The 265492-nt window shown below is 36.5% G+C and overlaps 5 protein-coding genes across 15 annotated transcripts; 2 read left to right on the top strand and 3 right to left on the bottom strand.

The window, feature by feature from the left end:
- Window positions 1-13586: 13586 nt before the first annotated feature.
- Window positions 13587-22015, bottom strand: LOC149936023 (protein FAM135A). Of its 5 annotated transcripts, XM_090180539.1 has the most exons (18): window positions 21928-22015; window positions 21647-21837; window positions 21443-21568; window positions 21295-21374; window positions 21089-21228; window positions 20958-21028; window positions 20710-20883; window positions 20389-20648; window positions 19708-19757; window positions 19299-19642; window positions 19059-19234; window positions 17416-18991; window positions 17023-17358; window positions 16895-16954; window positions 16537-16836; window positions 16331-16482; window positions 16040-16271; window positions 13587-15973 (listed from the first exon to the last, which is right to left on the bottom strand). In XM_090180539.1, exons 3-18 carry the CDS (start codon window positions 21517-21519, stop codon window positions 15772-15774), a joined length of 4230 nt encoding a protein of 1409 aa, XP_090036665.1. In that variant the 5' UTR covers window positions 21520-21568; window positions 21647-21837; window positions 21928-22015; the 3' UTR covers window positions 13587-15771. The 5 variants fall into 5 exon arrangements, 4 of the variants coding, with proteins under 4 accessions (XP_090036665.1, XP_090036661.1, XP_090036662.1 ...); XR_016482243.1 differs by lacking the exons at window positions 21295-21374; window positions 21443-21568; window positions 21647-21837; window positions 21928-22015 and having other exon boundaries at window positions 13587-14022; window positions 15722-15973; window positions 21089-21238; XM_090180535.1 differs by lacking the exons at window positions 21295-21374; window positions 21443-21568; window positions 21647-21837; window positions 21928-22015 and having other exon boundaries at window positions 17023-17343; window positions 21089-21238.
- Window positions 22016-41924: 19909 nt separating this feature from the next.
- Window positions 41925-50354, top strand: LOC149936022 (zinc finger MYM-type protein 1-like). Its single transcript, XM_090153606.1, has 6 exons — window positions 41925-41994; window positions 43942-44075; window positions 44144-44565; window positions 44640-44686; window positions 44740-45073; window positions 50267-50354. The coding sequence occupies exons 1-6, from the start codon at window positions 41925-41927 to the stop codon at window positions 50352-50354; spliced, it is 1095 nt and encodes a 364-aa protein (XP_090009732.1).
- A 3047-nt stretch (window positions 50355-53401) lies between these two features.
- ATP8A (ATPase phospholipid transporting 8A1) lies at window positions 53402-64834 on the top strand. Of its 4 annotated transcripts, none has more exons than XM_090154553.1 (40): window positions 53402-53889; window positions 55266-55364; window positions 55661-55772; window positions 55921-56020; window positions 56289-56387; window positions 57000-57045; window positions 57182-57296; window positions 57385-57454; window positions 57533-57657; window positions 57760-57830; window positions 57890-57930; window positions 58000-58056; window positions 58134-58242; window positions 58346-58473; window positions 58551-58717; window positions 58787-58844; window positions 58911-59022; window positions 59101-59183; window positions 59242-59291; window positions 59354-59423; window positions 59503-59640; window positions 59821-59907; window positions 59987-60034; window positions 60095-60185; window positions 60263-60327; window positions 60412-60501; window positions 60571-60653; window positions 60730-60835; window positions 60903-60980; window positions 61049-61159; window positions 61227-61301; window positions 61374-61496; window positions 61582-61660; window positions 61728-61789; window positions 61853-61909; window positions 61981-62088; window positions 62164-62252; window positions 62312-62413; window positions 62763-62848; window positions 62919-64834. In XM_090154553.1, exons 2-40 carry the CDS (start codon window positions 55325-55327, stop codon window positions 63014-63016), a joined length of 3429 nt encoding a protein of 1142 aa, XP_090010679.1. In that variant the 5' UTR covers window positions 53402-53889; window positions 55266-55324; the 3' UTR covers window positions 63017-64834. The 4 variants fall into 4 exon arrangements, with proteins under 4 accessions (XP_090010679.1, XP_090010680.1, XP_090010678.1 ...); XM_090154554.1 differs by having other exon boundaries at window positions 55505-55772; XM_090154552.1 differs by having other exon boundaries at window positions 53402-53944.
- A 246-nt stretch (window positions 64835-65080) lies between these two features.
- Window positions 65081-71349, bottom strand: Mad1 (Mitotic arrest-deficient 1). 4 transcript variants are annotated; one of them, XM_090154073.1, is made up of 12 exons: window positions 71257-71349; window positions 68124-68577; window positions 67763-67998; window positions 67557-67695; window positions 67365-67495; window positions 67116-67289; window positions 66942-67028; window positions 66576-66876; window positions 66409-66491; window positions 66059-66336; window positions 65782-65972; window positions 65081-65288 (listed from the first exon to the last, which is right to left on the bottom strand). In XM_090154073.1, the coding sequence occupies exons 2-12, from the start codon at window positions 68553-68555 to the stop codon at window positions 65136-65138; spliced, it is 2205 nt and encodes a 734-aa protein (XP_090010199.1). In that variant the 5' UTR covers window positions 68556-68577; window positions 71257-71349; the 3' UTR covers window positions 65081-65135. The 4 variants fall into 4 exon arrangements, with proteins under 4 accessions (XP_090010199.1, XP_090010201.1, XP_090010202.1 ...); XM_090154075.1 differs by lacking the exon at window positions 71257-71349 and adding an exon at window positions 69215-69273; XM_090154076.1 differs by lacking the exon at window positions 71257-71349 and adding an exon at window positions 68934-68998.
- A 5055-nt stretch (window positions 71350-76404) lies between these two features.
- trh (PAS domain-containing protein trachealess) lies at window positions 76405-253304 on the bottom strand. The gene is made up of 12 exons (XM_090180677.1): window positions 252988-253304; window positions 196918-196965; window positions 104937-105172; window positions 84941-85011; window positions 84398-84487; window positions 82586-82945; window positions 79592-79785; window positions 79412-79518; window positions 79190-79337; window positions 79019-79131; window positions 78789-78919; window positions 76405-78728 (listed from the first exon to the last, which is right to left on the bottom strand). Exons 1-12 carry the CDS (start codon window positions 253062-253064, stop codon window positions 77358-77360), a joined length of 2946 nt encoding a protein of 981 aa, XP_090036803.1. The 5' UTR covers window positions 253065-253304; the 3' UTR covers window positions 76405-77357.
- Window positions 253305-265492: the final 12188 nt, after the last annotated feature.

The following is a 265492-nucleotide window of genomic DNA, read 5'->3' as shown; positions in this document are numbered from 1 at the left end:
ATCTGGTATTTTTTAAAGGTTAAATCTTGTTTTAGCGCAGTCAGCCGAGATTAGAGGGTTAAAGGGTAGACCCTGTGGGTGGTCCACTTTCTTAACGACCTATATATAGTTCTGTTAATTCAAAGGAGATAATTTAACGTTAATTGCTTTAAGAGCTGGCGGTTAGTCAAGTGGCTCTCTGTGCTTTGTTGATGGTAAGGTTTTTGCTTCTTGTAAATACATTTGGTGTGGATATTTGGATATTTACGATTTCTAACGCAGTCAATGATTTCTTGGGTGTGCGAGTCATTATATGATATTGGAAATTGGACGGCATTGGTCTTTTTCATGTGGTATGCGTCACAACGTCAACAGGAAGTGAACGAGTCGTCCACTACCAGATATCTACGGTATCTTCATCAAGGGCGAGTGTTGAAATAAAATGAGCGTTAAAGATGCGGCAAGTATTTCGTAAGCGAGTAATTCCAAAAAGCCTCTGTAGATATTTCTTTCATTAAAATTTGCTTCGTATTATATTTAACTGATAAACTTGTTCTGTAAAAGGGTTTAATTCAATTGTGCATTGTTATAGTACGTCTAACTTACTGTTGTAACTACTTAACTTATGATATTCTGAATAAATTAAAATTGGTCGTTTCGTCTCAATTATTTTAATTATAATTAAAATTTTATACCGGGCGGGATAGAAATGGGTTAATATTTTTAACAAATAACTCTAAATTGCGGAGATATATCTTTAAGGGTTATCTCGAGAAATTAATACCACTAGGGACAATTCTTCCGAGGAGAGGTATATTTTGGCTTGCCAACTTGTTTTTTAACAAATTGTCAAAATGTAATAAAGTTTTACATTTAACTAAAACTAAACCTTGACGTTGATAAATTTTACTGAACACTGAAAATTAGAATCTATAACAGCTCTTTTCGTGCTTGACCAAAATAATGCACTACATCAGCCCGTTTGTAGAAGTGCCGTTCAATATAAGAGCACTAAAAGATCACCTGCGCAACAAAATTGTATCACCTGTTCACTTAAAGAAATAAGGGAACACTGCTGTTTAAGTGTTCTACTGTGTTTCCTGTGTGTTCTTTAATTGAACAAGTGAGCCAATTTTGTTGCGCAGGTGATCTTTTAGTGCTCTATTTCGAACTATTTCTGAAACACTTTCAGAATGCCAAAAAAGCACTACAAGATCACTCAGGAACACTAAAAACACACTTAAGAACACTTAAACAGTAGTGTTCTCTTATGTGTTTCCTAAGTGTGCTTTAAGTGAGCAAGTGAGCCAATTTTGTTGCACAGGTGATCTTTTAGTGCTCTATTTCGAACTATTTCTGAAACACTTTCAGAATGCCAAAAAAGCACTACAAGATCACTCAGGAACACTAAAAACACACTTAAGAACACTTAAACAGTAGTGTTCTCTTATGTGTTTCCTAAGTGTGCTTTAAGTGAGCAAGTGAGCCAATTTTGTTGCACAGGTGATCTTTTAGTGCTCTATTTCGAACTATTTCTGAAACACTTTCAGAATGCCAAAAAAACACTACAAGATTACTCAGGAACACTAAAAACACACCTAAGATCACTTAAACAGTAGTGTTCTCTTATGTGTTTCCAAAGTGTGCTTTAAGTGAGCAAGTGAGCCAATTTTTTGCGCAGGTGATCTTTTAGTGATCCACCTGTACACACATTTTTGAATTGCTTAAAGAACGTATTATTCACGCTTGTAGATCACTATAGTACACTAGTTACACACACGAACTACTATGTTCCAAATGTGATCTCTTGGTGTATAGTGATCCGATTTTGTTGCGCACTTTTAGTGATTTACTAGTGAACCTTTTTTTTTGCAGTGCACTAGTCACCTCACAGGCTCACACCAAGAAGAACGCGCACCCCCCAGAACATTCCGCTGAGAGCGACCAGCCAAGAATTCAGAAATCCAATTGACAATCGTAGAGGGGACATCTACGAGCTCCAGTTTACGAATAAGTAGAGAATGTGGCACCGTGTCGAAAGCTTTCCGCAGGTCCAAATAAATTAAATCAAACGAGTCACCACCATCAAGACATCGAGTGACCTCCTCAAGAGTGGACAACATATTAGTGAAACAAGAGCGCCGTAACAGGAAACCCTGTTGATCTTTAGAGAAGAACGATCGACTCTCGAGGAAAGACACCAAAGTATCTCGAACATTTGTTTCCAAATGCTTACAAGGGATACAGGTGAGACTTATGCCTCTACTAGAAAAAACTCTTTTACTCTAGTTTTTTCCTTTACAAAATTTTGATAATGTATTGGGAATGGGACTATATTTCTTAAACGGAAACGGAAACGGTCGGTAGCGAAAAATTACGGAACGGTAACGGATAGAAGAGGGATATTTTGAACGGGAATGGATATCTCTCAACGAAAACTAAGGGAATGGATCGGGAACGGGAAAACTTTCAACGGGAATGGTAATTTTTTTATTATAATGCAGCTCTCTATTCTGGACAAATACGGCATTTCGGGACATTGTCGTCCATTATGCGTAAGGCACCGTTTTGGCATAAGCAGAAATGATAGTACGGATTCATATATATGAGCTTCAATACCTACACAGTCGTGATAGTTTCTCTATTTCCTGACAACTCTGAGTTTTAGTTATTATATAATTAGGGAAACATTGCGTGAGAGATTGAAAAGAGTACGTTTAGTGCTATTGTGTTCACCGTGACTCACCGGCGATTTAAGCCTTGGACCTGCTAAAGGCGAAAATCGTACCAGCATAGATACCACAGGAATAGAAGGCCCTGCCTTTGTACGTGCTTTACTAAGATGACACGGGCAAAAGGTTCTCCCATCATTTCCGGTTATCTCTGGTCCAATAAAAAAAAAGCTTTGGAAATGACGGCCAATTAAATTCAAGCGGAAATGAACGGAGAACCTTTTGCCCGTACCGAGCCCGTAACACTTTTCATCGACTCTTTCTATTCCTCTTGTAGTTTCTATGGTACCAGGCAAGCGACGTCTCAGCTGGTGCTACAACCTTGTATTAACTGTTGGAGGTTTAAGGTGCAGTTGTGAAAATACGAAAATGTCAATAAAGGGCCAGCTTGGTGACTATATCATCTGAAGCTTTAATTATATAACAAGATAACGTGGAAAGGAAAAGCCACTGAAAGTGATATTTTTTTATTCTATTGCTGAAAACTGTAAAACTACATACCAGTTTAGTACCCTATTAGTTCCTAATTTAGAGGTTAGTGAGTTTATTGGTGATATACCATTATACCTGATTCAGATACTCAAATTTGTGATAAGATTTACCAGTCTGCTCCTACGTTAGCCCTGGTCAGTGAGAATAATTGTGGGTTATCTGATATCAGCACTGTAATAGGATATACCAGTCAAATAGATTATTTCATCATGGTTATGTAGAGATATGGTGGTAGCACAAAATGTGACTTCAGACAATAGCATTGGAATAGGAATGCCGATGATAAGCTCTTTTAGTACCACATTAACAATAATTTCAGAGATAAAGGACCTCAGACCAAATCTAAAAAGGCACAAAGCGTGGAAAGATGTAAATCTGGAACTGGAGTTATTGACGGCTCATGGCCCATGCAATTAAACGTCTGAAGCGCAAGATAAATCTTGGTACAGTTTACCGTCATCGATGTAACTAGAGCCATGCAGTGCTTGAGGTCGGGAAAAGCCGGCGGATCCGACGGCGTATACGCTGAATGCCTTAAATACCTGGGCCCTCAGGCGAGATTTAACGAAATCCTAACTACGACAATCATTCCCGAATGGTTTTCTACGGTTACGCCACATTAAATAAAACACTCAAACGTCGAGCAAAATGGTTTAAAGGAAACTATATAAGCTTATGTTTTGAAAGAACATTAAATAGTTCTTTTTATAAAGTAAAGTGGCCTTCTTGTTTAAATGTGGCTCTTACGTCACAGTCTCTAACCTTTACAAGTCTAAGAGTTTGCGCTTCAGACCTGAGGAATATAGGTTTTTCTACCGCGCGTGTAAATCGCACGTGCGAAGAACATACTATTAAGGCTGTGTCTTGTGACGAAAGAGCAACATATTATGTTTTATTTTTATTCATTTTAATTTATAGAAATATCTATTGAAATAAAATAAAACCATAAAACATTAGAGCATAAAATATTTTTCTCTACGTCAAGGGTTGCAGCTTTTTAATATTTTATTGGCACGCCCGTTTCGCACGTGGACATCAAAATCTTTATCGAGTCAAGCGCGCGCTCTCTATCTTCAATAACTATAGCTAGTGACGTATAAAAACATTTACACGTGACCCCCGTATTTTATAGAAAACATTTGGCTTACTAGTGGCAAAAAAATCTCAAATTTTTTGATATAAACAACGAAGGAACCATATGAGGCAACTCCTTCAAATTGCATTCATATTCGCGGGTTTGTGTTCCGTCTCGTGGTGACGCCATCCAAAACGAAGAGCTAAGTGTTGACCTCATAATCAGCTTTCTCAAACGTATGATGATCATCGTAGAATGGGGATTCAAGAATTATCTTTTCGCCACGAATGCGCGACCGAGCTAGGGGTCCTCTTAACAACGCGTGTTTTAAAATGAATAACCAATAGCACGGTCACGCCTTTCGTGGAGAATAGTTCGTTCTTAGCTCTCCATTGAATAACTCAAGCTCAAAATTAGGCTTGCAAGAATCAATCCTGAAACGGAGCACCTATGTCCATAGACCAAGGGCAGTAGATACAGGGACGAGAAAGTGTATTGGCGGCCTCTGTTGGAATATATCACCTAAAACGACCTAAACGCAAGCAGAGTTAGTTGTAAACAAAAAAAATGGCGGTCACCTTATTTTAGCGGTTCTTGACGACGCTTATTTTTTTTTATTTACGCTCGTAGTTTTATTTTTAATTTAACATCAAAATGGTAAAAACTAACTACAATAATACTGTCCATGGTGAACCACGTCTTGACAATGGCGGCGGTTTGTTTGTATATATATATATATATATATATATATATATATATATATATATATATATATATATATATATATATATATATATATATATATATATATATGTTTGTCCGCTATAGGAGTCTACAGTTTTTAACTTAAGTCGAACACATTTGGTATACTATCTCACGGTACCCTGACTGTGGTTTTCGACCGTTACGGTCACCAAAATAACTTTAATTAAATGAATTTATTTTATAATTAGGTACATCCGCTATACATGGCGTTTTTTTTTGCTCGGAAAAGTGATTTTTTTCAAAAACTATGATTTCTAAAAAGTTGAAATTTGTACTGTATATTATACGTGCCGGGGGACACTTTCTACCAAAATTGCATCTAAATCGAAAAATAGTTTCACGTTTTTTGAAAATTTAAATTTTAACCGCTAGGTGCTATAAGAAAATTGTCAATGAGAAAATTGTAGAGCGTCACCGAAAACGTACAAATAGCGTTGGCGCGAAAAAAATAGACATCTTTTTCACTGACAAAATACGACTTGAAAAAATGACAAGTTGGGCAAGCTAAAATAACTTTTTTGAATTCCATTGGGAGAGTAGTGTAACTTTATGAAAGTCGGAAATTTGATAATCTGATGTTTAATGCAATAAGCACCGCTGAAAAATCGAGGAGACAATGGCGAAGAAATTAAATTAATTAATTAAATTATTAATGGCGATTTAAATTACGTAAGATCTGGCGACCTTGCTGGCAAATGTGCCGAACCGTTTCACCACGATTTACGAGATGGAGACGCTCAACAACGGCTGGATTTTTGCAACTGGCTGCTAAATTCCGTGCACGACGACCTACAATTCCTCCGCAACATGCTATTCTCGGATGAATCCTCGTTTGCAAGAGACGGCCCTTACAATCACCAAAATAATCATGTTTGGGAAGACACAAATCCACACTGGGGATATGAACACCGTCACCAATTTCAATTTGGGCGCTTGAATGTTTTGATTGGTCTTGTTGGAAACCGGTTAATTGGTCCAGTATTCTTACCGCAAAATCTAAATGGCCAGAGTTATTTACATTTCTTGAGAAATGAGCTAGAACAACAACTTGATGAAATGCCGTTGGCGCAACGAGCAAGACTGTGGTTTCAGCAAGACGGTGCCCCGCCTCATTACCACAGAGCCGTGAGAGATTACCTAAACAACGAATTTCTACAACGATGGATAGGGAGAAACGGTCCCGTACACTGGCCAGCAAGGTCGCCCGATCTGACTCCGTTGGATTTCTTTCTTTGGGGCGTCGTCAAGGACAAGGTGTACGCCACTCCGGTTGAGACCCTTGAAGAGCTGCGTCAACGAATTGTAAGCGCTTGCCGGGAAGTAACCCCGGAAATGATTCAAGCCGCCTTCGACAATATGATTGTTCGCGCCCAAGCCTGCATCGCAGCCGAAGGTGGTATTTCGAAACGTACTTATAAATTTTGTTTGTAAGTAGATAAATAAAATGTCTCTTTGTTTTTTCAAAAAATTCGCATTTTTCATCCTACGAAATTAAATCGTGTAATACCTTCTTCGCCATTGTCTCCTCGATTTTTCAGCGGTGTTTATTGCATTAAACACCATATTAACAAATTTCCGACTTTCATAAAGTTACACTACTCTCCAAATGGAAGTCAAGAAAAGTTATTTTAGCTTGCCCAACTTGTCATTTTTTCAAGTCGTATTTTGTCAGTGAAAAAGATGTCTATTTTTTTCGCGCTAACGCTATTTGTACGTTTTCGGTGACGCTCTACAATTTTCTCATTGACAATTTTCTTATAGCACCTAGCGGTTAAAATTTAAATTTTCAAAAAACGTGAAAATATTTTTCGATTTAGATGCAATTTTGGTAGACTGTGTCCCCCGGCACGTATAATGTACAGTACAACTTTTAACTTTCTAGAAAACATAAGTTTTTGAAAAAAATCACCTTTTCGAGCAAAAAAAACACCCTGTATACAAGAAAGGGAGTCGTGCCATTTGCGGACAAATTTACGGTGGACTGGAGATATGTGCCATTTCCGGACAAAAATAAATATTAAAACTATAGTTAAAAACCAAGATAATCTTTATTTATTGAATATGGGTAGATACAATCTATCTATTCAAGTTTCTGTACGAAAGCCAATGTTCTTAAACATTTTTTAATGTCACCGGATTTTATTAATTCTTCAAGGATATGTTTTCAGTTTCTTATTCGGTAGTAATCCGATGACCACAGGCACAACGTTGGTTTCTTCAATTGAACTTCCAATGTCGACGTGTGTGTGAATTGTTTGCTGCAGCTTTTGAAAGTTCCATCCATGAAGCAATGGATTATTTTCTCGAAAAAGCCATAATTCTCTCCTCAGTGCCGTCATCAAACAGTAAGAAACTGGATCCGTCTTCTAATAGGAGTAGATTGGGAGGAATTGATGTTTCTTCGGCTTGTTTCGGATCATTAGGGATAACATTGGTCTCTCTACGATTTCTATGTAGTCCACTTTTAACTGATGAAAGCATTGGAATTTCTGTTACTAGCTCCAAACCTCTATCGTATAAATTCTTCATTTCTTCACGATATAAATATGATATTGGCTGATCACTTTCTCGAGCTCTCTTCCTCGCATTACTTAAGTGTTTCTTCACTGCCGATTTGGCTACATCAGGCTTACATTTGTGCCGCGAAACGCTTAACAATTTCTGTTCTGAGGTTTTCATCCGACCGTTACAACCTTGGTTTTTTAATTCTATGTCTCCGATACTGATAACCATCCAGAATTGCCAAGGGCTTTTTTTAGTGGTCTCTACTATTTCCATGATTAAACTAAACATTGAAAGCGAAGAAAATTTATATATATACATAAACTCGCTTAAAAAAATTAAAAAAAACTTATATAAAAAAGTCGAAACTTGAATAAAAGAGATCACTCGATCGAATTATAAAAATTGCGTGTTTCAAATAAAATCATTAGATATATTAGGTCAAAATAACATGTCCGCAAATGACACCTCTGATATATGACAATTGGTTATTTTCGATTTTGTGTCCGCAAATGGCACGAAAATTGACTTGTCCGCAAATGGCACAAGAAAGACCGAGTTTCTTAATTCTTTTGGCATACACATGAAAAAAGCTTAAATTATTGCATTTTTTTAAAAGCCTTCTTCTATAGACACTAGGTCGCATAATAAAAGGGAAATTATTATGTAATCAACGTATAATTGGTTAATATTGTCATTAACCAGTTAATATTGGGTACGGTGCTATGCGTGGAGACAATTATTGCAACGTTCTATTATCGTGTTGAATGTGTCAGAGTGTGATACGACACCTTATAATATAAAGAGGATTATTTCCCCGGGAAATACCGGGTACCTCAGCTAATGCATTATAAATGTGAAATCTACGGTTTGAATGCAAAATGGCGTTTTCAGAAATTTAAAATTTACGATTTGACTACGTTTAATTTTAGCATTGAATGTAAAATTGGATAACCCACAAATGTAATATTAATAATCTCTTAACCATTATTTTTACCAAAAATTCCATGTTAAAGAAATTGTTATGTCACCGTTAAATAAACTTTTAAACTACTGTTAGTTTCGCACTCTTTACACAGTAAAATAAATCTCATAGCTGCCATTAATTTGACCGTTAAATTTACGGTAATTTCTTAGAGTGCACGATATAAAAGGAACGCTTAGGTGGGAGAATGGAGGATCATGAGCTTCTAAGTAAGGAGCCAAGGAGGATTCCGAAAGGATAGAAGGCTGTTTGTTATATACCACATGATTGAGATATCAACCTAATGATTACTGATTGCCGACTAGCATTATTTGATAGTAATCGTCGGGACGAGGGAGTTGCTTTGGGAGAGACTATCCGATATGGGCATACCGTCGTTATTAATACAGATAATTCAGAGGCTATATCACGACTGCCGGTATATATAGTCTAGATGAAGTCTCAACTCTCAACCCCAGCTGTGAAAAGCTCCGTTGGCCTTCGTCAGGGATGCCCACTGTTCCCTCTCTTATTCATCGCGAATAGTCCGAGTCGGAGTATAACCGTTTCTCCAAAGTGATTGCCTGTGGCCTTTTTAGCAGATAAATTCTGGTTAGCAGACGACCAAATCCGATTTACTTATTTACACCTCCTTTTCAGAAGGAGTAAAAACTAAAAAGAGTAGCCCTAATACTGCGGAACAAGCGAATAGTTTATAGGGCGAAGTAATTATCATCCCCGCCGTTCCCCGGAACAGGTGAATAAAACGTTTTGGGGTAAAAACAGTACACCTTTAGTCCGAGAAAAGGCGAAAAAAAAACCACCTAATGCTTACTGAAGATTACTCATTCGAACTGGCCTATCGTTTCTCCGCCGACTAGCATTATTTGATAGTAATCGTCGGGATATGCAAACTCCTCGACGTTGCTAGACCCTTTGCTAAGCAGATGTGCCTTACCTTTAGTGGCGAACGGAATGTCCTTTAACTGCACAAATAACGATCCCCTATGGCTACAGGGACAAGAAATGAAGGACGTCAATCAATATACTTATATAGGTGAAAAACTTGAGAGTACCGACCCCAAAGAGCATACACGACAAAGGTCCTTAACAAAGCTTTGAAGTTACGATGGGCCGTTTGTAGCTTTGCACGGGATTTGTATAACCCATATTCGGTAGGGCGTATGCTCTGGAGAGCGGTGGCCATCTTAGCCTTAGCCTACGCTAACGATGTCATATTAACAGCAGGTCGTGAAAGTCAACTCGCCGGAATGTCGATCTTGCGGGTGGCACTTCGAGGATGTTACACATATTCTAACAGAATGCCCGGCTCTGGGTGAAGATACAAAGTTTAACGACTGGAGAGCAAAGCGGTTCAGTTCCTCCGTTGGTTATATGCTTTGTCTGAGTCGCTATGACTGGGATCCTGGGTTGGTGCAGGCCATCTTATTGGGGTTGTGACGGGAAAATATCGAATGGCGAATTATAAAATATAGGTTGCTATGCAGCTCATGATATTATAGAACTTAAGTACCTGTCATTGATCCTAACACCAAAATTATTACCAATTTCGCAGCTATCGATAGAATAGGAAGAGAGCTGTGATGTTTATCATACGATTTGCTAAGGAGTTTAACCGAAAGACAAGTAATATGACGTTTTAAATATTCTGTTGAAGGAGGCCGTCTTAATTCTAACTTAAATTCCGGTGCATTATCGCCGAACAACGAAAGAAAAGGTTTTGCTAATCGACGTACAAATTACATTAATGAATCTCCCACACTGATAGAACCTCCCGATCACGACCTCACATCAACTGCTACAGCACATCTGGCATATGAATTGTTCCACATCAGGGGACATACCGACACACCAGCCCCTCTACGCATTAATTGCACTGTCAATAACACACCATTAACCTTTGAAATGGACACGGGCTCTGCGAATACTTAGATTTCTGACGCCCACCAGAATCAACAACCTTCACCTCTAATTTTACATTTTTTCTCTGGTCACTCAGTACCTATTAAAGGCGAAGCTATTGTTACTGTTTCTATAGCGCTTGTAGAAATAATTGAAACTTTTCACCTCTACGCAACAATTGTTTCCTTTTAAACAGGTAATATTTTTGAGGTATTAAGCAAAAAACACGGCGTTCTATTTACAGGTGAAAAGTTTCCATTATTTCAACAAGCACCAAATAAACAGTAACTTGCAGGACCCGTCTCTAGGAAATATTAATTCTTGGCAATTTGCTTGAAGGATGTTAATTTAATCGCCTCTTGGCACCCATAATTATATATGTTCCCACCAGGGGTAAAAGCGTTACCGTGAGGGACCGGGCGCGGGAAAAAATATTGGATTATTCCTTATACTCATCGATTTATAAAAATGACATGTAACAAATCCATAGATAAGAGAATTATTTGTTAGCCTAATATGATGAATACTAACACACTTTAGATGATACTGAACATTTCTCTGTCAAAATTATTTCAATGCGGAAATGAATTTTTTTTTAAATTAACGTTTTCTAACCCCATTTTCCGTTTCTGGTATAGTAGGATTCACGGAATATAGCGATTTTTTCTTGGTAATATGTCCTCTAGGTCACGATGCTAGACGGCCCATCGTGATTAGCAAGAATTGGGTGGCGCTGCTCGTTTATTCCCATTCGACCGAAAGAATTTTAAAATGTAGCCCAATTGGCGGGGTGATTTGGTATTTTATTTATAAGGTATGTACTATCGAAGATCCATGTTTAGGTTAGGTTAGGTTAGGTTAGGTTAGAGTTGGTTAAGTTTACTATTTCAGTTTTGGTTCAGTTACTTTTCTTGACTAGGTGAAGATAAAAATATAATTCATGCTCATTCCATTTTATTTTCAAATAAATGCATAGTACAAAGATATTAAAATGGCATAGCTAAATTCATAGCTACTGCATCTAGTAGGGAGAGTGCTACTTCATTTTGAGATTAAGACGGAATAAATAATTATTATTGATGTATAAATACCCTCCTTTATTAGCTATCCGCTCCATTGCAAACGACTTCAGTAACTAAATTGAAAACATAGCAAAAGCCAATTTATATAGCAGCGTTCGGTCGAATGGGACACATAAAAACCGCACGTTTCGGCGGAATTCGGTCGAATGGGACACCTCAAAAACCGCCTTCGGTCGAATGGGACTAAAGCGCGCTGCTCGCCCCCAGCACGAGAGCGTCGTGTGTTCGGAGATGGTTTTGAAGAGGGGCACGTGGGCAGAGTATCCTGAAACCGGGGTCCACACGAATCGTATAGAAGGACTTTGGGCTCGCGCTAAAAAGAGCCCTTGCGGCTTCTGGTCGAAGGAAACGTTTTATCCCTGGATATTTGGCCGCAGTCGCGCGAAATGTCAAGTGGAAAGTTAGTTTTTGGCGTTTTTGAAGGCAGCAGCTACCTTGCACTCCCCTGCTCCTTGACCATGTTAAAGGTTTTTGTAAAATTTTAACTTACCCAAGTTTAACAATTTCCGCCAAATAAAATTGGGAAATGCTTTACTTTTATTGCATATTTATTTCTTTGTGCCCATCGCGTATCCTACTTCTCCTACGACAATTAAGCGGGCCGAATTTTGGCGAAAAGAAACGCTAAAACATTATTCATTTCCTCAAAATATTTTTGGCACAGAAATCTTCAGTATCGTCTAAAGTATCCAATATAAATAAATATATAAAAATCGGACGTACGTTGGTGTGTTGGTATTTTGCCCTTGATATAATAAACGGCAAAATACCAATCATTAGTTTGAACCGTAAATATCAAAAAGGAAAATTCTAGTATTGTTGTGCTTTTTTAATCAGTTCTTTTTTAATTTAAATCTCCAGCTTTCTTGTTTGGGAACTGGTACTGGTAAAACTTTCATTGAGTAGTGTTAATCAAGGAACTGTCACATCAGATCAGAATGTCATTTTAAGAAGGCGGGAAGTGAAGCATATTTCCTGTGCCTACCGGTAATATAATAATCAGCTAGCCTTATCCATATAGCATTTCCAGATAATTTATTTTATCAGAAACTGCATCCACAATTAACATTTTAGTTACGTGTTTTCACAGTTTTCAGTACCTCTTATTGAATAGCAAAAAAAAGTTATTCAGGAACACAGATTTAGTACCTGATGGATTTTTGGGTGATATGGGTGTATTATCAACTTCTGGCTCTAGCTTGAAATCTAAATCGTTGTTTTTAAGCTTTTTCAATTTCGTTTTGGGATGTAATTATTAAATAAATTTACTGATACTGTTCCTAAAGAATGGGCGGAGCTACTGGATTTTCACCGAGAGTTTTCAAACGCCGGTGGGGCTCTTTAAACGGGCCTTCTAACGGATTGTAAAATCTCGAGCTCGCAACACCGTGGTCGATGACGTCAGTCCTTCTAGAAAAATCTAGACAGCAGACGAACGGATGCGTGAGAAAGATTGTTTGCGCATTGATCACCACCTTCAAAACTTGAGAAATGGAAATTTGAATGTATTTCGATTGTAGCGCCCATTTTTGGGAGTTTCGTTTGTCCGACTTCTCATTTGGCTGACCACAAAATACACGTTACGCCGACTGTCCATTTGGCCGAAATTCTCGTCGACAGCTCATTTGGCCGACTACTCTTTTAGCCGAAATTCTGGTCGACAGCTCATTTGGCCGACTACTCTTTTAGCCAAAATTCTGGTCGACCAAATGAGCAGCCCATTTGACCAATGGGTATTCGGACATATGAGCAGTCCGCCAAATGCACCTCACCCCCCATTTTGACCTTCAACGCCCTCTAGCGTATATATGTGCCACGTCTCAGATTTTACATAGAGTCCGCCTTTAGTATATCCGAATCTATAACCAAATGATAGAAATAAGCATATTAAACAACAGCAGCCAAAATGTTATACCTGTCAAATTATTCAACTAAGAAGGCCAAAACGACGTGTGACAGCTGAAAAACACCTTTGAAGATCTGGTTAAAATTGAAGAAAACAAGGTGAAACCATGTCTGACAATTTATTTTTATAACTCGTGGCAACGAGGCAACGATTATACACTTTCGCAAACACAGAAACGTTTTTAGCAATTAAATAGATTCTATACCAATAAATTTCATTATTAATGATAATAGATTTATAGCACAGGTCTTCAAATTAAAATTTGGAGTAAATTTTTCCTTTGTGCCTACAACACGCTTTTATAATAGTGTTCATTGAACAAATTTTTAAGTATTTTACTTTCATTCAACATTATTTCAAGCCAGATTTATGAGGTAGAAAAAATGGGAATAAAGCTATTCACCCACTTTCAACTCTATCACTTGGAATAGAGCTCACAGAGGATGACCAACTTAGGAATTAGAATTTGTTTTGGAACAAATCGATTATATATTCCGTTCATAAAAGTTTGAAAGCGACTTTCAAGTAATGGGTTTGATAAAATTGAATGGATTGTCAGTCCTAATGACTCGAAATGTTGCACCAAATTAGAGCCATGGTTCCTTAAAAACAAATTTAGTAGTCTAAAGATACACCAGTTTTTAATATAATAAAAATTTTAGGGCAATTCAATTACGCGTATTTTTTAAAATTGATTCAATCTATTCACAAATGGCCTATATTTGTTTTAAAATGAAAAATAAATTTATCTGGGAAATAGAGAAAAGTTGTAATAAATAAAATATATTATTACACTGTACATACGATACCTCTAGACTAAGTATTGTATTATATACAGGTTCTATATACATAAAAGGAAAAAGGAAATCTATACCCCTCCCCCCAGAAGCGGCAGTTTTTAAATAGATCTTTTGTACAAAACGATTGTTACTATAAATTTACCTATAACAGTCCCGTCCCCAATAATAAAATCCCAGTAGTAATTAATATTACATATTTGTTATTTTAACTATTATAGTTAATAAGCAATTTCTTTTTATTAAAAATGAGGATGTACTATTCTGTATCATGAGCTCTTGAATAAGAACTATGTAATTTGAATGGTAATGTATGTCCATACCAAATATAATTATATGATATTTTGAGGTGTAAAATTCTGGTATTTAGGTTCAAGTTAAATAATTTCATTAATTATATTCTACAATTTAACCTCTAAATTAAATATTTTGTATAAAAGTTTTTTCCTTTGTAGTTTTGTATGGTTATATTATTATAACTAGTGGTTTTTACAGAACCATTCTGAAAATGTTAATTAGTGATATAGTACCGTTAATTGAAATATTGTAGAAAAAATGTTTAACTTCTTTCTCTGAGTAAAGATAGTCTTCCAAAGCAATGGTCAACTATCTAAAATGGATACTTAATGGATGAGCTTCGGATATGAGTCGGTTTATAAAAATTGGAATATTGTCTGCTTTAAAATATTATTTAGATACTAATTAAAAGAATTGGCGGTTAAGTTAATAAATATGGCACCAAAATGAATCAGGTCTCTAGTAAAAGGGAGGCATCTTCTAAAAACGCGATTATTTAACACGCAACCTATCGTTACTAAGACACACACATGTATGAGCAATGACGTTATTCTTACAATTAAAAACGTATCAGAGAAAGAAGGTACATTTTTTCACTAAAACTTTATACATCCAACACATAAAAGGTAAAATAGTTAACAGTTATTATGGCCAATGTTCCAGCAGTTTTTTTGGAAATTGCAACAGGCAGGCAGAGGGAATTAAAATTTTGTACGCCTTACGAGATAAGCTAAGGGCGAGTGCACATTGAAAGAATACTGTTACACATTAGTTATTCGATATTTGTGGGAAATTTTGTTTTCTTAACAAAAATATTTGTGTATAAAATAAAACTATTTGACGTAAAAACATATTAGAATATAAACTTAAAACTGGTAAAATATAACAGAGGCAAACCACAAAGTTCACCGCAGAGGCAATGAGTATCATTTGTAAATATTTTCAATTATGTCAAGAGAAAGCTCATTCTAATGGAAGTGAAACAAAATCACTAACATCTACAGATTTAAATAAGTGCAAATGCAGTTTATATGCAAACCGCTTTAGCTTTGTCATGTTTAAAATGTAGGTATCATCACATTGTAATAGGAATAAAGAAAAACCACTTAGCAGGTATTGCACAAAATTTAGGCTCTAAAACCTTATTTTAGCTCCAACTATACCTATAAATAGTGAAAATAAAATAGTGTCAAACATTCATTCTCACTTCCTTGATGATGCGTACGAATTCTTTTGCGCAAAGTTAATTGAACAAGCCTAAGCAAAGTATTTTAAGCCGCACACTACCATGAACTTCTCGATAAATAGTTCAGAATCGAGGACAGCTATATGAGCGGCTCGACCAATGAGCGTGTTCGCGCTGCTGGGCAAAGCATGGTGAACATCGTAGCGTACAAAATGTACATCAGCTCGTTTTATAATTGGCTGAAGCAAGTTGTTCACCATTTCCCGATAACAACTACCTGTGATGGTTTTGTAAAAGCAAAATTAGTTATACCCTAATAAAATTACTGTCAGATTGAACTTGCCTTGAGAAGAGTTATCTTTGACTGCCGCTTTACATAGCTCGATTCGAGCGGAATGAATTGGTACATATCGATCCTGAGAAGATCCAAATAATAACACATTGCGAAAAAACTCCATTCCTGGTTTTTTACTAAGCTTGTATAAAAATGTATTTTTAGGATCGAGAGAATCTTTCATAGCCAATTGCAAGAGAGATCCACTTTTCTTCCATTTTTGCATAAACCACATGCCTATTTTACAACAATTTACTTTTAATTCATTCGGCAAATAATAAAAACAATTAGCTTACCCATATTCACGAGCCCACTGTTATTATACAATGTTCCTAAATGCGGCCCAGAAAGTGACATGAAAGTATGAAGCAGACCCAAAAATGGTTTCATTTCGGGACGTGCTAGAGCGGAGCGTATTATGATGTTGCCCAGTGAATGACCAATAAAACTGATAAAATAATTACGTTATTAAAATGCAATGTTTATATTCAAAAGGTTTTACCTAATTCTAGATGGATTCAGTCCGTAAACTTCAACGTGATAAGTTATTTCTGAGACTAAACGGTCTGTCATGGTTTCAAAGTCGTCAAAGGTTTCCCCTTGATTTCTTTCTGACATTAGAAACTCGAAATTTGCGGTGGGTAATCCAAGTTCAAGGTATGTCCTGACTAGTCTTAAATCAGCCGAATTACCATCTAACCCATGCACGCAAACAATGAGATGCAGCCCTTCCGGACTAAAGGCACGAAGGTCATTATCACATTGGAAATAGGGAACCACAGACGCTAGGGTAGGGAAATCACTGAAAGAAATAAGACTATTGAAGCTATGCTACAGAAATACTTTAAAATAAATCTTACCTATACCACAACCAAGGATATCCTAACTGCTGTCGAAATTCTTCTTTTGCTTTGACAAAACTGAAAAATTAAATTCTACTTAAAACTTTATGAATGGAATAAGATTAAAGAATGAGAGTTCTTAATACCTAATCATGTCGGCGCCTATGGCAGATATTCTACGAAGACTCGGTGAATTCTCATCGAGACTATTATCCCAGAGAGAGGTAGTAGCTAAGCTTTGACTCCTCTGATGATGATCACAGTTTGACACAGAAGACGAATTACTTTTGTAGTGTTCAGGAGGGCTTCCGTTGCAATAAGCCGGACGATAATAATCATCCGGATCAGAAGTTGACATATCAGTCAACATTTCTAATATTGTACACTTTCTTTCAAAATACGACATCCTACGGACGTGTTTTTGTTTCGTCGATCTTTCCACACTTTGAGACCGTGGTTTTTCAAAGCTGTAATTTAAAAGACTAGAGATTTATATTAGCACTGTAAGTAAAAATGATTAAGATATAAGCATAACTTACTCTGATCGAACTCTATCAAGTTCACCTTGGGATAACATAGATTTAGGCGGGGGAATAATCAGAGAATCTTTAGCAGGTTGTTTTCTTATCACATCAGTACTGTCTTCCACTTTTTTACTAGCATCTTCCACAGGTGCCATAACCGTAGCCACAGTTTCTTCCTTCTTTTCCTCTTTAGGTGGTGTTTGGTTGTTAGAAGTATCTTCAGTGAACCCTGGAGGTGGTTTTGGAAAGAACATAGTCCCCTGGCATTCTTCAAACTTTTCTACAGTTGGTTCTGAGACTGATGGGCTTCGAGACATTGTTTTTGGTTTGGGGCTGGGCAGAGGAGATTTTCTAGTGGCTGGCAAATCTTCAGAGTCTGATTTACACACTATGGTGCTGGCAGAGGGTGTCGAGGGTTTTTCTACATAATTATTCTTCTTGGGTTGGTCCCTAAATTGAACAGGTGGAGAAGGTGGACAAATTTCTTCATAAATGTGACCTTGTTCAACAGGGTTCACATTCGGAGGAGTGATTTTTGCTCTGTTCAAAAACTGAACTTTATGATTGGCTTCCGCTCTGCCCAAAGAGCTTGAACGAAGCTTCCTATCTCTTTTACCAGAATTCCTCAAACCATCATCACACTGATTTTTTGAGTTAAGCTTCTCTCTTAAAATTGCCAGGGAGGAGGTACTGCCACCATGTATCGTTTCCTCTGCGGGTTGAAGCATAAATTCTGAACATGCTCTGGCAATTCTTCTCTCAAATTCCTTGTTCACATTATGGTTGGCTTTCACTTGTCCATTACAAGGGTAACCCAATTCTGAACTTAAAAACCTTGGTCTCGGTGGAGGAGGGGGTGGGGGTATTGTCGAAGTTAGGTCTGGCATAGACTCACTGCTCTGCAAAGATGATTGCCTCTCCGCAACATAACTCAAAGTTCCAACAACGGAAAGTGTGCTCAGAGAATGCCTCATACCAACCTCGAATGATAAGGGTTGAGCTTTACAAAGTCTTTCGTGACAGGAAGCTGATATTTTTGTGTTTTCAATTTTTTTAAAACCTAAGAGAACAACACTATTTCCATTTTGGTGGTGGTGGTGATGGTGATGATGATGTCTTCCATGATGGCATCCACCACCTTTTCGAAATTGTTTCAAGAAATTTGCCGTTCTGGCTCTGATCTTTATCTTTGACCTCAGAGCCAATTTATTATGCCTCTTGGAAGACGGTGTAACACTGTACTCTTCCCTTTCATAATCAATGTCAAATTTCATTGAGTTTAAGAATTTTTCCCTGAGCGATGTTTTATTAGCGCCTGTTCCGCTACTACCAGTGCATTGTTGAAACGAATAAATATTACTAGAGGTTGAGGAACTAAAGGGAGTTTTAGAAATAGGAGAAAATACTGGGGAGTCATCGCTCAAAGATACGATAGATGGACTGCGAATTTGGCTTGGTTCATCTGACCTGGTTGTTTTCAATTCTGCGCTGCTTTGCGATTCGCTTCTAGCCTGAGAAGCTCTAGAAGATTCTTTAGATGACTTGGATTCTTCAAGCATAAATCCAACATCGCATAAACTGACCGTAGAATCTTAAAATGACAAAATAAATACAAAGCACACATAGTAACAAACGCAGATTTCACTATTCACACTTACGAGAGCTGCGACTTAAGGAAGAACTTCTGGCAGTTTCTTGGTAATGTTCTTCATATATTATAGGCAATGTATTAAAATCTCCATCAAGATCTAAAGATTCTACTTCCAAAGGAGGGAGAAGATTTAAATAATTGGAGCGTCTTAATTCTTCAGTTACATCTTGATATATCATCATTCTATTTAAAAAAAAAGAAGATTAATATAGTATAATGTTAAATTTAATAAAAATTTACTATTTACCCAGTTTCACAAGGATGCATAGCCGTTTCTCTAGGTCTCTCTATTAAAAAGAACGCTTCTGAAAACCTTTTAACCCGTTGATGATGATGTTGCTTAGCAAGATGCTCCAGAACTTTCTCTCTTCCCAACACTACTTCCAAAAATTGCTGCCATAAGACAACCAAAGCCCCGCAAAGCTGGGCTATATCACTATTGGCTGATACTAGCAATTCCTCTTCATCTTGACAGCTATTTAGGATGCTTTTCAGATTAGCGCTGTTATAGAAGGCTAAAGGATCTTTCAAATTTAGAGAGCAAGTTGAAGAAGACGGGGTACTTGTTTTTTCAATTAGCTTCTGACATTCCTATATCCCAAATTCAAGTTAATTCACCTCGCAACAGGAATAGAAGTAACACAAGAAAATAATACTTTTGCAAGATCGCTCAGCCCTTCAAGATTGTTCAAACACTCGGCAGAGTCTAAAAGAGAAGGAATAAGCTATTCTTGGCCGATATCGTAATTTAACAGATACTGATTTTAAGAATTTACCGATACCAATATCTACTTATACCGATTATTACTGATACTAAAATCTAACCGATTTCTACCATTACCGATATCTTCCAATAAATTATCAAAGTCAAAGGTCAAGGTTAGTGGCACCTAGGAGTAACAAACACAAGGAGAAGGCAGCTAGCCTTTAAACACGCTGACGCAGAGTTGTGTACAAATTTCATTGGACAAGCTTTTATGCTGAATGTTTTACAGGCGGGAGGTAAAACAATTCCCAAATTTTTCCCTTCCGATGGCAGTAGGCACTAAAGCGTTTAACCAATGAATCCTAAACACAAGAAAATACATGACTTTTGATGGGTTGCCTCCTAGGTGGCACCATCTGCCACATACACTAATAATAAACTTTTAATTATGTTTTTTTTTAATATCAGGAAAAAATGGTAATTTAGATTCGAACCGATTAATCAGCAGAATCGAGATATAGTAACTGATAACAATATCATATTGGTTTAGGCCCATCGCTAGAATAAGCCAATTGACAAAGTGTCATCCTTGATACGGTATAATAGATGCTGATACTTAAAATCGACTTACCAATTTTCAACTGCTGCCACGGTGGAAGAAGTTTCATATATTCACTAAGTTTTCTCCTGAGACTAGCGTGAGCGGCTAAGAGTAGACTACAAAGCTCCCAATGAACAAGATGACCACGATGGAGTCGATTAACAGGAGGAAGAGCCCGGCCAATATGTTGATTTCCAAAAAATAACATTTCCAAACTTGAAAAGTGGGCTTTCTTTGAAGAGAGACGAGGACTGCTGGAAGCAAATGGTGTTTTGGGGGCTTTTTGTAAGCTATTGATGGGAAAATATTTATATAAAAGTTCTACAAATCTAAAGAAACTGAAAAAACTACCTGAGATATGGTTGACAAAGGGCTAAAAGGGTTGAATGGATAGTCACAGTCACAACGGATAAATGAAAATAGTCAAACATAACTGGAAGATGATGATGTAGACCACGAGAAGGGTCAAAATGAAGTTGTAAAACGCGGGTACTGACACATTGAATGGAACTATGATGATCAGGGCTGAAACCAAAATGTTGTTATTAAAATTTTCTTTTGTTTATATTACACTTGCATTTAATATTAGAAAATTTTACCCAAAATGTTGGTCTGTAAACCATAATTCAACAACTAGTTGAATACCAGCTTTCACTAATGAATCTCTCACCTAAAGTTTTTACATCATTAATTCAACTTTATTTGTAATTAATGTGAAACCTATTCATACCTTATGTCCTTCTAAAAGAATGTGTGTTTTGAAAGATATAATGTCATCCAGAAAGACTTCTTCATTTTTGTACAATATTTGGAATGTTTTGCTAACTGCCGTTCCATTGACAACGCAGGCAGGAAAAACTAAAGCGCAAGCTATATAACATAATAAATAATATATTTATAAAACGTTCCACGTTAACTGATCAAATTTTTATTTACAGCTGTTTTTAGGCAGGCTAACTTCAACTTTTGCAGGAAGTTTAGGTGGCACTTTCAAAGAGGCTCTCACTTGATAAAATCTGTTTTCAAGAAACACACTTTAGATACTCAAAACACACTTGCGCAAAATTTTTTAAATTTCCATTACCCTCTTTGAAATAGGTCAACATTAAAAAACCTGTGAAGTTGCACCATAAACTCTAGAGTGGCTTGCAGGTCACCCATTTCGACCACTTTGAAACTCTGAACAGTGTGTAGTAGTTGAAAATTCAAGCTGTTAAAAGTTGAAATTCAAATTAGCAAATTAGTTGCAATAGCACTCGCAGCAATTAGTTGAAAAATTAAAATTTACCCTTGAGATACTCTGATTTCGCTTAAACTTCCCTAGAAAAGTAGAAATTGGCCGGAAAGCAAAGCAATAAAATTCGAACATTTCTCGCTTTGAAGAAAACTGGGCGGCCGGGCTAAGACATAGCCTTTAAGCCTAAGCCATTTGTAGCATTTTCAAGTGCACTTTGCTTTTTCCTAGAAACTTTCACCACCCTTTAGATAATTAATTTATTATAATAAGCATCGAGAATATTAATATGGAATCATATTAAACTGAAACATTAAAATAAATATTTTATATACCATTATCCCTAAAATTTGACGTTTAACGGATTCTTTAACATCCCAATCCTCTAGGCTCCCCCTTGCAGTCTTGCATGTTTCTTTCCCCTTTCCCAAATAATCCCATCACCCCCTCACGAACAATAATGTACTACGAAGCTGCAGCCCTGTTAAAATCTATTTCATATATTTTAACCAGTGTTTTAATAAATTATACGTCGCAAAACATAAAACTTGATAGGTAAATATGTTTGAACCGTTTTCCTTTTAGCTATAAGATCCTAAATTTGAAAACAAAGTGACAGATTCTGAAGTCGAAAAACTATAACGTTGTCGTCTGATACGATTTTGAAAACTTGTAACGTCACAGCTGTAGTGTTAATAGTGGCCGCCATGACAGTTACCGTTTTTTATCAATAGGCAAATTACAATGGTGACGTCGCAGGGTTTATTTGTACGTTTTTGGAGACCCGATCTTGATTTCTTCGAGTGAGGTCCAGCAGCTTTGTTTTCTAGCGGGTTTTCGGTTTTTGCCCGAATTATAGCATGGTTATAGCACGGACTGTAAATTTTAGAGGACCGGTATTCCCGAGGTATTTTACGCCCCGTTCACCGATCAGGCTGACGGGAGTCGCTCAAGGTCATAAAAAAAACTAAAGCGCGTGTCTTTCGGTCGGCCAGATTTCCAGATAACATGCGGGGGGGGGGGGGGGGGGGTCTATCTCTATGCGTGGTACAAATGACCTTGACGGACTCTCTCTCTCTAGTTCGAAGTGATTGATGCTCGGGGAAACCAAAATTCTACAGGGGAAGGCTACGCTTTACTCGTCCTCTAAAATTTACAGTCCGTGGTTATAGTTACTTTTGCTTTTGACTGACAAGGCTTTACAGGTGAATCCAATTTCGCCAATTCTTCGACAACTTCAGCAACAGACAATGCCCGATTTCCGCCAGTTATATACCACCCCCCTGTTAAACGAGCCGAAAAAATTCAAATTTCCGATACGGACTAGCGACTTCTTTTTTTTTATTCAAAGAAGAAAAGGCTGATTTGAGTCTGAGAAGACCGCGAGCCCGCCGAAGACACCATCTGATTAATCAGGGCGAGATATGTGTAACGGCCACGCCAACGGGGGGATACGTGGGGACAGGGGTGGGGACACCCGTGGCGGAAGTATGCCGACCACCCGTTGGGGGATTGGTGGTCGTCCTCACACGGCCATCCACAAACTCTGCCTCCCGGACGCCTGGGATTACAGGAGTGAGCCACTACTCCCGGCCTAGCGACTTCTTTCCACCAAAGAATATAAATCCCCAGGAATGGAAGGTGTAGCTCCGTCTAGTTAGACTTTTGCGCCTCTCGTTTTTAAAGAGAGACCGGGTTGCGGTAACCGTTTCCGGTTACTCTGATTTGCTTTGCCGGAAGTTTCTATCGCAGCCAAAACCATAGAAATAGAAATTAGACTAGAAACACGATTGGATTGGGCGGGGACGTACCAGCTAGAAGGCTGCCATCAGAGTGGAATCGCGATAGTCGCGCCATCTCATAGAAACAATTTAAACTAAATAAGTAAATATGGTCACGTGGAACAATATAAAACAGTTCGTAGGCAACATATTGAAAACTTTTTTTTTATTTATCTGACATTATATTAAGTTATTTAAACAGCTTTAGGAAAATCATAAAAATCTCAAGAAGCTACTATATCTACCGTGTCACCCTTAAAGTCACTAGTTAACTTTGCGCAATCATTGTAAGTCTAAAATACCACAAATCATCACAGTTTAACTAAATTTTAATTATTTCAGTGTGGTTTAAAATATGCCTACTTGAGATTCCAAAATCTTGGTTTCAGTGTCTTTTAAACTATCATCAGTATTAGTCAGGTCAAATTGAGTGGTTTCCGGTAGTTCACTTTTCTGAAATAACCTCTGATAAATAGGGAAACTAAATAACAATTACTAAAATCAATAAATTGGCATACTCTAGAAGATGTAAATATGCTTTGTTCTGGAATAGAGATTTTTGGGATCTCTTTCAAATTCTTGTGTTAATAAAGAAATAATTAATATCTCAGTTACTTTTTTATTTCAGAATGTATAGGGTAATTTTTACTTGTGTAGGTACAGCATTTGCTTTCAAATGGTGCCTTCCATTTTGAAAGTAAATTTCATCCGGCACAAAATGTTTACTACACACAAAGTCATATGAAGTAATTGAAGATGGAGTTCAATTTTCGCGATTTACCGCTAAAACCCATTTTCCTAGTAATTCAGCATTTCTCAGAGGAAATCTTAAGGCCTTTTCACACGAGTCAACTTTTTGATACAACTAGAAGAGTCAACTTTGAGTTTAGTCAACTAGTTGGTTCATGTGAATAAAAGTTCGATGAGTTGATCCACAAACAAAGTACGCGAGAAAAAAATGGATCATTGATCCATTTTTGCTGACTCAGCATTTTGATTTGAAATGTTGGCTCGTGTGAAAAGGTCTTTAGTGTAAATAAATATCTTATTCCGAGATTATTATAAAATATTTACATACTTATGAAATGAGAATTTTATTTCGTTCCCAGATCTCTCTTTACAATTTGAAAAAGCGCAGTTTTTAACCATTTTTGCGGATATGCTTTTAGACGCAAAAATTTAAACACTAAAAGACCGCCGCTGCGCACGACGTGATGCGCAGTGGATCGCCTTTTTTTTCCCTCTTCGAAATTCACGTCGTAGCCATGGCGACAATGTTTAATGCGTTTGTCAGATGGCGCGTACATCGCGATTCCACCCTAATGTCAGCCTTCTAGTTCGCCTATTTCCCTTGGGATTGGCGGAAAGGGCAGTGCTTCTAGTCTAATTACTATTTCTATGGCCAAAACACGCGGCCAATAATATCAATCCTTCCATTCCTGGGGTTTTATATTCTTTGTTTCCACGACGTCGGCTATGCCAAGATATTCCCTATTGTTCGAGAAAAGATAGGTATGGTGATCAATCTAAAAATTCTACGAAGGGGCCGGGGCTCTGTTAATTCAACCCCAGACACTGGACCAGCAATCCAAGCTACTCTCCTTCAAAACTCTTGCTGGGGTCAGATCAACACCACGACTAGTGGGTGAACCTCATATTCAGGGATCTAGAGGAATCATCAGTGGTATTCCACTAGGAATTCCCTACGATGCTCTTAAAGAAGGCATTCTTGAATTTGGAGGACAAATCACTGATTTCCTTAGACTTGTATCATATGTAACATAATTACTCTTAAGTATGCCACTAGCTCTATTTCTTCACTAACGGTTTGTTTCACAGATATTGCGTCATCCGTACCCTACGTAATATTTGACGTCATCGAATCTCAAATGCCGATAATGCCGTCGTATAATTAGCTCTACGTCTGATAAACCGACAAACTGGTTTGAACAACCAAGGCTTAGGAGCTAAAATGAACTACAATATAGTGTCAAGTTCTGTTAATGTAATTAATTTGCAAATTAATGAAGTTCTCGGAGACTCACGTTCTAAAATAAATTTGCATTGTCAAATAAAAGAAGCAGGTTTATTGGAAAAATAGTTGAAATCCAGCTGAGCTTTTCTGGCGCATCTACAATTAGGTTGGAGTCTGTGGCACAGACTCCAACCTAATTGTAGTTAGGCCTAAGCTCAAAAGAATCTGCACAGACTCTGTGCAGATTCTTTTGAGCTTAGGCCTAACTCTTCTAGGCTTGATATGGGTTTTAATTATTTAATAACGCTGGTGGAATATTCCACTTCGACGACTTTTTCCATTTTCGGAAAGCGATCACTTATTGATCATTTTCCCCAACCTTTTATTTTTCTAAATTACTCATTATTTAACTTCATCCGCACAAACCGTGCGAGTTTATAAATTTCAATAAAGCTACATTGGGCTGACTAAAATTCCGACGCAAAAAATTCCTTCTCAATTTAGAGGTTTTCCATTGGCTTAAATAAATATGTTAGTAGCCAATAGTGTGACTCCCAAAATTACTAGGATGAATAAAAAGGTTAAAATCTAACGTAGTCCACCTTTTTACTGGTTCGTGGTGAAACAAACCGTTAGTGAAGATTTTTGAATGGAATAAAGGTACAGTGGCATACTTATGAGTAATTATGTTACATATGCTCATAAGTCTGCCACTAGCTCTATTTCTTCACCACGGCCAACTTCGATCGCGCGTACCGAGCTTTACCGGCCCCGTCAATCGCCTGAATTTACCGTGTATATATTTTCCCACCAGGGTTTCGCTACGACCAAAATTTAACGTTAGTCAGATAGGAAAAATCCACAATAAACAATTTTTTAAAATAAATTTTAAAAAACATTGAATTAAACCGAATGTAGGTTAATAGTATAATATTTTTTTTATTCTAATTTTTTAACGGTGTTTATAAATTATAAAAGAGTTAAACAGAAACCAAGAACATCCTCTAGATGCTGCCAGCTAGGAGCAACAAACACAACACCCCACAAAAGGAGAACGCAACCCGTCAAAAGTCGTTGATTTTCTTGCGTACATTTTTTATTGGCTAGACGCTTTAGCGCCTGCTGCCGTCGGAAGGGGAAAATTCGGAAATTGTCTTCCCCCCCGCCCGTAAAACGTTCAGCGTAAAGGCTCGTGACGCTCGTCCAATGAAATTCGTACACAACCCTTCGTTAGCGTGTTTAAAGGCTAACTGCGTTCTCCTTGTGTTTGTTGCTCCTAGCTGCCAGCAACATAGTATTATTGTTTAATACTTGAAACACATGTAAATAAATAAATAAAACAAAAATTGAAAAGAAGATTCACTGTAACTTCAGGGTAAATATATTATTTTAATATTTTTTATTAAATAATATTAAGTTAAAATATATCATAAGCGCAATAAATTATAATTTTAGGTTTCAACAAGTTTTAAGCTTTCGTCTTTTTAAACCTAGAATAATATTGTATATTTAGTAAGGGCCGGTTTGTAATTTTATCTGACTGAAAATTTTTCCTATTAATAAAGGTACAAACCTGAACAGAAATCATCCTCCTTGAAATGCAGGCTGAAGACCATCTATCTTTTACCTATTTAGTTCCAAAGATGTACCTAAGCATCTTTTACCTTCAATTATATTAGTTTTAAGATTCTTACTCTTAAAACTAATTAGATTTACAGAAAATACTAACTAAGAACGGTTATAAACTCGTGAATTTGCTACAAATCTTTATTAATAGTATATATATATATATATATATATATATATATATATATATATATATATATATATATATATATATATATATATATATATATATATATATATACTATTAATAAAGATTTGTTATTATTAAAGATTTATAAATTTTAAGAGAGACATTATTTACGCGTCAAAACGCTCTAAACACCTCTACAGCCATCAAAACTATGTATTCTAATATGGCGCCTTCGCGTAAAAAACGCGTCTCTTTTTAGTTCCACATCGAGATATATATATTGAAGTGGGACTATTGCTATGGACGGAATGTCGTTAAGTGTTGTTTGTTGTTTGTTGTAGTTTGTTGTTTGTTGTTTGTTGTGTGTTGTTTGTTGTTTGTTTGGTGTGGAAACCAACAACACGGCAGATGGAGCTGCGAAAAAGAATTTATTAATATAATTTAAATTACCGCCGGCGCCGGGACTCGAACGCAGATAGCTGCTGCCCGCGTAATCTCCAAAAGCCGAAGATTTTACCCACTATGCTACGCCGTCCTATGCGTGAGAATAGCTTAAACTTTTACTATAGAACACTTTTTGTTTCGTTCCCGCCCAATAGGGGGGCGCATTACTTCCATGGGGGGGGGGGAGCGGAACGAAATTTTGCGTTTACTCAATAGCGGTACAAGTAGATTGTTAACTAGTAGTGCCCGTAAAGGCGGGAGAGATAGATCCGTTAGACATTGCAGCAGAGAGCATATAATATTATATGATCTCTGATTGCAGAGAGGTCTACCTCGTAGCTGTCGCAAAGGTCAGAAGTAAAAAATAAGTGTGCACTTTCTTATCGAAACCGTGTATGGCCAGAAGTAATAAATAAGTGTGGCACTTTCTTATCGAAACCGTGTATGGCCAGAAATAATAAATAAGTGGGGCACTTTCTTATCGAAACCGTATATGGTCAGAAGTAATTAATAAGTGTGGCACTTTCTTATTAAAGGGAGAATGACCGAAAAAAAACAGTGGGTCTCATTCGATAGAACTCTTTGACGCGCACGCAGTGCCGTTAATTTCCGCCCCCTCTGACCAACCCCCGTAAAGGGAGAGTTACCGAAAAAAAAAGTTGATTTCATGAGGGTGGGCGGTGGCCACTCTTTAACAATGGATGGTGAATTTTATATCAAACAATAGGAAATCAAATGGGCTCAACAGCTTTTTTATTAGTTTGCCCACCCGGGTCAGCTGATGGTGGGCGGCATCCACTCTTTAACTTAGGGTGGCAATTTATTTATCAAACGATAATAAGCGTTTGTATTAGTTTGCCTACCTATGTCTACTAAGGGTGTATAGGTTTGTCCACTCTAATACACTGATGTGGAACTAATATTACGGCCTGGGCCGACTTGTTCTTCATTTAATATTTATAAGGTAATATTTTTTAAAATTATGAATTATACATAAATATATTGCAAAAAGATAGTTTAACTAACTATACCTCGAACCTTTTGAAGATTAGAGAGTCTTTTCTTTTGTTTCCGGCACACGTGAGACCCAGAGTGATTCTCTCTGAAAAAGGGCGAACACCCTAGTTTTGTTTGTGGCCAAAGTCACGTGGATCGTGATGGCGCGAACTTTCACCCCAATCAACGGGCTCGGGACCAAATGTCTTGGGCGGACGCAACAAATCACCACATGCGCGTCATCACTTTCGTCTTTTTAATCTCGTTCCCACGAGCGGGACACCTCAAAGGATCAGTCGTTCAGGGCCGTCTTTACATATTGTGAGGCTCTGGCACTTATTATTTTGGGGGGCCCCTATGCTGTAGCCGAGTACTCTTCAAGGTAGGGCAGGGCGAGTAGAAATTCATCTTTTGTTTTTGGTATCATGTACGGCCACAGGGTGGGATAAATTGCCCCCCCCCTTCAGTGAGCTATTCCCCCTTGCCTTTCTTGGGTCTACACTCTTAAAAAGGTTGGGTTGTTTTCAACCCAAAATTGGTTAAAATTCAGCCCAAACTTGGGTCCGTATTTACCCAGCCCAAAATTTGGGTTGCTTAGACTCAACCCATTAAAGGTTAAAAATTCAACTTGGTTTTGGGATTTTAGACTCAACCCATTAAAGGTTAAAAATTCAACTTGATTTTGGGTTGAAAATTACCCCGCCTCGGGTTGAAAACTACCCTTTCTTGGGTAGAATTTCAATCGCGTGATTGGCCGTGCAGCTAGGTAGGTAAATTTTAGATCTGCTAATTTTTGTCTGCCTATATAAAACCAAATTAATGTCCCTCTTAGATATGAATCATTTAAACGATCCGTGGAGAAATTAAAGGAATAAAATTAAACGGAGGACACACGTGGATTAATATTTCTCAAGGTAATAACTGTTTTGAGCTTCCGACCCGCAGGTCTGTGTCAAACTCATCTGAACGAGACCAATGTTCTTATATATATCGTTTCGTAAAAAACCTACAAAGTTATCAATTGATAAAAATAAACATACATTTTTTTAACGATTGATAACTTTGTAGATTTTTTACGACACGATATATATAAGAAAATTGGTTTCGTTCAAGTTAGTTAGACAAAGACCCGCGGGTCGGAAACTCAAGAATGTTTACTTTGATAAATGTACGTGTGTCCTTCATTTAATTTTTACTCCTACAACCCAAAGACATTTCAAAAACCGTGAAAACTTTCACGATTTTTCTGAAATTTACAAAAAATAACGATTTCCCCCAAGAGAGTACATACTGAAAATCTCTATTTCCGTTTCGTTGTAATATTTTTATGCAATGTTTTTGTATTTTCAACATATTTTTTTAATTATTATAGTAACCAAATATGCACTTTTCAACAAATATGAGCATCGGTAGGAATAAGCTAACCATTGTTGAAAATTTTGTAACCAAATGAGAGTTGAAAAGTTTTTATATGGATTTCAACCCAAATTTTTAACCTAGTTTTGGTTTAATAAAACAACCCATGAAAAATTACCCAATTTTTAAAAATTAACTAATGTTGGGTTGTTATTAACCCAAATTTGGGTTGCAGTGAGACAACCCATTTTTTTAGCTCCTCATTTTTAAGAGTGTAAGTTTTTCCCGTAGTTATTTTCGATTAATTGTGGGAGACTATAGGCTAATACCCAAAATCGAACCGTGGCCCGTCCGCACCAACGTATTACTTGAACTGTCGTTCTTCGTTTTGGGGAATACACTGCAGTAGAGTAATTACTTCAAATGTGTCTTATATCACTTACGGAAAGCTCGTTCATTATCATTTATCAAACCGTTCTGTGTGACCGCCGAGCGAGTGAAGCGAGTGAGGTCGCTATATCATGTTGGCCATGTTGGCTATTGGTCAAAAACCAAATATTTCGGATTTTAGAAATAATTTTTCAAATTTATTTTCGAAAATGACCGGAAGTATTCAAACAAATACCGCCCGGTTTGAAAATTTTAACTAAAGGGAACTTTTTATCATATACCAAATATCAACGTTTTAGCTTGAGGAGTAAATTTCCATCGACTATGAAAGCGTGGTATTTAACAGATGGCAAATAACATGATATAAAATGGGAAAAGTTGTTAAATATTAGGAAATAACACTACAGCATAAAACGGGAAAAGATAACGTTATGGAATAGCTTTAACATCTCGGCCCCATCAATCGTGGGGTGATATAAAAACAATTCCTCAGTTACTTTCTCCTCTCCAACTTTCTAAACGTGCTACTAGCATTGCTGATATAATTTTCTTACGTCTTTTCCATTGGCTTATGCTCTGGGTTAATAAACACCTAAAGGCATAAGTAACAAAATATTATATTTCCTATCACCCAATGCAACCTTTTGCTGATATTCTGTTTCGCCAATGACAACCTAAATCATTATGTTGCTAAAAACTGACACCGGTCCTAGAATAACTTAGTCTTTGTAAGTTCCTGGTAACAACGCGCGGGAAATCGTTGCTGTTAGCCATTTTCAACTTTTGATGAACGAGCCCAGACCCTTTGAAAATTAAAACACTTTCACAAGTATCAGAAGAAAATTAACTTCTGCGAATATAAATAACGCTTACTTTGGAAATGAAATAATCATAATTATAAACACTCGCTTCATTCTTTAAAGGGAATATAACCTCTGGTATTTTGGTCGCCATCCAACGGTTTCGCTGTTGACCGCTTCCTCCTATGGCTTTAGAGGCATCGGCGCTGCTTAGTGGTTTACTTGAGAGGAAATCCTTAAATTTGCGGGGTCTCCCATACAGATCGCGTTGGAGGTTATATTCCCCTTAGAGTATTTTTTTTTATTTGAAACTTAAATGCGTTTACGATAGTTACTATCGCCATCAAACTAACCTGGCATTTACCGGCGAAGAGTTTAGGTAGGGTAGAGTCTCCCCTTCCAAAACTTTCGATTACACAATCACTGTCACATACTTTCCTTCGCAGAAATCGTTCAGTGTAATACTTCTTCGTACTATGCGATTTATGCTATAAGTAATATCGTGAGCTAAGGAAATTTCACACAAAACAAAGGCAAAGATACAGGAGCTAAATGTTTTCTGTTAGGATACAGTATATTTTCTTTTTGCCATAATTATTTCATACACATTCCTTAAAGAGATAAACAGTTCAAGATAATGCATCATGAAACAACTTAACGCCTTCTCTCAAACACTGCAAAAGTTTCAGGGCTCACGGGCGAAAATTTTATGGGAATGCCAAATAATTTTGTAAATTTGACAAAATCAAATAGTAAAAATGTTTAAATAAAATACTCGGTTTTCTGAAATTCATTGTTTGGTATTTCAGAAAATTAATAACAAAACTTCGATCCACCGGTGGGAATTGTAAAACCGAAATTTAACTTCATAATTTAGTCGTATCAAATAGTGGCAATATCTTATACGGACCTACTTCAAGGTCGTGTGACGTCAACTTCGCACTCTAAACATAGTCACCCTAAAAATTTGGCTGTGTCCGGAAAACTGTTGGTGAGAGACAAAGCCGGTCTTAGGGCGAGGTGACCGCCTAGGGTCCCGCGGTAAGCGCTGCCTTCAGGGGCCCTAAGACGATTCAATGATTCGAATTTGATTCCGGGTAAGCTTTTATGAGTCGGACTCGATTCCAGATTCGAAGATGATTCTTTGATTCCGAAAAAAATTAAGATTATCGGTCAGATTCCTGTGACTTGGAATATTGGAATCAGGTGTATAGCAATTTTATGAATTTGTTCACCGAGCGAGCGAACCCTATTTGTTTAGAACATTTCCTCGGCAAATTTGTTATTGGGGGGGAAAGGGGCCCCACACGCCCTAACGCCGGCCCTGGTAAGATAAAACAATTTATCGAAGGTAGAAATCAGCTCCGACTAAATATGCTCGCCGATTGCAATAAAATGTCTCAGTGAAATAAAAAAAGTAAAACCTTTCCTTCGCTTAGCCATTATTGCAAATATGAAATTTTAATGTTGAATGGTTTTGTTTTGAGCCCGAGGGGGCCCTTTTCGAACTCGGGGCCCTGGGCCCTGGCCCAACGGGCCCAATGGTAAAGACGGCACTGCAGTCGTTACCTGACCAATAAATCTCTGGTTCAAATTATGTCAAAACTGGCGCCAACAAGACGCCAGACATATATCACACTAAAAACATGTCACTTTAAGAAACACTTAACAATAGGTAAATTCTCGGAACTTGTTAATTGGCAACCCTCAATTCGGACGGACAATAAAAGTATCGGAGATGGGGCAAAGGGAGAAAGGGTAAATGGGCTCGAGGGGGAGTATAGGAAAGGAACGGGACCTCGCTCTATCCCAAAACAAGCGACGGTTGTTCATAAAAAGAGGGAAAACTCTCTAATCCAGAGGAAAGCAAGAGAGAGAAAACGTGGGGGCGCTCGGGCTACCTGTGGCCACAAGGTCACCTTTAACCCCGATTGATACAGGAAATGTTGAAATTACTGCGAATTAAAAGTTGGACCATTATCGGACACTAGGCGTTGTGGCGCTCCATGCCGTGCGAAATGGGGATTTAAAAACTTGATTACGGTGGCTGTGTCGGTTGTGGGTAATTCCACAGCCTCGACGTACTTAGAATAATAATCAACAAAGAGTATAAGATTCTTCTTCTATATATGAAATAGATCCGTTACAATTGTTTTCCAGGGTAAGGTGATGTCGGCGGTGATAGATGGCCAATATACATTCACCCTGTCTCTAGCCAGACACGCATTCACAATGAGCAATATGGATTTGAGTCATAATATCGGTACGTAACGTTTCTGGGACATATAGGCGGTCGCCTCGATATATGAGACCCTCTGCGTTTTGAAGTTCTACTTTCAACGCCCAAAATCGACGTAGATTGGCATGTAGTCTATCCATAGCCGATGGCCATCCATGGCGTACATGGTATAGTAGTTCTTGAGACGTGTTATCTTGTGCGATAACTTGTCAGAAAGTTAGTGGTTTGGTGCGCGAGAGTACCGTCTAGGGCCTTCTAGTTCATTCGTATCGATGTCCATCTGAGGTAGTGGGGCTCTTGATAACGCATCTGCGACGGGAAGTTGAGTTCCTGGGACATATTCGATAGTGAACCGTGTAGCGTAATACGCGTAAGACGAGTCGTTGCAAGCGCGGTGATCGATGTGAGTGGGCTTATGGCCCGTTTGGATGGTGAATCGTGTACCAGCCACGTAATAATCATAATGCTCACAGGCATGAACAACGCCGACAAGTTCTTTCTCTATCTGTGAGAATTGTTGTTTCGTACTGTTGAAAGAAGTTGACGTATATTCAACCGGTTTCTGATTCTGCATCAGTACTGCTCCTACACCATTAGGACTGGCGTCGACGGAGATGGTTGTCTGTGCTTTCGGGTCGAAGAGTGCCAATACTGGTGCTGTTGTGATCATATGTTTTACCCTCCGGAATACCTTTTCAGCATTGTCATCCCATTGAAAGACCGTGTCTTTTTTAAGCAGCGCGCGCAGAGGAGCCGTCTCCTGAGAATAGTTCGGTAGAAATTTTGCAAAGTAGTTCACCATTCCCAGGAGGCGTTGAAGTTCCGTTTTATCAGTTGGTGATGGGAATGCGTCAATGGCTTGGGTTTTAGAAGGGTCTGCATGAATATCTTGTGGAGTGATAATATGTCCCAAATAGCGAACTCTTGATACAGTCTTAGAGCTGAACTTTAGTCCGGATTGACGGCCCTGTCTAGGACACTGCGAAGAAGCGGGTTGTGAGCTGCTACTTGTCGGGCTATGAGCAGGAAATCATCAGTTGAGATTTTGATGTCTGGAAACTCTTGTGGTGGGTAGATGACGTACATTGATTGTTGGAAGATTTCGGTCACCGTGCAAATTCCGTATGGAAGACGTAATGAACGGAACCTGCCAAACGGTGTGGCAAATGTGCACAGGTACGAACTGGCATCGTCCAACGCAATCTGCCAAAAGGCACTCTGGGCATTAAAGACCGTGAACAGTTCCGGGCCATGGAAGTCAGAGAAGATTTCTTGGGCCGTCAAAGCATGATGGTTCTGACGCCGAATGGCTTTGTTTAGCTCTCGAGGATCAAGGCATAGTCGTAGGGATTCATCTGGCTTCACCACAACCAAAAGAGCGTTGACCCAATCTGTTGGCTCCTTGACTGGTGCAATAATGGGGTTGTCTTGCTGCATATGTTGGATGAGGTAGAGATGGCAACGTTTGTCCTGCGGATGGTGGGACCCGAATAATGAATACCAAAGCCACCGTGGTAGTAGCACCCAAAATTGGAGTTGTGGCCTCGGGTGTAATATAGAAGCTGCAGGTAACCAGAGTATGCTCCGAAACGCAAGAAAGATTCATGACCCCTTTACCGGCACCGGGTGGCCAGAGTACGATGATATCCGATAGAGTGGGCGTTGCAGTGGAGGTCGATAAACTAACTGATTGTAAATGCTTTCAGGTAAAATGTTTACCTGTGATCTGTTATCCAACTTGGATATAGGCATGTTACACAGAAAGACAGTATCGTACCATTCATCCTCTTGTTGTACACCAGCCTGAGTGGTATCGCAATGTAAGGTCGCTGTGAATGAATTAAAGGGGTTCCAAAGTTCGGTGGCAAAATCAGTAAAGTGCGAAATTTACGGTTGACTCTGCCCGCCTCTGCCAAGGCCGAGTGAGGGGTTGGGGGAATGAAAAGCATGCTCAATTTTCTTTTTTTTTGCCACCGAACTTTGTTGCCCCTTTAATGTTCAGGTGGTGAATGGTGTGATGTACTTAACGAATCCGTCTGATAGCTAGCCTATGTGGATGTCCATGTGATGTGCCACAGTTGCGACATGCGGAGGTGGACGCTGGTGGACGGTTGTGGGTTGTGAACCCAGGTGGGCGGTCGTATGATGATCCAGGTGGGCGGTATGCCATGGTAGGAAGCGTATGTCGAGATGGAATGAACCGTAGCTGAGAAGAATGAGATGAGTTACTTTGGTACAGTGGGCGTGACAAGTGGTCCTCCGCGACGGTGAGAGTGATCACGCTGAAAATTCCTTGAGCGTTATTGTTGCAGCGCATCTAAAGTGACAGCAGACAGAGCACCCACACCATTCATGTGTGATGGGGGTGCAAGTGTTTTGGCACGGTAAGTAGAGGCCTCCTCAGATTTACAGAGCGCCTCCACAAGATCCAATGTGAAATTACGCTTGGCAAGTATCCGTTTCCACAGTTCAGAGCTGCAAACACCCATGGCAACGAGCTCACACAGCCGCGATTTGGTTTAAGTAAAACAAACTGGGCAGCTATCAGGTTCTTGCACGGTGCATAATGTTCGTCAAATGCAGTGAAAACAAGATCAAGAGTTAGGCCTCCCTGAGGAACAGCAATGTCAAAAGTGGCAGTCTTACCCACGAAGTACAAAAAGTTGGCGATTTGGACGTTTTGAGGAGTTTGATAGCTGGGTTGCAGTTGCATATATTTGAAATTTCGCTTTATAATCAGCCCACGATTTAGCAGGATTGTTCACGTCCAGTATAAATGGCTCTGGACCCGTAAAATTAGTAGTGCTATTGGTGGCCGCCATGACGCGCGACAAGGCTTAGGTACGCCGTTAGGCTAAACGTAAAGACCGTATACACTTGTTATCGAATTTAAGTGACGAGTAAAATAAAAAGAGACGCGAGTACGGCGACTTCTGACAACATGTTGCAAAGTTATTGTTACTAATCTCGACTTTGATAAAAATGAATTAAAACATCTTTATTAACTGCATTGGGTTACATCGTATAATGAACTGTTATGGCACGGCAATCCGGACAAAATTCGTGTTCGCTCTCTCTCTCTCGCTTATAATGCGAAGAAATCGTAGAAACCCCTCTCTCTGTCGCTTAGGTTGCGAACACATCGTCTTTCGTTCTCTCTCTGACATCGTCTCTCTATCGTACATTGTCTCTCTCTATCGTACATCGTCTCTCTATCATACATCGTCTCTCTCTATCGTACATCGTCTCTCTCTATCGTACATCGTCTCTCTCTCTATCGTACATCGTCTCTCTCTCTATCGTACATCGTCTCTCTCTCTATCGTACATCGTCTCTCTCTATCATACATCGTCTCTCTCTATCGTACATCGTCTCTCTCTCTATCGTACATCGTCTCTCTCTCTATCGTACATCGTCTCTCTCTCTATCGTACATCGTTTTTCTCTCTATCGGACATCGTGTATTTCTCTATCGGACATCGTGTATTTCTCTATCGGACATCGTGTGTTTCTCTATCGGGCATAGTCTTTTGCAATCTCTTTCGTATAACGTTGTTTGGTCCCTCTTTGACATTATACATTATCATTCTCTCTCTCTTGGTTGCTATACGTAGGTGTTAAATATTGAAACTATATGTTGCTCCAAAAAACTGTTTATTTTGACAAAGTTACATTTTCATAACAATAAACAAAGAAATTTCCGTTGCATATATCAAATTGCACATGTTAACCCAAACCCTGGGCTGTTTTTAATTCCCTCTTCCATGCAAATAATGAAATAATCGTAATTTTCATGTATAACAGGTAAGCTTAACGAGCAACGCAAGTGGCAATGTAGGGATGCGCTTGGTTTGGAACTATCTTTTCTTCTACAAGTCGTTAAATTAAACCAATAGCTAACGACAACGGTTTCCACTCGAAATCGGTTGGACCCCTTTTCTGAATGTCTTATGTTAGAAAATATCTCCACGATATCTTTTCGAGTTAGTTGATGTCGTTCAGTGTACGTAAAATATATAGTAATTGCATTTAATAGGCCTAACGTCTCCAAACCCTTTTTAAATTGCAGAATTTTTGGGAGGCAGCGATCCACTACTAAATAATTTGATATCTTTAACGATTTTGTATTTGTTCGATATGTCAAGGATAGGGCTGTAAGTGCCCTAAACTACTCGTAAATCGTAAACCTTCTCCTCATTTTCTATAAGCCTCTATTTTTTCTTTGAAATCATTTTCACCTACGTAAAGGCAATGAAAAATTACGTCGCTTAGGCATTGCGGACCGGGTCCACCATGGACTAATGAGAGGGCTATGCTATGACTACTTAGAAAGTATAAATTTCCCCGCTCTGCACCGGCGTTCATGGCTATGATCTTCGCGGTTCTGGGACTACAAAGACTTCGAAGACATAACGTCATTGACTAGTAAGCGAAAAAATTCGCGTGTGGGTCCACCCAGGTCTACCGCGCCTTCTGCGTTGCAACAATCATCAGTGAAAATTATACTAATATTCAACGTTTTGTCACACCCTTTTCTATTAAATGTTATTTTGGCACCATCATAGACCATTGATCGGGGAATATTGAAAAATTATGTCGTACTGTCCGAGTTTACATTTCAAATCATTCAAAATATCCTTGAGAGGTTTAGTTGGGTCCAAATTTATAATTTTCTCCATTTCCATTGGGAAATCTGCCTCCTCAAATCTCAGAAGTTCCTCGGGGAAGAGGGCAACGTAGTCTCTATAGACATCAGGATTGTACTTAGAGCTAGGTATCACGATGTTCAAAATTGCCCGTTAAAGAATATGTCAACATAAATCATCAGAGTGAAGTTGAATGAGTTGATCGAATAACGGGACTCGGTCCGCCATCTAGAGCAGGCAACTGACTGAATACCAGGATCTGGTAGGTCATCATTGTCAACTTCGTTTTCTGAACATTCATCATCCGTTGAGTCCTTTAGTAAGTTGACTGTTTTTATTTTACCGGGAATTCCAATCGGCTTGTGTGGAGCAATGTAAATAGGTGTGCGACGACATTGTAAATGAATCATTTGGCCGGTAAACTCTTCTCCATCTAAAATTGTAACTGCACCCAGATACGAATCGATAGCTTTAAAGGGCAACGCAAGTGAGCTGGCATTTGTGTGAATATGTATGCAAAGTGCGAAATTTACGGTAAACTCTGCGTGGTCTCGCCAGTACTGAGGGGGGGTGTAGGGGGTTAAAAAGCACGTTACTTTTTCTTTATTTTGCCACAGAGCTTGCGTTGCCCTTTAAGGAAATCGAATCTGAAAATGGTAATATCAAATAGGTTAGGTCTCATAACAGATTAGTACAGTCAATTATTGATTTACTCCGAGTGGTCCTGACAGTTTATCGCCAAAAAGTGTAACCATTTCGATACGCACTTGACGCTCAGTCCAATCTTTACTCATAGATACCGAAAAAAAGACAAATCCGTTGTCGTTCAGATCCTTTTTATATTTCCCACGAGGAACTTTTTAATTTTTTTGGTTTGGTAACAAAATAATTGCCGACTGGAAGGTTGGGTGTTGAAATTGTAAACTAGTACTAGCGTAACGACAAATATTAGCCCTTTCATAATAAGTGTACTATATACTTTTGGTGGCATTGATTCTGGGAATTCCAAGTCCCTTCTTGGCGTGCGCGCTGGTCGCGTAGGCCTTTTGGGAGATACGGCATTCCCATTGTCATTGCCAGTGTTGACGTTTTACAAGGCTCAGGACCCGCTGGCCAGAGCCCGGCCCTCGTGTTTCGTTTCTTTTTCAGGATGCTCGCTTCTCTTTCCTTGGGATTAGTGGGTTTTTCCTAATCGTTTTAAAAACTTCCAATATAGTGGTTTCCTCTTCACCTTTTTCTAAGAATAAAAAAAGGAGGGTTGCCATGATTGTACTTACAAAATATTTATCACGTGCGCGTATGGTGCTCGGTAAATTTCCGATGTTTTTGGTGCGCGCATTCTGAAGGGTACTATGACGTAGGTCAGGACCGTTGGCAGAAATATTACGGTCGAGTTTTAAAAAAGAAGGCAGAAGTTGAAGAGATCGGGATACGCGACTCTCGCTCTATGAAACGACATCGCAATTAAAAAAAACGTTAAGTCCGAGTGTATGCGGCAACGAGACCGGCGGTGATCCGGTCGTCAACGACGGGGCAATCCATCAGCCGAGGGAACCGAGCCATCGAGCCGAGGGAGCCCAGCCATCAAGCCGAGGCAACCAGGAAGCATGGCCTTCGGGATGACCACCGATGCTACATTGGATATCCAGACAATTTAAGTATCGAACTTTCATTTAATCATCCGGTCGGTAGATTCTACCCTCACGCGTAACGGCCATAAGGTCAGGTAATTATTATTAACGAACATTGAATGGCGTAATGTATTTTGGAATGTTAAGAATCGAGATATGCCTGGTTATTTTGTTAATCATTTAGTGGTGGCCACCTATTTCTCTTTTATTTATGTCAAGTGTTATTATAATTCTCATGATTTCATTAAACGTACTCTACTTGGCAACCCTCTAAACTCTGGTTTTTCTTATCATTTTTAATTCGTTAATTCAAATTCCCCTAGACAACGATTTCCTTTAATTTTAATACCGCTAACCCCGAAAGTTAAGCGAGCAAAGCCCGGAACCATTATTTTCAATGTGGAGGTTAAGATATTCGAATAAGCTTATTGAGCCTAACGTGCTCTCTTTTACGTACCCGTCTTATTGGGCCTAATGCCCACCTTTTACGGACCGAATAGGCTTATTCATGGTTAAAGTATAATAATTAAAAATATCTCTACACTAGATGTAAAACAAAACGAAATAAAATTTCGTAGTTAACATTTTAAACGTAAGTACCATACTGCCTTTTTCAGACCTCTTAAAATAAGCTTAATTCGATTTCGGTTTAATTCAAAAATTAATATCGTTCCTGAGGTCTGAGGTAGTAAAACTACAATTATTTATTATAAAAATATAAATTACCCTTTATTTCTTTTTCTTTTAGTCGAGTTAGTAATTCCGGTGTATTCAAGATGATCTCAGGATCGTACCGATGACTTTGAGATAAGAATCTCTAACATTGGCCGCTAGGTGTCAATAGTCAAGCTAATTTATTTAATAGTTTCATATTTTCATTTCATTTCGTATTGAGCGTTAGAACGAGATATACATACAGATTTCTGTGTCAATTAATTTTAGGCATAAGCCTATCTTTTAGGCTATAGTCTATTTTGTTTTTATTTTTTTGCGAGAAGAGCGGACTCGAGGTTTAAACAGGCCTTAATGCACTTGCTTAAAATATAAACAAATAACAAATAGCTTAATAATTTTACTTAATAGTAAAGTAAAATGTTTCAGTTAGTATTTAGTGAAAATTACCAAAAAAAAAACAGCCTTTTTAAAGGCTAATAGTCTCAATTCACGAAAATCTTCATTGAGATCTAATCTTGGTTTATCTGGTCAGTGGTTTTTACGTTTTTAATTTTTTATCGACAAAACAAATCAAACCGATAAATTATAAGCAAATTTTACTAAATAAAGAGTAAAATAGTTGAGCAATGAGCGGCAAAAAACATATTTCGGGGGCTCAAAAACGGCAAAAACGTAAAAGAGAAGTCTTAGAAGATAGCATTCAGAAGGTTTGAGTCTATTTGATCGATTCACAAAAGATCGAACGGGTCCCATTTGATCGAATTTCCATTTGATCGAATTGCATTTGATCGAATGGCATTTGATCGAACGAAATTTGATCGAAAGCTACTGTAGGGTAAAACTACTAGTTTTTGGGAGTAAATCGAAAAGGCAACATCTAGTCAGAATGAGATACAGTAGACTCTAGGAATAATAATTATTTCTTTAAACTGTACTAAAGAAAAATAACCATAGTACACGATAGTTAGATGCCATAGTAACAACCTATACTAACAGATTCAAACTATTCTCCGCTATATTTATAATACAACTAAAAAACAACAAAAATTCAAAAAATAATATACAGAAAAAATATTCTCTCGGACATAATTAATAGAAAGACCTATTAAAAAAACGAACTCTGTACCTAATTTTTAGCAATAGAAGGACCGTGAACGTGGTCAGACCCCTCGTATACAACGGTGCATACGCGCCTACGGCGCGCGTACATCAACCTAACCTAACCTAACCTAACCTGACCCTATTTATATATATCAAAAACAACGGGCCGTTATCGTCGATGTCATAAAAAATTCCATCATATAGTGTATAAAGTAAAACTCTCTTCATCTTTGTGGCTTAATACAGTTAAAGCAATGAATTATTCCATCATTATTCCTTCTGCACTTAAGCAATGAATTATTCCATCATTATTCCTTCTGCACTTCATATTGACATTCGGTAAAATAAAAACATACCAACTGGTACTATAAATACTTTTGAATTCGATCAAATAGTATTCGATCATTTGAAGGTTCGATCTTATGAAACAAATGACAAATGGGATTCGATCAAATGGAATTTCGATCAATTGCAACGTATAATGATCGACTGTCGATCACATATTTTTCGATCAAATGGACCAACACCATTCAGAAATATGCAATGAAACGTTTCTTGCAATCATCAGACAAAGGGGATATCAGTGATCTAGGGGATGAACCTTATAATCAAGGTATTGCAGAAAACCATTATGAACTGACAAGGAGACGACCCGAGGTGTTGGTTACACTTACACACCGATTTTGTTGAAACTCGAGGGATTGGTAGACCTTCATGTAACTTGAAAAATCCTAAAGGGAATTTATTCAATGGGTAATGGTTTTGCCATGGCAACGAAAAATGTTTTTGACAACATAAAATTGAAATTTTTCGTACTTAAGCCATATCGGTTCATTTTCACCGATTGTAGACCATTGGACCGAAATCCCATTCGTCCGAATGTACCATTCAACCGAATTCCAATCGACCGAAAACCGCGTTTTGCGCGGTTTTCATTCAATATACCGTTAGTGATACATATTTATATATCGTAGGTTAAGTGACGATAGTATATCTAATTTGGACTAAACTATGTCTTAAATATTTATTATTTCGTACCGACGTGTATTTTTAGACCTTTTTCCCTTGAAATTTGATATTTTCCGGGTTTAATTTTGGAAAATAACCTTGATAAGACCCGACGTGAAATAGTTGCCTACCATATCTAACCTAACCCAACCTAACCTAACCTAACCTAATCTAACCCAACCCAACCCAACCTGAACTAACCTAACCCAACCTAACCTAACCTAACCTGAACTAACCTAACCGAACCTAACCCAACCTGAACTAACCTACCCGAAGTGAAAACGAACCAGATTTAAATTTCCCATTCCCGCCATGTTGGGCTATAAACGAAAATACCTTTCGGTTCAATGGGATTCGGTCAAACGGGATTCGATCCAATAGTATACAACCATTTTCACCCATTTGGTTCAAATTGATCAAACTGTGATCAATTTTGATTTTTTTCGTCAATTTTTAATTTTTTTTATAATTTTGGTACTTTAAAGCTTTTCAATTTTTTAAAATCTTTCACAGGGGGGGGGGGGGGGGGACCCTTGGAATCGGTCCAAATCCCATGTTATTTTCAATGGGGAAATTTCCATTTTATGTTGTCAAAACATTTTTCGTTGCCATAGTAAAACCGTTGCCCATTGAATAAATTCCCTTTAGGATTTTTCAAGTTACATGAAGGTCTACCAATCCCCCGAGTTTGAACAAAATCTGTGTGTAACACCTCGGATCGTCTCCTATATTGTGAGTGAAGTTGAAATAGTGGAAAACTTTAGTCATAAGGGAAACTTTAGTCCTACTAAGGCAAACTTTAGTCCTGCTAAGGAAATCGTTAAAGCTTGCGAGATCTCAGATATCTTAGTGATTGATATTAGTTTGAGTAAGGATTGTCTGCCCGTTCAGCCTAAAATCACTTCTTTTCCTAAAACTTTAATTGGTGGTAAAATCGAGGTTTCAATTCTTCTTGGTATGAGAAATATAAAATGCTCGAATACTCCGTAGTAAAGGATAGAGTTTATTGTTTTTGTTGCCGCCATTTTTTGAGTAGTAGAAACGCAGGTTTTGTTAATGGGTTTTCGGATTTGAAAAATATGGCGAAAAAATTTGAAGAGCATTTTAGTTCACGTAAATCTTTTCACCAACAATCCTATAAGAAAATACTTAAATTATTTAGAATCTATTAAATAACGTGGTTCAATAGCGTCTCAGTTCAATGACCATCATAGGCTTGACCAGGGGCGCCGAGAGCGGACCCGGGCCCCCGTAAAATATTAATTAAGATAGCCGCGACCACTGGAGAGAGTTTTACTTTTTCTGGGAAAAATCCGGGAAAAGTATACATAGTTTGATAAAACCAGGCCCCGGTAATTTGTGCCTGCTTCCCCCCTTTCTCGTTGAGCCTTGGCTTAACGTAATTGGAATTATCTGCACACGTGGAAATCATAATTCTCTGCGCTCAACAAGACCTAGCGCTTAGGGGTCATATATCTAATGAATAAAATGGAAATAGGGGGAACTTCGCTGAAATTTTAGATATACTAATAAAAATGTCCTGATTTAAAAGCCAAGTGCGATAGCATGCCCAACAATGCCAAATATACTCATGGCAAAATTCAAAATGAACTGATCAATGTAAGTGGAAATTTAGTGAGGAGGATTATTGTACAAGAAGTCAATGAATCCGGTGGGTTTTATTCAGTAATTGCAGATGAACATAGAGACAACTCAGGGGTGGAACAATTAAGTGTTTGTATAATTTATACTAGAAAAGAAAAGCCGTCATAGAAATATTTTTAGGATATACAGATTTGCACAAGTTTGATTCTGAAACCATTAGTTTGGCCATAATTAGTCTTCTAAGGGAGAGCGGTTTGAAAATTGAAAATTGTGTCGCGCAGACGTATGATGGGGCTAGCGTAATGAGTGGACATGTAAATGGGGTCAGGGTGAAAATAGAAGCGGCGGTGGGCGGCGATTATCCATATGTGCATTGCTACGCTCACCGTTTAAATTTAGTTTTGGTTGACTGTTGCTCCAACATATTGCCAGTTCGGGAATTGCTAGGTTTAGTTCAAGCCATCTACAACTTTCAAAGCAATTCAGTTATTAGATGTGGATATTTTGAGAACTCTCAGAAAAATCTGGATTATGACGTCGTTTTTAAAATGCCACAAAACTGCAACACAAGGTGGTGGAGCAAAAAAAGGGCCTCCATTTTTTTTAGAAATAGGTTGAATTCGGACGGTAGTTTTTGCATTAAAGAATTTGGTTGAAAACGGGAAATCTGAGGAGGCAACTGAAAGTCGTGGGTATATTTCTCAATTACAAAACTTTAGCAACTTGATTTTTATTGTGGCTCTAGATGAAGTATTAGGTGCTACCAATTCTCTTTCGGAATATTTGCAAAGTCCAAAAGTCATTTTCACGGAAGCGGTTGCTATTTGTGAAACTACAGTAGCTAGGTTAGAAAATGTAAGAAACTCTGAACGATTTGAAAACATTTGGGAAGAAGCTTCAAAGATGGCAGAATCCGCCCTTCTCGCCGTGCCTGATTGCAACAGCGAGCCTTTAAGTTTACGAAAGCGGAAGATAATTCCTAACAAGAGGCTAAATCATAGTGTCATTACGTGCCCGACAGGCAGTCGAGAAATGGAATCCAAAACCTTAATAGATCAGATGAGATCTACCTACTACGAGTTAATTGATAAATTTATATCAGAAATGAAATCTAGATTTTTTTGAAAACACTGGCCTTTTCAAAGGAATAATCGCGTCTGATCTTCAGTCGCAAACCTTCCTTGACGAAAATGACGTTATATCTAATGAGATATAACGTCATTTTCGTCAAGGAAGGTTTGCGACAATTGAACATACAAACGGTTCAATTTTGATATACATGCTTTAAAACGGCAGATCGGAATAGCCAGAAATTTGATTAAATCCAAAAACCTGAGCACCGTTACCGATTGCTTTCTGTATTTAATAACGTTGGAAGATTGCTTTCCAGATTTAGTCAAGTACTATAAAACTGTGCTGCGCATTCCCGTGGCAAATACAATTTCAGAAAGAAGTTTTAGTACTCTCAACAGAATTGAAACGCGTCTACGGACAATAATGGGCGAGGACAGACTTTCAAATCTAGCCATACTTTCGATTAATCGTGACTTATCTAACTGCATAAAAGAAAACCCTATGTTAGTGGTCGACGAGTTTGGAAAAACATCTAACCGTAGAATATCTTTTTTTGATTAAGAAACTTATAATCCAAAAAATGTTATTTTACACTTGCCAATAAGAGTATAAAGAATGATGACAGAATATGTTGTAAGGAGGTAAAAATGAGGGGGGGGGGGGTGTATTTATGTGACGCCAAATTTTATTTCCATATATATCATAACACTTAAAACCAGAAGTACTTAGTATCCTATAATGATATGTGATTGCACTACTGGCGGGAACTGTGCCGGTCACAGGAGTCTTACTCTTGCCTAGTGTTGTTAATTTTCTGCCAATAGGAAAAATAAAAGATTTTACCATAAATTACTTTTTAAGGGTTTTTAATGTTTTTAACTTTTTATCGATATAAAACGTCTAATATCAGTAAACATACTACAAATCTGGCCAAAAACCTTAAGGTTAAAATTCGCAAGGTCCTCTGCCCAACACTAGGTCCTAATGTCTCAGCCCATAAACGTAGTGAAATCAGTGGCGTAGCCAGGATTTTGTTTCGGGGGGGGGCACACCATTGAAAAAAAAGTAAAAAAATAAAAATATTTGTACGTACGACCATACATTTCGGGGGGGGGGGGCACTGAGTGAAATCAAACCATGGGCAAGGTCTTAAATTAGATATATGGACTAGTTCTATATGTGCCTGTTCATAACTCTTGGTAAAGAAAAGCCCGCATATCACGCTACTTGACATCACATACGCTAGACCTTGCGCGGCCTTTTTTTTTCATGATTTGCAAGATCTATTTTAATCATGAAAAAAAAAGGCCGCGCAAGGTCTAGCGTATTTGATGTCAAGTAGCGTGATATGCGGGGCTTTTCTTGAATCATGAATCCTGCTCAAAAACCAAGCAATAGAGAACTAACACTCCGTAGCTTTGGCTATGGCCGCCATGTTGGGTAGATTTTTTTCAATAGGAAAAAGCATGGGTGACGTCGTGTGACGTAGAGCTGTTAGCTCCCTATTTTTCAAAAACAGGTTGTATATTTTAAATCGCGCCAAAAAAAACGATATTTACCCAAATTATTATTTTATTCATTATTTTGCCCACTACTAGCTCTAAATAGTTGGGTTAATCGTACAATTCTTATAAGGTTGTAAGAGAAACAAGTTGGCAAGCTTGCCAAAATATACCTCTCCTCGTAAAAATTTGCCCTTAGGTGTATTAACTACTGGACACGGTACTCGATGATATTTTGCCATCAAAAGCATTCTCCAAAAATATGTTTTCCCAGTGCTATCCCAACCAGTAGATTATTTTTTATTTTAATTATAAATATTACAAATGTTAATGCATTAAACAAATTTCCAATATCAATAGAACAAAAATCCAACTTTAGACCCAAAACGTTATTAAATTACCAAAGCAACAAAATGGGAAATAGAAAATACAAAATTTAAAATTATTAGAACGCTCACGAAACGTAAAATATACTTGCGATAAACTATTTTATAGAAAAAACCAACCCATTGTATTATAGGTCTTAAAAAATCAAATTTATATGGAAAAACAAAAGTTAAAGTGAAAACCAAAACTATTAGTAAAAGCACTAATAAAAAAACTGCGTGGGCTCATGACGACAACTCAACGAAGCCGATAAAAATCCATGCAAATAAAAAATCGTAGACATGAATTATCCCCCACATTATCAACAAACAAGAAAAATAACCAATAGAAAAATATATAATAATAACCCAACTAAATAAGTTAATTAAAATACTTAGGAATCAAGAAAAAGTCAATCTAAATACCCACAGTAATAAACATTGTATTAACAGAAATATGCAATAAAAATATATAATAATAACTCAATCAAACAACAAGGTAATTCAAATACTTAGAAATCCAGAAAATGTCAATCCATATACCCACGGTACTGAAAATTGTAATAGAAAAAAACAACAAGTTGGCAAGCCAAAATATACCTCTCCTCGGAAGAATTGTCCCTAGTGGTATTAATTTCTCGAGATAACCCTTAAAGATATATGTCCGCAATTTAGAGTTATTTGTTAAAAATGCTATCCCAGTTCTATCCCGCCCGGTATGAAATTTTAATTATAATTAAAATAATTGATACGAAACGACCAATTTGAATTTATTCAGAATATCATAAGTTAAGTAGTTACAGCAGTGAGTTAGACGTACTATAACAATGCACAATTGAATTAAACCCTTTTACAGAACAAGTTTATCAGTTAAATAAAATACGAAGCAAATTTTAATGAAAGAAATATCTACAGAGGGTATTATAACGACCGTTCGATTTTTGGTTTATAATTTTAACGGAATCGGGCCGATTTTAATTAAACGATAGATTATCGAAATTTTGTTAAAAGAATATTCCCTAGGGCCGCGCGATAAATTTACGAGATTAATTTCCCGTCGCCGTTATATCGAAATTTTTTTTGTTTCGGGATTGCCAGAACTGTAATGTCGTGGGCGAGTGATTAGAAAATAAAATTGCAACCTGAATTATGTAAAATTATAAATGTTTATTTTTATTCACAACAGTCTCTGGAACGTTCTAGATTTAACTTTCATCAATAATCCAACAATATATATTCCTTCTACGTAATTATACAGAACTAGTACTCAAGTGTCTAAGACTAGATTAGATTTGTCTTGGTTCATCGTGATTGAAACATAAACCAAAACACACTTACTAAAAGTAATTATCATAAATTATACTGAGTAATTTTAAACTCTGTCTTAATTAACAGCTGACATATGTTCGCTACTAATTACTTCCAATCTACTTAATAAGCCTCACAGGTTGAGTTGATAATTTCAAGGGTATAATTAGGTTATTCCAATTCAAAAAATAATAACAATCAATTTTATCTTACATCTGACTTGAGTTAGTTCACAATTACTTTAACACTTTCAGTCTTAAACACGCACTGTTCATACACTTAAGTCCATTCACTCACGTTCCAAACGCGAAACACAATTTAACTCTTTTCTTGACCGCAGACCGAACATACTAATTACAACCGCAAAGTTCGTCATAACTTTTGACCGACACCAGGACCCCGTCCTGTATTAGTTCGTCTGACAGCCAAGAACTAAGAAAGAATAGATCTTCTATATTGACGGCAACGGCCTTATATACTTTTATTTTATGTCTGTTTTTTACCCGTCGAGATTTGACTAAAGTTCGAAAAATTGAAGAGATTATATTTTTTACCCGGTTTGATTGACAGTTCTCCAAACGGTGGCGCTATATTATTACTTTGATTTAATTTCCGAGGGAGTTTTGAATAATTATCCTTTTTCTAAGCGTTATTAAAAGGTAACAATGAACTACTTTTTGTGTTTTAACGAAATTTTGTTAAGAATTTCACAAAACAAAAAACCGTACCAAAGAATAAACAAACAAAGTTCAATAAACAATATATACAGATATTGTATTAATCCGTTTAGTAAAAAAACCCGCCTTATTATAATGGTTTTAATATTTTCCCTAAGGAAGTCAATGGCTCGGCGATGAACTATCCGCATTGTTACAATGCGACCCGAGTTAAATTCCTGATCACGATCAAATTTTACATTAAAATACTAAAATATTTAATTAAATATAAGATTAATATAATCTATAAATATTTAATTAAATATAAAATTAATATAATTTATAAATTTTAATTAAATATAAGATTAATATAATTTATAAATATTTCATTAAATATAAGATTAATATAATTTATTAATATTTAAAATGATGTAGAATAAATTATAGTACCTAACATTCGCCAAAGCTGTTTTTTAGAAAAACACCGCAAATTAACAATCGTTGGTGGCTGAGTGGTTAGAGTAAATCTCTTGCACGAGGCAGGCCCGGGTTCGATTCCCGGCCGGCGGCAATAAATCGCAAACTGATACTAAGACGAATACCGTGTACTTTGTCCCCTCGGAGAGGTAAAAACGTGGAAACCCTGCCGTTGAGACGTTTACCGTAACCCTCAGCATTCGGTCCGTCCCAATTGTCGAAGACTCTTCACGTACAATCACAATTCGCAAAAGAAAATGACAAAAAGCGGGCGCTTTTGGAAAAACCTTTTCCCTGATTCTAAGAAACTGCGTACGCAGTGATTACACTTTGCTCCGAAAATGCGAACGCGTTCGCAGCCCAGACAGGCACGGTGATTGTAATACCCCTCCTAGGGGACTATGTCACCTCGGAGAGGTAAAAACATTTATTCCTTTATTAATAAAAATAATTCTACATATCATAAGCAAACGCGTTACCTCATATTTTCAGAGGTGAACTGAACTACTACGAAATATTGAAACGAGCTGTAAGTTACATATAGTAAATGGCATAAACAACTAACTTTATGAAATGCACTAGCTAGGTAACTTATATTTCCTTGCATAACATAAGAGATTACAAAGGGGGTAAGCCAGAGGCTACTAAAAGTATTTTAGAAACCGATACTTAAGCCTTCCTAATTTTATTGATGCTGACAGGTTGACAGCCAAAAATACCACTAACTCACTTATTTAAATAATAAACTAACAATATAAAAGTATATAAAAAGTAAGAAAATATATTATCCTATAAATAAATGGATTTACCTTTCGAAACGTAGATCCTTCAATTGACAGTTTGTTCTAATAAGTTATGCAATATGAGCTATATTCGTGAATTCATGATAGGATTGCCTTTAATTTGTTGGATGTTATAATTGTTATGATAACTCTCACAGGAATTTTGATAGCAATATGCTTCACTCCATGCTTCTAAATCCGAGCTGTTAGCCTTTGTTCAGGATTTGGAGGAAAATAGACTTCATCTTTACGAACCATTATTATCGCTTTTTTCTTTGAAGCTTAGTTACAAACTACGGTTTTTTTCTAAATCATGAATTGGTTTTAATGACTCATCTATCGCGGATTCTAATACAGGAAAAACATATAAATAAACTATGCCGATCGGTTCTGCCATTTTTTCCTGAAGATAAAAACTAGCAGACGACTAACAAAAATCTGTATATTTTTAATAACGAATCAAACGTCACCGAATTTTACGTCATTTAAGGCGGTATAAGCATTTTAGGCCCAGCCCAGAATGTTCCGCCACAAAATACCACAGGGGATATGGGGAGATATTCATTCCAAGTAGCGTTATGGATTCCTGCAGCGCGTCATATAATTATTACCTCTCCGAGGAGGAGTTATACAATCACCTTGTCTGTCGGTCCGTGTGTGTGTGGGTCTGTCTGGGCTGCGAACGCGTTCGCATTTTCGGGGCAAAGGGCAATCACTGCGACGCAGTTTCTTGAAATCACTGCGTTTGCAATGGTTTTCCAAAAGTGCCCTCTTTTGGTTATTGGGTGTATCATTTGCGAATGGTCTTACATTTTTTACGTATGAAATTATAAAGGTCAAATCTTGTTTTAGCGCAGTCATCAGAGATAAGAGGGTTAAAGGGTCAGTGGCGAGGCCCCCCCGCAAAACAATATTCGGAATTTTATCCGGTATCTAGTATATACTTTGATATGAAATTAGGGGGCCCCTAAAGCTCCGGGGCCCCCCGCACTGCGGGGTCTGCGGGGGCCTTATCTACGCCACTGTAAAGGGTTGAACGTGTGGGTGGTCCACTTAGTTTTTTGTCTATCGGTACTTTTGAATCGTTAAGGGTCATTTATGAATACAATTTCAAGGGGTATACAACGCGCTTTTATCGTTTTGCTTACTTTACTCGTAACTTCGTAATTTATTTTACGTGTTTTCTTATCGGCTTTAAATGTATGATACATTTTCATTAATGTGGTTACATTGGTTTTATTTATTTTGAGATATGCGCTGTTGTTTAGCAGCCTTCACTATTCAGTTAAGGGTTTTTTTGTGTGCGTTATAAGCCGGGAATTGTTAACGGTAAGGCAATTTTGCTTTTTTCTATTACAATTTTCATTACCGTGGGTATATGGATTGACATTTTCTGGATTTCTAAGTATTTGAATTACCTTGTTCTTTGATTGGGTTATTATTATATATTTATTATTCCATATTTCTGCTAATACAATGTTTATTACTGTGGGTATTTAGATTGACTTTTTCTTGATTCCTAAGTGTTCTAATTAACTTGTTACTTGGTTGTGTTATTATAATATATATTTTTCTATTGGTTATTTTTCTTGTTTTATTTCGCCTATCGAAAATGTTGATAATGTGGGGGAGAATTCATGTCTACGATTTTTTATTTGCATTTATTTTTATCGGCTTCGTTGGGTTGTCGTCATGAGTCCACGCAGTTTTTATTAGTGCTTTCACTTATAGTTTTGGTTTTCGCTTTAACTTTTGTTTTCCATATAAATTTGATTGTTTAAGACCTTTAATACAATGGGTTGGTTTTGGTATCTAAAATAGTTTCTCGCACGTATATTTTACATTTCGTGAGCGTTCTAATAATTTTCAATTTTTTATTTTCTATTTCTCATTTTGTTTCTTTAATTTAATAACGTTTTGGGTCTAAAGTTGGTTTTTTGTAGGGATGCACCGATATGGGTAGAGCCGATATATCGGCTATCCGTGGCCGATAATATCGGCCGATATTAACAAAGTCGTCTATCATAACAGTAGTATATATCATAAAATCATTGTCATAAAATTTTATTCTAATTTTTCATTAAAAAGGTTTGCCAGAGCATATTAGAATATTCTCCTTTTCATTTTACTTGATACATATTATCAGAAGAAAATAGGGGGAAGTACGCTTCTAGTCAGCTTTGGAAAGGCGTCACTTTTCACGAATTTTCACGCCAAAACGGTTTGGCGGGAAATCGCGGATGAATACATCGTTTAAAAAATCAATTTTTCTTAAATTGAACTTTTGTAACATATTGTCCTTCTCATTCTCTGCTAATTGAGCTAAGGCGTATTTGCTTTCGTCGTTTATAGCCGTGTTGAATCAAAACAAAAGTTTAACTACTTTTTCAGTTTGGTTTATTATGCGTAAAATGACGTTTTCGTGGGTCACACGACGACTTCTACGGCTCAAAGCTACAGATACGTACTTCCCCTATTTTATTCTGATATTATCTATCACAAATCGAAAATCGTCTAAAAAAATGGTCTAGCTTCTGAAGTCTGGCGTACGTGGCGCGGCCAATCACTCTTTGGGTCGTTTATAAACGTTCTTTGATGAAAAATTCTCAGATCTCTAATCCCCAAGACAAGCAATGTTTTCGAATGGTGGCGCGAATAAAGAACGATTCCCAATTCTTAACAGCCTTGCTAGAATATTTATCGGCACCTGCATCCAGTGTTATAGTGAAAGGTTGTTTAATACAACCATTGAGGAACTACCGGAAAGCTACTTTAAAAATTAAGAAATAGACTAAAGCCAAGCCTTGTTGAAGAACTTGAAATGTAAGGTTGTGGCAATAAAATATTATCATAAGGTAGTTAATCGAGTATTTTATTATTTTTCAATGTTTTTCCTGCAAATATTTTTCGAATACCGCTATCTGCTAATATCGGCTTCGTTTAAGCCGATATTGGCCGATACCGATATTAGAAAAATAGACCGATATATCGGTGCATCCCTAGTTTTTTGTTCTATTGATATTGGAAATTTGTAATATTTATTATAATTATATTAAAAAATATTCTACTGGTTGGGATGGCACCGGGATTACGTTTTTTTTGGAGGACGCTTTGAATAAGGCGAAATATTGTTGAGTGCCCTGTCCAGTACTTAATACGCATAAGGGTAAATTCTACCAAGGAGAGGTATATTTTGGCTAGCTTGACAAGCTTGCCAACTTGTTTTTTCAATGACCAACATAGAAATACTGCGGATAAACTGGTTTTTAACCGCGTTTTTGTTTTAATCGTTGAAGACTGCGCCTGCGGTTAAATATAAACCCGAAATAAACGTGGACTAAGTAACTGCCTCTACTACTGACGGACAGACAAGTACGCGAACGCGAGCACCATTCTTATCAGTTAAAAATATTAAATTAGTCGCTTGTCTCCGCTGAGTCTGCTCTGCTATTACTAATGAGTAAGCAATAGGAAATTTTACATATAAAAGACAATATTAAATTAAATGCGAAAAGATTAGAGCTTCGAAAACGTTGTTATGGGCCATTTTCAACTAATTTTATGTTCAAAGTGTAATATTATTTGGTAAGAGCTTTCAACTGCCGGGCCCGGCTACTGCCTAACCCTTGGCTAGTCCTGGTACATAATACTTCTGGGCGTACTTAGGAGGTGTTTAAAGTGACCACCCACCACTGCACCAGATCCAGAAGACTGACTTTCTTCATTGGATAGTAGGCTTAATCTTTTAAGTAACCTACCTGCACGTATTTGCTATCCTTTTAATAAGTATGTAATATTATAATTTTCATTTATTTGACATGGCCTTGATTTGTTAATGTTAGGGTTGAAAAACAAGCTATTGTCAGTGGATTTGCCTAGAAAAATCTAATTTAAAATTTGAATTTGGTTCTGAACTTGTGGCAAACATTACATAGACAACCAGTTTAAGAGTTGTAAGATATTACAGATTTTAATTTATGTTGGGGTGAATTTTTTTCATGACATTTTAGTGTTGTGTATAAAACTGCCTTATGTAGGAAAGTTATGGTTTTGTTTATTTCCTATGTATGTGCTTCGTCATGTTCTTTATCAAATTTATATCAAACATTTTAAACTTAATGACCATAGGAAATTAATAGTTTAAACATGTCCACAACTGTTTATTTAATCCAATAAAATTCATTGAAATAAATCACTAGTTTTAATATCACTGATTTACTAAGTTTGTTTTGAGTTTTATACAAAACTACTCAAAACTGGTCAATTTCCCCATCCCCTCATCATAGGTTATATGTGTGGAACACTTTTACAGGTGATCAATGATTATAAATGAAACCTAGTGGAAGGCTTTTTTTTCGAACACAAGTTTTAAGTATTATTACCCCAAAAACCACTTGTTCTCTTTCAAATTTTCAATTGTAGTAGAGGGTCTTATTAACGCAAAAAACCTTGTATAATTAAGTGAAACAAGCCGTTTGTTAATTTTAAATAAAAAAAATTGTGGTTTTGGGTAAATAATATTATTTAAAAAAATTATACTTAATGTATTCAAAATTATTATTAAAGGCTGTTTAAAATTTTTACCTTTTCAACATTTATACATAGATTAAATGCAGTAAATTAATACAACTGGCTATTTTATTTTAAGATGTTACCCAGATTACGGTGTATTTCAATATAGAGTGCTAGTAGTTGATGCGTTTTTAAAAGTTAGTGACGTCACAGCCGTAGCTTCCGTAATGGTTGTGATGAAAACTCCCGGTTTTCTCAATAGACTTTTAACATTGGTGACGTCGCAGGGTTTCAAGCTGCTGGCACTCTATTCTGCTTCTTAGGAATGAATTCTAACTTTAGCAGCAAGAGGAAAATTTTGCACCCATTCCCATTTCCATGTTCTGTTTATTTTAGTTTCTGATCCCCTAGATCATCATTGCTATAAAACACCGAACAAATTATGTCACTGAATTAATAGTATTATCCATGTACTAAAATAATCTAGTATCTTATATTATACCATGTCTACAACTTACTACGATAGTTGCGGGATAATATCAAAAAGCAAATAGTATAAAAAATAGAAACTGATTATCAATGCAACTTCTTTTAGGAAACTATAAAACTGGCTAATTTCTGCATTTCCTTGGCTGTTGAGTGTACTTGTACATTATGAGACAAGCCGTATACGGAGATATGGAAAAGCTTGAAGGTATAGTTTTAGAATCATTTCATTTTTAGTATTCATTGGCTTTCATTTGCATTGCGTTTTTGTCTTATTGCTTAGTGGCTTGAGAAGCATTATATAGACTTTTAATTACTGATACATTTTCTTTATAAAACCTTTGTTAGGGCAGTTTCCTAACCTAAATTCCTATGGAGTTTAGGTTATCCTACTAGGTGGTTGGATAAAATCTAGGAAAACATGTTTAATCTTACTACACTTAGTGTCCTGCTCACGTTTTTTTAATCTGGAATACCTTTAACGATAAACAATGTCGGGAGTAGATGAGGATGATGATCAAACATCGGGAGTGACAGAATTGCCTGACGTTACTGAACAAAGAGCTATCTACATAAATGCTGTGCAAAAACAGAAATTCTGCAGTAACAGAATCAGGTAGGTTGAAATTATTTTAAACTTTTTTGTTTCAGTTTTAAATTTTTTTCTCATTTTTCGGGTCTTCCGAAATTAAAATTACATTATTTAATGTAGATTGTTGTCAAATAAAACAGTTCGCTATATCAACTTATCTTTTTATTTACAGCACTGCTAAATATAATGTCATATCTTTCATTCCGAAATTTCTTTTTGAACAATTTAGAAGATATTCTAATATATTTTTTCTCTTCATAGCACTTCTACAGGTTGGTTTATTTCATATATGCTCTATTTGCGTCATTTTATTGTATAGTTTCAAATTTATGGTGAAAGAACATTTCTTTATCTCATTGTTCTATACCACTATCTGAAATATTTTGCACCCCTTTCCTATTAATTATGACTTGATTATAATTATCAAATTTTATTTTGATAGCCAATTGTGCACTAGAACAAATACTTTATACAATAAAATCTGGCATTAGACCTAAATAAAAATTATTTTAATAATATTATTTTTTATTTGGTTATTAGCAAATTCCTAATGTTTCTCCTACTGGTCGCTACACAACACTCGTTCCTCTTATTTTTATATTGCTGGTTTCAGCTATCAAAGAGGTTGTTGAAGATTTTGTAAGTTTACCTCTATTTGAAAAGTTTTGGAAGAGATTTTCCCTTATTCAAATGAAATAACAACATCTTAATGCTGAAATATTCTTAATTAAGTTATCCTATTTAGTATTATATAGCCAATAACAGAAGTATATAGCACATCTCACAAGAAGAAAGTATCTGTCTAACATTCTGAGCCATAATAATAAAACATGCACCTTTTCAAGCTCGAGGCAGTTTTCATACATTGTATCACATCTTAATATTTACCCCCTGTATTACTCTGCCAGAAGATGTAAAATGTATAAATTACTTTTAGCTTTCACTGCTTTACAGAGATTTTTCCTCAAAAGTAGTAAATTTAAGAAATTCGCACATATGTTGTATTTTACCCCACACTATTTCCTTGCAAAACGTATTTTGATAAGTAGAGCCATCTGCAAAAGTACTTTTGAAACGAATAACAGTAGCAATACTGGAGATGCGTACTTCTCTTTGGAAATGTATTAATATGCTTCTGCTAATGACAACTGTGTAAATATAGTTTATAATTGAAACTTCCGCCTTCAAATTATAGCAACTAATATATGGTTGTAAAAATTCTAATTTAAAATGATTTTCCTGATCTTATAGAAACGTCATCGAGCTGATGACACTGTAAATAAAAGGAAAGTTTTAGGTATGTAACAGCCAAACATTTTTTTATATCTGATAAAAGGAGAAATTAAACTATGTTATTTTTTCATCTAGTGTTTATTAGCTTATGTAATGTGATAAGAATACTTGTAATAGTGTGTATTACTATTTGCTTATAGCACTGCGAAATGGCCAGTGGCAGCTTATTCGATGGACAAAAATTAGTGTAGGTGATGTGGTTAAGGCTACAAATGGCCAATTCTTCCCAGCAGATTTGCTTCTTTTATCATCAAGGTATAAGATTCTACTGTCTCAGATATTGATGTCTTAATATAAAATTTATTACTATATGATACGCCTATAAAACCAAATTTACTTCTAGTGAACCTCAAGCTATGTGTTATGTTGAGACTGCCAATTTGGATGGTGAAACAAACCTTAAATTACGTCAAGTGAGAATATATCTATATAGTCATTATTGAGTTATTTTTATAGTTTTATCAAGTTGGTTTCATTGAAATATTTTACAGGGTCTATATCAAACATCAAATTTGCTAACGGTTAAAGATTTGGAAAAATTGAACGGAATGATTGAGTGTGAACTACCAAGTCGAAACCTCTATGAATTTGTTGGGAATCTTAGGTTATCAAACAAGTAAGAAAATAATTTTATTACGTTACTTTTGTTAAAATATTTTCAAAGCCCTGCTTAAATGAAAAATGTTTTCTAACTACATAATTTTTTAACTTTCTTTAGAACGTTACCTTTGGGACCAGATCAAATATTGCTCAGAGGAGCAAAATTAAGAAATACGAACTGGATTTTTGGTGAGCCTAAATTTTTTATTTAACGCTATTCATATTACTAATAATTTTTTATTTTTAAGGCGTCGTGCTTTATACGGGTAAAGAAACCAAACTAATGATGGTAAATTTTAATCCTTTTTACTCTAAAAATTGGGATGTGTAGTCATTTACCTATAATGTTTTATTTTAGAACTCAACAGCTGCCCCATTGAAACGATCAACTGTTGATAAGTCAACTAACAATCAGGTAAACTTAAGTTTGTTGTTGGAAAGTCTCATTGCCTATAATGGACGAATGAATAAAACACCTTTATTTTTTGGTAGATTCTTATTTTATTTCTACTGCTTGTAATTCTGTGCCTTGTCAGTTCTGTTGCGAGCGAAATATGGACAAACAAACATGTCAAAACTGACTGGTACCTTGGTCTTGATGGTGAGTTCATTGAGTTTCTATTTTTTCCATTAAGGTTGCTCCAATTTCCCAGAAATATCTGGCGTTTCCACTGTGTTATCAATTTTACTCATTTCTCTCTCAGAATTGTCCAGCACAAATTTTGGATACACATTTTTAACATTCATAATCTTATACAACAACCTAATTCCTATTAGTTTAACCGTTTCTCTTGAGGTTGTGAGATTCATTCAAGCCTATTTTATCAATATGGTACTATAAAACATTTCTTTCGGGAATTAATTTATATATTCAATGAAAAATTAATATTTAACATCTATACCGTAAAGGATATTGAAATGTATCACGAGGAATCTGACACTCCAGCTATGGCTAGGACCTCAAACTTGAACGAAGAATTAGGACAAGTGAAATACGTATTTTCTGATAAGACTGGAACACTAACGCAAAACGTGATGGTGTTCAAGAATTGTAGTGTTGCGGGAATAGTGTATAAGTAAGTACTAGCACTCGAGAACATCTTGGCATGATCATTTATGCCAATAATCAACATATTTAATTTTAGTGGCCTAGCTAGTACTTTTGAAGGTTTGGACTTATTGAAAAACTTAAAACAAAATCATGTAAACTGCAAAATACAATATACTTATGTAGGCTAAATATAACGCTTAAGTACTTATACTTTCCAGGCAACTGCAAAATATATTCAAGAGTTTCTCACATTATTAACTGTTTGTCACACTGTCGTTCCTGAGAAAGACAACAATACCGGACAAATTTCATATCAAGCTGCATCTCCAGGTATATTTTATAACTTTCTGTCAGGGAACATTTCTAGAGCAATATTAAACAATTTAAAAATTGCTATCCATTTGGTAGATGAACGCGCATTAGTGTATGGTGCTAAGAAGCTAGGTTATGTTTTCACCACAAGGACACCTCAATCTGTTAGGATAAGTGCTGTAAGTAAGATATTTAAAAGGCATGTTGGAAGATTATAACTGGCTCTTTCTTTAATAGCTGGGAAAGGAGGAGGAATATGAAATTCTGAATGTTTTGGAATTCACAAGGTACTCTATAATACATGACATAGCTCTTCCACCTAATTAAATAAAATATGGTTTTCCTTCAGCAACCGTAAAAGGATGTCAGTAATTGTTAGAACTCCAGATGGGAAAATTAAACTGTACTGCAAAGGAGCGGTAAGTAGCTTAATACGATTGAAGGGTAACAGTGTCTTTATGTGGATCAAATTCTACCCTATTTTTTTTTAATGTGAAGGACAATGTTATTTATGAAAGACTAAGCGAACACCAGTCATTTAAAGAAATAACGTTAGAACACTTAAGAGAATTTGCCAGCTCAGGGCTCCGTACCCTTTGCTGTGCTGTGGCAGAAATTCCTTTGGAGGTTTACGAGGTAATTATTTTCTAATTACTCTGCAATTATGAATAGTCTGATGATGGAGGCTAAAGCAATTTTTATTACTAATAGTTAATTACTAAGCGGAGTTTGATTTTTTTTAAATATGGGTTTATAGGACAAAATTTTTAAATATTGGTACCTTTTGATTTAAAGCTTATACCAATAATTATTTAGGATTGGAAAAACACTTATTACAAAGCTAGCACCGCATTACAATACAGAGAGAGAAAACTTGAAGATGCGGCACAGTTAATAGAAACTGTAAATATATTTCCGAAAGTTCAATACTGGAAAAATTAACTGCCATATTAGCTTTCTAATTTAAATATTTTTGTTATAGAATTTACATTTGCTTGGAGCAACAGGGATTGAAGATAAACTTCAAGATGTAAGGTTCATATTTTGCGTACTTTTTAAAAGTGTATTATAACCCAGTATTTTTGTTTAGGGTGTACCTGATGCCATTGCGGATCTCTTAAAGGCAGACATTAGAGTTTGGGTTTTAACGGGAGACAAACAAGAAACTGCGATCAATATTGGTAAATTTGTCTATAATTATTTTCCACTGAAAAATGATTTGTAAAAATCTTGTTAATATCAAAAAATTTGGTTTTAGGTCACTCAACAAAACTTATAGACCATGGAATGCCCCTTCTAGTCATTAATGAAGATAGTCTTGATGTAAGTGTTCAGCTTCTATTTTTCATTTATATTGGTTGTGAAAAAATATTTTCTACCAACCCCAATAATATTGTACTATTTAAGAATACGAGGGAAGCTATAAGAAGGCACGCTCAAGATTTTGGTGACATGTTAAGAAGAGATAACGATGTGGGATTAGTTATAGATGGCTCGGTAATTAATTTTGGTGTAGTCCCTATTATTTGGGAATTTGTTTGGGTAACTTTTATATCATTTATATAGACCTTAAAGTACGCACTAGCGTCAGATGTGAGACATGATTTTGTGGACATAGCGCTTTCGTGCAGATCTGTTATCTGCTGCAGGTACGATGATATAATAAAAACCATTTTAGTGGGTAATTATGTATAGCCATCCATTTCTGTGTAATTATTCCTCCAGAGTGAGCCCAATGCAAAAAGCAGAAGTTGTTGAAATGGTAAAAACAGCCACAGGAACAACAACTTTAGCCATTGGAGATGGAGCCAATGATGTTGCTATGATCCAAGTAACAATATTTGTCAATTTTTGCAAAGATTTGTTAAAAATAGCTTGTTCATTAATTGTCTATATAGGTTGCTCATGTTGGTATTGGCATAACCGGAGTAGAAGGGCTGCAGGCAGCCTGCGCTTCAGACTATGCCATTGCCCAAGTTAATATTAAAAAAAACATTAGTGACAAAGAATAACTGTTTACGCTCATTTTCTTTTTACTTTGAAGTTCCGATTTTTGACCCGGCTTCTTTTTGTTCACGGTGCTTGGAGTCATTCTAGGCTATGTAAACTAATCCTTTACTCTTTCTACAAAAACATTTGTCTCTACGTCATTGAGGTACCGTCACCAAATTATTTACTCTGTTACTTGAAACATTTTTGAAGTTACCTTTTTTATCTCATAGCTATGGTTTGCTATCGTAAGTGGTTGGTCAGGTCAGACGCTTTTTGAAAGATGGACAATAGGTCTTTACAATGTTGTAAGTATTCCCGCTGAATGCTATTTAAATGCCACACACAGTATATGAATTTCCAACATTGGTTCTATTCAGATATTCACTGCGGCCCCTCCTCTAGCAATGGGATTATTTGATCGAACTTGCAGTGCCGAGACCATGATGAAATTCCCAGCACTGTACAAGCCTTCCCAAAATGCGCTTTTCTTTAGTGGAAGAGTTGAGTATTGTTTTCAATTGGATTTTTCTTTTTTTATTATAGTTTCCATTGGTTTATAGCAATTTCTAATGTTTTTAATTTCAGGTTTTCTGGGCTTGGATATTTAACTCAATTATCCATTCGATACTTTTATTTTGGCTTACTCTTCTCTCGTTTGATAAAGGTTGGTAATCAGTATTTAGTAACTAGTATCTAAGCGAAAAATCTAATACCTTAACTTTCTACCTCAGATGTGGTTTGGAGTAATGGGCTTACTGGTAGCTATCTTGTGTTTGGGAATACCGTTTATACGGTGTGTTAATTTTAAATCAATTCCATATCTTAATTTTTTGTTAAATTTAATTTATTCTTTTAGTTAGTGGTTATTACTGTTTGCTTAAAAGCAGGCTTAGAAATGAATGCCTGGACTTGGGTTAGTATCATTTCCTAATCAAACGAGACTTGTCTGTAATATTTCATATGTCCATACTTATTTCAATGTAGCTGACCCACCTGGCTATATGGGGAAGCATATTTAGCTGGTTTCTATTTCTCTGGGCATATAGTAACTTTTGGCCAACGTTGCCTATTGCACCTGACATGACAGGAATGGTAAGAATATTTTTTGTAACCATATTGCTATTGTAAGTCAATATATTTTTTCTATTATATTTCAAATTATTCTAGGATCGTATGGTATTTGGGTCTGGAGTTTTTTGGCTAGAGTTATTGATTATTCCCTGCATCACCTTAAAATGGGATTTCACGCATAAAGTGTAAGTTTAGAAAAGTCTACGCTTGGTTCAAATTTTAATTTTTTGGTCCTTTTTCGCAGGATTCAGAGAACGGTTTTCAAGAGCTTAGCTGAGCAAGTGAGAGAAAGTGAGATAGCAAACACAGACCCAACAACTGTGATACTTCGAGCCACAAGGCAAAGGTATTCTTTTAACATCTTCAGGCATGCGCCCTGGTGGCACTTTTATCCACATTCATCCACGCATGCTTTCTCTGATTCACTCACTTTCTAACATTTTTCAATTAATTGGTTAAAGGTACTAAATTTCACTTAACACACTACTTTTTGCGTTCTCTTTCGTCTATTTGTACTCAGAGTTATTCCCTTAATTTTGTACTTAATATTTTGTATTAATCTTTTTATTACTTCTATTAACTTTCTTATCCTTAATTTAACATCATAAGTAGCTTAGATTGAATACTTGTTGTGAAATCGCCTTTTATAAGGCCTATGTTTTCATTTTTGTATAATAATTTCTTAAAACCAATAGGTTAACTGAAACAGCTAGATTACTTCGAAGTGTTTTTAAGCGACCAACGCAAGTTTCTAGAGCCCCATTGGAAGTGGAATTACAATGTGAGGCTTTTGCGTTATATTTTGGGCCTATGGTGTGTTTTAACCTATCAAAATGGCTGCTCTTTTTCAGATGGATTTGCTTTCTCTCAAGAGGAGCATGGAGTCGTACCTCAGGCTGATTTCATCCGTGCCTATGACACTACAAAAAGCAAGCCACCTGGAGTTTAGGTCTAATTTATTTAATAATTGTCATTATCGAAGAGACGTTATTACTTAAGGGAAAGAGACAGTCACTCTACTTAAAAGTCATAGAAGGGATTGTCCGTTTTGTATTGGTATCCCATTTTAAAAGTTCATATAATGTCACTTTGCCGTAGCTGTTTCAGTATACCTCGTTGATTTCCATTCTATTGTGAATATATATCTATTCTAAATAGTCTTTAGGTAATTATTCTTGTAAAAAAACTATTTCTTGACTCACCAATCTGTGATACATAATTTTTTTTGCTGAGGTAAATTTGAAATATAAAGCTTTGTTTGTAAAAAAAAAAATATAAAGTGTAGTGTGTTATATTAGCAAGACATTTTAAGTGCCAATAATAGACATTTGGTACAAAATATCTGCACCCCTTGATAAAACTTTTGCAAATGTCAGTTGGTTGGTGAGAATAAGTATTTTAATACGTGATTTTCATGTATAAAATTGTAGCTTCGAAACATGAGATTGAAATTTTGTACAAATTAATGGTTAATGGCAAAAATTATTTTTATTTTTTTCTGGATAAGTGATACTGAAGGTGTTTTTTACTTTTTTTAGCTCAATGAATAATATTTCCAAGAAATAGTTATAACATTTCTTTTTTGTCATTGGAAAACCATAAGCAAATGCTTAAAATAAGAAATGGGTCACGGGACCATCTTACATATAAAAAATATTTTTCTTCTAACTTATTTTTTAAATTTATCACCCTTAATAGTTAATTTGAAATGGTCTATGCAGCAAATGTTTTAGTAATGTAGATGCCCTCTGTTACTGATAAAAAAAATGGTAAAAACTACACTTCTATTTGTTTTTTAACCAGTATTATGAATTTGAAATCATTTCCTCCTGTTCTTGAAAGCCTTATAAATCTTAGTAGATTAACAAAATATTAAAACATTTCATTGTAGTGTTACTTAAATAATTGTTATAGATTAACTATATAACAAAGATTTATACATTTTTTAGAATACTATGCCACTGAGAATTTTTATCGACGTTGCACTAAAATATGATTATAGTTCATTCTTTTAGAAACTATACGAACCCTTAAATGTATCACTTATCCTATTTTGTTTTGAACGCTTTCTTGAACTTTTAAACCATTAAGCCTGTGTAAAAATGTTGGCTTTTTAAATTTGTCTGAAAAGTGACGATCCTAAAAGGTTTGTGTGCTAACTAAATTAATGTTTTAAAGTTTATTTTGGCCTTTTCACCAGGTTTTAGTTGTCAATGTTTTATATTTGTTCAACCCAATCCTAGTGATAAAATATGCCTAGCATCTTCAGTTTTTGTAAGAAAAGCCTTATCTTAATACCTTAAACAAATTTCAAACATAGTATAGTAATAAAGATAAGGGTATTGTTTCAAATATTTAAGTTGAAATTTTCAACACAAGTTATTTACAATTTTTTTTGATTTGATGACGGGTTTTGTATGGGTTATTAGGTGAATAGTACCTGATTATTTCAGTTGAGATTTTCTAGTAATAATTAGAACATATAGTTAATTTTTTGATATTTTTGTTTGACGCTTTTCTGTTGTTTTTTTGATGCAAAGATTGAAGTGAAATTTATTTATTCACGTTTATTTTTTTGTCAAAGCTAGTCATTTAAGAAATTTATTAAAATCAGGCTTTTAAAAAATAAGTTTGCACTTTACTATCAAAAACAGGAAAAGATCTGTCAGTTCTTTGCAATTAAATTATTACTGTAATCATCAACATTGTAAATATTGTTGTACCATTCTGGTTGTACAAAAAGTTAAACTGATTTATTAAAATTCCCATTTTGATGATAAGTGTCCAATTACTTACTGATAATACCACAGAAACTTCATACACAATTATCCTTTTAGTGGTGAAAACTGAAAAGGCTCTTTGGGAAAACTAAGTTATAACACGTCATCATTGTTTCTAAAAATCCACATCCTTTTAGCGATCAAATGTTATATCCATTTCCATATAGTGAATAGTAAGAAGGTTATTGTATTTCTAGGGCACTGGTTGTGCTATTACATCAGTTTAAAAACAGCATATTATAAAATATTTATTAGATGGAAATTTACAACATCAGGTTTTCATCAAGATTACGCTATTGTTTGATTTTTATATAAATCCAAGGTAAGTGTACTCAGAAAAACTGGGATTGAATTACGTTTTACTAATAAGTCACCAATCATAGGTAAAAGGACCTTGGAGTAATCAGTTTCCAAGAGTTGCAGTTTGCCATCATCAGTAGACTAAAAAAAATAAAATTGTTAACCAAACATACAAGTCAAAGGACTTATATAAAATTAGGATGTAAACTAAAATTTTCCCCTAGGTTTGATCATTGACAGTTGATTTTAAGAGCTCTGACGCATTATTTCAGAAAAGAAAAAAACATGCTTAGAGGACCCCTAACTCAATCATGAAAAGTCTTATATAGCGTTTTCCACTAGGAAGCTCTGAGAGCACTCCGAAATTGCAAGCAAATTCGTAACTCTGGGAGGCTGACCCGAATAATAAGTCTCCATCGGTTGCTATCTATAATACTAGACCTTCCATTCTAAAATTATTTTCCATTAATGTTGGAAACAGATTTGAAGTGAATCTGTACAAGTAAATTCTTTTTTATCAAGGAAAAGAGACTGCTTATGAATACAAACCAAATACTTTTGGAAGATAACATAATTTGTGAGGGGAAAAGTTAAAAAATAAATAACAGAAACCAACAAGTAATAGTCACAGTACCTCAAAAATTAGATGTTCATCGGGACTTTCAGAAAACAGGTGCGACAGCTTGTATTTTTTTGAAGCTATAATGTCAATACGGTATCCGGTGAGAAGATAAGTTATTTCTCGAAATTCAGTGCTCGTTTTCTTAAACGCTTCCATCATGCGCTTCATTTTTTGCTCCGCAGACTGGAGTTGCTCTTTCAGAGCTGACAAAAGTTGTACAATTGTACTATCATGGGTTGTTTTTATTTGGACCTAAACCTTTAAAAAAATCTAACAGAGCGTTGCCTACTTTTGTTTTGTTCAGTGGCTACAGCATCGGAAATAGTGGTTGTTTCCATGGTCAAATTACTTGAGTCGAGTTTCTCAGACAAAATTTTCAATTTGATTTTTAATTTGTCATTTTCTTTCCTCAATGTTTCTACTTCTTTGGATCGTTTTATCTCTGCCAACGCAACAGGATTAGCCTTGAAATGTAAAACTCTGAATTCAGAGGTAGGGTGATTAGACTGTCTTTGTGAAAGTTCTCTATTATTGGCCAATTGAGCCTCTAATAAATTAACCTGCAACCTGAAGAGCTTCAATTTAAATACTATTTTTGGGTGATTTAAAAAAAAAAAGGGGGGATGTTTTATACGTTACCTCAAATCATCCGTTTCCGCTTTCAATTTATTAACTTCTGCCACAAAAACTGGGTCTCTTTCTTTGAAATCCCTCGTTTCAGTCTGTTTAAAATTAAAAATATATGAAATTATGGCTGAATTTAAGTTTTACATCTACTTTTTAACATAACACCCGAGGAAACCTACCATTGCTTGATTAGATTTGTTAGCTTCCTCCAGAAGGTTCTTATAATCATCAACGAGGCTTTCTAACGTGTGGATTCTATCATTTTTAACAAATTCTATATCCATCGTCACTTCACTCTCATAGGAAGATATTAATCTTTTATAACTCTCGCATTCTTTGGACAACAGTAGCTGTCTGTGTTTAAGTTTTCTGGCGTAATTGTTGATGTTTTCCATACTCTTCTTCACTTGATCCAATTCCATTCTTAAAGATTTCGACTCATCTTCTAAACGTTTTTCAGTTAACTTCGAGGTTTTTATCCTGCACTTGCCAAATTTAAACTTTGAATGTTAACTGTATAAACATCAACTTGACAAAATACTTACTCGCATTTCAATTGGCCAATTTCTTCTTGCAATACAGCTTCCCTTTTCTGTAAGAAAGCCACGCGGCTTGATATGATGGATGGTGAACTAGCGCAAAATAATGCAAAATTTTATTAGAAATTCCTTTTTTTAAAAGCTGTAACAATAAAACAAATTATTTTAAAACCAACCAACCTAGATTCTCCGAGGCTTTTGGCAAGACATTCCCATTTGCTTAAAGATATTTTCAATGACTGGTTCTCAATCTTAAGTTTATTTATTTCCTCTGAATTGCGTTGATCACTGTTCAACAGTTCCTGCATACTCTGAAGCTTTTCTCTAAAGAGCAAAACATTATTTTGGTTTTCTCTAAAACCAAAATAATATCGTTTAATCAACATATCAGAGTTCAAATTTTAAAAAAGCTGAACAAGACAATACTACCTTAAAACTTCATTCTGTTTTTTGAGTACTTCACATTCTTTTTCTTTCGCAATGAGTTCCTTTATATTTGATTTCATGGACTCTATAAACTCTTCGGATTCTTCGTAGTTCTTGAGCTTTTGTTGCAGTTGCTACAAAGAAAATAATTAATACAATCGAAAATAATCTATTAACCAAACTGTATTATCTTACATTTAATTCAGTCTCATAAAGGTTGTTTATACCTTGTTTCTCAAGCTCAAATGTCTCTCGCATTTTCTTATTTCTTATTTCAAATTGTTCTTTTTGATGTTTAAGTTGATCTTCTTTCGTAAACAGTTCGGATTTTAACCTGGTTTAAAATAGAGATATATTACTACACTTAATATGTCTTTATAAATGACTATTACGCAACTTACTGCATTATTTTTTCTTCGTAGACTCTCGTTTCAGATTGCCGGTTGCTTCTTTCGTCTTGTAACTCATTTTCAAATGATGAAAGTTTTTTCAATGTATTTTGAAGTTTAACATTTGCTTTCTTGATTTCCATTTCAAGTTTATCTTTGTCCTCTTTGAGAGAAATTTTAAGTTCTGTATCTCTGTATTCAAACTGTTTCAGTTTTTCTGATAATGTCTGGGTTTTCAGTTTTTCACCCTGTAAAAAAAGACCAGGATAAGTCGTAGTTAAAACGGAATATACCATTCAAATCAAGTACATAATTAGCAATAAACCGAAGACCCTCAAAATATTTAAGTAAACATCTCAACTAAGAATCATACCTCTAAATGTTGTTTTAAAAGTTCAATCTCCTTCGTTGTTTCTATGCGGAGCATTTTAATTTCTGGTTCTTTTGAGGAAATACTTGATTTGAGCTGTTCAGATAAAGCTTGGATATAGTAAATAGTTGAATCCTTTTCATTAAGTTTCCTCTTTAAACTTGAAAGTGTTATGTCCGTTTTCAGTTTTGATTTTGGACTTGAATTATGAGTTCCAGAAGGGTAGGCCACCTTACTAGCGGAGGAAAATTCTGTAGTATTGCTAGTATCATCCAAACTGAACTTTGGAATTGGTTGTCTTTGCCGTGTAAGATGCTGAATATTGTCATATGGTATAGACTGTTTCCGAACATAGGCTTCAGCCTCTTTCATCATATTATCAATAGAAATGTCGGGATGTCTCCCGTGAGATCCATCTTTCCCATAATATGTCATTTTTATCTGCAGATGTTAAATTCTGAAAATAGGGAATTAGGAGGGGATTAACGATATCAATAACCTGTTGGCCAAAGTTAAATAATATGGTTTATTATGAGAGATGAAGGAAAAGTTGAATACCATTTTTTTAATTATTTATCATTTTATCAGGGTGGTTTTAAAACGTTCAAAAAGGTCATGTTAAAAGTTGTTGACCAGAAGGTATTTATTTATTTTTAGGGATAATGACCAAGTTGAGATAATCTGCAGGCATCATGATACAAGAGAGGTGAAGACATTTTTTATTAAATTTGGCCACAGAAGGGATCGTAAAGACTTTCATTTCACACAATATGATTTAGGTTACATTGTCAAAATCAAAATAAATATACGTACCAAGTATTTCAGACGCTTAAATAGCGTACATATAATAAATTTTGATATCAATACAAATAAATAATTCAAAACTTTCAGAACGTTATACGCTGCCTACGTTAATCAGGCAGCGGTTTTAATTACGAATTTCACCATTTTCTTCAAATTAATCCGCTAGATGTCGATAAAAACGAGTGTAACGATAGGTTTGGTTTTTAGCACTATCTGGCCAGACCTAGCGATTTCTCTAATGACAAAATTTATATTTATCTATATTATCTTTAATTTCATCAACACTTAACCTTAAATGTTTTAATTCGGTTTGAATGCCAGTTTTTATGAATGACCTTGATAAAAACTCGGCATGTGACCGTACCCAGTGGCGTAGCCAGGGGGGAATTGGGGGCACATCCCCCCCCCCCCCCCCGAAACGTATGGTCGTACGTACAAGTATTTTTATTTTTTACTTTTTTTTCTAAACAAAATCCTGGCTACGCCACTGACCGTACCCCAGCGGGGAAACTCTCACGGCGGTCTCCGATCGGTTTCGTTCTCCATTTCGAATATAAATTACATTACGAGAGCGTCAGGATCGATTTTAAAATAAATTCAACACGTTGGTGTTGTAGCAAAAAATAAATGGTCTAACATAATAGCATATGTAACATAATTACTCATAAGTATGCCACTAGCTCTATTTCTTCACTAACGGTTTGTTTCACAGATAGTAGGTGGTTTTTTTCACCTGTTCTGGGTTTTTTGAGCAGGTTAAAAAGTGTAGCCATATGAATTCTGTCTTGACGAATGAAACGAGTTGGAGTAAGAAGGGAGTAGTTAAAGGTTAAAGGTTATTTATAAAAAGTTTTCGTGAAACGAAATTTAAGCAGACGACAAAGCTACACCTCCTTTCGAGGAGGAGTAAAAAGTGTAACCTTCGAGTTCTGGAACAAGCGAACAAAATTCGGGACATGGTAAATCTTACCCCGAGAGTAAAAAGTTTACACTTTTTGTCACCGGACAAGCGAAAAAAAAACACCTATTGCGTCATCCGTACCGTACGTAATATTTGACGTCATCGAATCTCAAATGCCGATTATGCCGTCGTACAATTAGCTCCACTTCTGATAAACCGACGGCCATTATTTTAGTAAACAAACCGGTTTGAACAACCGAGGCTTAGGAGCTAAAATGAACTACAATTTGTTAATGCAATCTAGGAGCAACAAACACAACACCCCACACAAGGAGAACGCAACCCGTCAAAAGTCGTGGATTTTCTTGTGTACATTTTTCATTGGCTAGACGCTTTTCCGCCTGCTGCCGTCGGAAGGGGAAAATTCGGAAATTGTCTGCCCCCCGCCCGTAAAACGTTCAGCGTAAAGGCCCGTGACGCTCGTCCAATGAAATTCGTACACAACCCTTCGTTAGCGTGTTTAAAGGCTAGCTGCGTTCTCCTTGTGTTTGTTGCTCCTAGATGCAATTAATAAAGTTTCCGGAGACTCAGGTTCTAATATAAATTGCATTGTCAAATAAAAGAAGCAGGTTTATTGAAAAAATAGTTGAAATTCAGGATGAACTTTTCCGGGGCATCTACACGGTTGGAGTCTTTGCAGATATATCCCACTTCAACGACTTGTTCCATTTTCGGAAAGTGATCTCTGAACCGAACCGTATTGGTCATTTTCTCCAGAGCATGCACGATTTACGAACCTTGATTTTCTCCAACCATTTATTTTTCCAAACTACTCATTATTTAACTTCATCCGCACAAACCGAGCGAGTTTATATATTTCAATCACTACCGACTAAATTATCGGTAGTGTTTCAATAAAGCATTTAGGCTGACTAAAATTCCGACGCAAAAAATTCCTTCTCAATTTAGAGGTTTTCCATTGGCTTAAATAAATATGTTAGTAGCCAATAGTGTGACTCCCAAAATTACTAGGATGAATAAAACGAGGGGTCGGACACTTGCCATTATTTTGTACGGGATTTCGGGATTTCGTAGAGATTTTGGCGATTTTATCCTTACTTTTTGAAGTGATTTTGGGATTTCAATGCTAATTTACCATAGAGAGAGTTAAAAGATTTTGCGATTTTAGACAAAGTGTACGGGATTTTGGTAAATGTCCGACCCCTCGGAATAAAAAGGTTAAAATCTAACGTAGTCCACCTTTTTACTGGTTCGTGGTGAAACAAACCGTTAGTGAAGATTTTTGAATGGAATAAAGGTACAGGGGCATACTTATGAGTAATTATGTTACATATGATAATAGAATAATAAAGCTAAGTCTCCACTCCTACACGATTCAATAATTATGATTAATTATGGAATTTAACTAACCTGACAGTAATTTATCCAACGAAGATAACCGGAAGCAACGAGTTTCATGTTCTGAAACGTCCGATGACGCAATCGCTCTACGACAGACAGAAGTCATTCAGTGCGTATTATGTTACGCATAGTTATCAGTAATTATTTTAGGCTAACTGAAGCTTCTGGATTACAATTAGGAAATTACTACATTACGAACTAAACAACAGACACATAATAGTTTGCTTATATTATCTGCGCATGATAAAAAAAATTAAATTAATACCAAATACATAATTTACAGTGTCGAAGCATTTCATTAAAAACACGTACGTCGGCATTAATGACCGCCACGATTTGGAATTTGACCAATACTATCGATAGTTTGATATTGCGATAGTAGCCTCTTCTGCACACGCGCATTGTCATTTTTTATTTTTACAGAATAGCCCCCTTGCCGGTACCGCTAGCTTCCTGTAAATTTTAAAGGTTAAGCTAGCGATAGAAAACGTGTACTGGGAACGTGATGGAGCATAGAGATAGAAAAGAAATAGAGGCACTATTGTATCTGGCGAAGTTGACCAAGGGCGTGTTTAAGGGGGGGGGGGGTTGGGGGTTCAAACCCTCCCCCCCCGAAATGCTGATGACTGGGGGAGGAGTGCCTAATAATAATCAGTTAAACTTTCGTCAGCACCCCCCCTTGAAATTTTCCCTCGAAACCCCCCCTGAAATAAAATCCTGGATACGCCCTTGAAGTTGACCGCGAGTGCCGACCCCATTTTCGCCAATGTAGGACGCCATGAGGTGGGCAGATTACGTGGCGCCATCGATGCGCGGTGAAATGAAATACATTATGTCTTTTTTAAAATCAACTATAATTTGATGTAAACAAAGGAAGGATAGATGGCGTTGCAAATTCTGCCCATCTCCGCTTTCATGCATGCGTGGGGGGGGGGGGGGGGGGTTAATCTTCCCTCTATTTCTTTTCTATCTCTATGACGTAGCTTAATGTGGACAGTCGACACCAAAGATAGCTTATATAGTCTTTGGTCGACACGTTCCCCCTACATGTTACCTAGAGCACGGCCAACTTTGATCTCTCGCGCTCGAACAGCGCGTGATCAAAGTTGGCCGTGCCTAGAGCTAGCTTAACCATAGATATAGGAAACGTATATAAAGGTCTAGATAAAATATTTCAAAGGGAGTGAATACGGAGGTGACAGCTAGCAGAAACGCGTAATTTCTGCAGGCTATCCTTATAAAGTGCTATTTATTTCCTAAGAAAGCTCGTGCTATCGTCGCGAGAGCCATTGTCTCCTGCTTAAAAATTATACTAATTACTAAAAGTCACCAACAGATGGTGTCTAAAGACTACGGCCCGCGGAAAGGTCAAGCACTTAGTACTAAAATGCTAAGAGAGCTCACGCTCTTGGTCACGTGCCTTCCTCGGTGTCTGCTAGGTGTCAATTCCGTATTTTATGTTAGGCTTAGACGCCCCGAAATTTATCTAGACCTTTATATACATTTCTTATATCTATGAGCTTAACTTATCTAACTTTTTACAGCAGTGTTCGGACGAGTCGAATTCACCCAAAAATATAAATTATGTCAATATGATGAAAGCATTCGGAAAGCAAATAGGCAAATTTCAACTTTGGGAAAAAAATTGAAGGTAGAAAATTGGTCTTTACCTTTAAAGAACAATAAAGTCGATGCCGCGGCACGGTAGACAGCAATAAGATGTTAAGGGATCCGTTGCCAGGGGTCAAGAAATGATTTCTTATCGTGAAGCGATTACCAGCCAGTGTTCGGGTAGGAAAATGTAACTCGAGGAAGAATGCTACGAATTTTGAAATGACTCAGGGGCTCAAATCTGTAAACAATCTAACAATATTTGAAAACCCTTCAACTGTTAAATGCCAAAATCGAGTTTTCCATCGAAAGTTCACTTTAAACAGTTATTGGAATTCCGCAAAACTTTCGTATGAGCATAAATTAATACAAAATATCGTATTAATCGAAAGTTCGTGATTAACTCTTTTCATAAACCGAACCAAAAGTAGGATAATACCCAAAAGTGTGTCAGATGTACCTTCGCACCTATTAAATTTTCTAGTGAGGCCTAGTCACACTATAGACTACATAACCTACTAGTTGGAATAGTACTAGCAACATTATATTTAATTCATAGTTTGCACCGAAGGGAGGGGCCTATGGTCTCCAAGGAAACTGGGAGGGCGATCAAAAATTCAAACCATTTCGCGCGTAGCTACTAAATAGGTAGCCATTTTGTTGGTAATATCGTCAAAGCTACGAAACGTATTAGATTTATACTTTAAAATTTTAAATGGGTCCTAAACAAAGCCAGATAAGATTCTAAGGCCGGGTTATTTAAATAAAATATCAAATTACGACAGAAATATCTACGAAAAGAAGTTAACAAAGCTTATCAAAGTTAGGCCTTTGCGGTCATCCTTTTTACAATTACTTTCACTATCGAATAAAATAAACAATTTTCGCTCTCCACTCGAATAATTTTTAACCAGGCAGATAACCATTTTTAACGTGAAAATAATTCCTTAATCATTTGAAAATAATTAAAATCCGCAAACAGACGATTGAAACTGTTAACCCCTCCCGTTTTACTAAGAAATCTACACCTTCAAAATGGCGGCAAAGAACCGTTCATTCTTGCTCAAATTAAATATTTATTCTTGGTTCTTATATCTATACTTGGAACTGCGTCATTGATGACGTAGGGATGCAAACTATGGGTACGTCAAGTTATTAAGATTTCTTGCCAGAAATGCAAGATTTCTTGCGATCTTGCTAACTTGACGATTTTCAAAACCGGAAACAAGAACTTTTGATCTCACAAATCTTGCGAGATTTCCAAGATCGCTTTCGAGGTAGTTTTTAAGAAGATTCAAGATGGCGTCGAATGCCAATGAATTATTTGGCGTAGCTCTAATAGATGATATTACGGGAATAAATTAAAATTTTGAGGTTTCCGCCGAAGAATTCCAACGACTTGTAAATGGTAAATATATTTGTAATTGGTTTGGTCGTTTTTTTTTAAATTAAAGCAACGTTTCGAACTATTATTTCCAAAAAGGCTTAAAGTTTTATTACTTATTTTACAAATCCAGCTTATCGAAGAAAATTGATAGACAACTTGACACTTTTTTTAAATTCTTTTAACTAAGAAATTGTCTTGCAAGAACAAAATCTTACGGTAAGATTTAGATCTCCATAACTTGACGCGCCCAAGGTATCTATATTCTGGCGCGATTTTCTCACCCGTAGACATAATGATACGTTCTAAAACGCCTCACTCGGCGGCGCTGGAGTACCTCGATTTTGATGACACATTTTCCGACCCCCCCTTCGTTTCCCTTTTTTACTTTGCGACAAACTCTCATTAACTACTATACCGTTCTGACACACTTTTGGGTCTTATGTTACTTTTGACGGAACTGATAGTTGTAATAATTAAGAGTTCCTCGTAATTGATAGTTGATTAAACGGTAAACCTAGAAGAACATGACCAACGGAGATCAGTACCAGTATAACGACAAGTCCTTCCACGGTTCAGTCTATCTTTGAGTTTTAACCCGTTATTTAATTTGACCCTTTTATTTCGAATCAAATCCAGTAAGCGTTCCACTGGGATGTACCAAGCTTGTATGATAAACTTGATCAAGATCTTAAAGGCCGACTACATAGTTATTCGGTTTACTCTGTCTTTCACTGGAAGCTGGCTCGCTGCAAGACACATTTGTTATGCAAGCAGCCGACTACCAGTGAGAAACAGAGTAAACCGAATAAATATGTAGTCGGCCTTTAAAACAGATTTAGATTATCTGCGAAATCTTGAAATGGACGACGAGAAGATGAAGCTAGAAATTAATAGTTTTATAAATTTTAGGTTTTATATTCTTGTCATTCCACGTGAAATGAACCAGTCATGTCACTATAAACAAATCAATGAAATTTACTTAGACAAGGAATTATTTTAACTGTGGCACCCACACGTCTCGCTAAGTTCCTGACGTTAGCGTAGCTTGGAAACGGATATTAATTAGGTTTTTACACCCCTCTCTTTTTGACTTTTTAACTTAACCATTTTACTATCCTTCGACTACAAATCTCATAACCATTTATAGCAATTTTAAAGGGTCATATCCGATTGAAATTTATCTGCCAAAATTTTTTTCGAACCGTAAGCAGCTTTTCAACGATATCGCACTCGATCTAACATAACACTGAAAATTTACTAAAAATTCTACTTTAAAATTTCATAATTGTTCAAGCTGAAATTTTAGTTTGGCCAAATTCATAGAAATCCGTCATTTGTGGCAGCTCAATTGGAAAAAATGTTCTTGTCATAGCAAGAGGGGCTTTCGGGACACTCTGTTGTGGTTGTTAAAAACAGATAGCAGTGTTCAAATAATTCTACCTCTACCACTTTTTAAATAATGTTTGTTGCTGGGAGAGCATTTCGAGATAATGCCGAATATTTATGAAAATCTTCATTTTAGATATCGCCGGCTTTTGGCTATATTGAGTAAAATTATTTTAGAAATCTTGAAATAAAATTGAAAATTTCCAAATGTTGGACCCCCCAATTGTCGATACCATTTTGGTCTGTGTATACTAAATGAGAAAATTCTTTTAAATTGCTTACGGTAATTTCTTAACATATACGATTGGATGAGGTTACTTGGCGAGTCACGAGATACAAAAATACATCTTACATGTTAAATATACAATTTTTTTATAAATACCTTCATTTTGTAAAGGGTCTGTTCATAAACTATATAAAAAATATTTTTCCATTTTGTTCACAGATTTCCGAATGATACCCCAAATTAATCAACACTGCCATCTTTTTTAGCATGAAATAATTGAACTTTTTTTTATAAAAATGGTAATACTTACGAAGGATATAAAAATGGAAGTATAAAAAAGTCAAAATCAAAGGATATAACATTTTTAACTCTATTGCAAAAAGTATTAAATATTTTATCCCAAATTTTCGCCATGCAAATTTTATTTAAATGGATTTTTCATAGTGACGACTGGTTAAAGAAAGCACCCCAGTTACCACAAATCAGGAAATCGTTCAAATTACTTCTTTAAGGACAGTAGTAAAAAAATCGGAGATTAGAACTACTGCGATTCGTCCTTAAAATAAGTCATTTTAATAAAAGGAAAAAAATAATACGATGAAAAAAATTGTACTTCTTTGAAACATCACAACCTGAATAAAACGAGGGAAAAAATGCTTCGGTTTATCAGAACCACAATTACATCATCATTACGCCGCTCTATATTATAACATATTTATCTCATAAATAAATTAATTTCGTTATTTCTTTAGCTTTATACACGTGAGATATTTATACAACTTAGCAGTCTAACCGTCAATAACGTCCAATTTGATTTTCGAGTGAGAAGATAAATTTTTAATTTCTTTCTTAAATAATTATCAGTACGATTTCAACCGGGAGTTAAAAATTCTACATTTCAAAATAATAAACAAAATCGTAAACCGCGTTAAAACTCGGCCCTACAGCCTCGTTTCTAATATCACATAATTTACTCCGTTTTGAATTTGTCTTCCGTATTTAAACAAAGCGTCGGCAGTTCTCGGCCAGAGTTCGTTTTCGCGGCCACATCATTCGCTAACAACGAATCTGCGGGATGAAAGTAGCGGACAATGACCAACAGAAATCTCGGCTAAAATCTACGAGGGAACTGAACGAGGCAAAATTTCCATATTCCTACTTGACGATTATGGTACAAACGTTACTCTTACAAATGCACCGGGAAATAAACATTTATAAACACGGATTTTCGACCAACTATTTCAAGACCATATTCTACGTACGTATAGGGTCAAAGTTCGTTTCTTCCGAACGATTACGCGGGCGATTAGTTTTATACAAGTATTGACAATTCAAAGCGGCCACCCACGCCCAAGATCAGTCGGTAAATTGTCAGCGCGCGTAGACGAACGAAGGTGTCTATATATATATGAATAACGACGGGCGAGAACTAAACGACGAATAAGGCGAAATCTATCTAGCGTACGCGTCGAAATTGAAGTAAATAGAGCGAATGTACCCTTAGGAATTGGGTTGCGGGTACCAGGCCGATCCGTTGGGGGCGTGGTGCGTGTGGTGAGCGCTTTTGGGGGCGGCCGCGGGATGATACAGGTGGAAACTACTAGCGTGATGAGAGTAAAGAGATTGCTGTTCCGTCAAACTGGCTTGCGGGTGTCCGTAGGTGGCTTCCAAGGAGCCCGGGTGCACGAACACTTGCGGCTTCAGAGGGAGATGAGGTAAGCTTTCGGCGTAGTGCCTCATGTGCGGAATGGCCGCGGCGGCGGCGGCCGAAGCCGCTTCCGTGAAAGTGGCCGTGTCGCTGATCGCGGCGTGGAACTTTTCCCGCGGAGAAACGGAAGCGGGAGGAGTCATGGCGCTGTAAGTGTCCATATACACCGAAGATGGCGCCACCGACGCGACGGAATACGCTTGCACTAACCCGTAAGGTTCCGAACCCACCTTCGTTTGCAGCGCGAATTGAGGCTGGTCTCCGTAAGAGCCGCCTACCACGTCGGGGCCGAGCGAGCCCGCGCCGGGAGCCCCTCCCAGCGTGGCTCCTCCTCCGCCGCCGGGAGGGGTGGCCAGAGCGCCTTGCGCGTCCGAATAGTACGTCGTGGGCCGACTCACGTGAGAGCCCGACCTTATGACGGATTCTCGGTTGACGTAGAGCTGTCGCAGGAACGAAGAGGCCGGAAGCGTGGTCGGTTGAGCGCCGCCTATCCACTGGATCGTGGCCCCGCGCGCCTGCTGCGACTTCGCGGCGTCGGGGCCTCCTTCGCCGCCGCTGCTGGCGCTCGCCGGGAGATGCTTGTTCATGACGTCTTCGAGTTCGCGCACCGACATGGCGGCCGTCGCGTCGTTCGATCCGTACGAGCTGCCAGTCGACGAGGGCCGCTTCCAATGGCGGCCGCGCTCGTCGTCGTCCGTCTTGCCGCGGGCCGACGAGCGCGGGCTGCACGACGCGCCGCCGTCGCTGTTGGAGGGACTCGCTTTCCCCTCGATCGACGCGGGCCCGGAACGAGCGCTGCCCAAGAAGCGATTTCCGTTTCCGCCTAAGGGACTGAGTGTGAGACTAGAGTCGGTCGGCGGCCGGGACTTGGCGGGAGGCGGACTTTGGCCCGAGTCCGCCGCCGACGCCGCCGCCGCCGCCGCTTCGGGATTGTTCTTCCTCTTGCGAGCGGAATGGTGGTGGTGGTGGTGTTGGGCCCCTTCTAGCTTGCGCGCGGGCATTCCCGGATGCTGCTGCACCCTTCCGTTCGGTTTCTCGTTCACGTTCACCGGAGTCGCTCCGAACGGCGAAGGGTCGATCGCAATTTCCAACGGTTTGACGTTCGGGCTCGTCTCTTCTCGAATGCGCGACATGACGTTCGCGTCGGCCGACCTACAGCCCTCCTAGAGAAAAAGGGACGCGTTAGGGTTGGCCGAGAAGACCAAAACGATCGAATGACTTACTCCCGCTAGCCTCAAACTGTCCATTCTTTTCTTAGACCTTTCCGAGTGACCACCGTCTCCGCCGTTGGACGAATGACTTTCTTTGGTCCGAGGCGACCTTTTATTTTCCGGATCTTTGGGGGGAGTATCTCCTGCTCAAAGAAACCGGTCTCTTAGAAACCGAATCGATTTAAGCCTAATTTAATTTGATTAGAGCTAAAACGAGGCGCGCGACCAAAGTGGGCTCTTACCGTCCTTGTCCGGCGACGAATCTTGTTCCGAGTTATTCTGGTCATCGGGTTTCAGGTCGTTCGTATGCCTCAACTGACTACAGTCCATCACGCAATTTTTGTACTCGATTCCACTGAAACGAATTGATTTATCAACACGTACGCGACGATTTAGTAACGGCGAACGCTTACCTCAGAACGTAGTTGACGCAAATAATGCTTTGTTCCTCGGAATTCTTGGAATTGCAAATAACGGTGGCGCACGTCTGGATCCACGTGAAGCCGCCGTTCTTGTTGATGATTCTGTAATAGCCACTCATCACTTGGCCTTTATGCATGACTGGCGGCGAAATTAAATACGTTTAATCGAAACGTAGACTCTATTAGGGGCGTCGCTAAAAACGAGAGACTTACGATCGGTATGGCACTTTCGAAGCTTTTGCACGTCTTGTCCGTAACACAGTGTATACATATTTTTACCCGTTAACTCTTCGGGAGTGTAATCTAATAATTCAGACACCCTACAAAGTGCCAAAATACCCTCATTTAAGAAAGCGTTCTAACGATAAGCGGGTGGAGCTCGTCTATACGTACCTAGGTTCGCAGTGCGCTATTCTAAAGTCAAAGTTGAGCCTCAGAACGAACATGTCGGACTCCAGTCTGACTTCGTTGACCGACGGGGGTGGTAGGGCGATGGCCAGAGCCACGACTCCGACCAGTTGCGGCGGTTGCTTCCGGTTGTGCGAAAATGTATATTGCGGCCTGCAGTGGCAAAGTACTAAAAGCACCTGAAAACAACGAAACCAACCTTTGTAGTGGACGATAGAAAATCACGTCCCTTACTCACGTTCCTCAAACTTCTTAATTACTTTAAATTTATTTGGCAATCACTTATTTGTTTTAAATTAACTAAAGGGATAATAAATTAATTATGTCTTCAGGGTTGCCATAGATTTTTGACAATCAAATTCCCTCACTTTTCCAAGTTTTCCCTGACCATTTGCGAAGATTTTCCCTGACTTATTTTGTACCAAGATTTTGTATTTTTTTACCGTTATTTAAGAAAAAGTTTCCTATTTGCAACCGAAATTAAATTCCCTGACAATCCTGATTTTTAGACTAAATTTCAAAATTCCCTGATTTTTAGACCAAATTTCAAAATTCCCTGATTTTTAGACCAAATTTTAAAATTCCCTGATTTTTAGACCAAATTTTAAAATTCCCTGATTTTTAGACCAAATTTTAAAATTCCCTGATTTTTAGACCAAATTTTAAAATTCCCTGATTTTTATACCCATATTAAAATTCCCTGATTTTTATACCCATATTAAAATTCCCTGATTTTTAGACCAAATTTTAAAATTCCCTGATTTTTATACCCATATTAAAATTCCCTGATTTTTATACCCATATTAAAATTCCCTGATTTTTAGACCAAATTTTAAAATTCCCTGATTTTTATACCCATATTAAAATTCCCTGATTTTTATACCCATATTAAAATTCCCTGATTTTTAGACCAAATTTTAAAATTCCCTGATTTTTATACCCATATTAAAATTCCCTGATTTTTATACCCATATTAAAATTCCCTGATTTTTAGACCAAATTTTAAAATTCCCTGATTTTTATACCCATATTAAAATTCCCTGATTTTTAGACCAAATTTTAAAATTCCCTGATTTTTAGACCAAATTTTAAAATTCCCTGATTTTTATACCCATATTAAAATTCCCTGATTTTTATACCCATATTAAAATTCCCTGATTTTTAGACCAAATTTTAAAATTCCCTGATTTTTAGACCAAATTTTAAAATTCCCTGATTTTTATACCCATATTAAAATTCCCTGATTTTTATACCCATATTAAAATTCCCTGATTTTTAGACCAAATTTTAAAATTCCCTGATTTTTATACCCATATTAAAATTCCCTGATTTTTAGACCAAATTTTAAAATTCCCTGATTTTTAGACCAAATTTTAAAATTCCCTGATTTTTATACCCATATTAAAATTCCCTGATTTTTAGACCAAATTTTAAAATTCCCTGATTTTTATACCCATATTAAAATTCCCTGATTTTTAGACCAAATTTTAAAATTCCCTGATTTTTATACCCATATTAAAATTCCCTGATTTTTATACCCATATTAAAATTCCCTGATTTTTAGACCAAATTTTAAAATTCCCTGATTTTTATACCCATATTAAAATTCCCTGATTTTTAGACCAAATTTTAAAATTCCCTGATTTTTAGACCAAATTTTAAAATTCCCTGATTTTTATACCCATATTAAAATTCCCTGATTTTTATACCCATATTAAAATTCCCTGATTTTTAGACCAAATTTTAAAATTCCCTGATTTTTAGACCAAATTTTAAAATTCCCTGATTTTTATACCCATATTAAAATTCCCTGATTTTTATACCCATATTAAAATTCCCTGATTTTTAGACCAAATTTTAAAATTCCCTGATTTTTATACCCATATTAAAATTCCCTGATTTTTAGACCAAATTTTAAAATTCCCTGATTTTTAGACCAAATTTTAAAATTCCCTGATTTTTATACCCATATTAAAATTCCCTGATTTTTAGACCAAATTTTAAAATTCCCTGATTTTTAGACCAAATTTTAAAATTCCCTGATTTTTAGACCAAATTTTAAAATTCCCTGATTTTTATACCCATATTAAAAATCCCTGATTTTTATACCCATATTAAAATTCCCTGATTTTTAGACCAAATTTTAAAATTCCCTGATTTTTATACCCATATTAAAATTCCCTGATTTTTAGACCAAATTTTAAAATTCCCTGATTTTTAGACCAAATTTTAAAATTCCCTGATTTTTATACCCATATTAAAATTCCCTGATTTTTATACCCATATTAAAATTCCCTGATTTTTAGACCAAATTTTAAAATTTCCTGATTTTTAGACCAAATTTTAAAATTCCCTGATTTTTAGACCCATATTAAAATTCCCTGATTTTTATACCCATATTAAAATTCCCTGATTTTTATACCCATATTAAAATTCCGTGACTTTTCCGGGGATTCCAAGTTTTCCAGGTACCGTGGCAACCCTGGTCTTTCATTTTACAAACTTTCCTTTATGGTCTAATAAGTATGGTCGAAGGGGTGCCATCAAGAGTTACCGCACCGGGTTTTATTATTTTTTTAATGAAGTTGTAATTTACGTATTATCGCTAGCAACCCAAAGTGCAGTCGCCATCAAAGGATTATAAAAATGTCAAATTAGACGCGTTTTGAAATTTTTAATGTTTAGGCTTAGTTTCTCTTTTCGATATAACAGTCGCCAGCCAGATTTCCCGCACGGTACTGACGAGTTCCAAATAGAACGAAACCGGCCTACCGTTGGAATTTCTGGCTATTTTATTTAGTTTTTATGTAGTTTATTACTCTATTTGATCCGAGATTCGCTCGAAGACCTATCGGTACGAGTTATTAGTAAGTTTTTTAATTTTTTGATTTCTTCAAATTTGTTTAGGATTTAGATATATTATCCCTTTTAATTATGGACGAATCTACTTTTTCGCGTATTTGATCAAATTAGACTTACTCGATATCCCGAAGACTTAAAGTGACAACCTCTCTTCGTGAGGGTCGATTTCATTCTCACGCAGAAGGCCCTCTCCAGACCTTTGTAAGAGGCGTTCGCGCTCAGTTGCATCGTTGGTGCTGAAGAGAAACCATTAAGCGTCAGTCGCGCTGGTGGCCGGATAGAATTAACAGAAGGAATGGGATCCCTACCAGTTGGCGTGGAAGGTCCCCCCGTTGAGCCGTCGTCCGATCCGGCGGAACCACCCGGCGACGACAGAGATTGGTTGTTTTGGTTCAGGTTAATGCCCAACTGTTCGGCCACTTCCGCGTGATCTTGCTGATGTGTGTAATCGAAAACGCTACTTCCGGTCATTTCGACCTGCACGAATTGAACGTTTAAATTAATCCATCATTTCATTTCATACGGAAAGCAAAGCCTAATTGTTCTTGTATCAGGGCTCAAAGCGATTTTTTTTTAAAATATTATAGGAATTATAGGAAATTTCATAGAAAATATAGGAATTTACAGGAACATTTTTAGCCAAAAAAAGGAATTTATAGGAACATTTTAGCCAAAAAAAGGAATTTATAGGAACATTTTAGCTAAAAATAGGAAATTATAGGAACATTTTAGCTAAAAATAGGAAATTATAGGAGCATATTGAAATTATAGGAATTATAGGAAATTTCATAGAAAATATAGGAATTTACAGGAACATTTTTAGCCAAAAAAAGGAATTTATAGGAACATTTTAGCTAAAAATAGGAATTTATGGGAACAATTTTGAGAAAATAGGAAATTATAGGAGTATATTGAAATTAGAGGAATTTATAGGAACTCTGGGAGCCCAACCGTTGATGTTTTCGGGAACACCGGACCTAAGCCAGAGCTAAGCTCTATTTAGAAGGCAAATTTTTCCCAAACGTTAAGGCTGTTTTCTAATACATTATTTTAAAAATTATATGAATTTCTGGATATAGCTATAGAAAAACTAGAAAATTTCGAAAAAATAGGAATTTATAGGAACAATTTTGAGAAAATAGGAAATTATAGGAGCATATTGAAATTATAGGAATTATAGGAACTCTGGGAGCCCAACCGTTGAGGTTTTCGGGAACACCGAACCTAAACCAGAGCTAAGCTCTATTTAGGAGGCAAATTTTTCCCAAACGTTAAGGCTGTTTTCTAATACATTATTTTAAAAATTATATGAATTTCTGGATATAGCTATAGAAAAACTAGAAAATTTCGAAAAAATAGGAATTTATAGGAACAATTTTGAGAAAATAGGAAATTATAGGAGCATATTGAAATTATAGGAATTTATAGCAATTATAGGAACTCTGGGAGCCCTGTTGTATGTAATAGTTATTTTTGTTCAATACGCAATGCCTAATGCAATGGCGAGGGGTAAGACAGTCTCAGATAATCTGTACACAGAGTTCGTGCATTTAGCACTGTTAAAGGTACATATTTTCAAGAGTTCGCGAGTTCCCACTGTCAAAGGTACGGCCGTGTACACCGAGTTCGCAGAGTGTCTTACCCCTCGTTCTGTAACAAATAGTGGAAATTAGCGGTTTTACATTATCAGAATATGCAAACGAATATGAACTAGATTCCACTTTAATTAAAAAAAATATTTGAACTAAAGGGCTCACGAAGAAGGGAATAAAAATTTTGACTAAACTAAAAAAAGTAGAATCTACCTTTAAAATATATACATAAGATAGTGTTAACCGATTATTAACACGTTACATAACTTATCAAAATAATTTAGCTGAACCCCTGTGTACATTACAAGATTAAGATATATTTGAAAAGCAAACTTACCTGCGAGAGGCCGAGATAAATGGAGACAGTTTCGGAAATGTAAAGAAAACGGCCATCTGCTCCCAGCGAAAAGGCGAAACCATCCAAAGACTGTCACATTCCAGAAAAAAACAAAATTAATAATAATCTTACAACCAATTTAACACGCAATTAAGAGTCAACAGACTTCGATTTAAGTAACCCATGTCTTGAAAATTAAGGGTTCAAGACTCAGCACACCCAGTAGAGGCGCCAGGGCGGTTGTTTAGGTAGGTCAAGTAAGTGTGGCCCTATTTTATTTTGGGACCCTCTTAGAAGGATTTTAGACAACATTTTTCAATTTCCTCAAAATATCAATTTGCACGCTACCGGGATTTTAACGTTAACCCCCCAAAAGTGTTCGCTAATTTAAATTTTTTGGGGACCCATGGTAGGATCTGGGGTCCCCTTTAAGAGGGCTAGAGGACGGACCATGACCTATCTTGCCAACCCCCTGGCGTCGCCACTGAGGTGAAGTTATTTTTAGGGGACTAAAATTTTCGTTTATAAAGGAATAATATATACCTGTAAAATATGTGTTCCTTGGTGCTGCTCGAAAATCTCCATCGCGATGGATCGGTTTCGCATGGGACCACCTGAAAAACACAGAAAATTCTTAATAAAATATGTTTTGTACTATCAAATTAAGCACATTCAATAGCAGATTCTATAAAATATGGGAGGTCACGTGTTTAAGTTAGTTATATTGTACTGTATTGTCTAGTTTGTCAGAATTCTAACTCACAAGCTCAGAAAAGTTTAATTCTGAGAAACTATAGACTTCTTCTAACCGGAAATAGAATCATTGGTTTCCGACCATTCTGAGTCAAATAGTCGGAATAGTTTCGTGGTATACCTTGCCGACCGAAATCAAAATGTCGGAGTGTAGAAATTATATTTAACAAGTAAAACAGTGGGAATACGAAAGAATGGTGAATGGTAAGTAATATTTCGTCATTATTTATCATTGATTTTTAATGTCTAACAGTTTTTTTAGAACCTGCTCATTTAAAATTGTGCTCTAGAGCCAAGGCGTAACAGAAACATGTGCTTTATTTGGTTTTGATTTTTTAGATGAATTTTATGCTACAAAGAATTCTTAGAAAAAGAAACGCGACGGTTTCGAATCTTACTGTGTTCTGACAAAAATATTTCTGAGCGTATGACAAACTAGACGCATCCCAGTTAAAAATAAGAGCGCGTGCTATTTTTCTAATTTAAGAAATGTACAGCGCGTGCCAACAAAAACACCACTTTTATACATGTTTTGACTATATTTTCTTATAGAAAGAGCTATTTACAAATGTAGTATATTAAGTTTATTATGAGATAATATTTGATTTTATAAAATAAAAAGTGGTCGTGTCCAACTTTTTAAAATGTTGCTCTTACGTCACAAGACACAGCTTTATTAGTATATTCTTCGCGGGAGCGATTTGTACGCGCGCTCGAAAAAGCTATATTTTTCTCTGGCGATTGTAGCGCGCGCTCGTAGGCTTGTAAAAGTAAGAGCCACATTTAAACAAGATGGCCACGTTACTATATAAAAAGATCTATTGATAAATGTATATAAAGTCTAACATGAAATAATAGTTGATTTCATAAAATAAAAAGTGGTCTTGTGACTCTTGTCAAACTTGTTATAATGTTGCTCTTAAAAAAATTACTCAATCATGGTTTAGTTCAGCACAGAACAAGTGTCACACTTATGTTACGTTACTTACGCTATAAGGTATACGAATGTCTCGCGCTGATCACGCGTGATAAATCCCACGATATTAATGTAGCGGAAGAGCCGATCTCCCTCGCAACAATATTTTTCTCTTTTTAGGGAAATCTTGGGGCGAGGGGGAGTGAGAACCGCTAGTTGGCGGGGAGAGAGATGACTCCGACAGTTGGGTATAACCCGCGGGAATCAACCCATCCAAAGCTCGCGGGCTTTACGGTAACCCCAGTCCATCGCCACTCCTAAACCTGGAGTTTATACAGACGCGGAAGCGAACGGGGAGTCGGAAACCCGTACGCCGATAAAGCCTCCTCCGTGATGGATGGCTCGATTTGAAACAGTCACCGAAACTACCGGGACTTCGCCAATTTATAACACGAAGTCGCGGGAAAAATGTAAATTTCGTATCGCCCCAAATATTATGGAAAAGATAGCTATATTTTACTCGAAAAACAGTTGAAACAGTACGAAGATATATTCTCAAAATGAATTCTTAAAACTATGGATTTTGAGAGGGCTTTAAGCGTCAAATTATATTGAAGTAAAGACTAAATTTATATACTGATATTAAAAGAGAAAGGATAGATTAAGATACGAAGTTCTTTCACTGATTTGACGTAATTACATCCATCAGGAGCACACTCGGAATTATCCATAAAGAGAGATGGATGGGGCACAGTTCGCAAGGCGTGACGGTTCTGGAGAGGTGTATTCCTCTGGGAATGTACGACCCGCAACGGGGCCGCAGCGAGGATGTAAAGAGAGCGGTTTCCCCGTCGTTAAATCTAATGATGGTCGGAACAGGCGGCTTCTTTGAAAAACCCTTTTTGCGAAAAGTTGCGTCCAAGAACGGATTAGTTGGTGAACTAATAAATTATCACGACCAATTGGATGAGTAGGCTTAAGGTTTGCCAAATGGTACGAGACCCTCGACACGAAGTCTGGGGTGGCTCAAATGGAGATCAAACCATAGGGGGTCGACACGTGGCTCAATGGAGGATTATGTTTCTTCGAGACCCTAGGCGCCATTTTCTCATAAGGCGCTTTTATGTAAAAGTGCTTTTTGCATTTTTTATTTATTTAATTTTTAAGGCCCCGAAAGACCACGAGGCCCTAGGCACGTGCCTATTGGATAATCCACCACTGACGAGGATAGAGATAAATCAAGAGAGGCTCAATCAGGGTTCAAAAACCAAAAACCCGACCGAAAAACTCCCCCCCGCAGAAAAAACACACTTTCAAATATCAGATTTTAAATGAAAAAACGACTTGTTCAATAAACTTAGTCGATAATTCAAAATAACGGTCAAAAACGCCGCCGATCAGTTTAGTAAAATATTTTCGGCGGCGTAATCGTCGGCCATTTTCGATATGGAGATACAGGCCGGAAGGCAGGCAAGGCTGCCAGATTTCGATAGACCGAAAACGGCCAACTCTCTCAAATGTTTTCGTTTTCAAAACGAAAATTTTGCGGCGTAGCTATCGACTAAGACTATGTGCAATGACCACTTTAATAATTGTAGTGTGATACAAACTTTTGAAAGTTAACTGGCTCGTTAACTTGAAACTTATAACTTGGTACTTCTACCAGTCCTTTGGTTCAGCTTTCCGGTATCTGTATACCTTTACACATCGTCTAATTCAAATATGGAAATTTTATACTAAAATAAAAAACCCACCCAAATGAAAAAAAAACCATTAAAAACCCACCGGGTTAGGATTTTTGAAAAAAAAAAACAGTTTTTTTTTTCGAACCCTGGCTCAAATAAAGATCATACTAACAAGGAGACTACCCGAGGTGATTATCACGGATTTTGTTGAAACTCGGGGGTTAGGCAACCGAAAATGTTTTTGACCTCTCCATTTAAAAAAGCATGATATTTTCTCGGTTACCCAAATTTTGTTAAAATTAACCAAAATTGATCAATTTTACCCAAAATTCTTGATCAATTTTACCCAAAATTCTTGATCAAATTTCATCTTTTTGGTATAAGTTTTGAAAATTTAATTTTTTCAAAAATTTTAAGTAAGCAAGTACCCTGTGAAACCGAGAAAATTCCATGCTTTTTTAAATGGAGATTTTTCGTTTTGAGAGATCAAAAACATTTTCGATTGCCATGGGAAAACTAAAGCCCATTGCAACTTTTATCTTTGGTAATTTTCATACTACCATAAGGTCTACCTAACCCCCGAGTTTCAACAAAATCGGTGATAATCACCTCGGGTAGTCTCCTTGTAAGAGGCCCGATACGAAATGAAAGATAAGTCAAGAAAGGCCCAAATAAAGCTGAAACCTAAGCGGCCCATACGAGGCTAGCTCAAGCCCGCTTGGTTGTAAATCCCTCACTGATCATACACTTAAGTAAAACTGTGATGATTTCGAAAACTTTTTATGGTAGAGCTACGTTTGCGGAATTCTAATAAGTATTAATATGTTTCATAATTATAGCTAAAGAATATAACCTTTTTTTTAAATCTAAAAATAAACGTAAAAATTGAAGTCGGGGGGGGGGGGGGGCATATAGAAAATCACTGAGGCGATACATCATAAAATCCAATTGGGCCCATCCAGAGTTTCTAAAAATATCTTCAAGGTCGCCGGATAAAAAAAGCCGAACAGCTGATTTTGTTTGGAAACGACTAAAAATAATTTAAATAAATAATGACAACATCGCTGTCAAAGCTGAACGGACTAACGGCTAAATCCGCAAAAGGGCGGATCATCAGATGAAATAGATAAGCTCTGTTTGGTCACACTTCCTTCACCTTCTGACTACACCCCGTCGCCATTCCATTGACCTCCACCGCGCGTACCGCTATGATTTGAGTTTTCAATGTCGCTTATGATTATGAAAGAAGGGTGTATAGTTGAAATTTCAGTCAGAGGGTTCAGGGGCGTTGCATCTGGGGGGGAAATGGGGACAACGTAACCCCCTGAAATTTAGACTTGGGGACAACCTATGCAATTACCCCTTCCACCCCTCCCCCTGAAAAATGCTAATTTCAGATCAGAATTAAGTAATTTAATGAGCCACATTTCGAAAAAATTATGAAAAACGGAATATCCCCCATTTTAATTTGAACAAAACCCAAATCGACCATTTTTATAAATGTAATGCGAAAATATTATTTTATAAACTTGGTTAATATTTTCTAAGTACAAACTATCAGCCTATAACGTATTATGTTTGGCCATGGTCGCCATTTTGAGCGTAAATTAGGAAAGAGCGTGGGTGACGTACTAGGACGTCACAGTGCCATTACTCTCTATTAGGGATTAGGGGTGGAAATTTATTCCCCCAATTACTAAAAGGCAATCCTTCAAAAAGTCCAATTGACCCCCTGCAACATTCTTTTAGTTGCTCTTAGTAATATTTCCCCCGAACAACCAACTTAGCCTATCTTGTTGACATTTATAACATGGATAATTAATAAAGTAATACATTAATTAAATTAAAGGCAGATGATTTTACTTGATAACAAAATATAAAAACAAATTAAATCCTAAGTCCCTAACCAAACAAAATTGACCCCCCCTAGCGCCAAAATGTTGCTACGCCCCTGAAAGGGTTTTAAGTTTGGGGGCCAGGGTTGCCACAACATTTTGAGATTCAAATTCCCTGACTATTCCCTTTTTTTCTGACCATTTTAAGAGATTTTCCCTGACTTTTTAAGGCCAAATTTTTATTTTATATTTGACTTTTATCAGAAGTTAATAAATTTGAATGGACTTATATTTAAGTAAAAAGGTTATTGCAATGTTGAAAAAATTAGCCAAACTTTCAACGAAATAAATCATAGAATTTGTCATAGATCTGGTCTAAAAAATAACCTTAAAAAAGTGCCAAAATAAAATTTAATTCCCTGACTTTTTACAAATTCTAAAAATTCCCTGACTTTTTAGGTCCATTCTTAAATTCCCTGACTTTTCCCTGACGTGTGGCAACCCTGGGGGCGCATCCCAGTTATCCAAAAAGTGTAATCCTTTCACTAGCCTTAAGGAGAGTTTTAAGGTAACTGATAATTAAAAGCATATAACGAAACCTTTTAAAAACTGAAAGCTTATTTTACTATCAATTTTCTTTGGAAAACAGGTATACTTAAATATATTATCTTTTGAAACGTGTTTTGAAATATATTCTGTTGAGAATAAAAGAGGAGCGTCTACTAATTCTTCCCACATTTAGTTGATATTAATTAAATCTGATGGCGCTTGAGGTCTCTATAAACGTAAATATTGACACTATCGTTAGGTGTCGAAAATGTGAACTACTAAAAGGTCAAAAGTCGTATCAATCGCCATAGTTGGAATTAATTAATTTTGTACGGTTGACAGAGCGTATAAAAATGAAAATTAAATAACATACACTTTTAAAATATTCAAAAAGAAACGGCGACACGTTACGAATTAAAAATAAGATCTCCCGTCAAGTTGCTTCGACAGAAAACTACTTTCGTAACGCTTAACACTCTCAACGGGCCGAATCACCCCTTCCTTAAACGGCTCAGTGTCAATTGTAGGTGACGCGGCCGTATATACGAATCATTCTTTTAATAGAAATTGATGGTATTTTGTTTCTGCACCGACAAATACGAAGCTATTTTTCTGGGTGCCAGCGAACGAAGATAATAGTTTTCCATTTCCGATTTTTCCGGCCCGTCGACGAATAAGAAATACCGAAGGGGAAGGTTCGCTATCTGCCGAAGAACACATCCGAACCCGCGCATCCATCGTCAGAAGACCAAGAGCGAAGTGGGAGTGAGGAGGATGCTATAAAGTGACCCTGGACAAGTGGCTGTCAATTTGAGTCCCCTCCCGAAAAAAGAGCTTCGTTTACAAGAGACTAGTCCCAAAATACGAGGGACTTAATCGAGAAGGTCCCAAAAATAGCGGCTTCGATATTAACTTTCTGAGCGCGCGTCCCGAATAGCGAGAGAAAACTGTTCGAAGGAAAATTGTCACGAATACACCCTCTGAATCGCAATTGGGAGCGTCCATCTTTCTTCTGCCGGGAACGGGCCAGAAAGGACTTTCGCGGGTTGCAGTCCAAGAAGCACGATACATCATCCGCTGGTCCTCGGCTTAATGGTCCCCCCCCCCTCGCGCTTTTTTTTTTAGGATCGCCTTCTGTCGGTATGCCCGCTATAGATGGACATTACCTTTTAGGAATTGCCGAACACGATACTTAATCCGTCGGCAGCTGTAGGGCAATCTTTAGAGGATAGCTATAAGAGGTTAGCCACTTAAATCGCGTACAAGATGTGAAAAAGATATCTAATTTTTTATGTAAATCTATAAAAATCCACAAAAAATATCACGAGTCTCGAGAAATTCCGGATAAATTCCGGAAAAATATCACGAGTCTCGATAAATTCCGGAAAAACATCACGAGTGTCGAGAAATTCCGGATAAATATCACGAGTCTCGATAAATTCCGGAAAAACATCACGAGTCTCGAGAAATTCCGGATAAATATCACGAGTCTCGATAAATTCCGGAAAAACATCACGAGTGTCGAGAAATTCCGGATAAATATCACGAGTCTCGATAAATTCCGGAAAAACATCACGAGTCTCGAGAAATTCCGGATAAATTCCGGAAAAATATCACGAGTCTCGAGAAATTCCGGATAAATTCCGGAACAATATCACCAGTCTCGAGAAATTCCGGATAAATTCCGGAAAAATATCACGAGTCTCGATAAATTCCAGAAAAATATCACGTGTCTCGAGAAATTCCGGAGAAACATCGACAATGTTGGAGAATACCATAAAATTCAAAAATACAATAAAAATTTGTTAATCGGAATTCTGGAACACATTTTTTTCCCAAGAGGCTAGCCCCTCGAAACGATATACCCGGCAATTCCGATAAGGAAAAACTTTGCACCGCAATGCTTTTATTACCACAATCCGATACAGGTATAAAATGACGAATGAATAGAAAAAGTGTGGAAATTACGCAAATTAGATTTAAACTAGGCCGCCTAAAAAAAGGGTTAGGCTTAGTTTCTCTATTCGGTGTTATAGTCGCAAGCCAGATTTCCCGCACGATACTGATAAGACCCAGATAGGACGAAACCGGTCTACCGTTGGAATTTCTGGCTATTTAATTTAATTTAATTTAGTTTTTCACTCGAAGATCTATTTGGTCCGAGTTTCGCGTCTTTTTGTTCGCTCGAAGACCTATCGGTACGAGCTATTAGTAAGTTTTTAAATTTCTTCAAATTTATTTAGGGTTTAGCTTTATTATTCCTTTTCATAATGGACTTTTCTTCTTATTCGCTAATTATATAATCCTTTAAAAAAAAAGGTTGTTACGAGTGGAACAAAATAACAAAATACAAAACATCTCAAGCATTGAAAAATTATTATTTTAAATTTATTCGTAAGCATGTCTTAATGAGAAAATAATGAAAGGGTTACGGTGTCAACCATAAAAACGAAGAAAACACTATCTAGGAAATGAATTCAAACGCGTATCGTAGTAAGACAAGGTGATTCATTCATTGAAGTAGCGGTTAATTATGCAAATAAGACGTAAAAGCTTAAAGTTCCGTCAAACAAATTGAAGGAAATTCTACAGTATAATATACAGGTTGTTTCAAAAAGGGTGGTACGAGCGAAGACCTACGGGTTCTACAGATTATTTTAAGACGAAAATGTTTTACGACATTTTTTCGATTTGGGCCGCCGTTTAGAAGTTACGAGACACTTGAGGTATGGATGACCCCTAATTTTAACGCTAGTTTTAATAAAATAATCAACGTAAATAAATAGTTTCATTCGTGGCTCTCTGCACGCGCCCAAAATAATATTTCGCTGTGAGTAGCGCGCAAACGTAAAGTTTTGAAGACGAATGAAAAATTCACGCGTGCTGGGCTCGCGCTGCTCAAAAGTTTTCGAAGCGCGTGAATTATTCGAAACTTCTAAACGGCGGCCCGAATCGAAAAAATGTCATAGAACCGTCTTAAAATAATCTGTAGAACCCGTAGGTCTTCGCTCATACGACTTGGCCTTCCTGTAAAATTGTAAAAAAAAATTTTGATTGATGGAATAAAATTATTATTATTATTATTATTATTATTATTATACCACCCTTTTTGAAATACCCTGTATCTATAGAAACTAATTAAAAACTGTATATAACAGTGGATGTTTCAAAAAATTTCATAGATTACCCTATATGGGGATTCTACAGATAATCAGGGTTGTGCAGAGGGGAGGGGCAAAATCACGGGTCCGCAAGCTGCTTTTCAAGGGCCGGGTACAATAGGGACACATTGCTTTGCCCTTGCAAATTGAAGTTAGAAGAGCGCGACAATAATTTGAACCGGTGCCCGAAATGTCTGTGCACGCGGCCCTGAAGACAATTTTTGTCAAGCCATGATTGCAAAAATGGGTACATAACTTGATAGGTTTGAAGGGCTTAATGCCACCACCCTCCTACGCCTTGTAACCCGGCTACCTGTTTAAGGCATTAAAAGTTGCTAGATGACTTGGGCCTAAGGTGGTGCCTTGGGCACTAGCGTAGCTGATTATTATTATTAATATTATTATTCTATGGTACGGCTTAATTTGACAACGAAATAACAATTTGGTTAAATTAGTTGTATTTGCTATATTTTAATATCAGGAAATGTGCCAAATTTAAAGGTATGTTCCCATTTATCCCAATTTTACCTTCTCCCAAAGTTATCAGTTCTCCCAAAAACCTGGTGCCCCATTTGTCCCAATTCCATTTCTCCGAACCGGAGTTCATTTAACCCAAAAATATGTATTCCCATTTTTCCCAACGATCAAGTTTCCCAAAAAAATTGATTCCCATTTCTCCCAACGATCAATATTCCCAAAAATATGGATTCCCCTTTCTCCCAATCATTATTTTAAAAATATATGGTAATTGCGCGGTTTTAGATCTCATCGGTACGAGTCGATATGTCGAAAAAAATATAGCGTAACATTTTGACGGCATTATATTTTATGACGACATTGTCTAATAAAATAGGAAGGGGCCCATATGTGAATTGACTTGGCGTTAGGTTAGATTAGGTTAGGTTTACCATATTCATATGGGCAAAATTTGATGTACTTGCATATTAAAATAAAACTTAGATTCATGTTTATACCAAGTGTAATTTTGAGACAAATGGGATTTGGGATAACTATTTTGGGACAAATGGGATTGGGACGAATAGGATTGGTGGAAATGGGATTGGGAGAAATGGGAATTGGGAGAAATGGGATTGGGAGAAATTGGAATTGGGATAACTATTTTGGGCGAAATGGGGGTAAACCAATTTAAATTCAAAAACTTTAAATTCGCACTTTTCCAAAAGATTTCCTCGTGCCCCGAAAAGAGCAAACTAAGTATAAGGTTCGTCCGTACGCCCATATTCCAAGTGAAACGATAACCACGGAGATAGATGACGTTATTTATACGGGCTTTTGATGTATTGCGAAGCGAGGATTCTCAACCTCGAATAAAAGGGTGTATTCTCGAATGCCCGAAATTGGTCACTAAAAATAAAGACACGCGAGGCACCCGGCGAGAAAAAATAATGAACTTTAAACCTACGAAGGCAAGGCCTATAAAATGCCGGTCTCGTTGGTGGGTGGGGAGAAAACGTTCGCAACTTGATTCATGCGGCTATAATTTTTAGTCTGGGAAAATTACTTGTGGCCTTTTTAATTTTGGCGACGGCCACAAATCTCGTCGTGATTTAAGGTTCACGTGAAAAGGCGTGGACTCGCGCTCAAACTAGCCGCTGTCTGCGCTCGGAAGAATGATAGGAGAGAGAACGCCTTGATGGCCCTAGGTCCCGGTCCAGCGCCGTTTTCCCATCACGACGCCCGAGGTCCCCCAAACCAATAAATACTGGCCGAAGGATGGGAATCGGCCCTCTCAATCCCGGCTCTCGAATCCCGCGTCATTTGCTTGATTAGAAGGGCTGGGAAAGGAAAAACGACTACAAATTATGACGTGGACGTATTCTTAATTAAGACGTTACGTTTTCTTCCGATGTTAAAAAAGGGATCACGTAGAAGGGAACGAAAAAATGCAATTAAAAAAGGACCGAAAATGCTGGATCGGGTTTCGCCTGTGAAGTTTATAGAGGACGTACATTTTTTAAATACTTCATATAGAATAGAACTAGATGGTTTCGAAGAATATTGGAATATCGTAAAACCGTGCGAGGGCTTCATTTTGGAAAAATATGCTGTAATTTACAATAATATTTCATAATTTTCCGCGATTTCCAATAATCTTTTACAAATTTTCCGCGATTTCCAATACCAACTCATTATTTTCCGCGATTTCCAATACTATCTCACTATTTTCCCGCGATTTCCAATACTATATCTCACCATTTTCCCGCGATTTCCAATACTATATCTCACCATTTTCCCGCGATTTCCAATACTATCTCACTATTTTCCCGCGATTTCCAATACTATATCTCACTATTTATCCGCGATTTCCAATAATAAATCACAATTTTCCAGCGATTTCTAATACTATCTCACTATTTATCCGCGATTTGATTTGTAATAATAAATCACAATTTTCCCGCGATTTAATAATCTCTTACAATCTTCTCGTGATTTAAAATAATTTCACAATTTTCCCGCGATTGCCAATAATTTCTTACAATCTTCCCGTGATTTAAAATAATTTCACAATTTTCCCGCAATTTCCTAAAATTTCTTACAATCTTCCCATGATTTAAAATAATCTCACAATTTTCCCGCAATTTCCTAAAATTTCTTACAATCTTCCCATGATTTAAAATAATCTCACAATTTTCCCGCAATTTCCTAAAATTTCTTACAATTTCCCAGTGATTTCAAATAATCTCACAATTTTCCCGCAATTTCCTAAAATTTCTTACAATTTCCCAGTGATTTCAAATAATCTCACAATTTTCCCGCAATTTCCTAAAATTTCTTACAATTTCCCAGTGATTTCAAATAATCTCACAATTTTCCCGCAATTTCCAATAATATATCTCACAATTTTCCTATAAAAAGGGGCAAATAAACGTTTTTCTTAAAAGATTTTGTAATGAATTCCAATATCTAAGATGTGAAGTAAAAATTTGCGGAGCGCCGATTGAATGGGTATAATGGTGCATGGGACAATAGCCGCTGATGAAATCTTTTTATTTTAAGTAAGAGTATACGAACGATCCGCGGGCTAAGCTCCCCCGCTAAGCTCCATTTCCTGATGGAAGGATAAACCCATCTCGCTCCTTTTCCAACGCTTAATCCACTCGGAGAAAGGAGCGACCGTCATTGGGAATTGAGCCTGCAATTTTTGGGCCTCCTATACCCCCCGAATAGGCTAGCTGAAGGCTAGAGTGACATCAATATTGACATTACCACCACACCTAGACGGAATCGCCGCGATCCGTGGGCCCATTATCAAAGTGGCCGCAACCACTTTACCCAGCGGAGAGAGAGAAAGAGAGACCCCGCTACGGTGACCCTCACCGGGTAGTTACCACAGACGACCCGGGAGCGGGTGCGGTTTGTACGAAATGGGATCTACGCGCCAGTAGCATTTTTTAAGAGTGCCATTCTGGAAAATGGCCCGGGTGGTCGGATGATTGGCCTAAATCCGCGAGAAGCGATCATTTTAGGCGGCGGGCGATGACCGGGTTTGTCCGCTGTTGCCGTCGTGTTCGGCCGACTCATCCCCGCTACGTAATACGTATTGCATCATCGGGGGCATCACCCATCTCGCGATAATCTTTTTTACGAGGGGTCTACTCCCTCTGCCAGAATACTAAAAAAGAACTAAGTCTGTTGATCGCGTTAAAGATCCTAAGCCTATAAGGAAGGAAACTCTACGTACGTTTTGGAGTGTGATTTTGATACACGGTAAAAGGTGGGCACCAAATTAGCGTTCATTTAAATTAACCAATCAAGTATAAATAAATTTATGGGCGTAAATTTGTCAATGGACGCTTCAATAAAATATCTTCTTGGCAATTTCCTTGAAGTAATATATAAGTTGAAATAAAGGAAACTTTTCACAGGTACGGTACGCATCAAGTCTTTCCTTTTAAACAAGTAGCACTTTTTTACATAATAAGGCTAAGCAAAAAAACGACGTTCTATTTACAGGTGGAAAGTTTCCATTATTTCAACAAGCACCATAAAAAGAGTAACTCAGATATATTACTTCTTGGTGATTTCCTTGAAGGATGTTTTATTTAAGTGCCTATTGAAATCTATTTCACTATTTCATCCAAGAGTTTCGCAAATTATTAAAAATATTTATTAAAACTATAGATTTCGGGCAAGAAATTGTCAATAGAAATCTAATTTGCGATTTCATTAAAACATTTCTCAAATTATTAAAAATATTTATTAAAACTATAGATTTCGGACTTGATATTGTAAAGTTCAATACGGTTTTTGCGTAGAGGAAACAAAGCGAAAGTAAATCAAAGCGGCGCAAATATAAATAGAAATTGGATCCTTTCACGGTTCAGTATTGACTCAAAGTCTGCCAATAGAGCTTCCTCTCAAAATCCAAAAGACAAACTACGTCCGCGGGCGAGTGCGCGGCGGTACAAAAACTGGGGGGTGCTTCTTGACCAGAAGCGCGGTCACAAATTTCGGTCCTCGTCCCCCTCCGCGGGGGCTATAAAATCGTTAAAGGGCTCGCCGAAAAGGAACGCTAAAAAAGCTCCATAACTTCAACCTGTTTCGTCCGTAAATCAAATCATTCGCTTCGCTCCTACTTTTTATTCGCAAAGGCAGCCTTTTTTTTCCCTTTGCACCTATTTTCGGTGGTCCCATTCTGAAAACGGACGATTCTCCCCGGCAATTTGGCCCAGCGCGCAGCCCCCTCCATTCCAGAATTTACCCCGCCGCCGATAATCCAATTGTGAAGAAAATATATACGAAGACCCCCCCCCCCCCCTCATAGGGTAAAAGCGCCTGTACTTTGTACTCTATACTTTTGTAGTACGGGTCCGTCGGTGGCGGGGTGGAAGAGAGTATTGGTCGGGGGTCGCGGTGGCGGTGACGACGAAGAGAGCAAATGACATTAAGGCGACGCTAAGTGATATCTAAATCCGAGCGTCCCTTTTTCTTGGCGCGTGGTCGAGTTTCCGGGTCTGATCCCGCGACAGGGCGCGCGTTGAATAATTCAAGCGACAGACGCCCGGAGAAGAGCAGCCACGAAGAAAGGGAGACTCATTTGTTGCCGGACACCTTGGCTCGCTTCCGTGAACTTGGACAACTGGCACTATCGACGCGATACGCGGGAGTCATCATTGAGATTATCAAATTTTAAGGGTTTCATCTTGAAGAAATAAACGAAGGGACTTGAATCGTAAGCTTCAAATTGCGTTGGCAGGCAGGGCTCCTAACGGGAGAATCGCGCGACTTTTCCACTCAAATGGATATAGGCGCGTAAAAACTTTAAATGAGGGGTTGTCTCACGTCATTAGCTTAGCTATCGCGTGAAAGTGTTTACTATTTGGGTGGAAATCTTTACAATGTCGGATACCGTGGCGCTACTATAGATTCGAGTCCAGTAGTTAATTTGTCTAACAGGCTTGCCACAGTTTTTTCACAATTAAATTCCCCGACTTTTCCAGATTTTGCCCGACTTATTTTGTGCCAAGATTTGGTATTTAAACTATATTTTAGTAAAAGTTTCTTAATTAAATTCCCTGACATTTCCCTGATTTTTAGACTAATTTTTAAAATTCCCGGACTTTTCCCTGATTTTTTTACCCATATTCAAATTCCCTGACTTTTGCAGGAATTCCAGGTTTTCCAGGACAACCCTGTTAAAGGTTTTTAGCTCGATATTAACTATTTAATAAATATTGTCAAGAAAATAATCAATTGTAAATTAAATCAGAATTAAACTGGGAGGTGGGGAGAAATTTAAAATGCTAGAGCTTTTTCTACATTCTATATTATCGAAAGTATCTTTTTCTACATTCTATATTATCGAAAGTATCTTTTTCTACATTCTATATTATCGAAAGTATCTTTTTCTACATTCTATATTATCGAAAGTATCTTTTTCTACATTCTATATTATCGAAAGTATCTTTTTCTACATTCTATATTATCGAAAGTATCTTTTTCTACATTCTATATTATCGAAAGTATCTTTTTCTACATTCTATATTATCGAAAGTATCTTTTTCTACATTCTATATTATCGAAAGTATCTTTTTCTACATTCTATATTATCGAAAGTATCTTTTTCTACATTCTATATTATCGAAAGTATCTTTTTCTACATTCTATATTATCGAAAGTATCTTTTTCTACATTCTATATTATCGTAGTATCTTTTTCTACATTCTATATTATCGTAGTATCTTTTTCTACATTCTATATTATCGTAGTATCTTTTTCTACATTCTATATTATCGTAGTATCTTTTTCTACATTCTATATTATCGAAAGTATCTTTTTCTACATTCTATATTATCGTAGTATCTTTTTCTACATTCTATATTATCGAAAGTATCTTTTTCTACATTCTATATTATCGTAGTATCTTTTTCTACATTCTATATTATCGTAGTATCTTTTTCTACATTCTATATTATCGTAGTTACTTTTTCTACATTCTATATTATCGTAGTAACTTTTTCTACATTCTATATTATCGTAGTAACTTTTTCTACATTCTATATTATCGTAGTATAAGTTCCAAATAACTTTGCTTAAGTTAACAAAAATATATTTTAAATAAACCGGTAATTCGCTTAAAAGGGGAAGGTATATCACTCGGCGCCTATTCAACGCTTAATTCGAATAAGCTTCACTCCATCTGACGGATTGGACGAAGGCGAGGCTGCGCGGAGTGAAGAGAAGGAACAGTGGAAAGCACTTTGGCAAAGGCTTATTTCGTCCTCAGCCAGCATCCATTTCAGATGGCGCCACCTCCGTCCGTACAATGGCGCTGCCATTAAGCTCGAAAAGAGAAGATCCGGACGAAGCGCCTAACTCGTTTAAAGAGCGCGGTTCCCCCGGGCCTAAAAAGAAACCGCCACCCTCGCTTGATAGTCAAAATAGTTGATCGAAAGAAGCCCCGGCTATCCTACAGACGGTTTTAACGGCCGGATCACGTTCTATTATTCAGAACGAATCCCGCATCTCCATCCTCAATCGGTACTCCCTTCTTTTGGGACAAATTCTTTCGTCATTTCGTTCCTATTTTATTGTCGCGCCAAAATCGATACCGATATTACAATGAAACAGAATGAAACATATTATATTATTTCCGATAAGAAAAACTAAGGAGCAAATCAACGCGGATTTTTAGAAGTGGAGTGCAATTATCATTCTAAATTTCTAATGAACTCGTAGTCAAATTAATGATTTTTTCCCTGTCCAAATATTTGCGCATGTTAGTCGAATCTACTGCTCAGACCTGGTCTATAGCATAGGCCATGGTGATTAAATCACGTAGGCTACGGCCGGTAATGGCTGCATCGCAGCTTCGTAGGACAGCATTTGAAGAATAAAACTAATTTGTATTTTTTTTAGAAATCTCAATATTTATATAACATTACTTTAAAATCGGAATATTAGTTAACCTATATCTATTGTTTAAAGTTCTATTAACTATTTAAAATTACATTAAAAATAATTGTTTTAAGCGTTGGCTAAAAATTTCGAAAAGTTTTACTAATGAAAATTGCCAATATATAAGGGGCCTAAAGGCTGGTAATTACCCTCGATTGTGCTAAAACACAAACAAATCTTTCAAATATTATTCATACTTGATTAGAAAATATTATTAAATTAATTACCATGTATGAAAAATGTTATATTTTTTCTTTCGTTAATTTTAATTAATATTTGTATTACTGCCATGTTAAATACGGCATGTTATTAAACAACATTATGTCGTACGTTACAATTATTAATAACTCGACAAATAGGCCCTAGGCATGATCTATATAATGGTCACAAAAAAAAACGTATAACTATAGTTTCTCGTCCTTTTTTTTGTACAATAACAATTTTTTTTATTATACTTGAATAATTAAAGTAATGTTCGGAACTCCCTTATCGGATAAATATTAAAATCAGAGTATTTCTTTTATAATAAAACCTAGATTATAAAGAATACATTGAAATGGAATTCTCATTTCTTCAATTTCTACAAAAGCTATGCTTAAACTTATGTCAACTTAAAAAATAATAATGTGAGATAGGCGGTAAACTAAATTTTTTAATTAATCTTAATTAAATTCAATTACTAATTAAAATCTAAATTACGAGTTGACATTTTAATAAGGTGATTTAAATCAATGATTTTTTTAAATCAGTTGATTTAAATTGCGATTTGACTCAAATTGATATATATATATATATCAGACAATTAAGTCGTCTTCACATAGTCTTTATCAGTAAATATAAATAAATATATTCGAGATTCTACTAATATATCTCTTTCATACGAAAAATTTATATAATAAGAGTTAAAAACGTGGCGTGAACTTTTTAGAAGGTGACGAGTGCAGTCAGCCGTTATAATACTAGTAAAAATGAAAATTCCAAATGAAGTAGCTAACAAAGGGTAATTATTATGAAACAGGGAGGCCGCATTCGCTAAATTGAAGTGCATATCCTACAAATGCCATTCAGTACTTATTTTTCATTAATAACAACGTTTCAAGTTTCGAATGACAATTAATTTTCCATTTATCAATGACACTTTAACCCCTCTCTCCCCCCCCCCATCCTGCACCGCTACCGTGGCCGTTTCAACTTTTGTAGCGACGTCAAAAATAATATTGGTTTAAATCGTAAATATTAAATATTTCCAAACGCGGCGCGACGGAGCTGTTTCGCCCGAGAGAATTTTCAAACTTTGTTTGTCGCTCCGCTCGTTACCGATGATGTATCTCTTTTAAATTACGAATTGTTAGACGAAAAAATATCTATTCATAATCTATAATTGGAGGTATCTAACATCTTGTCCTCAATTACCATAAAAAGAGCTCCTCCCAAAAAACACTATTTTCCGGAAAAACAAAAAAACGGACAAAACCTAAATAGTGGCTCTTCGATCATTTTCAATCAATACGGTTTCCTTTCCCTCCACAAATCTTTTTACCCTCGAATCCGCACATTTCTAAGATTTCGAACCGAAACCCATATTTGATCCAAACGCGCCGATGCTCCAAGGATTAATTTTAAGTTTTAACAATATTTTTAATTTTAAGGGTATTTATATCATAAAGAAATTAACTAAAGATTTACGACGGAAATTTACTAAATTATAAAAACAACCACGATGTTTGGCACTTTTAAACCACGTTGTTATTTTTCTAATTTAACAATTTATTAAATCGGATTTTAAAATTTCGATTTAATAAATCGTTTTTAAGCCATACATTTCAATTTAATAAATTGTTTTAAGCCATACATTTCGATTTAATAAATCGTTTTTAAGCCATACATTTCGATTTAATAAATCGTTTTCAAGCCATACATTTCGATTTAATAAATCGTTTTCAAGCCATACATTTCGATTTAATAAATCGTTTTCAAGCCATACATTTCGATTTAATAAATCGTTTTTAAGCCATACATTTCGATTTAATAAATCGTTTTTAAGCCATACATTTCGATTTAATAAATCGTTTTCAAGCCATACATTTCGATTTAATAAATCGTTTTCAAGCCATACATTTCGATTTAATAAATCGTTTTCAAGCCATACATTTCGATTTAATAAATCGTTTTTAAGCCATACATTTCGATTTAATAAATCGTTTTTAAGCCATACATTTCGATTTAATAAATCGTTTTTAAGCCATACATTTCGATTTAATAAATCGTTTTCAAGCCATACATTTCGATTTAATAAATCGTTTTCAAGCCATACATTTCGATTTAATAAATCGTTTTCAAGCCATACATTTCGATTTAATAAATCGTTTTCAAGCCATACATTTCGATTTAATAAATCGTTTTCAAGCCATACATTTCGATTTAATAAATCGTTTTCAAGCCATACATTTCGATTTAATAAATCGTTTTTAAGCCATACATTTCGATTTAATAAATTGTTTTTAAGCCATACATTTCGATTTAATAAATCGTTTTCAAGCCATACATTTCGATTTAATAAATCTTTTTCAAGCCATACATTTCGATTTAATAAATCGTTTTTAAGCCATACATTTCGATTTAATAAATCGTTTTTAAGCCATACATTTCGATTTAATAAATTGTTTTAAGCCATACATTTCGATTTAATAAATCGTTTTCAAGCCATACATTTCGATTTAATAAATCGTTTTCAAGCCATACATTTCGATTTAATAAATCGTTTTCAAGCCATACATTTCGATTTAATAAATCGTTTTCAAGCCATACATTTCGATTTAATAAATCGTTTTCAAGCCATACATTTCGATTTAATAAATCGTTTTCAAGCCATACATTTCGATTTAATAAATCGTTTTTAAGCCATACATTCCGATTTAATAAATTGTTTTTAAGCCATACATTTCGATTTAATAAATCGTTTTCAAGCCATACATTTCGATTTAATAAATCGTTTTTAAGCCATACATTTCGATTTAATAAATCGTTTTTAAGCCATACATTTCGATTTAATAAATCGTTTTCAAGCCATACATTTCGATTTAATAAATCGTTTTTAAGCCATACATTTCGATTTAATAAATCGTTTTCAAGTCATACATTTCGATTTAATAAATCGTTTTTAAGCCATACATTTCGATTTAATAAATCGTTTTCAAGCCATACATTTCGATTTAATAAATCGTTTTAGGCCACACATTTCGATTTAATAAATCGTTTTCAAGCCATACATTTCGATTTAATAAAAGGTTTTTAAACCATGAAATATTCGTCGTAAATTATTATTTTATTTATTGAATTGTCATGAATTTTAACGTCTACGATATAAAATATATGTTACGAGAACCAAGTCTTAAAATTTAACCCAAGGCAGTTTTAAATAAGAACTAATTTTCCATAAAACTGCGGAAATTCACCGGGTGTATTATTCCGCCTGACATGATATTTTCCGGCGGAATGATATATAAAAATTATACTCGGTAATATTTACTTATTTAGGCCTAAAAACCATATTTTTTCTATGAAACGGTTATAGAAAATCACTATAATAATTAATTTCCCTGGAATCATTGTTTTTTCTTAAATATATTTTGAAAAAAATGGCAGGAGACTGCGGAATTACATGTTTCGACCGAAAATTAGATTACTTCTCGCAGGAATCCATACCTCTACTCGGAATGCTTATCGCGGCATATTTTCTTCTCAATGTGGCTGACGGTTTTTTGACGTCACTATGTTAACTTAATAAACAACTACGTGTGAGGGTAGCGTGTGCCAAAGCCGTCAGAGTGATCTTACCAAACGCGATACGACTGGATAAGCACCCCAAGTATAAGTATGGATTCTTGCTTCTCGTTAAGGTATGTACTAGATATGTTTCTCGTTTAAATCACTGTCCGTATTTTTGGTTTAATATATACAGCACTGTTTCCTTGTTTTAGAACAGGCATCGAAAAGTATCGAACCTATAGACTGTTAAATGATCTTTTAAAATTACAGTACGTTGATCTGGCCTATTTTAGTCTATTACCCCTGTAGAAGTGTTCTACTCGCAGCGCGGCGGTGCTCAGAAAAAAGATACATTTGGGATAGTAGTAAAAGGGTTTAAATATATAAAATAAAGTTGAAATCCGCGTTTGCGTATACGACCGATATCGTCCCTACAAAAATAATGAGACTTACTTTTGAGTGACTTGGGAGGCGGCGAGTCCCTGTTCCATGGTGGGTCGCCGTGAGAGGAGAAGTCCCTTAGCTTGAGGTAGCTGATGGTCAACCGGATGATGGAGGCCTTGTCCAGCTGCGTTGTGATGGCCGCCGGTAAGGGCAACATTTTGGCCAGCTCGTAAAATTCGTAATTCTCTTTGCCACGCCGTGAGCGCGCCGCATCGCGACTTTTCTCCTTCCGCATCTCCAGAATGCTACAAACAAAAACACACACCAGTTAGAACGTATTAAAACAATAGGTGTATTCGGCAGGGCCCCGTTAGCGGGCCCGGCTCAATGTAAAACCATAAATACAGGCTCCAAGAAAGCCAATGTGACGGGACATAACTATCGTAGAGTAGCCCACCCGGAGAATAGGTCACCTAGCTTGCGTTACCTACCCCTGGTTGGACGGGCCCGGGCCCCGGTAAAACCATAATTCCGGGCCCGATGAGTGCTATTATTATTGGATAGCTTTATAATTTCGGAGAGAAACAAGGGACGATGGTAAATTCGCTATCGCTACCTACCCTCGGTTGGACGGGCCCCGGCCCCGGTAAAACAATAATTCTGGCCCAGATGAGTGCCTTTTTTAAAATTTCGTAGAGAAACCCGGGAAGATGGTAAATACGCTTGCGCGAACTACCCTCGGTTGGACGGGCCCGGGCCCCGGTAAAACAATAATTCCGGGCCCGATGAGTGCCATTATTATTGGGAAGATGGTAACATCGCTTGCGCTAACTAGGGCCCCTCTAATGCCGTACGGGCCCTGGCAATTTATACCACCTCCCCCCCCCCCCCCCACTCTCATCGAGACAGTGTAACCAAACATACTTCTGTACTAAAGATTGTGTTATTCTGTTTTAAATCTCGTACCGCCAAGAAGGCATATTTGCCGAAGTACAGCGATTTTAATTAAATTTATACGGTCTTCTTTACCCTTTTGTCGTTAATTTTGTTATATATATTGGTAAATAATTTCTCGAAGACAAATTCTGAAACCTTTAAATAATTGTTTATTTATACAGAAATAAATCACGATTCGTACGACGATATTTTACGTCTATTTTGAGTGAGTTAATGGCATTGAAGTTCTAACAAATCGAGTTGCTTTTATCCGGATTAAAAAGCGAGGTAGTTTATAGGCCTACAACGAGTAAGAAATCGTGGAACAGACCTCGGCAGCCACAGCTTTTGATCAATTCGGGGATTTTCAGCCGATATTGCGCCGAGTCAAAGTCAATTTGGCGAAAAGGCAGTTATTGGTCTACGTCTACCTATACGAGGAGACGGATCCTATTTCGCCCATACCCCCCCTGTCGGGCAATTCCCGAAAATAAAAATTTCCCATTATTTCTATTTCCTGGACGCGCGCTCATTCCCCATCAGCGTTCTAAATTTCCTCGTCCAGTCCCGACGGACCAGCGGCGAGGAGGCATTCGGACCCTCGGCAGCCATCGAAGGTCGCCACGTCCCTGGTGGCCTTCTTTCCCGCCGAACCAAGCCGACTAGAAGTAAAACTAACTTACGTTCCGAGGTGCTAGCGAGCCTACAGCGTCTTTTTTTTATTTAGGTTTCGGCAGAGGGGCTAGCTAGGCCTTAGTTAGTAGCGAAACCTTATAGCGCCACCTTACCGCCAAAAATCCCGCGGAATAATTCGCGACCGCGCTGTTTTTAGCAATTTCATTATGACACCGCGGCGGCGGAGGTCCGAACTTGGCCCCGCGGGAGACGGACAGACGTGCTTCTACCCCGGCATGCCGCCTTCTCCTTCTAGTTAGTAGGCCCTGGCCAATCGGGAACGGAAAATGTTTAGCCGCGAAAGAAACGAGCCCGTCTCGGACCGTGAGTAATCACGTAGTGACAAGTTTCCTAATTCCTGGACAACAACGTCCGACTAAAAGGACAATTGGATTTTAGCTGATTCTTGCCTACCAGTCTCGTTACAATGTTACGGACTATTCTTACAGAAATTCTCCAATAATAACTCTAGAAGTTTCGCGTTACAGTGGCCTACTAACGTAGCGTGGTTTTTCCTACCCCGGGAAACAAAATCCTGGCTACGTTACGGTCACGTTTAGTTTTAATTTAGTTTTAAGGAAAAATTAACCACGCAAGACGTATTCAAATATTTCACGCTAAAGATCATCTTTAAAAATAATCATCGATTTAATGGGTGCGATAAATCACGTATTCGGATAAAATATTATAAAATTCGGAACATTTTCAGTAAAACGCGAAACGTGACGCGCGGCAGAAAGTTTCCAAAATGATTATTATTATCGAAAGCGAACGCGCGAATTAAAAACCCCTCCGATGGAATACGGGGAAAAAAAGTGGAAAAAATATGAGCGTCAGGTTTTTCGGAAGAGGGAAGAGTATTTCCCAATAAAAACGAAACTGAAAAATTAAGTTGGATCGTGCCATCGCGCGGCGTTCCAAATTCGTATCGCATTTCCCTCCCCCCAACTCTCTCTTTTACTTTATTGGTAAGTTTACTTCGCCCCCCACCCCCGCGCAATGGCTTCTATCCCCCGCTACATCTATCGGACGATAGAAAGAAAAAAAATCCAAGAGGGAGCTCTTTCCAATTTTACGATCGCGCTGGCCATCTCGAGGGGAAATACAGAGCGGGACCATGAACTTTCCACTTTTCATTTCAAAGTTCTCTCTTTTTTCATTAGATTTTCATTTCTTCGGAGGGCCTCGCTATCGTCCGGCCTTTAATTCGGTTCAGCCTCCATCCGGGATGAAAGACGGGGAAGCTCTCCGTTGGGAGCGGCGGGATAGTCAAAGATGGAGAAAAGATGCTTCCGAGAGATGAACAGAGAGAAGGGCTAGCCTTTTTTTTACGATCTCTACCGCGTCGACTGACCATGGTCACGATCTTCGATACTTTTCAAAAACAGCTTCCTCAACAATAAAAGCTCCGCTTCGGTTAAGAATCTTTATTTAAACCGACACCAAGAATCGTTACGTTCACGAAGAGGAAACCGCGAGAATGGACGACTCTCTCGGACGCGTCCATACTTGGGGGGATAACGGCGTTCCACCCCGCGTATAAAGGGACTTACGGACTGACCAGCCGGACCTTATCTAAGCCGACTCTATCTATCATCCACCGAAATTGAGCCCGCGGAACGGTATATATAAAGCGATATAGACTACCCCCCGTACGTTAGAAAGATATTGTTGACCACCCCTCCGATATCAAACTGCTCTATAGAATCCCCAATACCATCCAATCTAGCTGGCCAAAAGCTTTGTTAGAACGCCGTCGCGAGGTTTAAGTGGGTTAAAAAAAACCTAACCAGACAATAAGGAACGGGGGAGAGTCCCGCTGATAATTGTCACTCATATTTTGGACCGTATAAATCCTCATTTTTGGAGGGAACACCAAAACACGTATTGAAAATGTTGACCAGAAATCGAGCTTTTATACGTTATGCGGGGTGGTTAGAAATTTCCCCTCGCCGCGAGAGAAGCCCGATTCGATCCGAAGCTAGGTGGCTCGCGTGGCACGAAGGGCTTTGCCAACTCGGCCACCCGAATTAAAGGCCTTAAAGGTCGCTCGATGACTTGGGCCTAGATGGTGTCTTGGGCATAGCCTAGCTGGTTATTTTTATTATTATTATTATTATTATTATTATTATTAATACTATTATTACTAAATAAAAAAATCGATTTGAACTTCGCCATATGCCATGGGGTAACAGAAATTCAATCAAACGAAAAAAGGTAATTTCCGAAAAGCTGCTTAGAACCGACTTGTTCCTGATGGTGATAGGGGCAGTCGGAGGCCGTGTTTGGAACTGCACGGTGAAATAATCGAGCTAATAAAGAGGAGATTCGACGACGCTCCTAAACGAGGATTTGGCTTTAGTAGGCGTTTTACGAGCTCGGCAATCCTCTCTGGCCGTTTAAAGGCGAACTGGGAGGCGAATGGGCGATAATTCGGGCTTGGCCAGCGTCCCTTTCCCTTAATCACGGGCCACTTAGCCGAGTGACTGACCATTCGTCAGGTGTAGGGTGCGGACCCCCTTAGATTTACGAGCGTCGCGATGGACTCCGAGACGGGACCCCGAACCGGCCAAAGATTCCTCCAGGGGAGCCGGACCACCGCGATAAAAGTAAAGCGCGCACGCTTCCCGAATAGAAACGCAATTACATCGGGATGGACGCTGGATAAAACGTCCTTCTGGTACACTTCCATTTTCACTACTTCCGCGGAAGTCAGGAAGTCCATCTACACATTCAATGAGAGAGAGAGACAGGATGAAAAGGGAAGGAGAAATGGTCAGTCTCGGGGGTGACCGTTGGTCCAACGACCCAGGAGGGGGGCGGGAAGGGACGGCGATCTCGAAGGGCTATCAGAATTACCACTCTGCGCCGCATTAAAAATGCATCGATGGCAGTCCTTTAATGTAGCACGGACACGACCTTTTCTCCAGTGTCGAAAAGGGGACACACTTGACCAGAGTCGCGTTCGACGCTAAAATACGAAGCCTTTTAATATATATACTAATTTGATCGTGATTCATTTATAGTATTTTCAAAATCAGGAATCACGGACAAATTTAATTACAAATAAAGCGAAATTAAGAGATACCCCGGATTTTAATACAATAAAATTATGGATGTATTACGATAATTTCGTTCGTAATTTCATTATTTATTTTCGTACCAAAAATACGAGTTTTATATCAGCGAAAGTGCAATACGATTGAAGATAAATAGCGGCTATAAACGTCTAAAGTTTCCGAGTCCGAACGAAACTTTATCGCCAAGAAAAATGAAAATTAACGACTTTTCCGGACAATGTTCGGAGTTAGAGATTTTAAACGAACTTTTAGAGGTTTCCTTTCCAGGCAGGTAGGGAGACTCTAGAAACTAATGTTCTTCGCGAGTGTAACGACGTAAAGGATGGAGTTGGCGGCTTGGTCACCTTCCGCTTCCCAGGACGCCCAGCTAGCGACACAAACTCCATTAACTTTGATTAGCTCTAGGGCGGAGTATCAAAACACGCGCCCTGCCGACAGAATATAACCTTGGCCAAGGAGAGAGAGAGAGAGAGAGAGAGAGAGAGGTATTTAATAGGGCAATCGCCTTAAATGGACGCTTAATACCCGCGACGAAGAATCCTGATCGAGATTTTATACAGCGACCAGCGTCAAATGGAAATCGCTTTTCTCTGTTAAAACCTACGAATAGGAAACCGAGAGACAAACCAGTCTAAACTACTTTCATCAAAATATTTAATTACGATTTGAGAGGGGAGGTTATTTAAATCGTTCAAACCCACCCCGATTGTGTTACGCGATTTAAACTCGACCTTATTGGATACCCTTGGCCAAATAAAATCTGACTTATATCTTAAAGCGTTCCGAAATATATCTCTATTTTCTCAAGCCTTTGGGGCTCGAAATCTTGAGTAAAAAATCTAAATATGAAAAATATGCAAATTAATGGACGTATTATTACGGAACTTATGGGATGTAGGAAACACGGAATTCGGAAAATCCCGTTTTCTATCGCAATTAAGTCGAAAGGTCGAAATAAATTATGTGACCGAAAACCCTTTCTATTGTATTCCGAGAATTTCTTAGCGTGAAGGAATGGATCAAAACGTCATCGGGAAAGTATTTACCCCGTTCAATAAACAACCCCACATTTCTAACACAAGCGTTTTCATTTAATGTAGCACGGATTTCAAGATTTGGTTTACATCAAACACGAAATCGTAGTCAATAATATTAACCTAAGCGTGTTAATATGGCAATAAATTGCTTGGGGGGGGGGGGGGTTTATAAATCGTTTTTTTATGTAATACCTTTTCTACTTATCAAATACAAGCACGTAATTTTAAGATATTAAAAATATTAGTTTATGGATATTTCCCTGAGCAATCCAAATAACAAATTCGACAGGCGTCTAGAATTATGGTAACTTTTTTAAATAATTATATTTGTCCAATTATCATTCGTCCTGGGATTTGAAAATTACCGCCCAAAGGTGAATTTCGCAGGATTTTTCCGAACATTTTCGTAATTTTCAAGTATAAAATGTTATCTTTCAAGGTTATTTCTAGTTTATGAAAACTGAAACGTACATTAAACCATTAAACAAAATCCCAACGTAAAACAGGTTCTTTCTACCTCTAGTGTCGGGGTAAAATTAAAAGCCAAATAGTTTCCAATCAATAAAAGGGCTTTATTTATCAACTATTGCCGCTATAAGCGTTCTATATATTGTCCATATTCGCTCGGGTGACAAGACTCTTACCGTCTGTTTTATAGCGACGGTGGTGCGGGAGGTGGTAGTAGTTGGGTGGTGGAGTGGAGAGAACCCCGAAACAGGGGGGTCCATTGTTCCAGAAAGAGTAATTAAACAGAGACGAGTGGAGGCGTTCTGCGGCCCCATTTGCGCCGATCGATCGATAGTGTAACGAGCGCACTCTACTTAATGAAAGCGACCCGCAACAGCTGATAGCAACGATTTGTTACAAAAAAGAAGGTTCCCCGCCACCGCTAAAACGCCAGAAATTGATCACGTATTAAACTCACCCATTGAAAAACATGAACGCGCTCATGGAGGTGTTGCCGAAGAGACGAAATAGTCACTAGTAATAACAACGAATGAGAGAAACGGGACTAATCAAATCGCGGCGTTACAAGTTGTCGCAGTTCCATCCCGCGCCTAATTACGCTAAACAATCCGACGCGTTCGGGCATCGTTATCCAACTAATTTGTCGTGTTTCGTCGCGGTTACGGACGCCGTAAAGGGGGCGTTGCACCACAACTCTCCTCTCTCTTTCGGTCACGAAGTTGGCAACAGTCGAAGCGTGCGGGGAAGAAAACGGAAAATGATCGAGTACCTTACATTGTTTATACGGATTTTTGAATAAATTTTCGTTATTATAATTATTTCTTCACCACAACGAGATCTCCACTGACTTCACCCGGTTCTTACGACGGTGGACCGTTGCTCAAACAAACTTCAAAAAACATTAGATGAAAACACGGTGGAGCCACATAGTCGGACAACAACGACTATAGGGATACTTGTGAACGCGGGGGTTAAATCACCAACGACTAGGGATACTTGTGAAGACGGGGGTTAAATCACCAACGACTAGGGATACTTGTGAAGACGGGGGTTAAATCACCAACGACTAGGGATACTTGTGAAGACGGGGGTTAAATCACCAACGACTAGGGATACTTGTGAAGACGGGGGTTAAATCACCAACGACTAGGGATACTTGTGAGCGCGGGGCTCAAGTCACCAACGACTAGGGATACTTGTGAGCGCCGGGCTTAAGTCACCAACGACTAGGTTTACTTGTGAGCGCGGGGCTTAAGTCACCAACGACTAGGGATACTTGTGAGCGCGGGGCTTAAGTCACCAACGACTAGGGATACTTGTGAGCGCGGGGCTTAAGTCACCAACGACTAGGGATACTTGTGAGCGCGGGGCTTAAGTCACCAACGACTAGGGATACTTGTGAGCGCGGGGCTTAAGTCACCAACGACTAAGGATACTTGTGAGCGCGGGGCTTAAGTCACCAACGACTAAGGATACTCGTGAATGCAGGGGTTAAATCACCAACGACTAGGGATACTTGTGAGCGCGGGGCTTAAGTCACCAACGACTAGGGATACTTGTAACGGCCGACGCATCTATGAAAGACTATCTAACTAACTGGGTTATCAATTTTAAACGTATTCCGTAAGACGCGTTGTCTTCAGCGCGGTAAAAGATACTTCGAGAGAGTTTGTAGTGTGAACGGCACGCGTCGCGTGGAGCGAATAGAAAGAGTGAACGCGGAAAACGTATCGAGATTCTTGGGAGCAAAATTGTTGATGCGGAATTATTTTATTCCGTGGTCGAATATCGGGAGGACGCGTATACGCTGTTATTGGGCGAAGATACAACCGGAAGGAGGGGCTTACGGACCGTTCCACGCTCGTTAGTCGTCGTGTACAATGCCGGATAGTCGCGAATAATAAGAGGGACTCCAAAATACGCATCAATGACGCCTAATTTCGCGTAGAATCATCCGCGTCACTTTGCTACGATGATTTATAGTGGCATATGGCCGAGACGGTAGCTTCCACCAACGACGATAATAAACCTCTCATCCGCATACAGAAATACAGTTATTCAAATTAAAATCCAAATTGAATTGCCCCTAAATATTCATAATGTAAATAACAAAACACGAGGAAGGCTATTTTTAACCCTCAACAGTGTGGCGAAATATACGAAAAAGAAGGATTCAATTTTCAGATGGGACAACTTAAAGTAGACTTGAAAATCTAAAGGGAAGTTCAACACGAAGATGTTCTTCGTATAAATCGGACACTGTACGAAAGTCCATTCGAATGGACACCGCGTGAAGGTCAATCAGTCCTTGGAGTTTCTCAAAACCAATAAGGAGCTACGGGAAACTGTAATAGAAATAGTCGCGCGCGGAGGGACAAATTTGGGCAAATAAGATAACAATAGTTCAATCAAGAAGGCGCGAAAAAGGAGGCCTTCCAGACGGTCCGAGTCGGTCCACGGTGGCGGTCGTCGAGGGGGACAGCGGCCACTCAACCATCAACCATGTTTAAAAACCATCCACGGACGCCCCACCATCGAGGCCACCTTCTTTCGGCTAGTACATCCGTGAATCAACAGAGTCTGCAGACAGGGACCTTCTGGGTTTCGAACTCGGTACCACGAGGGTGATGAAGAGCCGCGGAACTTTTCAACTGCGCAGCGCCTGGAGTCCACTTCATTGTTATTCCATTTCCATTAGGGCTACATTCAAACTCTCCCCAGTGTCGCGCTCCCCCGTTCTTAGAGGGCCTCTCTTCCAAGACAGCGGCCCCCCTTCGCGATAGGGCCCGGGTCCCCGCGACTTATTTGCATAATTGGAGGAAAAAAAGGGAGTATTTTCGACTGCAACCGAGGGATCTCTTATATATATCTATAAAGGATTCTGAAAAGAATCGACAATGACGGGCGGCAGTGGGGAAAGCCATATCGTTCCAATAAACCAATTCGCGAAAAAGGGGGTGCTCCCGCCCACCCCACCCCAATCCTAATATCGTTTTCTATTTTAAAAAGAACCGGCGTATCATCTATATCCCGTATGTATATTACATTGACCTTTTCCGAATATAGCGCCCCCCCCCCCAAAAAAAAAGGATATTGTAATAGGTTTTTGCAAGGGAGGGGGGGACTGGTTTTGATGTTCACACAAGTCTTGGGTAGTAATTTATAATTATCTGTAATTTCTGGGCAGAGGTTAGAAATAGATACATTTTTTTTTAAATGTTTGTATTGCGAATCGTCAATGAAACAGCTGTTGCATTTATCACCCGGCAACTGAGCGGCTAATTAAACTTTTATCCAGCTTGCAAGATGTACTTTTTAAATTTCTGTTTTACAGTTTTTATTAAATTAAATATAAAGGTACTGGAATTGAAGTATAAATTTCACAATTTTATTATAAAAAATATAATATTTTTGAACCAGGTTGCAAGACGTACTTTTTAATTTTTTTTTTTTAGATTTTAAATGTAATAATAAATATAAAATGTACAGACTGAAAATATAAATTTGACGTAATATTATTATAAAAATATATATATTAATTATAAATTAATATCCAGATTGCAAGATATATATTTTAATTTTTTTTCGATTTTAAATCTAATAATTAATATGGGCGTAACGGAATTATATTATTATAAAAATAAATATTAATTATAAACTAATATCCAGATTGCAAGATATATCTTTTAGATTCTAAATCTAATAATAAATATAGGCGTACCGAAAATAAGATGAATAATTATATTATTATAAAAAACGACCGCGGTGTAGGGATGAAAAGCAATAGTCCGTATCTATTTTGGACGGAAGAGAAGGCCCTTAATTACACCAACCGAACACATTCATTCTTTATTATCGTATTTTTTTCGTCGGTCCATTAAAACACTTCTGACCAGAGCTAACAGCGCATTTAAATCGCTTTAAACGAACTCGTGTAACGCGGGTCTTTTACCCCTGGAACGACATAAAAGATTTTTAAATAAATTATAAAGACGTAAGGTTATTTTCGAGTTTATAGGAGTGGTTTAATATTGAAACAGGGAGAGCAGATTTAACAAGGCGTATCGTTTTAATAATTCTATAAAAATTCTTTCGATGTAATTCCGTACCTCTCTCAAATTATTCACGCGATAATGACTATTTCGTGATAAAACCCGCAATTGACAGAATAATGAAAAAATGGCTGCATCGATTTGATAATTGTAATATTACTGATGCGCAAAAGACTCGCATATTTAAATTGTGTCAAGAAACTTCGCGGCGTTAGCGATTCCTCACGTATCATTTAATATCGAGTATTGATATTTGAACAATATACATCCTGGAAGACCTATTTTTGGTCCAAATTACGTGTTTTGCATTTATATCTCGTTTTAAAAGATTTGAAAGTGTTAAATATACTGACTTCCTCCAAAGGAATAAAAATTTCATCTATTAATGCTAAATATTTTTACGTAAATATATTATTATTATTATTAACTTTATCGCGTACATAAGGATTATTACACTTTTTTACGCTCTTGCTAGTACACTTGACCTTCTACCAAAGCAAAGCTTGTTAGTAGAGGGCACAATTAAGGTTTAGTTACACAGGGTCCATACACCATTTGGAAAATTAAATTCCCTGATTTCTCCTGGAAATTTCCCTGAGTGCTAAAGCACCGTATGTTTTCGTTTAATCGAAAAAATATATAAATAATTATTGAGGCGCTTCCAGACTTAAACGAATTTCCCTGATATATCCAGGTTTTGGTTAAATATTTAAAATTTCCCTGATATCTCCCCGATATTTTTGGAAAGAATCTGTTTCACTGATATTTCCAGGTTTTCCAGGTTTGTATGAACCCTGTTATACAGTTAACTCAATTGACTCACCGTACAGATAAAAGTTCAAAAGAAAATTTCGTTAATTTAAAAAAAATAAAAATAAAAACAAATAAATTATTTTTATGTTTAGTACTTTAATATTAGACGGGTTAAGCCAGTCCTCGAAAACGCGTAGAAGAAAGTTGTAGAAGCCACGTCTTCATTCCTACGAGTTAATTTAATAGAGCCAATACGTTAAAGATTTGTTTACAGGCGATCCCGCATCGAGAAACCCAGTTTTCGAATACGGATGACATGGCAAATGGGGGTAAAGAGCTACGCTCTCAAAAAAGTCCCCTGGGCCTATTGGCCCCTTCTCAGAATGACCCCTAATCTCGAACGGACATCAACCGAAAATGTTGTCGGGGCGACCAGGGGAGGGGGGTATACCCGGGGGGGGGGGGAGCTGTTTTTTATCGCCGAAATAAATACCGAGTAGTAGCGGGCAATCGCGAATTAATTTGAAATTTCTAATGGGTTCTTAATTTAAAGTCTAGACGCGAGAGATTCGCGCGTTTAATAGTCGTTGTTTAAAAACAAAGTAAATCATTACGTCGGTAGAGCCCGGAGGCCGCGTCTTGGAGCGCGTCGAAGGCGTCTCCGAAAGAAGCGGCTCGCGCGCCACTAATGTATTCCTCCCCTTGCCGGAACCCGACATTATTGTTGCTAAAAAGGCGAAGAGACAAAAAAGAGATCGCTGATAGTGACGCGTAGACTGAAGACGATCCCGTTGATCGCCAGGGTTTAATTCAACCGCTATTTCAAGAAAATTAAAAACAGAAAACGAGAGAGCGGAAATGGGAAAGATGAACGTCGCGGCGAAGGGATCGTGCAAAAGACGGACGCTACTGACCATGAGTGGGTGAAAGGAGCCTGGTTGTTGGCGTAGGCTTGCTGGTGACCCAGGAGGTCGAAGGACGACGGCCCGAGATTCGGATTGTGGTGGTTGTGGCGAGCGGTCGCGGCGGCGATCGAGTGGCCACCTCCGCCGCCTTCGAGGCCGCCGGAGTTCCCCGGAGCGGGTGCTACGGCCAGCAAAGGATCGGCGAAATGATGATGCGAGTGGTGTCGTAGCATCAACATGGGCGGGCGGCGTGGGGCGCTCGGCGTCGATGCGAAAAGAGCCTTTTCTTTCTTCGGCACACGTGCGCTGCTTTTATAAAACGTCCAATTTTCGGAGTCCCGCGAGCCCGCGGCCGACCGTCGGCGGCTTCCCAAAGTATTCGACGCTTAAAAGCGAAAACATAAGGAAGGCGGCTCGCGAACGGCGGACGTGTTTTTGCGGCGACTCTTCTCTCGTCTCCGAGCCGAGCACGAACGCCGACGAAACGACTAGTTAAGCTTAAATAAACAGCCGCGACTATTTCTTGCCGCGCCACCCCCTCCTCTCGCTTCCCTTTTTTATTGTCCGGGCCTTTCAGAATCCAGAGGACCAAGCCGCTACTGCGCGATCCGCCAGAGCCAGAGAGAGCGCGGAGTACAGAGAGAGAAAAATATCTACAGCGAGGGACTTCTCTCACGCACGCGCTACTTGTCTGGCTCGACGGCCAACTCGTGCGCTGAACCTTCAATGCGGGTCCTTTTACAACGAAAAAGGGGGAAATATCAAGGAACGCTTCGGGGCAGCGCGTGAGCTACTTAACGCTAACACCCCCCCCCCGGGGGATAAGTATTTTGACCGTCCACCCTATTAGAATACTTATACCAAGGTTTGTTTATAGATTAATAAGAGATATTACGAAAGAATTGACGCCGTAAATGGGGGGCCGTAAAGGTCGGCGTTTGGATAAGAATTAATCCCTTTATCTTTTTTTATACACAACCGACGATTATCCGAAAAATAAAATTATTATTTGCGTGTTAAATCCCTTTCTTTCCGTGGATAATATCTATAAATAAACAGTTAACCGCAATTTTTATGGTTAATCGATATTTTGGCAGTTAAGTTATCTATTTTGCCCACCTCTACGTGGGGGATAACGGAACGGCCATTGTGATTGTTGAAAAGTAAGCCAGAAGAAAATCAATTCGTACTCGGGAGAGCCCGTTTAAAAAAAAATAGAATGACTTGTTTCAATCGCAAATTTTTGGGGGAAGTGTCTCCTCTATGTCAAGGTCTTATTAGCGAGTAAAACAAACTAGAACGTTTTGAACAATCGGATTCCCATGCTGGATTTAATAAAAAGGCGAAGAATACGGAACACGAGACCTATCGTGAGAGAAAAGGGCGGGTCGTATCAACCCTGTAAAACAAGTCTCACGCGCCCGGGGGGGGGGGGGGGGGGTCGCGTACAGTGTCAAAACCGAGGAAGGGGGGGGGGGGAGGGGAAAGGCTAGTGACGTTTTCTTTTTTTTAAATGTGCTATTAACAATTTGTTAATCTTTACGATTGGGAACTCAGATCACGTAGCGAAAGCCACACTACCGTGTTGTGAAAACTGGTATGCTAAAATATTTCGAACCTTTTTTACGCCAGAAATACGTCGAATGATTCAATTTTTTTACTACCACTTTTTTCCCTTATCATTCGTTACAGAACCTTTCCATAAATTATAAATATTTTACGCACGTATCATACACCTATATAAAGATTTTAATAACAAATTACGTTTAAAAATTAAAATATAAATGCGCCGTTCATGAAAGATCAAATACCCCCTTGTGAAAATTATTTGAACTAATTTGGATCCAACTGGATTCCTGGAACAACGAATTTGTCAAGAAACATACGATTTGGAATAAAAAGGAATTTTGTACATTGTAATTAAATAAAATATAACACATTTTGGATTGTAATTTTCGGTCAAACTCAAATTGGGATCTGCCGAAAATTGGGTATTGTTTTGGAATAAAATTTGATCCGCCGAAATTTGGGTATTGCTTAGCAATCAAATTTGATCCGCTATTTTCGCGAGGGATACGAATATCTAATATCGGAATTTTAAATTTGATTGTTTGAAGAGTGCGTTTATAAGTGTACCACTTTGTCTCTCAAATTGGATAATCAAATATTTCATAAAAATCGATTTCTTTATTAGAAATTTTCTCTTTTTTAAGGTTGCAACTGAAAAGGAGACTACCCGAGGTGTTTATCTTCGATTTCGTTGAAACTCGGGTGGTAAGTAGACCTTCGTGCAACTTGAAAATCCCCAAAATGGTGGACAAGTATGGGCTTTCGTTTTGCCATGGCAACCAAAAATGTTTTTGACAACTTAAATGATTTTCTCTACGGAAATTAACATGGGAAAATCGAAGATTTTAAGCCCCCCCCCCTTTGTATATTTCTCCAAAATTTAACAGTTTAATTAATTAGAAACAGAATTCAGAACATTCATGTGTAAATTGGGTAAATACACATTAAATGAGTAAATTTTGGTAAATATACGTAATATGGGTAAATTTGGGTAAATATACGTAAAATGGGTAAATTTGGAAAATATACGTAAAATGGGTAAATTTGGAAAATATACGTAAAATGGGTAAATTTGGGTAAATACACGTAAAATGGGTTAATTTGGGTAAATATACGTAAAATGGGTAAATATGGGTAAATATGGTGTAACACACGTTAATTTCAAAATAATTGATGATTAAATATCGAATTAACGGTGGTACTTATCAGGTAAAGTATCCAATAGTAACCAATGTAGGCGTTGAACGAAACGGCAAGCGACCGGTCGCTTTATCGACCTTCAAACAGTGTTGGGGCTCAAAGGAGAGGAGGGGAGGGGGGCCAATCACCACCGAAGAAATCGTTTCCAAGCTAAGGCCGTCCAGGCTTGCTCTCGCGACGAAGCATCGCGGGAACGCCAAAAATATGGAAGTAACGTACGCGTCTATCGCGCGGAAATTTCCGCTCGAGCCGTTTTTGATTGGGCACTCCATTTTGCTCATCACGTCCGCGCGCGCTTTCTCTCTCTCCTCGCTCCCAGTTGCGCGGGACGAGCTAAAGGATCACGTCTCTTCGGCCTCTCGCGACGAACGCGAAAAAACTACTAGAAAAATGATGGTCGAAGGATTTTTTATCTCCCTTTCCCTCCACGCGCTTTTGGGGTATTAGTAAGCCCATCGGCCAAATACTCCGCGTACAAGGGGATTCCGCCTTACAACGCGCGCTGTCATTTCCACAGAGAATTTTAAAAGACTAATTTACAACCGCCTCAAACGTGTAATTAGCTATAAATATCCTCCATTTTCCCCCGTCTTACTAATTAAGAAAATAGTTAAACGCGGTACCTAGCTATATACGCCATTAAAGGTCGCGTTACTTACTTCGGAGCTAGCGTCTACATTCCTAATAACTGTACTGGTAGTATGTTTTTTTTTTGTTGAAAAGGGCCCTTCTGGTGTTGAGGGAACTCTTTCGGAAACCGCGAAGCGAAAGCGATCCTCTGTTAGGAGGGAGAGAGCGCGAAGGAAAGGGGCCCGTAATGAAAGGGGTGCCGACCTCGAAATTGTATCGAACAAAATATACACATCAACCCCTTTTAATCTAATGGAAACCAATTTAGGGGCCGCAACCTCCGCGTCACTCCTTCGACACCCAGAAAAGCGAAAAAGGGTCGCGGTATTATCAAAAGGGGAGCCTAATACGAACCCCCTCGGCCCCCAAAAACCGCCGAAATAGAGAGAGAAGGGGTTGGCACCCCCCGCGCGCCGCCGGAAGGAGCGGGGTTAGACACCCCTTCCGCTTAATTTAGAAGAGACGAAATTCGGCGAGGACCCCGGGTTAAGTAGCGGATAGGCTTTTACTTCCGATCAATTCCGTTCCGGGGTCAGCGGGGGTCACGAGGGTCTTCGGGGGGGGGGGGTTGGATGGCCCCCTCGACATTCATCATAAGAACTCGTTTCGCGTCGTATAAAATATGTTCTACGGCGTATTTATTATGTGGAAAACACAATAACATGATTAGAAGCGCCTCATCTCGTAATTTCGATGGTCAAGCTCGGCCCGAGGGTGGGTTTATTCTCCCGCTACCGGGTTCGGGGCGTTTCGCGGTTATTATTGCGGAAACCGCGGCGGAGATTTAGCGGCTTAGGCTTCCTGTCATCGTGAGTCACGGCTTTTCCATCGTCTCCGTACAGAAGTTAGGGGCCCCCGCGTTTGATGGCCTATTATTAAAGCCATTTACTACCGCGTCAAGTCATAACTTATATTCCTAGCAGAGTGGAAACACGCTTTATTCCCCATAAATCCTTCGGTAATAGTCCGTGAACATCGGACGCAAACACCCCTTTCAGTCGACAATAGCGTAAGATAAACCAAAAGTCAAAATTTCATCTGAAGATTTCAACAGTTAATCGGCCAGAGCGGGCCCAGGCCCCGGTGAAACTATGTTTCCGGACTCCAACAAAGGCGTTATTATTACGATTAGTGTAAGTTTTCTGGGATATATTAGGGAGAAGGCACCAAAACCGGGCCCCACAGACTGAACGGGCCCCACACACTGAACGGGCCCGAGGAATTGTACCGGCTTACCCCCTCTCTCATCCGTCCTGTTGCCCGGTTTGCTCCTTTTTGGGACGCATCAGTACTACCAGCGGCGGCGATCGGAATATATTTCTGTGGGGGCACGGGCATATACTTAAAACTTCAGCAAGAAAATGTACAGCTCTAAATTTTTATAACTATATCTATTTTTCTAAAGCGTTCTTTCTTATATCTCATCCGTCAATGAATACATTGATAATAAAAGTCGATATCTTTAGAAAAATATCTGTGTATATGGCTAGATAATTAAGCCACATACTTTACGACGGTATTTTAGCTAAAATACGGTACACGACGGGGCGATTTTCTGTTTGGACGAATAATCTATCGAAATCAATTTTACGGTTATATCATCTTAATGCTACTCGCATCTGCAATCTCAAAATAACTTCTGTGAAAAAACCGAATTCGGACCCAAATAAGGGCAGTGAGATTATAAATTTTTCCCTGATTGCTATTTTCCTCAATTTTATTTCTGTGGGGGCTCTGCCCTCGTTTGTTTTTCCCTATGGGGGCTCGAGTCCCAGAGCCCCCACGGGATCGCCGTCACTGAGTACTACGCAGTGGGGCATTTACCAATCAAGGGCCCCTAGGTTTGACCCCTTGAATTTGCTCTAGCTTCGTGTGGAGCCCCTAGATTTAGGCCTACTCAGCCTATTAGCTAAACCACCACTTCATATTTTGTATCGCAGCTCGAGGGGTAAGACAGTCTCAGATAATCTGTACACCGAGTTCGTGCATTTAGCACTGTTAAAGGTACATATTTTCAAGAGTTCGCGAGTTCCATTTAGCACTGTCAAAGGTACGGCAGTGTACACCGAGTTCGCAGAGTGTAGCTTTCCAATGTCAGTAAAACGTATAACTGGTCGTCGAAAACTTGATAGGTAGCTAATAGTAGACGCTATTAGCGTTCGGCAACCAGTAGTGTAAGGACTTTTATGGTACGCAATTAAACGTATTAGAGCCGGTTATTATTGAAGAAATAAATATTTTGCCTTTTATTGTAATTTTACCCGGTTTCGAGTTTACTCCATAGCAACAACGACGCCCAGATTTTGTCATTTTTACCAAATTTAACAACCGCAGACGCTAAAACATACGAGGAGTGTGACACCACAGCGCCACCTAGACTCCTCACGAGTGAATAACATAAATAAAAATAAAGATAAAGTATAAAAAAATAAAATTTTGGATTAGAGTCAAAACGCGTCCTCCCTTCGAAAATAAGTCCAATCAAAGTCATTAAAGAAATTTGTTACCCGCCCACGGCAGCGCAACCTCATCAGGAAAACATTTGCGTAATTCCAACCAACCGAATACTTGAAGGAAATAAAACCGGCACGACGAATCACAGAACGACCGCGACCAACTTGGAAAAACGTCCGGCTATACTTTTCACCCGAAAAACAAATACGCAAATTACTTGGCGTGTTTTTCAACCGAAATATTAACACGGATTTAAAGAGATAAATACGAAGGGTTGCGGGGCGGGGGGGGGGGGAGACACACGCGCAATCCAGGGGGCGCATCTATAACAGAGTTGGAGGCTGGGATGCGAGTTGAATTTCTAAGGAGGGGGCCCTTACGAGAGGCGCACGCGCCCTGTCCCTATTACGTGAGAGAGAGAGAACCGCCGGGTCCCAGTGCGCCGGCGCGGAAGAAGAAGTAAGTAAGATCTCGTTGAGAAAGGGAAGATATGGGGGCCGCGGTAAGGTCGACAAAAGAGGGGAGGGGTGACTAGAAAATGACCGACGCTGGTGGCGAGAGAACTAACGAGGCGCGACACTTGACGTTCCCAGAGAATGCGCACCTTCTGTTGCGGGAATAAAAATAGCGGAGGAAATCGGAATGCTAATGGCCACTATTAAAATAAAGAGATTCCCCGTCGATTACAATTTGAACACGATAGATTTACTAAATATTTATCCGTGTAACGTTTGAAAAACAAATCCCTTCGCTAAGGAACTACATACTTAAGTTGTCAAACTACTCCTTACCGAGTACAACAGACCGAACAAATAGTATAGCACTAACAAGGAGAGTACCCGAGGTGTTTATTTCCGATTTTGTTCAAAGTCGGCCGTGACGTAGACCTATATGAGGTATGAAATTTCCCAAAACGAGACGTCGCGCTACCCATTCGTTTAGCCATGATTGTTTTCTTATTTTACCCTAAAATGTTCCAATTTACCCAAACTTGATGAAATTTACCTAAATGTGGTCCAAATTACCAATTTCGTGATTTTCAATTTTTTTTTAAATTTTCGTAGGTAAAACCGAAAAAATCCCATGCTTTTTTAAATTGAGATTTTTTTGTTTTAAGTGGTCAAAACCTTTTCGGTTGCCAGGGAAAATCGAATAGTTAGTGCAACGTCTCCTTTTGGGAAATTTCATACCTCATATAGCCCTATATTACGCCCGACTTTGAACCAAATCGGCAATTAACACCTCGGGTACTCTCCTTGTCAGTTTGAAAAGAAAGCTAGGAAATATTGGTGCAATATTTACCTAGATATTGAGGCTACGCAAATGAATTCAATTTAAAGGCTCAGCCATTGAAACAGAACCTAATTCGCTTAAAATTAAGTGGATTGGAGCGCTATCGAACTGGTTCAAAACGCGAGCGCCTTGATGCCGTCGAAAGAATTGAGGCAATCCATTTTCTAAACGACATAAAATATACGATTATCACGAAACATTTCGATAAACGTGAGCGGTTTCTTTCGGATTTGAACTCAATTTCACAAAGGGTAATATATTTATATAAATGTTGCTTACGTAAAGTTCCCATTAACACGAAAAAAAAAATGACATTGGAAACGTAAAAATCTACATTTGAATTAACTCCGGGGCACAGAGGCGTTCCATCGGCTTTTTTTACCTCACATTGGCATTTTTTCGTCCAATTTGTAGGCAATGCACGGATTCCCAAAATTTCACCGTGGGTATTAAATAATGCGGGGTAGAGAGAGGAGTAGGGGGAGGGGGGGGGGGGATATGGACCACTCCGCGCCATTTGGCCCTCGGGTGCGACGAGATAAAACAACCAGGTTTCGCGAAAAAATTTATCGTTTCCGCGTAATTACTTCGAAAAGGACGCTTAATACGGAATAAAATCGGAATATTGAAGGGACCGGGCGAATGTCAACGGAGACCTCCTCTCTCTCCGAGAACGCTCCTAGCGAGAGATTTAGACGAACAGGCCAGGAGATGCTATATCGTACTTTTCATTCTCATTTTTTTCTCTCTCTTCTACCAAATTTTAACACCGAGAAGGTAAAATTAATGCCGAATTTTTTTTCAACGCGTTTTGACGCCGTATATAGTATCCAACAGGATTCTCCTCTTAATGAGCGTTCAATTTACATTTTACTCTGTAGAAAACAAGTTGGAAAGCCAAAATATAAGAGTGATATTTTTAACATTTAATATAGTGACACGAAAGTCAATGGCTCAGCGCGGTAATAATAATACATTTTTTAATAATCAGCTAGGCTAATACCCAAGGGCCAAGGCACCACTTTAAGCCTGTCATCAAGCGACTTTTAAAGCCATTAATTTAGGTGGCCGGGTTACAATGCGTATAGAGGGTGGTGGCAAGCCTCGCGAGTCACGCGAGCCAACAGCTCCCTACATTAACTATTACCGTTAACCTCAACAAGTTTTGGTTGGAAGGAGAAACCGAAGAGCTCGGGGGAAAACCCCTTAAACCAGTGGGGAAAGAACTTGAAAACTCAACGCGGAAGGAGTTGTTCCGAGTTTTCACCCAGTGCCACAACCCGGCTCCTCTTGCTGCGAGGCGAAAGTGCTAACCACTACCGTACGTCACCCCACAATCGACCTACTAAAAATATGACCCGGGTTCTATTCCTGGCCACGACCGTATTTTATATTAAAATAATTAATTAATTTAATTTAGAAATATTATAAATATTATAGAATAAATTAACGTTAATTAGAGCGTAAAGTAAAAAGGACTTTCGGCAAAACTGTTTTTCTAAATATCATGTGTCGGTGGTTCTGTGGTGCTATAGCAAATTGATAATAAGACGTATACCGTGAATATTTGGTGAAAACCCTGCCATTTGGATGCTTAGACGTTTACCGTAACCCTAAGCTCTCGGTCCGTCCCAAAATTCAAAAAATACAAGTTGGAGAGAAGAATCCCCGTACATACAAAACACAAACAAACGTGACACAAACACCGAGCGACAAACACAGAGTAAACATTACACACCCGTCACTACACAAACACGCAGCGTACATAAAAATTACAAAAACCCGAATTCGAATACAGGCGTTTTAATAAAAGTAAACCTTTTTTCAAAATTCAAGAAACTGCGAACACGGTTTTTACACTTCGCCCAGATACTGCGAATGCCAGACAGACACACAGACAGACACGGTGATTGTAAAACCGCTCATAGGGAACCTAAGTTCCTGGGAGAGGTAAAAATAGGAGATCAGCCGGTTGCACACTTGACACGTGGAGGGGAAATCATACTTCGGACCGGCAATAACCATTACACTAGCGAGCTACCTTGGAATTTCAAGTTCTTTTTCCAAAGCGACGACCGATGAATTTTAATTTCATTTTATGGGTTGAAAGGAAATAACATGTACGCTCTATATCTCCAAGGGAATACGTCTAAAATAAATTCCATCTCCCAATTCACCCAAAAAAAAACAGGAAAATCTTATTAGCACCCAATTTGCCCGAGTGATTTATTGGATGTAGTTTATATTACAAATACAATAATACAATTTTATGGGCGTATACTTAAAAGTAATTTTTATAGGTAATTAATTTTATTCGCTTATTACGGTCGAGACTACTGAAGTAAATAGAAATGTTAATTTTTAGTAAACCAAACAGGACTGAAAAACGTAACGTAAAAGCGCGTGCTTTTTGAAAGTTCAAAAACTTAACATCGATGTCCAGCTAAAACCCTAATGGACGGTAGTCTTTGGGAGTTAACAGTAAATGGACAACTGTTAGAAAAAAAATAAGCTACAGACTGAAATTTGTCGAACCCCAGCGACCCTTATCCGTGATCGGTCTTTACTAGTAGGGAAGGAGAAGACGATTTTAGGGAGAGCCGCGTAAACTAGGAACCTCTGGAGAGTCGCCAACCGAGCGCCGGAACCGGAACTAAGAGCGCGGAGACGAGGGTGGAGGAAATTGCCGGCAGCGGGGGCCATCCGCGAATAAACGGCCCGATCGAAGTGGCCCTTCTCGCCACCGACGCTGACCGTTTATAGAAGGTCCCCGATGCAAATCGTCTATTCCCTCTACTTCGTTACGGAGACAGCGGAGCTCGTTTCCGTTGTTACCACCAGAGAAAGAGCGACCTCCGTCGGGACGAATTGACCTCCAGAGACGGCAGCCAACAACGCGGACTCAACCATTTCACCGAAGCCAATCTTGGAACTTTAGGGAAGAATTAAACGGCTACTAAAATAAATCTTAGGTCAGACATTTCCAATAGAGGATTCAATAAAAGACATAGCGAAAAGGGGATCGCTGAATTAAATATTTCAGGTTGATCGGTTACCAATTTCACTCAAGAAACCAACTACAATCCATACTCGAGACAACTAGGTTCGTCATTTATTTCATAAACGCCATCTTAAACTCGTTCACGCAAAATTTATCAGTTAGGCCTAAAACGAATTTCTCCCATAATAGCTCACAATCTTTAGGTCTTTTACAAGGACAATATAAAAAGTAGTTTGCGCGTCCCGGCTCTATGTTATAATAATTCATAGCCATCATATCACGATAAATTAAATAACTATTACTTCCCTTATTTTTGGAATTAGCGTATATCGTGTTTGATTTTTAAGAAATAATATCGAAAAACAACGCGATAAATTGCCTATAGCCATTCGCAATTAAAAATCACTCCGTCAACTCGTAAAGAGATTGCCAACAGGCTTTCGCAATTCTTCGCGGCGATGTTTCGCAAATTTCTCTGTCCGGTTTGCGATAACGGCAACCTGTCCTAATCCTTTACGGAGATAATATGGCCGACAAACAAACCAATTAATAACTATTTCAAGGAAACGTCTCGGAATTCCGCCGATAAGAAACAAAATAAAACTCGAACCCGCGGGCGATGAGTCTAATGAAAAACACGACCCTGATGAATTATGTCACATAGACCGAAAATAACTTATCGAGGGTGCCATGTGTCGAGGAAATGGAGTAACAAGCGTTTAATGGAACGTTCAATTATTTTTGAATTTTAATTCTAAGTAAGAAAAAAGTTACAATTAATAGTTAATAACATAGGGAAAATTTTGCTATCCTATAATCCTATGAAACGGGAAAATGATACGAAGAAAATCAAGAATGTATTTAGGGTTCACTGAAAATACGAAGCCGCGACTATCGGGTCTGTTTGAGTGATTCCTGGTAGATATTCTCCGCCTACACCGAGAGATAGCTTAAGATGGTATCCGAGTGTCTTCCCCTCTTACCCGAAGGAAGGAGGGAAAGATTACGAGAGGAAAGGTAGAGGGGCGTGGTTTTAAACGAGGGACTCACGAGGGGAATTGGATTCTGCCCACTTATTCTCCGTTTAGCCGAATACATTCTTGATAAAATATGTTTCGTTTCATATTTGGGCGTAAAAAACTTGTGGTTTTAGAATATCCCTATCGCAATAACGAAAATGGATTTTTTTTCCAAAGAGTTGATAAAAAATATTTCCTCTTCGATAATATTTACGTTTGGAAAGCCAATCAGAAAATAATTTTCAACGGGGATTATTTTCGAGTCGACCTTCGCCATCGTGATGTTTAAAATCTACTGATAACCAGCCATTAAGCTTAGTTTCCACAAACTTTGGGACGATCAGAAGTTTATACGCCCGTAAACTAGTAGGAACTAAGCTTTACTCGCGACGATACAACTTTTATTTTTCTGTTGAAGTTCGCCTTCACGGCGTTTTGGCACTTTTCAAATCCAGCCCTTATTTCTAGAACCGTTAGGCCCAATACAATATTTTTGCGTCGACGTTCGCCATTGCCGCAAAAAATACCCGTTAGGCCTAATACAAAATGTAAGATGTTCGCCGTCGCGATGTTTTTGACATAGTTAAACTCAGGCTTAAGTCCAATCGTCAAGGCCTACACCCTAGCGAATTGTTGGATCGGTATTACTGAAGAGTTTTACTCGAAATATAGTTACTAATTGACATCAAAAGACTAAATTACTCTTAGAAAAGTTTGATAGCGAGGTTATTTTGCATCTATAGTAGCCGGGCTTTGATGTCGTAAAATATAGGGGGCTTGAAACGGAAAGGAAGGGGTGCGGGGATAATTTAAAGAAAAAGAGGGGGAGGGACGGGGCATGGCAGCGAGGAGCACCTGTGAGGCACGCTAATTAGAGTGGCGGCGCTAATGGTCGGAGCGGGGAGTTTCAATCACGCGGAACGAGTTTGTTGTGCCCAGAGAAATCTCATCTATCCTCACTCCGCGACGCGATACTCCAACCGACTTAACAAACCAAATAATAATACTTAGAATAAATCGAGCACGCGGAAAAAGATTAGCGAAAAAGGAGGAGGTGCCGAGCTAGGCCCTCCTTCAATGAAACTAATTAATTCGGGTAAAACGTAATCCGTTAGGATAGAGCGTCTAGTCTTTCCCAACGGCGCGGTCAAATTGATGGTCAACTGGCACCGAAAAAAACGGAACTCGGCATCTTCCGGAGGAGACGCGTTGGAAGACCACCCACGGACGTGGTTACGACGCGTCGACAGCAATGCCGCAATGATCCGTCTTCCATTTCTACTTCTGAAAGTAGGAAAGAGAGCGAGAGGAAGGAAGGGCTGACTGTCTAGGCTATTTGGTATTCCGGAATCGTACGCGGCTGAGATAGCGTGGGGCGCCACTGTTTCAATGTAAAATGAGAGATTCGGGGACGCGTGATATAAGATCCTGTGTGTTTTCGCCCGGAATCTGAATTATTTACGAAGTAATTGACGCTTTCGAGAGTATTAATTTCGTGTCTCGCGCTGACGAAGGTGTTAATTAGGCCCGAAACAAACGCTTCTAATCATAGAGACGATGAACGATAACGCGTCTTTGCGAGCTAAAGATTTTTTAGAAATCGGGATTATTATTATTATTTATATCGTCGTAAATTTACAAAAAAAACACTAGAATGAAGATGGATGCTTTTTTATTAAATTTTGGGCCGACATATTCGTTAGGGAGAAATTATAATTAGGAAAATTTCCGATCATTTCGGGACCCGGAAAGAGTCCCTATTAGAGCAGCTGTATTTTTGAAAGTCAACGAGAAGGCGAAAATTAACGGAGGGCGCGCGCGGAAAAGTGGAGGGAAACTCAATCCGACATCCCAGCCCCACCAATGAAAAAAAAAAACTACAATGGTACAAAAGAGATAAATACAGGATGCTAAACCCCACTTTGAACGGCGAACGAAAGTGGGCGCGATGCGCGAAATCTTTGGCGCGTTTCCTCGACGAAGGACCAGCGTCAATTGATCATCATTATTAACATTTTCGAGAACCGCTTTTCAATTAAAGTAACCCGCAGACTGCGTGGCTTTTGGTCGCGCGTCTCTACGCTCTATTCTACGCTCGAAAAGTAAATTAATGGCAGGTGCGCGACACTCAAATTTAATGCTTCGCGAGGAGAAAAAACGCGACTTGTCAACACGAATTTAAACGGTTTTGCCGAGTAAACGACAAAGGAGACGTTGTTAAGCCTACGAATTAGGTACCACTCGCTATCAAATAACGTTCTCCCGACAAATACGCGACACGAAATCAAGTACGAGTAACATTTCACGTGACCGGAATTTCAATTAAAAATCGCCTTTATTTTTTAAAATTTTAAATTATATCCTTAAGATACACGTATCAAATGGAATAAATTCTTTTAAAAAAATGAATTAATTTCTGGAACAGCGATGATGTAGCAATGTACGGGTTTTAGTTATATATTTTTTTCAAATTGAATAAAAAGCGGAGTCTAGAAACTGAGTTCGAAACCTGAAATAACTCGCTAACCTAATTATATAATTACGATACAGTGTTACATTTTATTATAATGCGATTTTTCGGTAATAAGAATGTTAATTCGATTCACCGTAAAGAATATAACTTTGGGCAATAGGGCAAAGGGATAATATAAATATTCTTAGGACACCTTTGTTTACCATTACGACCATTAAAAACCCCTCCGCGAGGAACCAATTTAGCGTTTTGAAGAAAATATAACCTCCCCAAATTATTCTAATTAATATCGAATAATTGACCGTTCTATCGTATGGCATATGACATATTTGACGCTGCTAAGTGGTTTGTAGGGGGCTCTTTCGTAAAGAACGCGTTGTAATTAATGAGCCGAAAAAAATATACAATTAGATTTTTGTCACGAACACACCGAAAATTCTCCTCGTCATTCGTTACTTTGGCGGAAATTAATCGCAACGTCTCGAAAAACTTTCCTTGTCGAATTTAAAAAGCCATAAATCAATCGAGATTCGGTTGTATAATTAGGACCATCACCTTCCCTCCCGGAAAGAACGGACGAATCCGCGAAATTACTTACAGGCACATTATCTTCTTTAAATCAAAGGCCGTAGCTTCGGAGAAGAGATAATCTACTATTCAACACATCCGGTCCAACAATAAGTCGGAATATTCGTCCCGTACCGGCTGAGCCTGATGACCAAATGACCGCTTCATTACGGTACTTTTCTTAAATGACGACGATGTTGCTATCGAGGTACGAGTAAATTCGCGCGCAATTTTCAAACCCCCCGAGTCGAGAGCTAAATATCGGAAAAGGCATGTGTACGTATTAGGCCCGGACCTTCGTGATAGTTGGCCATAAAACAGTGGTAAAAATAAGGTAAGAGAAGAAAATTGGATGGGGAGGGAGGCCTAACAAAGAGAAAAAGGGGGGTGGCATCGCGTGGAAATATATATATAGAAAATGTTTTAGCTCGGGGCAAAATAGAATAATGTTTGAATAAGAGCCGTAGCGTAGATTTTATGCAAGCATTAGCTGAGACGACTTAATGTCCCGTAGCGAAGTTGCAAGTCGCTGTGGCTCGATTCCTTTCTATCAAGCGTCACTTCGAAAATTGCCCTTTTTTTTGTGTTTTAATTATTTGGGAAGCTATGTAAAGGAAGGTCTATCGGTTTAAACGAATTTTTAGTTATTAACCTCTATCCTTTTCTACAGAGGTCACCACGAAATGGAAAAACAGGCGCTCGTCTGTGGACGAAAACTGAAAAGAGGAGGAAAAATGGTGTTGGTCCATTTGATCGAAAAATATGTGATCGACCGTCGGTCATTATACGTTGCAATTGATCGGCGCTCATTGGAGACACGAAACGGGCGCTCCTCTCTCTCGGCGCTCATTGGAGACACGAAATGGGCGCTCCTCTCTCTCGGCGCTCATTGGAGACACGAAACGGGCGCTCCTCTCTCTCGGCGCTCATTGGAGACACGAAATGGGCGCTCCTCTCTCTCGGCGCTCATTGGAGACACGAAATGGGCGCTCCTCTCTCTCGGCGCTCATTGGAGACACGAAATGGGCGCTCCTCTCTCTCGGCGCTCATTGGAGACACGAAATGGGCGCTCCTCTCTCTCGGCGCTCATTGGAGACACGAAATGGGCGCTCCTCTCTCTCGGCGCTCATTGGAGACACGAAACGGGCGCTCCTCTCTCTCGGCGCTCATTGGAGACACGAAATGGGCGCTCCTCTCTCTCGGCGCTCATTGGAGACACGAAATGGGCGCTCCTCTCTCTCGGCGCTCATTGGAGACACGAAATGGGCGCTCCTCTCTCTCGGCGCTCATTGGAGACACGAAATGGGCGCTCCTCTCTCTCGGCGCTCATTGGAGACACGAAATGGGCGCTCCTCTCTCTCGGCGCTCATTGGAGACACGAAATGGGCGCTCCTCTCTCTCGGCGCTCATTGGAGACACGAAATGGGCGCTCCTCTCTCTCGGCGCTCATTGGAGACACGAAACGGGCGCTCCTCTCTCTCGGCGCTCATTGGAGACACGAAATGGGCGCTCCTCTCTCTCGGCGCTCATTGGAGACACGAAACGGGCGCTCCTCTCTCTCGGCGCTCATTGGAGACACGAAATGGGCGCTCCTCTCTCTCGGCGCTCATTGGAGACACGAAATGGGCGCTCCTCTCTCTCGGCGCTCATTGGAGACACGAAATGGGCGCTCCTCTCTCTCTCTCTCCGCGCTCATTGGAGACACGAAACGGGCGCTCCTCTCTCTCGGCGCTCATTGGAGACACGAAATGGGCGCTCCTCTCTCTCGGCGCTCATTGGAGACACGAAACGGGCGCTCCTCTCTCTCGGCGCTCATTGGAGACACGAAATGGGCGCTCCTCTCTCTCGGCGCTCATTGGAGACACGAAATGGGCGCTCCTCTCTCTCGGCGCTCATTGGAGACACGAAACGGGCGCTCCTCTCTCTCGGCGCTCATTGGAGACACGAAATGGGCGCTCCTCTCTCTCGGCGCTCATTGGAGACACGAAATGGGCGCTCCTCTCTCTCGGCGCTCATTGGAGACACGAAACGGGCGCTCCTCTCTCTCGGCGCTCATTGGAGACACGAAATGGGCGCTCCTCTCTCTCGGCGCTCATTGGAGACACGAAATGGGCGCTCCTCTCTCTCGGCGCTCATTGGAGACACGAAACGGGCGCTCCTCTCTCTCGGCGCTCATTGGAGACACGAAATGGGCGCTCCTCTCTCTCGGCGCTCATTGGAGACACGAAATGGGCGCTCCTCTCTCTCTCTCTCCGCGCTCATTGGAGACACGAAACGGGCGCTCCTCTCTCTCGGCGCTCATTGGAGACACGAAATGGGCGCTCCTCTCTCTCGGCGCTCATTGGAGACACGAAACGGGCGCTCCTCTCTCTCGGCGCTCATTGGAGACACGAAATGGGCGCTCCTCTCTCTCGGCGCTCATTGGAGACACGAAATGGGCGCTCCTCTCTCTCGGCGCTCATTGGAGACACGAAATGGGCGCTCCTCTCTCTCGGCGCTCATTGGAGACACGAAATGGGCGCTCCTCTCTCTCGGCGCTCATTGGAGACACGAAATGGGCGCTCCTCTCTCTCGGCGCTCATTGGAGACACGAAATGGGCGCTCCTCTCTCTCGGCGCTCATTGGAGACACGAAATGGGCGCTCCTCTCTCTCGGCGCTCATTGGAGACACGAAATGGGCGCTCCTCTCTCTCTCTCTCCGCGCTCATTGGAGACACGAAACGGGCGCTCCTCTCAATTTGGAGCACTTGGCCAAAACGAAAAAGAGAGCTGTCAATAATTAACTTTTCACTTCCCTTAAAATTTTGACTGTTTGATAAAGGGTATTAACAAAATATGATAGTTATTAAAAATTACCATATTATTTATTCTCAAGGTTCGCGATTTCCTCAAATTTCAAAATTACGTATTCGAAGTTACTAATCTGTAGATGTCTAACAACAATCTGTTTTCATGATAACGACGGACCTATTTCCTTAAAACTTTCCCACTCATTAGTATTTAATATAAAACACGTACTTTCACGTGCCAAGTGTTAAATTTTTGAAAGGTTATTTTACTTACGAAATGAAACTTCAATTGAAAAAGTAAATTTTTGTTTGGATCGTGTGTCAATAGCAGAGTTTATTTTTCAATAATAAAAAAAAATGGAACAGCTAGGAGTAGAGAGAACAGGGAAACTTACTTCAAATCGGGTATCATTTATGTTTAGTACCACACGCCAGTCGCTCGTCCAAAAATTGGTCACTCTCGTCACGTCCAGTCGTTTGACCACGCGCGAAAAAGAACGCTTTTATTCGAGCTGACTTTGACACATCATCGCGGACACAGTCTACCAAGGTTTTTCTTTCTGACTGCGCGCAGACATATCTAGTATTACATATCGCGACTTTCGGCTTGAAATTGCGAAAAAAAGCTCGCTTTGTGTGGTACTAAACCTTTTTTTCTTATTTTCAACGGCAGCGAATTCAACCCAGTGCCGCCAGTTCAGAAACTAAATTGACCCCCTTTTTTATGAGAAACAAGAAAAAAACAAGTTTTATCTTCTTCGGGACTCAATTAATTGGACGGGGGAACAAAAGGAACCCGAATCGACTATATTACCCGAAATACATATTTTTCTAACGCAATAATTGCTATTTATTACGTGTTTTTCAAGGTATTTATGTAAATATTAAATTATTGACACTCCATTCTTTTCGCGATTTAGGCTACTCTGTTTCTGATAGTTTACATCGTAAAGTTTCAAATTATCGCTACGAGGTAATAATAATAATAATAATAATAATAATATTAACAATAATAATAATAATATTAATATTAATAATAATAATAATGATATATTTTATTTTACTTTATGTTGTTTATTTTCTTATAAAACTACGTTAATATTTTGTAAAATGTTTGTGTTCTTACGAAACGAATAAACGCTTACCTGCATGTTAGGTAAGCTTAAAAAAATAATAATCATTATCATCATCTAGGTTAATATCCATTCCCAAGCCTAAATCTTCGGGCAACTTTTAATTAATTAATTATGTCACTTATGATCTAAGCGTTGTTAAATATATATTTATTATTTATTGTTTTCAGTTTTTGGAATAACTGAATAACATTGTAAAAAAAGTCCAGAACGCCCACTTGTCGGTTTTTGAAACAAACCCGTTAGTGGGTCGTAACTTACAACATCGATTTCAAGTATCACACAATCGTAATAAATATAATTTAAAAGCTCATTAAAAAGAGCCCAGCGTTAAATTTGATAATAAAAAAATAAAGAGAGAGAATACGGTGCGCGGCGAACGACCTCCCGGGAAACTGGAAAAAAACAGATCGCAGCAATGACGAAATCGAGCGACGCTTCGTTAGATAGTAGGGAATCACGCGATTCGTTCGGGTCCATAATAATGAAGTTCGTTTTCGAAAAACTCCGAACGGAATAGAATGTACCACTTCGAATAAAATTAATATTCAACGATCTCGACCGTATCATAGATAATCCCGCATTGGCACCCCTGATTTCCGAATGTAATACTACGTAGTTCTCATTTGAATGGCGTGTTTGCGCAGCAGCCTCGAAGGACAACATTTACCGGACAAACAATAAATAGCCGGCCCCTGTAATTACGGAATAAAAGGGAGTACCTGTAGATGCAACGGGGAAAATAAAAAACCCAAACGCGAGGTAGAGACGCGAACTTGGTAACTCTATATATCCAAGCCTAACAAGGCCTACTTAACGGTAAAACAAATGAACCTAGCTCGCCGTGGAAGTGCGCGCGGGGGGAGAAAGTCCGCTTATACCGAAATGTGTCAAAGTAGTCTGGCACGGAAACCAGGTGGGAAAGGGGCGGCCGTTGATTGGAAGACTGAGTAGGCTCACGTTTGTTTACGACGACGAAAGAAGTAAAACTGGCGCGTATAAACGCTCTTAAAGTCAATAAGAAAAATCTCCGGGTATAAGAGGAAAAATCGGAAAGTAGTCAAATTATTTATTTCGAAAACCCGAACCGACCCGGCCCGCCAAAATTATTTATTTAGAAAACCTGAGCCGACCCGAATTGCCTGAATTATTCATTTTAAAATCCCGACCCGCCAGAATTAATTATTCATTTCGAAAACCCGACTCGACCCGGCCCGGCAAAATTATTCATTTCTAAAACTCTACCCGACCAAACCGCCTGAATTATTTCGAAAACTCTACCCGACCCGCCAGAATTAATTATTCATTTCGAAAACCCGAACCGACCCGGCCCGCCAAAATTATTTATTTCGAAAACCCTACCCGACCCGAACCACCGGAATTATTCATTTCGAAAACTCTACCCGACCCGCCAGAATTAATTATTCATTTCGAAAACCCGACTCGACCCGGCCCGCCAAAATTATTCATTTTTAAAACCCGACCCAACTTGGCCCGCCTGAATTATTCATTTCGAAAACCCTACCCGACCGAACCGCCTGAATTATTCATTTCGAAAACCCGACTCGACCCGGCCCGCCAAAATTATTCATTTCTAAAACCCGACCCAACTCGGCCCGCCTGAATTATTCATTTCGAAAACCCTACCCGACCAAACCGCCTGAATTATTTATTTCGAAAACCCTACCCGACCCGAACCACCGGAATTATTCATTTCGAAAACTCTACCCGACCCGTCAGAATTAATTATTCATTTCGAAAACCCGACTCGACCCGGCCCGCCTGAATTATTCATTTCGAAAACCCTACCCGACCAAACCGCCTGAATTATTTATTTCGAAAACCCTACCCGACCCGAACCACCGGAATTATTCATTTCGAAAACTCTACCCGACCCGCCAGAATTAATTATTCATTTCGAAAACCTGACTCGACCCGGCCCGCCAAAATTATTCATTTCTAAAACCCGACCCAACTCGGCCCGCCTGAATTATTCATTTCGAAAACCCTACCCGACCAAACCGCCTGAATTATTCATTTCGAAAACTCTACCCGACCCGCCAAAATTAATTATTCATTTCGAAAACTCTACCCGACCCGCCAAAATTAATTATTCATTTCGAAAACCTGACTCGACCCGGCCCGCCAAAATTATTTATTTAGAAAAGCTGACCCGACCCGAACCACCTGAATTATTCATTTTAAAATCCCAACCCGCCAGAATTAATTATTCATTTCTAAAACCCAACCCGGCCCGACCTGGTCTGCCAAAATTATTTATTTCGAAAACCCGACCCGACCGAACCGCCCGATTTATTCATTTCGAAAACCCTACCCGACCCGAACCGCCTGAATTATTCATTTCGAAAACCCGACCCGACCAGCCAGAATTAATTATTCATTTCGAAAACCCAAACCGACCCGGCCAGGGAAAATTTTTAAAATTTTAAACCCGACCAGAACATGCCCGATAAAAATGAAACCCGCCCCGACCCGAAAAACTTGCACTTTTTTTGTTTACAGTACGCTTGTACTAAATGCTAGAGCGGCCTCCCAGATTCAAATTTAGTCAGTAGATGGCGCTTGGAGCTCTTTGAGAAACGGTTAAAAATACTTGCCAAGAGTATGATTAACACGTGATAACGATTCGCTTAATGTATATAAAAAGCCCGACCCGACCGGGCAGTTTTATGTAAAAAGCTCAATCCGACCCGTTTAAAAAAAAAGCCCGGCCAGACCAGAAAAAAAATTATAAAATAAACCCGACCCGCCAAAAACGGGATCGTGGTCGGGTAAGCTCGCCTTCAGCGGGCCAAAGACTCATCTCTAGTTTAAACCTATATAAATATACCTATACATATTTGTATACCTCGACGTACCTAAATTAATAAGATTTAGAAGTCAACTCCACCCAAATGGAGAAATAATTATTTGAGAGGCGAGGGAGCGAAGTAACTTTAATTGAAATTTAATGAAGGGGTTTGGTCCGGGAGGAGGGTAAGGAAAACAATTCGCAAAAACATCACTACTTTTTATTATTAATAGATTTTAAACGATCCGAGCATTTTGCCGGAGGGCCGACGCGGTGTCATCTCACGACAATAATAAATAGCGCCCATTCCGACAATTTCAATTTGAATATCAAATATCATTCTTCGGGAAAATGCATCATTTAAATTGTTAATGAATTTGTTTTCGCGGTATATAAATATTCAGATTTTATTAGCGAGAATAAATAATTATCGTAAATCAATATTATTATTAAATTAAATCGGAATATTAAAAATAATGAAATAGTGGAGGTTGTTTACGGTGGTTTGGCCTTCCAACAGGCTAAGCTCATATGCATTTTTCAATTATTATAATTAAATGCAATTTTGTAGAGGACTAGAGGTTAAGGGTAATAGTTAGTGTAGGCTGCTGTGTTTGTTGCTCCTAGATGTAACCCGGCCACCTGTTTAAAGGCATTAACAGTCGCTAGATGACTTGGGCCTAGCTGATTATTATTTTAATTTATATCAAAATAATAGCCATACTAAATTTTTAATAATAAATAAACGCAGTTATGTTAATTATATTTGTTTTGATGATGAGGTTTTACCGGGGCTCTCCGCTAAACACTATGATAATTGCTATAAGTTTTTCAATGAATAATTAATTTTAGTAATTATTACTGTTATATTAATATTAATTTGAAGAAAAATGATATTATTAATAACAAAATATCATTGGAATAAAAGTAATTAACATTCAATTAGTGCTCGGGACAGCAGTACTTTAACTAGTTAGTATTTAAAAAAGTGTGAATTAAATTATTTACCATAAAATTTATTATTTTGGGTTTTATGAAAATAAAGTAATTTCAATCAATAAAAAATTGTGATAAATCTTTGATGAATTTGCAACAAATTTAACTTTTCGTTATCAGTTACCAGTAATGGAATTTTTTTTTAATAATTTATCCCTAGAAAAAAATAAAAATTAAATTGAATATTTTAATTTAAACAATAATGAATAATAATATGTTTTGAAAAAAGGTAAATTAAACTGAGTGTAGTTTTTGAAATATAATTCATCCGATCAATCATACATATTATAATAAGCCTAGGCTCATTAAAATGTGGAGTGTTATTAAAATATTTTCGAAACCCTTCAAATTCTACTACTACAAAAATCGCCAAGTAAAAATGCTCTACATCTGGCTGCGTTTCTGCCGATGAATTGCGTCAAGTGGAAACCATGCGTTAAGCATACGTATTATCGCTTTTCTCAATTTTTTCTTGTGATTTAAAAAAAAATTTAATCCAGTGATCGCTCGAAATTCTGCTATAATTTCAAGTGATTGTTCAGAATAGTTTGTGGGGTGTCAAGTGATTGTTCGGAATTGTTTGTGTGGTGTCCAGTGATTGTTAGGAATTGTTTGTGTGGTGTCCAGTGATTGTTAGGAATTCTTTGTGTGGTGTCCAGTGATTGTTAGGAATTCTTTGTGTGGTGTCCAGTGATTGTTAGGAATTCTTTGTGTGGTGTCCAGTGATTGTTAGGAATTGTTTGTGTGACCAGTGATTGTTAGGAATTGTTTGGGTGGTGTCAAGTGATTGTTAGGAATTGTTTGCGGGGTGTCAAGTGATTGTTCGGAATTGTTTGGGTGGTGTCAAGTGATTGTTAGGAATTGTTTGTGTGGTGTCATGTGATTGTTAGGAATTGTTTGTGTGGTGTCCAGTTATTGTTAGGAATTGTTTGGGTGGTGTCAAGTGATTGTTAGGAATTGTTTGAATTTTTTCCAGTTATTTTTAGGAATTGTTTGGGTGGTATCAAGTGATTGTTAGGAATTGTTTGGGTGGTGTCAAGTGATTGTTAGGAATTGTTTGGGTGGTGTCAAGTGATTGCTAGGAATTGTTCGGGTGGTGTCAAGTGATTGTTAGGAATTGTTTGCATGGTTTCCAGTTATTTTTAGGAATTGTTTGGGTGGTATCAAGTGATTGTTAGGAATTGTTTGGGTGGTGTCAAGTGATTGTTAGGAATTGTTTGGGTGGTGTCAAGTGATTGCTAGGAATTGTTTGGGTGGTGTCAAGTGATTGTTAGGAATTGTTTGCGTGGTTTCCAGTTATTTTTAGGAATTGTTTGGGTAGTATCAAGTGATTGTTAGGAATTGTTTGGGTGGTGTCAAGTGATTGTTAGGAATTGTTTGGGTGGTGTCAAGTGATTATTATGAATTGTTTTTGCGGTGTCCAGTGATTTAACGGAATGTTTATGTGATTTCCAGTGAGTTCTTAAAATATTTATGTAACTTCTAGTGATTTTCGTACGAATTTTATACCTGATTACTTAAATCGCTACTCCTTCGCAGTACTTGGTACTTTGGTAGATCATGGATTAACTAACTAGCCATCCTTATGATTTTGAAGTGGCGAGGCGAGTGAAACAAATAGGTTTCCCTTTTTCTGCTACGATATATTTTTCCTTTAACGAAGGTAATTATCCCTTTTAGTTTACACAGAGCCACGTAGCGGCCAACGCGAGAAGCCGGATTTTCATCTGCTAAGTAGACTATTTGTCATTTTGAAAAAACCAAGGATCTGCTCAGGGTATTCTGAAAAGGCGAACTATCTCATCCGCGAAGGACTTCGCTACATACTTGCAGCGGCGGCGATCGGAAAACATTTCTGTGGGGGCACGGACTAGTATTTTTTATCCAAAAATTCATATACTTAAAACTTAAGCAAGAAAATGTACAGCTCTAAATTTTTAAGAGTATGTATATTTTTTTAAAAGTGTTCTTTCTAATATCTCATCCGTCATTGAATACATTGATAATAAAAGTTAAGTCGATATCTTTAGAAAAATATCTGCGTACATGGATAGATAATTAAGCCTTTCTTGGCCACATACTTTACGAAGGTATTTTAGGTAAAATAGGGTACACGATGCGGCGATTTTCTGTTTGGACGAATCTATCGAAATCGATTTTACGGTTATATCATCTTAATGCTACTCGCGTCTAATATCCAAGGCATCACCTTAGGCCTAAGTCATCAAGCGTTTTTTAAAGCCATTAAAAAGACTGAATTCGGACCTAAATAAAGGCAGTGAGATTATAAATATTCCCTGATTACTTTTTTTCCTCAATTTTATTTCTGTGGGGGCTCTGCCTTCGTTGGTTTTTCCCTGTGGGGGCTAGAGCCCCAGAGCCCCCACGGCATACTTGACCCGTGATCAACTTCACGTGATGCAACTGCGACGTTTAAGAAGTGCTAAGAATAATAAGTAACGCAAATTTTATAGCGAAAAATTTAACGTTTAACAATGAATTTCACCAAACAAGCTAGAGGTCAAATAGAAGAAACAATGAACGAAAAAGTCCATCTTTTTCAGCATATATGTATATGGCCGCGGGGTCTGTTCCGAAGAGAGAGGGTCCGACTGAAATTATTCTAGCTCGCGTCCGGTACCATGTAGTGCAAGAGGGAAGGGAGACACAGAGCTTAGTTAATTAGAAAACCTCCTAAGGTGGGTATCCGTTTGCCTGCCAAATCTTACTTCACAGGGTGAACGGAACACTAGGACAAAATGAATGAACGTGCGGATATTAAATCAAAACGTAGCATCTTGATGCCCGCGGAGTCAAGCCACAGTCGAAACGATTCTGATTAATTCCATACAGATCATTAAAACCAGCGCGGAAATATCCCGAGTCAGCGACGCTCAAATACTTTTAAAGGCTGATTCTCACCGGGGCAAACGACGCGGCGTTTTATGAACTAGCGACTTACAATTTTTAGACCAGGATTAATTCGACGAATAATAATAATAGCGAAAACTTACCAAAAATTATATCGTAATCAGCGGTAAATTATTTAATAGACCTTTCTATAAATTCCAAGCTAAACTGACGCAAAGACAACGTAGCGCTACTTCCGAGGGGCTGACCACTATCCGTATAATCGGTGTGCAAGCTTTGACTCTACTAAAGTGATTACGTAATCGATTACAGATTTAGCACTACCAAATGCTGTACTCGCTGTAATCGGTGTACAGAATAGACCTTTCTATAAATTCCTAGCTAAACAGACCAAATACTTTCACAAAGACCGCATAGCGCCACTTCAGAAGGACTTGCAAACGCATTAATTCTTTGGTTTTAAAATTTTGCTTATGCTTGCTTATTTGATTGCTATTTTCTGAAGAGTCACCCGAAAGTCGATTTTCAAAATATAGCTAAGGTAGCCTACGTGAAGATAGTATATTTCGAAATATAGTAAGTCTATAACTGAACTATTTGCAAATTTAAAGAGATATTGTTAATTCACTATTTATAATGATTTGTATAAAACTATAACCGTTAAATGAGTAGGATTTTGATCTATACTATTTATCCACACAACTAGGTTAGCAGGTTTGCCAGATAATCATTTTTTGAGCCTCCCTGGTTCATGAAAAATCGGGCCAAAACTTCAGTCGCTCTATACACAAAAGTAAATAAGCACATAGGCCTAAGTAGTATTTTATAGAATGATCTATTGTTTATTTAAATTTAAAAAAATTTGAAATAAATACCACTAGCTTTATTAACCAACTCATGGTAAGTTTTATGACTTAAAAAATATAAATCAAAATATCGCAAAGGACAAAGCTCCGAGAGTTGTAATTAGCCTTTGGAACTTTCAGGTAACGTTGCCTTTCGCCAATTAACTCTAATAATTTTTTAATTCACGACTTAAAGATCCTACGAGCCTTCTTGACACCTAAAAACATTACCAACCTGATTACGTAACTCACACTACTCAGCCAAACAAACTAACAAACGATGTATGTAACTTCCGGGCTAAATTTCCCTCGCGGCCAAGGCCTCATAAAGAAAAATGACGCTTACTTCAGCGAAATTGGGAAAGCTATTGATTCTGAACGTAAAATTAACTATTCAAAACACTCGCTTCGTTTTTGAATTTGAAAATTTAGAACAAAAATTAATTTTAATTAATATTTCTCGCGCTGAACGTAACCTGGTAGCTAAGTAGTTTATCTTTCTTTGTTGCCAGAATGACTATCTTGTTTTCAGTATATGAAGTATAGTTGACTGTACTAAAATGAGTACGCGTACTCTCTGTAGTACAGAATTTATAGAAATGGTTGAAGCCCCGGGTTTTAAACGCGATTTGGATTTGTATTCATTAAATTAATTTGGTAGTAATTTTGCCAGCACAGAGATAAAAAATTTCCTTCTTTATCCGATAACGTTGTGTCACACTTCTGGACTATAATGTTACTTACGCTGTAAATCAACGAATAGATTTTAACACCAAGTTAGCATTGGCTTTTTGTTTAAGATATCCCCTAACGGAAGTAGATTTCAAGCGATACCTCTGTTCTATGGAATAGAGTCCGACGCCGCCGCTGTTCACGCCGCCCTTATTTTCGGCGCGCCACGCCGCCGCCGACGTTTCTAAAATAATCCAAGGGCTCTTACTCTTAGTCATTATAATTATTGTTCAATGAATGATTTCTAGCAGAAAATCTATGAAAGAGTATAAAGAAATATATTTTAGTTACTGGTCTCTCTTGGTGTATTTACTGTATTATATATTTTTACATTGTTTGTGGGCCTTTTGAATGATTTCGCTGCAGTGGTGGATACAGAAAAACTCAAAGGGGCTCTAAATGACATTTAACATAAAATCAAATCGCACGCAAATCTTATACGTTAAAGCCCCCCCCCCCCCCAGCATCCGCCACTGTTACGCTGGCAAACTCCGCCGCCTCTGGTTAAATTATCCTTACGCCGCTGCTGATCATTTTTACATCGGCGTCGGACTCTACTATGGAAATCATTTGGTTGAGTCTCACATATTCCGTTAGGTGGCGTTTGGAACACAGAGCTAGTCGTATTTCCACGCTGCGCTACATCATTTAAGCTAGTTAATTAATCCATGAACGTGGAGATATTTATATCAACAGCATCACTCAAAACAGGAAAGGAAAGATAACGAAAACGGAATTCAAATCATGTAGCGTCTTTATACGCCTTCACGTGTTCTTTTTACATTAATGCGTTCTCGGTTCTACGTAGTGGGGGACGTTCAAATTAACGGAACACAGTTAAGAGCGCGCCATCTACGGGCGATTTAAGAAAGGAGAACTGTTAGTGTTGGCCTCATAATGATTCTCATTGCCACTCTGTTTTAATCATTATAATTATCTCGGCGGGGTGGTAATCAGACACGCCCCTTTGCCTTTAAAAGGGGCAGATACGAAGAGGGAGAAGACCCACTGGGGAGGGGGGGGGGTGTACATTAGCCCGCGGCCATTTTGGGGGAACGGGGAAAGCGTCGCGGAACCAGGACATATTCCAAATTGACGAGGTTTGATGATACGAAGGCAGAGCCAACCATTTAGCGTCAAATTCTGAGAAAAACGCACCGTGTGTTGCCCGGGTAATTAGGGCTTATTCCGGTGCCAAAAAAAATCTATGTTAAGTAGTTTTAATTGAATTCGACAGATAAAAAAAACTTACTAAGTATAATAATAGACTACTTTTGTAAATTGTAATTAGATCAGTCCATCCATTTGGATGACACGAGAGACTACTAAAACTATAATTTGAAACAGCCGGAAATCTTTAGATTTAATAACCAGTTAATTTGAGTTAAGTGTCTAACTTGATATTCAAGAGGAGCGAAATAATGATTGAAAGGGCAATTTCAATTTGTACTCTTAATTGTTAGATTGAAACTACACTTAAGCTACACTCTCATCTGTCATTAATAATAAAATAAATATTGCATTTCAAAGGATATAATTAATTAAATAATATTATAAAGTTATACTTTTTGCTATAAACCGAAAATATCGATTGATTATTTATTAAAGATTTTTTTTAATGTTATCTGCTGGTTTACCGAAAAATAACTTTAACATTGAAAGTTCGATTAACGTCAAACAGCAAATTACGAAAAATGCTTATTCGACCCTTGGGAAAATCCAATAAACAAAACTTTTTCTAAATAAAAACTAGTTTAATACCGTTTTACGTAAATTAATGAATAAACATTTATAATAAGTAAGATATTTAACGTAAAAGGACGCGTTTTTAACTTCAAAAATATTTTAAAAATGAAGAAAGTAAGTGAACTAGATGGCGCCACTTCTCAGGGAGATAATTTCTGACGCGCCATAAATTTTTTAACCCAACTCAACAACGCGGGGGATACTAATCAAATCGTACGGTATGTGTGTCCGTCCACCGAGACTCCGATAGAGATAAAATTTCCAATATGGCGCTACTTAACTCCACGAAAGGTGGCGCGAGCGCACCCTGGCGTAAGGGGACTCCCCCAACAGCTCGAATGTCCTATCAAAAATCAAATATCATTACGTTTACGGTCACGACTACCTTGTTTTTTATTAATTTTTTTCCATATTAAATATTTTCCACGCCCATTAAAAAAATTGTACGCCTTTGCAACGAGTTGAAGAAGGGGAAATATTATTTTTCGTTTACGCAAGAAGCCTCCGGGGCAAAATGAATTCTCCCTCTCGCTCGCTATCTCCGGATCGCGTTCTTGAAATAGAAGTCGATTCCGCTTGTAATGGAGTTCATATGATAATCAAATTGTTTTTATAGTACCCCGAATATAATGACCAAAAATGTCGTTGGGCCAACGCACCCGCGACATCTAGTGGGGAGAAAAACGAACGGCGCGCGCGCAAACGAAAGAGTCAAATATTTAAGATGTGGGAAAATTACCCTATACCATTCGACGAGGTCGATTCGACGCCGTAATGGTCTCTTATTAATTCAGTGGCGTCCATTTCGGAGAGAATTGGTACCGAGGGTGCTTCGATACCTTTCGCGAAATTTTAATGGAAAACTCTGAAATCTACTGACAAAAATTAATATTTTAAATTTTAATTCAAAACGCTTCCATAAACTTTATAATACATTAAATAAAGCAATAATTTTAATGGCGTTTAAATGGTGCTGTGGATTTACCGGGGGGGGGGGGCATTCTCAAAATATTTTATTCTAGGAAGATTCTCAACTTTTGAAAAGTATTACATTTTCAATATAAAAGTAAATAGAGAATAACTATTATTATTATTATTATTATTAACTGATTATTGACGCTTCGCCGCCAAAATTGGAGATAAGGGCGACTTTAAAAGGCGGCCTGTATGCATTCGATTCCGCCGGGGGTTATCAACTCTGACCTCCGCCCCCCCCCCCGCACTCGCGTCCAGGGGTGAGCGGCTTTATGAAGGAATGGAAACAAAGGCGGGGGTTTCCACGGCAACGCGATCCAAACAAAAAGGTAACCTCCCAGCGCGAGCGATCCGTCATTCGGTAATCTATGACGTGCCAACGTAGCGACCGCTGGGGATATTCCCCCGGACAGAAACCAATTACAATATTTCTTCGACGCTACGTCACTGGTGGGATACAGTCGGATAAATTAGATCTACACGATTTTAGGCCAAAACCGCGAGAGAGAGAGAGAGAGAGGGCGGGAGTGGTGGACAAAGGGCAGCTATTTAATCTATAAGTTGATAAAGAATAAATCGATACGGAATAAAAGAAAGCTGCGATGAATTAATAAAGAGAGAGTTTTCTTAATACCGGGTAATACGCCTATAATGAAATCTCGCTAAGGCTGCGCGAGTACTCGAACATCATAGAGTACTCGGCATTTTTTGAGGTCGAGTACTCGGCATTTTTTGAGGTCAAGTACTCGGCATTTTTTGAGGTCAAGTACTCGGCATTTTTTGAGGTCGAGTACTCGGCATTTTTTTAGGTCGAGTACTCGAACTCGAATTGGAGAATAGTAGTCGATTACCGAGTACCAAAAAAATTGCATATTCGGGTACTCGATTACTCGAATAAGCTGCTCTCTAAACTCGTCGAGTATTTGTTTTTTCTATTATCTTCAATGTTCAAAAAGGTGTTTTACAACGGTACCTACAAAGTTGTGGGATATTTTTCAGCATTGAAAGTTACTTTATACTACTTTTAAACTTAATTTCATAATTACTTGAATAAAACCAGCTCCTAATAACCCGATTCGTTAAAAATCTTACTCAAAGTTTTTTTAGTTACTCGACTCGAATAAGAGAAAGTTTTCCCTTAATCAAGTAATCGATTATTCGACTCGACTTCAATATTACTCGACTCGAAAACTCGATGAAAAAAAATTTGATACCCGATAACCGACTTGATTGCCTAAAACCACTAATCGCTAGTAAATTTACCGGTAATGGTAAAATTGTTTAAGTAATTAAGTACCCTGTGAAACCGAGAATAGCCCATGCTTTTTGAAATGGAGTTTAGTTTGTTTTGAGAGATCAAAAACATTTTTGGTTGCCATGCGAAAACTAAAGCCCATTTCAACTTTTCCCTTTGGCAATTTTCATACTACCATAAGGTCTACCCTACCCCTCGAGTAGCAACAAAATCGGTGATAACCACCTCGGGTAGTCTCTTTGTAAGTTTAATACAACCTAAGGCTTAAAATAAAAATACTATTTTAATAATTATTGCGAAATCAAACCATTCTTTTGATAAAATAAAAAAATCATGGTAAATATACAGTTTTTATTTTTACCGGTAAAGTCACATCACTACAAATCGCACAGCTAGAAAATCTCGCGTCAAATATCGTGAGTCTTTTAAATATTTTATGACTCTAATTAATAGTTAACGCATTGTAACCCGGCCACCTGAATTAAAGGCTTCAAAAGTCGCTTGATGACTTAGGCCTAAGGTGGTGCTTTGGGTATTAGCCTAGCTGATTATTATTTTTTATTTATTTTTAGTACCGCTATAGTTAGGATTTGTAGATTTTAGGCAAACAATCCGTTCAGAAATACGTAAAAAAGGGGGGCTTTCCAAAACAAGTAATCATGGTCCATTCTCCCAGAGGAAGGAAAACAAAAATCAGCCAGTAAACAGAAGGGGACGCGTACCGGGAGCAGAAGTACCGGAAAATGGAGGGCTATAAGCGAGGCCCCTTGAAGAGGCCCATCTGTATGCGGACCAAGAAGCCGGGCCTGGCCACGACAGAGATAAGCGCCTTCATCCGAGAGAAGGGAATGGGCCCGTAGGCTGAGAGCGATGGCGCATCCGTCGAGAGGGAAAGAGAAAGGAAAGCACGTTCGGCCCAAGCTAAGGGAGAAGAACTCGCCGAGAATCCCAATGATCCCTTTTCGGAAGATGAGTTAAAATTCCGAAAGCGGACTCTAATTTCGGTCCGGCTCAAATGTTTGGACCCGCACCCCGGTAAAAAAAAATACCACCATCTCTATCGTCCCCCCCCCCACAACCACCTCAAAACCAATATAAAAAACCTCTTATTTTTCTAAGAAAAAAATACAGATGCATGTGTAGGAAGGAATGAAAAGCATTTCCAATACAGTCCTATTTCCATGATGCGGGATAAATTTAAGAACCGTACGTGGAGATTTAAAATATAAGTTTGGACAGGTCTATAGTGAACGTTATAAATATGGTTTTATTGACAAAACGACGTATTTGGTCAAAGATATTAATTGCCACAAAAACCATGTATTGGTTCGCAGATATTAATTTCTTGTCAAAATCGGTGTTGAAAGATATTAATTTCTTGTCAAAATCGGTGTTCAAAGATATTAATTTCTTGTCAAAATCGGTGTTCAAAGATATTAATTTCTTGTCAAAATCGGTGTTCGCAGATATTAATTTCTTGTCAAAATCGGTGTTCAAAGATATTAATTTCTTGTCAAAATCGGTGTTCAAAGATATTAAATCACCAAAAACTGTGTTTATCAGAGATATTAATTGCCAAAAACGGTATATTTAAAAAAATATTTATTACCTGCCAAAAAACGGTGTATTTGTACAAAGATATGAACAGCCGAAATGGTGTATTTGTTCAATGATATGAATAGTCGAAATTTTGTAGTTGATCAAAGTTATGAATTGCGCAAAACGGTGTATTTGTTCCAAGAAATGAATTGACAAAAACGGTGTATTTGTTCAAAGCCTTGATTGACTAAAACGGTGTATTTGTTCAAAGACATTGATTGACCAAAACAGTGTATTTGTTCCAAGAAATTTATTGACAAAAACGGTGTATTTGTTCCAAGAAATTAATTGACAAAAACGGTGTATTTATTCAATGATATTAATTGACTAAAACGGTGTATTTGTTCCAAGAAATTGATTGACAAAAACGGTGTATTTGTTCCAAGAAATTAATTGACAAAACGGTGTATTAGTTCCAAGAAATTGATTGACCAAAACTGTGTATTTGTTCCAAGAAATTGATTGACAAAAACGGTGTATTTGTTCAAAGATATTAATTGACAAAAACGGTGAATTTATTCAAAGATATTAATTGACTAAAATGGTGTATTTTTTCCAAGATGATAGGTGGTTTCTTTTCGCCTGTTCTCGGACTAAAAGTGTACTCTTTAAACCCTAAAAATTTTATTCGACTATTACGGGGCCCATAAACTATTCGCTTGTTCAGGAGTATTAGGGCTACTCTTTTTACTCCTTCTGAAAAGGAGGTGTAAAGGAGTAAATCGGATTTGGTCGTCAGCTAGCCAGAATTTATCTGCTAAAAACGCCACAGGCAGCCATTTTGGAAAAACGTTTTTACCCCAACTCGAACTATTCGCCACCACAGAATCGGAGTAAAATGACGTCATAGCTTCACTCTTCTTCTTATCCTACTCCAAAATTCCGGAAGAAGCGAAAAGAAACCACCTATTAATTGGCAAAAATTGTGTATTTGTAAAAGATATAAATTGCCAAAACCGTATTAGTCAAATATACTTATTTAATACCAAAAATGGTACTATTTGTCCAAGATATTAATTGCCAAAAACGGCGTATTTGTCAAGGATATTAATTGCCTAACACGGCGTATTTATCAAAAATAAATATTTATTGTTAAAAACGGTATATTTGTCAAAGATACTTAAATCCATTTCCAAAATACAGTCAGTTCAAAGATATTTATTTTTTGCCAAAATGGTGTTATTTGTCAAATATATTTATTCATTGCCTAAATTTGTCATTTGTCAAATATATTTATTTGCCCAAAAATGTTTTTATTTGTTCAAAGATATATACTTATTTGCCCAAACAATGTTGTTATTTTTTAAAAGATGTTTACTTATTTGCCCAAAATGTTATTTGTTCAAAGATATATACTACATATGGCCCAAAATGTTGTTATTTGTTCAAAGATATATACTACATATGGCCCAAAATGTTGTTATTTGTTCAAAGATATTTACTTATTTGCCCCAAAAAAAGTTATTTGTTCAAAGATATTTACTTATTTGCCCAAAAAATTTTATTATTCGTTTAAAGATATAAACTTATGGTCAAAAATGTTGTTATTCGTTTAAAGATATTTTCTTATTGCCAAAAAATGTTCTACGTTCAAATAAATTTACTTATTACTGAATTTTTTGTTATTCATTCAATGTTATTTTGTTGTTTTCAAAAATTTTGTTTTTTGTTCAGAGACATTTACTAGATTGCCCAAAAAGTTTTTATTTGTTCAAATATATTTACTTATTGCCAAAAATGTTTGTTATTGGTTCAAAGATATATACTACATTGCCCAAAATGTTGTTATTTGTTCAAAGATATTTACTTATTTGCCCAAAATGTTGTTAGTGGTTCAAAGATATTTACTTATTTGCCCAAAATGTTGTTTTTTGTTCAGAGACATTTACTAGATTGCCCAAAAAGTGTTTATTCGTTCAAATATATTTACTTATTGCCAAAAATGTTTGTTATTGGTTCAAAGATATATACTACATTGCCCAAAATGTTGTTATTTGTTCAAAGATATTTACTTATTTGCCCAAAATGTTGTTATTGGTTCAAAGATATTTACTTATTTGCCCAAAATGTTGTTTTTTGTTCAAATATATATATTACATAGCCCAAAATATTGTTATTTGTTCAAAGATATTTACTTATTTTCCAAAAACGTTGTTATTTGTTCAAAGATATTTACTTATTTGCCCAAAATGTTGTTAGTGGTTCAAAGATATTTACTTATTTGCCCAAAATGTTGTTTTTTGTTCAGAGACATTTACTAGATTGCCCAAAAAGTTTTTATTCGTTCAAATATATTTACTTATTGGCAAAAATGTTTGTTATTGGTTCAAAGATATATACTACATTGCCCAAAATGTTGTTATTTGTTCAAAGATATTTACTTATTTGCCCAAAATGTTGTTATTGGTTCAAAGATATTTACTTATTGGCCCAAAATGTTATTTGTTCAAAGATATATACTACATTGCCCAAAATTTTGGTATTTGTTCCAGATATTTACAAAAACGGTGTTTTGGTAATTTAGAATAGCGTTTTAAAATAATTGGAAGCCCGTCCACGCTCACCCATTTGATCCGTTTTTCCAAAATCGGCTTCAGGCGCTACTTGGGCATAATACAAAACGGAGCGTGACTCAGCAGCACTCAGCGTAATTAACTGAAAAGCCGTCAAAATCTTAACAACGTCGGATTTAGAGTCTCTTAAATACGTCGGCTTTAAAAAAGGAAGAGAGAGTAAATCCGTCCTGACTGGGCGCGCGCGCTGTTATTTTAAGGAGGCGCTCCCAGAAAGGTTCCGTTAAGCCTCTTTGATCGAGTAAAAGGTCAATAAAAACCTCGGTCGTTTTAAGCCTTATGGACAGGATTTAACTATAAACGAAGTTAAACGCCGGCCCGCGACCAACAAGTCTTCCTTTCGAGTATACGGCCATCCAAATTGCCAGCTCGTAAAAAGCGGGCTTCCCCTTCACACCCTCGCCGCGACGCTGCCGCCATCCATCGGCGGTCGCTGGTGGCGCGTCTACCATTTCGCAGCGAGGAACGTGCCTCGACTCGACCAGACCAGACCAGAGAGAGAGGGCTGTGGGTGGAGGTAGAGACGTGATCAGTCTCGGATAAGCTCCCCTTATCAGGCCGAGTTTTAAGGTTTTATCCGGGCTCTAATTCGGCTCTTAACTAAGCGCCCCTTGATTGAGTTTTAGATGTGTGGCGGCCGGCCATCGTACCAGAGAGAGAGAGAGAGGAGTGGGTGCCACTGATTCCGCAATCACGATCATGCCATGGATTTCAATTTAAGAGTAACGGTAGCTACCGGGTTCTGGCGCGGGACGTGGTCGGATTCCTAATGAACATTGTTGCTCGGGACAAGAATGGATTAGAAGCCGAGCCTCCCCCGAATTTTAAAACGCACCCCTCAACGACACAAACACGTACCCAAATAACGTACATAAACGTCAAATATTCGCCCCATCTGTATACCGTCGAAAAATCTATTTAAATATTTAAATGCCACTCCACTTTCGTATAACAACACCCACCAGTGTTCCTAAAAAGCCACCTTTATGGAGAAAAGTCCAGGCAAGTGGCAAATAGTGGAAAATTGACCAAAAAGTGGCTAATAAAGAAAAATTTCATTTCAAAGCTTAAAAAAGTAATTGGAATTAAATTTTTAAGAGGTTTATTGTAAAAATGTCTTAGTTTACACTGAACTGACAATGTTATAATTAATTATTCCAAAAATTATAAACAGACTATTCAAATGTTATTCAGAATCATATGCATATATATTTGCCTTAAATAACCCAAATCTTAAATTTCTTATTTAAAATATGTTATAATTTTCTGTGGTAAAAATAATTATTGGCCACTTTTGGCCAGATTGGCCACTAAATTCACTTGTCCAGGCCGGTATTTTCCGCTATTTTCCAGACTATTGTCCACCTGGCATTCTCCCGTCTATTTCAAACGTACTCCCCTTAAGGACCGCGAAATAAGATAAAGAACCAAACCTACTTTGAATAGTTTCCACTTAAAGTAATAATCCAAAGAACGCGCCAAATCTGAAGAACACGTCGATCGAACAATAAAAAGATCCTTCGGTTTAAAAAGAATAAAAAAACTTTGAAACGACGACTCGAGTTAGTAACGCTGGAATAATCCTAAAAATGCCGGGCTTAGTCCAATACGGTTTCCCTCTCCTTATCATTTTCCAAGAAGACGATCAGCCTAAAGCGGCGAACCACTGACATTCCAAAGTCGGCGAGACAACGACGGTTGAAGCGCGCTGCGGAACACGATTTCGCCGTCGGAGCTTCTTATCCGTCCATCGCATCAAGAAGCGTCTTTCCACCGGAGCCGGACCAGCAACCAGTGCCACCGAGATAAGTCCTGTTATAGCTGATGACAATAAATAGGTGGACTCGAAGCCAGTCGCGGAGAGAGGAGAGGCCCCCACCAGTCGTATTACCCGCAGCGCGTACGGTTGTAAATTCCGCAGCGTACGACTTTTTAAAATAATACTAAAAAAGAACGTACCCGCGCGGAAGATTTAGAGTTCCAGGTAGAAGAAAAGAAAAAGTGAAAAAAAAGGGACCCCATACAACGTGGAGAAAAGAACGAATGACCTTAGTGCTCGCAAAGGTCAACGCGAATAAAGTAAGTCAAAGAAAAATCGTAACGAGGAAGATATAGGGAATGTTCGAAAGATCGACGTTTAAAGGTCGTTTTTCTCCAGTTCATAAAGACTCGGCGCGAGACAACGAAGACATACCCCCAAAAAGAAGATAGAGCCGTTTTCATTAGAAATTGTACAAGGTCGTACCATAAGTAACATAATAACCATAAGTATGACAATTAACGAGATTTACAACCAAACTGATTTTCATAGCTATTGCGTAATCAAGATGTTTGCTCAGCACAGAGCCCTCTAGTGTCTGAAATATGCTAAGCCGAAATATCTGGTTTCCGATAGAAATATAGCCTAAAATGATAAAAACTAAAAAAGTTTTTCTCGGCGTCACGAGCTCATGTTTTTTTTTATCACGGGTGATTGGCACGCGCGCTTCTAAACAAAGTCAAAGCTACTCGCGACTCCAGAACGTGCTCTCGGTAAGTCGCGAGTCCAAGTCACAGCTTGAAGAGAGTACTGCCGTGCAAAACACAAAAGCATTAACGACCAAATTTTCGATTTACAGATTTTGGTTTTATTTCACCTTATTTTATAGGTTAAATTCAATTTTGAACTAATTTTAGAATTTAAAATTTTTGTTCTTAGAGAAATGACTTGTTGCAAAACGCATTATTTTGGGTTTTTGCATTATTTTCAAACCAAAAACGCATTAATGTGTTTATTTTCTTCAAAAGTCAAATCAAGACGCATTTTTTTCGCGTTTTAAGACATAAATAGTCCAGCATATACGTGGTAAAAAGCATTTTTCTAATGATATTTCTGAAATATCGTTTGGTCTGTAAATTGTTTAGTATAAACTTGAAAGAAGTAAGTTGGGCTATCTTAAGGCAAAGAAAGTTTGAATTTCCCGGGTTTTCTCCATATATTGGTTTTGGTCATTAATGCTTTTGTACTTTGCACGGCAGAACTGTACCAGTGCCGAGAAAAGGTTCGGTTAGAAAATTAGCATTAAAGCAATACTAAGTGTCATACTTATCGTTATTATGTTACTTATGGTCGTACTAATGTCGAAGCTTAACTAGACACGATCAATTCCACTAGAAAGTGAACCTTTTGTAAGCTTCAATTGTTCGAAATACATTCTGAACTTTTTCGTATTACAGTACAAAAGACCTACGACGCCAAAAAATACATAAATATCCACGCAGTGATGGGTGGGACAATGGCGATTGTCAAGGAAATCGCTGTCGACATCGAGCCATTGGAAAACCGAATCAAAATCTATTACGACGGACGTGGAACAATAGCGACAGTATAAAGTAAATTACGACATCGTGCATTCACGAAATTACAATGGCCTTCGCGAATCCAATCGTGGTTGGTTTGATTATTTACCAATGAATACGTTAAATTTAATACTTTTATTTGACTAAAAATGATCAAAGTTGGAACCAAAGAAGTGAAACGGAAAAGTAAACGGACTTCTTTTACAGGGTTGTCATAGAACCAGCCATACCGGTTATAGCCACTTGGTTAAATCCGGTTATAGCCACTTGAAAAAATCCAGATTTTTGTGGCTTTTTCAAAAAAAAATTACAATATGAATATTTTAGTAAATTAATAGTTTTTATTTAGAAATTTAGTTTATTTTTTGTTTCATATTTAGAAACCGGTTTACTTTAACCCGTTTTAAAGTTCCAAAGTTCGCTGCCTCGCGTCATACACAAAAACTAGAGGGAATTTCCCGAGGAAATCAAAATAATTCAGTTATTTTATATAGTTATTTCGCTTTATTTGTTTAGTTTCTTATTTACGACAATAACTGCAGACAATTTCTACTTACATAAGTAAAAGGTACTGTTTATATTTTAGCCGGCTATAACCGAAAAAAAAACCGGTTATGGCCAATTAAAACCACTGTTCTGGATTTTTTCAAAAAAAGCCGGCTTTTTTCCCACCCTGTTCTTTTAACTCACGATAGATGATGTAATAAAAACTATTAACTACACCTCGGCCGCGCTGCCCCAGAGGTTGACACGCCCCTGGTCTTTGTTAACTTAACCAATCTTTTCACGAAGAGGTATAGGGTTACTCATTTGACATTTAAACTAAATTAGTTCCAGAGAAGTAATAAAGTCAATCATTTAATAAGAAAAACTTGTTGATGTAAATTTTTACTCTTCCGAATCCTCACAAATTTCACTGTTTTCTCTGATTTTTCCCTGAATTTTTGGTCGCCAATCTAATTGCCTGATATTTCCAGGTGCGTATGAACCCTGTTAGACTTAGCCTTTATTAGGGCCCCACGAACCTCGCTCTAGAGTTTCCGTCAGGGCCTTCCTACCTTTAGGAAAGTTCCGGGCTTACTCAGCCACTGGTCAGATGGCGTACATCCATTTATGGAGCCATAGATGGAAAGAACTTTGATACAGCAAGGAGTAAATTCCGTCATTACGAAGAAAAAGTAGGTTTACGACGCTCGTATCAGCCGCGGAACAGCCGGGTTCGCGATCGTTACGAAAGATCGCGGAGGGCCATTTCAACGACTTTTGAGATCCGATTCGTTTTACGAGAATGGAAATATTTTTGCGGTCAATCACTCATCCGAGTAAGAGGGAAATAACAGAGCTTTAATCATGGCGGAAAAGCAGATCTTCGGTCGGGGCGCGACTTAAGCCGCTGGCAGATCTTATTTTTTGCCAATCCCGTGATGAATGTAACGACAACCAGGAACGGACATTGGACGGGGACACCCCGGCACACACTTACACGCGTTTCCCCTCCTCTTCGGATATCGCGAGTTCACTCTTAAGTCCCTTTTTTATCGTCCCTAATTCCTAGCTTTACAGTCCCTGGCTAGTGGAACGACCGGAGACCGATATAAAAAAAGAATCTCAATCCGGTACATATTTCTAGCGCGTTAGAAAGGAAACTGATGTCCCGGTCTTTTTACTTTTATGGACGGCCATTCAGCCAGTTGAAAAGATTTTAAAACCCCGCAAATCCCCGGCTCCTACCAAACTATTTTCACGCGTTGATGGCTGAGGGGAGCCATTTCTAAGCGTCGCGGTATCACACGCGTCGCGTGCACCGTGATGGTAGCTTCCAGAAATCGGCGAGCGAGGCGAGTGTGCGTAAATGGGACAACTCGGAAACCGCGATTTGACATTTCCTAATCTAAAAATTTGCCTTCGCTTTCCATTTGGCCATTTCAAAGGATTAAGAGCCTTTTTCGACTTCAACATAGTCGGAGTCGCGCTGCCAACGTTTTTACCATCTTTTTACGATCATCCAGTTTATACTGTTACATTGACGAAGAACAGATACGGGTTAGTATCTGCCATATGCTTCTAGATCACGCGAAATTAATAATACCGCAAGTTTATCGAAATTCAAAATGAAAGGCGTACCATCGATCGAGGCGTCACACCGCGGATGTGTACAGAAGCATTAGGATTCAAAATTTACAGCGTTAAAGAGGTGAAAAATTTGAAATATGTACTTCTTTATAAGCCATATTTTATTGGTGTAATAGTTTTAGAAAATAACTAATTATATTTTTATTCCAAAACGTCCTTTGAAAAATCACGTTTAAATACTACTACTAATAGTTTAATATTAGTAACTAATGTGCTTCGGCAATCTTTTAATAGATAAAACATTATTTAAACTTACGTCGTTAGTTAAAACCGTTTATATTTTATCCATGGTTACACCATCTCTAGAACGGAAGACCTTTTTGGATCCGATATTAAATTTTAAACATACTTCTAACTAAACTAATAGAATTAAAATTAGGAAATTGTGGAACACGCTAAAGGTAAAAATAAGCTTAACGTCTAAATAATGTCAGTTTTCGATTACTTACAGTCAGTTTAGAAAATTGAAAAACTCTTACCTGCAAAAGAAAAAAAAAACAGAATATAAATTAAATATTCTCCATATGCCATAAGTTATCAAGAGTTAAAAAAATATTGAGTCACGCGTACACGCGGGAAAACATTTTAGGTAAAATTCGGAAATATGATAAATGGCCGAAAAAATAGAAAACATTTTAGGTAAAATTCAGAAATATGATAAATGGCCGAAAAAATAAATAAATGTTGTCTTATTTTCGCAAGAGTGAAATATTTGCGACTGGTTTACGGCCGATAAATAATTTCGGCTTTCTCAATACGAGTCAAAACAAGTTTGTAATGAAGAATTACTCAGCCCAAAACAACGCAAATTATCCTTGTTGATTTATAATGGCCAAATATAATATTTTACTAACTGTTATACGGACGGCGATATTTTATTACGAAGCGAGGTAATGGTACTGGCTGGGCACCCACGAAAAGTCGTAACCCCTGCCCGCCCGCGGATATCTCTCAAATGATGGGGCAAATAAGGGATGATAATGTATGGTGCCAAATTGTAGAGCTCCGAATACGAACCGTAATGGATTAGAGAAACAAGAGATGAATTATATGCCAACGTCCTCGCCGAATCTCGCAACCTGTTTTTTCCTACACACGTTTTCTTCCATCGACCCGACTTCGTATACATTACAAAATATTTTCAAGAAGATTATATTTAAAACGCGATAGCAAATTATTTCAACCCGTTAAAGAATACTTCGAAGTCAGTTTGTTAGTATCAGTATTCTTAATTACGGGGAAAATACCGTTTCGCATCATTTTGGTAATCATAATAAACTACAATTTATAACTTTGTAACGTATTTCTTAATTTTATCGTATTTTTTTTAAATCAACCCAAGTATAACAATTACAGGGTGACCGGGGAAAGGCCTAGAAAGGTTTGTAGGAAAAATAGGAATTTTAGAAAGTTTTATAGGAAAAATAGGCGAATTATAGGAAAATATAGGACACTAAATAGGAAAATTAATAAGGTAATAGACATTTTCTATAAAAAAAGCTACGCTTGGTGAACTGGTTTTTATATAGCTCATTCGTCACGAAATACGTAGAAATTCAGTTCAGTTTATGCTTAAAAACAGGGTAGCTCGTCGATTTTACTCTTATGTCCAGTTATTTTTTTTTAAAAACCAATGGTTTTTTTTAATTAACTAAACATTATTCCAAAATGTTTGTCCATTTTCTTACCGAAATGATTATATTTCCTAAACATTTACAAGGTGACCACATTTCCTATATTTTCAATACCTTCCTATTAATTCCTTAGTTTTTCTCACGTAGTGATAAAATTCCGTCGTCGTGTGCCCTTCTTAATCCTATATTTCACTTTATTTTATCTTCTGTTTTTCAATGGGAATCCTTATTTTTGCTTATGGTTTTTCCTATATTTTCCTTTAATTCGCTGGAAAATTTCCTATTTTTTCTATAAAATTTTCGAGGCATTTTCCTGGTCACCCTGCATTTATACAAAATCAAAAATGAAACAAACTGAAACTTCGTTCTGGTGAGACTTGTAAAAAACGAAACCAAAACTAAAACTTTGTTCTGGTCACGTGAGACTTGTAATACTACTCATATTAATTTTTAGTTGATTGGTAATATGTATTCACGGTTAAGCAAAAGCTAAAAATCGATTAAAAGTAAAATAAAGCAGTGTTTAAAAAAACCTGATTTAAACAAAAAAAAAAACGGTTTTATTAAAAAAACAATGAAACTGGAGAAGATCACACGGTATAAAATTAAATTTATTATTTGGAGACGTTTCGAGCCGTGGCCCTTTATCAATCCACTGGTTTAAAAAACGGTTTTCTTGGTTTTTTTTTTTTTAAGTTTTTTTTTCCCAACGCGATTGAAGAGCACTCTTGCGAGGGATTTCCTTCCCCCCCTCCCTCGTGCCAGTGGAAAATTCGACCCTGATACCCGCGAATTATCTCCACATATTTATTATCCCTAAATATAGATAAATACATTCTTAATATGTGTTAGAAACCAAGCTAATCCATCATCGCAACAGTCCCTTATTAATTCTCAAAAAAGCAAAGTTAAGCCGCGAAACAAAACCGAAACCAAATGTATAGCCAAACTTATCCGTTTATTAGTATAACAAACGTCAGTAGTAGTTTGAGAACTATTAGCTAAAGGGGTTCCCTGGATATAAGCTTGGCAAAACATTTAGCAATCCATCAGCGTATAAGGCCGCTCTTCCTTATCATTGGGAAAAAGAATTCTAGAAGCCAAAGGGGATGGGAGAAGTTATTTTCTCAGATAGACAACTTAGATAAGTGACCCACGTCGAAGGCCCGAAAAAGGACCTCTCTAACTGTCCTAATTCATCGAGAAATTCCCAGTTAAGAGTTCCTCTCTTTTCCCGAAGTGAAACGTTTTCTCGAACGAAGGGCGTACCGGTTTTCTTACTAATAAGTCGTCGTTTGTCACGCCAAAGTCGAACTATTACGTCAGCTCTTAACCCCCGGATTTTAGAGTAACCCGTTTAAAGTACAAATACGTAAAAAGCAAATCTTAATAAATCCGTATCTTAAACCAATCTTTAGTAAGGACGCTTTCTTATTACGAAAAAGCTAAAATGTTGGAAAAAAAAGTTCAAGTTTGTTTTAATTTTTAAATATCATGACATTATTCGATACGTTATCAATGATTTTTTATACATATTTTTTGCAATAGTGCCTTTCAAAATCACCTCTATATTTTTTATATATTTTAGGCACCGTAAAGGTAATAAGTAAATGTTGCGCAACGAAAGAAATGTTGGTTTATAACTTTAAAAAGTATTGAGATTTTTTTCCATTCAACCTACTTTAAAGATGTAAGTTCTTAATATAGAGATATTTTAAAGATAAATAACCGCTTCGAGGGATAACTTAAATTTTTATGGCTTAAAGGCCTAGGTTTTCTTCTGCCTGTCCCCCTTTAAATTGGGCCAACATGTTCAGCGGTTGGCCTACCACCAGGGTATTTGTGCTCCACTAACTTGTAAGTTAATTTAAAGGGGGACAGGCAGAAAAAACCTAGGCCTTTAAATGGAATAACCGTCAATAACGTAATACAGGGTGTTTCAAAAGGTTACGCAAACAGTTTAAGGAGTTGTAGAGGGTGAGTTGAGAAGTATGCCTTTTTTTTTCATTTTCCTACGATGAGTTAAAAGAGCGCCAAAGAGCTTCAAAGTGTGGCCTACTATGGCCCTTGGAAGTAGGCTGCGACAAGCGCAAAACCAAGCAGCAGGGAAATGCCAACATTAAGGTTTGGGTTCGAGTGATATGTAAAAAAGAACTTTGTTAACAAATCGAGGTAACCAGCGTAAAAAAGTAAACTTAAAGTCCCTGCTGATTGGTTTTGCGCTTGTTGCAGCCTACTTCCAAGGCTAATAGGCCACACTTTGAATCTCTCTGGTGTTCAGAAGTGGTAAATGTCAGGCGTCAAATAATGTGGCAAAAAGTGGTAAATACCGACATGGCGAATTATACTTTTACTGGCTAATTTGCCAAATAGTGACAAATAATAAATTTTAATAAAAATAAAAAAACAAATACCAAAGAAAAAATTTATTAGTGCTATTTTAGAAAAATATACTGGATTAGTTGCCAGATTTTGGGCTAGAAACTCAATTATAGCCCAATCTAGTTATTTATTTTGGCTATTTTTCAACGATTTTTCCTGACTTTGAATTCGTCTTTCTTTAAGGGGTTTTTAATGGTTCTTTTGTGAAAAACAGAAACATTATCTCACATGTAAATGATGCTACATATCTGAAAGATACTATTTACAACATTTAAATGCATTTACTGATTATTAGTCACTATATGCCACTTTTTGCCATATTTGCCACTTTTTGCCATATAATAATAATAATAATAATAATAATCAGCTAGGCTAATACCCAAAGCACCACCTTAGGCCTAAGTCATCATGCGACTTTTGAAGCCCTTAATTCAGGTGGCCGGGTTACAATGCGTAGGAGGGTGGTGGCAAGCCCTGCATGCCACGAGATTGAGCCAACAGCTCCCTACACTAACTATTACCGTTAACCTCTACAAGTTTTTATGGGAAGGGGAAACCGAAGAACTCGGGGGAAAACCCCTTAAACCAGTGGGGAGAGAACTTGCAAACTCAACGCAGAAGGAGTTGTTCCGAGTTTTCACCCAGTGCCACAAGCTGGGATCGAACCCGGCTCCTCTTGCTGCGAGGCGAAAGTGCTAACCACTCCGCCACCCCAAGGAACACTTTTTGCCACTGACATGGACTTAATTCTAAAAAAGTGACATTTAGGTAACTCTGGCGCTCTTTTAACTCATCGTAGGAAAATGGGGGAAAAACAGGCATACTTTTCAACTCACCCACTACAACTCCTTCAAATGTTTGCATAATCTTTTGAAACACCCTGTATATAATATACTTCTGTTATTACGCAATCAATGCATTTACAAAACTATATATTACCTACATTAGTATATGAATTTCACAAAGTGATTTTAAGTTGCGCGGTTAAAAGACATTCAAGAGAGCGAACTATATGCAAAAGTACTCCCGAAGTTCTTTTCCAAATAAATTAAAGTTTCATCTACGAAATGGAATTCTTAGAACGTTTGAAAGGAGCAAATAAATTGAATTGGGAAAAATTTGTCAAAAAAGCAGACGGCATTCAATTCCTTTTAAAAAAAGAAGTGTACGAAGGAGAAGCCTACATTCGGCGGGAGAGAAAAAAGTAGCTTTGGCGGGAAAGCCATTGTCACGTAGAATGTTGGAACGTGCCCGACGCCAAATGGCTATTTCTTTAAAGTATTCGAGCAAAAAGGGCCATCGGAGAAATGTGACATTAGGAATGCAAACTGCGGCGAATTTCTACGAATCGCGGGAAAGACCCATTTCATCTCTCCTCTTCCTTTCTTCTATTCGGCTCCGGCTCCGCAACTCTCCTCCATCATTTAAATTTAAAAAACGCGTACGGCACGAGCATCATCACTATTTGATAGAGAACTACGATCGTAGTCGGTGGAGGCCGCGGTTAGTTTAGCATAGCGAAGAGATACAGCCAGAGTAGGACCCTCGGTAACCCTCCATTTTGGGGTCGCTATTCACACGCGCAGTGCATATTCTTGAATAAACAAATTTGATAGAGGGGAGAATGGCCGAAAGCTACATTTAAAAGCAACGGGAATGGAGAGCGCTACGTCGTTCTATCGAGATACCAGAGGGCCATAGACTCGGAGGACTTTAAAATGCCTTCTATAGTAGAGTGCCGCCATCTGCATAATTTGGGTAAATACCGACTATATAATCTCAATGGAGTCTAAAGCGAATTTGAGGAACTGGAACAGGATGACGTTCATTCAACTTTTGCATTACATTCCAAAAAATATTCTTTTTAGATTGCTTTGTCATCTAGCGCTTATAATTGTAACGATATTTTTGGGTTAATTAAAATAAATAAGTAACATAGCCATAATAATGTAAATATTATAATACAGGGTTGCCACAGTTTTTTCACAATCAAATTCCCTGACTTTTCCAGATTTTCCCTGACCACCTCCGGAGATTTTCCCTGACTTATTTTGTGCCAAGATTTTGTATTTTTTTACCTATATTTTAGTAAAAGTTTCCTATTTGCAACCGAATTTAAATTTCCTGACTTTTTCCTTATATTTATACCATTATTTAAATTCCCTGACCTTTCCCTGATTTTTATACCCATATTCAAATTCCCTGACTTTTTCCTTATATTTATACCATTATTTAAATTCCCTGACCTTTCCCTGCTTTTTATACAAATATTCAAATTCCCTGACTTTTCCCTGATTATTATTCCCATATTCAAATTCCCTGACTTTTCCCTGATTTTTATTCCCATATTCAAATTCCCTGACTTTTCCCTGATTTTTATTCCCATATTCGAATTACCTGACCTTTCCCTGATTTTTATACCCATATTCAAATTCCCTGACTTTTCCCTGATTTTTATTCCCATATTCAAATTACCTGACTTTTCCCTGATTTTTATTACCATATTCAAATGCCTGACTTTTCCAGGTTTTCCGGGTACCGTTGCAACCCTGTAATATAGGCCTGAAACATAATTTCCAAAACGCTAGGAAATTAGGTTTTAAGCCTATATTATAATGATATTACTTATTTATTTTAATTAACCCAAAACGTTGGGAAATTATGTTTTAAGCCTATATTATAATATTTACATTATTATGGCGATGTTACTTATTTAATTAACCCAAAAATATCGTTACAAAATGGTTTCAGTTATTTTAAAATCAATAAAGCCATTTCAGGTATTTAGTTTGGTCTCTTTACGATTACAGGGACGGTAGCAGTGAGAATAGGGTGGTCGTGGATTACCATTTATGAATTCCGTGTCCACAGAACTACCAACATATTTTTGAATTTAGTAAAAATAGCGTGTAAGGGTTACCAAATGTTGGAACTCAATAAGGAACCGATGTAAAGCAAAATTAGATATTTGAACTAACAGTATTTCGTTTTTAATTATGAGAAAATCTGACTTAGCTCACACGCTGAAAAATCGGAACAACTCCTTCCGCGATTAATTTGGAAGTTCTCTCTCCACTGGCTAAAAAGGTTTCCACCGATTTTTCGGTTTCCCCTTTCCTGAAAAACTTGTTAGGGTTAACGATAGCAGTGAGTGTAGGGAACGGTTGGCTAGCGTGGCATGAAGAGCTTGCCACCCCCCCCCCCCCCCCCCGAGGGATCCGGCATTGGCAAATTTTGCGTACGGGATTTTGAATCTCAAAGTTATTTCAGAAATGATTAACTGATTGAGATTTTAGAGCCCAATTTTCGTCTTGATTTTAGGAAGATTTCGAAATTTTCGAACTGATTTTCGCCTAGATTTCGGAATTTTAAAGTTTATTCAAGATTTCTAAAATCATTGTTGTGTATAGTGCACCAGCCTCATGCAGGGCCGGTCCACGTGAATTAAATTCCCACAATTATAGAAAATAGGGTATTTAAGGGGCGGAATTACAATTTTTGGAACTTTTAAGGCATTAAGGTGGTTTTCAATTCCAGCAAGCAACGCACGTGGGGTGGCGGAGTGGTTAGCACTTTCGCCTCGCAGCAAGAGGCGCCAGGTTCAATCCCAACTTGTGGCACTGGGTGAAAACTTGGAACAACCAGAGAATATTAAGCCCCAGGAATGGAAGGTGTAGCTCCGTCTAGTGGAACTTTTGCGCCTCTCGTTTTTAAAGAGAGACCGGGTTGAGTTAACCGTTTCCGGTTACTCTGATTTGCTATGCTGGAAGTTTCTAGTTCGGCCAAAACACGCGGCCAAAAATATCAATCCTTCCATTCCTGGGGCTTTATATTCTTTGGAACAACTCCTTCCGCGTTGAGTTTGGAAGTTATCTCCCCACTGGTTTAGGGGTCTTAATCCCGAGCTCTTCGGTTTCCCCTTCCATAAAAAAATTTTGAGGTTAACTAATAGTTAGTGTAGGGAGGTGTTAGCTCACGTGGCATGAAGGGCTAGCCACCACCCTCCTACGCATTGTAAGTTTTGTAACCCGGCCTAGCTGATTATTATTATTGTTTAACCCCCTTAAACATCAAGTTCTTTACTGAATGATTTTTCATCCCAAAACCGTGATTTCGATTTCCCTTTATTTGTCCAGAATAGTTTGGACTCTCTCCAACAAATGCTGTTGGGCCGGTGGAGATACGTAGGGTTGGTATAGCTCCTTCGATAGAAGTTGGCTTATTAGGATTTAACACGACGCGGGTGGGGACCCCAAGCGGGGGGGGGTTAGGGGTGCGCGGAATTGATGTAGAGGGGAAGGGAGAGATGGGTGAGCGTGAGCCATAACCTTCGATCTCGGAACGCGTCAAACATTCCACCTTGTTCGTCCCTCTCGGACAACGGCGGCGCTGCTCCAGGATAGTGCACCGCGGGGAGAGGGACCCTTTCCACGCATATTTTAACGGGAACATTAGAACCCCGCAGTGGGGCTCCTTTTTTGGACGAGGACCCTGCGTCGATAATTCACCCCGCATTATCCTCAAAAAACATCAGAGCCGCCCTGGAATCCAACCTCGCGTCCCAGTTCGACTAGGAAAGGCTGTTGCGCCTTCTTCAAAAAAACGACCAGACAAGTATTTAAACGCTCCAGCGTATGGTACCACCAGATATCAATGGGTCACTGACCAAAACGTCCAATGTCTCGAGGTGGTCACTCGGCAAATATTGGTCATTACGTTAGGGTCACTACACCGTAGTTTTCTCACCGACTAAATTTTTTTTTTATTGATGACACTGCAAAAAAATCGTTTAATATTCAAGAAAGAACGCTTATTTTTCCTGGAGTTGAAAGAATGATAGTTAAGTAACAAAATATTGATATTTGAAATAAGTAATGACGAACAACAACGTTGGAATGAAAAGTAAATTTTAATCGAGATTATACGTGGGACTTATAATTGAAATTACAGTTTAAGTTATTAAGTCTTTTTAATTTTTAAGTTAAAAATTATCCTTTTACAGACCAAAGGTGGCTATCGTAGTAGTTACTATATTAATATTTCTTTATAGCACCGTTATTTCAAAGTAAATACTGAAATTATAGTTTCGTGTATGCGTGGTGTTTTGATCCGTTTAACAAAGTAACATATAACTAGCAGGCACAGCTGTCAGCTCGGTCCTCTATCAAAATCACGTTCGTGATAGCCGGTTTCATTGAAACCCGCGTTGATTCCGAACCACGCTCTTCAAGCCGCGAGCGGGCAGACAAGGGCATCCTACAGACCTCTCGAGGTACAATAGGGTAGCGCGTGCGATCCGCGATACGCCACGCGGGGAACCGTACCTCGGCGGTAATGGTCTGAGTAATGGCGCTGGCCACGGAATGCGAACGGTCAAAAAGTCACGGCAGCGGGTACGTCGAGGAAGAAGGAGGTCGGCCAACAGATGTCTGACAGCTACGGACATTCTTTATTCGCGCGGGGGCAACGGAAGACGTTACTTATCGACTAGCCGAGCCGAAAGTAATTAAAAAATCGATCCGAGAGTAAAAGTTTTCGGCTGCGGGTCGCTCCGACGATAAACCATCGAAAACAAAGCCATAAATCTGTCAATAGACGAATGAAAACGTTCAAAGGCCACGCTGGCAGCTTCCGCCGTCTACGCGCGTTCGACGCCGTACCTTGATAATTATATCATCGTCTTAAAAAAATCTAAGAAAATATATTCCCCTCTAGCATCCTCCGTTGGTTTTAAACGTCGAATTCGATCGGAATACGGGCGCGCTGTTTCCATTTCATCGGGGACGCGAATTAGTCGAAACTACAAAGTCAAATATACATGACGAATGCGGAAGTTGTTTACCCAAAGGAACGAGGGCTCCCCTTTGTATCTATCTCGCGATTCCGTCCGTTTTAAACTCGTATTTAAACTAGAGAAGCGTGTACAGTTGGATGACGAAGGCCCCAGAGAGCGCCGAAGCCGAAACAGACGCGATGGACGTGATCGCCGTGAGGAAGCGGCAATTAAGGACTCGATTCGAAGGGACTCCTACGCCATCCTTAGCTGCCGGTAATGAAGGTTGGCGATGTTAGCGAAGGGCTAACGGCGAGCCACGTCCGAGAAGACCAGCATTCGGAAGGCAATCTTAATTTCCAGTTAGGTATTCCAATCATGCAGAAGCGACGGGGGAGTCGCGGAAGAGATAGCCGTCTAAATCGGATTAAAACTCGCCTTTCCTGATGGCAGCCACGAACCAGCCGGAGCGAGTTTCATCTTCCCACTCCCTCCTCCCTCGACAAAAAGGAACAACGAATTAAAGGGCTTTTAAGAGCAACGTTTCCCTTTTCAATTTCTCCATCCTACTCCTTTTATCCGTTCTCTTGGAAACACTCTAATTTTTTTTGGCGGTTTCAGGTAGTTGATTTATGGAGTAGCCATTGACTCATTTAGTTTTAGTTCCAAGTGTATTCTTATAATACTCATTTTCACGTATACAGTACATTTTCCTGTAGTTTCAAATAATTTTTAATAAAAATAATCATTTCAAAATAGTCAAATTTATTTTAAACACTAGAGGAATGTTTCATGAGGGGGGGGGGTAAGTCACTCTTGTACACCTGATTACTGATTTCTTATGTATGAAGGGCTTGCCACCACCCTACTACGCATTGTAACCCGGCCACCTTAAACTACTTTAAAAGTCGGTTGATGACTTAGGCTTAAGGTAGTGCCTTGGGTATTATTACTATTTTTTCTGTGATTTTCATTGATTTCTCATAAATATTTCGGTGATTTCCAATGATTTTCTTAAGTGAATTCTAGTGATTAACTATGATTTTTACACCTGATTACTGATTTCTTACTATTTTTCTGTGATTTTCAGTGATTTATCACAATATTCCGGTGATTTCCAGTGATTTTCTTAAATGAATTCTAGTGATTACCTATGATTTTTACACCTGATTACTGATTTCTTACTATTTTTCTGTGATTTTCAGTGATTTATCACAATATTTGTGATTGTTAGTGATTTCTCGCAATATTTCGATGATTTCAGTGAATTATCGTGATTACCTATGATTTGTACACCTGTTTACTAGAGTGGAAAGTTTTTGTGCGTAAATAGTAAATCAAATACGGTTTATACGCGATATTACGTGGCTTGAGGGGTAATTCAAACCACGTCTGTGACAGACGTGGTTTGAATTACCCCTCAAGCCACGTAATATCGCGTAACCATAATTTTTTAAGCCATAAAAAATATATAACTACCAAAAAAAATTAAATATTTAGTCTGGTCATTTTTTATTTAATAATAACTACTATTTTCGTATTCCGCCTGCCAATAAGAGTGTAATTGAGTTATATTTTTCTTACATTTTTGTCATGTCTTGTTTCACGTTGCTGTTTCACCCATTTTTCTCATCAAAGATTCGTATCATTTTCTACTATTTATGAATCTATTTGCTCAGCAACGAAAAATAATTTATCGAAATACGATAATAAAAAAATATGGCTTTCCAAAATAGGTTCGGCTAAAATACGACCAAAGGTTAATAACGGGGAGTACTTACCTTTCTTAAAAATGAGTAATTTAATTTTAATTGGAAACTGGATAATAAAATAACCATTATTCGGAATAAATACGAAACTTACAGGCTAATAAAATATATATTATATAAAGATGGTAATTTTTTGTTTAAATTAAAGGGTTTTGAAACTGTCCTTTTTAAAATATTAAGTCCAATAACGGTCATCTTATTTACATACATGGCGGCGGCACCGTTGCAGTTTCGCAAAACGAGAATTATAAATAGAAAAGGGGGTATGGGTATGGTGATTTCCACGGGGAGCTCTTCCTAAAAGGAAAATATTTATATCAGCGAAACCAGCGATATAATGGACCATCGACTATCTTTAAAAACGCATTAGCTTTCTCGATAAACCTCTCCACGACTAGAAAATTTCGGTATACAAGAAATATGGTTGCGCTAAATATACGCCTTCTTTTCCCTCCCTGGCAGGATCAAATCGTAGATTATTATATCAACCCTAGTTTATCGCTAATCAATACGCGTGTACCTACAACGATCGACTCCCTATATTATAATTGCTTATAGAATAGTTGACCATATTTCGTAATGGACTCCGTTGGAGTTTACCGAGTATATTAACAAATCTTGTACAAATATGGAAATACCAAAATTAATTGTATTAAGTTACCCGTATTAATAATTCAAAGTATAGAGTAATGGAAAAATTCCCGGTGATCGATTTTACTTCAAATTGCCATAGTATTTTTAGTTAAATAGTTATTATCCGGGTAATATAGATTAATATACGATTGTAAATAAAAATGTTACGTTAGAAAACGTTAATTGAACTGAATTTTTATAGTTCGTAAAATAATTTTTTTGAAAGAGATAATGGAAATTTAAACGATTATTATCTCAACTGATCTTTAATAATTAGACATTATTATTGTTATTATTCGGATAATATATTAAAATAAAGGTGGATGAAAATGTCAAGAATGGATTCAACTTATTGTTAACGCCTAAAGAAATTGAGATAAACATTATAGAAAATCTAAAGGGGAATTATGAAAATAAATAAATAATAAAACTACCATTATTGTTAATAAGGATTTTTACTTACGCAATTATCTCGTGATTTTTTATTTTAATTAAGGAGCTACGAATTAATTTACTAAAACTACCATTAAAGAAAAATAATTTAAAAGTCACTTAATTTGCTTTAGTATTTTAAGCGAAGGAAAACCGACCATCATTTAATTGTTTAAAATATTTCATTAGAATAACGTTAATAACTTTTCGTCGTCATTAGAATAACGTTAATAACTTTTCGTAGTCATTACTAATAGAATGTAATTTGTAATTTTACCCAGAACTGTAATTATCAAATTACGTCATTTTAAGCTTCAACCGTAACCGCGATAAAGCGAATTTTGGATAAATCTTCTATTTTCTAAATTCGTTAAAAGTAATTAATCCCTCAATTAATAGGGGGTAGTTACGTAGTAATTTAAGGGAAAGAGCAACAATTTTAAAAATAAGGGGCAGGGGCAGATGCAGGAGGAGGGGGTTTCGCGACGAATTGATTCGGGTTAGCTTCGTTCATTTAGAGTGAAACATCATTAGGGCAAAATATGTATCGCGTTATGAGGATAAAAACGGTTGTAATGACTTCGGCGAGCCCCGATTGGTGGAAACGGTTTGCGTGACACCGCCTTTCCGTAAAAAATAATTAGCTGCCCCTGATACGGGCCCTCCCTTGATTGTACAAATCGATACGAGAATAATAACACACCGCAAAATATAGCCCGCCCCCCCCCCCCCCTGGTTCCAAACGATAAATACCACTAAAGATACAATTTAAATAGCAACAATATATAAAATGATTAAAAAAAGTTCGACCCTTTAAAGGGACCGCTACAAAGGGGGGGGGGGGCATAGTTATGAAGGGGGAATCTATTTATGCCAAACGGCAGGAGCTTCCCACGAAAACTTGCATTTTTATTTCAGGATAAAATAAATGAAAAAATAATTATTAGCCCAGCCAATTTCGTGCTAAATCATAAGAAGAATTATTGATTTCTTATGTAAATCTTTTTGGAAATATTAAGTGTATTCACGGACTTTAAATTTTAGATAGGGTGTTATTGGAAGCCAAATGTGACGGGTTTTTTTTTCTCTTTACAGGGTGATTCGTTATCTATCGCTCGATTCTAATAAAAAATGTTTTATGGTATTCGCGGTATCTGCTTTAGGTAATCGTAAAATTTCTGCCGTCTTAATATAAATTTCTGCCGTCTTAAAATAAATTTCTGCCGTCTTTAAATAAATTTCTGCCGTCTTAATATAAATTTCTGCCGTCTTAATATAAATTTCTACCGTCTTTAAATAAATTTCTGCCGTCTTAATATAAATTTCTGCCGTCTTTAAATAAATTTCTGCCGTCTTTAAATAAATTTCTGCCGACTTTAAATAAATTTCTGCCGACTTTAAATAAATTTCTGCCGTCTTTAAATACATTTCTGCCGTCTTTAAATACATTTCTACCGTCTTTAAATACATTTCTACCGTCTTTAAAGAAATGTTTACAGGCATTTTAAACAAACCTCAAATAAGGTAAGTTTCTTTAAAACAGTATGGTTTTCAGGTGGATCGACAAATTGCACATTTCTGCCGCCAGGTTTAAGAGAAGCTAAGGGTGATTGGCGCTATTTACCTTAAAAACAAGACGACTTTTCAATTTAGTTTCTACTTCTTTTAAAATTAATTCGTCGATTTAAAGAAAACTTGATTAAGACATCGAAAATGTCAATCTTTTCCTGACATCATTTAAAGTTTCTTCTCCGAAGACAGGCTTTCTTTATGGGTGGATCAACGAGCCAATATCTCCAAAATATTTGCCAAGAGTTAAGACGAAAAGGCGTCAGTTTAATTATTTTTATCAGAATGGACGGGAGATGTCAACCCTGTCGCGGAATTTCAAACGACAGTTCAGGCAAAAAATTAAGAGACCACTAATAAATTGGGAACATTTCCTTATTTTGATTTCATTAAAGAGTCGCGATGCGCCGACTGCAAAAACGAGGAACATTCGTTCTTTTGGCACGCCGACAAACAGACTGGCCAAGGGGACTGACTCACCTCAAATAAATTAAAAGTCGCTTAATTAGTGATGGTCGACATGACTGATTTGTCACTTTCAATATAAGTTTTGGCAGGTACGACCTCATCCGCACCCCCTGCTGGTGAAGACACCCCTTGTCCACCGTGCGCGCGTGAGTCCGCTGGTTGCGCGGTTAAAAAGACCAGTTTCTGAATCCCAACAGCCATGTCGGGGCGTTCACGATCAAGTACTTAAAAAATGGCTCTTCTCTACCGCTTCCATTTCCCCCCGGTCGAGATATCGTCCAATTCGGGAGTCCGTGCGTGGCGTGTCCCTTTCAAGTGACCGCGAACCCATTTTTCTTATTCCACAGACATAACTTCTTTTAGCCAGGACCAGTTCCTTCCTAAGGAATAGGGCTCCTTAACTAATTAACAAAAATAGATATACCCAAACAAAAAAAACATGGAACTCGAGTTAAGTACTTTTCGCAGTCTTAGGACTAAAACAGATGGACAATGTCAACGAAGACTAAAAATATCTAAAGCAAAAAGAGGGCAGAAAATCTGGGACTGATGGTGATGGCGTATATTAGCTGCCACCTAGGAGCAACAAATACAGCACCCAACATAAGGAGATCGCAACCCGTCAAAAGTCGTGCATTTTTTTTGCGTACATTTTTCATTGGTTTCGGAAATTGTCTTCACCCTTTCCGTAAAACGCTCAGCGTAAAGGTTCGTCCAATGAAATTTGTACACAACACTGCGTTAGCGTGTTTAAAGTTAAAAGGAACCACCTATGGACTGCATTGTGAAGGAGGATAAAATTAGCGTGTTTAAAGGCTAGCTGCGTTCTCCTTGTGTTTGTTGCTCATAGCTTCCACTTTGGTTGACACATTTTAAAATAATATCAACAACGCGTAACTCAATATAATTACTTTACTTCGAATATTTAGCTTCTATTGGCTTATGGATAAGCATTTGAGACCTATTTGATAATTCCAAATAATAAATTATTGATCTTAGATAAGTTTTAATTAAAATATGATATATTTAAGTAATTGAAATAAATAAATAAATAAATACGTATAAATTGTCTAATGTACTTTTGTAAACGCGATTTTAGTTTTTCCCGATTAAAGCTTCGACAAAAGTGAATACTTTTAACAGCGAAGGAATAAAATTACTGTAAGCAGGAATGGGTAATCTTGAAAAAGCAAACAGTTTTCCCTTCAATTAGGTCTAGTTCAATACTTTATCCTCCCATTTTCTCTTGTAAATATTAGATACTAGATTCACCACTTGAGTCACCAAACCGTAAACATATTTAAGTGAAAATATCAATAAATCATAACTCTTTTGTTTTTTTTTTATAGTTAGTTAATTGAGGCGTTCCGGCAAAAACTGAATATATTATTTACAAAATAAACGAACAAAGCTAATTCTTTGATTTGAAAAACACTTATTTCTTTGGCCTACGCGTATTCGTTCATTTACATAGTTAATAAGAACCCACTTGACATTGTGGGTAAGTGCGAAATAAATTTATGGTATCCACTACAAAATGCGTTCGAAATAAAAAGGTAATTCTATCATAAAGGTAGGCTGACAAAAAGCTCATATATCAAAAAGGGAGGTTTTCGCTTTCTCGCAAATCGAAAAAAAAATTGTTTAAACAAATTCTAGCGCTTAAAGCAAAGGGCGGTTTGTAGCTATTATTATTAGTAAGAAGCGAGCCAACAGGGCGTTTCAACTTTAACATTCCCTGATATTTTTTGTACTTCCTTTAATCAGGACTAGCATTGTTTTCCTATATTGTATTATAAGCTCTTTTCTATAGTAGAGGGGAAAATGAACGCCGCTTTTTCCCTTCAATACGGCGAAAAATCTCGTCTCAGAAAAAGTCCATTTTTCATCGGAACGGAGTGGTTTTTTCGGAGGCACTTCGCGGTGAATACAAGCCCACGATCTGAGAATTGAGAGAGGGCTTCGCGGTAGTCTTTAAATACTTTAATTAAAATGGAAGGAGAAAAATTCAATTAAGTTGGGCTAGGATAATAACCTCTTTTCTTTCGGTACCTCGATGAGGTTCCAGCACGAATTTGCTGATAACGAATTTGCCCCCCAAAGGAACGAATTTGGGGTTAAAATGTAATATATCATCGGCGTAACGTTAGTTATTAGAATTTTAGTTCCTGGGATTTTAAGATAAAAATTAATAAATTGGACGCGCAAAATATCGTAAAAGAGTTGGTTTCAGTTTGCAATCAAGACACGTATAAGGATGAAAATTCCAGACGGGTTACTCACTTAAGTAATCGGGTGTACAAACGATTTGAATTTGGGTAATAACTGTTTTTTTTAACTAAGGTTTTTTTGGGGTTGTAATCACCGGTAAGCACTGATCAGTGTTAATCATGGGGTATTCGATAGTAATCAAATGATAATCAACGTTCTTCGCCCCGTTTTGCACCCTTATCGAGATCTGACCAAATGTTATAATTTTCGTTTAGCCCGTCCCCCTTTGATTTAGTAAAATGGAACACCGAAAAATCCGAGCACTAGGCGAGCGCTTAGTGCTTCTACGCGTAAAACGCGTCTCTTGGGGCCTTGTAATATTGTATTACCGGGGCCTCGGGCCCCCTCTCGGCGACCCTACATTTAGTTTTAGAAGAAAAATATGAGATACTCTTATGAAACATGCTATGACCGCGAATGAACCGGCAAAACGAAAAAGCATGGTAGACTAAGATTTTAAACGCACTCTCGCAAGCCCAAAATTTGTGTTAGCGTCGAGTTTGGGACTACTTATTTTCTTTCAATTTTTTCTATTAGATAGTAGCGGCAATGAGAGTAGCGGAGGTTTCTCTAACTACGCTGTACAGCCAAAGGTAGCGGAGAGAGGATTTTCACCCCCTGGAGTGACTGATTTCTAACTCTTTGGGACATATAGTTCATTCCTTCCCACATATACCGTTACTCTAAGGTTCAACTTTTACAATAAAGATTGAAGTGAGATTGGAATAGCTCGTAGCACGCGTCGCGATAGACTCCATCGCCATCTATTTTTAATAAAAGAACTAAAAGCTATCTATGTGAGGAAATTCAGTTGGCGAGAGTGCGTTTAAGTATATTTACTTATTAGTAGACTATATTTTGCCGAAGTAATAGTTTAAGAAAATCCCTATAGGTTGAATTTCGTAACGCGTTTTCAAAAATCAGCACGTGTTTCAAGTGACATTAGCGGTACAAGGAGATGGATCTTCTCTGGTACAAGACATGTTTTATTACAGCTAATTGTATACTTTAGAAGAGGTAAATTAATTATTAAATGCTCACACAAATGACGTTTATCGGCCAATTTAATTCCAGGCAATAGACCACCCACGATATGAGGTCATCCATTTTTATTCAATTTTTATTCTCGTGCGCGCTCCTTTTTCTAATAGTTGATTGAATATCCCTGGGCAGAATCACCAAGAGCCACTCTCGGAAAAAAACCATTTTAATGAACAGCAAGGAATCATTTTTCACAACAACTTGGCTATGGAACGAAATGCACGAAACAAACTTCGAGACAAAGATCAATTGATTTGGCTTTATACCAAATAAATATTCAAACAACCTAAAGATCGCAATCACAGAACGAATTTACTACGCACTATCTTATAATTAACGTGTTCTCCGACTAAATTATACTCACTTTTAAATTTATAATTATTGATCATTTTATGCCAGCGGATGTCAGCTATCCATTTCAATGAATTTTCGTAATGCGGTAAATTTATGAAGTTATTAAGTTTCACAACAGAAAAACAAAATGATCAATTTTAACTACTTTTTTTTTACATTTTACGCTCGACTAATCAAACACCAAATTTTATATTTAATTTGGAATTTCTTTTACGAAGTAGTAGCTGATACCAACTACGATCCACACTTCACGTTTTCATCTTAACCCAAATAAATTTACAATCAGTTGACATTCACCAAATCAAATAAACATTAAACCACTGATCGTATTTTTAAAAACTAATTTTATTTAACACGCTTTGTTTGATTGTGGATTGGATTCAGTTAAATCGTCCAGGTTATGACAGAAAATTGACGAAGTGTCACGCGAAGTAAATGTAACAGTTTTTTGCCTACAAGCTGCCTTCGGTGGCCTAACTATGCCAAGCGCGAGGGGTAAGACACTATGCGAACTCGGTGTACACTGCCGTACCTTTTGACAGTTTTGACAGTGTACAGATTATCTGAGACTGTCTTACCCTTCGGCCAAGCGTTAACAATAACTACTACAAGACTTAAGAACTAGAGATAGGTGGCAAAGATAAATTATTTGGTCATAACTAGAGTTTTATTAAATAAAAATATATTTATTCGAATTAATAAACATGGGTTTAAATTGACGAATGGTTCAGGTTAATAAAACACTCTAAGACTAATGAAATACATATCTCCCAAAATACGACATGCAGCATGCACTAAAACACACTACTAAACAATAACAATTAAACAATTAGAATAAATTTATATTTCTACCCTTACGCCGTTGATTTAAGAAAATATAAAACATCACGAAGTTAAGTTAAAAACATTTTATTTAAAATACAAAAATGTCGACTAGTTTCGGCATTGTTAGTGCCATCTAGGAGCAACAAACACAACACCCCACACAAGGAGAACGCAACCCGTCAAAACTCGTGGATTTTCTTGTGTACGTTTTTCATTGGCTAGACGCTTTAGCGACTGCTGCCGTCGGAAGGGGAAAATATGGAAATTGTCTTCCCCCCGCCCGTAAAACGTTCCGCGTAAAGGCCCGTAACGCTCGTCCAATGAAATTCGTACACAACCCTTCGTTAGCGTGTTTAAAGGCTACACAGAAAAAGTGTGTTTAGGTTTTGAACACATTTAAATGTTCTATACGTAAACACGATTAGAATTTGAACGCTTGAAAATGTTACGAAGACTAAAATGTGTTCTATTGTGAACACATTGCCATTCTCTATAGTGTTACTCCCTTCGAAATAGATGAAAATTGATATCCTAAACACAAAACCTGAACACTTGTTCTGTGAACATGTTAATTCAAGGACATGATCTATGGTTTCGTGTTCTATAGCGATAAAATCTACATTCGGCTTTACCGCGATTTCCGGACTCTTATCTAGAAAGTTTTAGAATTCGCGGCAAAAATTCCCATAGGACAGATACGAACGAACATAGTGGACCACTACGAACTTTCTTTCGCGCCTTTGTCGTAAGGCTTGGTAAGTTTATTTACTGACTTGTTTAAACTCTAAAATAGTTTTAGAAACTATTGTTCTAGTAATTTACAAATGCAGAATAATTGTTAAAATTATTACTATTTCCCGCCAAGGCCTAAAGTTTAACTTACAAGTGTTAGTGACTACTTTATCAAAGTGTAGAAAACCCTGATCTAATAATTTAAGCTATATTAACTGAAAAATAAAATATTTTTAACTAGGTTTTAGACCATCCAAGAGCTTCGTTTTGTAACTATTCTTTTAATATTACAACAGTATAAGGGTCCGGAGATTTTCAATATGTTCACAAGCTGAACATTTCCAGTAACTCATGTACAAAACCTGAACACATTACATTTAGAACACTTTTTAACCCTGAACACATGACATAATAAACACGTTCAAAAACTGACCATATTTCTAATTGAACACGTTCAAAACTCGAACATATTTCCACTGGAACACGTTCAAAAACTGACCATATTTCTAATTGAACACGTTCAAAACCCGAACATATTTCCACTGGAACACGTTCAAAAACTGACCATATTTCTAATTGAACACGTTCAAAACCCGAACATATTTCCACTGGAACACGTTCAAAAATTGACCATATTTATAACTGAACACGTTCTCTTTTTGAACATGAGCAGAAAAGTGATGCATGATGGTGTTCATGTATTGTGTTCAATATCTGAACACATTTCTTTCTGTGTAGCTGCGTTCTCCTTGTGTTTGTTGCTCCTAGGTGCCATCATCAAGACTAAAATATTGTGTCCCTCTTACATCGTTTATATAAACATATCTACATAATTTATTGATATATATTTTTTTCTTTAAACATTTTTTAAAAATAATATTTTTTTCTTTAAACATTTTTTAAAAATAAAATTTATAAGTTGTTTTTCGCGTTTACAAATTTCAATACTTTCGCGTATTTCTTTGAGCATATGTTTTGGGTTGGGAAATAATTTTATAATAGACTTGGCACTCCGTAGCTTTGGCCATGGCCGCCATTGTGGTCATATTTTTCTCCCTACGATAAAAACTATTGAAAAAAAAAACTGACGTAGCACTGCCAAGTCCCTATTCTCAAAATTTATTGTATGTTTAGTTTTTTTATGCTGATAATCTACTGCAGACCTTTCCCATTCTGATCTATTTATATAATGCCCTTTATGCTCATCTAATCGTTCTTTTTTTTATTTCTTTTGGTTTGTGCGATATATGATTAATTACATTCTTTACACGGTATTTCATAAATTCCTTGTTTACATTTGTCATTCAGTAAATCCTTTCCGTTATAAATATTATTTTTAACTGAATCGTGATGTTTTATATTTTCTTAAATTACACAATTACACAATAATTACTAAACATTAGGAGAGATACCAGTGATTATCAAAAATTAAATTAGGTTAGGCGAGGTTTAGAGTGTGACCATTGGTCTTTCCACCACCCTCCTACGCATTGTAACCCGGCCACCTGAATTTATGGCTTTAAAAGTCACTTGATGACTTAGGCCTAAGGTGGTGCCTTGGGTATTGGCTTAGCTGATTATTATTATTAAAGTTTTTAATTTGATTGTGGATTTATACTCATCACTTCAGGCTACTAGGTTGGCTTGTTGTGGTCGGTGGCTATCGAGTAATATCACCTCGTAGCTTTGGCCATGGCTGCCATTTTAGGAGCATTTTTTCGTCTATGGAAAAAAGCATGGGTGACGTTGCGTGGTATCACACCGAAACTACTCTATTGTCGCACTGCACGATTGCCGATTCGCGATTAGCGGAAATAAACTACTTTTTCGTAATCCGAGTTTTGCAGAACTGATGGGTCTCTCTTTTTGCGGGATAACTTAGGAATCACATTTCAGAGTCTCTGTCAACTTTTCGAGCGTTCGAAGAAACTGTACTTTTTCCAGCTTTTCTATATTGTCCTAGGTGCGTTGGAGGATGGTTTCTAGTACCAACCACAAGATGGCACTACAACCTGGGTCTATATAACCCCTCCTCGACGAGATGTCAAAGTTCACAGTGAGAAACAACACTTTCTCACTAACCTTCCAAGAATTAAGATTAATTGGGAAATTCAAAATATGCGGTTCCCAGAAACTTCTGAAAGCGTTGCTTTTTATCTACCTGGCATGGGGTATAATTATTTAAAGTAAGTCCCTGGCATATCAAAACTTTCATAAGACACGCAGCAAGAATAAAGTACGCGCAATAGACCCTTCAATAAAACATCTTCAAGAAAATTGCCAAGAAGTTATATTTCCAAGAGTCAGGACCTGCATGTTACTGTTTATATAGTGCTTGTTGAAATAATGGAAACTCATCACCTGTACGATAGACAAAAAAAATCTTTTAACCATGTAGCTTTTTTGACGTATTAAGGCTTAGCGAAAACACGGCGTTCTATTTACAGGTGAAAAGTTTCCATTATTTCAAATATCACTTCTTGGCAATTTTCTATCAAAGGTGACTGGATAATTGGGCGGGAGGTCTAAAAGCCCGAATTCAAAATATTCACTGAACCACAAGTCTATAATATTGTTCCATAAGTTCGTCACTTTGGGGAATATTTTACTGAGAGCTAGTAACGGAGTGACGTCATCACTAGAAGACAATCTCCCCCTAGCGAGGCACTGTCAAAGGCTACGTGTGACGCGTTACCAAGCGGATCTAAAACGGCGACGAAGTTCGTAATGCAGTCTGTCTTGTGAATAGCTCTCAGTAAAAATTTTGCGTGTGAAGAATAGGAAGTGTCACACTTATGTAACAATATTATATACTTATGGCTAAAAGTATTCGTTATATACTACTAAAAATATTCGTTACATAACGGTGACAGACATAATATTTAACGATGCCGTATCAACAATTAAAATGACGAGTATATAGGACATAGACACCTCTATCGTAACTAATAATAATAATAATAATAATTAGCTAGGTTAATACCCAAGGCACCACCCTATGCCTAGGTCATCGAGCGACATTTAAAGCCATTAATTCAGGTAGCCGCGTTACAACGCGTAGGAGGGTGGTGGAAAGCTTACACTTACTATTACCGTTAACCTCTAAAAGTATTTATGGAAAGGGGAAACCGAAGAGAACGGGGAAAACTCCTTTAACAAGTGGGCAAACTGCCAATTAACCAAGACAGATTTTTACATTCCAAGCTTCTTACCTCGGAGGTCCGGTTATACCCTCACGATCAGGGCGAACAATTTCGATTCGGATACAAACGACACTTACAATTGTTAGTTTCGTCCATACTCGGACAACTCGACTATAATAACGCGGTTCCACAAATCTCAAATAACGGTAGAATACGGTGAAAGAGAAATGGAGAGAGACGGTCCTAGAGATGTTATCTCTTCGAGTGAAACTTTAGTAATGGCTCTCAGGGTTAACTAAGCATTCTAACAACTGATATTCCCTCTCGGGGTCTCTCTTCCAATTCATTTTTTGCCAGTCCGTTCCCCTCCCCCGCCAAAACCTTCGGAAAACCCGACCGGGGGTTTCAACAACCTTCACTTTTCCTTCCCACCCTCCCTTAACTCCGCTTTTCTTCATTTCCAAAGATACCAACGTGATTAAACCGTACGGATGTAAAAAAACCGCTCTAAACACCTCTCTCTCCGAAAATTGTAACGGTTTTTACGCGTTTTAATGCATAACAAAACCCCAAAAACTGGGCTCTTCCCCGTTTACAAATTTGCTCGCACCAAGGGCAAAGGAGGAGAGATGTTACAGACGGAGATACATCACGGACTAAACCGGGTGTGGGTGCGTACGAATGGAGGCGGGGGGAAGGCAAGGGGGAGGAATCTGGTAACCAGCTTACACCAACTTCAAAAACCTCCGAACCTGCTTTCCTTTTGTTTTTAGCATACCGCTTCAGAGCTCATTTTTCAAACGCGGGGAGTTGTAAAGTCGTCTATTTTTCACTGTCAGAAAGGAAACGAAAACCCGAATAGCAAAAAAAAAAGAAGGAAGAAGGTACAAAAATGAAATAAGCGCGGGTGAGAAACCCGCGGCTAGAGTCAACTCACGCGCCTTTTAGCCCGAATCTCTCCCTTCTAACGGAGGATCTAAAGATAGGAGCGAAATTGCCCCCCTTTTTGATACGAACCTAAGAAATGAGATTTAATTTCGGCAGATATTCTTCCCGGGTTCAGCTGGAATATATACGTCGCTAGAAATTAGATTTAATTAAACTAAACCCAGGCGGAAGTTACCGGAACTAGAAGAATACGCGGTGAAAAATGGTGTTAAAAAATGTGGGTGCTTAACTCTTCAATCTCCCTGACGCTAGGGGCGCCTCCGTATAAGTAAGCACCCATCGGCGGGTTTAAAGGGCCGATTCGAGAAGATAAAAAGGTATACTTTACACCCCGATGTGCAAAATTTACGCATTCGTTCAGCCCTCCTAAAAAAACTAAAAAACCCCCGCTTTGGACGGTGCCGCGAATAGTTATAAATATGATTTTTTTCACTATCTCTCTTTGGGTTTCTCGTTCGCGCGTTTTGCAGAAATTGTATTAGAGACGGGTAATTCCGTTGGAACGTTTTTATGAGTAATGGGCAGAGAGAGCAAAAAAAGGGAGGGGAAATTAATTTCGCGCCTTTTTCTGGTCCTATACATACACGTATATAAGCTTATTCGTGAAAAATCGCTTCTCGTTAACCAATTTGGAACTAATTATCGAGATAAAAAAGAATATTATTTTTACCGCGCTTTTGGCTAATCGAAAATTAGGAGAGAAAAACTTCTGGAAATTGAATTTTGGTGATTCCTTCCTCGAGAAGAACCCGTGGGGATAAACCTCCCACCGATATTGCCAGGAAAAAAAGACATTTGTCATAACTTATAATACCGACGCTACGAAAAAAATATTTGATTTATTTCGACAGGCCTACCTACGAAGTTGAGGGGAGTTAAAACAAAGACGGCAGATTAAATGGATTCTGACGACTACAAATACATCATATTACTTCAAAATTAATTAATTATTTCAACTGTCTTCAAATCAGATGAAACAAATGTTTGCCTTCTACGTATGGCTAGTTGCGTAATTCGCAACAGTTATCTGAATAAAAACAAACTAAAAATTCAACAAATTTTTTTAGAATTTTTATCTGAGATATCAGTTCAGAAAATTACGTTTATCTGAGATGTCATACCAGAAAGTTAAAAGTTACTTTTATCTGAGATATCATACCAGAAAGTTAAAAGTTACTTTTATCTGAGATATCATACCAGAAAGTTAAAAGTTACTTTTATCTGAGATATCATATCGGAAAGTTAAAAGTTACTTTTATCTGAGATATCATATCGGAAAGTTAAAAGTTACTTTTATCTGAGATATCATACCAGAAAGTTAAAAGTTACTTTTATCTGAGATATCATACCAGAAAGTTAAAAGTTACTTTTATCTGAGATGTCATACCAGAAAGTTAAAAGTTACTTTTATCTGAGATGTCATACCAGAAAGTTAAAAGTTACTTTTATCTGAGATATCATACCAGAAAGTTAAAAGTTACTTTTATCTGAGATATCATATCGGAAAGTTAAAAGTTACTTTTATCTGAGATATCATATCGGAAAGTTAAAAGTTACTTTTATCTGAGATATCATACCGGAAAGTTAAAAGTTACTTTTATCTGAGATATCATACCAGAAAGTTAAAAGTTACTTTTATCTGAGATGTCATACCAGAAAGTTAAAAGTTACTTTTATCTGAGATATCATACCAGAAAGTTAAAAGTTACTTTTATCTGAGATGTCATACCAGAAAGTTAAAAGTTACTTTTATCTGAGATATCATACCAGAAAGTTAAAAGGTACGTTTATCTGAGATATCAGACAAAGTGAAAATATACGTTTATCTGAGATAATTTTAATTTAATTTTTAAATTTCAGGCTAATGATTTTATTTAATAATTAAAAATAAACAACGTTATATTGTTCTAAAATCTGTAGCAGATAGTTGTTTGATTAAGGGATTTTGATATAAAAAAGCATATTAGCTAACAGATTTAATGGGACCCACTAGGCCAAAGATTTTCGTTACGATAAAATATCATTTTAGAAAAACAACAAAAAATTACTCACTACTTCACGTAGCTTTTCAATCGACAGAATATTATAAAACGTAATTTGTATACAATAATATCCTGGCTTGTACGGTAAGCGATAAACAAATAATAATTATCGGTCGAACTTGGGAGGTAAGCTGGCACGAAAGACGTACAAATAGAGAGCAGGCGGAAAATTAAGTAGCTGCGAGCATCAAATTGAAATTAAAAAGTGTGAGATTTGATGGCGGAGGGGAGAAACGTTAACCGTATAAATAGTGGAAAGAAACTAGTCAGAAGCTAAAACGAAAATCAGCCCAGGTGCTAGCGACGGTGCGCCCTAAAACAATAGAGGGTACCTCGAAAATTCGCCCGCAGCCGTCTCTTTCTGGGACATGATCGATGGGCCTCATTAATGCCCGATCGTTTCATCCGCGGAATCAACGGAAACTTTATAGGCAAACACTATTACGCGCCGACAAAAAGCGCATTTTACAGAATTTCGCGCACCCCCTGGCGTTACGCGCCCACCCGACCGTGTTTGATATCCGAGGGTGGGCTGCTTTTAGTCAAAGGCCACCTCGCTACGTAAAGATATTCATTGTACGTTTGACGCCCTGAAACCGTCGTTACAACCCTTTTTGTCCGAAAATGTTCTCGGTCCGTCGTGACGTCCGAAGGAAGGAAGTGGCCCTGCACCGCTGACTCGATCCAAATTGGACGCTTTTTCTCGATGGGAAAGTCGTGGAAATAAGCTTACCGATAATATTATTATTATATTTTAAAGGCGCGCGTGCAGTTGGTCTCCAATTAGAACGTCAACTTTATTGATTGTTATTCGTTTATTTTTTTTCTTTTAATACGCGCCTTTTCTCGTCCCTCTTTTCTGTTGGTTCGAATTGTAGGATGCAACCACCCCTCAACTTCGTTTACAGTCCACGGAGCAAGCCTGCGTGATCGCCACTACCAAGAACTATACTTTCCTATTTTTAATTTAAACACTATAAAATAAATTGTTATTGATGATGTTTGATATTTAAGTTTAGGTTTCCCGTTTCTAATTTTCTCAGAATAGAGTAAAGGTGTGATTGTTGGAATTTCCGTTTTTATTATTTTAGTTAAAAAATATACAATTTTATATAGAACTAAAAAGTATTTATGCCGAAATTTAAACAAACCCGCAACTTTCGCGAGAATCCGACAGATGTCGCTACAAATTAGGGCGTGGTCGGAAATTCGATACTTTGGGAAACGGGTATTGTTAAGATATATATATATTAATATTCCATAATCGATGAAAATAATTCAACTAAATTCGTATTTCGTACATGTTGAAAATATTTTTCTATTTCACGGTTTTTCAACTTAGCAAAAATCATTGACTCGGAGCGAATAAACGAAACCCAACAGATTTGACTGATGTTTATTTTGACTTTGGGAAATTATATTTTTGAGAAAAAAATGTGACATGGTCTATAAACAACAAAGATAACATACAAAGGTATGTCATTTAAATCACGTTGAAGGGGTTGAACGAACATCTAATCAGACAACAAAATTGAGACAACGAGGCAGTACACAATATATCTGCATCACGCTTGGCGTACTCTTCTAATAATGAATTATTCAAATATTATTATGTTTGTTTCTGGAAGGAGGACCTAGAACAAAATACGTGTCGCGTGATAGCGCGATTGTCGTGAGTATTGGCTAACGAAATTAAATTAAAAAATAAATACAGACACGACTACAAATGGAAGCTGTAATTGATTCGATATAGATGGCGAAGAATTCGTAGGGCGGAGTCACGACCATTTAAAAATCGCCCATTTTTTAGACCTATCTAGATCGTATAAAATATAAAAGATTAAGATAGATTACGAAAATTTGGTTAGAATGGTTCGCGTACAACGAATTATTCGCCAATTATACAGGCCCGAAGATCGAGTGTTATAATGGCCGTTGTGGCATCTCAAAAAGAAATCGCAGTAATTTTTCAATGTTACTTTTCAAAAACCATATAATGTATCGGTCTGGAATTAAAATATATAAAATTAGGGAGATGGAGGGTCGCCTGTATACGGGGCCAATGGCCATCGTGAACCCTGAAATTATAGGCACGCAATTTAAAAGTATCGAAAAAGTGACCCTTAGTAAAAAAATATCTCGTGATCATCTTCTGCGTTGTAGAAAGGATGGGAAAATTATTTGGATATTCAAACAATGCAAATTATCAATGATGCGAAGAAAATTTATATTCTGATATATGATCAAAATATTTTAATTGGATAATTAATTTTGTATCGGTGGAGAGAGAGAGAGAGAGAGAGAAAATTTAAATGAGAAATAATAAAGTAGGGTTCGAGTAGCATTTTCAGCTAATCGAATGTTTGAATTTTATTTTTAATTTTATTGCAATAGAGCCGTTCGTACGTTTATAATTTATTCATCGAATCTATTACAGTTGTCATTGGTTTTCGACAGCGTTAATGACATTTAAATAAGGAAAAAATCAACACCGTTTCTCCATTAAAGCAATTAATAGGAATGGAGATTCAATTAATGCGATAGTGGGCTAAAGTCCTTTGAATATTAAATATTTGGCGGATTTTATACACTAACGCGTTTGGAGGATTTTTTTTTAATTACAATTTTTTAATCGTTACGGATGACAGGATAATTTAAAATGGAAGTAATTGTAATATCATTCATCTTAAACAATGTGGCGGTACAGGTATTTTTACTACAGGTAATATAAGATAATATTGTGGGATTTAAAAAAAATAATTTTTATAATCGTTTATTGTATTACTTTTTTTCAATAATTTACTATGAGTTTACAATTAAGTTTAAATTAATTGTAATATCATTGTCGTAAACCAATCAAGTGGTAACTTGGATTTATATACTTTAGGTATTTTTACTACATATAAGTTCATTTTTGTAGATTTTTAAAATTTATTTTTATAATCTTTACGGATAATTGAAGTAATTTACGATGAGTCTATAATTAAATTCAAAATAATTATAATATTTTCCACTTTAAAAAATGTACTACAAAACATTGTCAATATAAAATAATTTTTGTGGTATTTAAAAAATATATAATTTCTATGTAATTAAGTTAAAAGTAATTGTCTTCAACGAAAGAAAAATAGAAATAAACTAAATGTAATACTAATAATTTTTTATATTATTTTTAAGAAATCATAATTTTAATAAAATTAATTTGTTCTTCATATTGAACTGAAAGAAATAGTATTATATCGTTGTTTATTCTTCATACTGATAAAATATAATCAGATATATTTAATTAGTAAAGAAACATTGCTAGTTATTTTAATTAACCAAAAGCAATGAAAAAAATCTCAACGCGTATTTTATCATGGAAAGCAACCGGACAATTTTGTTAATTTTTGGGTCGAAAATGAACATCTTCGCAATACCAGAGAGGTCACTACACCCAAATGAATATTTGAAGGACAACTAAAATATTCCAAAACAAGCCCTCTTTGGGCCTGCTAATAAAAACATACAGTAAATTTCTCTAGGAAGGTTGCGACTACGGAATAAACGCATCTGCGTGGTTTCTTTAACGGGCGCAAATGCGTAGAGAAGATATCAAAATTTCATAATACTCGGGCGCTAGTAATGGTCATAAATCCACCTAAAAATCTACATGACGTAAAAGAGAAACTTTCGGTAGAGGCAATACGCCTTCAGCTCTAAGAGCCCATTAACGTAACAAATTAGGTAATCGCGTTGGCCATTCGAATACGTTACATCGAGATCTGAATAAGAGAAGTAAATTTCGAAGGAATAAGTAATTTCAAAAACTCTCCCTTTTTCGTTAGAATACGGGGAACATTAAAGATCACCCTAAAAATGGATTCCTATTAACGTTAATACTAGGCCTTGGCAAATAGCTAAATTCCATTTGAGACACTCCCTACCCGGGCATCAGGCTGCCTTCGATGGCGGACGGGGGAAACCCGGCGTGGACGCCAACAGGGAAGAGAACTGTAAACACTACGGAGCAACTTAATAAGCGGGCATAGATCATTTGGCCAGCGGGAGAAAGGACCGAGAGTCAAAAACCGAAATGCACGAGTATAATCAAATGGCCACCCCCCAAAAATAAAGGAAAACTTCACTGGCTTTTATAAATGACTAGCGTCGTTGCTAGATGGCAAATAACCGCCATTCGACCAAAAAAATACTCGATTATTGAGGATTATCCAAAGTTGATCAAAACATACCAACGGTATTTTTTATTTATTGAAAAAATGTTGATTTTAACTTTTTGTTTTGGGCAAAGTACGTGTTATGGATGGGATTATTTTGGAATTCTCTAATAAAGAATCACCCGCCGCGTGGTTGCCAGCACTCCCTTCCAAATATCGTCCCGTATTCGGATGTTCCGAACAGTCAGGGACGGCGATAACTTAGCCGTTTTTTGGAGTTCGGCTAAATTTCTTATTGATGTCCTTGATGGATTCGCTTTCGGATAATTGATAGTCATTTAATAGTGAAATATCTTCGGAATATACTTATTATACCGGTTTAAAGCGAAAATTTTAATAGTCAAGTTTATATTAGCGTATTTATTCGGATATCAATCATTATTAAACTTTATTTCAGTGTACAAATTTAATGCAAAAACGTTTTGAAAATAAGATTGTATTTTAAACGTTATTTTGTTTATTGAAAAAAATTAATTTTAACCGCGAAAGTATTTAATTAAAATTGTGTTTTTTTTTAAACCGTTGTTTCTCTAAAGTATATTATTATTACGTAATTACAATATACGTTAACTCGTATCTTACAGGAGACAACCCGAGGTGGTTATCACCGATTTTGTTGGAACTCGGGAGTTAGGTAGACCTAATGGCTGTATGAAAATTGCCAAATTGAAAAGTTGCAATGGGCTTTAGTTTTCCCATGGCAACCGAAAATGTTTTTGATCTCTCAAAACAAAAATCTCCATTTAAAAAGCATGGGATTTTCTCGGTTTCACTTAAATAATTTAAATTTTCAAAACTTACCCAAAAAGATGAATTTGACCTATTTTGGGTAAAATTGATCAATGATTTTGGTTAAATTTTAACAAAATTTGGGTAACCGAGAAAATCCCATGATTTTTTAAATGGAGAGGTCAAAAACATTTTCGGTTGCCATAGGAAAACTAAAACCCATTGCAACTTTTCCTTTTGGCAATTTTCATACTACCATAAGGTCTAGAGGTCGGGAACGGTTAATCATTAACCATGTTTAAATTGATTTTTTTTCGGGAAAAAATGTAAACAAAGAAATTCACCGGTTAATATTTCGGAAAATGTTTAAAAAACATGTAGTATTCGTAAAATTTGACCTTTTTATCGGAAAAAACGTCGTTTTTCCGATTAATTTTACAAATTTATCAAAAAATTAATCGGATATAAATATAAATTACTTGATAAAAACATTTTACGGATAATTTTGAGAGCTTTATCTATTGAATAAAAGTTAACCATCCCCGACCTCTAATAAGGTCTACCTAACCTTAAAGTTTCAACAAAATCGGTGAGAACCACCTCGGGTAATCTCCTTGTTAGTTATACCTTTAATAGACGAATGAAATGTTTAAAGACACCTGGTCATTACGCAGCGACGTTAAACGTTAACTGTTTTTTATCTTCGTGGCTCAAATATTAAATATAAAAATTAAGTCCACCCTCATCTAAAAATATATATTTAAATTGTTTATCACTATTCCGTCCAGCCTTTTCGTACAAAAGTTGGCGCTTAAATGAATAAGTTTTCTTGTCAAATGATGATAAGGGCGTTTCAGAAATCACGCTTTCACGCCGCTATATCATTGAAATCATAAGCCAAAGCTTTCAACTAAAGAAAATTAAGTCTAGTAATAAAATTCCCGCTGTTTAAATAACAATAAGGGGTGGATCACATTTAATCAACTCCTCAATTGTATACGCGTATGGCAAAACAAATTTTTCACTACGTTGGTTTTTATATTACTTATTTTTACGAAGGTTTATTTAAAGATTGTTAAACTCTTTATATATAAAAATATAATAAAGAGAAACTATAAATTTCTCAGATTAAAATAGTAACTGAAAATTATATTGTGAAATGATTTGTTGGGATGGGACGATAAACTAGTCGTCTAGTTTTTTAATACAACTTTTTATTGTCCACAAAGTGGTTTTTAGTTTACGAATCCTTTCATAATACTTATCTAAATAATCTAAAAAATAGGATAAGCAAAAACCATAAAATGACGGGTTTAAAATAGCATCTGAAAATTATATAGGTAAATGCTTTGTTTTTCGAAATAAAACGTCCAATTTGCGTTAAACAATCTACAAATAATAATAATATAAATAATCTAAAAAATACGATAAATAAAAACAATAAAAATCTAGGGTTTAAATAACTGAAAATTATATTGCCAATGACCTTGTTTTCAAAATAAAAGTGCCAAATTTATGCTAAATAATCTACAAATAATAATAATCTAAATTATCTAAAAAATACGATAAAGTAAAACAATAAAATTCCCGGATTAAAATAGCAACTGAAAATTATATTGATAAATGCTTTGTTTTTCGGAATAAAACGGTCAATTTGAGCTAAATAAATAATCCATTTTCATCAATTACCCCAAAATATATCTATACAAACGTAGTCTTCGTAAAGGTATTTTCTACAGCGAATAAAATGTCTTAATTACGAAAATTGCCGTAAGAAAAAAGCTCGGTCCCGACAAAGTTGGGGTTTGGCGTACCGGCAATGGAGACTTCTAGCTTTTGTTTGTTTCATAAGCGATGGCTGACTTTTTGATTGATAGACATTAGCCGGATGTATCACTGGGCCGAGAGCCGAAATCTTGGGACGGCAGACTGAGACGCGCCATTAAAAACAAAATGATCGCAACTCCTCCTCTTCCAAATCGAATCTAGAGAAAATGAGGGGATCACCCACGCCTCGAAAGTTCAAAAGCGACCAGCCTTCCATTCCAGACTATACTGGTGGGGAATTTTTTTCGCCTTGGTTGGGGAAATTTGGCATTTGCTAAATCGTACCGTACTAAGTTACTAACGTTAACGCGGTACCATGTATCGCTATCATATATCAACACTCGACGTCAAACGTATTTAAAAACCAGGTTTTAATGTCATTAAATTAAATTAAATTAAAATTATCTATTTTTTGAAAAAAATTCTGTTACATCGAAAGCGTTCGGACTATATTTGGTGGTTAGGAATTGTTAAACGTGAGGTTTTAACGAAATTGATAAACATGAGGAATTAACGAAATTGATAAACATGAGGAATTAACGAAATTGTTAAATATGAAGTTTTAACGAAATTGTTAAATATGACGTTTTAGCGAAATTGTTAAGTAGGAGGATTTAACGAAATTGTTAAACATGACGTTTTAACGAAATTGTTAAACATGTTTTAACGAAATTGTTAAGCATGACTTTTTAACGAAATTGATAAACATGACTTTTTAACGAAATTGTTAAATATGAGGATTTAACGAAATTGTTAAATATGAGGTTTTAACGAAATTGTTAAATATGAGGATTTAACGAAATTGTTACATATGAGGATTTAACGAAATTGTTAAACATGACGTTTTAACGAAATTGTTAAATATGAGGTTTTAACGAAATTGTTAAATATGAGGATTTAACGAAATTGTTAAACATGACGTTTTAACGAAATTGTTAAATATGAGGATTTAACGAAATTGTTTAACATGACGTTTTAACGAAATTGTTAAATATGAGGATTTAACGAAATTGTTAAACATGACGTTTAACGAAATTGTTAAATATGAGGATTTAACGAAATTGTTAAAACATAAGGATTTAACAAAATTGTTAAACATGACGTTTTAACGAAATTGTAAAATATGACTTTTTAAAGAAATTGTTAAATATGAGGTTTTAACGAAATTGTTAAATATGAGGATTTAACGAAATTGTTAAACATGACGTTTTAACGAAATTGTTAAATATGAGGATTTAACGAAATTGTTTAACATGACGTTTTAACGAAATTGTTAAATATGAGGATTTAACGAAATTGTTAAACATGACGTTTAACGAAATTGTTAAATATGAGGATTTAACGAAATTGTTAAAACATAAGGATTTAACAAAATTGTTAAACATGACGTTTTAACGAAATTGTAAAATATGACTTTTTAACGAAATTGTTAAATATGAGGTTTTAACGGAATTGTTAAATATGAGGTTTTAACGAAATTGTTTAACATGACGTTTTAACGAAATTGTTAAATATGACTTTTTAACGAAATTGTTAAATATGACTTTTTAACGAAATTGTTAAATATGAGGTTTTAACGAAATTGTTAAATATGAGGTTTTAACGAAATTGTTAAACATGACGTTTTAACGAAATTGTTAAATATGACTTTTTAACGAAATTGTTAAATATGAGGATTTAACGAAATTGTTAAACATGACGTTTAACGAAATTGTTAAATATGAGGATTTAACGAAATTGTTAAATATGAGGATTTAACGAAATTGTTAAACATGACGTTTAACGAAATTGTTAAATATGAGGATTTAACGAAATTGTTCAAACATAAGGATTTAACAAAATTGTTAAACATGACGTTTTAACGAAATTGTTAAATATGACTTTTTAACGAAATTGTTAAATATGAGGTTTTAACGAAATTGTTAAATATGAGGTTTTAACGAAATTGTTTAACATGACGTTTTAACGAAATTGTTAAATATGACTTTTTAACGAAATTGTTAAATATGAGGATTTAACGAAATTGTTAAACATGACGTTTTAACGAAATTGTTAAAACATAAGGATTTAACGAAATTGTTAAAACATAAGGATTTAACAAAATTGTTAAACATGACGTTTTAACGAAATTGATAAACATGAGGATTTAACAAAATTGTTAAACATGACGTTTTAACGAAATTGTTAAACATGACTTTTTAACGAAATTGTTAAATATGATGTTTTAACGAATTTGTTAAATATGAGGATTTAACGAAATTGTTAAACATGACGTTTTAACGAAATTGATAAACATGAGGATTTAACAAAATTGTTAAACATGACGTTTTAACGAAATTGTTAAACATGACGTTTTAACGAAATTGTTAAACATGATGTTTTAACGAATTTGTTAAATATGAGGATTTAACGAAATTGTTAAACATTACGTTTTAACGAAATTGTTAAATATGAGGATTTAACGAAATTGTTAAAACATAAGGATTTAACAAAATTGTTAAACATGACGTTTTAACGAAATTGATAAACATGAGGATTTAACGAAATTGTTTAACATGACGTTTTAACGAAATTGTTAAATATGAGGATTTAACGAAATTGTTAAACATGACGTTTAACGAAATTGTTAAATATGAGGATTTAACGAAATTGTTAAATATGAGGATTTAACGAAATTGTTAAATATGAGGATTTAACGAAATTGTTAAACATAAGGATTTAACAAAATTGTTAAACATGACGTTTCAACGAAATTGTTCAATATGAAGATTTAACGAAATTGTCAATTTAGAGGATTTAATGAAATTGTTAAAATAGCTTCTCTGTTAAATAAGAGGTAGTAAGCTTTCTGGTATTTGACCACCATTAAAGGAGCGTTTTTCTCTAGTTTATTTAATAAAGTCTTAGGCTCATTGAACTTGGGTTTTCTAATTAATTAATTGTATGGCACTCATCAAAGGCGAAAAATTATTAAAAATGAGTAATCTACGCAGCAAATGTTTTGGAAATGTAAATCAAATAAGGATTTTTTAAAAACGAAATTAAATCTTTATTTCAACTACACTGTACCAAAAACTAACTTAGTTTTAAATTACGGTATCCCAAAAACTGACCTAGTTTTAAATAATAGGACCCCAAAATTTCTTAATTTTAAGTTATGGGATCTCAAAATCTGACAGTACTTTAAATTATGAGATCACCCAAAACATCCTTAATTTTAAATTATGGGATCTCAAAATCTGACAGAACTTTAAATTATGGAACCTCAAAAACTGAATTAGTATTTAATTATAGTACCCCAAAAACTGACAGTTTTAAATTATTAGACCCCAAAAACTGACTTAATATTAAGTTATGTAACCCCTAAAAACTACGATTTAAATTATGTCACCCCAAAAAACCTACGATTCAAATTATGGGACCCTAAAACATAGTTTAAATATTATGGGAAGCCAAAAACTGATTTATTTTTTAATGATCGCTATAAGTATAATAATAATAATTATTATTATTATAATAATCAGCTAGGCTAATACCCAAGGCACCACCTTAGGCCTAAGTCATCAAGCGACTTTTGAAGCCTTTAATTCAGGTGGCCGGGTTATAATGCGTAGGAGGGTGGTGGCAAGCCCTTCATGCCACGCGAGCCAACAGCTCCCTATACCATTTTTGACCATTTTGTAAAACTCAAGTAGGATTATATAATTTTTTAAACCAAGGTAGCTTTTCCTCCAGATACAATGACAAAGAGAGTACTTTAGGGACAAAACCCCGATTTTAGGGTAGATTAGGGACCTTGGAAGAAAAATAGAGACTTTTAGGTATTCTAAGGACCCGCTAGAAGCTCGGTTTCCCGAGATTGTATTCGAGTAGATTCTTTTGTTGCAGTTTCACGTTTGTTTAGATGCTTCGATTAAGGTTGTATTAGTGGATGTTGTGGATTTTAACCGCTAACCTCTTTAACCACGCGGAATCGAACTAGACAAAGGCAAAAAATGAGTCTTCATAATTGTCAAAAGAAAGTATTTTTTTTATTGTTTATTCTTTAAAGTCAATAAAACAAAGTAAGAAAATGTCGAGTGGTCTTTAATCGAAAGTTATTGAAATGGAAAAACGGGGATATTTCAAGCGTACATTTTCCGTTGCTAGATTGATTCCTGCAGCGAATAGTAAACGCATTCGGAATTTTAAATAGCTCCAGAAGTGGCAGGAATCTGGTACAACGCGGCGAACTGCCCTTCTCGTAAATTGACTGTCTATCGCGGAGCTATACGTGCCGCGGCTTCTTCATCGGGGGAAGGCCGCGAAATGGACGACGCGCCCGCGTACACACTTCGGCCTGGTTATTTCCATAAAAGCGACCCGCTAAATTCGCCCCTTTTAAAACTTTTCGACTGGGGGGTTTTTCAACTACTACTTGTCTATCGTACGAGGCTTAATACGCGGCGAAAAAATGAATTTATAAATATCAATACCCGCGTTTAAACCAATGCCCCTATTCAAATAAACAAACAGGATTTTGTTTGGAACCGAACAAACAGCCCTAAGGCTCTTGGAACAAAAATTGATACTCTTCAATTCCATATTTTGTTCGCACTGAATCAATCTGAATTTATAAGTTGGCTTTTGAAATTATTTAAAAAAAAAATACCGTTATATTAAAAAATAAAAATTCCCATATTTAAAATACGCGCGAAAAATCTTTTAAATATTTGGGCATTTCAACCATATCAAAATATTTAAATTACTGGTAATTGGATATTAAACGTAATTATCGCACGGATTAGTGATAATTATTTTTTAATTTAATTGTTTTCAAGTACTTAGTAACGCTGGAAACTATTCCGATTGATACGAGAACCGGACCGCTTTCCCTGTCAAAATTATAACCCTTCAGGATGAAAAAATATGCAAATAAAAAGAATCACGGGTGCAGTTCGAACTGAGCCCACATATTTAAATATGAATTTGAAATCGGGACGGCCCACCAAATGACAGTATATACCAATTGACGTTTTAAAATCTCCAAACTGTCAAAGAAAGCGAACGCGTCCTAGAGCGTAAGGCGAAATGAAAGCCTCGAAGAAATAAACAATACTTACACATTGCTCGATCGGAGCCGGAACGAGCCGTCACCGTCGCGGATACATGCCGTTTCACTCTTCGACACTCTTTAATTCGCGAAAGAAAACATAGTACCGTATCTAAAGAGAGATCACTTTTACAATCCTACAATCCTTCACCTCAGTTCCGATCCCGCCAAATTTTTAAAAACATTCAAACGCGAAACGTGTTTTAATTTGTTTTCATTCCAGTTAAAAGTTGATCCGGTTTAGGCCTTGGTCGTAGCCGAGCGCAACCCTAAGAGCGGCCGGGTTTTTCCGCCGTCAGCGCGTATCGGCGGCGATTCACCGTAGGAGCTACCTGCGATTGAGAAGGGCGAATATCGCCGATTAAAATCGGGCTCCGGTATTAAAAGCCGCGCTAATGGTACGACCGAGGCTTAGGGGATATTTTTTTTAACTATTTTGTTTCCAAGTTTCGTTGGCAGAGGGAGAGGGTAGCCCGCGTAAACGTCGGCTCGCAGAGAGAGGAAAGCCGTTTTTCAAAAGGGGGGTGTCGCCTATAAAACTGCGCCGCTCGCTTCACGACTAACAACAAGTTGATTAAGGCTTGGTTTTTGCGCGGGGCGTCCGTCAGGTTGGCCAGCGCTGGAAACCCCCCGTCCTCCCCTGCGGCGTGCGCTTTCCTTTCATAACCATTTCACTCTAGTTTTCTCAAATAAAATTTTATAACGGTGATCCATAATGTTCGAACTTTCTCGTCAAAATAAAGTTTATAAACGATCTAAATGACCACTAGTTTAATTCAAAGTATTCTTTATTATTATTAAAAACAACGGTTCAAAATAAAGTTCGAATATTCTCGTCAAAATAAACAGTTTGAAAACGATCGAAATCATTCTTTATTATTATTATTGTTTGCAAAGCGTAAGAATAAAATTAAAAAAATTAATATTTTTCCTTAAGCAAATAATTCGATAAATTATTCCAAATATAAAAATAAATTTCGAGACAGAAAACTGAAATTGTTTAGCGCGCATTTATATATTTATATAATTTATATAAATAAAATGAGAGACCCATAACTACACTTTAAATATATTTTGGGAAATAATTAATAGGTGAAATCGCGGCTTTAAGGAAGAGTACCTTAACTCGTTAAACAATTAAAATTTATTCAAATATGTTTTTTGCATAAGGAAAATTTCTGAGATTATTTAATAAAAAATAAACGCCTACCGTCCGTCCTTATGAATCTTCGAGAAATACTGATTTTACGAATCTAGCAACTATGGTACAGAGAAGTGGGTGAGTACCTTGTAGTACTACAAAGTACTCACCCCCTCTTACTTACGCGCTGATTAGTATTCCCATCCGACTTTTCTCACGTGACGTAAGGCCGCGTCACGTCGCCAAGACAAAAGCGCCGAACACCAGCACCAATGAAAACTCAGCGAATTACATAAAAGCGTAGAATAAGCTTCTTTCATTTTGATATTCCGTAATTGCTAATAACACCAAAACCTCCTTCAGCCTCCGTGGATGGTTAACTACTAGAATCCCCCCCTCCCGACCGGGAATCCTTCGGTACTGGTATCCCGTGCTTTTTACCATCTTTCCTAAATGACCCGTGAAGGATTTATTTTCATATTTATTTTTCTCGGTTCGAATCCGGTGGAGCTGAAAGCGTTTGGTAATTTTTTTTATCTCTCTCCAGGGGGAAGATAATAATGTATAAATAATCGAAGGAACAAATATTTCGTCGTCGAGAATGGAACGTCGCTTGTTTTGGGTTTAAATCCGCGTGTGCGAACGCAACCGCCTCTTTTCCAAGGATTTACAAATTATTAAGTTACGTAATTATACATTATAACTGCGAATAAATCTAACAAACAATGGCTGGAATTCAACTTTTACAATTACCGTTACGCGATTTTTTCGATTACATATTGCTGTTTTGCGCTCAAATAAAAGAACGTTAAGTATAAAACCCTAGATTTGTCAATTCGAAATATAATGTTTTGAAATAGAAATGAAAATATAAAACGCAATTTATTCCCAATTTATAATACAACAAGTGTCACGAAATTAAATTTTTTTTTAAAATATGAAATTAATATTAAAATTCGATTTGTTTTTATAAATCTTTCGACGTATTACGTTTTAAACACCAATTTTTGAAGGAACACAAAATTAATGATTTTTGCCGAAATTTAACACAATGGGCGGATAAAAAACCTCCCAAAAAAGTATTCAAAATGAAAAAATATACGTGAGGGGAAACTCACCGTGAATGAACAGCAACTTGAGCCGGTCCTTCGTCCTGAACACCTTTTCTGTTCGGGGAAAAAATAAGATTTTTTAAGGAAAATAAAATGCTTTCAAAATTAAATCAACGAATTAATTTAACCATCTCGTATGAATAAAAATAGTAAAATGCAAAAAAGAATATATTTGAAAGAAAATATGAGGCGTTAAATGTCGGTAACAAAAGAGAGGTGGAATTAGAAATTGTAGAGCCGTATCCATTTTTATACAAGCCGATATCGAAATGGAAAAAAAAGTCCCCCTGGCCCGTATAAAATGGGGCTAATCCATTAATTTTCCATCGCGCGGTGAATTTATAAACGTCAGCTATAAGATGGTGGCTATCCTTCGGGGCGCGCGAATTAGATTACAAGAGAACTATCTCGTCGTAAGTAGCCGAGCGAGATATTTCGTTCTCTGGAATCCAAGCAGGGGGCAGGTGGCTGCTAGGCCTATTTTATAGCGCTTTCATTCTATTTTTTAGAGCCGCGGGCAGCCTCCGTCCCCCGACGCATCGCCAGAAATCGGCAGCCGCGCCGAGCCCCACCAGCCCCAACGCGGAATATAAATAATTTCTCTTCGATCGCGCCTGGTCAGGGGACCAAACTAGACGCTCGGAATCCATTTTGCCCTTAAGAGTCGCGACACGCTAACGAACCCTCGGCTCTTAGATTCGCGCCTTTTTTCTAGTTAAGATTCTTCAAAATCTCAAAAAGATAGTCTCTCTTTGTCTCTAGGATATTTCAATTAAACCTTTTTCATTTAGCGTTATCGAAAGTATTCGTCAATGTGCCAAATAGAGATCGCGGGGAATGAAATTACAGGTTGTACCGACGTCACAGAGGCTCTTTCGATTCCGAAAGGTAACCACTATTACTATTCGTTATTATTTGAATGTATTGATACTGGATATCCGTATTATATTCCCCTCATTTAAGGTAGAAATTGATATAATTCGGCACCATTTTTCGTGATATTTCGCGTAATGTAGGATAACGCGTACGAAAAAAGGTTGGGCGTCGTTACTTAAGGCCTTTTCACACGAGCCAACTTTTTGATCCAACTAGATGAGTCAACTTGAGTTTAGTCAACTAGTTGGTTCGTGTGAATAAAAGTTCGATGAGTTGATCCACCAAAAATGTACGCGAGAAAAAAAATTTTGATATAAAAAGTTGGCTCGTGTGAAAAGGTCTTTAGGCCAAGGTTTGAGTAATTTTCAAAGTGCGTACGTAACCATACCTAATTTAATTTTACGTGACATCACTCGTATATTTCCCATACAATTATTTGACTATTATTTGACTATATCTACATACATTAATTATAGGGAAAACGTATTATATTTCAGCTTGTACAACTTAGCAAAAGGCTGTACGTGATTTAGGCCTATATGGACAAAGTTATCCTGTGTCTTCTACGGAGAGGAGAAATTTAGTTTTGCCCGAAGCAAAAGGTGCGAGAAACTCTTAACCGCGCGTTCTCTCGATCCTTCTCAAGAGTCGAGGCTACAACGCGGCCTCTGAAGAATACAGTAATAATGTTATTTCTTTGTCAGATTTGTTTTAAGTATAACGTACCATATAGCAATTATGACACACTATTCTTGAAATTTGGCATATTCAATTAAACACTGTGTACTCAAAATAACGGCTAGCGTAATAACTAAGTTAAATTTCTTACAGTCAGAACAATACTCAATAGTAAGGTGAAAAACTGGTTAGATAAGATTAACCCTGTACCGAATACCCTTAAGCCTACAATATTTTTTATAGTGTTATCCAATAACGTTTTTCCAGGATACGTTAAAATTTTAACTGCAAAATTATTAAGGTTAAATGTATTTATTAAATTAGTTGGTGGTTTTATGAAATGATAATATAACCTTAACACTTTAGCTTTATACATTATTAGTTTAGTTATCAATATTACGTATAGTAGATTTAGAATTGTCTAAATCCTAAATATTTATTTAATAATACAACGTTATAGAGATGTTGCTTGTTAATCCTCTTACGTGGATATTTACACGTTGTTTGAAAGATTATAATAAAAATGAAAGTCGAGTTCTAATTTCGTGAAAAAGGCCCTCGATGACGGGTAGCTTCTTTCACGAAAATTAAAATTCTCATCACTGTTGAGTACAGTAAGTAACTACTATCGTGAAAATTAAGCTAGTATAGTAGAAATGAAATAGGCCATCGATGGCCAGTAGCTTCTTTCATAGAAATGAAATAGGCCATCGATGGCCAGTAGCTTCTTTCATAGAAATGAAATAGGCCATCGATGGGCAGTAGCTTCTTTCATAGAAATGAAATAGGCCATCGATGGCCAGTAGCTTCTTTCATAGAAATGAAATAGGCCATCGATGGCCAGTAGCTTCTTTCATAGAAATGAAATAGGCCATCGATGGGCAGTAGCTTCTTTCATAGAAATGAAATAGGCCATCGATGGCCAGTAGCTTCTTTCATAGAAATGAAATAGGCCATCGATGGCCAGTAGCTTCTTTCATAGAAATGAAATAGGCCATCGATGGCCAGTAGCTTCTTTCATAGAAATGAAATAGGCCATCGATGGCCAGTAGCTTCTTTCATAGAAATGAAATAGGCCATCGATGGCCAGTAGCTTCTTTCATAGAAATGAAATAGGCCATCGATGGCCAGTAGCTTCTTTCATAGAAATGAAATAGGCCATCGATGGCCAGTAGCTTCTTTCATAGAAATGAAATAGGCCATCGATGGCCAGTAGCTTCTTTCATAGAAATGAAATAGGCCATCGATGGCCAGTAGTTTCTTTCATAGAAATGAAATAGGCCATCGATGGCCAGTAGTTTCTTTCATAGAAATGAAATAGGCCATCGATGGCCAGTAGTTTCTTTCATAGAAATGAAATAGGCCATCGATGGCCAGTAGTTTCTTTCATAGAAATGAAATAGGCCATCGATGGCCAGTAGTTTCTTTCATAGAAATGAAATAGGCCATCGATGGCCAGTAGTTTCTTTCATAGAAATGAAATAGGCCATCGATGGCCAGTAGTTTCTTTCATAGAAATGAAATAGGCCATCGATGGCCAGTAGTTTCTTTCATAGAAATGAAATAGGCCATCGATGGCCAGTAGTTTCTTTCATAGAAATGAAATAGGCCATCGATGGCCAGTAGTTTCTTTCATAGAAATGAAATAGGCCATCGATGGCCAGTAGTTTCTTTCATAGAAATGAAATAGGCCATCGATGGCCAGTAGTTTCTTTCATAGAAATGAAATAGGCCATCGATGGCCAGTAGTTTCTTTAGCGAAAACGAAAAGAGTAAATTCCCCGCGAAGAATTTAGACCCTTTCTACATCTCGTTAATAATTTGTGGTTTGATTTTAGTTCTATCCAATAAAAATGTAAATAATAACTCGATCCTTAGCAAAACCGAGTCTCAGAAGTATTCGAATAATTATTACTAACTGGCTAGGTTATAATTTTCACCGAATATAAACAACGAATAGGTAGCGCGAAAAGAATAAAAATCAATGTTTGTCTATAAAAACCTAGTGATTCACTGTATATTATTTGAGAGCATTAATACTGATTGAAAATTTATACTTTGACAGGGAATATAAACAAAAGATAACGTCACCAAAGGAAACAGCCTATATATATGTACACCAGAATATGCGCACAATCGAAGAAAAGTATCATTTGCTTCGGGGGCTTTACGAAAAACGTTTTCACCGGCGGGTCCAAAATTTACATTGTAAAATAGTTTTTTTTTTCATAAATTATAATAATGCTTTTTATTGACGGCCCTATATTGATATTTTTATATTTCAAATCGCCTTTGAATAGCGAATATTCGAAGACTCTGAAAAATTATTTTTCGACAAAAACCTAAATAAAATCAATTTAAAAGCTATTTCATGAAAAAAAAATGAGTTACTTTTAGTTTCTTTTGTTAGATAATTTGCGAATTCTTCTAAACTAACCCGAGGTGGTTATCACCGATTTTGTTGAAACTCGTGGGTTAGGAAGACCTATGGTTATGGTAGTATGAAACTTGCCGAAGGGAAAAGTTGCAATGGGCTTTAGTTTTCCTATGGCAACCGAAAATGTTTTTGACCTCTACATTTAAAAAAGCATGGGATTTTCTTGGTTACCCAAATCTTGTTAAAATTTAACCAAAATTGATCAATATTCCCAAAATAGGTCAAATTCATCTTTTTGGGTAAGTTTTGAAAATTTAATTTTTTTAAGTAATTAAGTACCCTGTGAAACCGAGAAAATCCCATGCTTTTTTAAATGGAGATTTTTTGGTTTTGAGAGATCAAAAACATTTTCGGTTGCCATGGGAAAACTTTTCCCTTTGGCAATTTTCATACTACCATAAGGTCTACCGAACCACTGAGTTTCAACAAAATCGGTGATAACCACCTCGGGTATAGTCTCCTTGTAAGAGCCGATACGAAGCGAGACGCTAACTGCATGGTCAAAGGGAAATCCAACTTTTAGTTGTATAAAGTTGTCGAAACTGTTTGCAACAGTAATATTGTTAAAATATATTCCTTATTAAAATGTTTGTTGATGTTTTCGTAATACAAATAGTCCAATTTTCAATTTCGTTGTAGAGTACGTCGATGCCAATATTTCTCAAAGGTTTAATAGTTGCCAAACATATTTATAACGTACTTAAGTTAATGTAATTAATGATTTTCTTTCTTGATATTTTAGGTGACAAGCTGACTGTTTAACGTGGAAAAATTACATTACTCGTAACAATCCGTAGTTTAAACATTTTTAAACTAGATCTATTTATGCACTCAAGCCCGCACAAGGCGTTGAAAACTTCCACAATTCTTTATTTCAACCTCTTTAGATCGCGAATCTGATACATTTATAATAGCGCTTTGAAATGATCAAGCCGAGGAATCGTTTTAAGACAGCGGCCCAATTGAATTTCCGCCTTAGAAGAATGTCCATGATCTCTGGAAACGTCTGGCTTATTTCCAACGCGCCGAGAAAGTGAGAGTTACGAGGGCCAAGTGTAAAGGTAGCCGAGACGGTCATCCATCAAGGCGCGTACCCGCCAACCAGTGACAACCAAGCCTACCAACAAGCGGGCTAACCCCGGGTATCCCTAATGATAGAGCGCGAAAAGTAATAGGCAAATAATCGCCCATAAATAATTCACCCAATAAAATACGCTTTATGCAAATTAATCGTGACTAACTTTACAGCTTTCTCAAAACCCCATCCAACAATTCTTTGTTGTCTACTTATTAAACTATCTTTCTTTTTAATAAATATAACGTTCTATCAACAATGATTCGCAATTTCTTTTTAATATAAGTTACGTATTAATTGTAATAATGTTTCAGATTTGTTGTTTGAAAGGCGATAGTTTTATATTTTATTTTTAATATTTTAAATAAAATGTTTCGCTACCATGAAGTATCGTTTAAAAAATATATATTCCCATTTAAATTCTTGTTTTAAATTAGCCAAAATATTTCAACTTAAAAAATACGTACACCGATTACCACCTTTGATAATGCCAAATCTGTAACCAGTTACGCCAATGGTTCACAACCTTCGTCACCTCGTTTCAAATTTATCGTGGAAGCCTCACAGCATAGTTTTTCGATAGTTCAATAGAATCAGGGGGGTTGGCGTCTAAGGCTCTAGCCGACACCATACCGTGTGACTCAAAAAAAAAAAGAATCATGGTCGGTATTAAAAAAAAATTAAAAGGAGCCCTGCGGTTCCATGGATCCCCATTTGAGAGTCACTGGGTTACGTAAGGGTTATTACCGACAAAGCTTAATTACTTACAGTAATAATCCATCTGTAGCTTTGTTTTTAAGGGGGTAGAATACAGTAAAAGCCTCTTTTTCGTTCAAGCTGAACGTTCCTGTTTTAACAATTACATAATTGAATTATATTTTTCTTATTAGGCTGAACCTTCCTCTAGTGCTTAAATAATTTTGGTAATTCTAATATTAATAGTTAAAGAGATAAAAGGTCCTAACTAAAGGGTAGTTTGGGCGCTTGCCCGACATGTTTAGCTTCTGGGGTCCGAATTAAAGCGTAATAACTTAATTACTTTAAAATTTAAAATTGTCAAAATTATTTTAATCACTAAACAAGAGGCTGTTCTACACTTAAATATTAATTTTATAAGATAAAATACAAAATTAAGAGTTCAGCTTGAAATAGCGCGAAAGTAGACAATGGCCACTTTAGTCTTCCCCCTTGAGCGTAACAAACTTCCAAGAGAGTTTCAAACCATATCCCAAATAAAGTAGGTAAGAAATTAAGAGTATACTTTTTCTACGTTCGTAGTTAATTAAAAATGGTATTTCGGGGCGAGTTTGGAGTAGTTGGGTGCGCGGGGCGGCCGCCCACCACCCACTATATCCGTTAATGACGAGCCAGTACCCAGAGTCACTTCGTGGTTACGCTCGCGTAGCGTAGCGACCCTCGCCACTCCCTGCCACTGATAGGCTACATCCGGCAGCGTCACCAACCGCTCTATTGATAATGCTAAACAATTCACGAGCACGAACTAAGGAAATTAAAGTTTCGTCGATTGTACTGCCAAAAATAATTTTTCGATTTTTCAGTCACCTTTTGGAGTCGTCAAATGTCTGTTTATGGATAAAGGTAGATCGGAAGACGTTCGCGGGTGGGTAGCGTGAACGAGTCTTTTAATTTCACCTTGGTAACAAAAATAGGGGCGAAAAATCTACCTTAGGCCTACTGGCCTTGAGTCTCTTAAAAAACGACTTTTCTCCCCGTTTTCCTCCGTCGCCGATAGGGGGCGTTCAGTGTGGGCCGAAAAAGAGAGAGAACTCGCATGGGGGAACCCTCGAGTCAAGTTCTCCTAAAGGATGGGGAGTTAGCAACATTCGCCGAATAGTTGCGGAGGGGAAGAGAGCCCTAACAATACCTCAATATGCCCCGCGGTTGAAAGCGATGCCGAGAGACAGTGAAGATTCATCCATCACAATCCATCCTGGCAGCACCGCGGACAACCCGGCCTGGGTTCCCGTACCCCGATTCCTTCGCGTTGCCGTTGAGACGAAGAAATTCGAGATTGAGAACTCTTGTCAAAACTTCAAGATCTTCCAAAGACTTCAAACTTAAACGATCCAAGGGGGGGTGTAACGGTTTAGGGAACCTTTTTTGAACAGAGTTACATTTCCCGGATGGAGAAAGCAGACCCATTGGGGGGAAAATATAAAATTATAGAAGTTAGCGAGAACCATTTTTCATCGAAACTTCAAGAATATAAAAGGTAGCTATCATAGGGTGAAACTGTTATTTGCGTTTCCAAACAAATAGTATATTTATCCAACTACGCTATCGGCCGTAAAGAACACTACGGCGATTTGTGAAGGGTGAGAATGAGTGCATTTTCACACTCAAGCTGCTTTTTGATGGATGCCGAAAAGAGAGGCGAGATTCTTTTCAAAAGAATTAACTACCGCTTCTGACAGTATATACGTAAGATAGATGTCTTAAAGAAAACGGACATTGATCGTCATTTTAGCTTTATTATATTATTATAAAAAGTTTATAATACACTTTTAAGGGGTTTAGTATAAAATAAAAATGTGTAATATTATCAAGAATGAATAAATTCAATGTTGATAATTAGGCTGCGAAAAAATATTTGTAAATTAAAAATAAAACATTTTAAGAAAAATTAAATTTATTTATTATTTTAATTTTTAAGGAATACCAATATATTATGTATACACGTAGATACGTTGAAAAAATGGTTTCTTTAAAAGATATTCTTTCTTAAGAAATCCCTTCAAAAATGGGGTCAAAATAAATTATTCGATACGTTTGAAATTTACAAAAAAAAGGATAAGGGTAAGTATTTATAAATAAATATTTTCTTATCAAGAATAAAATTTGAAATGACGTCGCAATCATTTCATCCCCCCCCCCCCATTATATAAATAAATATACAGTTAGATTGTCTCTAAAGTATGATTGTGTCCCTGTAATTATCCTAAGCGAGTATTAAATTGGATTTTGATGACATTGAGACTAACGCATACCGGTATCCTACGATATTTGCGAGGCTACATCTTTAGAGAGACTATATAGCAACTATTATTATCATACCGGTATCCCACGTAGTTCAAAAAGTAACATAAGATACATTGTAATAAACTACACCATTAGAAAAATATCTAAATGTCCTCTTACTTTTTTAATGGCAAAGTGTGTGGCCACTATGAAAGCGCGATACCAATCTTAAACTTCGCGAACGACTTTGACGCCATTTTCTCGTGAACAAAAGAGCTTAAAAACACAGACAGGTGGCGCTAGGGCCTAAATAATATTCCCCCCCCCCCCCCACCGACTTTCAAAGACATCAAATTCCTTTCGAACAGACTTCCTCTTTGAGATGCTTGTATTTATATTACGTTTCATTTGTCATATCGAATCCAATTTCTTATTGAAAATAAGCTATTTAATTATAAAACAGTGGGTGATTAAGCTAATTTTACATTTTGGGTAAATTTGCTTCGGAATTTCTAGATAACTAATCTAAAAAGTCTATATAATTTCTACAGAAATTAGAATATTTTTCTAGAAATATTTATAGAGCACTCTACTATAGTTATTCAAAAATCTATAGAAACGCCAAGGTTTTTTTATAGAAATATTAATGGAGCACTCTACTATCAATATTCAAAATTCTATTGAAACGTCAGGATTATTTTTAAAGAAATATTTATAGAGCACTCAACTATAAACATTGAAATCTATAAAAACAACAGGGTTATTTCTCTATATAAATATATTTATACAACACTACTCTAAATATTGAAAAATCTATAGAAAAATCAGGGCTATTTTCAGAGCACTCTACTATAAACATTGAAAAATCTAAAGAAAAATCAGGGATATTTTTAGAGCACTCTACTATAAACATTGAAATCTATAAAAACAACAGGGTTATTTCTCTATATAAATATTTATAGAACACTCTACTCTAAATATTGAAAAATCTATAGAAAAGTCAGGGATATTTATAGAACACTACTCTAAATATTGAAAAATCTATAGAAAAGTCAGGGATATTTATAGAACACTCTACTCTAAATATTGAAAATCTATAGAAAGGTCAGGGATATTTAAAGAGCACTCTACTATAAACATTGAAAAATCTATAGAAATATCAGGGATATTTATAGAGCACTACTATAAACATTGAAAAATCTCTAGAAAAGTCAGGGTTATTTCTATATAAATATTTATAGAGCATTCTACTATAAACATTGAAAAAATTATAGAGAAGCCAGGAATATTTTAGAGCACTCTGCTATAAACATTGAAAAATCTAAAGAAAAATCAGGGATATTTTTAGAGCACTCTACTATAAACATTGAAATCTATAAAAACAACAGGGTTATTTCTCTATATAAATATTTATAGAACACTCTACTCTAAATATTGAAAAATCTATAGAAAAGTCAGGGATATTTATAGAACACTACTCTAAATATTGAAAAATCTACAGAAAAGTCAGGGATATTTATAGAACACTCTACTCTAAATATTGAAAAATCTATAGAAAGGTCAGGGATATTTAAAGAGCACTCTACTATAAACATTGAAAAATATATAAAAACGCCTGGGTTATTTCTATATAAATATTTATAGAGCATTCTACTATAAACATTGAAAAAACTATAGAAAAGCCAGGGATATTTTAGAGCACTCTGCTATAAACAATGAAAAATCTATAGAAACGTCATGGATATTTTTAGAGCACTCTCCTATAAACATTGAAAAAACTATAGAAAAGCCAGGGATATTTTAGAGCACTCTAGTATAAACATTGAAAAGTCTAAAGAAAAGTCAGGAATATTTTTAGAGCACTCTACTATAAACACTGAAATCTATAAAAACGCCCGGGTTATTTTTATATAAATATTTATAGAGCACTCTACTATAAACATTGAAAAATCTATAAAAACGCCATTGTTATTTCTATATAAATATTTATAGAGCACTCTACAATAATCATTGAAAAATCTATAGAAAAGTCAGGGATATTTTTAGAGCACTGTGCTATAAACATTGAAAAACCTAAAGAAAAGTCAAGGATATTTTTAGAGCACTCTCCTATAAACATTGAAAAATCTATAGAAAAGTCAGGGATATTTTTAGAGCACTCTACTATAAACATAAAAAAATCTATAAAAACATCAGGATTTTCTATAGAAATATTCATAAATCACTCTTTAATATTTAAAAACAACGTTTTTGTAATGGTTAGCCCCTAAACTATGTTTAGTTTTTGCTTACCAGGCCTTTGAGAGATATAGCCAAAAAATAAAGTGTATAATTTATATGTTAAATCTATTTAAAATACCATAATTTTGTTTTAAGCATCGTAAAACCAACCAGCTGTAGCACTTATGCCAATTAATTATAAGTCTTTGTGTATATTTATCTGTATATACCAATAATAACTTTAGTTGCTAAAAAAATTATAGAAAATTTACAGCAGTAAGCGGAGAAATATTTCATTCATTTAATATGAATACAATTCTAAAACACGCAAATAGTTTACCACAATAAGTTTAAAAAAGTGAAGAGACAAATTACCTAGAAAATAATAGCCATTACAGAATTGATTACAAAGACGAATAGGTGTTTAATATAAATGATGGCTTGATGTTTCGAACATTACAATACCCTTTGTCAAATTTCATGGATATATTAGTATATATTAGTATTAAATATTTGTAGATTTGTTACTGTAAAATACAATACGTCACAAGGTTTCTTAATAATATCGTTGTTGATTGCAAATAATTCTAAAACAAACTATAGACAAAGACTGATAATAATAATAATAATTACCTTAGGCCCAAGTCATCTAGTGACTTTTAATGCCTTTAAACAGGTGGCCGGGTTACAATGCGTAAGAAGGTGGTGGCAAGCCCTATACGCCACGCGAGACAACAGCTCCCTATACACTAACTATTACCGTTAACCTCAACAAGTTATTATGGAAAGGGGAAACCGAAGAACTCGGCGGAAAACCCCTTTATCCAGTGGGGAGAGAACTTTCAAACTGTACGCGGAAGATGAAGTCCAACAAGCTATCGCCTGCTATATACAATCTAATTTCCTCGCCTAATCGCGTTACTTACTCCTCTATTGTTCCATGTAATTTGAAAGTGAACCCGACCACCTTCAACTGGCAGAAGGCAAGTTAATCACAGACACTAAGTACCACCGAGTGCGGCACGTGTAAATGACAGCAGCGGTCAATAGAAGAAACGACCAACGTGATGGATCATGTGTAGAGCGCGTCCGACCACAATTCGCCAAAGCGGCCCGTAGTTGGCCAACTGCCGGGGCCTCCTCCGTATAATTCGAAGCGCCCGCTTTCTCTCCTTAAATCCACTTCGCAGCCAAACGAAGAAATTTGATCTTCGATCCAAACCAATTTTTTCTTCCTCCGTTTTGATCCGAGGGGTACGTGACCCGTTTTCCCATTCAAGACACACACACTCGCACGCGAAATACACGCTTTTTTCAACGGATTTCAACAATCCTTCGTTCCCTCCGTTGAGAGTTTTTGAACCCCCGTCGACCTCGCGCGCCGTCGGGTCAAATCATTTTCTCTCTTTTTTTTTCATTTCGCTCCTACCGCTTATCAGCGCCGCGTTACGGGGGATTTTAAAAGCTTTTTTTGGCAGAATTTTCTTTTCTACGAGATTATACGGAAAGTGGGGGAGTAGTCACGTTGTAGAAATGAGATAGAAAAAAAAAGCGAGCGGGGAATAGACGAGGGTACCCACCCCGAAAAACGCTGGGTGTGGGGATGGATTCGAATTAATCCCGATATTATTTTCTCTCTTTTTTACGCTTTTTATATCCGGAAAGGCCAAACCCAAAAATGCATTTTCATTTAAGGAATTCTTCGCTCGAGTGTTAAAATTACGTATCACGACAAAACGCGGATTTCCCTACTAACAAAGATCTTCAGGTAATCATTTTCGAAAAAGGGCCATGTGAGTCCGTAATTTTACGTCGAAGAAGCGAAGGTAAACTTATGGAATGTCTTATGCAAATATGTAAATAAGTAGCCAATATCTCGTCTTTCACTATTAACATAATAATAATAATAATAAAATAATATTACCTAAGAACAGCTAAACATTTACAGAAAACGATAAGTGAATCCGTATAAGTTTACAATTTACCTTAAAAGAAGTGAATTTCAAAGTAAACACGACGGCTATACTTATAGAATGACTTATGAATTCATGAAAGCAAGTGACGAAATTTCGGCTTTCCCTGTAACCCAGGATCATTAAGAAAACTGCAAACGATCCCTTAAGTTTACAATGAAATTGCGGTCAAAGTAAACACAGTGGTCGTACTTATAGAATGTTTTATGAACTTATGAACAGGGTTGAAAAAAAAACCCGTCTTTTTAAAAAAAAAAACCCCTAAAAAAAGTTATTGAAATACCACTCACTAGTGCATTAGTATAGTTAAAATTGAATAAAAACAACGTATTTAAGTGATTTGTTTTTAAAAATTAAAGTTTTTGTAGTGCACTTAAATACGTTGTTTTTATTCAATTTTAACTACCCTAAAAAACTGTTTTTAGGTTTGAACCAGGTTTTTTTTGGTTTAAATCAGGTTTTTTTAAACACTGCTTTATTTTCCTTTTTTTAAACCGTGCAAACATATTACAAATCAATTAAAAATTAATATGAGTATCGCGTGACCAGAACAAAGTTTTAGTTTTGGTTTCGTTTTTTACAAGTCTCCACAAAACGATGTTTTAGTTTGGATTTAATTTTTGATTTTGTATAAATGCAGGGTAAACAGGAAAATGCTTCGAATATTTTATAGAAAAAGTAGGAAATTTCCAAGCGAATTAAAGGAAAATTAATAGAAAAACCATAAGCAAAAATAAGGATTATTATCGAAAAATAGAAAAACCATAAGCAAAAATAAGGATTCTTATCGAAAAATAGAAAAACCATAAGCAAAAATAAGGATTCTTATCGAAAAATAGTAGATTAAGTAAAGTGAAATCAAGAATGTATTGAAGTTACTAAGAATATTTCAGCATAGCATTAACCCCTAGTATCATCCTCACAGCTTTTGTGGAGAAAGTTCGTCTACTGTAACATTTAAGGGGCATTCAAAGTCATACCATATAGCAAACTTGAATGGGAAAGCGGACGAATTTAAGCTACAAAGACTGCGAGGATGGGAATCAGAATCCTGTAGTCCAATATTCTTAGTAACTTCAATACATTCTTGGTGAAATATAGGATGAAGAAGGGTACACGACGACGGAATGTTTTCGAGTTATACACTACATGAGAAAACCTAAGGAATTTATAGGAAGGTATTGAAAATGTGGTCACCTTATAAATATTTTAGAAATGTAATCATTTCGGTAAGAAAATTTACAAACATTTTGGAATAGTTTTTAGTTAATTAAAAAAAACAAATTATTAATTTTTTTTAAATCACTTGGCTTAAACCAGGCTTTAGAAAACTTTTGGCGTAAGCTCAGAATACTATAATTAATTTGAATGAAATAGAGACGCAACGCGTCGAATATCGTGTACCTAGAAATAAGCAATAAACGGCGCTTTTAAATCCTGGTTGACATAACATTGTAGTTTGAACCACGCCCAGCAGAGTACCATGTTTCTAAATGAAAGAGAAACTTGCCAGCCAAGCCTCGCTAGTCAAGCATATATTTGAAGATAAATAGTTCGCCATTAAAGATAAACACCGGATATTGTGTAAAGAAATTGTTAGGACACCGAATGTACTGCGGCGGGTTTTTATCTACAGCTCAAGAATTACTAGCATTTTACTGACTGGAGTGATTTGCAATTATGTGAAAGGAAAATCCAGAACAGCTGTTAAATTTAAACATGAAACAATTGATAATTATTTGAGAACTTAAGCCTTGTACAATAAAACGGGCTGAAAGAACGCGCAGAACAAAGAAATTTCATAGCACGAATTACACAAATAATGAATTGTAAGTATTTATGTTTAAACATGGAAACTGGTTGGAAAAAAACATGTTTTTTTTTATAAATCAAAATAACCGGTTAGTATTGGTATAAACCAGGTTTTTTTTTTAACACAGGTTTATATTACTCTTAAACAATTGTTTTTGCTTCTTTTGATTATTTTTAACTGTACATTCTGTTCTTTATTAAAGTACCAAAATTTATATGCCCAGGGCTTACACTTCTTTGACTCTCATGAACATCTGTGTTGAAGACTTTAAGCAAAAACACAAGTTTTGATTCTTTCTCTGTGTCTAGTCGATTATTATTAGCCAATAAACAACTATGTAACAACAATATCGCTTTAAAATGTGTATATTTTTGTAGATTTAGTTTCGGTTTTGAATATTACAAAAGTCTGGCCAAAAACGAAGTTTTAGTTTTAGTTTCGATTATGTACAAATTTTCTGGCCAAAAAGACGTTTGGTTTCGTAGAGTTTTGGTACGAAAATGTGCAAATAATTAGGAATAATTTAAAATAAATTATACCAAAGTTAAAAAAAACCAATGGATTAAATAAACTGTTGGCGTTTTAAAAAAACACCCACTTGGTTTAAACTAGCCAACCCTACATGGAAGTATCTATACCGTGAATCAGTTCATAGGTTTAACACTTCTCATGGGGTGTACAGGATTTGTACGAATGTTAGACCCCTCGAACCAGTTCTAGTTAGTGCTAACAAGGACAGTAAATACAGGGACGAGAAAGTGTATTGGCGGCCTCTGTTGGAATATATCACCTAAAACGACTTAAACGCAAGGAGAGTTAGTTGTAAACAAAAAAATGGCGGTCACCTAATTTTAGCGGTTCTTGACGAGGCTTAAGTGTTCAAAACAAATAGGCATTTTTTATTTACGCTCGTAGTTTTATTTTTAATTTAACATCAAAGTGGTAAAAACTAACTACAATAATACTGTCCATGGTGAACCACGTCTTAACAATGGCTGCGGTTTGTTTACATCTAACTCCCCGTGAATATGAAGACGTTTAAAATCGAATTTTTTTTCCTGCTTTCTCGTCCCTGTATCTACTGTCCTTGGTGCTAAGGTTAAGCAATCCCCGTGTCCTTACGAAGGTTATTAGAAATAAATTTCTATGTAAGGACTTAATCACTCTGTTGTAGCTTCATTTTAAAAGCAAATCGCACGCCATAGAAAACTAACAGGTTTCCGGTTTAAACTACAGGGCACGCCCTATAGGACATTAAGATAGTTAACTAATCTAGATGACCATGAACGAAGTGAAAGAAAACTTTTATATAACATTGTCACGTAACGATTTGCATAGATGGATCTAGAATGGCACACCAGTTTAAATGATTCACTTTTCAGATAAAACTTTAACACGATAGTCAAGATTTTTCTTATAATTCTAAGGTTATGACTAAATAAAAGTAAGGAAATTTCTAAGGAGTGTTTAAGTACTTACGCAACGAATGAACCTAGAATATTATACGCGGCCAGTTCAATTAGCGACAGAAATGGATCTCAGAGATCATCAGCGAGTCAATTATACCGCAAATCCACGCTCGGACCCACAAGTACATTAACTGAAGCGCGCACCTAGTTTTATATTCCCAAGTACACAGATATGTTTATATCCGCATTCTGCAGTGATATAACGGCCACTAAAGGACAAATTCAAACCATTCCTTTTCAAAGTTGTAATATATAGAGCTATAAAAGTAAGCGGGGATATTTCAACTTTGTAATATATAAATCTGCCTGATCAGGTACGTGTGGTATTTTTAGCAGCGATTTTTGCTTGCGAATAAATATTCCCCTTATGCGTAATAATGTTTTGTTGATTTTATGACGCAAAATATCGAGTAATGTAGAAACAGAAAGCTCCAAAAATCTTATAGGAAAAATAGGAAATTTGTAGTCGTTTTAAAGGAGAAAATTTTGGGAAATTAAAAGAAATTATCAAGTCCATTAAAGTTACATGAAAATATAGATTTTAAATGCTAAAGAAAGTGAAAATCCAGTTTTAATGGGAATTGGGTTTTATAACTGCCTAAGTGAGCTAAGATTTCTGAAAGGGTGAAAAATTATTTGGCTTGAATCTGAACAGACAACATTTTATCAGAAAACAAAATTAGTTTTTGTTATCAAAAGACATACACTGCCGTGCAAAGCACAAAAGCATTAACGACAAATTTTCGATTTACAGATTTTGGTTTTATTTCTCCTTATTTTATACGTTAAATTCAATTTTGAACTAATTTTCGAATTTAAAATTTTGGTTCTTAGAGAAATGACTTGTTGCAAAACGCATTATTTTAGGTTTATGCATTATTTTCAAACCAAAAACGCCCTAATGTGTTTATTTCTTTAAGACATGGTTTTAATGATATTTCTGAAATATCGTTTGGCCTGTAAATTGTTTAGTACCATAATATAATTTGAGTTGAAAAATCAAAGTCTACTATATAAACTTGAAAGAAGTAAGTTGAGGTATCTTAAGGCAAAGAAAGTTTGAATTTCGCGGGTTTTCTCCATATTTTGGTTTTGGTCGTTTATGCTTCTGTGCTTTGCGCGGCAGTACTGGCAGAAGGTAAAGCACGAAAAATTCCACAAATATAGGAAAATGATGTAATTATAGGAAGTTATAGGAATACATTGAAAAATAGGAAAAATTATCAATGAAATTCACATTTCGGGCACCAGGTTTAGCAGAAGCTACACGTGCTGGGATAAAACGGGTTGTAGTCAGGGTTGGACATAAGGATATTTTTCTAGTAGTCAGCCTGACTAGTGAGCCTCCTACCTTATTACATTTTAATAGTCACTGACTAGTGGGGGTAAAAATTGTAACATTTTGCTTTACTGTCAGAATTAAAATAAAAGTTTATTATCACTTGAGTTTCATGATATTATTTTTTTAAATAAAATTTGATTGATGAATGATAAATAATTGTTTATTTAGGTAAATTTTTCAATAGTCAAATTGTTGATTTTATAAAATAAAAAGTGGTCTTGCCCAGCTTGTTCAAATGTTGCTCTTACGTCACAAGACACAGCTTTATTAGACTATTTTGCGCACGAGCGATTTGCACGCGGGCTAAAAAAACCTATATTCCTCGCGACTGTAGCGCGCGCTAGTAGGCTTGTGAAAGTAAGGGACTGTGACGTAAGAGCTACATTAAAACAAGAAGGCCACGTTAGTTTATAAAAAGAACTATTGACTAGTGAGCCCCCAGATTTCTATTAATTTTAGTAGTCGGAGCATTTATTTTAGAAGTCAAATGCCGTGACTAGTGCCTTATGTCCAACCTTGGTCTTAGAGCGTGTTATCACTTAGCAGGTGATATTTCTTTTTAGTTCCTGTTATCTTTAAGAAATAACCAGATGAGACACCTGATCTAATGCACGAGTGTTTGAGCCCGCTAATTGTAAGAATGCTTATGAGAATTAAGTTTTTGCCTGGGCGTAATCAAGTTTGGTTGATTTGATCAAGTTATAAAAGAACTTAAAAAATAGCCGCATGATAGTCTAAGGTTTGAGTGTCTCAACTCGTTATTTATTCAAGTACTTAATATCAAAAATGTTTATGCTAAAGAGAATAAAGTTTGGCCTAAGAGGATTTAATCAAGTTTTGTTGATTTGATCTAGTTATAAAATAACTTAAAAAATAGCCGCATGATAGTCTAATGTTTGAGTGTCTCAACTCGTTATTTATTCAAATACTTAATATTAAAAACGCTTATGCTTAAGAGAATAAAGCTTGGCTTATAAGAGGATTTGATTTGTTTAATTTAATTATTCAATCACAAAATATTAAAAATGAGAATACTTCGGACAATAGGTACTTGGTAACATGACGTAGATAATACGTCACCCATGCTTTTTCCAATTGAAAAAAAAAAGAATACCAGCATGGCGACCATAGCCAAAGGTACGGCGTGACGTCATGCTGCTAAGTTCCTTATAAAGGAATTGCCTGAGGGTATTTGTTATTTGTAAATATAAAAGAACTTAGTTCGAATCCGGTATTTAATCAAACACTAAAGATTAAGAATACTACTACTTATGACAATAAAGGTTTTGCATGAGCGTAATAAAGTTTTTTTTTATATTTGATCAAGTAAATGTAAAAGAAACCACTTGAGACACCTGGTCTAATGCACGAGTGTTTCAACCCGTTTTTTAATCAAACACTAAAGGCAGGTTTTCACTGGGCAAAAACGCCACAACGGTGAACGTCGACGCAAAAAAACCCCGTTAGGCCTAACACAAATTTTACGCGTCGAAGCTCGCCGTCGTGCCATTTTGGTCCTAGTGAAAACCAGCCTTTAGTTTACGTTCAGCAGCGCTCATCGGACTCACCGATTACTAATCGGTGACATCGGTTTCCTACTGTACGCTTTGTCGCGTTTCCGGTTTTGACGTCACGATAGTCATCGGTTACTCACCGAAGTCATCGGCTGGAAGAGTCGGTTTTTCAGATTACTGACGTAAAACTACTATAAAAGCTACGCCATTTTAAAAAACACCGATGACTGAACAAAAGCGTTCAGCAACTTACGACGTCATTATGACGAAAAAGCTCATCGGTGGAAAATATCAAATCCATCGTGTTTTTTTCCCGTTGACTGCTGCTGATTGCTGAACGTACCCTTGATATTCAAAATACTATCGGTTATAAATGTTTTTGTCCAAGTATAAAAAATGCGTTTATTCTGTCAAGTAAATGTAAAAGAACCTAAAAAAAAACCACACGAGACACCTGCTCTAAAGCACGAGTATTTCAACCCCCCAAGAAAGACCAATGAAAGAACATGGATAATGAACGCTTTAGAATACCACTTTCGGATACTTCGAAACATTCTAAGAACTAAGCAACATTAGAAGAGTAAAGAAATCAGGAGGAGGGGTCTTTTGGTACGCTACGAATTATGCAAATTCGGAAAAGGGAAAGAACCATTACGGAGTTATCTGGCATGAGAAAACACGTTATTAGAAAAGCAATTTTAACACGGAAAAGTTGCACTTTTGCCTAGAATACGCAAATTAGAATATGTTCGACTAACCAAGGCCTATATTGTACACAACACCTCGGAACTTTTTCATCTTTTTTCCGCTTAAAATTGAGCTTCAAAATGATAAAAATGTAGCCTTGGATTCGAAGTATAATAACTTCTAACAACATTTTGCGAAACCTTTCCCGGACGAATAATCATGGTCACGCTAACAACTGCATCACGATGTCAAACAAAAAGAAAAGTCGACGAAAATGCATTATCTAAAATTACGATGACCTTGCCAAAAATGGGTAAGCGGAATTAGTTTATTGAAAATCCGATTGTCTCAAATTCGTCACGAGCCATTTGTTTGATAGTAGCCGGAAATCCAAATCCACGTATCTTTTTTAAGATTTGAGTGTAAAGTTACGTGGAGTTTGCTTTCAGACAACGCGATGAGAGTTCAAGAATTTCCCACGCGCAATCAAAATTAAAGTTTTCAATTGAATACGGGTATTGGCAAAAACAAGTTCCAAATGAGTTGAGTATTTTAGACACTCAATTAAAAGCTAAAGCATCTCTATAGCCCGGCCGAATTTCGTTTTCCCATCATTCTAAGATTGGATTTGGACAAAAAAAAACTCATACCGGTTGTACAAAATCACAATTATCAAATTCTTTAATCACCCATTTATTTTTTTATCGATATTACGCGTTTGGGTTTCGCGATCATTATCGAAAAATGCATTGCTCATTGCATTTGACAAAATTTATCAATGTTCATCGCATTTGACAAAATTTATCAATGTTCATCGCATTTGATAAATTTTAACAATACCTATCTGAAAATTAAAACCAACTCGAGGTTTTCGCCTGTTGATTCCTCATTGCATTTGAGAAATTTTAAATATTTTTCTTACACTTCAAAATTAACGTCTGTATTGCAGTCAGTTTTATTCATCATTGCCTTTGAGATTTTATCGATAGTAAATAAACCTAAAATTTATCTGTTTTGAGATAATTTATTCCCTATTGAATTGGATAGATTTTATCATTATTACCTAAACTACATAAAGCATTTTTGTATTGCGGTCATTTATTTATCGTTGCATTTGGAAAATTGTAAATAATTTGCATTGGTTTTTATGATTACTATCAAAATTTTAAATTCATTTGCGTTTTGCACCCCTTTATTCGTAATTGCACTTGAAAGATTTTATAAGTAATATTTTACCTTAAATTTGTTTTGTTACTTAAAAATGTATTTGTGTATTGAGGCAGTTAGTGCTTCATTGCAATAGAGAAATTATATCAATATTATGCATTAGTGTTTTTCGGGCATTATCTTAACTAAAAATACATTTGTCTTGTACCCGTTAATTTCTCATTGCACTTGTGTTTTGTACTCGTTTATTTCTCATTGCACTTGTGTTTTGTACTCGTTTATTTCTCATTGCACTTGTGTTTGGTACCCGTTTATTTCACATTGCACTTGTGTTTTGTACCCGTTTATTTCTCATTGCACTTGTGATTTGCACCCGTTTATTTCTCATGGCACTTGTGTTTTGTACCCGTTCATTTCTCATGGCACTTGTGTTTTGTACCCGTTCATTTCTCATGGCACTTGTGTTTTGTACCCGTTTATTTCTCATTGCACTTGTGTTTTGTACCCGTTTATTTCTCATGGCACTTGTGTTTTGTACCCGTTTATTTCTCATTGCATTTGTGTTTGGTACCCGTTTATTTCTCATTGCATTTGTGCTTGGTACCCGTTAATTTCTCATTGCACTTGTGTTTTGTACCCGTTTATTTCTCATTGCATTTGTGTTTCATGATTATTATATAAACTTAAAATGCATTTGTGTTTTGCACCCATTTATTCCCCATTGCATTTCAGAGATGTTATCCATAACATTTCAACTTAAAAAATAAATTGTGAATTTCGCGCGATTGTCCGTCTTTGCATTGAATAAAATTGAACAATATTATCTAAATTTAAAAATGCATTTGTGTTTTGCGGCCATTTATTCCGCATTGCATTTGATAACATTTATGGGATACTATTTAAACTTCAAAAATGCATTTGTGTTTTGCGGCCATTAATTCCGCATTGCATTTGATAACATTTATGGATACTATTTAAACTTAAAAAATGCATTTGTGTTTTGTGGCCATTTATTCCGCATTGCATTTGATAACATTTATGGGATACTATTTAAACTTCAAAAATGTATTTGTGTTTTGCGGCCATTAATTCCGCATTGCATTTGATAACATTTATGGATACTATTTAAACTTAAAAAATGCATTTGTGTTTTGTGGCCATTTATTCCGCATTGCATTTGATAACATTTATGGATACTATTTAAACTTCAAAAATGCATTTGTGTTTTGCGGCCATTTATTCCGCATTGCATTTGATAACATTTATGGGATACTATTTAAACTTCAAAAATGTATTTGTGTTTTGCGGCCATTAATTCCACATTGCATTTGATAACATTTATGGATACTATTTAAACTTAAAAAATGCATTTGTGTTTTGTGGCCATTTATTCCGCATTGCATTTGATAACATTTATGGATACTATTTAAACTTCAAAAATGCATTTGTGTTTTGCGGCCATTAAAAATTCATTTGAAACTTAAATCAGTGAAATAAAAACGGGAATATTATGTTATGATTATGAATATAATAAACTTATCAGTTTGGCTATTATCATTTGGAAAGTGAAAATATTTAAAACTAACTTTTTCAGAGTTAATATGATTTAAAACTTAATTCCGTGAAATCAAAATGAGGATAAACCAAATGAAGATATCAGTTTTGTTATTATCGTTAGAAGAGCGAATTTTTTTGAATTAATTTTCTAAGAGTTAATTTGATTTAAAACTTAAGTCAGTGAAATCAAAATGGGAATATTTTCAGTATAATAAACTTAGCAGTGTTTTCGATATCTTTTGAAACATAAAATGTTTTAAACTAACTATTTATTAGTAAATTTTATTTAAAACTTAAAACCGAGAAACCTAAATGGGAATATTAAGTTAAAAATCTAATACTAAGTGGTCTAATCAGTCGGAAATTGCACTAATTAGCATAACTACAAGCAGTGGCGTACTGAGGGTATGGCACCCGGTTAAAAAGTTTAAAAATGGTGCCCCCCATATATCACTGGTTGAAGTAACAATTGGACATTAAATATATTGTTTTGGTGCCCCCTACATGATAGCCAGCTTGACACCCGGTTAAATACGAACCCCCTTAACCCGGGTCGGTACGGCTCTGACTACAAGTAATAAACAACTAACCTGGAAATAGACTATTAGTTTTGCACGCCAATGTACGTTGAAGCTGTTATACCTTATCGAAACAAAATCATCTTCATTTGAAAGCGATATCAACACCTTATCTGATTCTATATTTCTACATTATATAAAAATTTACATTTCAAAGCGACTATTCAATGGAGGTGAATATATTTTAAATATCCACTCTCGATCCTTTAAAAAAGCTCAACGAACTTTCGACATTTCACGGCAACATACTCCAGTAAGCGACGTAAGACATTTAACGAACAACGCCTGAAAACGTACGTTTTTGTAGGGTTTTAAAGGAGGCTATAGAGAAGCTATCGCGGAATTCTGGAAAAAGGGAAAAGTTGCGAGTTCCCTTCAGAGAAAATAATGAATGGCGAAAGTTTCGGTGGAGATATGGTGGCGTCCAGGGGGGTGCACGAGCGTGGGCGGACTTTCATCGGTTCCGAACGGGGGGTGCGCCGAGTTCTCCCCCGAAAGCGCGCGCGGGATCGGAGGGGGCCACAGCCTTCACGCTGAGTTAGCATTCTTTCCGAAAGCCGTGTAATGGTAAATAGCACGACTCCGAAGTGAAAAAGATACCAGAGAATTAAAAAGTCGAGATCCACCCACCGAAAGAGGCGCTGTTAGCGGCGTGTCGTTCCTATTAAATTTGCAATCTTTCCGGGCGTCTTGGCCGTTGAAGCTGATAACTCGGCGTATCGAGAGGATTCATTTACATGAAACGCGATACGAAACGCCATTTTTAATACATGGGCTAAATGACAAGATATTAAATGTTTTTTTGTTCTGGCGGTCTCTATGATGGAGTTGTAAAAATTGTTTGTTTTCCGGTTTAGGTATTACATTTTCGGCTTACTGATTTCGTAAATGTAAATTTAAATAATACTACTCAATGGAGTAGGATTATCAATTGATATTTGCATATATAGTCACAACGTAAGAAACCGTATGATGAAAAAAGGGATTTTGATATCGAATTAACTTAAGTAAGTTAAATATTTACGATAGCTCGTACGGCAATCGAGTTTGGTGAGATTAATCTTACCTTTCGAGAGAGATTTAGAATGAGCTAGTCTCATTATTTTATTAAGAATTGAAAGTATGGTGGACATTTTCGCTTGCATTAAAGAAGCTACTAGCCATCGATGGAAATTTGCTCTTGTATTAAAGAAGCTACTAGTCATCGATGGGAATTTTCGCTTGCATTAAAGAAGCTACTAGCCATCGATGGAAATTTGCACTTGCATTAAAGACGTTACTAGTCATCGATGGAAATTTGCACTTGCATTAAAGAAGTTACTAGTCATCGATGAACATTGTCGCTTGTATTAAAGAAGCTACTAGTCATCGATGTACATTTGAATTTGTATTAAAGAAGCTAATAGTCATTGATGGACATTTGAGAAATTGTATTAAAGAAGCTACTAGTCATAGATGCAAATTTTCACTTGCATTAAAGAAGCTACTAGTCATCGATGGACATTTGAATTTGTATTAAAGAAGCTAATAGTCATTGATGGACATTTGAGAAATTGTATTAAAGAAGCTCCTAGTCATAGATGCAAATTTTCACTTGCATTAAAGAAGCTACTAGTCATCGATGTACATTTGAATTTGTATTAAAGAAGCTAATAGTCATTGATGGACATTTGAGAAATTGTATTAAAGAAGCTACTAGTCATAGATGCAAATTTTCACTTGCATTAAAGAAGCTACTAGTCATTGATGGACATTTGAACTTGTATTAACGAAGCTACTAGTCATAGATGGAAAATCCATTTGCACTTTCATTCAAGAAGCAGTAGTCATCAAAGGCCTTTTTAACCCAAAAGAATAATTTAAAGGCCATCGATGGCGAATGATGCTTGATTTAAAGAAGTTACTGGTTATCGATGGCTATTTAAACTCCAATAAAAAAGCTAAAGGGCATCGATCACAAATGCAAGAGGGTACTGGTCATCGATGGCCATTTTCCACATGCCTGAAAGAAACTGATAGCCATTGATGGTCATTTGCAGATGCATTAAAAGAAGCAAGGAAATATGACCTTTACACGATGACATAAGTTCATGTGGGAATTAAGCGAATACACACATAAAATCATGAGTTCAAAACCAACATTTTGTTTAAGATCTTCAAGAAACTGAAAGTGGCGGTTAATTTAAACGTGCAATTTAAAGTCTTAAAGGGTCAGAAATCAACATGGCCAATAATATTTAATTAGAGAGTGCGTATTATTAAAGCAAATTAACGTAAACCGTTGAAAACATGCAATTGTAACATCCTAAAACCTAACACGCATAAGTTAGGCAGCCGTGAGTGATTAAGCGCGTTTCGTAAGGTTACTACTATTTAAGCCTCGGTTTAATCACAAGCTACAAACGTACAAACTGTACCTTCCGGAGGTGCCCCAGAAGAAGTGGCGCAATCCCAAGGCATCGTTAAAACACTGCATCTTAAGCCATTACTCTACATAAGAACGAGAATGATAAGAGGTTCGCTACCAACCGCATCCGCTACAGTCGAAAAAAAAATACGTTTAAAAAGCTTCGGTATACTTCACCCGATCGCGGATAGATGGCGACTCGGTTCCTTCGGACGCGAAAACTAAAAGTATACTAGCGGCGAAGTCAATCTAATGGCGCTAACGTGGGGGCCACACTGATAGAAAGGGGGCTACCGATATCAACGTTGGAAAAATTACGTACTCGCGATATTAAATTGAAGCAGCTGGTTCAGGTTGAAAGGTAATCAATCAAGACGCATCCATCCGAAGAGTGGAGCTAGAAACGGAGGTCGGCGTCGCTTATTGGAGGGCGGACAGCGCCACCTTCGTGACCCTCAATCGCGTTCCATTCCCATTTTCATAATTCATGAATAAGTAGCTCGGGACAGAGAGTGTATACCTGTGGGAGGTGACTAGCGTATTCCAGCGCGCAAACTCCGCAATCAGCCGCACCTGGCCAAATCATTGGCGCTGCGGTCGCGTGCCCAAGACACTTAAGAAAGCCAAAATATTGAATTTTTCCAAGCGCATATTTTTAATACAGAGCGTATTCGAGGCGGGGCCACATTCGGCTCGACAAAATAAAAGGAAACCGGACGGACGGCGTGGGGCCCCGACTCATTTTTCTATTAAGGAACTAGCTTAGCCAAGGCTCAGCGACGGAAAACAAAGACTATTAAGCTTATTTTTAATGGAAGGACTGGGTAAAAGTCCCTTAATGATACTCACCATCTATTTCCGTTTTACAACTATTATTGCGAGTATAATAATACTCGCGTTTAAATTATTTTTTTTTCCGATAGAAATTTTTTTCCCGATTGAAATTCAAGCCAAAATTAAAATTATTTATTGAGAGTAGCTTCCCTATCGGAACTACTTGTTTTATTTGACTGTAGCGCTTCGCCTCTCGGGTTTTGATATAGTTCGATATGCGCCGAAAGGAACTGGCGGTGCCATCTATCGCCGAAACGCGCAACTAAAATCGTATTTTTAGGATTATTTTGATGTTTTTTTTTTCAACAGAAATATAAACTAATTTTATATTTTTCGCGGTTCTTTGTGTACTATACGACGGGATTAAGATGGTTAAAACTTTGTAAATAAATGAAAAATTAGTGTAATTTGTTAAATCGACATTTCGAGATATAGAATATCATGGTTGTTCGACAGTAACTAAAATGCCTATTCAGTTATATTGGTATTGTAAAACCCAGGGTCATAAATAATATGGAAAATTTGTCATTATAAAACCCATAAATAATATAAAAAATTTATCATTTTAAAACCTGTAAATAATAAGTAAAATTTATCTTTTTTAAAGCCAATAAACAATGTATTCCAAGAATAAGATTTAGAATATCTTTTGATATATTACCGTAATTAAATACAACAAATTAAAAAATAATACAATTGATAATAGTAAAAATATTTCCTTATAGATTACATAAAAAAACCCTCAAAGATTACGTATAAATACGCAAGATTTTCCTCGTCTAGTTAAATACACTTTTTAATAGGGGTAATTTATAAACATTATTCAGTAAATATATTAAAAATCGATGACACACCAGACTTCACATCCTAACAACACATAACGCAATGTAATCCTACATCATACGTATGCTAATTTTTAATCTTTAAATAGAATTGAATATATCACATCATATTGATGTATTATTTAAATTACCCTGTTTTCGTTGGCTTGCGAATTTCAATATTCGTCTATTTAAGGGGAAATCCTTAAGAAGAAACTGTAATAAATAATCTAAAAACGGGATAAATAACAAAAAAGATTGCTTAAAACGCCAATTATAAATATATTTTTATAAAACAATTACGGGTCTAAGCCCCATCCATATATCTTATGATATTATCATTAAAAAATATATTTACAAATTGTCAAAATGTAGGGTTGGAATTGGTTCTTTAAAGGGAATATAACCTCAAGTCTTTTTTAAGGTTTTTTTATGTTTTTTATGTTAACAATTTTGGCGGGAAATCACTAACCAGCGCCAAAAATATCTGAAGCCATAGGAGGGAGCGGGAAATGAACGAAGTGTTTAGAGGTCGGGGATGGTTAACTTTTATTCAATAGATAAAGCTCTAAAAATTATTCGTAAAACGTTTTGATCAAGTAATTTATATTTCTGTATTATCCGATTAATTTTTTGATAAATTTGTAAAATTAATCGGAAAAACGACGTTTTTTTCGATAAAAAGCTCAAATTTTACGAATAATACATGTTTTTTAATCATTTTCCGAAATATTAACCGGTAAATTTCTTTGTTTACATTTTTTTCCCGAAAAAAATCAATTTAAACATGGATAATGATTAACCGTTACCGACCTCTAGAAGTGTTGGTGTTCCGCACCAAAAAAACCTGAGGTTATATTCCCTTTAAGTTTCAGATTTATTAAAAAAATAATAATAATTAATACTAATAATCAGCTAGGCTAATACCCAAGGCACCACCTAAGGCCCAAGTCATCTAGCGACTTATAATGCCTTTAAACAGGTGGCAGGTGGTGCGTATAGGAGGGTGGTGGCAAGCCCTTCATGCCACCCGAGCCAACAGCTCCCTACACTATAACTATTACCGTTAACCTCGACAATTTTTTATTGGAAGGGGAAACTAACTAAACGATTAATAAAAAAAGGCTCTGAACCAATTTAAAAAACAGATATTTTAACTCCAAAAAATAAAACCAAAAATGACATAAATATAATAAATAAATATAATTGACGGCTTTTAAAATTCATTTTGCGCGTGAAAATACCTCTACATGTTATGGTCAAAAAAGCACGCAAAGAAGGCTGTGTGCCCAAGACATGTACCTGTAGTGTCGCGCGCTAAAACGTCATTTCAAAATCCGTCAATTAGGGCTCAGATATCTATAATCAATTCTACAATAAACCAACCAAAAAGAAATTTCATATTCTCAACTCAAAAAAAAACAATTTCAATACCAATAAAAATAGTTTATTTTCTGTAAATGTAGAAGTATTTTTCTGAGTTAAATTTTGTTAATTAAGACTAATAATAAATAAAAATTGTTATACATCTTGTAGAAGAAAAGGGACCACTGAGAAAGAATCCACAAACATTTTGTTCATGATCTTCAAGAAACTAAAAATGCCGGTTAATTTAAACATGCAATTTAAAGTCTTAAAGGGTCAGAAATCAATATGGCCAACTCTTACAAGTTGCTATACATCAAAGTTTAAAAGTTCAAATTAATAAATTTTCTAATGATATCATGGTCCGAACCGATAAACGGCTTCATAATGGAAACGGATTGATTAAAATACCGGACAGTTGAAAGACCTTCCTAATTATACGTTCTTCATCAATGCCTCCAATTTGTTTATTTCATAATTTAACGCGTATGAGAGTCATTTTACGTATTAATTTAATGCAATCGGCAAAACCCCCAAAAAGTCCATTAACTTTAATTGAAGGCGATAAAGCCGTGACAACAGACATATCTACGGGTAAATTAAAAAAAAACGCTAAACAAAAACGTCTACACTCAGTCTAGAAATCTTCCGAAAATGGAGGGTAATAAGGGGGGAGGCGAAAAGTGTTTCACTTGGGTAACTTCTTCGTGAAGAATGAAAATAAACGAGATTTGAGGTGACCTATTAGCGATAATATCTCGCGAAGATAACGCCAAGGCCCGAGTTTCCAAAAAAGACCGAGGCTTACGGTCGCGCGGGAGAAATTAGTAGAGGTACTTCTCTCTCCGTCTCAAATCTAATGATTTCGACTTTTTCGCGTCGAGGCGAAGGTAAAAGTATAAAAAGGAGAGCTCGACGCGAAAAAGAAATAAGAAAACACGAAGAGACGCGAGAAGTAAACTGTAAGCGGCCATTTTTGGATTCAGCGCTCCGAGCGGCGACGGGGAGAAGCTTAAAAATGCCGCCGCAAGCCGTTCGTGCCACTAAACTCCCTTCAAATGAAAAGAACATAAATTATCAAAGCCCCGCATCTTTTCCTTGGGCTTTTAATTCCCCGGTTTATCCCTTGAGACCCTTCTCCTCACTCCCATCTTGTCTATAATATATAAATATTTTTTTTTTAAGAGTTAGGGACGCTGGAAGAGCGGACGTTCATACATTACACTTCAATATTTTATTTTCTTCTCAGCGGGGCGACCCCCCCCCCTTACTCGTAATAGCCCTGTCTACCTGTAACTCTAAACTCCTTAAGCGGCTATTATTTGCCATATAATACTTTAATCCTCACTTTAAAAGAGAGCCATCAAAATAAGTGTCTTCTGGCCAATTTATCGTCTAATATTATCATTTCAACTATTTTCAATATTTTATATTAATTTGAAAATGTTATGTCTTTAATAAGCAATATTAATATTAATTTGAAAATTTAAAGTCTTTAATAAGCAATATTAATATTAATTTGAAAATTTAAAGTCTTTAATAAGCAATATTAATATTAATTTGAAAATTTAAAGTCTTTAATAAGCAATATTAATATTAATTTGAAAATGTTAAGTCTTTAATAAGCAATATTAATATTAATTTGAAAATGTTAAGTCTTTAATAAGCAATATTAATATTAATTTGAAAATTTAAAGTCTTTAATAAGCAATATTAATATTAATTTGAAAATTTAAAGTCTTTAATAAGCAATATTAATATTAATTTTGGCAAATATTTAGCACCAAATGAATTTTTAATTTACCCTTTTCTACTAAATTATATCAGAGAGTAATAATTCAAAATAAAAATGAATGAATGAATTGAATTAATTTAAATTTACCCTTCTCATACCAATCCCTAAATTATTTCAGAGAGGAATGATTCAAAATAAAATTAAATGAATTAATTGAATTTCTATTTAACCTTCTCATACCAATCCATAAATTATATCAGGGAGGAATAATAAAAAGGAAAATGAATGAATTGAATTTCTATTTACCGTTCTCATACCAATTCGTAAATTATTTCAGAGAGGAATAATTCAATGAATGAATGAATGAATTTATATTTGATCTTCTCAAAACAAACGATAAATTTTATCAGGGAGGAATAATTCTAAATAAAAATACATGAATGAATTGAATAAATTTGAATTTACTCTTGTGAAACCAATCCCTTAAATAATATAAAGGAGGAATAATTCAAAAGGAATAAAATGTGAATTCAAAACTAAAAACTGTAAGTAACAGGTTGTAGATGTCAGTACACAACTTCATGGCTTGATTAATTGTAATGCTTTTAAATTATTAAAATAAAACCAGCCATGAGTTTTTCGTAATTTTATTTATTGTGCCGGTTATAACATAAGTGTATAATATTGTTTCATAAGTGTGAGTCTTCCTTTTCTTCACATAAAATATTCCCCAAAGTGACCAACTTATGGAACAATACTTTAGACTTATGCAGTGGCGTAGCGTACACGGGGTTTGCAGGCAGATTTCTCTGGGCCCCCGACCTTTTGGGGGCCCCATCGCGATCGCGAAAAAGAAGAGGTGGCCCGCGTGGGAATCACTGCAGGTGGCAAAAAATTAGGGCTAAAATAATTATTTCAGCTATTCCACAATTTCATCTAAAGTAAAAGCTTATAATTAAAAAATAAATTACTTCAACGGCCTATGAATTTAAAAGCAGTAGGTTTAGTTGGGAATATTAATCTAGATATCCAATCAAATCTGCTCCCCGCGAAAGAGTTTTGAAAATTACGAATGTGTCGTCCGCCCTAAAATGACGAGACAACTTTATCATTCGACCCGTGGCGCCATCCGCTTTTTAATGTGGGGTCATTCCATGTCAAATGTCCCGTTTTTGAAAAAAATGCCCCACGGCACCATGCGCGATTTCGACGAAAATTTACACGTTAGTAACTGAGATAATTTTGGTGGGAAATCCAAATTCCTAGCCCTAAACTCATCGTAGTTTTTAAAATATGATTTTTTAAAAATTTTATGTATAAAGTGTTCATTTTCAAAACGACGAAAGTACCGGTATTTTCGTTCAAATAATTCTAAAAGTATTACAGGTAACCCCATCAAACTTTTTACACTATAAATATGGGTAGTAGAGAGTAACTTGGATAAATATTATACAATTTGTTTAATTAGATTTTTAATTATAAATTGTTGAAAACGACGACTTTTACTCGAATGTCGCCAACTGAGGTAAACTAAAAAGGTTTCTGTCGCGAAGGTATTAAATATGAAAGAAATATTCAAGTTTATAATAAGTAACATGGACCCAATAAACACGAAAATTACGTTGAAAAAATTCTAGTAAATTTAGTTTCTGAAATATAGCTACTTGAACCGATCCATTTTTTGAAAAACTGCAAAACATGGTAGTGCTTTAGGGGAAATTACGGTATAAAGGACAAAAATATACAGAAAAAAATAACACCGTTAGAAAGCTGAGATTTCAAGCTACGAAATGCATAAATAAAAAAGATGTACATGAGAGACCTTCAACCCAAAAAATAACTCTTAAAAATATGCTCTTTTATCTTAAAAACAAATGTTATTGTGACCAATGTTCAATTTGGTAACGTCTCTAAAATAGACGTTGATAAACAAGTGGAAAAATTTTGCCTCAACGAAAGATATATCGGAGTAAAAACAATTCCAGGTACTCGATCGCACCCTGCGTTTCTTCCGATAAAGAAAATGAACTTGAGATCAAACGGATATCTGAGGATGAATTTGCGACAAGAGTTGTCCTGTTCCAAACGAACCGTGCGGACGTTTTAACTTGAGAAAAATGCGTGCCAGGAACATTTATTGCATGTACATATGACGAAGATTGGTACATTGGGAACATTGTAAAATGCTGCGAAGAAGAAAAAGACGTATCTGTTAGTTTCTTTCGTAGAAAAGATCTTAAGCTTTCTTGGCCAAGAAGAGAAAGACGTATGTTGGGTGCCGTTTCAAAATATAATATCAGTAGTTAAACCTGAAGTACGTTCTGATGGTAAAACGTATGTTCTAATTGTTCTTAGAAAATTAGATCACAAGAAAATTTTGCTCCTGAAAGACGTTGGAAAATAATTTGTTTTTCATTGTTTCGATCAAAATTTCGCAGATAAAATTTTTATTTCTTGTTTAGTTCCTTAATTATTTAAGGATTTATTAATAGTAATAATAGAACACCCAAAACCCAAACCAAAATTAAAATATTTTGCTCTAAAGTTTTTTGTTCTGTATTATAAAATGTAAAATAACATTTGTTTTTAAGATAAAAGAGCATATTTTTAAGAGTTATTTTTTGGGTTGAAGGTCTCTCATATACATCTTTTTTATTTATGCATTTCGTAGCTTGAAATCTCAGCTTTCTAACGGTGTTATTTTTTTTCTGTATATTTTTGTCCTTTATACCGTAATTTCCCCTAAAGCACTACCATGTTTTGCAGTTTTTCAAAAAATGGATCGGTTCAAGTAGCTATATTTCAGAAACTAAATTTACTAGAATTTTTTCAACGTAATTTTCGTGTTTATTGGGTCCATGTTACTTATTATAAACTTGAATATTTCTTTCATATTTAATACCTTCGCGACAGAAACCTTTTTAGTTTACCTCAGTTGGCGACATTCGAGTAAAAGTCGTCGTTTTCAACAATTTATAATTAAAAATCTAATTAAACAAATTGTATAATATTTATCCAAGTTACTCTCTACTACCCATATTTATAGTGTAAAAAGTTTGATGGGGCTACCTTTAATACTTTTAGAATTATTTGAACGAAAATACCGGTACTTTCGTCGTTTTGAAAATGAACACTTTATACATAAAATTTTTAAAAAATCATATTTTAAAAACTACGATGAGTTTAGGGCTAAGAATTTGGATTTCCCACCAAAATTATCTCAATTACTAACGTATAAATTTTCGTCGAAATCGCGCATGGTGCCGTGGGGCATTTTTTTCAAAAACGGGACATTTGACATGGAATGACCCCACATTAAAAAGCGGATGGCGCCACGGGTCGAATGATAAAGTTGTCTCGTCATTTTAGGGCGGACGACACATTCGTAATTTTCAAAACTCTTTCGCGGGGAGCAGATTTGATTGGATATCTAGATTAATATTCCCAACTAAACCTACTGCTTTTAAATTCATAGGCCGTTGAAGTAATTTATTTTTTAATTATAAGCTTTTACTTTAGATGAAATTGTGGAATAGCTGAAATAATTATTTTAGCCCTAATTTTTTGCCACCTGCAGTGATTCCCACGCGGGCCACCTCTTCTTTTTCGCGATCGCGATGGGGCCCCCAAAAGGTCGGGGGCCCAGAGAAATCTGTCTGGCAAACCCCGTGTACGCTACGCCACTGCATAAGTCTAAAGTATTGTTCCATAAGTTGGTCACTTTGGGGAATATTTTATGTGAAGAAAAGGAAGACTCACACTTATGAAACAATATTATACACTTATGTTATAACCGGCACAATAAATAAAATTACGAAAAACTCATGGCTGGTTTTATTTTAATAATTTAAAAGCATTACAATTAATCAAGCCATGAAGTTGTGTACTGACATCTACAACCTGTTACTTACAGTTTTTAGTTTTGAATTAACATTTTATTCCTTTTGAATTATTCCTCCTTTATATTATTTAAGGGATTGGTTTCACAAGAGTAAATTCAAATTTATTCAATTCATTCATGTATTTTTATTTAGAATTATTCCTCCCTGATAAAATTTATCGTTTGTTTTGAGAAGATCAAATATAAATGAAAATTTCAGCGAGGTTAATAGGCCTTTATTAAAACGTGGGTAAAAATGACGACCCTCCCAGCAAAATTTGAATTTATGTGAAAGACCAATAAGAAACTGCTATTTTGTTACACGACGTCTGAAACACAGACGATTTTAAACCGAAAACACGAAACTACGCAAGACAGGAAATTCGTTTTCATAGAAATTCAAATATTGCTGCGAGGGTCGACATTTTTACCCACCTTTTAATAAAGGCCTATTGCGCCGAGGCCGGGAGTAGTGGCGTACTCCTGTAATCCCAAGCGTCCGGGAGGCAGAGTTTGTGGATGGCCGTGTGAGGACGACCACCAATCCCCCAACGGGTGGTCGGAATACTTCCGCCACGGGTGTCCCACTTCTATCCCCAAGAATCCCCCCGTTGGCGTGGCCTTTACACACATCTCACCCTGATTAATCGCATAGCGGTTAGCGGACTGTATTGTCCCATCTACTCGAAAAAAAGTAAATTGCGCCGGAGAGCTCAAGATGCTTTAAATAATTTCTAAATATTAGCTAATTTAGCCTCAAATCCTCAATTCAATAATTTTTACAGGTACTGTACTGTTACTAAACATTTAAACTTATACTATATTATACTTGTTTAATTTTACCTTATGGGTGCGTTTTAAAAACACGTAGGCTGGGGGCCCCTTTTTCACGTTCGACCCTGGGCCCCACGTCAATTCGCTACGCCACTGGACTTATGGTTATAATTATTAACTTTGACAAAAATTATTCTAACTACTGTAAAAACAATGATGTACAGTTGGGTTGAATAAAAATTAATTAACTAATTCTAAAGGAAATTTTTCGGTGCTCAGGGAGAAGCCGATATCCAGGATTTGGCTTAATAACGGTTTTTACAGAGAAATAATATTAGTTTACACTGCTAAAAATGCCCACATTTGAGGAATAATATTAGCCTACACAACTAAAAATGCCCACATATGAGGAATAATATTAGTCTACACTGCTAAAAATGCCCACATTTGAGAAATAATATTAGTCTACACTGCTAAAAATGTCCACATTTGAGAAATAATATTAGTCTACACTGCTAAAAATGTCCACATTTGAGAAAGGATATTAGTTTACACCACTAACAATGTCCACATTTGAGAAATCATATTAGTCTACACAACTGAAAATCCTGCCGTCTATAGAACTACTCTTCAAGAAATACATATAAAGTAAATATTATTTTTGCACATATTTTGGTCATCACTGTCCTTTAAACAAAATTGAGACAAAGTTTGCTATCGTTAAAATTAATTCAGAGGTTTCCTAATATCTAAACGTAATTGTTATTTAATACTAATCGTAACAGTTATAGGATAAAGGTAATCCGATAATTACAATTAGTATTTAATATATAAGAAGCAAACTTACGGAATGGAAATGAGATAATTATCCAATACGGGTATTCTTGTTGGTAAATATTTCGAATCACGCGGAGTGTGTGAGAGTTTGTCGAAGCTACCACCAGGTGTCGAGTATCGGGTCTGTATGGCCGCGGGCTTTCATTCGAGTTTTCATCGCGAGAAGAGCTAGAAAGAACGACCTTCGAAATTTCGGCGCTCGTATGAAATTACCGTCTTTCTCTTCCCTCTGTGATGTATTCACCCCTCCGTCACCGCCATCCATGTCAGCCGCCATTGTTACCCGTCTATTGGTCGGATTTCCCAGGTAAAGGTGTGGTAACGCGTCCAAGGCACCCTCCCAGTATATTCCCAAGAATAAACGGCTAATACGCGTCGTTAATTTGTAAATAAATAATTTTCGTATATTTCAGTTGACGTAGATGCTCATAATTTGCAACAAAAAATTAAATTAATACTTTATTATTGCAAAGCTTTTACTGTAACGGTATATATAAGTGGGGTGGAGGAGTGTTTAGCACTTTCGCCTCGCAGCAAGAGGAGTCGGGTTCGATCCCAGCTTGTGGCACTGGGTGAAAACTCGGAACAACTCTTTCCGCGTTGAGTTTTCAAGTTCTCTCCCCACTGGTTTAAGGGGTTTTCCCACGAGCTCTTCGGTTTCCCTTTCCATAAAAACTGGTTGAGGTTAAAGGTAATAGTTAGTAGAGGGAGCTGTTGGCATGAAGGACTTGCCACCATCCTGCTACGAATTGTAACCCGGCCACCTGAATTAATGGCTTTAAAAGTCGCTTGATGACTTAGGCTTGGTCCTTGGGTATTAGCCTAGCTGATTATTATTATATTTAAAAATTATGATTATGTGAAAGTGAACTTGTTCTATATGTAGTTTAAATGTAATGCAGTGTTTAATTGAAGCTATACCACCAGATCGTACTATACTACTCTACAAATACAGGTAAGCTATAAACGGGGGGAAATCAGTGTACAATTGGATTTTCTAGATTTTGTAATAGGTGGTTTTTTTTCGCCTGTTCTGGGTTTTTTGAGCAGGTTCAAAAGTGTAGCCCTATGACGTCATTTTACTCCAATTCTATCTAGACGAAAAAAACGAGTTGGAGTAAGAAGGGAGTAGTTAGAGGTTAGAGGTTTTTAAGATGGCGACAGGTGGTGAGATCATCAATATAGGACTAATTTTTCTTATTTATTTAATAATAATAATAATCAGCTAGGCTAATACCCAGGACACCACCTTAGGTCTAAGTCATCAAGCAACTTTTAAAGTCATTAAATAGCATTTAACAATTGGATATTCGTTATTAAAAGCTTGCCACATGTGAAGATGTTCAAAACCCGTTATGTTTTCGTGAAACGAAATTTAAGCAGACGACAAAACTAGATTACTCCGTCTACACCTCCTTTCGAGGAGGAGTAAAAAGTGTAATCTTAGAGCTCTGGAACAAGCGAACAAAATTCGGGACAGGGTAAATCTTACCCCTAGAACAGGCGAATAAAACGTTTTAGGGTAAAAAGTTTACACTTTTTGTCCTGGGACAGGCGAAAAAAACCACCTATTAGTAATTAAAATGGATTTTGAACATTCATAAAGAATCAGTTGTATTAATTAAAAAATAACTTACTTTAACAGTTTTACGTAACGATGGATAGCGTTAATTTATTTAAATTTTTATTCCCTTGTGACTTATACGGATAATGCCACTCCTGAACGTGAGTGTTAGATTGTACGCGATAAAACTACCATCAGCTACAAGTTTCCCCGTTCCCGCTTAACCCGTCTGATTAAATCATTTTTAAGACGACCCTTACTGACCTAATGTATCATAAAAGGCAAAATACGTACGAAATAAGAGCTTTTGAAATTATACTGTAATGTTTTAGAAATTAGAAATTAAAGGGAATATAACCTCAGGTTTTTAGGTGTGGAACACCAACACTTCGACCATTTCCCGCTCCCTCCTATGACTTCAGATATATTTGGCGCTGGTTAGTAATTTCCCGCCAAAATTGTTAACATAAAAAACATAAAAAACCCTTAAAAAAGACTTGAGGTTATATTCCCTTTAAAGTTTTAATTATTTACTTCAAAACTTTTTAATTATTCAAATATTTGCATAATAATTATGATAATTAATATTATTAATTATTATTAATTATTATATAAATAATATAAATTTTAATTGTCCGTCTTCATACATATAATTTCAATAATTGAATCACTATATAGAATTTCGTTTGATGTGTAAGAATATTGCAAACCCTTTTTCAAAATGTTGTAACTAACCTTTTTGTGTAACTTTGAAAATAAAATAAAATAGACAATTCGCTAAACTCACTTTGTTTATATTGGACGAAAATTATACATTGCTATTAGAAATAAAGAATAATAATTCCTTTGGCTGTTAATTTTTAATTTCTGAATCTTTACTAAACGGGATTCCTGAATAAATAAAGAAAAATTATCCTTTAAGGCTTTAAATGCACTTCTTTTAGAACTTAGTTTTGGTATAAAATACCGATTTTATTGACTTATTATCAGTTTGAACGATTTATACATTCTGTTTGCAGTATATAAGACATTGGAAAAGGTTAAAGATTTACGACACGAAGGTTGGTTCCGAGAGACTAACCACTGTCAAATAGACTGTGCACGGATTACGCGTACTCAACACTGTTAAAGGCACAGACTTTAAAGAGTACTAGCCCCTTGGTTGGTTCTAAATTGGAAATTAAAGGGGAACGGTCAAGCTTTAACCACTTAGATAGCCCTATAGCCCATTAAAAACTAAAATTTATGGCGAAAACTGCATCAAAAAATATTGAGTGGTTAATTTTTAATAAAATAAAGAAATTTCGGGAAATCGAAAAGCACGCGTCCGCCGCGACACCTGGTGAGAAGTCGGTGAGACAGAAAAACAACGTAAAAGCGCGCGCTGCTGAAGACGCGAAAAAATTTGTTTTGCACGCGCGGCGCGTTCCAGTTATAAGAGACCTAAGCCTAAATTGCGCGATTTTAAAAGTTAGGATAGTTCGCAAATCGCTCATACGGGGTTAGGGGCGCTGGCGGCAGCCCCTAAGATGGCGGCGAAAATTCAAACCCAAACACCTGGCGTTATTTTTCGTTTCAACTTTTTGGGCCAGAAGCTATTTTTTCAAGACAAAAAAAGGTACGTGTTAGTATATTGAACGTCTTGTTAATCTTTTGATACGGAAATAAGGCCATATTTGGAAAAGCTTGGCCGTTCCCCTTTAAATAAGGCTTATGCCAAAGGTTACGTTGAGCCAACTGAAGAAAAAAAACAAATATTTCTTGCAAAATCTAACCAAATGTCGTAGTTGTTTTAAAGTAATTATATTATAATTAAATTATAATGTAAACTATAAAAAGATTTTTCATCAAAATGTTACAGTTTTCAAATAAAATTAAATGGTTTATCGCGTTTTTCATAATTTTTGGTACGTCTTAAATTTTCTGTTAAAATACGCGAAAAGGTAGAAACGTATATATTAAAAAGGGGCAAAAAAAGCTAAACCTTAACCAATTTAAAGTCTGTTTTACCTATGGCGTCGTATATAACGAATATTTAGGCGCTTTAACGCGACTACTTGTTTCCTTAAATGTATTAGAGACCAATATCCACCCCGGCCAGCTAATTCCGCGAGGTCATTGTTAAAATATGTTTTCCAAGATAGGGAATTTCCAAAGAATATCCTTTTTTGTTATTCGCTGGCTCTCAATAGTATTGTACCCCCTGATACGTCACTGGCTCAAGAAAAGGTTTTCCCCATGTTTTACCCCTTTGCTAATTTCCGGTACCCCTGGTACATTCTCGATGCGGTTGTGAAACAGAGAACTAGACGAGATGTTAAAAACCGAGAATGCGCGGGAAAATGCAAGATTGTGTCGTGCCATTCGATGCCGAAAGGTTGTGGAATTGAACTCGGACTAGCTGTAATAGATTGAAGGTTTCCGCGTTAATACGTGTAGCTATGAATGCCGTTAAAAGTACCATCGTGGACGCGCGATGAAATTGGACGCTCGCCATACTACCCGACCGGGAACCCCGACCATGAAGAGCAGGACCGATGCTAAAATCGCCCGGCCATCCATCAAGGAGAGCCGCGTGTCCGTGATCACCAAAGTCTTCGCCACCGAGAAGTCACTCGCCGAGAGATAAGTAGAATGAATTTCTAAGAACAATAGAACTTGAACGCTATCGCCATAGAGTCTTGTAATAGAGCATAGTAGCTAAGTATAAGACTATAGAGCAATAGAGCGTTTTCATTAAATGATTCGAATCATTCCCCTTTTAATTATCCTGAGAGCCAGTAGACGTAGTCCTGTATATTTTAAGTATTTAGTGTATTTTAGATAACTTAGTGTGTTTAGTATTTAACCGTACTACAATTTTTAGTATTCAATTAAACGTTTCTTAACCTTCATTTAAACTCGTAGTATCCTTGATTATTAAATTTAAATCATAGGTTTAAGTGTATCATTTAGATTAGATTAAATCTTTATGTATAGTAATTTTTAGTTTAGTCTAATTTTAAATGCTAACGGTATATAATAAGTTGGCCGGGGCGGAATATTGGGCTCTGACCATAAAATCGTTACACGTAGTACAAGTAATTTAAAAAAAATTATTTTAAGCTTTTTCGCGTTAGAAATTTCAACTTTGATCTTCGAAGATTACCGATCGCCAAAAACAGTCGTTTCGAGAGAAAGTTAAAAAGATTGAACATTCCGTGATACCGGCTTTCAGGGTTAAATTCCAATGCCATATAAAATCAAGGTAAGCTTAATTAAGGTCAAACTTGTTTTATCTATGAGATAATGAAGCAATTAACTTTCAAAGACGTTTTATTAACAAAGGAATCCCTCCTTGGAAATATTTGAGTAACTGTTATGGAATCTTACGTTACCGGCCGTCAAGCGAAACAGAGATAATTACATATTTTTACATTTCAGATAAGTTTGGCATAACTTATTTGGGTGAAAACGGTGTCCTATGTAGTTACTCGTAAGCAGCTCTTGTCAACAGAAATTCGGGCCTTAGGCAAAACCCTACAATGGGGCCCTTAAAACCATTTAAGCTATTTTGAGCCATAGTATAGTTGAAACCATGGAATTTCTAACTTGCTTTTTTAAAAAACTTCTTAGAACAAAGTTAATGAAAGCCCATTTCCGGTTCCTTTTGTATACACCTGATAACTGACTTTCGAAAACTTTTCTCACAATCTTTCTTGAGATTTCCCGTTAATATCTACGATTTGTACACTTGAATACTAAAGTGACTACAAAGTCATCCGTCTACTGCCCGGAGAAAATAGTTTCTTAAACATTTTATTTTAGAGATATCGTCTTTTAGATATTGCAAAAGGTAGAATCCGTCTTCCAAAAATACTTCTTTTTTCGAATATTGAGCATACCACTTATAAATAATGGTAAATAGTGAAAAATATAGGTAAATATTGTAAAACAATATGTTAAATTAAGAAAATCAATAAAAAAACGGAAAATCTTAAACTTTATTTTCATTACTCTACAAGTCTGTTCTAAATATTAAAGGTTTTATTTCCATAAATGTAGGTTTAAGTGTTTTAAATATTATACTATAAATAATTCAAGGAAATATATTATTTACAGTTTTTCCGCATTTTATACCATAACTTTATTTACCAGCAATACTTAACATCTGCTAAATAACACTTCGGAGCCCTGAGTAGAATTGCACACGTTTATCAAGGTTGCCACAATATTTATTCATTCAAATTACTTGACTTTTCCTTGTTTACCCTGACCATTTAAGGCCAAAATTACTTAATATTTAACTTCATATTTTACTTTTATCAGAAGTTAATAAACTTGTATTTTACTATAAAAAATGTTTGTCACAGAACTATAGTAAAATTACCTTCCAAAATATTTCAAGATACAATGAAATTACCTGACATTTTAACCAATTCTTAAAATTCCCCGACCTTTCCCTGACTATCTAGGCATTTTTTTAATTCCCCGCACTTTCCCTAACATTTTAGGCATATTACTTTGATTCCCGCCCTTTCCCTGACTTTTTTTCATTTTATTTTAATTCCACGACCTCTCCCTGATTTTTAGGCATTTTTTTAATTCCCCGACCTTTCCCTGATTTTTTAGGCTTTTTTTAACTACCCGACCTTTACCTTACTTTTTAGGCATTTATTTTTAATTCCCCGACCTTTCCCTGACTTTTTAGGCTTTTTTTAACTACCCGACCTTTACCTTACTTTCTAGGCATTTTTTTTTCAATTCCCAGACCTTTCCCTGACTTTTTTAGGCATTTCTTTTGATTCCCCGACCTTTCACTGACTTTTTATGCATTTTTATTAATTCCCTGGCTTTCCCTGACTTTTTAGTCATTTGTTTTGTTCCCCCAACTTTCCCTGACTTTTTAGGCATTTTTTTTAATTCTCCGACCTTTCCCTGACTTTTAAGGTATTTTTTAAAAGTTCCCCGCTCTTCCCCTGGCTATCTGTGCATTTTTTTAAATTCCTCGACCTTTCCCTAACTTCCTACCGTTTTTTTTTAATTCCTCACCCTTTCCCCGACTTCCTAGGCATTTTATTTAATTCCCCGACCTTTTCCTTGACCCGTGACAGCCCCGTTTATTCAATTGCGTATGTACTTCAGTCATTCCCAACTAAATGCGACCCAAAGATAGAATACACACCTAAATTGGTACCAGGCAAGGTCAGTAGAATCACATTTTATAAAATCAAAAATTAAAATCGCCAAAAAAACTTGGAACATTCGTCGATTGACAAGCTATAGTAAGGTCTGCCGTGAATCAATCAAATTTTAACGTCTCGAATAAACGATCTATAGGGGTCCCGGGGGAAATCGTAAAATGGAACAGAGCCCATTAACAGATTCGTGCGCTTCGCCAAAGTTCGCTGGGGAAGAGGATCTCGATTTTTAAGAGAGTCGTTAAATTTTATAAGCCCCCGTAAAAAAAGGGGCCGGGGCAGGTGGGAGAACGTGATCCAAACAGTGAACCCCTCCCCCCACTGTCATCCCCCCCCCCCGGACGGGTGCATTTTCAAAACGATACAGTTCTTCCGTACAAAACAAAACATCCAAATATTGTTAAATGTAAATATTAACATTTACTTCAAGTGATTTTGCGCATTAAGATAAAACGTGAAAGTTTTTTATATAAGGAATAGATCATGTGAATTTGAAACTTCAATAATTGTCTAATACATGATTAAGTAATTGAATAAACCCAAACTTTAATGGGAGTTTTGAAGAAAGCAAGCAATTGCACTATAAGTTTAAATGTTTTTCAAGGAAAATTCGGTAGTTTTACGAATTTCTCGAACTGAAAATACTAATTGAGCAATATTAATTGGTTTCGAAGGAGTACTTTCAAGTTTCAATGTTCCAATTGATCAAGTGTCTCCTTAGCGGACGGTAATTCGATAGTTTTACCAATTTCTCGAACTGAAAAAACTAATTGAGCAATATTAATTTGTTTCGAAAGAGTACTCCAAAGTTTAAAATTAATTAAAGTGTCTATGAAAATTTTACAAAATAGATGTTGGTTCTATGACCCACAATTAGTAAGAAACGCCCTTGCTATGGCCAGTGCGGGAAGACGTGGCTAGAACGTGAATGAGGAAAAGTTGGTGGTGTTACGAAGAAATGTCAAAATTGAGTGACACAATGATTATAGGGTGGAATGAGCTGTTAAATAGACAGCTCTTGACGCATTAGCCACGGCTATTGGGTTACACTCCCATAACACGCGCGTCTTCGTCACCACGAAAGATTTAAAAAGGAATCAACGTTGCAACGAAAACACCACATTCAACTACATCAAATCGACAAAGCGAATAGACTTATAGATTACGAAATAGTAAAAAATAGGCCCACCTGAGCGTAGCTATAGGTTCGACTCGGAGGCGGGTTTATTTATGTAAAAACTCAGGTAACGAAACTGGAATTTCAACTCCCAAATCTTCAAGATGTAATTTTCAAATTAGGCGAATTTTAATCAAGTCTCATTAGGCCATACGAAGAATCAGCAAATGGCAAAAATTGGTCGAATACGAAAAAAACCCGTTTAACGGTGCGTTAAAAGTACGCAGTCACGAAAAACAGGTTCGTCGTACCCCCCGGCTTTAGTTTTGCCGCAAATTCTTCTCGCTCTCTGTCGTAATGGCCGATTATATTTTATTGCGAGGTTTTATCTTATCCCAGTTAAGCGGAATTCGAGCAACTCGCGATAATATTTTATTTCTAACTCTAATAACTCCGTCCCGTATACCTATCCGCAATAAATACAGTTTAACGAGTTACAATACCTACCCCGCGCGCACCAACGGACTAAGCAAACATGTGGGCATAAATTGAAGTTATTTATGATACAATATAAATGACCATAGATTAGCATCTGTTTTATACCGATTATATACTACAGTTTCGCTAAAAAGAGCGTATCTTTTATATTATCCCTTTTCTAGAGGATTAAGTTTCGTATTGGTTTAAGAAATTTATTTTTCGATCACGAACATTTTATTCGAATGAAAAAGAATAGTTTGTACGTCCAGGTTATTAATACTTCCGATAGAGAATTGCCAGTTTTATAGAAGCTTCTATTGATTTAGTACACTTAATCTTTTCGAACTGAAAATATACAAAGTGATATTTATATTTTCAAGTATCAGCCGTACACCACTAGGTATCAATCCAGTTAAGGAATAGTTTAGTCTTTACACCACTCTAAAACCATTCTAGGATCAGTCTTACGAACACCACTCTAAAACCATTCTAGGATCAGTCTTACGAACACCACTCTAAAACCATTCTAGGATCAGTCTTACACCATTCTAGATTCAGACTTGCACCATTCTAGATTCAGTCTTACACCAGCATTCTATAGATTCAGTCTTACACCATTCTAGATTCAGTCTTACACCAGCATTCTATAGATTCAGTCTTACACCATTCTAGATTCAGTCTTACACCATTCTATAGATTCAGTCTTACACCATTCTATAGATTCAGTCTTACACCATTCTATAGATTCAGTCTTACACCATTCTATAGATTCAGTCTTACACCATTCTATAGATTCAGTCTTACACCATTCTATAGATTCAGTCTTACACCTTCTATAGATTCAGTCTTACACCTTTTATAGATTCAGTCTTACACCATTCTATAGATTCAGTCTTACACCATTCTATAGATTCAGTCTTACACCATTCTATAGATTCAGTCTTACACCATTCTATAGATTCAGTCTTACACCATTCTATAGATTCAGTCTTACACCATTCTATAGATTCAGTCTTACACCATTCTATAGATTCAGTCTTACACCATTCTATAGATTCAGTCTTACACCATTCTATAGATTCAGTCTTACACCATTCTATAGATTCAGTCTTACACCATTCTAGATTCAGTCTTACACCATTCTAGATTCAGTCTTACACCATTCTATAGATTCAGTCTTACACCATTCTATAGATTCAGTCTTACACCATTCTATAGATTCAGTCTTACACCATTCTATAGATTCAGTCTTACACCATTCTATAGATTCAGTCTTACACCATTCTATAGATTCAGTCTTACACCATTCTATAGATTCAGTCTTACACCATTCTATAGATTCAGTCTTACACCATTCTATAGATTCAGTCTTACACCATTCTATAGATTCAGTCTTACACCATTCTATAGATTCAGTCTTTGTAACGATCTTTTATAGTCGTACCATTTTAATTGCGCAAAAATATATATTATAATATTCTAAGTTCAAAAATAAAATATGGGCTTATATTGAAAGAGAGATGGGCAAGGTCGTTGGGGGTACCATGGGATACTACGTCGGGCGTCCAAAAATTTCCCTTTCATTCTGTGGAACACTTGAGAAAGACGATTTCTTTAAGTAGATTTTAAACGTTGAGGTTTTCCAAGCGTTTTCATGCATATATGCTATAACGTTATTGATTGTAAAACACGTAAATATGACAAAAGTGGTGAAATGTGTTTTGGGACAGCTTTGGATTTTCCATTACACTAGTCTAGGATTCGAATTACACCAGACTACGATCAGACAGAATCTAACTTTTTCGATCTAAAACCTTTTAAAACTAAATTTAAACGTCAGATAAATAAATGTATTAACCAGGATTAATACATACTTCCCACGATACCCGTAGGTAGCTTTAGCTTGGAGTAAACAGATCAACTTGATATTAATGACGCAAACGGTTGGCCTCAACCGCCAAACAAACCCCTTAAGTCTTCCTACACTAATTACATTAAAAAAAGATAGATTTAGTCTAAAAGTGTTACTGGAAAAACCACCCTTTGCAATGCTAGTGACGCCTATCATTAAAAATTAGCCTGCCCCCCCCCCCCATACTCCTCAAAGCACGTATATTATGTAGGGCTGTGCGAGTACTCGAACTCGACCTTGAAATGTAATTGTAGAATACTTTTCGATTACCGAGTACCAAAAAATTGCATATTCGGGTATTAGAATAAGCTGCTCTCTAAACTCGTTCAGTATTTATTTTTTCTATCCTCGTTGCTTCAAAGTTCAAAGAGGGGTTTTTACACCTTTTTTGGGGGAAATAAACGGTACCTACAATGTTGTAGAAACTGTGGTTCATTTAAATTAAAGGAATATTTTTCAGCATTGAAAGTTACTTTATATTCCCTTTAAATTTAATTTCATAATTACTCGAATAAAATTAGATCCTAATCAATTACTCGATAACCCGACTCGTTAAAAATATTACTCGAGGTTTTTTAGTTACTCAACTCGAATAAGAGAAAGTTTCCCTTTAATCAAATACTCGATTACTCGACTCGACTACAATATTACTCGACTCGAATAGTCGATGAAAAAAAAATTGATACACGATGACCACTAATCGCGCAACGCTACTATTATGTCATGAAAATATCTAGTGTTGTAAGTCGGAAAATTTTCCGGAAAATGACCTAGGCCTTTTTTCCGGAAAATTTTCCGTATTTTTCCGAAAAAAATAAAAAAAGGTTTTAATTCCATGATTAGTCTAATATATTGTTTGAAAATTTAAATAAAGCAGCATTTTCGCCTCATTTTGTCGAATCTGAAAGTAAAACTAAACCTCTAGACTAGTTTAAACTGATTAACAATGTAACGCTATTAATGTTTTGTAGTATGTTTACTGATATTAGACATTTTATATCTATAAAAAGTAAAAAAAAAACCCTTAAAAGTAATTTATGTTTCAATTTTGTTTTTCCGATTTGCGGAAAATTTTCCGCATTTTTTTTCCCGGAAAATTAACAACACTAAAAATATTAGTATTCCGTCTAATTCAACTACGGGCGTCCATTTTGTAGGACCCCACAGCTCCGAATTCATCAGCTTCATTAGTGGCAGCGAAATCCCCCCAAAAAAGAAAGGGCCAACTCGCCAATTGAGCGCTTATAAACTTCTCGTGATTTGGCAGTGAGCTCACGTAAGGCTCATACGCGGGATATTTTCGCGCCTTTGACTTTTTAACCGGCTTATCAATATGACGAAGAGCAACGCGTACGCGGTAAACAAAACTTGAATCACGTACCAAAAAAAACCATCGGTACGTGAACGACACTGATTAGGCGGGAAAGAATAGCTGCACGCGCCGACCGCCAAGGCCTCGCGTTCGTGCTCGAAAACTCGCCGGCAAATCCGCTCACGAATGAGATATATAACGCTTCGTTTATCATTAGTTTTAAAGATTTCTAACGCTTCAAAAACTCTGGGACATAAATGACGCGTAGATAGTTGTAAGACTTTTCTATTGACTTTCTACGAACTCGTGTACAGCTGGAAAGAAAATTTTAAGCAAAAATCTATAGCAAAATATCTCTATATTTCTGTGTTTGAAATTACAGAACATAATTTTGATTACAGTTCTATGGAACGTCTATAGAAAAGGTCAGAAATTTGTTTCCAGTTCCATAGAAAAGGTTAGTTTTGATTACCGTGCTATAGAGCTTTTATAGAAAAGGTATTAATTTTTATTACAGTTCCAAAGCACTTTAATTTTTATTACAGTTCTATAGAACGTCTAAAGAACCTTTATAGAAAAAGGTTAAAAATTTTTTTTTACAGTTCTAAAGAACTATAGAAAATGTTATAATTTTGTTTACAGTTCTAAAGAACCTTTATAGAAAAAGGTTAAATTTTTGTTTACAGTCCTATAGAACGTCTATAGAAAAGGTTAGATTTTGGTTTACAGTCCTATATAGAACGTCTATACAAAAGGTTATAGTCTTGTTTACCGTACTAAAGAACCATTATAGAACATAGAAAAAATTAGAATTTTGATTGCAGTTTTAGAGAACGTCTTTAGAAAAGGTTACCATTTTGGCAACAGTACTATAGAACATCCATATAGAAACGGTTTAGTAAGAAAAACATCGTGTACTTTTCTAAAATTACCTTTGAGTGAAAAATGGTTTCAAATTAAAAATGACACCGCTAAAACGGTTTAAAGAAAGACCAGTTTAATATTCTTCATTAGTGAAAGTTGTATCACGCTTTAAATCACACGCTATAAGAAATACAACATAAAAATAACTGATATATAGACACAGAATATAAAGAGACCAGGTGAATTAAAAAAGCATCCAGTCGCCAAATAAAACGGTAGAGAAAACACGGCCCTCTTAATGATATTCCATCCATACAGGATGGCAAAGAATAATGATAAATGACATTTCTTCCCTCAACCAGCATTTTGCTCCTGGATTCCTTCTTGATAGGCAACGTTTAGCGCAGCCAGGGAGCCGAAAAAAAGGTAGGGGCACCTCACGCGGACTCTTCACCTGCTTTCGCGGGTCTTTGTTCGGCGCCCTGGACCGCGCCGGCCCGGTCGAGCTAGACGGAGGTATTTTGCCAACAGTGAATCCGCTACGAACGAATTATTCCCCCAATCCGAATACGGCTGATTATCTCGAAGCTTGGGAAAGAATTTATCTAGGAAATTGGATGGAAAGACTCTCAATAAGGCGGATAATCATATATAAATCAAAGCGTCAAGGAAATTTAGATAATTTTTTTTCTTAATGGATTTAATTGGGAGGGACGTTCGCTGTTGGCTCGAAATAATTATCCCTACAAAAAATATTCTCTCAAATAGTTTATCACCCAAAGAATGATATAATAATTATTTTATAAAATAAAGGACGATATTCGATTTAATGTTTGTAAATATTATTATTATTATTATTATTATTATTATTATTATTATTATTATTATTATTATTATTATAAGTAACCGTGCTATTCTAACTTTATTTTTTTCTTACTAAACCTTTAAAAGTAAAATATACAAAACGTCTAAAGTTTAAAATAGAGTTGTTAATTTTCCAGAAAAACGAAATGAAGAAAAATTTCCGGAAAATATTCCGCAAATCGGAAAAATAAATGGAAACTTGTATTACTTTTTAAGGGTTTTAATTCTAGACTAGGCCTATTCAAGAGTTTTAGTTTTACTTTTGGATTCGAAAAAATGAGGTTAAAATGCCGCGATATTTAAATTCGCGAATAATACCTTAAAACCCTTTTTTGTCTTTCTTTCGTAAAAATACTTTTTAAACTTACAACTCTACTTTAAAATGTATGTATGTAAATTTTTATAAGATTTTAAGTAACTTTTAAATGCAAAATATATAATATTTTACTTCTAAGATGTTTTCCATCTTCGTGTGCTCAGATAAAAACATACGTTATGTACAATAATAAATGAAGATTTAAAAAAAAACACAAAAGGTTTATGAATATAAAAATTTATTATGTATTTAATTAATTATAATGTATAAAAAGTGTGAAAGCATGTTATTTTGCAGGAAATAAAGAATTTTAATTGAATTATTATTTGATTTTTTTAACCTCAAAGTTTGACAACGAATACATATTTTAAATAATTAAATATACTATTAACTATTTGGGAATAATTAGCATATCTGCAACAAAATGGTAAAAAGGTTTTTTGATTGCTTTTAATTAGCCCGAATCTTGAGAAACTTATTAGTTCCAGTAAATTTTTATTTCGCGTTAAATTAAAATACTCGATTAATATATTAAAAAATATATTAAGGTTTTTGGCTACGAAATGTTTAAATACATTTTAAATCGTTAACGGTTTTATTAATTAAATGGAAATGAAGACGTGTGTTTTAACTGTCTTATAAATAAAAGGTGCATTTAAAATGCAAAAAAAGGTCATTTCGAAATCGAATTGAAATCAAACAACGCGTTATTTTTATACGCTTTCCAGTTTCGAAGAATGTCATTAGGGGTACGTTTTAAGCATTGCTTAATGGAGAGCAAGTGTCACCAAAACAAGAAAAGAGTCATGAGGTAATACGGGACGAGGCTCGACCGAGAATTAAGTGACCATTGGTCCAAATCGAGGTTCGAAATAGCGAAAGCGTCCGATCAATATAATGTGGGCAGTTCCGAAAAGGGCGACGTCTTCTCTCAAATGCATTTCCATTCATTGCGCAAATGGGTCATACCACAATGGCGACGCGACGACCAGCGGTACAACTGACAAGCGGAAACAGAGGTACACTACCTCAGCGTCATTAGGATCTTTTCATTAGTTAATGACGATAAAACATCAGTAAGTTTAGCGGGATAAAAGAAAAAACTATACAGAACATTAAACGAAACGGATGTATTTCGTGGTATAAATACCAAAGCAGCATTGACACTTTCATTGTTACTCTATCGAGTTATACAAAGGCCGTTCTAATTAGAAACTACTACGTGCAAAAATGATAAAATAAAAGCGATTCAACTGATGCGGGTCTTATAAAACGTACATTTCAGACACTAAAATAGTTCATTTAGCGATGCGCATATTGATCAGGCCACCGAGAATATCAAACTAACGAGGAGGTAAGAAACTTACAACGGACATCATGCAAATGTTATAGACTGTAAAGGAACAGGCCACCGATAATATCAAACTAACGAGGAGGTAAGAAACCTACATCGGACATCATGCAAATGTTAGACTGTAAAGAAACATGCTCTGAACGGGACAAACCACTATAGAGAAACTCTTAAAACCAACCTTTGAAACCTCAATTTCTAAGTCCGTACCACGAAAGCAACGCGGACTTCGGGTGCCATCCGGAACGTGGTACATCCGCGAATCGAAGAGCGCGAATGGAAAAAAGATCGAGACGTCACGTGAGAGGAGAACCTTGGTCGGCTTTGTCTCGACTGGGACGCGCGTGGTCGTCCCTTAAACGCGTGCCCGCTAGGACTGGACCGATATAGCACGTCGTGCAGACCGCCAATTGACTAACGTCTATACCCTTTCCTAGCCATCACTATCGAGGGAAGCGACACGAATCCTTCGTCGGCAGCCGCGTAAGCTTCTTTCCAATTCCGAGACCATCTCTCGAAGTCTGACCCCGCTCGTTCTCTATCCCCGCCTGAACGCCACCACCGAAGAGCGCGCGACGAAGAATCCGACGAACGTGTCTTTCGATGGATCACGCGCCGGACCCGATGAGAGCCGAGGTTCCTTCCGCACCTATAAAAGATTTCTACGCCATCGGAGCGTTCAAATCTTCCTCCTCCCGCCGTTCTCGCCTTTTATCTTTTAGAACTCGTTAGATACATCAGCTCGTGATCAGCATAAAGGTCGCGGCCAAAAACCCCAAATGATACTTCCATTTCTCGGCCGCCCATCTCCCGACCGAAAACGGACATCTCTCAGTCACGTCCGCTCGACGCCAGGCTATCTCTACTATCGTTCTCGCGACACGTTTTCGTACCAGCCTTCAAAAATTAAACGATGGTACAATTATTTGGGCGAATACAATTATCAAACGATTGCCAAGAAACGTCTACCTTAGCATCTAAGACATCATACAATGAGGTAGAATCTGAACTAGTGATACAAACAAATCTGGTTGCAGGAGATGTTTTATTTGAGTAGGAAAATTAGGCTTAAGTTTCAACTTTATCCAATCGTGTTGGCGCCATCTGTTTCTATAAGCAGACACTTTTGCAAAATATATTAAGGTTTAGTTTTTCAATAACACGATAGATGGCGCCAACGCGATTTGATTAAGTTCATTTACTAGCCCTAACTCTCCAACTCAACCAATACTGTCCCGCGAAATGGTAGGTCCTGGAAGGCGGATTAATTTGGATCTCTATTCTACCTCATTGGATTCATATTTTGTTGTTCCTCGAAGTTTCAACTTATACCCGAGCAAACGGTAGAAATAAAACTAAATACCTGATAAAGTTAGGTTCTACCTAATTCTTCTTAACAGACAGGGTTCAATTTTGGGTACAAGAGAAGAACTATAAGAGTCAAATCAATATATCCACCTACCGAAGAAATGGCGTCAATGGCGTCTTTGATTACAAACAGCATCTACGGCCAAAATTCCAAATCACGAGGCAAAAGTAACACCGATCACCTACGCTCGCCGCGTTTAACGACTATAAGATTTCCGGAACTTGTTTTTTAAAGGGGAAGACACGTTGTAGAGCGCCCCAATGACGAGGTACGTAAACAAAAAAAACCCTTAATGGTTGCGGCAGGATTGGCCCGTCACGAAGAAAATTAACTTTCCCTTTCTGCCTGCATTGTAAACCTGTTTATTCTTTGTTGGGGAACTTTGCGCCACGGGCGAAGACCTTTTCTGTACCATCTTTAAACTCGATAGAAAATAATCTTCAAATGTTTCATGTAATTTATTTACATGGATAAATGTTGGTGATAATTTAGATAATATTTCACTTAAATATAACCGTCAAAAAGTAGTTGAAACCATTTTGTTTCAATAACCGTGAAACTATAAAAGTATTTGTAGACCACCTTGATACTATAAAATATATTTTGAGTAATTGTCGAGGGGGTAACCACTTAAGGAATCTAATGTACAAACGGTGAGAAATCGAAATAATTATTATTTCAATCCACAAGAAATATCGGAAATAATGGTAATCCAGGAGAAATATTGGAAATCCAGAATACATATTGGAAATCTAGAGAAATATTGTAAATCTAGAATACATATTGGAAATTTAGAATAAATATTGGAAATCTAGAATAAATATGGGAAATCTAGAATAAATATTGGAAATCTAGAATAAATATTGGAAATCCCGGAGAAATAAACCGAAATATTTACTATATTTCTAGAAATCTAGAAAAAATATTAGAAATATAGAGAAATCCAAAGAAATATTGTAAATCTAAAGAAATAAACGGAAATATTTTTGATAATTCTGGAAATCTAAAAATATCGGAAATATATAAAAATCGGAAATCTGCATTGTGTAAATTTTTTTTCAAAGTGGCTACCCAATTGGAAATTGGTATAATTTGGTTACTTTTAAGAAATTTTCGCTACCTACGCTCGATTGGTCAACTATTACTGTGACGTCACTTGAGCATTAGATATAGAACGTACAATTTTAGGTTTACAGTGATGTCACGCATAGTTATAACTTTTTTTCGCGTACTACCTATACACTGTACCTCTTATAAAAAAAAGAAACGGTACGAAATTATGTATAGATTATTGAGTTTATTTTGGTTTCCATCTAAAAATCTTTCGTGAAATATGGATAGGTTTCCACGGCGAACATTTGCATTTGAGAGACTACCCATTACGCCCTTTGGGAATCATTTATTTCGATAAACCCCTTCGGTTGGAAAATCAATAAAAAACGTGAGGTTTATTTTAGCCTATGGCATTATACGATAATTTTTCCACTCGAATCAACTATTTATTTTCGGAAAACGAGTGTGGCATTTCCAATAGCAAATTTTTACATATATCTATTTTTATTTTTTCCTCGCTATTATTCAAAAAAGCCTCGAATACCCAAGACCAATAATTGGACGTTACTATACCAAAACGTGCAAACATAACCTTTTTTTTCTAGTCTTTAAAATTTCACGATTAATTTAAAAACTTAAATGGAAACATTATTAATTTTTATTAAATACAGTGCTTCCACTCTGGTAAATTGGAAATTCCCTTTTTCTATATTAGGTAACCAAAAAAAAATCCCTTTTTTTCCCTTTTTGATGTTAGAAATTCCCTCAAAATTTCCCTATTGATTTCTAACATAATATGAGTTAAATATAATATTGTTCACCTAATAACCCTAGCATCTAGTGAATTGAATTCGCCGTAAAAAAACACATTTTCGGTTTGCACACGTTTTAAAAATTTAGTAATATCTTGTCTTTAAATCTAATTCGTCATCAGTCTTACCTCATCCAACAAGTACAAAAATCTCGAAATATGTCGTATTTCCCGAGGTAAAAATTGCTGGCAAGTAACAATTTTATATTTATCATATCTTTCTAAATAATAAATTGCGATTAAAACCTTTTTACATTATTGCAATCCTTGACCAATAATAAACCAAAAAAAAAACGGAAAGTACCTATTGTTAAAAATAGCCTTACATTGTTTTCCAGAACAATAGGAAAATCCCATTTTTTCCCTTTTTTCAAATAAAAATCCCTTTTCTAATTTTTAAAGTTGAAAATTCCCTACAAAGGGAGAAATTCCCTACAAGTGGAAGCACTGATTATATATAAATATTATGCCTAAGGATAAATTGATGGCGCAACCTAAATTACAATTTCAAAACATTTGATCCGAATCAGAGTTACGATTAACTATTAAAAAAATTTATTAACTTTGAACTCTCGATAGAAAAATCTTTAATTTGAAAAGAAGCTAAATGTTGCGAACGTGACCACGCTTAAATTAGCCAATTTCCTTCGAAATAGCCGCGGTACGAGCAAGTTGCGAAGGAGGCCAACCAGTTTGTACTAGTAAATTATGTCGTGAGTTTCGGTTGCAATATGATGGCGAACGAGAGGCCATCTATCGGAAGAGTTACGCACGTAGAGTATTAAAAAGGATAAACTCAGCCTAATTGGACGATAAAAATCCCGAGCTTAAATAATGGATCTAACGCGATTATACGGATGTAACCTCGGTTTTATTTTGCTATTTGCGAAAGACTAATTTTTTTCTTCAGCGCGGTTCATCGGCCAAAACGAAGAATTAGTTACTAGCAAAAAAAATCCCGAAAGTAATCAGGAGCAGTTGGAGCTGGGGTTGAAATCAAGCACTGCTAAGCCAATTTCCAGGATTTATGCTCCCTGAGCATACTAGGAGATGAATTGGCCTGGAAGGAAAATAACTGGAGGGTGCATTGGTATGCGAGAGCGGTACTCCCAAACCCTCTAAAGACGTATTTCATTAGCACCAATAGAAATCGCCCCCAACTATTCTTTAGTATTTGTTTTTTTTTAGTATTTCGTAGAACTTATTCAATTCATCGGCAAAAAAAAACGGAAATTTAAAAGATGATCAACATAATTTATCAGATAAATAAAAGTTACAAAATAATTAATTAATTAATAAGTGAATTTAGGACGAAGTAATGTGGTATTTCCAATAATATAATTAAGACGAACCTAATTAGTTAAAATTATGCAGTATTTCATAGCATTATAGTTAAGGTGAAAACTCGGAACAACTCCTTCCGCATTGCGTTTGCAAGTTCTCTCCCCACTGGTTTAAGGGGTTTTCTCCCGAGCTCTTCGGTTTCCCCTTCCATAAAAACTTGTTGAGGCTAACGGTAATAGCCACCCCCTCCTACGAATTGTAACCCGGCCACCTGAATTTATGGCTTCAAAAGTCGCTTGATGACTTAGGCCTAAGGTGGTGCCTTAGGTATTATGATAAAATACGCGAAAAAGTAGATAAGTCCATAATTAAAAGGGATAATATAGCTAAATCCTAAACAAATTTGAAGAAAATTAAAAACTTACTAATAACTCGTACCGATAGGTCTTCGAGCAACGCGAAACTCGGATCAAATAGATCTTCGAGTAATAAACTTAGGTATTAGCCTAGCTGATTATTATTATTATTATTAGGTAAAATATATTTATTGACAAATAGTTACAGCAAGACAAAAATTTAGTTTATTATTTATTGTTATTATTATTATTAGGTATAAATATTTTGAAATGAAAATTAATTGCATTACACGATCAAGTTAATAAAACGGTTTATTAAATAAGATTATTAACAATTTTAAGGTACAAATTTATAGGTTTATAATATTAGGAAATAAGCTAGATTTCCAATTATTTATTTTTAGCTCCAAAGTATAGGAGTCTATATATTATAATATCCTAATTTTGAATAACTGATAAAAACTAAAGTTATTTTTGAGCTTAATTAAAGTTCTTGTTTCCTCGCGGTATTTCAATTTCAAGATTAAGACGATTTTCGCAAAAATACCACTATTTTTAGATCTAAATAAATTAAAGTTCAATTCTTCAATTATAAAAATTTTGTTTCCAAACAAACCCACCGATGTTTTCTGATGTATCTTAAACAACTTTCGATTTACATTCCATCATCGTCGTTTTTATAACTAACCACGTGTAAATAATGTATAGAATAAAATAGTGACGAGGCTTAGTAATAAGTAATAATATTTAAGTAATCTGTATTAAAATAATGTAATTTAACGATGTGTGATACTATGAAAAGTACAATTTTTTGTATGTTGTATTGCACAATAAACAATATTTCTATTCTATTCTATTCTATTCTAAACACTTCCCTCGCATCCCTGTTAAAAATATAATGATTTATTTTTTGGTAGATAACGAAGACCACATAGCCGGAATCACTGCGCGATTCAATTTAAGGCATAGGTGTTATTCCTAGCGATGAAATACGGGTGGAAACGATTTCCCGGCCCGCTAAAAACGTTAATAATCTCATCCCGTATACTAGAGCAACTATATACCCCCAACAGACGCTGTTCGACCGGCAACAGCCGCGAGAAAGTTGATTAATTGAGCGGATCGTGGAACCAACAAGTTGCGGAGAGGGCAGGTTCTCCGTCCGCGAAGAGACTGGAGATAAGGGCCGTATAAGCTTGTCCGGACGAAAGAGATGGTATCTTACCTGTAATAGGGATGGTATCCCTGCGGCGAGACGTGAAGGTCCATGGGCAGCGCCCCGTAGCCTTCCACCGGTTGCATGGCGCAGGCGGCGGCCGCGGCGGCGGCTTCGGCCGGGTTATAGCAGCACTGACATAGCGGCGGATGGGTGAGGGGCACGACGGGGCAGGGCGGAGGCACGCGCTGGTGGTGCGAGGCGACGTGGTGGCGCGCCAGGCTGCTCGCTCCCCCGACGAAAGGCCGCTGCAGCCGGTGAAGGAAGCCGGGATCCGCCACGATGAGACCGGCGACGGAGACGCGACCTCTTGCCGATTTGCCGCGTCAAAGTTCGCCGGCGAATTCCTCCCTTCGGCGGCGTCTTTCGTAATCCGCTCTTCGGGCTGGGACGGACGGAGCCGACGACTTTTTCCTCTCCCCTTTTTTCCCGCGATTTTTCTTCGTAATTTCCGCGTTCGCCGCTAGAGGGGGACTGTAGTTCGTGTAGACGCCGCGATATCAGCTCACGACGCCGCGCGAGGAAGGCAGCTTACCCGCGCCGAAGGACGACAAGCGACTCAACGAGTTGAGACGACGATTCGAGTCGCGTTTTCGCCGAGGACCTTTCCTGTCGATCACGTGGAGGGCTCTTCCACGGCCGGGTCCCTCCTCCCCTCCTCTGCCTGCCGCTGTAATCCTCTCTCTCTCTCTCTCGGCAACTCCTCCGTGGGTCTCTCCTCCTTTTTCGCTGAGTCTCTCTCTCTCTGTCGAGATATTATTTGAATTCAGGGAATTGCGGCGTCCTTAATAAGACGCGCTGTTTCGCTGACCGGAAACAAACATTAACAATTCCAAATACTATTTTTTCCCGGTTAAGCGATAACAATGGAAGTTCGTAGACGCAGAAATGCCGCAATAGACATACACCTGTAAATATTAAAAACAAAAATATTCATTAAAATTTAAAAAAATTCAATTTGCGGTAAAATAATATTAATGTTTGTATAAAAAAATATATAAGTAATATTTAATATAAAATAAATAATATTTAATATAAAATAAATAATATTTAATATAAAATAAATAATATTTAATATAAAATAAATAATATTTAATATAAAATAAATAATATTTAATATAAAATAAATAATATTTAATATAAAATAAATAATATTTAATATAAAATAAATACTATTGAATATAAAACGAATAATATTTAATATAAATAACATTTAATCTAAAATAAATAATATTTAATCTAAAATAAATACTATTGAATATAAAATAAATAACATTTAATCTAAAATAAATAATATTTAATCTAAAATAAATACTATTGAATATAAAATAAATACTATTGAATATAAAATAAATACTATTTAATATAAAATAAATAATATTTAATATAAAATAAATAATATTAAATCTAAAATAAATAGGCCTACTATTGAATATAAAATAAATACTATTTAATAGAAAATAAATTATATTTAATCTAAAATAAATACTATTGAATATAAAACGAATAATATTTAATATAAATAACATTTAATCTAAAATAAATAATATTTAATCTAAAATAAATAGGCCTACTATTGAATATAAAATAAATACTATTTAATATAAAATAAATAATATTTAATATAAAATAAATACTATTGAATATAAAACGAATAATATTTAATATAAATAACATTTAATCTAAAATAAATAATATTTAATCTAAAATAAATAATATTTAATCTAAAATAAATACTATTGAATATAAAATAAATACTATTTAATATAAAATAAATAATATTTAATATAAAATAAATAATATTTGATCTAAAATAAATAATATTAAATCTAAAATAAATAGGCCTACTATTGAATATAAAATAAATACTATTTAATAGAAAATAAATTATATTTAATCTAAAATAAATACTATTGAATATAAAACGAATAATATTTAATATAAATAACATTTAATCTAAAATAAATAATATTAAATCTAAAATAAATAGGCCTACTATTGAATATAAAATAAATACTATTTAATATAAAATAAATAATATTTAATATAAAATAAATACTATTGAATATAAAACGAATAATATTTAATATAAATAACATTTAATCTAAAATAAATAATATTTAATCTAAAATAAATACTATTGAATATAAAATAAATACTATTGAATATAAAATAAATACTATTTAATATAAAATAAATAATATTTAATATAAAATAAATAATATTAAATCTAAAATAAATAGGCCTACTATTGAATATAAAATAAATACTATTTAATAGAAAATAAATTATATTTAATCTAAAATAAATACTATTGAATATAAAACGAATAATATTTAATATAAATAACATTTAATCTAAAATAAATAATATTAAATCTAAAATAAATAGGCCTACTATTGAATATAAAATAAATACTATTTAATATAAAATAAATAATATTTAATATAAAATAAATACTATTGAATATAAAACGAATAATATTTAATATAAATAACATTTAATCTAAAATAAATAATATTTAATCTAAAATAAATACTATTGAATATAAAATAAATACTATTTAATATAAAATAAATAATATTTAATATAAAATAAATAATATTTGATCTAAAATAATATTTAATATAAAATAACATTTAATCTAAAATAAATAATATTGAATCTAAAATAAATACTATTGAATATAAAATAAATACTATTTAATATAAAATAAATAATATTTAATATAAAATAAATAATATTAAATCTACAATAAATAGGCCTACTATTGAATATAAAATAAATACTATTTAATATAAAATAAATAATATTTAATATAAAATAAATACTATTGAATATAAAATAAATACTATTGAATATAAAATAAATACTATTTAATATAAAACGAATAATATTTAATATAAATAACATTTAATCTAAAATAAATAATATTTAATCTAAAATAAATACTATTGAATATAAAATAAATACTATTTAATATAAAATAAATAATATTAAATCTAAAATAAATAGGCCTACTATTGAATATAAAATAAATACTATTTAATATAAAATAAATAATATTTAATATAAAATAAATAATATTTAATCTAAAACGAATAATATTTAATATAAAATAACATTTAACCTAAAATAAATAATATTTAATCTAAAATAAATACTATTGAATATAAAAAAAATACTATTTAATATAAAATAAATAATATTTAATCTAAAATAAATACTATTGAATATAAAATAAATACTATTTAACATAAAATAAATACTATTTAATATAAAATAAATAATATTAAATATAAAATAAATACTATTTAATATAAAATAAATAATTTTTAATCTAAAACGAATAATATTTAATATAAAATAACATTTAACCTAAAATAAATAATATTTAATCTAAAATAAATACTATTGAATATAAAATAAATACTATTTAACATAAAATAAATACTATTTAATATAAAATAAATAATATTTAATATAAAATAAAAAATATTTAATCTAAAACGAATAATATTTAATATAAATAACATTTAATCTAAAATAAATAATATTTAATATAAAATAATATTTAATGTAAAATAAGTAATATTTATCAGCATAACGTGGAAAATATTAAAACCTGAATAGCCTGGAAAGAAAAAAAAATGAATAACCTGGAATAAAGTAGAAGCTTCACAAATGTCTAAATCTACAAGGCGTATGTCGTATTTTCTAATATTTACTATATGGTTTTGATTTCAATAAAGATACTTCACGGAATATTTCTCAATTAATTTTCTTATTTATATACAAACTGAAATTGTGGTCCAAGCATATTATCACAAAATTTCGGCGCGCATACTATATTATACAGATTAAAGTGTATGGTTTTCAACGGATAAAGAACTAGAACAAACATTAAAGACGCATTTGCGGTCGAAACTGCGGAAAAACTTCTAAATGGAGAATTTTGGTTTAACATCACGTATTTTATAATCGCAATTTTCATACTTGCCACCGTTACTCGCGAGTTATTTTACAACAAAAAAACAATGACATAATTTTAAAAACCAACAATTTCATGAAAAAATGAACTTTTCTTTTGGGCTATTGTATTAGATGAAACGGGGGGTGCACAAAGGGGTAGGGGGGACTGCACTTAACCAAATTCTCATCCTGATGCTCCAGAATTCTGAGAGCCGTAACGGAGAAGAGTGGAGAAACAATTGGCTGGCGTTTAGTGCTTGCGGGGGTATGGCGCGAGAGAGGGGGGGGGGTAGAAAAAGATGGATGTAGCGACCCCCTCGCGGCCTCTAGCAGCATCTTCCAAAAGTCATCCGGAAGAGTGAAGCGCGGGATCAGGCCGTTAGCACGCGACTTCCATCCGCGCCAAAAGATGAGAGCGCGCGCTATTTTATATTCCGAGAGAGAGAGAGAGAAACGCGCGGATGGGGTGACTAAAAGGTAAAGCCTTAATCAAAGGGACGCGCGCACTCGGCGAAGCTGAAAGCGAAAAAATGGTATCGAATGTTAAATGCATGAGCGGGCTATTTTCATGTACGTGATCGCCGCTTTTATACGCAACGTTTGCAGTACGTACCGCCATTCTCGTAGTTACTACTCGGGGCTAGTCCTCTCGAATTTATAGAGAGTGAACTTTTAACTCAATTGTTTTTCAAGTTCGCTCTCTCCTTCATCTTTCTTCTATTTTCATCGGATTGATGGTGAAACTGCAGTTTATATACGCGACAAGTTACCTTATTTTCAATATGATAATTCGACGTGATTGGGAGTTTTATTTACAAATTGCGCGCATTTATTTAGATTGATATTAAAATAACGCGTTGAGTTCTCTCTGCACTGGTTTAAGGGGTTTTCCTCCGAGTTCTTCGGTTTTCCCTTCCATAAAAACTTGCGGAGGTTAACGGTCATAGTTAGTGTAGGGAGCTGTTGGTAACCCGGCCACCTGAATTAATGACTTTAAAAGTCACTTGATGACTTAGGCCTAAGGTGGTGCCTTGGTTATTAGCCTAGCTGATTATTATTATTATTATTAAATCTTTTCACTTATTCAAATAAAACCATGGATCTGAACTTTAAAATTCAAGATTAATCGTATAAATTGCTTTTTTTTACAATGCATGTTAAAAATATAATTATTTAGAAATAATTTACGTCGATGGTGAGTTTATTTTAGAACATTTAAGTTTGTAAGACATATACAGACAAGACGTAAATTATTTCTAAATAATTAATGATATGTTAAATTTTATTGTTTTCAATCGGATTAAAACTTTAAATTAAACATAAAAATTAAAAATAGTACTACCGTATTTTAGAAATTATGTTTTCATTATGACGTAAAACTGGTTTATTAATTAGCTTTTTTTTATTTTTGCGGAGTAAAAAAAATACGTACGTTTTTGGTGGATCGACTAATTTTTTTCACACGGAAAATTAATTTTAAAATCCACCTTTTACATTGAAAAGCACAAATTTTATTATTTTCAATCAACATTAAATTTTAAATTAAATATTAAAATTAAAAAGTAGTGTATTCAAAATCAAAAAATCGTCCGGTAGCAAGCGTTACGAAATTTTTTTTAACGTAACTTCTACCTGGTGACAAAAAATAAAATTAGTCGATCCACCAAAAACGTACACCCAAGATTTCACATTATTTTTGCACCGCAAAAACCCATATAAAATGAGAAACCATCGTCCCAACGCGAATAAAACGAGTTAGTAGCCTGGGGCTCTAGTCAAAAATATATAAATAAATCAATCCGAATTTTAATTCATTTTTTCTCAACCAACTCTCTCGTATTAGCTTTCATTTTCGGGCATTTTCAATCCGCTGCCTTCTCCTGCGACAATCTGATCATCTCCCTCCCCCTATTTCTCCCCCTTCGTTAAATTCTTGGGTAATTACTGGCTCGAATCTTTCGCCATCTTAATGCTAGAAAATTACACCTTTTATCCGTATAAAAATGATATTTTTTTTCTCTCTCTACATTTCCAGTTTTTACACGGAGCGGTTGAGGTTGGAGGTTATTATCTAAAGTTACAGACGTTCGCTGGTTCTTACGGAACGTCTCCGTCCTGCCTTCCACGTCGCTTACCTCGCGTAAATGAAATAAAGACTTGGTAGAAGGTAAAAGGTGAACGTTACGAAGATTCAGTTGACGCGAGTAATCGAGTATATACATAAAGTAGGAAGTTTAGTATTAAAAAGAATTTAATTTTACTCGTTAAAGTCTATTAATAATTTCAATTTCCTTCAATAATACGAAGAAGGGTTTAATTTCGCGGCAAAGGTCTCTTGTTTATATCCATCACCCGATATTATTTTAATTGAGCCAGATAATTAACAAATTTATTTTATGTATATCATAACTCGATATATTTTAACAAATTATCGCAATTATCTAACGTGTACGTGCTCCAGTTGATTTAACGTTGAAAACGGAAGCGTGGAATTGCATTTTACGTCATTCCTTTATTTGGTTGACGTCAAAGGCTTATCTTCCCATTTTGGATATATCGAATTCGTATTGATTCGTTATGATTACAGTTTTCCACACGAGGTCCCACCCTCATTTCTAAAATGGCGAAAACGCGATTGGTAAATGTCGTGATTTTACGAAAACATTTCAATTGGAGCGATAAATCAATTCGAAATGACAGCCCGTATTTCGAAGCAACAACCAATCATCATTAGGCACGCATTCGATTGCGCGTGAAAATGCCACTAGAGGGGGACACACGCCTTAGGAAAGAGCGATATTCTAGGGGTACATCATTACTTTTTATGATTCATTCTTTATCGTAATATTTAATTATTTTGCTTTTATTACGAAAAGTTTCTGAAACGTATTTTAATTCTCATTTATTTGTTTTTTTTTCTTTTTATCTCGGACACTAGCTGCAGGGAAATGGCCTTCATGTTGTGCCATGGCAACGTAAAAGGTTTTTATAATTAAAAAAACTAAATTTCTTAATTTTGACGGTTTTACTCAATAACTCGCAATAACCAATATTTTTTTTTAATTTACTGGCAAACGCTCAAATTTATTAGTAGTTATCCCAAATTCCCTAGCATTTACTTTATTTTACTAGACATAAATAAATAAATAAAACATAAATTTTTCAATTGTTTAGAAATCTGTGATTTTTTCCCCTGTTAAATATTTTGGATTGCCATGGCGAATCATTTTTCTTTACAGAAATATTTAAGTAACAACCTCGAATTTGAATAAAATCGGTGTACAAGCTTGTAACTTTGACTGTACTAAAGTTATTACGTAATCGATTACAGATTTAGCACTAACAAAGGCTGTACTCGCTGTAATCGGTGTTCAGAATTTCTCTACTAAAACACGGTTAATAACTAACGTTGTTTACAACAAATAAAAAAATTAATTTCGGGACCAATCTTAGATTTTTTTAGCGAAAGCGTTCCACCCCTCAGAGCAAATTTGAATTGAGTAAAATTGTAAATTTTTTCTCAATTCAAAACGAGTCTTCGCTTTATCGAAATAGGCTTCACTTTCACTCCCTATCGGCGGACCGGGTCACATAATTCGGTTGAAAAAAAAACCACTTGCCATATAACAGTCAGGGTCACGAGGACGCTTCGTGAGGGTTTACCATCCAGAGGTGTCCTTTCCGCCCTGGGGCCATCGGCGCGTCCCTCTCTCCTGATGGAGACGTGATCCGGTAGCACCCCAGAGAGCTATTCCCAATACCATACACGCCGAACACGCTAGTTCCTCCGAACAAGAGCGGAGAGGGAAAACCAACATCTGTAAATGGCGGCCGACCTGTAGCGTCCCCCATCGGATAATGGAGGAACTATCCTAGGACTAGGACCGTTCGCTAATTTGAAATTATTAGTCTGATTTCGAACTGAAATCGAAACCGAAATACAACGTGGTGTACTCGCGCGCGCGCCAAATACAAATTACAATTCTTTGAAATTATAGCCCATTGTGCACCTGAGCTAAAATTATGACCGCGCGCCAAATTTTTGGGCAGTTGTAACGCTCTCCCGCCCGAGCGGACGATAAATATAAATTACTAAAGTAGTTTAAAACCGAATTGGACGCGAATCACTTTTAAATTAAATTAAACTTGGTCAATTACTATTTGATTATGGGATTAGCATAATACTGTAGTACTGTTATTTTCTAGACGGATATTAAAAATTATTTTAAGTTTATTTGTTTCTGTTAGCGGTGTCAGTGGCGACTCCAAGATTTTGCGGCAGATAGACCAAGTAAATGGGTGCACCAATTTTAATTTTTAGACCCTTAAAGTATATTAGAAATATTGATTCATACTCTGAATTTAAATTTCTACGCACCATTTTTGTTTAAAGTCGGGCGTAATATAAGATATGAAATTTTCCAAAAGGAGACGTTGCACTACCCATTCGATTTTCCATGGCAACCGCAAATGTTTTTGAACACTTAAACCAAAAAAATCTCCATTTAAAAAAGCATGGAATTTGCTCGGTTTCACAGGGAAAATTTTTAAAGTTTTGAAAATCACGAAATGGGTAATTTGGACCACATTTAGGTATATTTCATCAAGTTTGGGTAAAATAAGGAAAACATTTTCGGTTGTCATGGCAAATGTAATGGGTAGTGCAACGTCTCCTTTAGGGAAATTTCATAATTATAATAATAATAATAATCAGCACCACCTTAGGCCTAAGTCATCAAACGACTTTTTTAAGCCATTAATTCAGGTGGCAGGGTTACACTGCGTAGGAGGGTGGTGGCAAGCCCTGCATGCCACGCGATCGAGCCAACAGCTCCCTACACTAACTATTACCGTTAACCTCAACAAGTTTTTATGGGAAGGGGAAACCGAAGAGCTCGGGGGAAAACCCCTTAAACCAGTGGGGAGAGAACTTGCAAACTCAAAGCGGAAGGAGTTGTTCCCAGTTTTCACCCAGTGCCACAAGCTGGGATCGAACCCGACACCTCTTGCTGCTGGCGAAAGTGCTAACCACTCCGCCACCCCATATCTCATATAGGTCTACATTACGCCAGACTTTGAGCAAAATCGGCAATAAACACCTCGGGTACTCTCCTTGCGAGTATACCAGACAGTGACGTAACCCGATACGTATGGTTGTTTATTTTTTCAATTGCCCCCCCCCCCCCCCCCAACCAAAATCCTGGGAACGTTACAATAAATAAATAGATGTAATAACACGTTGTACGTATTCCATTTTACACGAACGTTACAATATTTTTCGCCGGAATAGATCGTTTAACCGGATGGACTTTCACTTTATTTTCTCCCAGAAACGAAAGAAAATGTTCCTCAGCACGTCCATCCAGATCGAGGCGTGTCGGGAATTTTACTCAATTAAAAGGGCGAACAAAAAAAGATGGCAAACTTGGCGAAACGCGTCGACCGAGGCCCCCGCGTACTTCGGACGTGCTCGTCCCGTTCTCGGGCGGAGGAGGCCCGGGGATGAACGGAGGCGAGGCGGCGCGGATAGGCATCTCGGACGCGCTCGGCCCAGGCCCGTTCCCCTATCTTACGGCTCTCCCTCTTAGCAGCGCCGTGTTCGTGACACCTTGGGCGCGGACGTGATCTCGACGATCGGAATGCCAGACTTACGATGCGACAAACAACCTCCGTATCAATATTCCAAAAGCAGAAACTGGCGGCCGACCATTTTCGCCTTCGTTACGGCGATCGAAAACTGGCTCTTTCTCGCTCGCTGACATCGGGGACACGCGGCTGGTATCGTACTCCTAATTTTAATTAAAAAAACGCTTTATTGTCGCGCACGTCCGCGAAAGAGGGCCAGGCGGGACAACGTGCTACGCGGAAAAGCCGACGAAATTTTGGGACTCCGGGTTTGTTGTTATTCGCTCGGCGCTCGGAGTGCCTGTGACTGGCCGCGGTCTCAAATTACGGTTAGAATTTTTATTATGTTAGCCTCGTTTACGCGGTTAATTTCGCGTGGTTAAATAAAAGACCTTTTTCCATTTACCAAAACGCTCGATCGGGAAGAAAAATTACGTCATATTTTTAACCCCCTATTTTAAAAGTAAATTTTATAATTTTTTAAGGAGACGGGTAAATTAAAAATATTTCATTGTGGTAGAGAATCGAGCCTTGTTCGTATTGGGCGGTATTTTTTATTTTAATTGAACCGTTTATTCCCCGATCCGCGCAGTGCGAACCAGGCTACAACCTTGAGGCGATTGCTTTTAACGAAATTCCACCCGAATTACTTTTGCTTTTTATATTATCGCGGTACCTTCAATTTACGATAGATGGCGTTAGAGGTGGATACGCAGTCAAAAAATGACAGCGTAGACAACTGTATTACCACGAACGTGTTATCGAAGATTTAAGTTATTATGACGTGTAAGTACGAAATATTTTAGTTACATATAGTGCTCGGAATTGCTTATTCATTATCCACAAATTTTCCGATTTATTTAAAAAACGTTGGTAAAAAGAATATCATTTTAACTTATTTAATTATGTTTTTTACGCAACCAATCATTTATTTGAATAAAAGTGGTATTTATTTAAATAATTGTTTGTTTTATTTAAATAATGGGCTTATTCACTTTCGATTATTTAAACATTTTACAATTTTTATTCAACTATTGGTTATTTAAATAAATATTATTTAAATATCGCCGAACTTATTGTATTCATAGATAAAAATTAATCGAATGCCGAGCACTAGTTACATATACAATTTGCATCGAATATTTAAGTTAAAGAATTCTTATTAATTCACTAGCAATTCCTGATCATAATCGTATTTCATTTTTAACCGTAATTCACGTTCATTATTCCCACAAATATTTTTCCAAATGAAATTTCTTCTCGGAATTTACGCTACTTACAAATTACGTAAAGGTAACCGATTTCCTTAGGACTAGTCAGGAAGTGACGTCTTTAGACCCCCCCCCCCCCAGATTCAGTCGACGCTAAAGGCTACGTTACTAAAAAAATTAAAAAATAAATAATATAAAGATAGTAAAATAAATTTAAAACTTTTTAATCAATACATTTAAAAAACTGATAAAATTTGTTAATAAGCAGATTAGTCCATTATGAAAAGGGATAATAAAGAAATTTAAGAACTTACAAATAGCTCGTTCCGATAGGTCTTCGAGCAAACAAAAAGACGCGAAAATCGGACCAAATAGGTCTTCGAGTGAAAAACTAAATTAAATAAATTGCATTTAAAAAACTAGCGAGGGACTTTCTTGTTAGTAATCCTAAGCCCCAAAAATTCTAAATTATTATTATTATTATATTTTTTTATATCTCTTTCGTTGTTATTGTGTAAATTTACCACTTATTATTTTGTTATTTTTCTTTTTTTGTTCTTTTACTAATTTAAACTAATTATATAACTTAGGAAAAGTAGAAACTAAATGTAATTGTGCTAAAAGTCATTTTTGACTTGGCTCTTTTCAAATTGTAGTATATTCTTTGTTGGAAGAGATAAATAAACAAACAAATATTATTAAATTAATCACAAGATAAATTAGGGCTACTCGCAAGCTTTGTCTATTGATATTTTATATTATTTATTTTATTTAAAACTTAATTAGTGGTTTATATTATACTGATGTTTTAACGAGTTCAGGAACTTACAGTTTCTATTATTCTTCTATGTATACAACAGTCCAAGTTACACCAACAACTTATTACCCATTATAAAAAATATTTCGTTATTATCATAAGTAACATAATACTATTAAGGATGAAATTTTTTAAAAATTATACTTTTTTCCCATACAAACGAATTCCCATCCTACAATTTGGGGGATTTCAAATAAATTCACTAGAAACTTTTAATATGCAATAATTAAATATCATTTTATTTAACCCAACCCAATATAACCTAACCTAACCTTAACCCACTCTAGTAACGGTGTATTTAAAACTATATACGATACCTTACCTAACCCTATACCCTAAACCAAACCGATAACCTAACTAATAGGGATATATTACTTTTAAAATATTGGATATTTATTTATTCGGTCCAATGGGAATTCGGCGATATGGAAGAACACCAAAAGTTATTTCCAAACTGATTTTCAGAGATATCACCAGTCGTGGTTTAATTGAGCACAAAGCCCCCTATATATCTAAATATGGCCAAGGCGAGATATACTACGAGAATATACTACTCAGGATGTAGAAAAAATGTTCGGTCAGGAAATTAGTATTCAAACAATTGGTAGTTTCATACTTATGGTTATTAAGTTACCAAAACTAAACAAATACATTTTAAACAAAATTATACATTTAAGAAATAAATGATACTTTTTAGTTCACACCTAGCGGTCAATAAACAAAAGACGTTTTGTGTTTGTTAAAATAACAATTCGTCTGCTTATGAGCTTCTCGCATTTACCGCTACGTGGCTCTATGTAAGCTGAAAGGACTATTACAAGGGTGAGAAGTCATGGAAAGATGACAAACTCCAAAAACAGAGGTTTACTAACCGCGGGAGCGCATGCTA

This window comes from Leiobunum rupestre, chromosome 7 (assembly GCF_980474605.1).
Source record: "Leiobunum rupestre chromosome 7, qqLeiRupe1.1.hap1, whole genome shotgun sequence".
Taxonomy (NCBI): Eukaryota; Metazoa; Arthropoda; class Arachnida; order Opiliones; family Sclerosomatidae; genus Leiobunum; species Leiobunum rupestre.
Note: the sequence above shows the minus strand (reverse complement) of the source record. Positions and strands in the feature narration are given on the sequence as shown.

Excerpts from the sequence above, each read along its gene's own strand:
- LOC149936023 (XM_090180539.1), bottom strand. The coding sequence starts at position 21,519 with ATGGGTGACCTGCAAGCCACTCTAGAGTTTATGGTGCAACTTCACAGG. Across the intron at positions 18,992-19,058 it reads TTCCTTAAGTCGCAGCTCTC|ATTCTACGGTCAGTTTATGC; the intron begins GTAAGTGTGAAT and ends TGTCATTTTAAG. Across the intron at positions 17,359-17,415 it reads CTTGATAGAGTTCGATCAGA|TCTTTTAAATTACAGCTTTG; the intron begins GTAAGTTATGCT and ends ATAAATCTCTAG.
- LOC149936022 (XM_090153606.1), top strand. The coding sequence starts at position 41,925 with ATGAAACGTTTCTTGCAATCATCAGACAAAGGGGATATCAGTGATCTA. Across the intron at positions 41,995-43,941 it reads GGATGAACCTTATAATCAAG|CCAAGTGCGATAGCATGCCC; the intron begins GTATTGCAGAAA and ends CTGATTTAAAAG. Across the intron at positions 44,566-44,639 it reads CCACAAAACTGCAACACAAG|AATTTGGTTGAAAACGGGAA; the intron begins GTGGTGGAGCAA and ends TTTGCATTAAAG.
- ATP8A (XM_090154553.1), top strand. The coding sequence starts at position 55,325 with ATGAGACAAGCCGTATACGGAGATATGGAAAAGCTTGAAG. Across the intron at positions 58,243-58,345 it reads CTGGTACCTTGGTCTTGATG|AATTGTCCAGCACAAATTTT; the intron begins GTGAGTTCATTG and ends TTTCTCTCTCAG. Across the intron at positions 61,661-61,727 it reads TCTTCTCTCGTTTGATAAAG|ATGTGGTTTGGAGTAATGGG; the intron begins GTTGGTAATCAG and ends TTTCTACCTCAG.
- Mad1 (XM_090154073.1), bottom strand. The coding sequence starts at position 68,555 with ATGACATATTATGGGAAAGATGGATCTCACGGGAGACATCCCGACATT. Across the intron at positions 67,290-67,364 it reads AAACAGAATGAAGTTTTAAG|AGAAAACCAAAATAATGTTT; the intron begins GTAGTATTGTCT and ends TTTTGGTTTTAG. Across the intron at positions 66,877-66,941 it reads ATTGGCCAATTGAAATGCGA|GATAAAAACCTCGAAGTTAA; the intron begins GTAAGTATTTTG and ends TGGCAAGTGCAG.
- trh (XM_090180677.1), bottom strand. The coding sequence starts at position 253,064 with ATGCAACCGGTGGAAGGCTACGGGGCGCTGCCCATGGACCTTCACGTC. Across the intron at positions 84,488-84,940 it reads AAGGAACACATATTTTACAG|TCTTTGGATGGTTTCGCCTT; the intron begins GTATATATTATT and ends GGAATGTGACAG. Across the intron at positions 78,729-78,788 it reads ACAGTTTGAGGCTAGCGGGA|GAGGGCTGTAGGTCGGCCGA; the intron begins GTAAGTCATTCG and ends CTTTTTCTCTAG.